At 41.3% G+C, this 288,358-nt stretch overlaps 8 protein-coding genes across 25 annotated transcripts in view; 5 read left to right on the forward strand and 3 right to left on the reverse strand.

Moving 5' to 3' along the window:
* Nucleotides 1-404: 404 nt before the first annotated feature.
* Nucleotides 405-19,529, reverse strand: FUT10 (fucosyltransferase 10). Of its 6 annotated transcripts, XM_031054414.2 has the most exons (6): nt 11,167-11,251; nt 9,790-9,824; nt 8,596-8,792; nt 7,585-7,870; nt 2,711-3,546; nt 405-1,774 (listed from the first exon to the last, which is right to left on the reverse strand). In XM_031054414.2, the coding sequence occupies exons 3-6, from the start codon at nt 8,674-8,676 to the stop codon at nt 1,550-1,552; spliced, it is 1,428 nt and encodes a 475-aa protein (XP_030910274.2). In that variant the 5' UTR covers nt 8,677-8,792; nt 9,790-9,824; nt 11,167-11,251; the 3' UTR covers nt 405-1,549. The 6 variants fall into 6 exon arrangements, with proteins under 6 accessions (XP_030910274.2, XP_030910273.2, XP_030910272.2 ...); XM_031054413.2 differs by lacking the exons at nt 9,790-9,824; nt 11,167-11,251 and adding an exon at nt 19,369-19,529; XM_031054412.2 differs by lacking the exons at nt 9,790-9,824; nt 11,167-11,251 and adding an exon at nt 19,369-19,529 and having other exon boundaries at nt 8,596-8,795.
* A 111-nt stretch (nt 19,530-19,640) lies between these two features.
* On the forward strand, nt 19,641-29,486 carry FNTA (farnesyltransferase, CAAX box, subunit alpha). 2 transcript variants are annotated; one of them, XM_031054327.2, is made up of 9 exons: nt 19,641-19,793; nt 20,651-20,736; nt 21,324-21,438; nt 22,427-22,531; nt 23,241-23,367; nt 23,781-23,929; nt 25,803-25,865; nt 26,355-26,526; nt 27,997-29,486. In XM_031054327.2, the coding sequence occupies exons 1-9, from the start codon at nt 19,663-19,665 to the stop codon at nt 28,123-28,125; spliced, it is 1,077 nt and encodes a 358-aa protein (XP_030910187.1). In that variant the 5' UTR covers nt 19,641-19,662; the 3' UTR covers nt 28,126-29,486. The 2 variants fall into 2 exon arrangements, with proteins under 2 accessions (XP_030910187.1, XP_030910188.1); XM_031054328.2 differs by having other exon boundaries at nt 19,667-19,793; nt 20,617-20,736.
* A 13,357-nt stretch (nt 29,487-42,843) lies between these two features.
* On the forward strand, nt 42,844-93,542 carry LOC101879269 (E3 ubiquitin-protein ligase KCMF1). 2 transcript variants are annotated; one of them, XM_034072808.1, is made up of 8 exons: nt 42,864-42,988; nt 50,969-51,070; nt 66,448-66,615; nt 81,230-81,369; nt 84,149-84,250; nt 87,487-87,661; nt 89,444-89,726; nt 91,426-92,051. In XM_034072808.1, the coding sequence occupies exons 3-8, from the start codon at nt 66,585-66,587 to the stop codon at nt 91,685-91,687; spliced, it is 993 nt and encodes a 330-aa protein (XP_033928699.1). In that variant the 5' UTR covers nt 42,864-42,988; nt 50,969-51,070; nt 66,448-66,584; the 3' UTR covers nt 91,688-92,051. The 2 variants fall into 2 exon arrangements, with proteins under 2 accessions (XP_033928698.1, XP_033928699.1); XM_034072807.1 differs by lacking the exon at nt 50,969-51,070 and having other exon boundaries at nt 42,844-42,988; nt 91,426-93,542.
* Nucleotides 93,543-97,739: 4,197 nt separating this feature from the next.
* HOOK3 (hook microtubule tethering protein 3) lies at nt 97,740-189,438 on the reverse strand. 4 transcript variants are annotated; one of them, XM_034072923.1, is made up of 24 exons: nt 189,274-189,438; nt 174,241-174,326; nt 161,907-161,979; nt 154,355-154,405; nt 151,104-151,236; nt 149,612-149,679; nt 141,260-141,322; nt 139,641-139,724; nt 138,246-138,409; nt 134,631-134,771; nt 133,528-133,729; nt 130,186-130,296; nt 127,254-127,341; nt 126,627-126,696; nt 123,857-123,997; nt 122,224-122,311; nt 117,304-117,309; nt 116,535-116,569; nt 115,608-115,690; nt 113,563-113,663; nt 111,464-111,568; nt 111,273-111,344; nt 109,665-109,801; nt 97,740-100,563 (listed from the first exon to the last, which is right to left on the reverse strand). In XM_034072923.1, the coding sequence occupies exons 1-24, from the start codon at nt 189,328-189,330 to the stop codon at nt 100,548-100,550; spliced, it is 2,175 nt and encodes a 724-aa protein (XP_033928814.1). In that variant the 5' UTR covers nt 189,331-189,438; the 3' UTR covers nt 97,740-100,547. The 4 variants fall into 4 exon arrangements, with proteins under 4 accessions (XP_033928814.1, XP_033928815.1, XP_033928816.1 ...); XM_034072924.1 differs by lacking the exon at nt 117,304-117,309; XM_034072926.1 differs by lacking the exons at nt 97,740-100,563; nt 109,665-109,801 and adding an exon at nt 110,214-110,291.
* Nucleotides 189,045-213,094, forward strand: RNF170 (ring finger protein 170). 8 transcript variants are annotated; one of them, XM_034072931.1, is made up of 8 exons: nt 189,045-189,176; nt 191,692-191,748; nt 199,582-199,725; nt 203,647-203,722; nt 204,994-205,105; nt 206,161-206,234; nt 208,191-208,295; nt 209,466-213,094. In XM_034072931.1, exons 3-8 carry the CDS (start codon nt 199,589-199,591, stop codon nt 209,733-209,735), a joined length of 774 nt encoding a protein of 257 aa, XP_033928822.1. In that variant the 5' UTR covers nt 189,045-189,176; nt 191,692-191,748; nt 199,582-199,588; the 3' UTR covers nt 209,736-213,094. The 8 variants fall into 8 exon arrangements, with proteins under 8 accessions (XP_033928822.1, XP_033928823.1, XP_033928819.1 ...); XM_034072932.1 differs by lacking the exon at nt 189,045-189,176 and adding an exon at nt 189,200-189,277; XM_034072928.1 differs by lacking the exon at nt 189,045-189,176 and adding an exon at nt 189,353-189,371.
* Nucleotides 213,095-245,352: 32,258 nt separating this feature from the next.
* THAP1 (THAP domain containing 1) lies at nt 245,353-251,625 on the forward strand. The gene is made up of 3 exons (XM_034073252.1): nt 245,353-245,551; nt 246,021-246,216; nt 249,523-251,625. The coding sequence occupies exons 1-3, from the start codon at nt 245,481-245,483 to the stop codon at nt 249,988-249,990; spliced, it is 735 nt and encodes a 244-aa protein (XP_033929143.1). The 5' UTR covers nt 245,353-245,480; the 3' UTR covers nt 249,991-251,625.
* Nucleotides 251,626-269,244: 17,619 nt separating this feature from the next.
* Nucleotides 269,245-280,234, forward strand: CHRNB3 (cholinergic receptor nicotinic beta 3 subunit). The gene is made up of 6 exons (XM_005154878.1): nt 269,245-269,287; nt 272,053-272,204; nt 273,235-273,279; nt 277,177-277,286; nt 277,506-278,388; nt 279,708-280,234. Exons 1-6 carry the CDS (start codon nt 269,245-269,247, stop codon nt 279,840-279,842), a joined length of 1,368 nt encoding a protein of 455 aa, XP_005154935.1. The 3' UTR covers nt 279,843-280,234.
* A 3,691-nt stretch (nt 280,235-283,925) lies between these two features.
* Nucleotides 283,926-288,358, reverse strand: part of CHRNA6 (cholinergic receptor nicotinic alpha 6 subunit) — a 10,682-nt gene continuing 6,249 nt past the window's right edge. The window contains exon 6 of the mRNA XM_031054323.2: nt 283,926-285,870. Coding sequence (XP_030910183.2) covers nt 285,748-285,870 — 123 coding nt within the window. The 3' untranslated portion in view covers nt 283,926-285,747. The remainder of the gene's footprint in view (nt 285,871-288,358) is intronic.

A 288,358-nucleotide genomic window follows, 5' to 3' on the forward strand; every position in this document is an offset into this window, starting at 1 on the left:
TGTAGACCACTGGGAAAAGAGTTTAAGATATGCTCAACAGATGCTGTGTGCCACACTGGCAAAACATTAATGGCGAGAAATTCCAGTGGGTCTGCTTTGCTAATCAGAGCCAAGTTCACACTTATAGAAACAATGATCAATACTGCATGGATTATGGCCACAAAATTGCTCTTTCTCTTGCTAGATTTAAAAGTAATACAAAATTCACTAGCTATTTGTTAAGGAAATTTCTGGTGAGGAAACTTTTCCAAGGTGAGCAAATTTTGCAGCTAAATTTCTTGGTGTAAATGCTATTCACATCCTTCCCCATGGCTACCCATTCACAAAATAGCATGCTTGTCAGCAATCTTAAAATAGTTTGCTACAAGGAACAATTGCATGGAAATTATCAGACAGGTGAAAATCTTTATTTGCAGCAATGTGAAGAATTACGTATTAGTAGTTACGTTTGCCTGTATATACATACATTGGTATGCGTATGAATGACACCCCTCATCTGACAGGCTCCACACAGATAATGCCAAGTTGACTCCTCCATAGACTGAGGTTGGAAGAATTTGGGATGAAAACTGCAGTAGTCTGCATACCAGGCAAAGGTGTGTCCTTTGGCAAGTGATGCCCACGATTACCAAGGTTTTTGTCAGGCAAATTTGAGGTTTTCTGTGTTAAAACAGGGAGGTTGTTTGCCTACCTCTCCTTGTTCATACTGAAGACTTTCCAGCTTCAGTGTTTCATTCCTGCCCCTTCAAGCACATAATTCCATGTTAATATGTGATACAAATACTAGTCCTTCATCAGAAAGGCAAGAAGGTAAGTCATACTGAGACAGTCCTTTTTCTGAGGAGTGAAGATATTTATGTGCCTTGCTTATTTTTAGCAGATGATGGGTAAATCTGAGCCAGCACATTTTTCATTCAATCTGTCTCTGGACACTAACAGATGGTGCTTCCTTGTGCCAAACACTAATGCACTTTCAATTGGCACTCAGTGTCAGGACACAAAGCCCGCCAAGTCCCTGCTAAATCTACTGATGCCAGGCAAATTGATAATAAACAGCTAGCCAGGGACAGAATCCCAACTTTTTCCTCTACCTCCAAAGCAGCAAAGAAGCTGTACGAGTGCAATGGTGTCAGGTGCTTGTTGCTATCAGAGCAGCAAGGAAAGTCCTGGACTGGAAAAAAGGGTTCCTGAGGCCATGAACACAAGGATGTATCTAAAGATGGAGGGAGATCCATCTGCCCCATGGGAATTAGCTGTGTGCTTAAAACTGAGCTTTGACAACCTCGACAACTTGTGCCTTAATGTTAAAACATCTGAACTAATGACAACATAAATATAAATGCATATATCTATACATATTTAATGTATACATGTATCACTGGCAGGGTGATTCTATTACTTAACACTCCTTAGTACTCCTTGAGCTCTCAATATACCAAACTCAGTCTTACACATCTACTTCCTATGGCTACTGATGATAAGGTGACACTCAAAAGAAAATCCCACAGACTCCTCTGAGAAGCTCACTCTATTTTACATGTTGTTGTGTTTATTCTTTGAATACAAGCATCCAAAATTCTTGAGCTGTAAAATTCCTGTTCCTTTCCACCAGATGCCTCAGTGCCCAGGCTTCTTTCCTGGATTGCTCAAAGCTTGGTATCCACATCTCATGGAGAGAAGTCCAGCCAGGGTTTGAAGTTGAGAACGAGAATGCTTCTGGTTTGGGACAGCTCAGATGGTTAACCTGAGCTTTCCACCTCTGTGGCAGCCATCCCTGGAAATGGGGAGAAATAAAAAGGGATATTTAGGGACCCTGGTAGACAGAGAAGGAAGGTGCTATGCCATTAGTAAACTATTTTCCTTCCCACCACAGGCTCTAGCCACATCCATGTGGATGTCAGAGGGGAAGCTCTTCCCAAAGTGTCCAGGGCAAGGCCAGTCAGGCTGACAACAGCCTGAGAATCAGATCAGGTCTGGCTGCAAATGAACAGCACCAGCCCACCCAAACTGAAATTCTAAGACAAGAAGTTCTATTTTCACCATTTTATTCTGCTTCCATCTTAAAATACACACACAATCCCTCTCACAGACACACAATCTGACTTAAGCATTCATGTTTCAATGTCTAGTCACCAAATGTGGCCACAAACAATGGCATGTTATCACTACAGGTTTGAATGTACCATGCATATGCAGACCCAAACACTTACAGAGTATTTAAGTCAGGAGGAACTTCTTCCAGTCATCATCTAGTTCAGTTCCACCTTTGAAACAGGTTTAATCACAGTTAATTGCCTAGGGAAGTACTGAGTAGAGTCTTCTCCAAGGACAGAGATCCCACAATCTCTCTGGGCTACCTGTTTCTAAATGTTTCAAGTCACATAAAGTGAGTCAGCAAGGTAGATTACCTTCCGTAGTCTGATAACAACCTCCTCCCTGAACAATTCAAGCCTTCTGCTGAAATGACCAGCACCTCAGTGGTAAATGTGTATGAACCCAAGCACTGCAACAGTACGAGGAACACACGTTCTGGCTGCGTACCCATACCTTCTGCCAACACCTATTGACGTAAGGATGTACAACCCAATGGCGTTGCATTACCAGTCGTTGCAGGTTGGCCAGAAATCTGATAACCAAACTCCTTGGGACAAATCTGAGCAAAGTGCCATTTTAAAGCCTGTCTGAGACACAACAACAAAGTCGCTCATACCTTTCCTTCCCTTCTGATGTTTTCCCACACTCTGTTACACACCATGCACTCAAAGGTGTCAATGTAATTGTCCTGGGAGATATCTTGCACTCCCCACTTGCGTTCCTTCATTGCTGTAAGCAGCCTTGGGTTGGTAATGTCCCCTTTCAGTTTCCATTGCAAGTAGGATTCATATTCGTGATCGTTTTTATCAAGTGTTTTGATATAATGAGCCAGCTCCCGAGGGTGTGAAAAACTGGATACCAGGATTGCACTCTTGTTACTAGGAAGCCAGTCTACAATGCTAGGAGACCCAAAGTACACTGGTACCACTCCCAGCTTCAGTGGCCGCCACAGTTTTTCAGTAATGTAATCTTCACAGATAGCATTTTCAAAAGCAAGAATGAACTTGTACTGTGCAAGTATTTGATAGAAGTTCCCATCATCCATGGCAGTTGGGCCTCTGAGATGCTGAGGAAGGTCTCTGTTATGTAAACATTCCCCATAAGAGTCTACTTCAATGTAACACATGAGCTCACGCACATAACTGTCCCGATCAGAAGGAGGGTTGCAATCAGACTGCACATACACAAGCGGTGCAAGCCTCTTCCTCAGGCTGTTTTTCACCTGCAGTGGGATCATGTACCTCAACGACTTCAGGACCTCTATGCCCTCAAGGTACTGAGTGGTCAGTGGTAGGTGAGAGTGGCGGCTAAAGGTTGCAGTGTGGTTGAATAAGGTGATGGTCAGTTCGTGGAAGAGTTTGTAGTTGTTTTTTGGTGATTCTTCATGGAAAAGAGCCCAATCATGATAGTCTTTCCGAGGGAGAGGTAGACTGTCTATACTGAAGTCAGTACCTAGACAAAAGCAAACAGTGTTACAGCCTGTCTCTATCTATCATGCAATGCGAAATACAATGACACAGAAGTATAGTTTTAATTTAATATCAGCTCTACAACAACAACATTTATTACATTATAAGGCAGTACTGCAAAGAGAGCAATTCAGGCAAAGACAGAAGAGTATTATGACAGATAATTTGGCAGCAGAAGAATCTAGAGAATGGGGATCAGAAGTCAATATTAGAAATGGTTTCCTTTCAGGTCATGAAAGTTTAAAGGCCTCTCATTTCAAAGGCTCACTAGGAAATTAACATTTTAATGCACTGAAATGAGACTAATAAAATGTTTAATAATCCCCCGGTTCTGTAAATAGGAGTCAGATGGTTTTGCCTATTGGTTACTGCAGGGCTTAATTTGGTTCTAGCAGCAAAACAATGAAAAGGATGCTAAATATTGGACAGAGTTAAGGAGAAAAATTACAGCAATTACTTCAAGGCTTGGACAAGCATTGTACTATGGAGACTTTTGAAGCCAATCTCTTTATTTCATCAAAGAGAGAATTAAGAGGTGATGTATCAAGGCTGCCTAACAGATACATAAAAGAAGCAGATCCTGGCAGAAGACGACTCCTTTAACTAGTGCCAATAGTAGAAGAAGAACCATATCTAAACTCTGAAAACAGAAAACTGCAGCTCCTTGTGCCTCCCTGAGAGGAGAGAGACCCTCCAGAACAACTTAGAAAAGCTGTGTTGAAAGCTTTAGCACAAACCTAGAAGCTTTTTCTCAAAGGCTAGGCTGTGAAAAACTGAATTCAAGTAACCAGATTGTGAATCTGACCTTTGCTCTCCCTTCAGTACTGCTGTACTACACTCATAAGATTGGTCTTATTGCAGATTAAATGCAGAGCTGATGAGTCTCTTGTCAGGATAGTTCCGTGTTGTCTTATAACGGTATCTGTTTTTTACTTCGGCATCATTTTTTAATTAAGTACAAGCACTGAACGTACAAAATTTTAAGTGGTATTGTCAAGAAGGGAAATACACAAACAGAAACAAACAGTGAACAGCTGACTTCAAAAACACCAAGAATCCTTTCTCTTTGGACAAGCTATTCTACCATCCCAGTCACACTTGCAACTTTTCACTCTCTTTTACCCTTGACATCAGACCACTGATGAGGAAAAGAGAGGGAGCTAGCAAAAGTCTAACACAGAATTTTGGTCTAAAACCTAATACATAAAGAAGGAAAACTGCCCAGTGGTCTCTGCGGCTACATGAGCCTGCCAAGATGACTCCAAGGATGACCTTTTTTAAAGTAAATTTTAAGACTTCACTACTGCAGTGAAGATAGATGTTAGCTGCCAGTAACACAAAACCCTCGTACAGTGCAAGATTCTTCAAGAGCATCAGGTGGGTTTTTTAAGGACACTAAATATGTGACCTTCCATTTTCTGTTGAAGGGTCATCCAAAGCCCTCAACACCAAATGGTCCCACTAATTGAAAAAGGCTACTTACTGTCTCTGCTTTTGATGTGTTATAGTGATACAGGAAGGTCAGAAGCTTATAAGGCAAATCTGATTTTGAAAACACTTTGTTCTAAGTGATGCCCAGAAGAGAAGTGCATACAAACAATAATGAAATACTATGGAATGAAACCATAGTGGTTCAGCTATGACTCTCATTAGAGTGCTCCTTCTTTAAGGTAGTATTGCAGGGAAGAGGGAAGGAAAATGCAGGAAAGAATGAGAAAGAGAGAAATGCAACACATAAAACTTACTAAATGAGGAATTAAGCAAAGAGAAACTTAAAAGAAAAACGCACTATAGATCAGAGCACATCACAATGAAAGATTCTAATATAACACATAATCAACCTTAATCCAGCAAGAAGACAGAAAGCTTTTACGGATTAAAGGGAAGATAACATCAGCATGTTCCCTACCCTATGAGATAAAGGAAAAGAAAGAGCTTATGAGGGGATAACAAAAGTACAAGAAGACTACAATTACGAGCAATTTCAACTTCCTAATTATTAGTTAGGAAATACTAAATATGTGGCAAAGTATAGATGAGAAAGATGCTGTCAGGAGAAATTCTGCATCTTACAAGGCACCTTTTATTCATTATTCATATTGCAAGGACTCAATGCTCCAGCACAGAACAGATCAACATCCTCCTCCCTTAGGAACACCCCTGGAGCTCTGACAGCGTGGCACCTGATACAGCTCATACTACAGACAAAACTCTAAAGCAGATGGCACCAAAAAGGTGGAGTTGGGAATCCCTCCCAAAAGCAGAGGCAAAACGTAGCAAGTGGATGCCACATCTCAGTTCCACATAGGAGATGGTGGCATTTGACAAAGTCATCGGCTACACCTAGGGGCTTCCCAGTCCAGGACAGTAAGTCAGGACAAGCTGTTGAAAAAAACGTGGTCCTAGAAAAGCAGTTTCTGCTGCTGGAAAACATCTGTACCTCATATTTTTTCATAATGTTTTTTCTAAGCTTTGGATCATTCTTCTCTTGAATAGCCCACTGAACAAAATATTAGGGGAAAATTAATGCAGGTTCTTTGAAAGATGAAACTATGCCCTGATCCAACATTACGGAAATGAAGATGTTCCAAGTTTTCACTCAGGAGGCTGTTTAGAGGGAAATTCTGAGCACCAAAATCTGCCTTCTTGCAGGCCCATAGCTCAGCGCATCAAGGCTATGTGTGTGAGTGTGTGTTAATGATTTTTTATCAACTTCACTACCACCTATGACCTCTGTCTCTGCAGGTTTTAGCATTGAGAGATCATTTGTTATGGCTTAAAAACAAATAAAATTTTTGCATATTTTGACAGTTGTCTTTATACAGTTTATAGCCATCATCACTATAAAAAATAGTTTAAAACTACAGGGAGTCTTTTGCACAGTATAAATAGTCCTTTAAAAATAAGTAAGTAAAGCATGTGCAAAAGCCTGATAAAAATGAACAGTAGTAGTTCTTCTAATGGTGAAACTAACGGAATTACTGCCAGATACTAAAACCACCAGACTTTACAGCTTTCATGTGATGCTAACCCAGGTTTCCTTGTCTTTATCTGGGTCAGCTTCTCATTCCTTTGCTGTTATTCCTTTGTGCTCATGCTTGACCACTGTACTATCAACTGACAATGCTGACCTACTTGGAGCCCTGAAAACATCAATGACAAAAAGTTTTTGGTTCACTGTTAACCACCAAGTTTAAGGTCCTTCTTTCCTATATTTCCAGTTCACCTGTATCCTGACTGACTGAATGAGATTCTGGACTCTGAATCTACCACGCAAAGGAGCTGAATCTACCAGGAACAGAAATGTTTTGGTTTTATTTTTCCCCTTAAACTTTTTCTCTGAAAAGCAACAGTGTGAGGAAAAATATCAAAATTAACAAAATGCGGCCTACTTTTAAAATAGACATCTTTTTTGTTTTGTAGACTCACATTAGAGTACATGCAGTGGAAGTTTCTGAAACAGCAGAGCCAGAGCAGCTCAGAAGGCTGCACTAGCTGCTGCTCCCTGTGCAGATCAATAGGTTCTTTTCACTACTTTGCATTTACAGTCTGCTAGTAATCTCTTGGCCCAAGATGCAGAGCAGTTGCACAGTTACCAGCAAGGACATTATTTTAAGACAAAAGACTTGCACAAGGGCAACAAAGGCCTTGCAGAATCTCTGCTAGGGCTGACAAACCAGAAGACTGGAAAAAGCTGGCTTGATCTCAGACTGCCTTTTCATGATTTGGCAAATACAGGAAATCATCTTTTCTCCCATAAAGAGGGAGAACATGTGATTGAAAAGCAGCATGAGACAAGGCAACAGTCATACCACAGACATGCACAGTCACTTTTCAGAGTACTTGTACAGAGAACATGCATCTCTGGGTCTCTACTGATGGTATTCAGCACCAGGCAAAGTTTAGCACAATAAGCTATGTGAGCTTCCTGCTCTCACTGATTGCCACCTAGAATATTAAATCTCTAAACTAAAACTGGGCAAGAGGGAAGTTACTCCTTTAAAAAGAAATAGATCCTTACCATAGAACAGAAATGCTCTCGTCATCTCATTGTGCTGGTAGGTCTTGTTGATAGTAAAGAAGCAAACATCCTCTCCGCACTGACCCAATCTCCCTTTCTCTTCAGTCAGGGGAGACCACCAGAGCAGGACAGGATAGTGCTTTACATCAGATTCTGCCTTGAAGCTGCTGTGAAGTTCCTGCTTCTTGAACTGAAAAGCATATCTCTCCACAGGCTTTAGCAGGCTACTCTGTAAACTGGAGATTACTGCCACATTATTCTCTGAATTGCTCAGTTCAGTGATAACCTTCAGGGAAATAAATACAGCACATCACTGTCATTGGCCAGGACATCTGCTTGACAAATCAGAGTTTAAACATCAAGCGCTAAGTCTGCATGTGAAGTTTCTGTCCATCAAAGTGCATGCATTTCAGTGACCGCAGCCACCACCATCCAGGGGATCTTATGTCAGAACAGCAGAAGCCTTAATGTGAATTTGTAAGGAGGAGGTAGGAAATACATTTCTGTATTTCCCATGTATTTCATGTGTCGATGTAAGGCCACATGACCTATGATTTAACAACACAGCTTTCGCTTTGTCCCTGAAAAAAGGCACAAGAGAGACTAGCCAAGTTTCCTCTAGAAATCAGCTGTAAAAAAAAAAAAAACATGAAGTTTCCATGTCCCTGGGGTCCAGCCTTGCCTAGCTACCTTATGAGTTTAAGCACATGAACAGAGGAGGCAGTGCAGGAGTGAGGCAATGCAACATGGCATGGTATGGTACACCACTTCTGAGAAACTCCTCCGGGACCCAAGCTGCTATGCAAGAAAGGTGGTCTCTGGGTAATGTCACTTCTAGCTATTACCATGTCAGCTATTACCACCAGGCCAACACTGCTGACAGTTTCTTTAAACACTCTTCTTAAAGCACAGACTTGCATAGGAAATGTCACCTTCAGTACTACCATCTGACAGAACTGCATCATACTTTGAGAGTGGTATCATGCATGCCCCACCCCCTTGCCCTTGTACCTGGAGTGTCACCACAAGGAAGAAGGCTGCTGCAAAGCATAAGCAAGATGCCCACAGTTTCTTCCTCCTCATCCTAATCATGCTGCGCTGCCAGGCCTGCCAAAGCAGCTAGAGCCAGGCATTAGGAAGGCCAGCTCATCTTCAGCCTTTTCTGCAGGGCTTTCCCACTTCATCTTTACTCTTCTTCATGGTGACTGCTGCTGAAAAAGGGTACAGCATTAACAAAGACCCCTCCTCAAGCTCAGTGCTTTGCCTGATGTCTACCCATAGCTTTCTTAAGATGCCAGAGTCTCCTTTTGACCCACATATCCAGAGTACATCCCACACAAAACAGCTCTCACATGCACAGCCCCAGGCATCTATTCTCCCTCTGGTCATTGTGGATTTGGGAATCTGCTCTAAGCAGGACCACACCTCCTCTCATCCTTGTAGTCAGTGTAAAGAGATGCTGATGGGAAGGCAGCCATTTTCCTGAGTTTTATATGGCAAACTGTGCTGGTTTTCGTCAGGCTCACAAAACAGTGAGTGATGAAATACCTACTTTGCTGAGCAAGACCTGAAAATGCCCCTGGAGGGGGCGCACAACTATCCTGCCTTGGGACTTAATACACTGCAGCCTTCTGCAGGGACACTCATCCCATGCAGTGCTCAAGGTCAGGCTGGATGGAGCTTTGAGAAACCTAGTCTAGTGTGAGGTGTCCCTACCCACAGCAGTGGGTTAGAACCACATGATCTTTAAGGTCCTTTCCAACTCAAACCATCCTATGATTATGTTCACCAGTGTATCTAGCCCAATACATAAGGAAAGCAACTCTACAGCACACACACAAACTCCCTCCATACCTAGAAGTATTTAAACTTAACAAGTTCCCCTTTCCCTGTAATCTACATCTGTGCTGATCTACCTCTCCTCAAATAACTCTTCCCTCTTCCCAGCACTTTTTTGAGCTTCCACAGAGCCCTACTGTTTTGCTGCATGCTGGATGCTATTGTGTGAAAATCCCAATTCCTGACAAAAGGAGTAAGGGCAAATTGCAGCTTCATCTTTAAAAAAGAAAGAAAAAGGCTGGGAGGAAGGTAAGGCTTTATCTCTCAACTCAGAGCAGTCAGGTTTGAAGTGTGGGTACTCTGAAAGCTCAGAAAGCAGAAATACACACGCAAAAATACCTAATGAATTACTATTTTGAAACTCACCTTTCAGAGATGTGCCTCTGTTGTAGGATTGTTTTCTACAAAAAGAAGGTGCATGTGACCATACAGTCTCCGTAGAATCATAGAATAGTTAGGATTGGAAAGGACCTCAAGATCATCTAGTTCCAACCCCCCTGCCATGGGCAGGGACACCTCACACTAAACCATATCACCCAAGGCTTCATCCAACCTGGACTTGAACACTGCCAGGGATGGAGCATTCACCACCTCCCTGTGCAACCCATTCCAGTACCTCACCACCCTAACAGTAAAGAATTTCTTCCTTATATCCAATCTAAACCTCTGCTGCTTAAGTTACAACCCGTTACCCCTTGTCCTATCACTACAGTCCCTAATGAATAGTCCCTCTCCAGCATCCCTGTAGGCCCCCTTCAGATACTGGAAGGCTGATATGAGGTCTCCACGCAGCCTTCTCTTCTCCAGGCTGAACAGCCCCAACTTTCTCAGCCTGTTGTCATACAGGAGGTACTTGTACATACACGTGCTACCTTTCCCCCACCATAATCCCAACTCTCAAAGCTCAGAAAACCTGACAAAGAGAGGTGGATCCCAAACGTACTGCCTGCCCCACTACTACTTCTGTGAGGCTGGCAGCTAGGGACAACAAAACAATCCAGTTTCTGCTTCTACATGAGTTCATCCATTCCCGAAGGAAACTGTGGGAATCATGCACATCCATTCTCATAGGAAACTGTGCTGTGAGGGTTCTGCTCTGCAAGGGACAGCTGCTTTTGAAGGTTTTGTGAAAATCTATTGAAGGCATACTTTGGAGCAGAACAGTACCTTTAACAGCACACATCACCCCGTGCACGGCAAAAAGTACAATTTTGATGAACCACTGAATGCTCTCCTATACTCTGCCCAGTAAAAAAAAAAAAAAAAAAAAAAAAAAAAAAAAAAAAGTCGTAATCATCCCATTTATCCCATTTTAAGGTATTGTTTTAGAGGGGGAACTGCCCACACCATGGGTGTGCTCTACCAGTTGCCCCAGGGTACTGCGCTGGGCGGCGCCCTCATTCCCATGTTTGCAGCGTACATCACTCGGTACTTGAACCCGCGGCGCGGTCCGTGTTGTCAGCGGGCCATACCAGACTCTGCTCTGTACCCACTCTGCTGGCAAATGACCTTCTAGCGCCCTCCCATCTCGGCCAGGCCAAGCGGAGGCCCCGAGGGCTCGAGCGAAGGAGGGTAACTCGCCCCCTCCGGATGTCCTGCGGAAGCAGCAGCTCCCTGAAAATCCTTTCAAACTTCCTACCAGCACTCCCTGCCGCCTCTCTCTCCAGCCCCGTTCCGCAACCAGCGGGGCTGGATCTGCCGCCCCGTCGCCCCCTGAGGCTCATCCCGTCCCGCGGTACTCACAAGCCGCTGCCGGCCCGCCGCCACCGTGCCCCTCCGGCGGGTTTGGGGTGATTTTGTTGCTTGTTGTACTTTCAGTTTGTGCACCTCCCGGCCCGGAGGCGGGCGGGTGCTGGGCCAGCGCTGCGCGGGGCGGTGCGCATCCCAGCTCCCTCCGCCCACCGCGCTGCGGGGCCGCTGTGGGGGGCTCTCTTCGGGGTCTCCACGGCCCCGAAGGGGCAGCTCGGTCGGAGAATCGGACTGAGAGCGCCATCGCTTCCACTCCGCACTGCGCTTCCTGCAAGTCCCGCACTGCAAGACCGCACCCCCCACCCAAAAAAATAAATCCTACGCTGTCACTGAATTCTATGCAGTCGGCATAACTGCGCTGTTTGCGTTTTGGTTTGGTTTGGTGTTTTTTTTGCAGCACTGCCGCTATTTTGGCGGATACGATCCTGACGAGGACTTGGATTGACTGCACTCACAGACAGCGGGCTGTCAGAAACAGTAACGAAGCATGGAAGCTGGGAAGCCCTGAGGCGTCCGCGGAGGGTCCTGCGCAGCCACCGGCACAACTGTCCTGTCTGCCAGCTCGGTTTTCCAGGGGCTGGGGGCCCCTCTATGGCATTTGCTATTTGTAGTGATAGGTATTTACTCTGAAAGGCTGGTTCTGCTGGCTCAGGGTAGAGCCCGTGTTTATCCACTTGATACAGACACACAAGCCATACATGTTTGTATTTACAGCATGAGATACCAAATACACTCCTTCATATGTACATGTATATATCTTACAAGCACTGGGAAATGCCATATCTGCTGCCTCTAACCCAGATGTGGCAGGCAGCGGAGGTGCAAGGAGGTGATTACCTGGGGTCGCAGAGGGCGGAAGAATCCCGGAGATGGCAGAGGGAAAACTTGATGCACCTCAATTGAAACGCATGAGTGGAATAAATTGCACAAACGTTGTACACACAGTTCATCTCATGCTACAGTCAGTCATGCCTGCAGCCTTCCCAAGAGGCTCACCGGGGTACCCAGCAGACAACCTGGCAGGATAAATGCTATCTGCCGTGCAATCTCTGGCCCTTTCCTCATAGCTGTGCTTGCCTGCACCCCATTTGGAGCAGTGCACACATCTTGCTGCACATGCTGCACTTGAGCTCTGGTTTCTCTCTGAGCTACCAGGTTCCTTCTAAGATGAAAACTCAGGACTAGCAATGCAGTGCTGGGATGTGACAGATTTATCTTCCACTCCTTTGTTTAGCACTTCATCACAGCTCCCATCCTATTTGTTGCTTCCTTCCAAAGCTGCTGGAGTCATAATTTAAGTAGAAGCTTTAGGTGTGGTTTTAATATTCTCTGTGATGTGTGGTTACAGATGTTAGACCAGAAACATGAGCAATCTCTGCTCTGTCTAGAGCCAGGAGGCAGGGAGTAAGAACCTCCAAGTATTACTTTGTAAAGAAGATCCATGTTAAGCAGACTCCTGCTTTTGCAGGCCTGGCTGACACTTCCATAGTGACCCATGGCTGAGAGGACTAAAGCTAACATAGAATCATAGAATTATGGAATAGTTAGGGTTGGAAAGGACCTTAAGATCATCTAGTTCCAACCCCCCTGCCATGGGCAGGGACACCTCACACTAAACCATATCACCCAAGGCTTCATCCAAACTGGTCTTGAACACTGCCAGGGATGGAGCATTCACAACCTCCCTGGGCAACCCATTCCAGTACCTCACCACCCTAACAGTAAAGAATTTCTTCCTTATATCCAATCTAAACCTCTGCTGTTTAAGTTTCAACCCGTTACCCCTTGTCCTATCACTACAGTCCCTAATGAATAGTCCCTCACCAGCATCCCTGTAGGCCCACTTCAGATACTGGAAGGCTGCTATGAGGTCTCCATGCAGCCTTCTCTTCTTCAGGCTGAATAGCCCCAACTTCCTCAGCCTGTCTTCATACAGGAGGTGCTCCAGTCCCCTGGTCATCCTCGTGGCCCTCCTCTGGACTTGCCACAGTAAGCGTGTAGTTCAGTGAATTAAACTGAGTGGTTGCGAATGGATCAGAAGCCTGATACAGTTGATGGAAGTATTTGTTGTGATCTCACTGGGTTTTGGTCTGGCCTGTCATTTAAAAACTCAGTTATATTCACATCTTTCAAGCTTCCTCAGTTGGCAAATTCCTAAATTGCTCTCATGAGGATACAACTTGCTTTTAACACGCTTCAGCTTCCTGCTGCTGCTTGCTGTTCTCAGTTTCTATCCCTCAAGCCGTCCACAGACTGCAACGACCCACAGGTTCAGACTGAAAATGCAAATAGCTATTCTATCTGCTGCTCGGCCATGCTATCAGCAAGATATTCTTGGTCCAGCTCCATGCAGTGGTTGGCATCAGAGAAGCTCATTTCTGTTTCTTGTCCTCTTACGCCACTCTGAGGAAATGAGCTACTATTGCAGGATCTGACCTGTCCGTCATCCATGTTATATGCCTGGTAAAGATGATGCCAGCGTCAGCAATGTCAATGTCAGATGATTATATGTTAGTTCTAAAATAAAGCATGACCAAAAAATCTCAAAATTGTCACTCAAGCAGAAGAGCTTAATAAACTGGATTTGTTAAAGATCTGTGTCTCAAGTGCCCTCTGCCCATGGAGAAAGTTATTGGTATTCAGCAAACTCACAGTGCAAACTTTCCCTCCACAGAATCACAGAATCCCGAGGGTTGGAAGGGACCTCGAAAGATCATCTAGTCCAACCCCCCTGCAAGAGCAGGGTAACCTAGAGTACATCACACAGGAACTTGTCCAGGCGGGCCTTGAATACCTCCAACGTAGGAAACTCCACAACCCCCCTGGGCAACCTGTTCCAGTGCTCTGTCACTCTTACAGTAAAGAAGTTCTTCCTGATGTTAACGTGGAACCTCCTATGCTCCAGTTTACACCCATTGCCCCTTGTCCTACCACTGGATATCACTGAAAAAAGCCTAGCTCCATCATCCTGACACCCACCCTTTACATATTTGTAAACACTGATGAGGTCACCCCTCAGTCTCCTCTTCTCCAAGCTAAAGAGACCCAGCTCCCTCAGCCTCTCCTCATAAGGGAGGTGTTCCACTCCCTTAATCATCTTTGTGGCTCTGCGCTGGACTCTTCCAAGCAATTCCCTGTCCTTCTTGAACTGAGGGGCCCAGAACTGGATGCAATATTCCAGATGCAGCCTCACCAAGGCAGAGTAGAGGGGGAGGAGAACCTCTCTTGCCCTGCTAACCACACCCTTCCTAATGCACCCTCGGATGCCATTTGCCTTCTTGGCCACAAGGGCACATTGCTGGCTCATGGTCATCCTCCTATCCACCAGGACCCCTAGGTCCCTTTCCCCTTCACTCCTTTCCAGCAGGTCAACCCCCAACCTGTACTGGTACATGGGGTTGTTCTTCCCCAGATGCAAGACTCTACACTTGCTCTTGTTGAATTTCATCAAGTTTCACCCTGTCCAACTCTCCAGCCTGTCCAGGTCTCACTGAATGGCAACACAGCTTTCTGGTGTGTCAGCCACTCCTCCCAGTTTAGTGTCATCAGAGAACTTGCTGAGGGTACACTCAGTTCCCTCATCCAGGTCGTTGATGAAAATACTAAACAGCACTGGTCCCAGCACCGACCCCTGAGGGACTCCACTAGTCACAGACCTCCAGCTAGATTCTGTGTCATTGACCACAACTCTCTGCCTTCTTCCTTTCAACCAGTTCTTGATCCACCTCACTACCTGATCGTTCCACAGGTCAGGAACATGGATTTTCTTCTCTGGCTCTGACAAAATATGAGCCTTTGAGGTTTCTCTAATTCATATCTGCAGCTTGCCTCTGATCTGCTTATAACATACCTAATTTCTTTTTGGGCCCACCTTGGTTGTTTCTCTCTCTTTTTTTTTTTTTTACAGTGTTCAACATTTTTTAACTTTTTCCTTTTACTTAGGTACTTCTGGATATACTCTCTGTCTCTAGGCACATCTTTCTCCACTTTCTTTCTGTTCTATACATAGTCCTATATTCCGAAGCAACCTTTCAGTAGATTGCTGTTTTTTCCCCTCCATTATATTGCCATAGTCTATATTACTGTAATACCCAGAGGCACCAGCCAAACTGTGCACTCCAAACAGTCACTGTACAAATATCCCAGCAGAAACAAACGAAGTTCCCAAGCTCACCATTAAAATAGGGCAGAAAAAAAGGCAGAGAGGTAAGGAAAGTGCAGATGTCAATTGACTTCTGAAAGTGGCAAAGCTGCTCAATGACAGAACCTGTGGCCCAATTCTTCCTTGTCCTGGATCCCATGTTTGAATTTGCAGCTGTGCATTTATACTCCCTCATAGTTGGTCTTGCATCATTCTTCTTTCCATTATGTCATTGTAAAACACATGATACAGTTACAGCCCTTTCAACCTGAGCACCTCAGAATTGAAGACTTTAACCCTTTCCACCATACATGGAATGATTTCCCACCTCCCCAGATGTACAGCACAGATGGAGATGTATGCAGGGCCCCTACTACACACGTGCTCTGCCTGTCTCTAACCCTCTCCTCTCTTAAGCACCTCAGCATGCCCTGGATTACCAACCTGTAATGCTGGGTCTGAAGCTTTCCGTAATGACTATCTCCAGCTCAGTTGCTTTGTCCTGCTGACCATCACTTTAGATAATCTGCCTTCTCCAATGTCACCTACCAGTTACAACTGGCTGTTTCAAAGCCTCCTCTAATTCCATCTTTCACAGAGACCAGATTCCTGAGCACTGCTCCATCAGAAAGCTTGTCTATAGTATGGTGCCATTTTGTGAGTTTCCATGGGGGAGGAAGCACAGCTCACAATGCCTGCAGCACTTTAGCACCAGAGCATCAGTAATGCCAGGGACCTGCTATTTGGAGCACTGTAACTTTCCACCTCTGCTGTTGTGGCAGCATTTCCCAGAGCTTCTGTTGTTGGGTTCTGGAGAATGCATACCCCAAATTACAGTTTGACTGTAAGCCCTCTTTACCATGTGACCCAGAAGAAGAATGATTTTGGTTGGGTCAACAAGCCTTTGAGCAAATTAAACAAGAGATAGTTCATGCAGGAGCCCTTGGACCAGTCCAGACTGAGCCACATGTAAAAAATGTGGTCTACACTGCAGCCGGGGAGAATGGTCCTACCTGGAACCTCTGGCAAAAAGCTCCAGGGGAGACTGGAGGTCAACCCCTCAGCTTTTGGTGTTGGGGATACAGAGGATCTGAGGCCAGCTATACCCCAATGGAGAAAGATATATTGGCAGCCTATGAAGGGGTTTGAGCTGTTGCAGAAGTGACCAGCACTGAAGCACAGCTTCTCCTGGCACTCTGGCTGCCTGTGCTGGGTTGGATGTTCAAAGGCAGAGTCTTCTCTACACATCACAGAACCAATGCTACATGGAGTAAGTGGGTTGTACTGATCACACACAATGATCCCAAATAGGAAATCCCAGTTATTCAGGAACCCTAGATATCAGCATGGACTGGCCAGAGGGCAAAGATTTTGGAATGTCATCAGAGGAGGAGGTGGTGTGTGCTGAAGAGTTCCCACCATATAATAAACTGTCAGAAACCAAGAAGCAATATGCCTTGTTTGCTGGTGCGAAAGTGTCAGAGTGGAAGGCAGCTGTATAGACCCCCTGAAACAAGTTGCAGAAACTGCTGAAGGAGAGGGTGAATCGAGTCAGTTTGCAGAGATGAAAGCCATCCAGCTGGCCTTGGGCATTGCTGAATGAGAGAAAAGGCCAGTACTTTATCTCTATACTGACTCATGGTGGCAAATGCCTTGTGGGTATTGTTGAAGCAATGGAAGCAGAGCAACTGGTAAAGCAGAGGTAAACCCATCTGGGCTGCTGCACTGTGGCAAGGTATTGCTGCCCGGGTGCAGAACCTGGTGGTGAAGGTATGCCACGTAGATGCACATGTACCTAAGAGTTGGGCCACTGAGGAACACCAGAAGAACCAACAAGTGGATAAAGCTGCTAAGATTGAAGTGGCTCAGATGGACTTAGATTGGCAACATAAAGGTGAATTAATGCAGCATCATCAGGGTGGGCACCTACTCAGGGCAGCAGCAGGAGACCCAGAAGCTGCTGGAGGATGAGGATGAGGAGGAGGAGGAGGACGGTGGCAATGAGCAGTGGGAGGCAGAGCTGCATCCAAAGCCAGGGTTGGCATCTTGCTGGCCTCAGCCCTCCTGAGGAGGAGGAAGAAGAGGAGGAGGAGGCCCACTGGTATGAAGAGTACACCTATGGCATCCATGACATGATGGTTAATGGAGAGAGGCAGGGCTGAACACTACCTGGGCTGTGCAGTGAAATATAGAAATATAAGCTGAAATATAATCTAATATAAGTAAGCAAATTAGTTCTGCTTAGTGATCATCTTTGTGTAAGACAAATGATCGCAGCTGACATAGTTCTAGGGCCTTGTAACCTCCAAAATTTATGGTAAGCAAAACAGAATGTGTAGATAAAGATTATCTCAGGATGAGTTGTAGCTGAGTTAACTGATAAGTAGCAGGACGGGGAGAAATCATTCAATTATATCAGTGGTCTTACTAAACTACTTAAGCTGGCGTAAGCATTTACCTACTGCACATGCTTCAAAGGCTGCCAGATGAAAGTTCAAGGAGCAGCCAAAAGTGATGAAGATTGTTGGAAAAAGTAAATGACCCCCAAAGACCACTACCACATTTTTGTGCACATGCAGGAGAATCTGTCTAGAAGAAAGATGTTATACATAAGTAACCTCATTAATACTTATGCATGTAATGAATATGTATGCTTAGTGACTATATTGGGACGGCTGGTTTAGCAATTCGGAGAGACACGCTAGGAGGAGCTATCCGCCGTGTCTCTTGGAGCCGCAATGAAGTTACCAACTTGTCAACTTAAACATTTTTTGTGAGTTTGGTCCTGGATATTTCTCCGAATCAGCGGTGAGGGTGGGATGGGGCTGGCACCGGTTTAGAACCGCTGGAGCTCCTCGGTGACACGATGGCAGCCGGACATGGAGGAGAGGCCGGAGCATTCCCTGTGGGATGTGACAGCTCTCAGCCCCATAGAGGGGGGAATAGCACCCCCTGAGCCTCCAGGGACTCCCTCAGCCGTACCTGGCAGGAGCCTTCACCACATGAGCCCAACGGAGAAGCCCACGCGCCATCGCAGCGCCGACAGCAGCATGGCCAGGCTCAGCTCCGCGGGGCGCCCTGGGACGGGGAGGGTCAGCACACACTGGGAACATCCAGAATCGATAACCCCCCGCCAGTTCCTGTACCCCCCATCCCACATTCACTCAGCACAGGCAGGCCGGGGTGTTTGCTCAGCACCAGCACAGCTCCTGGTGAGGGGATGTGGGTCAGGATGTGGCCTCCCCCCGGATCGTCCCGGTTCCCCCTCCCCGTTCCCCTTGGTACATCCCTGCTGTACCACAGAGGCCTCCAGCAGCCCCAGCATCCCCTCAGGGCCGTGCGGCTGCCTCCAACAGTGGGGTGTGGAGTGGGGGGGAGCACTAGTGGAACAACCGCCCCCCCTACACGACTGTGGAACCACCCTACCCCTGGTTGTGAGACAGCCACCCGGTTCGAGTGCAGGTGGTCACTGCTCTGAGTTCAGCAGTAGCAGTCATTTTCCTCCTTCTTAGTAGCTGATGCAGTGCTGTGTTCTTGTTTTTAGTCTGAGAACAGCGCTGGTAACACACCGATGTTTTAGTTGCTGCTGAGCAGTGCTTACCCCAGTCAAGGACTTCTCAGTCACATGCTCTGCCAGTGAGGAGGGGCACTGGAAGCCAGGAGGAAGCAGAGACAGAACACCTGACCCAAACTAGCCAAAGAGGTATTCCATACCACAGCACATCATGCCCAGTGTATAAACTGGGGTAGTTACCCAGAAGGCCCAGATCACTGCTCGGCTGGGGATGTGTATTGGTCAGCGGGTGGTGAGCAATGGCATTGTGCATCACTGGGGTTGCTTTCTTTTCCTTTTTTAGTTTCATATTCACTCCCCTTTTTATTTCCATTATAGAGGGGGAGTGATTACCAGCTGGGCTTAAACCACAACAGCTTCCCATAGCATGAGTCCAGTGCTGCTGGACTCATGACTTTGCAACTACAAACCCGAATACTGGTGTGAGAAACACTGAATGGTTTGTGTTGGAAGGGACCTTAAACTTAGTTCCAATCCTTACCATGGGCTGGGACAGCTTGCACTAGACCAGGTTGGTCAAAGGCGCAGGTTTTCCTCAGGGCACGGCCTAGCCCAGTCTGCCGCCGCCTCCCCCAGTTCGTTCCCATGGGTGAAAGCTCCACAGGGTGCAGGCCGGCCCTTGGGCGCTGCCGGTACGGGCAGGCCGCTTCGGCCGGAGGGGCCCCGCTCGCCCTCCGCACCCCGGGAGGCGCTGTCGAGCCACGCGACTGCTCTGGCCCCTCCGCCGTGCCCGCCTCAATGGTTCCGGCCAGGCCCCGGAAGCAGCCGTGAGGTGATGGCGGCGGATGGGGTAGTGGCCACGGAACTGCAGCCAGAGGGTGAAGTCGGTGGCGAGTCGGAGGGCGACTTTGGGCAGCTGCTGGAAGAGGAGGAGGATGTGGAGGACGCCGGCTATGTGCTCTACAGGTACGGCTGTTCCCCTCACAAGGCTATAGCGTCGCCGGCGGGAGCAGAAGGCCTTGCGGGGACGAACGCGGAAAGCGTCGGGTGTAGCGACCTGCTCGGACCCGTGGCAGCTTGCGGGCGGGATGGTGGGTCCCTTCCCTCCCCCAGGTTGTGCTTCCATTGGGTTCTGATCCGGTCACATGTGTCAACACCTCCTTTACTTGTTTATGTGCTCATCTCTGTTGCAGACAATAGGATCATAGAACCAAGTAGATTGGAAAAGACCTTTAAGATTATGAAGTCCAACCATTACCCCAGGACTGCCAAGGCCTCCACTAAATCATGTCACTGAGGGCCTCATCTACACGTTGTTTGAGCACTTTCAGGGTCGGTGATTGCACCACTTCCCTGGGCAGCCTGTTCCAATGCCTGAGCACCCTCTCCGTGAAGAAATTTTTCCTAAATCGAATCTAAACCTTCCCTGGTGCAGGTTGAGGCCGTTTCATCTTATGTTATCACTTGTTAGTTGGGAGAAGAGACCAACCCCACCTCACTACAACCTCCTTTCAGGTAGTTGTAGAGAACGATAAGGTCCCCTCTGAGCCTTCTGTTTTCCAGACTAAACATACCTGGTTCCCTCAGCCACTTCTTATAAGACTTGTGCTCCAGGCCCATCACCAGCTTCATTGTCCTTCTCTAGACCCACTCCAGCAACTCAATGTCTCTCTTGTAGTGAGGGGCCAAATGACATGATGACAATAATAGTGAACTTTGGGAATGAGGATGTGTTTTTATACATAGATTTGTGCCTATATTGATTTAAGTAGCATTTTGTCCTTTTTAGAAGCATTGAAAAGAAACAAAAAATGTATTAACAGGGACAGGAAGGAATGGGCAGATATTGAACCAATCCCTCAAAATGATGGGCCAAATCCTGTTGTTCAAATCATCTACAGTGAAAAATGTAAGTTTTAAGTATGTTCTACAATCACAACTTTAGAGTGGCTAAATTTGTATCTGTCTTTAGCGTTGTTAAAGTGAGATTTCTCATTTTGGATAACAAACCTCCTAGAGCAGTACGGTGAAGAAATTAGTGTTTATTATGTAATGGTGGTTGTGTGTGATGTTTTCACCAGACATGTCTGAAGTTGGATCTTCACCTGAGATGTTAATAGCCAAAGTTTTATTTTAAAATCGTATGACTGAAGAGATCTCGTTCAGACAGTCTAGTTCACATAATAAGGCATTTCTAGCCCACAAGTAGCAAAGGAACATTTGAAGCTCTCACATCTGGGCAAATAGCATAAGGAGCAAGGAACTTTTCTGATTGTTTTGGATGCTGTTCAGGTGGTGTACTTTTAAGATATTTCTGCAGCTTTTCAGTATACTAATACCATTTAGTAGTGCTGTCAGAGTGGTATGTAGCTGTCATTTTAAAGAGGTATATTTAAAGTACAAAAAAATAGAAAGTAACATCAAAAGATTGCTAACCTTACCCCCTAATCAGGCCATTGTTTCATAGCCTTGGGTAAGATGCTCTTATTTATTTAGTTCGAGATGTCTATGATTACTTCCGGGCTGTTCTCCAGCGGGATGAACGAAGTGAAAGAGCCTTCAAACTAACAGCAGATGCCATCGAGTTAAATGCTGCAAACTACACAGTATGGTAAGTGATAATCTTGGGATTATTTCTACCATTAGTTGATTGCTGGCGTTTTATGTCTTTAAAAAATGTATTAGTCTAATCAGAGCATGACACAGAGAAGTGGTGTTGACTTCCAGTGAGCTTCTGAAGAAAGCCTTTATTCAGTATTTTCTGTGTCTCATTTCGATTCGGTGGTTTTCATGCATTAGGCTTTGAGAATATTACCAGTCAGGTTAGGATTAGCTGCAAGAAGAACTTTGTTTTAAAACAGATCAGGTGCCAAGGCCATCTAGTAATGAGACTTTGGCAAGATGCTGAAAATGCCTCCAGTTGGCTTCAAGAGTCATAAAGCCATGATAACTACTATATCTTGCTAAATAGAATCATCGAATCATAGAATAGTTAGGATTGGAAAGGACCTTAAGGTCATCTAGTTCCAACCCCGCTGCCGTGGGCAAGGACACCTTACACTAAACCATGTCACCCAAGGCTCTGTCCAGCATGGCCTTTAACACCGCCAGGGATGGAGCTTTCACAGTTTCCCTGTGTATGCTTACTAAGTAGAGCATTTTAGAAGATTTGTCAGGTAATGTGCAATTAGGTAATGAATAAATAGTGAATGTATAATATTCAGAGTAGGACCTTTTAACTCCTGAGTGCTAAGAAGTACCTCTTGTATGGCTTTACTCTGCTAACTTGCATAAAATCAGAAAGTTTACGTTATTCTAAGCACATAAGCCATAGTTTCTGTGAGGACAAGACTAGTGTGGGTAGTCAGAAGTTGAAACAGGATTTCTGTGCTCTAAGGTAACATACTGTTAGAACCAGTATAATTCCAGTTCTCTGCTGTTGGATAATTGAATGGCCTTTAGCAGAACTGGATAGTGTTTTGCACTCTTTTTAAGTCAGTATCTATTAGAAGTACTGTGAATAAAGGTTCTACCGTGTCCTCCTCTGTGAATTTTAGCAAAGCCAGGTTGCAGCCTTCAAATGCTTGACTTTCTTGCAGGCATTTCCGGAGAGTCCTCCTGCAGTCCTTGGGAAAGGATCTCCATGAGGAACTGAAGTATATTACAGCTATCATTGAAGATCAGCCAAAGAACTATCAAGTCTGGTAATACTATGTTTTCTTTTCAGTTCTGAATGTGTTTGTAGATAGATTTGGGGTTTTAAATTGCCAAGAATCAGTTGTGATCATTGATCCTAAAAGTTGTTAAGAGTTGCTTTCTGCATCTGCTTCAGTGGCAGTACTGGAAGATTTAAATGGAATTTCATCAGCATCGCTGCCACAGTACTCTTTAACTGTTTGCTCTAAGTATGTGATTATGACATGCTAAAAAGTCTGACAGATAAAAAAAATTACTCATGAAAAGGCAAACAGAAGAACAGATAGAAATGTGTGTGTTTCCTTTTACTGGGTTTTGGAGATTGCTTACCTGTTGTTGGGTTTTGAAGTGAGGGGGAGAGTAGGCAGAACAGCCATATTGTGCTAAAACAGATAAATTATATAGAAGATTTTATTCTGCTCAAGACTTTGGCCGTCAGTGTTAAAAGTGGAAATGTGTTACTTCAAGTAAACATAGCTCATCAAAAAGGAGGTGATTGGCCAATGTGTATATGTAGATAGAATCCATTACATTATAAGTATATATTGTATGTTAATTAGAGCCAAGAGAAATGTTTTGGTTATTGTATATAATTTGAAGTATTTAACTAATTTTTTTCTAAATAGTACAGTTGCCCTATGCTGTTTAAATACAGACCATATGCTCACAAAAAAAATTTAGACTATTCTAAAAATAGTTTCTTCCTCTTGTCATTAGGCATCACAGACGGGTGTTGGTGGAGTGGCTGCAGGATCCATCCCAAGAGCTTGAGTTCATAGCTGACATTCTTAACCAGGATGCCAAAAATTACCATGCTTGGCAACACAGACAGTGGGTTATTCAGGTATTGTATCTACAGAACTGTTGATTAAATAAACAACTTGCTTAAGTTCTAGAGTTTTGTTTCTTAAATACAATCTGAATTGCATTTGGCACTTTGTTTCTAAGGCTAAAGGGGGCGGAACAATTGCACTTTACTGTGTGGTATAAACAATGAACTTAACTTTTAGGAGCAAGTTCCAAAAGGCCTGTTACTGGTTACTTACTTTTATCTGTGTGAATTTAATAATGACGTAATACCATTGTGTGCAACTGAATAGTGTAGTGTGTTCCTCATACACCTGTTTTTTAATCTTTGTTAATTTCCTTTAAAAAGCTTGTGTATATAATGTTCAGAGAACCTGGGAGAAAGGAGAATATATTAAAGAAAACAGAAATATTTGGTTGTGATAGTCTCTCTTTCTTCCCTTTCCATAGGAGTTCAAGTTATGGGACAATGAACTGGAATATGTAGACCAGCTTTTGAGGGAAGATGTGAGAAACAACTCTGTTTGGAACCAGCGGCACTTTGTAATCTTCAACACTACAGGCTATGATGATCCAGCAGTTCTAGACAGAGAAGTCCAGTTAGTAACATTATTCATGCTCACATTAAGCATTCTTCATTACATGAAAACAAATCAGTACTTTGGCAGTCTCTGTGGGCTTGTCTTTCCTGGGCTCACTGTCACAGCAGATGAAACGTTAGTGCATATACAGATGTGTTCAGTACCACTGACTTGTTGAGTAGTACTGAAGCAAGCTGTGCTTACCCCAGGCAAGCTATTCTCACAAGTCTGTCTTCCTGCCCTGCTGTTTATTGTACAAACAAAACTTCTGGCCTTTCTTAGTCAATGAGTGATAGTGGAACAACCTGCAAGAAAATCTGTGTCACTGGAACCACGTAAACTTTGCCATTCATTAGTATTTTGCATCCTATCCCTAGAAAGCTTGGAAGGAGAGGCACTCTCAGTGTAGTACTGAACAGCTGTTTTAGTAGTACAGTAGCCACAATGATTTAAAGTTAATGTGGATATGTATTGTAGGAGGAGGAATTGCCTTTTGTGAGGAATATAATGCAGCTGGGAAAGAAAAGAGCCTTCAAGGGTATGTGGTCAGCATGAAGACAACTACTTGTATTAGCTGGCTTGTTTCAGGGAAGATGGGCTTTGGAAACTCCCAGAGTGGTATGCTTATAGCTGAAGAGAAACTGGGCCTCTAGCCATCTATTCTACTGTGGTGGCAAGGGAAGCTCTCTTGTATGGTTTTCACATCACAAACTGCTGATCAGGGTTGATGGTTATGAGAAGTTTGAAGTGAAGAGGCAATGAAAAGAAGGTACTACAAATATTTGAGTTGTTCTTTATGAGTAAGAATGAGTCTCTGAATAGGTCCCTTGGTACGTTGCTCATAGAGGATCTCACGCCACACCACCTTTCAGGCTTGCCTTTGCAAACTGCTTTTTTTGCATAACAAAAAAAAAAGTTTTATTTCCAGTTTATAACCTTCCTGAAGATTAATAAATCCGAACCATTTCCATGACTTAGGCTTGGATATTTCCAGCTTTTTCTCTCCAGAGGTTAGATCTGTCATCCTCCCTTGATCTAAGACCTTGATACATGGTGCTGTGTTCAGGATAATAGGATACCATTTCAAGTATCAGACTAAGATTAAGACTTCCCTGATTTTATAGAACTGTAGTTGGGCTGGTTGTTGCTTGATATAGTGACTGCAGAAGGTTAAAAAAGTATTAGAGTTGTGGTGTGGTTTTGGTTTGGTTTTTTTTTCTCTCAGTGCTGGTTATAGAATTTTTTTATCAGTATCTGAAAATCAGCTGAATGCCTGGTTATGCTGGGGAAGGGCAGAAGGTAAATGTTCTGTGAAGATGAAATGTGGCTTTGCAGCTGCATGGCAAGCGCCTCTCATTGCTTGGTTTTAAAGGAGTTGCCTAACATCTACTTTATTAGAGCTACTGCAGAAGAGAGCATGAGGTGAAAGCTCAAGCTCTGCCTTCCTCTGTGTTTGCTCAAGCTCAACATCATGAAAAACGTTCTGCAAGTAGATACAGAATATATAATGTGCAGTCCTATTAACATAGCTCACCCTCGGCTTCAATTGTGCTAGCCGTTTTCAGTCACTTGATATTTCTTATGAGGGCACAAATTATTCTGTCAGTTTACCAGGAGAGTACATCATGTTGTTTCTTAGTGTGATTGCTCATAATTTTGAGAACTGTCTCAGAATTGTATAAAATGCAGCAAATTTAAAACAGTTCTCATTATGTTCTCTTTGAGACTTGTGGCGATTGTATTACGTGGCATTTTTCATCTATGGCCCAGCTGAGATGATCTGCAAAAAGAGACTGAAATGCAGACTAGAGTGATGCATTTGGGAGCATCTGAGCACATTCAGGTAATTTCTCACTGCACTGTTAATGGTTGCATTCATCTTTTTCTCCAGATACACTCTTGAGATGATCACTGCAGTACCACATAATGAGAGTGCTTGGAACTATTTAAAAGGGTAAGGCATCATTCTCTGTGGGCAAAGAGTATCTGTAGAAGGTATCTTATGCCTGGCTCTTAACTGGAAAGAGCTTGTTGTTGTTCATTCTAGCGTTGTGTTCTCAAGCAGGTGGGCAGAAACCTCCACAACGGGTTAATATATTAACGTGGTTCCTCCACAACTTTCCACTAAGTATCTGGCCTTGTGCCTCTTACCAGAGGACTGCAAGTACTTCTCATGCTTTTAAAAACTTGACCTGTAATGTTACTGCTTTCAAGAGCATGGAATAAGAACTAATGACTATGATTTCAGTATAATTTCTCTTCAAATGAGCATAATTACAACATGAAGCTGTATTGTTGCTGAATGCTGCTTACTTTCTGCCTTACTTGTATTAGCACCCTTATTTCAAAACTGACCTCCACATAAAGGAGCCATAACGGAAATAAAATTCTTCACAGTGTGTTTCCCAGTGTTATGCTTCAAGCCTTTTAACCTCTGCTTTAGGATTCTACAGGATCGTGGTCTTTCTCAGTATCCAAATCTGTTAGAGCAACTGTTGAACTTACAGCCTAGCCACAGTTCACCTTATCTGATTGCATTTCTTGTGGACATGTATGAAGATATGCTTGAAAACCAGTGTGATAACAAGGAAGAAACACTAAACAAGGCATTAGAGGTATGTTTTGAGGATTTGGTTTTGTTTCTCAAGGGTGCCATCTATTGTTCTCTTGGTTTATATCTCAACAAAATGGGATTGATTTTTTTAAACAAAACAGGTTACTTGTTAATCACTGGAGTTCTATGAAGAGTTGAACATGAAAGCCAGATAATCACGAGGGTCTCATGAATTTATCTGTAGTTAATAATTTGCCAGATACAGAATCACTGTAAGCTTTCTTCACCTATTAGTAAACAAAAGGTTTCTAATACTGCCTGTAGAAGAAAGGTATTTCAACAGTCAAGGTATTGTTATGCTGCAAAGCTAGCATGGGATTACCTTTCTTCTCTGTGGGTTAGTGAATCTTGTTCTCAGAGTGTCTGTATCTAAACAGAATCTCAAGAGCCTTTGCACTTGGCTCTTTCTAAGAAAGCTGGCAGAATAAGCCTAAAAGCCAGCAGGCAGTGGCAACATCAGTTAGGGTTGTCAGCACCATTTCCTACAGAGAATATATGACTTTTAGCACTGCTATGTATCTCCTTGAGCTTCATATTTGGGGAGCTTCTTGAAACTGTTTACAGTGTTGTTTTTATAAAACTAATATTCATTCACTCTACAACAGACTGAAATCTAACTAGAACCGCAGTTCTTGCCTGGAGTCTCTGTGTTCCAGCATGGTTCGTTCTCAGCATTTTTCCTTTTGTTGTATTCCAGGACAAGAGTGTAAATAAGTGTAGTAGTATGTCCCAGATTCATAGAGTTTGCTCTGGTTCACTGATTAAGGCAATGTCTCCTGCATAACAAAAGTGAATTGACTAGAACATTTGTAGATAGTGTTCATATGATACAAATTTTACACAAAATGTTATGTGAGTAGGGTTGATCTCTGCTGTGCCTCACTGCATACCCAGATCAAAATAAAACAAAAATCTGAGCAAGTAGAAGTATAGCACCAATTCTAACATCTTGGGAGAGAAGGTTATTGACTTGCATGGAGAATCCTTTTATGACAGTCTGCTAATTGAAAAGCCATAACCAAATGTCTCCTGTCAGTCCATCAGAAGTACTGAAGATTCAAGAGCAGGGTGTTCCACCTCTGCTTTGAATGAAGTGTACAGCCTACTAGATCACTAAAAGAAAATCAAGCTTCTTAGGAAGTCAGAAATATACTGTAGTATACTTTTGGCTGAACAGTCTGGGGAAGATAACGAGTAGTAGGCACGGAAAGCAGTAATGGGGAAGCAGCTGTAACTGAAATAGGACTGGAGATATTTTTGTGCAGTTTTGTGTCAGATTGCTTGATTACCAGTTGGAGTCAGCATCAGTTTGAGGTCATCAGGCAGTTGCAAATGGGGTTAATAAAACAATTGTTGCTGGAAAAGGTGTTTCTATTACGGGGTGAACCATATATTGTATACATTTTATAAAGATAATTAAAGATTCTGCAAACTTTTGGTATAACTCCAATCTTTCAATTTTCTTTTATAGTTGTGTGAAATTCTGGCTAAAGAAAAAGACACCATCCGAAAGGAATACTGGAGATACATTGGAAGGTCCCTTAAAAACAAGCACAGCTCAGCCACTGAACAGGGCACACTGACAGACAAGCAGCAGTAACTGAACATGGAAGAAAACAGTGTTAAGTTCTCAAGCTGTTCTAAAGCAGTGCTAAGCAGAGTTATCAGCTAGTTTAAAATACAGAGTAATATTTATAGTCTGGTGAAGACATACTGCAATAAAAGAGGAGTGCAGAGTGCTGTATAGTCTTCAGGTCGCTGCTGCTACTGGTGATATCTTTAGATGCAGTCAGGAAATATATTAAAGCTTAATTATTGAAATGTACTACATAAAGGTTGTATTTCCTAGTTATAGATACATAATAACATTAATAGCCATCTATGGAAGTGTTCGAGGGTGGGTTGGATGGGGCTTTGGGCATCTTGGTCTAATGAGAGGTATCCCCCCCTCCATGGCAGGAGGGCTGTAATTAGATGATCGTTTAAGGTCCCTTCCAACCCAAGCCATTCTATGGTTCTATGATAAAGCTATACCTGATACTTACAAGGCAATAAACCAATTTCTTATGCCGTGGCTTAACCACTCCTGGTTCCTAACAGTCACACCAGATGGTGCAGTAATAACTGCAGGTAACTTAGTTGTAGTAGATATGAAGTGACCTGTTTCTGGTTAGTGCAGTTGTTGCCTCACATAGGAGCAGCTATGCAACACTGACAGCCCATGCTATTGTATGCAGTTAACACCAAGTGTCATTTTGTAATAAAAAAAAGATAACAAAGTGTTTTTCTGAATTTTTTTGGTGTATGTCTTGTGGTGTTTAGATGTGCATAGTTTGTTCTTCTCATATGCTAATAGGGGTTAAAATATCTCCTATTAGGGGGATTCTATTGCACTGTGGTGTCTTTTGCACTGGAGTATTATCATCCTAGAAACTTTCAATACACCTTATGTATTCAGTGGAGCCTTGAATTTTTATCTGCACAGTCAGGAAAAATTCTGTAAGGACCCCAGGAGATCTGCTTATTTATTGGGATTCTGTTCACCCAGCTGAAAATCTGATTTATCTATTTTCACCCGTTGTAACCAAACCAAGCTGAAGTCATAGTTCGTAACAGATAACAACTTGTTATGTTGCATATCTTCACTGAAGTGGAAAGGAAGGAATGGTTTTATTGGGAACCTATAAATGTCATAACCTTGTTGCTCCTATAGGCTTTCCGTATATCTTTCATGCATATATTGAGCAAAGAATTACTTTTCCTCCCCTTTGTGAAAGACAGAAGGCACCTGCAGTACAGAATTCAAAGGATGCATATACCTGTACAAGAAAACTGTATCTGCTCTATTCTCAGTAAATGAGTATTGTAAACTGTGTTCTTAGAGTGCTTGTCTGTTATGAAGTATTTTTTTGGAGATGGTCATAAAAGGAACAAATAAATACTAGTATTTATTCCATAATATGAACAGTCTTTCTCATACTAAACATTAAAAGCTGCTGCTGTAATTAAACCATATGAAATTATTTTATACTTGAAATGTGTTAAGTCAGTACATTCTTTAAAGCAACTCATAGAGACTAAAATACATGAAAGCTATCTAATCTTTTGTTTTAATGTTTTTGATGCTTTTCCTACAGTAGAAAAACATGTTTATAGCGACACATGAGCGTTTAAACACGTGAACATGAACTTCAAGTGGTGACTTGGCAGTCCTGGGGTAAAGGTTGGAGTTGATGATCTTAAAGGTCTTTCCCAACTTACTTGATTCTATGATTCTGTGTTCCAGGTCTTTAGGACAAAGTAGTGTATTTGTCACTACCAGTCAAGAGAGCTCAGAAGTCTACAACAGACAAGTGCAATCCTTAAAATAAATGAAGAGGAAAGGGAATTTTGCCTCTGCATATGGTGTTACTATGTTCCTTTTTTCCTGAACGATATTCAGAAGGCACTGGGAATAAGGCAGAGTATTTTTTATAGGCACTGGCATGGATTGCAGAGAAACATAACTCATCCTGCACTAAGATGATGAACAATGTCCACTGGGGCAGTGCACTGGGGATGTGAGTTGTGGTCATTTGTGGTCTGAGGAAACCCCTTGGCTTTAGCCGTGTTCTGTGTCAAGAACAGTGGGATCCTCTGACAAGACTCTTGGACTCTTATAGTGTGGTCAACTTAGGGCCTGCTTGAATGATGTCTAGAGGTAAAGAGTCATCTACTGACAAGTTTCATGTGGGACAATGGGGTAAATTACCGACCACTGCCTCCTAGTCCCTCAGTGTTAAACTACAACACTAGGAAAAGCTTAGGGTAAAATGCAGCTGCTACTTCCAGGATGGGATGCAGTTGGCATGCATGAAATTTACCCAGTGATAGTTCCCCAGGTAACCCTGTAACCTTGGCATATGCTGAGAGAAAGTGATGAGAGGGTGGAGCAGAGTGAAGGCCCTGCAGCCAGACTTTTGTACTCCCTGCAGGAGCAGGAACTAAAAGGCACCATGTACTGATAAACTGCGTAGCAGCTGCCAAACAAGGAAACTAGATTTGTATTTTAAAAAGCAAAGCGAGAGGATTTTACACCCATCAGTAACAAAGTCTGCATGACCAGAGTCACTCAAGCTCCACAGACAAGAGTTAAAATGTTGAAACCTGTGTTATGGGAAAGCCTGGACTGCAAGGTCAGGATGAACAACACTGACGAACAAAGAACTGAGAGCAGGTGAGGGGGCTCTGCTCCTGAGTAGACAGATTAAGAAACAGAACTAATGAATGTAATCAGATAAGACTATCTGTGAAGCCTGGTACATCTTGGAAGCACATGGACATCATCAACATACGGCTTCACATGTCAGCAAAACATGACTAGGGTGTCCTTCTGATGAAAACGTAACCTCATGGAAATTACCTGACCAATCATTAAATGTAGGAAGGTTATGGGAAGTTCCTAATGGTATAAATCAATCAAATGACATAAATATATGAAATAAGGAAAGGGAAAACAAGGGAGGCTCCATCGTAACTTCTGAGATAGCTAACAGGCTGAACCTGCCTTCTCCATAGGGATACCTATTGGGTAAGACCTTCATCTTACGTGTGCTAAATGACTAACTTGTGCTAGCTGTTTTCAGTGATTATAGTCTGGTTGTGTATTGCTTCAAGCTTGGTTTTGCAGACAGGCCCTGTCACCAGCAATCACAAACCTTAATTTGTCATGATTTTATATTACTAAAGAGTGTTATTCCATAAATTGTTATGGTTGGTCCTTCATGGGCAAAGCGGTCACCAGCAGTGGGTAACAAAGTGGGAAATCCACTGAGGGGTCCCCCTCATGCTGTTGGTGCATTTCCCTGAACAAGTCAGTCAAATTACTCTCTGATCCACCAGGCCTGTTCCGTAAAGGGTCCCTGTAATGGGATGCTGAGAGACTGGTTGGGCACAAGAGTCTTAGCTTTCCTGAGGCACTGATAGATTGAAAACACTAGGGTTCGAGAATATCTCCCTCCCTTTCACATGGCAGTTAATAGAGTTTTATACCTGTGATACAAGCATAGTGATACTTGCAAAGAAAATGCTGTTTCTGAGCTAAGTTTACCACTGAAGATATGTATTAGAAAAACACCTCATCTCATGCAAAACAAATATGTGACCAAAGTGAATCCTAAGAAGAAAACATGCTGGAGACTAGAGTCCATTAAAAAAAGAAAAAAATCACTATGTTTCAAGAGATGCTTGTTTTTTCTTTCAAATATTTCTGTTTACTGTCACTGAGATTGCAAGGAAGCTCAAAAATTCTCAGTTCTGTGCTGCTCAGGCATACTCAGAAGCACCGAGCTTCAGAGCTGGGGAAGCAACAGGCTGCCCAGCCAGGCAGCAACTGCAGCCACTGAACCTTTGATTTTTAAAGTGTATCCGAGACACGCTCTGTCATATGGAAGTGGGAGCTTGACAAAAATGTATGAGCTATAGAGTGAAGGATATTACAGCAGGAACTGTTGGATGACTTTAACCTGTAGGCATTGCTACTGACTACCTACAATTAGGGGAAACACACAACTCATTTGTCCTAAGGGTTCATCCCTACAAGAAAACCTACTGTTGTTATACCGATTGTGTGTAGTGATCTAACTCTTTGTGTACTATTTTATTACTGAAGAGCTGTGTCTAAATGGAAAACTATATTCATACAACTGTCCCTTGGCAGTGTCATTGAAACATCCAGTGGAGTACAAAGAATTATTAAAGAGTGTAAAGTAATTTCCTATGCCTGTTTTTATCAGAGGCTGATATTCTTGCCTTGTTCTAGCTGTTCTGTCTGTCTAAGCTGTTAGTAAATTCCTTCTTATTGTCTCTGCAACTCGGCTGACAAAACATGTCCTTCCTAACCTGTTCAGTAAAAAAACACCTCGGCACAAAATGCTTCTACCAGTTGCTCTCTGGCTGTCCTGAGAGAGATTAGGAGCATGCTGTTTAGCTGAACCTTCTGTGGGAACACTACCCTTCAGCAGGGAAGCAGGGAGGTTTCTAATCCCTCCTGCCATGCAGAACACTTCAATCCAAGTGCTAACAGGGAATTTATGCGGTGCACTGGTGACAAGGGGCTTATGGAGATTTGGGCCCCTACAACAGCATAAAATGCCTTAAAGATCCTGTGGCTTTTAGAGCAAAGGGATAAAGGAACATCATGAAGTGATTGTGTAGAGTCACCCCTTATGAGCTTACACAAAGGCTTTGCAATTGCTGGTGTGCTTGCCCATGTGTCAGTTCCAAATATGCAGGGAAAACACTGTGGCTGTGGTTTTCTTGTCCTGTACATGTGAATGGAGCTGCACGTCACAGGTGTTGTCCCATATAAGGCATAGTGGATTCAATATCCCTCCTGCTGCTAGGGTGGGACCTGAATTTCATAGAACCAGAGAATGGTTTGGGTTGGAAGGGACCTTAAAGCTCATCCAGTTCCAACCCCCTGCCATGGGCCGGGACACCTTCCACTAGACCAGGTTGCTCCAAGCCCTGTCCAACCCGGACACTGCCAGCGATGGAGCAGCAACAGCTTCTCTGGGCAACCTGTGCCAGTGCCTCAGCACCCTCTCAGAGTGAAGAATTTCTTCTTAATGTCTAATCTAAATCTCTCATCTTTCAGTTTAAAGCCATTCCCCTTTGTCCTGTCACTACATGCTCTTAGGAAAAGTCCCTCTCTGTATTTCTTGTAGGGCCTCTAAGAAAAAAAAAAAAAAAAAAAAAAAAAAAGACCCAAAAACACAGAAAGGAAAAAAATAAAAAAAGAAAAAAGCATCCTAGCATGTAAGAGGCACACAAGAGCATGTCCATGTGAACATTCAGGGTAAGACTGACAAAGCTGAGAATGTATGCACTTACTTAGGTGTGTGTAAGAACTTGGCATGGAGAGCTAATAGAGGTTTCTTCAAATTTAGCCAGGAACCCTACCTCGGAATGCCTAAATGTTTGCATCAGCTGTCCTATGTAAGCTCCTTCGGGCTAGGAGTCTGTGCTCCATTACATGTGTCACCCACCACTGTCGCTCACCAGGTCATGGGATGTAAGCCTACGTTAGACCGCAGCCTCGGGCAATTAGAGCCTTTGGGGTATCAATTTCCTGCGGCTGTGCGGCAGGGAACAGGACGTTCATCGCTAGATGGCAGTGTGTAATGCACGCTCAGCTCACAGAGGCCGGCTGTGTGCGGGCATGCAGAGCTGTAACTAAGACAGAACTTGCTCCGTGCAACACAACTGATTTCACACCTGCTAATTAAACACGGAAGAGCAGCTGCGTGGTAAGCCAATACAGAGGGCTGGAGCTCAAGTATTCTGGGAGGAGCTACACAGTCATCTTCATTAAAAATTGTTGGTGTTAATTGGGGAGAAATTTGTCATCAACTGAAACGATGCCTTCTCGGACACGGGACGCTCTGTACCAGATCCGCACTCTGCTGAGTCGCGGTGTTCTAAAATAACCTCGTGGCTAAGCCCCTCTGCTCAAAGCATGGGTCTTGTGGTCAGTTTACACCTGTTGGAGATGTGCCTCCAGTCAGTGCTACACATGCACTTCCACAAGCTGGGAAGTTTTGATCCTCTAAAGCCAGCTTTGTTATGGTGAATTTCTCTGGTCCCTCTGTGACTAAGGGCTGGCCATTGCTTCTCCTGCTTCTTGGAATTCAGGGGAGAACTTGGGCCGAATTGAGGAAATCAAGCATGCTGCTGCAGGTCAAAACAGGCTGCATCACTCACCAGGAAGCAGGACTGAGGATTTCAATGAAGGAGGTCAAAGACAGATGACTCTTTCTCATTGGTTTGTCAAGACTGAGTCTTGCAGATTGTAACCGTGGAGGAGGGGATTTGAAGTGAGTGAAGAGATGTGATTTCAGCTTGAGTACCCAGCAATTTAGCCCTTGAGCTACTCAAGTGCAGCTGCTTCCTATGTGTGTATACACTGAGCTGCTAGGCTATGCTACCTATGCTAACCCTAACCCTAACCCTATACCCCTGTTCCCACAGGTGTGATGCCAGCTCTGGTACCTCTGCCCTTATCTGAAATGACAGGTATATCACCTGATGACAGATGTAATGCTACCTTATCAGTACAGCTCACAAGCAGTGATTTTGCCACTGCAGAAGAAACCTTGATGTGTTTGGGCATCTCATTCTTTTGTGTGTGGGTTGCTTTGTATAGGTGTACACAAAGCCCTTTCTGTTGTCCAAGTTGTCTCTCCAACAGACCAAGAACTGTTGAATAAATGCTTGTGCTGCCACCAAGAAACTTTGGAAAAGGAAAGTGAAAGAAAAAGGGAGCTGTGTTTGTATTGTGGAGGTATATCCCCTGTCCTTCCCCTTCTGCCAAAGCCTGTCACCAGGATGAGAAAGCGGCAGATAGATAACTTCTCTTTTCAGAGCCAAGGTGCTTACACTCATTACAGCTCTAGCTTCCAGCCACACCATGGATGTGAGTTTTATTCCTGGTTTTCCTAGAGAACAGTGAGAACACACTCTTCCTGTACATTACAACATATGGTGCTCACTGGCTCTGCTGGCTGCTTACACTGACAGTTTTTCTGCTGTAAAATGAGCCAAAATTCCCAATTTGCATGTACCCACAGCCCAGGTGAATGGTAGTAGGGAGGGCTCCTAAGCATGTCACCTTTTACATCACTGTGCCAATACACTGCTACAAGTTGAGTGGTCGTGCCAATCATCTTGCTAAGTTGTTTTAGAGGTCTAGTCTGCAGACTGACAGCCATAATTAAAAGGGCTCAGCTGAAGGCCACAGTAAAAGAGGATACTGTATTTTAAATGGGCAAGTGAAAAACAAAAACATCTGTTTTTAAAAACACATTTTCAAATGTCAATGTTGATCATTCTTTAGCTGAAAAATTAAAAGCTTGTAAGTTGAGAATGTAAAACTGCTTTCCTTCTGACTTTCAGAAAGAAAATGTAAGAGAGATTTGTTTCATGCAAGACCTATTTTTCTGTTAGAAGAGGGTGTCTGAACAAAACCCCAAAAACTGGATGACTGCTTGTCATTAGCAGTATTGCAGTCATAGCTAGCTTCCTCTAGGCACTGAAGTTTTCTCTTGTGTCATTGCAGAAGGAAGGGGGGGATGAGGCATGACTAGGCTCAGGGCAATCCAAATTCACTACTCATGCACCACTAACAGCTAAAAATATTACAGCAAATGACTTCAGGAGAGACACCTGCTGCTGAACCAGACAGAGCCACCTAGTACACCCTGCAGGTCTGTGTGTTTGCAGTCAGAGCAGTGCCTTCCCTCCAGGTTAGCCTGTATTGACTCTCCAATTCCTTTTTTTTTTTCAATTGGTAATACATTAGTGGCTCTGTGCTTGTCTGAGCTACTCAGGCTAAAATCTGTAAGGACAGAAGAGAAAGGGACAGATGACATATAACCTACTTTATTGCAGGATTGCTGCTCAGCAGCCGTGGCCAGGACATGACTCTCATTCCCTGGGCTTTACATCCCATGCTGCTAGGTTTCTACTGCCACTTTGTACTATGGGCTTTTTACAGCAGAAACCATATGTCCTTGTAAGTTTGAAACTCTGTGGTGTACACAGAGATGCACACCACAGACACTTCAATGAATACTAGCAGTCTCTGTAACACAATAAGAGTTACACTTGCTTTATTTTCCTCAGCCCCACACCTATATGGCAGATACAAGCACCACAGAACAATGCTCTCCCATGCTTTGTCATGCTGCACTTATTCTGGGGAGTTGATGAGGTTCTGCAGCAGCTTCTGGAAGGCCCTTTTGCTCACAAGGGTCCTCAAGGAAAAGGACCTAGCCATGAAGGCCTCCTGTGACCCCTGCAGATCTTGGGCTGGTTACGGAGACTGGGATATGTGACTCCATTGTCCCACCTCATCATAGCATCCCAGGATGCCAACAGGTGAGGGGTCTGGACATGAAGTAGAAGTCAGCTTAAATTTTATTGAAATAGAGGTATATAGATCCAAAGATTAACCACTACGCTGTGAAAGAGGAGCTTGTCTACTGTATCAGATGGCAGCATCCAGTGTAAGAATAGGCACAGAAGCACTCAAAAAGGTCAAATAGGGCCACTCAGTGATTTGAATTCATAGTGAACCTGCCTAATGTTTGAAACAGGGTGGGGAACAGCAGAGAATTAAAGGGCAGAAAGGCATAACAAAGGGTAATAAAAACCTAGCTCATAGCCTGAACCAGTATTGTAGCATGGCCCTGAGAAACATGTATAAAATGTAACTTATCTGAGAAGCAGAGGAAAGAAGGTTTACACTGATGAGCAGATATTGCTTTGTTCGTTTCTTCCTGATTGCAGAAAAAGGGTTTTTTAAGTAAACAAGATACATCCCTGGTATCTCCTTGCTGGAACAGTGCTTGGGATGCCATGTTTCTCATTCATTCTCATGGAATGGAGTAAAACCAGCCACGTTTGTTGTTAACAAGTAGAGGAGTATCAGTTAGTTCAGCGGTAACTTCCAGTTACAATAATTTCAAGAAAGGATAAATTATTTTTTCTCTGTTCTCTTCTGAGAGAGAAGAGAGCTGGAGTTTGGAGAATCTTTAAAAGCTGTTTCTGTTTTGTAGTACACTGTGACTTTAGGTCCTGCAAGAACAGTATGCTTACTGGAACCATGCCATTACAAGGCTTTGTGGTCAGTAAAAGGATGGAATGGTTGGATGATTTTTTCAGTGTTTGGTTTGGCTCAAATTCTTCATCAAGGTTTGGCCAGAAAAGCAGGAGAGAAAGAGTTAGCTATGGCATTTTTAGCTTTATATCAACATCTGGTATCCTAGCCAACATTAAGAACTGACTGCTGAGAAGAAAGGTCTCAGTAGGGTATATCTGGGATAACCTCTGAGTACTGACCCCAAAGTAGAGCGGTCTGGAAAGGTAAGGAGATTAGCAAGACAGCTCCTGGTTTTGCTGTAGTCCAGATAAATTTGCTGATAGAAGGAAAAGAGCAGCAATGTACTGGAATTCTGTGCAGTGCCTGCATGCATAGGTGTGACTGTGTACAAGTACCAGTCAGCTTAACCACTTCATGCTCAAAATGTCTGGCTTACAGAAAGATTTTGGGAGTATGTCAAAGCTGTTATATATGGCCTGGGTAGGAGGCAGTAGTTTCAGGGCATGTGCAGGTGAATATGGGGATGCCACTGCTCCCCATGGCAGAAAGATGTGATATTTACATCTGAAAGATGGAAAGATTGCAGATGTGACATTTACACCTGGACTGTGTGTTTAAGAAATGAAACAGCTTCCTCCACTGCTGGTTGCCAGTGACAAATAGGCACTGCAGTGTAGCATTTGCATTGCATATTCTAACAGTGAATGGCATTCAAAAGGAAGAGTTCTAATAAAAGTTTAAACTGATGATGAGCATTTTATAGCATATTTACCTGTGCTTACACCAGTTTAGCTCCAAGGCCAAATACAGTTCCCACAGGAGGGATGTCTGCTAAAAATTCAAGCCCCATTTCTCTTCCAGTGGAATGTTTGTACTCCATTACAAAAGCTCTAAATGATACCCACTAAGTAAACCCATCTGATGGTCCTGATGAATCCAAGTTCACTTTTGCTGTTCCTCAGTGCCTTAGACACTCCAAGCTGTATTGCGAGACACCACCAGTAGGCCTGTGAATGTGGAAGGATTCAGTTCGTAAGAAATATTTACAGAATCATAGAATAGTTTGGGTTGGAAAGGGGCACCACAAATAAACCATGCAACCAAGACTCCCTCCAACCTGGCCTTGAACATTTATGTAGAAAAACTATCTCCTATCTCCTGTCTTCATCCAGCCACAGCAATTCCAAAGCCTTTGTGCTTTCTGGTCCATTATCTGATCCGTTGTGACAGAGCTTGTGCCCTTGGCACAGAAGTCAAAACAAAATGGAGCGAGGGAATTATGTAAAGGTCTGTCAAGTCTTCCCTTGTAAGCTGGAAAGCAGCGAGACTGTTTTCTTCTGATTTTAAAATGTTGCTTTGCAGGTCATGGTGAAAATGGCCTGTAAGCAGCAGTATGTCAAGTTGAACAGCTACTGAGCCAGAGGAGGCAGAAAAGCAGCAGTTAGAAAATAAAGTGTAGTGGGAGGCCCTGATGTGTACCAGTGTAGAAATTAAACATTTGAGTATGTATACAGAGTTCCATATGTTCTTACAACAAGCAGACCTATCCACACAGCTGCTTTATGTGAGTTTTATGCCATTATGGTGACAGTATACCTTCACCCAAGTGTGAAGCTGCACCATACAACAAACAAGGAGCTAGTGTTGCATGTAGTGGGGTGCCCAGCATTGGTAAAGACAAGTCCAAGCAAAGTGAAGCACAGAGCTCTTCCTCAAAGCCTCAAACCCTGGCAGGGACAGCACTGAAACAAGCAAAACCACTGTTTCAGTGGGGTTTGAGCAGCTAACAAAGGAAAGATTTCAAGGAGACTAATGGACTAAGGGACTCCCAACAGTTTCACCACTCAGGAGCTCTGCCCTAGGATGTCTTTAGTTAGTTTAGTATTCAAACTTGTCCTGCTTCACTCCAGACACTAACCCCTTTTACAATGTCAGGGAGAGGAATCCCATGAGATCACACAAACTTCTCTTCCCTATATCAGAAAATTTTATTAGTTCCAAGCACAAGTTTTATCATATTGTGATTTCATGTTGGGAAAAAAAAAAAAATCATAATTTTCTCTGTTTCTCACTGTGGCTTATACATTGGTCCAATTCCCTATGAGATCTGGGTCTCTAATCCCTAGCCTGGGGCCTTGAATGACCTTGGGTAGCTAAATTTTCATTTTGCAACTTGGCTTCACCATCAGGAAAATACTGATGCTGTATATTTTTTTCCTCATGGCTTTACAGGAAGTCTCAGCTATGAATTATCCTGCTGCACAGGAGAGAAAGAAGGAGAAATCTGATTATGGCAGGCTCTTCCCTTAGGAACAGAAGGGTCTATCTAAAGCAGAACTTTAGACCAAAATCTTTCTTTCTAATTCTGCCTGTGGGATAACAGCATATGGACTTGAGAAACAATGTTTTTCAAAACCAGGACAGTATATATTATTATCCAGTTAATGCTAAGAATATAAAAATATTTTTTTGTTGGTGGCTATGACTTTGCAAAGGACCTTCAAATTTTGTTATGTGCCTCCTTCCACACACAGCCAGAATTGCCACATGTTCACCTCTGGGAGCCTGTGCATGTCACATTTGCAGTATTGCTATATTTGAAGAGGAGATAATCAGCAAAATTCCCACTGTGTGCAGTTCTGGTGTTCTCAACATAAAAAGGACATGGAGCTGTCAGAGCAAGTCCAGAGGAGGGCCATGAAGATGACTGGGGGGCTGGAGCACCTCCCATATGAAAACAGGCTGAGAAAGTTGGGCTCTTCAGCCTGGAGAAGAGAAGGCTGCGTGGAGACCTCATAGCAGCCTTCCAGTACCTGAAGGGGGCCTACAGGGATGCTGGAGAGGGACTCTTCATTAGGGACTGTAGTGATAGGACAAGGGGTAACAGGTTCAGACTTAAATAGGGGAAGTTCAGACTAGGTGTAAGGAAGAAGTTCTTTACTGTAAGGGTGGTGAGGCACTGGAATGGGTTGCCCAAAGAAGAGGTAAATGCTGCATCCCTGATGGTGTTCAAGGCCAGGCTGGACAGAGCCTTGGGTGACATCGTTTAGAGTGAGGAGTCCCTGCCCATGGCAGGGGGCTTGGAACTTGGTGATCTTAAGGTCCTTTCCAACCCTAACTATTCTATGATTCTATAATGAAAGTGTGTTTTACATACTATTGCACATGCAGATGTATTCTAATGTGATTCCAGGACAAAGGCAGTTACCTATACTTTCTTGCTGGGTATAGATACTGGCCTTGGGGCAAGAGCACAGTATATAATAACAGGATCATAGTTTTAATTTTAGACTCAAGCCTACAAAGATGGAGAAGAGGCCACAGAATTCTTCTTGGCTGCCACAAGCACCAGAGTTGTTTCAGAAAATCTGTGTGCTGAGAGGCTCACCAGCTTGTGCTGGACCACGTACACTCAAGGATATCTGTGTGGATAACACTTAACAAAAGCAGGACAGTTTATTAAACCATTTTGCAACGGAAGTTGCAAACTGAAGTGTCTAGAGATGATTAGCCCAAGGTCTTCATGACCAAAGACTCCACACTGTGGGCCCCAGTGAAGTGCTTGGGTTGCAGTCTGCTTTGCCAGAAACAGGATAAAACTGAGCAGAGGCCAACAGAGCATCATAGTGCTCAGAGCGAGGCAGTTACTTATACAGAGAACCACAGCCTCTCTCAGAGATAAGATATTGCTAGCCAGCGAGTTATCAGCTTGCAAACTAGCTTGTTCTTGCAGGGACTAAAAGGTAGCATCAGCCAAGAGCACCTGATGGCCTGTACCCTGCATCTGCATGAGACAATTTCCATTTGCATTGAAAAATGTCAGTGCCAAAATAAAGTAGTAGAACACACACGACCCACTGTCCCACTCTCTGCACTGCTGCTGTGAAATGCTGGCAAGATAGGCACTGCTTCACCTCCAGGATTGTTCTGCAGATGGCATTTTCATAGTTTCATAGTGAGTTTTCTCACAGTTGCAGTTTCTTGTCAACTGTGGTGTGCTTCTTGCAAACTTTTTGTATGGTCACTGACACTCCCTTTTCAGAAGCAGTGAAGCCATTGTCAAAATGGCTCCCAAGAGTCAAAATGACCCTCAGTGTCTCCTACAGTTTATCCAACACTCAGGTGTCACTTGCTTCCAGTGAAAATACCTACAATCCACTGGATTTTTAGTCAGGCTTGATCCAGGTTATCCTTTCAGAAGGCACTGTGTTTATGAAACAGCATGTGACAAAGGTGAAGATGGAAGTGAACCGGGTGGTGAGATTATAGGGGACAGAAGCGTTCACATGCATGTAATGGGGAGAAGTGGAGGCTATGTAATATGATTGGCATGGGGGGGAAGTGGTGCAAGGAATGAGGCTGGCACTTCTTTCAGCAGTGTTCAATCCTGCCAGTCACTGATGCTCAATGCTTAGGCCACTCTGGCACATGGGCTCTCGCAGCCTTTGAAATAGACCAATGAGGAGGGACTTCACCAACATGAATGCAGAACTGCAGGGCAGTGGCAGATGTACAGGGTTGTGGTGCAACATGGTGGTGAAGATGGAGGTGTCAGAGTGGCACAGATAAAAAATGAAGGAATGTCATGCTCAGGGCAGGAGAGGAAAACTTGAGAGGAAAACTTAAGAGGAAAATGAGGACAGGTGGGAGTAGCATGGACAGAGAAGGTATGGAAGACAGTGCAATTCAGAATTAAATCGGTGGGACGGCCAGGAACTCATAGCTGGAAAGCCAGCACTGAATCAACATGCTTGATGTATGTACCACGTACATCTGAACGTATGTAAGGGAAGGCACACAGCCATGCTGCAGGTTTTTCACTCCTCTCAAAACTAGCCTGCCTTCATGACAGGGCAGGAAGCAACCGTGATGGGACGGACGAAAAGTTCTCATCGCGTGGAAAGACCCGGCCACTTGTCTGGAGCACGGTGACACTCGACACGTGGGGCCTTCTTCTTACTGAGCTGGAGCCTGACCGGGAGACACTTCCGGCAGGAGTACTCTGCAGGCCTGGCAAAGGGGGAAAAGCAGTAAGGAAACGACCCGTACCCTCCCACGCGCCCGTAGCGAGCAGTGCCCCACGGCTGCCGGAACGAGTAACACCGCGTGTGACTGAAACACCACCTCAGAGCATGCGCTCTGCGCTCCACCACTGCTTCCCTGCTTCCCTCCTCCCATCTCCCATCCCACCCCCCACCCCCTCCTTTTGCATAAAAAGACTGCTCAGGATGCGTCCCCACCGCTTCTGGCGGATGCTCTAGAGCACAGCGGTATAGCTACCTGGGCAACTTACTGCCTTGGAGCACTCCTCACCTTTGCCGGGTCTCCCAGCCCGCTCTGACCACGGGGCCGCCACAGCTTTTACCCTCGAGCTCAGGACCCAGCGAGGGAACGCCGCCGCTCCGGCGGGGTCTCTTCCGGAGAGCGGCCGGCGCAGGAACAGGTGGAAGGGCCTGGGAGCTCTACAGCGCGGCGGGAGACAGCGCCGTCGCTGCGGCAGCGGGCGGAGCGGGAGGCGGTGCCAACAGCGGACGGGGCCCAGAGTCAGAGAGTCACGACGCCTGGGAAGCGGCTGCCGCCGGACCCGCCCCCAGCAGGGCGAGCGAGGGAGAGGGAGGAGAAGGCTTACGGAGGCAGCTTTTTCGCTTCTTGTGGTATCTTTACTTCCCTCCCGGCCGTGCCTTCGGCCCCTCTGTCCGCTCACCGGAGCTCCGTGTGTGCCGCGGCGGGGGGCCAGGCCGCAGCGGCGCCGGAGGAGCCACCGGGGGCGCCGAGCCGGGCCAGGGCCGCGACTTCTGGAGTAGGATGTCCCGACATGAAGGTGAGCGGCACGGGGAGCCAGGCCGCGGCGGCGGGGGCGCGTCCCGGGGCCTGTTTCAGCGTTAGGGCCTGGCGCGGCGCCGTTTCGGGCGGATCATCATGGCGGCGCCGCCGCCGGGAGCGGAGCCCACGGAGGAGACGGCGGAAGGAGGCCTCGGCGGCGGAGGGCGGCGGCTGGGCCCCGCTCTGCAGTGTCATGGGAGGGGAGGCGGCCGCTGCCGTTACGGCCCGTTTCCCCGCGCGGCCTGCAGCGGGCCCGGCCGCCTTCCTGCGCCGTCCCTCCGGGCGGGGAGCAGGAGCCTGCCGCCGCGCGGGTCCGGGAGGCGGCGGAGGCTGTTCTGCCCTTCTTCTCCCGCTTCTGCGCCTGAAGGACGGGCGGAGGGAGGTGGGGCCGGACCGGGCGGGTGTACGGGGCGCTCCGAGGCCCGGCCGGGGTGGGCGGTGGCGCGGGGTGGCCTGCCGACGTGTCGGCCCCCGCGGCTTGTCAGGCCGGGCACGGAGCTCTGGTTAGGGGGGTCGCACCGAGAGAACGGGCTGATTCCCGAGGGCCCTGGTAGTGCTGGGAATCGCACCCGGCAGGCGGGGAGAGGAGCTAGGCCTGGCGCGGGGCCTGTGGAGAGGTGTGCTGGCAGCCTGCGTGGCTTTGCCGAGGGGCAGCTTGTGTGCTGGTGGCCCCAGGAGCCGCCTACTTGCTGTCCGTTTTGTCTTCTGACAGAGGAAACCAGTGCTGATGTAGTGGCATGTTTTGAGCCTTTAAGAGAGGCCATCAGAAGAAGCGTGTTTTGTGTGTTTGCCCTGATCCCGCTGTGTTTACCGCTGTGGGTGAGTTCAGCGGGTAGTTCAGAATTAGTCAAAAGCAGCGGGATGGAGAGGGAACTGGAAGCTGAGAAAGGAATTCCTACAGAAGGAGATGGGAGTGTGAAAAACAGGCGAGAAAGTTACATGATTTTTCTGTCCTTTCTTACTAGTGGGTAGGGTGCTTGGACTAGTATTAGAATACCTTCTAAAAGCATATTTTGTTACCTGAAAGGGTAACTTTCTGCCATGTTAGGATCTTTATTCAGCAGCTGTCTCCATTTTCTCTGTATTACCTCATTTCTCATTTCTCTATCTTAATACATTTCGACAGAAATGTTACAGGAGAATTCAGCATTTATGGCTAATAATGCTGCATTCTAGTTGGTAGCTTGGCTGCATAATGTGTGGATAATGCTTTATTTTCAATGTGCTGTCATAACATTTTGCAGACTTTTTCCCAGTGCAAGTATGTGTCTTTTTGTGTCAAATAGTAGTCTTCCCTGAATCCACTAGTTTTGGGGTGGTTTTTTGGTTATTTTTTAGTTACAGTGTGGTGGAGGTACCAAATTCTTACAGTGTGTCTCTAGGTTTTGTGTGGTTACATTCCCCCCACTCCCTCCCCCCACTCCCTCCCTCCCCCATTTTTCTAAAAGGGTGAAGATGAATTTCTGTATGATTAAGGATGCAGTTTTTAACAATAGTGAATGAAATGAGCACTGATCACAAAGTTATAGCACCTTTGTGGGATTAGGCAGTCTGTGAATCTCTCTTGTGATACATGTATCCATGGTACTCTTTTTATAAAGTGCAGTAAATACAAGCTTTTCTGGCTTGAACAGGACAAAATTACTGAAGCAATATTGTGTGTTCTTTAGAATTTTGTAGTGGCAAGTGCATGGACTGTTAGAAAAAGTGATATTTGCTAAAAAGACATTTTGGTCCTGGACCAGCAGGGAAAACAGAGAAAAAGTTAAAGTAGGCTTCTTTGTAAGTGTTTGTGATGGAGGCTGTAGAATAAATTTTTCTATTGTGTGTTAGGTTCTGTTTGTAGCAGGGAGAATTACATTCACCTGCCTGGATATTTGTTGATATTTTTAGGAGTGACTGTTAACAAAACCAGGTTTAATATTCTCTGTCTGAAGCAACCTTCATCAGTGTTTGTTCCTTCTGGACATGCGTTGTTAGAACAAACTGAAAAAAATGTCTTTTTTGGCTGATGAGTGTGAGTTTTAGTAATTTCATATTGTGGATGTAGATTCCTGGTGTGTGTGCACACATGTGTGAGTGAAACATTGAAAACACTGAGATTAAAAATTACATCTGTCACTGTATCCTGATATATTTTTATTAAATCTAGTCTGTCTCTTAATTTCTCTGTGATTCTTCTCTTCACACTTTGTATGTTTAGTTTTAGTCAACTTTAGTTACAGTTTTAGAATTACTCACATTAATACAGGAAGTGTGGTTTTCCCACTTAATGGAAAAGGTGTTTGGATGCTTAATTTTGTTGGAAATCTAGAAGTCCTTAGAAGAAGCTGGAATTTCAAAGTCTAGGGACTGAAACTAGGACATGAAACATCTGATGGAGATCTCTCCACCAGGGTTTCTCGACTGTTTTCTTTGCTGTCATAATCCATAAAATATAATGGGTTGTTCAATAAAAAAAAAAGTTTTTTATCCTTCAGAAAAAGTTTGAGCACTGTTCTGGGCTCGTGTTTTTCCCAAATTCAGGAAAAAGGGGCACAACTAGAACCTGAGTTATTGTTCTTTTTTGAAATGTTCATTCAATTTTTCAGGGACTTTGTTGGTAATGCTGTCAAGAGTAGTTGTTAGTGTTTGTCCACCTATTATTATTGCTAGTCATTATAATTTTTCAAAACCACTTTTGTTCTGTGATTTGGTGTTAAGAGACCAGCTATTGCCGTTGGTTTTGTAGAATGCAACATGAGGTCATCCCCTTGTGTTGGATTTCATGTTGTTCCCTTTATAGGAGCAATATGCTGTGTTTCTCTGGGTTAGCCCCTCTGTTGAGGAGTGTGTGGTGGTTTAATGTTTGGCAGTCCACAAGGAACAGGTAGGTAATTTTCTTTATACTCTAGAAGGTATGCCAGAAGGTATTTTGCATATTACAGATTTTCTTTTTGTGGATGTTGATCTGGCAATGATTCTCTTCTGTGACAGTAGATACCATCCAGGGCAGCTGAAAAATAGAGTCACAACTTCCAGGAATATCATTAGAAGACAGTTTTTTCCAGCTTCTTGTGTGAAACTAGATTGCTGCAGCCTGGCTTTAGGTTCCCTACACTCAGCAGCTCCAGCAAGCTTCCATTACCACTCTGTCTGCACTGTGTGGTTCTTGGTCTTGCATGCTCCTCACTGCTTTCTTGCCCTCGGTTCCGTACTTTTGGTTTTCATTTTCACCAGGGGATGTATTCTTTAAGCTAAAAGAGCTAGCAGCAGTGCAGGTGGTGGTTGTTTTTGGTGGTGCCCGTTTGTCAGCATTTTGTCAGAATCGACAAAGCTGTACAGTTAATCCTAGTCCCACATGAAGTAAAGTTGTGGATGGATGGTGGTAAGAAATCTGGGAAGGGATAGTGGTGGTTGTCAGCACCGTGTGGAGTTTCCAGATGTTCTTTGCTAGCTTCAAGCTCATTCTATTCAAGGGAGCTGCAGATTCTGCTATTTTTTTTTTTGTGTGTGTACAAGTGTCTTGCCTAGAGACCTTTAAATAGAGTGCTGTTTGTAGCAGAAGGGTAAAAAAGTGTATTGTAAAAAAAAATACAGAGTATGCTTAAGTAGGTACCAATTACTTGAAAGCAGCAACTGTAAGAGTAATGCTAGCTTCAGTCTTTCAGCTGTACAGTGCTAGATTAGGAATATGGGAGGGTGAAGTTTTGTGTATGATCATGATACAAAACAAAACTTTATCCCTAAACTTTCTGAAAACGTAAAAGCAAAAGTAATTTCTGCCTCTTGTAATTATGCAATAGCTGTGTTATACTTGAGCTGCAAAAGGCTACTACAAACTTATCTCAAAACAGATAGCACTCAGGAGTTGATATGTAACTTTTAATTGTTCATGTAGTGTCAATTTTAGAATTGCCACTAGATGCACTATTAATCTATTTTGGCATGTAAAGCTCTTAATTCAGGTAACAAGACTACATATTTTTAACACAAAATACTTGAGATTCTGTGTTGCAGTATGGCACTTAATAGTGAAAAACACATCTGTGGGACAATTTATAATTTGATTCCTTGTGATTAATTTTAATCCTTTGCTTATATCTCCAAATACAAAAATTTGCTGTTCCACAATGCAGGATAATCACAAATCCTTTCATATGTTGCTGCTTCTTAGGTCTGTTTTGTAGGAAATTAATCCAGTGTAAGTTTTATTTGTAACAATAAACAATTTTTTTTCTTTGGGGGGTGGTTTGTTTGTTTGTTTCTTTGGTGTGGTTTTTTTTCTTAGTTTGTGCTTATTTGACTCTGACAAAGTGTTTTCTAACTGACTGTGTCAAAGTATTTAATGCTGTTAGTTTTAATCTATGGTAGCATATAAATGCATGTAGATGTAGGTTTAGTGCACTATCTGGTAAGAAGTCTGTGATAATTTAACTAGCAAGACCTATGTTTAGGGGACAAAAATGTGAATCTTAAACAGCTGCAAGTATGATTAGAAATATTGGCACATAGTAATTTGCTTCATTTCGGTGAGAAACTGAATAATCGATAGAAAGCTGGATGCATTAGTAATACATTAACTGGCAAGATGCTTACTGGTTGGAGAAGACTAGGTTTTAATTCTGAAAAAGTTTCTGGCTTCTATGGTTTAGGAAGCATATTGAGTGTGAACCAGTATGCTGCGGTCCTTGCAGATATTGTGAACCAAGGCCCTCCAAAAATATCTGTAGAGGGAGGTGGTTTTTTTTTTTTCTCTTAAGTTTCTGATAAAAAGTAATGCCATAGATCAAATATTCTTCGGGAAACAGGAGAAAAATATTAGATCTAAATGATCAATATTGAAACCTTTTCTGCTTAAAATACTGGCTATCAAAACTGGGGGCAGAACTGTGATACTTTTAACATTAAGTGGGTGTGAAGGGAAAAGTAATTCTTACTTCCAAATGCCGAACTAGTGGAGACAAGGGATTTAGGGAAGCATAGCCATGCAAGTTGCTTGAACAGTACTGAACAGTACAGATCTGTGCACATTAAATTAAAAGAAGAAAGCTTTTAATGCTTATTTCACTGATAACATTTGAGGAAGAGTTGTGGGTGTTGCTTCATAGTTGCATCTTCATTGTTTCAGTTACTGTTAAGTGCAAAAATGGAATAGTGACTAATGCAAAAAAAAGCATTACTACATTCAGGAAGCTGCTGGACACAGCAGCAGCTTTGAACATTCAGGAGTTGGGATGTACCAGAACTTGGTTGCACAGACAGCACTAATTCAACCTCCTGTTAGTATCTGCATTGTGTAATTACACAGCTGCATATAATCTACACCATACCACCACTACCTCCTTTAGGGTGCACAGGAGGGTTTTGTATGTTAGACCGCTCTTTCTGTTTGAGAGTGTACAGCAAATGAGCAGGTAGAGGCATTATGGGGAGAAAGAATGGCTGATGTGTTGACAGTGGAGTTTTATTGTGGAAAGTTGGATCAACCCTCCTGTCCACTGCTGCAGAGTTCAGATGAACTGCTAGGCAAGAATTCACTGGTGGCTATTAGCTGTTTGTTATTTATATTATGAAGCCCTGATTTGGAATTTCAGTATCTGAGCATTCACGACTGCAACTCTAGTATTTGAGTTATAAGCTTTGAAAAAGCATGTAATGCTAGAAGAATGAATGATTCTGAAAAATGTCCTTGATATCTTAGATTTGGGCAGTTTGGTTCAATGGGCTTAGCAGTTTCAATCTTTACATGCCTTGGTTTCCCTCTATTTTAAGAGAATGAAAATAATGCTTAGAAGCGCTTTTAAGGTTAAATCATTGATATTTGTGCATTAATATAGCACTGAGGTGCTGTAGAGAAATGCTTGCAGGGAAAAGGCAGTGAGAAAATCCATAGTCCATGCAAATTTTTGGAAGTGTGTAATAAAGGCTGGGACTGACTGGTGATGATAAGCCAGAGATTTTTCTGTTTACTGAATAACATATGCTCTGGTGCACTGAGTGGGGTGGTATTTTTCTAGAAAAGAATGTAATGGTGTTAGATTGCAGTTGGTATGGATTCTGATCAGGGATTGACACCAGGATAGGATACATATATTTTAATATGAGCAAAGTTGCAAATTTTCACTGGTTTTATTCTTTGTCCTAAACCTTCCACATACAAGATTTAGGATAGATGAGTGAATTTGGTAGCTGCAAGTTTTGAAAATTGAGTCATAGTGGAGAAGTAGTATACAAGCTTAGCTATAGGCACCAAAGTTGCTCACCCGTACAGAAACAGCATTATAAGGCATTGGTGAGCACCTCGGGCAAATTCTTTCAGAGAACTCTGAAAGAGTGCTTTTAGTGACTCGGGACACATGTGAGTGGAAATCACTGCATGGATGGAAATATAAAAGGTGTTTATCTCAGGCTGATACAGGGAGTGAATCTGGACAGCATCATCTGTGTAAGTGTGGTCTCCCTTTCTGAATACAAGGAGATATTTAATGATTCAAGAGGGTGATTAGAACTGAAGTGCTTTTTCATACAGTATGTAATGACATTGTAGAGAACATTTTCACAGAAGGTTCTTGAGGCTACCTAATACCAAAATTAAAGAATTAAAGCTTTGATTTTTATCTTAAACTTTACATTCCAGGAATTTCAATTATTTCTGATTCAGAAGTGGTTGTTGAGTAGTCAAATCTTATGTCCCATTCGGTTCCTATGCCTTTCACTGAAGCATCACCTGAATATCTGTTTTGAACTTACTCCTGTGAGTTTTTGTACATGTGGTCTGTACAGTTACCCACATAGTTTTGAGTAGCATTATTACAATTAATTTTGACACTATGAAGTGGGGCCAATTTTAATTCACTGTGGAGCACAGAGATAAGATCATTAGTTTCACTGGTTTAGGCTGTATGTGTAAACCTAAGGTTTCAGTTTAGAGCTATTTAAAAGGTTTTATTTGGCTTATTGACACTTACTGACTTGATAAGTGAGGTCTGTACGAAATGAAAGTTGTGGGGCATCATCATAGAAGTGTCATCAGCTTTAGTGTGATTATTATCACTTGTGCATTGGTCTCAGAACGGTATTTCAGAGGTTTGTGCAGGTGATGGCTTGAATTCTGCCACTTGAAGTCACTGGTTCTAGTTTGGAATTAGTTTTTGAGTAGAAGTCACTGAAGCTTCAGACATACTTGGAAACACTTCCTCCCTCTTTTCCTCCTGCCAGGCTTGTTCTGAGAAAGTAGCTTGAATCAGTGTTAGGGGTAGAATGGATTTGCCTGATGGAATTTTAATCTCTTTTTAATGCTAAAATACTTATTTTCTTAGGCTTACCCTATTATTTGCCTTTGTACAAGAATTCATCTTTTTACTCCTCACTTGTCAACCTGCAGTGAATTTCAAGATTGTGTTAATTCTTTCCTGGTTGCTTTATATGGAGCTTCTAGGAGATTCTGAAAGTCACTCCCCCTTTCAGTTGGAGACCTGGGTAACACTTTTTTATTACAATTAAGCAGGGAACCTGGACACACGGGGCTGTGACATTTCTCTCACATTTGCAAGTGGGGTAGCAGGTGGAGATTTTGTCTTGCCAGAAGGCACTCAGGAAAGTCTCCTACAGACAGGAATGAATGGTCCTGTACTCCATTGCAGTGAGCTTTGTACATGCTCTATTCTTCCAAATTTTCAACTGTGACAGTTCAGTGACTTACACTGTTTGCAGCAGTCACTTCATGTAGCTTCAGTATAGGATTTAAAAGTTGTTTCAAATTTCTGTATTCACATAGAATTTTGTATTTTCATCAAAGTACAGTAGATCCTGTTCTACATTTAATTTGGATCATTCCGTCATCATTGACCATATCCAGCTGAAGAATGTTAATTAAAAAACAAAAAGAAACAAAAAATGTTTTAAAGAATATATTGCAAAAGAAAGATGAAGCAACAGACAAAGTTAAAAACAAAAAATTATAACTCCTTTTTTTTTTTTTTTTTTCTTACCTCAGGTCAGATTTGGTCTTCCCCCATCACTTCTGCCACTTCCTGGTGCCAGAATCTTTTTGGGAGGCAATGTTTCTTGTCTTGACTGACAAGAGGTGCTGTCTCTGGTAGGATAAATTATCTTTGCTTTCCTTCTTTTTGTCTTTGATCTCTTTATCTTTCACTCTCTTATTTCCTTGTCATTGTTCTTCCTTCCCTTTGCTGTGCTCTCCTTCTTCAACTTTCCTTCTTAAAATGCCCTAGGGTGGGATTTTCAGAAACACTTGTAGAAGGTATAGATCCTTGGTGGGTTCAGGGGCACTAGATGTTTAAGCATGCCTCTGTAAATCTCTTCAAAAAGGAAAGCTCTGTTTCTGGTGGAATAACTAGTCCTCTCTTATTCCAGAAAATAGCTCTTGCTAAAAATGTCTTAGGCAGTGGTTTCTCTGACATGTTGCAGAAATTGATTTGTGGTGGGATTTTTAGTTATATGAGACACGGTGACCCTAGTGGTGAAAATTTTTTACTCACTAGTCTAGGCTATGACTAAAGAATTCTTTATTTGTTGAGGAGAGTTATTGTTTACAAAAATCTTCAGTAACAGGTGATTTTTGTTGTAAATGGTATTTAACGTCTGACTTCTGTTAGCTTATTGATACTAAATCAGCCAGTATTCTTGGCCAGAGGCAACTACTGTTGGCCAGCTCTCTTACACTGTGTTTACCCTAAAAAAAAAGGATTAAAAGATGAGGTAAAGTCTTAATATATAAATAGTGTAGAAGTTAGCATGCATTAATGTGATAGATAGGATAAAGTAGTTTGAGAATATCCATATTCATATTAGGATCGTAATTTTAAATCTGTTTCTGAACAAATTCTGTGGCTTTGCAGACTGCCAGAGTTGCTGTACAGATGTTTGATAGTACGGCAGGAATTTCATGCCATTTTCTGGAAGTAAAAATCTGGGTATGTGCCTAGAACAACATTAGAATTCCTTGGAGGCTGGTTGGAAAGTGGTGCTGTGAGCTGTTAAACAGGTGATATTGTCTGGGTGCTTATCTCAAGTACCATAGCTCCAGCAATAGTGGATCATACAGGATTTTGAAGGTCAGAAATGCATTAGGATATAGTCATGTAAGGATTTCTTGTGTGATTGTCAGTAACATCTGCCTTTAATTCCAAGTAAATGATTCTGGTAAAAAGTGATGTTCTGTTTCACTGGTAATATATTTTTTGCATAACTTACCAGTGTGTGTATTAGCTTAGAAGCAGCTGGAATAAATTCGAAGCTTCTGGGAGTCTGACTATACACCTTTGTTGGTTGGACTTCCTTTTGTGATAAAATTAAATTAGCTCTAAAGAAATGTGTGGCTTGGGCACAAAGGCTTGCCTGTGCTCAGATTACAGTCACCTCACTTTCACTTCAACAAAAGTGAATGTTTGAATTATTGCAAGTACTTGCATACATTTTTAGTACAAGTAGTAGCAATGAAATGTGCCTGAAACAAAAGGTGCTTAGTGTATGTAAACACCAGTGTACATAGTGTATTATGTGTATATCAGTGTGCAGGATGAGGTGTGGTTTGTCTCTGCAAGTGGAAAAATTCTGTAGTGAGAAGCACCTTGTGATTCAGTGGCGAAATTTGGTCTGCAAGAGCAGCTTCACCAAGAGTAATAGTGGTGGAATATAGGTCACAACTAGATGGACATAGTTCTGCGACTGCAATTTCCAGTTTCTTCTGACTTTGTTTTTTTTACTTTCTGAAAATACGTAAGGCTGCTAACTTCAGCACGAAATTATTAGTATCATTATTCACATGTCCAGAGCAGACTCTCCCTAAACCTAGCTGTAAGAAATGTAAGATTGGGAAAGCGAATTCAGGATGCCCTTGAAGAAAGACACCTAAGCTTTGCAGAAATAAGCTGTAGAGAATGCAGAGCTTTCTATGTCATTAATTTTTTTTTCAATCTAGGTATGCATAAAATAGCTCAGATGATCTTAATTCCATACTTATCCCCTGCTGTCCTTTGTACTGTTCTGATAAGATGAAAATATCAGTAAATGCAGTTTGTTCTCTGATTGTACAGGCAGAAGTCAGAAGTTCTGCTGTAAACCACAGCCAAGGGTTTTTTTACTGTTTAAGCTTGTATTTGTTGGTTATTGTAATTAGATACCTTACAGATTTAGGAAGCTGAAGTAGAAACTGTCTGGAGTATCTTGACTCAGGAGGACATCAGATGTATTTTCAATCTCTCTCCATTGGTTATTTTCAATTTTGGTAAACTGCAAAGAATTTTTGGTTTTGAGGTGTTTTTTTTTCTTTCCATCCTGAATGTGGAAAGGGTGTATGCTGTGATCTGCATCTTCTCCCAGGTTGATTTGGCATAAGGACTGTGAATTTCCAGGCAGTGTGACAACATACTAGTCTTCCTTACTCTGGAAGACTTCTGTGATGAGCTGGGAAAATAGCTTGAGATTTTGCTGCAGAAGAATGATTTTATAAGTAAAGATTTGCAAGTGGATATTCCTTAGAACAGTAATAATAAGACTCTTAACTATTGGAGCCCGTTACTGGGACATTTCATTCTTGTACCTCAACTTATTATATATCAAAGCTCAGTTGTTATTTTGTTCCTGGAAGCATTAGCAATTCAAGGAAAATCACCAGAAAGCTGAAGGAGTGAATTGTTGAGAACTATGTAATGGAACATAGTTTATCTAGGTGGGAATAAAATGCTTTGGGGAGATAATTGACTGAGGTGCAGGACTAGCTTTGAGGAATACCATTATGTATTTTTTCAGAGCAAGTATTTCATGTCTGCAGCTGGTGAATGCTGTTCATAGTGCTTACATTAAACTTGTCTTGAGCTTCTTCCAAATCTGTTTTCCTTTTTTCTGATGTCCTTATTCACGAATGCCTTTGAAGAAAGCAGACGCTTTCTTAAATTGTGTAATATGACTCTGCACTGAATGTGCCTAATCTGTAAGATGACACTGCATGCTCTTCCATAGTGCTAAGCATTTGGAGTTCTTGGCAGTGTATAGCAATTGTATAAGTCTGTACTGTAGCTTCTTCCAGTTAAGCCACCACCTTAGCATTAAAGAAGACTAAAGTAATGGTAAGTAATGCATGAATGTGAATCCTTTTGTTTTCCTCCAGCAGTTGTAATGCAGCTTGTAATTGTACACAAGAAAAAAGGACTTGCTATGGGCTGTTCCATAGGCTCTAAGTTGCTGTACATGGGTCTGTTAGCTGTATGAAAGATGCCTGCAAATCTAAAAAAAGCTTCAGAACTCTAGCTGTAAAATATATATTTTTTTTGTGGACAGTATCTCAGGTGTACTGTCATACCTCTTTCTTCCTGAAAACATAATGTGGAACTTTATGTGTATCAGTGAAGTAAGGTAGTTGCTATCTCCAGTGTATTTGGAAGAGTCTGGAAGAAAAATGGTTAATGCTTACTGTTTCCTGTAGGAGCTGGTGTGTTGTAGTAGTTGATAGCTCAGAAAACCTGTTAAAGTAAGTTGGCTTAAAGTTGTATCAGGAATGTGGACATTCTGATCTACTGAATGGACTGAAGGTTTCGTCCCTGCTCCCCAGTGACACTACCTTGAAGACTGCCAGAGATAAACAGATAATGTTCATACCCAACCTCAGTTATGGCTATCTAGATTAAAAGGCTGTGTTATTTTTGTGGTAGAACCAGCTGCGTGGTTAGTATGCATTCCCAAATCAAACTTGAGAATCCAACAGAATGCAATGATAAGGCAGTCTAAAAAAATATTTGTGTTTAAAGAACTACAAAAGAAGCGGTTCTGCAGCTGAAGATGGAAGTATGGTTTGTGCTTTTGCTCATAAGCATCTGCAAACTTGGAATAGCTCAGGAGTTTAGTGGGTGAAAACTACCTTTCTGTGTGGAATTCAAGCAGTCCAGTGACAGGTGGAAAACAGCTTAAAAGTTAGTCTGAAAGTGTAAAGAAAAAGTTGCAGTTATCTGTGTTATGAATGCACTATGTGCTTCCAAGTTGCAGAAATGGAGGTGAAACAGTGAAAATGAATACCTTTGTCTCCATCTTTCCCAGCTTCATTATCTAGGTTTTCTTCAGTAGTATCTTCATATTACAGCTTTTTTTTTCCTAATAGGTAGATCATTTAAAAACTTCTTTCCATGAATATCTACCAGATTTGTTTGTACAGTTTACTTTTTTCCTTGTCTTTAAAATAGTTGTGTGCATTTTGTGACTGCAGCATAGCATCTGAGCTTATAGTAAGAAGTAGTGAGACGTAATGGGTTTTGACTGTCCCTCCTCATGTTTCTTGAATTATGAAGGGGGAGGTATGTTTTGATAAAATGCTGTAGTATTAGGCATTACTTTATTGCTGTAGCTCAACAAGTAAAGAAAAATATCTCCTTAATTGGCTATTTTCATTTAGGAAAAACATCTTTTTTTGTTAAAGCTTAATCTCCAGATGTTTAGAACTCTTGAAAATAAGTGGGAGTTTTGGTTTTGTTTGGTGAATTTTTTTAATTGCCATTCAATTCTTAAATTAGGTCCCTGTACTAAGTATTCCTCCGCAAGTGTAAGTTTCAGACTCTTTTCATCTAGTTGATGATCCTTTGTGCGGGTGTGGTTTCCCAAACGTTTGCATGATGTTAATTCTGAATTTCTTGTTCTAGAACAAGGTTGAATGATAGACATGAGGGGCTGCAGAAGGCTTTTATCTAAAGGAAAGTGATAGGGATTATACTCATTTTACTCCTGTGGTGTAAGTCAGTGCTTAGCAATTTGCTTCATTAAAGTTAACATAAAGATTTAAGTGATCCCAGTTTTGGCAGGAAAGAACAAAAATGTCAAATTTTGTCCTTTATTTTGCCTTCTGATGTCTCTACCTGTAGCAAAACAATTGCGTTGAAACCACAGTGATAATTTTGTTCAGAGTTGTTTTGCCCTCCACTTGAAAATAGGTGGTCTAAATACTGACCTTAATGTATCTTTATTTTCTATACAGCTAAAAAGAGGTTGTTTTTATCTTTGGAATTGTAGGTGACTGCTTTCAGTTGTGGGAATAAAAATGAACTCTCCTTCCTGTCCTTTAATTTTTTCATATGATCCTAGTTTTATGGCAGAATGATAGTGAAGCTGATGAACTTCATGTTTTCTACAGTAAATTGATCTCTTGTAACTTGGTTTGACAGGCTTGCATATTATTTTTTTTCCTCCATACTTGTCCCAAGTGATGCTTTTCTTTTTAGGGTGTTGGATTAAAAATCCAATTGTCTAGTGTTTTTCCTGAGAAACTGGTTTACTTTGAGGATGGGTTTGAACAGAAATACTGCTTCTAAAGCAGTTTTCCCTAAAAAAAAAAAATTGTGTAAGAGATTGAGCTAAAAAAGGTTAAGTACTGAAGATTCATGAATTGTAAGCTGTAAATCAGTGAGGATTTTTAGTGTTTAGTGATTGATTAAAAGCTATTTGGGAAAATTATTTGACTCATTATTTTAAAATTTTTAGTGTGTCTAGTAAATCATTCTGAACAGTATAAAAGATGGATGGGACTCTCAAACGTGTTCAGAAGGTAATATTCTGATTATCTTTGGGTCTTTGTATATGTGTGGTGTAAAGGAGAACTTAACAAAAAAAACAACCTTACAAGTAATAAAGCTAAATGAATATCTTCCTTATGAGAAGAAAATCATTTGGTATAGCTGAGTTTCCCATACATGGAATGTATGAGCAGTTGGCAAAGAAGAATATGCTATGTGGAGCTGGAAAGAAGGGGAGAGGAGTGGAACAAACTGAAACGGGACTGAAGTAGGCATGAAACCTTTTTTTTTGCTTTAGGTTACTGCGTTTCCCACAGCACTTTTCTGGTGTAGCTTTCCCATCATAAGCAATTGTAGTTTCTGCAGGCATGTTATCAAGCCTGAGAAGCTGTTCTGTAACAGTGTGGGAGTAGAAGTGGCTACCAAGGCTGTCTGTGTTCATAGGAAGAAAAATGCCTTGGAAAGCCCAGGGTAGAACATTGCTACTACTTAATATACTGAAGGTTTTTGACCTTCTATTGCCATTTTAAAAAAGTTCCTAGGCCTCTTGTGATATTAAGATAAATTCCTTTCATGGCATTATGATACCATTCGAAGTGGTGATTTTGAAGGTAGGCTTGTAAGTTTGAAAATATTCTTGTACTCCTTTCTGTAAGCTTAATTAGATGATAGGGAGGAATCTAGGTATGTCTGCCTGCTGTGTATCTGACATCACTGCTTTCTTTAGTGAAGAGGACAACTGCTTGTTCTTTCCCTCCCTCTCCCAGCTGCCTTCTGGATGTGTTTTCCTGACATGAAAAATCTGTGTATTTCTAGATCACCTTGTGCAAGACATGGTTATCATGAGACATACAATCACAAGGTATTGCTTCAAAAGCTGGAACACTTGCTGCATGAAAACTTCTTTCTTTCACTTTTAGCCTTGTTGGAGCCCAGCCAGTGCTGTTTCCTGCATTGCTGCCTTTACTAAATCTTCCCTCTTCTCTGTGCTGCAGAGGAGAAAGGCAAGCATGGCAAACATTATTTGGGGAATATTTAAGAGGGTCAGGAGTGATTCTAAGAGTGTAGAAGGAAGTAAAGCTGTGACATCTCACACTGAACAATGTCTCCCAAGGCTCTTTCCAGCCTGGTCTTGAACACTGCTAGGAATGGAGCACTCACAACTTCCTTGGGCAACATGTTCTAGTGCCTCACCACCCTCCTAGTAAAGAACTTCTTATACCTGACTTGAACTTCTGGTTTTAGTTTGAGCCCATTCCCTCTTGTCCTGTTGCTGCCGTGCCTGATGAAGAGTCCCTCTCCAGTATCCATGCATAGGGTGTACCTAAACAGAGTATTTAATTTCTGCTAAGCTTTTCACGAAGGTAAAATTTTACAAGGAGAACTGATGACTTTTCCCTCTGCCAGTGTGTTGAGTGTTGAAGTTTTATCTGCCTGAAACTGTGGCTCATTGAAAAAGGAATCAGGACTATCAATAAAGTCTTCAAGCATTCTAACTTCACTGCTTAGTTAGCTATACTACTCCCATGCCTGATTGGGCTTGTCTTGTTCTCCTTGTTTGTTTTTCCCTTTTGTTTTTGTTTTCTTAAATAATATCTTAAGCCAAAATATATAAAGGTTTACTTTCTGAGAAGACTACCTCTTAATTCTTCCAGGGCTCAACAGAAAAGTACTGGTTATTCTGATTAATTTCCTCTTAGGGTTTTCTCAGTGTTTATTCATGTTTCTTACACATCTAAAATTCATTTGTGTGTGATGCTCTTCCCCCCAACCAAATTCTCTTTTGAGTTGGTGTTTGTCTGAGCTGGATATTTTTGTCTCTCTAATCCTGAAAGAAACACACTAACCTGGTGGTGTCCTATTAAATGAGAAACTTTGCCATTGATTTTACTAGATACAGGGTATAGCTCAGTGCTGTTACTCTTACTTTTGTGCACTGGCACTGTTTACAGTTTCCTCAGTTTAAGTATTTTTCTGTTAATAGAATTCACATGCTGTTTGCCTTTTTCTAAATTAACAGTTGTTAAATAAGATCAGGTCTGGTGCCAGTTCCCTTTGCTGCCACATTACAAACTTTCTGTGCTCTGATAAATGTGTTGCAATTTGTTTAATTTTAATGGGTTTAACAGGATTTTATGTTGTGAGGGTTCTGATGGTCAAATTGCAGAAGTAATAAAACAGAAGATAGCACAGCAAATATTATTGTAGGAAGTTTCAAATATAATAGCTATTCTCCAGTAAAAGTGGATTCCACATTTGTATTTTGCTAAACAAAATTCCTTAGATAAAAACACGATACATTCATGTAAAAATGTTTTGAGAATTGGTTTTCCAATTGCTTTCTTATCTTACCTGAAGGACTTCCCCGTGAACTTCTTAAAATAGTTTTTTCATTCATACTTGCTTTTTTGTATTATGGCACAGGGATGTGGATTACTCCCCCTCCCCCCTTTTCAGTGTAGACAAATTTGTTCTCTGTTATGGAGGGTGGGAAAGAATTCCACCTAGCTTGACAGGAAAGTAGGTTTTTGCATCATATTCTGCATAGTGATTCTTGGTAAAATGATGTCAAAGTAATAAGTCCAGAGTTTTCGGCAGCCTCTGGAGCAGTTTCTGGTTTGTTTGGTGTCTCATGGTGTCCCAGGAGTGTATTCGGGGACATGAAGGAACTGAAGATTCGTATGTAAAATGGCTAAAAAAAAAAGCCAACCCATAAAAAATTGGTTTGGGTTTTTTTTTTTTTTGGGTAGAGGGAATGTTTGTTTAACATTGACATGTTGGTTGGGGTTATTGTGTCTGTGCTTGTACAGAACTTACATTGTTCTAGTTCAGGTCCGAGTAAATGATCAATATGTAAACCTCATCTTACACGAGTATTTGTGTAATATCTCCTTTTTCAGTGATTTGTTACTTGAACAAATTAACTTTACAACGATTTTTGGGGAGTGATCAATAGAATCATATAGATCTTTTTGTTATTTTTTTGAAGGTGATCTTCAAGAGAAGGCTGCATGCACAGGATTTCCTAGTTAGCTGCTAAATCATTCATATAGGGTTATAAGAAAACAACTTATCTTTGCAAAGGTGATACTGAAACCACTAGGGCTTCTGGAGCTATTTAAAAAAAATAAAATTTTCACTTGGTGTTTATATTTGAGTTGGCAGCAGCAAAGTTGTTCTTGACCTGCTGTATGAATGTCATTGTTGTCATGGGATGCCATCTACTAGGCAGTATGATTGGTACATGAGAGATAAATAGAACCTGCCAGAGGGAGCAGTAAATTCTAAAGTAAAACTACTTAAAAATTTCTTTTATTAAGATACTGAACTACAAATACCTTGCCAGCATTTCAGTATGCGTTTCAAAGGTGTCAAAACAGCTCTACTTGTTGTGGTTAGATGTTATATGGTTAGGTATGGTGGCCTTCCTCTCAAAGTTAGATCTGGAGATGTCCAGTGACTTTTTCAGTATCCAGTTAACATTTGAAGGTGTGTTAGGAAAATATGAATGGTTGTAGTATTTTATTCTTCAGCTGATTTTAGTATTGCAGTATTAAAATAATTTGTGTAATCAAATAGAAATGAATGGACTGAATGCAGGCCTTAAGATAGTAAATTTAATTACCTGGCCAAATACCAGTTTGTCTGGGATGCTTCTCCCTGACTGCCTCTGTGCACAGGGATGGACTGGTCTAAAGATGACATGGGTTCTGTTTCACATCTGAAAAAGAGATGAGGCAGTCAGCTGTGTGAGGTTCTTGTTGCAGTGTCAGAAGGCATGACAAATTAATGAACTGGGGAATTGCAGAGATAAAAACATTTATGTGGGAAAGGCAGGTGACTGTTCCTGTGTGCAGTGCTGGCTCGCTCTCTCCTGCATGATTCCTGAATAGTGTTGAGTGTGTTTTACAGTGCTTCCTAATAGCTTATTCCTGGTGCTGTAGATGACTGAAGCAGTTCTGTGTATAAATTCTACAACTTGGGATGCAAAAGCAAAAATGGAAAACCTCTTTTTAGTAGCAGGCTGACTGATGGTCAGGTGTTAGGACCAAGGCTGGAACTTGCTGAGCAAGCCATACTACTCAGTTCTTACTTTTTAGACCAGCTCTAGACCAGTACCAAACACTGTGCAAGTGGTCTTTACGAAACTTGTTCACAATGGGGAGATAACAGCTATGGGGGTTTCTACTCCAGACTCTGGAGAAAACAGTGCTGTTCAGAAGACAAAAACCTGCTGGCCCTTCTGGTCTAATGTAGGCCTGATTCCTTATCTTTTTTTGCCCCCTTTCTTTCAAATTCCCAGTCAACATAATTTCTTCCTGCAGCCTTAATCTAGTGGTTTTTGCAGGCATGCTGGTCTGGTGTCTTCTGCTATGGGATGGTACTGTGTACTCAGCCCTGTTGGACACAGGGTGTGTTGAGGGTATGGATCCTTTCTAGTTAAAGGATATTGCATGTGAATTTTCTGTTTAGCACTTGGAGCTGTGCAAGGATGATGGAGTGTATTCTGTGTTGTAGGTCTCCTTGATGTTTGTTTTCACAATGTGCTTTAGTAAATATGTGATAAAAAGTAAACAAAAACCTAAGTTCTATGATTCAGCTGAATTTTTGGTCAGATTTTCACAGAACCAACAGGAATTTATGTTCTAGAAGCTAACTTCTTGGATTAAGTAGTATTCTACATTAAGAGATGAAGGTATTAAAGAAACAAACATTTATTGTGGGGTTTTGTGATATTTTTTGTTGTTGTTTGTTTGCTTTTTTTATATATTCTCAAATGTCATCTTTTCCTAACTTTGGTCTCAGAAACAACTGAGCCACTTAAGCAGAATATCTTACTGAAGGCATGGAGTTGCCATGTAGACTGCAGGTGAGATAGCTGGTGTCCAGTGAATTTATTTAAAAGAGCAAACCCAGAACTCCCACCATACCACTGAAAGAGCATTTTACCCTGAAATATATCCAGTGCTTATTAAAGATAGTGTTAGTTATTCACTATATGTGAATACTATTCTATATACTATAGAATACTATAACTATTCACTATAGTTATAAAAATAGATACAGTACACAGCTTGCAACATTTTCTACCACAAAAGAGGCAGTGCAAATCTGTAGTTTCTGCTTGCATGGGTAAGTTGGGTTTTTTGAAATGTGAGAGCTTTAAAGTTTGTCCAGTCCTCTGAAAATTCAGTGGCACTTTTGCATGTAATCCTGTCAGTCTTTAAGATGAACCCCTATAGTACTTCAGGTAGAGTAGGAAAAAATGGTTTAAAGTAACTGGCATTCTCATTCTGGAGAAAAAGTCATTAACACGCTTAATTTTGTATTTATGTTGGACATGAAAGAAATTCAGTGATCCTCACTCCAAGCACTGAATTAAAACCAGCACCTGAATTACAGGCCAGCAGGTTTGCTTTTGGACATTTAGCTGCTGACAGGAATGTTAAATGGTGAAACTACCCATGAATTTAAGGCCTTCCATTGTGTTGCTAAAACAATGGAATTTCATTCTCGGGGATAGCACAAGGATTAAATACTACTCTCAGGAGCTAAATGTTCAGGTCTTAACTGTTTAAATACTTCAGATGTAGGTTTTATGTGTTTTAAATGTTTTCTAGTGATAAATGGGTGGCATTTTTTTCTGAAATACCTAAAAATTGATGCATTAATTTATTTTATTTAAAATATTGATAGCTTAGCAGCTCACATTATTTGAGGCATGAACATATTCCAGTGTCTGTGTGTAACTTATCTTTGACCATATATTATTCATAAGAAGAAATGCTGATGATTTCTTCAGTTTCTTGGGTCAGTTCTATTTGGGCCAGATTATTGGGCTTTTAATAATACTATTCTGATTTTTCCATGGTGTCTGAGGAGGCCAAGTGGGGGGAAAACACTTCCTACTGTTACAAATGGAAGACTGTCCAAGGCAGTAATAGCTTGGCATGTTCAGGACTCAACTTTTTTTGTTGCTAGTAAAATCAAATTAATTCTGATGCATGTAGTATTTGAACTACATGCCTGTCCAGCGTTACTCTCTCCTTTATGAAATCAGATTATGAGCTCCCTATAGTCTCTCTGTTAAACCCACAAGTTGCTTTCATTTTAGTTAATTCCTAGCTAAAGTAATTCTGTGTCATAACAGCAAATTATACTTTGCTATTAGGATCCAAGTATGAAAGGCATTGGGGAAGGGGTTGTGGGGTTTTTTTTGGGGTTTCGTTTTTTGGTTGGGAGTTTTTGTGGGTGAGTGGGGGTGTTAGGTTTTTTTGTTGTTGTTTAATACCACTATTCAGCATGCTACATAGAAAATACTTGTGTGTTAGGTATGCCCTGATCCGTTTCACTCAAAACGTGAGTGACTGATGCTTCATATTAGGAAGGAATACTGCTGAAGAAGCTTTCAGAACTTGTAAGTTAGATAGTTAAATTGAACCAGAACTCCTTTGGCTTTTAGCACAATACTACCCTCTAGTGGAACAGTGTTGCATTAACCCCCCCCCCAAACATTCTTGTTAGTGAGCAGCAAGGTTTAATTAGACATGATACATGTTAAGCAGTGTATGCGGGTACTTGTATAGCAGTAGCAAAGTAGAAGAAAGTTTGAGAAAGCCACTTCTGTCATCTATGATAATTATTGCTTTGTGAAAAGTAGATAAGAAGTTCTCATTGCATAGCTGTTGGTTTTGGGTAAGTAGGATTTCATTTAAGGATTCTTTTACGTTGTTAACCTTAAGTGCAAGTCAGCAAGGGTATCTGAACCCTTGCTACACATTGTTCAGGCTCTTCTTTTGGTTATTTACTTTTGTTCCCTGCTTCAAAGTGAACCCCTCTAGACCATGTTTTCTTCTCAAAACCTGTGATTAATATGGATGCATGTAGATTAAGCTGACATTCTTGAGCTTGTAACATAACCTGCTATATTCATAAATTTAAGGTAAATACAGGGAAGTGTTGGTTAGGCACCTAGGGAAAGACATACTGTGCTAACTGGAATATGTTGAGTGTTGGGGTTTATGCAGGGAAGAGAAATGAACTTTTGGAATTCCAGTTGCTGTAAAAACAAAAAAAAAGTTTTGATAAGGAAGTAGGTGTTCACTATAGTAGAAAGAATAGAGTGGGAAGAGATATTTCCCTGGGTATTTGTTTACAGATCTCAGGTTGGGTAGATGGGTGAGGCTTTGGCAACCAAGTAATCAGCTTGAAGAACAGGAAAAACTGCAATGGACCTTGGGTGAAACTTGTAAAAAGGAAAGAGTAAAAGAGGTCCTACTGGAATCATGGGGAGATCTGGGGATTTAAGCATAGGTTTAGCTCCAAAACTGAAGGGTTTAATTAAATTATCATTTTACCTTCTGTGGCTTTCATTCTCTGCTGCACAAAAGGATATAAAACAATATAGAATTGTAGTAAGGCTCAAGTTGGAAAAAACCTTAAGATGATCTAGTTCCACTCCCCTCTGCCATGGACAGGGATGTCTCACACTAGGCAACATGGTGCTTCTCCTGCTGTCAGCCTGCTTCTTAAAGGGGAAGATGTGGTAGCAGTGGCAAAATATTAATCTTAGAAAATGTAGAAAGCATGCTGCCTCAGTAACTTGGTTACTCTGTTGGTCTAACTTCACTAGCTGGAGTGACCTGTTAATGTTAGTTTTCTGTTTGAATCAGACTGTAGACTTTCTGACAATTTATCATGAGCAAAATTCATCTGTTGTTTGAAGACCTTGCTGTACATTTCCACTAGAAATGCTCTTAAGTTTTAAATTATCACATTATGTTGTGATTCATATTTATGGCTAATTTTCTCCAAAGTTAATAGCACGACATTTAAGGGGGTTGCAGTTTGGATGATATGGAGAAATACTGGTGTGAAGAAAGCCTGCAAGTGAATACTTCTTTAAAAATACATCTGTCTTCAAGTAGCAGTAGTGTAGATGTTTGAGAGAACATGTGACAGGAGGAGTTTCTTGCAAAGAGGCTTACATCTGCATTAAATCACCTGTTCTGAGCTTAAAGGAAAAAGGTAGAGAGAATAAACTTACTGGAGAACCATGGCATAAATACTTTGTCTGGGAAGCTGTTAGTGTCTGACAAGGGATTGAGATCAAACTGGTCTGTTTATTTCAGTGTCATATCTAACTTGCTGATCAACTGTTTTCCAGAAAGTTTAGGCAACAAAAAAATTTGCAGTGCTGCCAATAACCATTAAGTGTTTTGTGTATGGCATGTGTTGTTGGGGAGATACTGATGTTGCGTAGATTAAATTTTTGTACATCTCTATACTGGGGGGGAAAGCAAACAAACTGACTGAAATAATTAAATTTATTTTGTGGAGTTAACAAGCAAGTCTTCTCGGAAGTTAGATTGCTCTCAGTGTCAAAATAATCAAAGATTGTTACAGAGCTTCGGAATTTATAGATGAAAAGCATGCCAAGTGAGATAGGTTAACCCCACCTTCCCCCCCACCAAAAAAAAACCCAAACAAAAATTAATGCAAAAAAGGACAAAAACCCCAAACATACAAAAAACCCCAAACCCAACTTTGAAGATGGTAACAGGGCTGTCCTCCTGTAGTTCTTTGATACTATTAACAGGGCTGTCCTCCTGTAGTTCTTTGATACTATTAACAAATATACTTGGAATATTTTCTAATACATTCATAATGCACATTCCATGTAGGGTGATGCTTTCAAAGTAGATACTGAGTGAGGCAAGTAAAGTAATCGGTTCAGTACTTGTATAAGCACTGTGCTTAGACATTAGAAATCATTAGATAATGCCGTAAGCTGTCCCTGTAGGTAAAGAAATGAAATGAAAAAATGATAATTTTATCCACTGTTCATCAAAATGGCATGATGCAGTTGTTTGAACAAGTAGCAGAGACTTAAAAGAAATTTCTTCTTGTTGCAGTCTATATTACATGTGGTAAAGTTTCTGTTCAGATGCTGCAGAATGGAATAGCACAACAAAAAATGAAAAAGTGTAATAAACACCAGTTTTTTGGCAGCTATGCTTAAAAAAAAATTGAGGTGGCTAATATGACTGTTTCATTCTGGCAGGTTTTTAACTCCGAAGTTGTCTGCTTTTACCAAGGTATGAAGAACAGATCTTAGCTGATGCTGAAAGCGGATGTTGATCAAAGTCCTGTATTAATTCTATACACTGGTATCTTCAGTGGAGGCCCTTAATTCACTACTGCAGTTGAAGAAAGTTTGTGTTAGATGTGTCATCTTGTAATTTGTGACATCTCTTGCACTTAATTAAGTAACCATGAGAGATATGAAACCACACAATAAAATGAAAACCTTTGAAAGCTGTAAAGCCTTTCTCTGACATATGCAGTGTGACTACCTTACAATGCAAAGACTGAGCTTAATGAAATTGGAGAGAACTGATGCAGCCTAACTTCAGATAACACCTTAACTTTTTTCTGTTACTTAAAATGGAAAAAGGCCCTAATCTCTACCCATAATGACAGGGATCGTTATGGTGTTCTTCAGAATTAAAGTAGGAAGTGTGAAAGGCAAGGCTGAAAAGCTGGTGCATTTTCATCAGTGGTAGATTTGCTTATTGTTGTTGCTTTTTTCCTCCTAATCAGCCGTTATATAGTTCAGCTTTTAAGAGTTTTGTTTGGCCAGAGATACTTATCTGAACAGTCTGAATAGTAATCAATACTACTAGGTGCCTGTAGGAAGATATGCCTGAAGAGATTTTATAACTTTAACCTATTATTATTTCAGGTGCTTGAGTTTGCCATAATTTTGCTTCAAGAATCTAATTTTTGGAGAGTAGTGCATTTTAAAGACAAATACATTTAAAAATTGAGCCTTGTGCTGGCTGCACATGTCAGAACTGGCTCCTTTTAGTTGTTGAGGGACAATAGTTACAAATCTACCTGTTATTAAAAATGAATGCATATGCTTCTGTCCTAAAGCAATTTTATTTGTTTACAGGTGTCAGCTGTGATGCATGTTTAAAAGGAAACTTTAGAGGTCGACGATACAAGTGTTTGATTTGCTACGATTACGATCTGTGTGCAACCTGTTATGAAAGTGGTGCAACAACGACAAGACATACAACTGACCATCCAATGCAGTGCATACTAACAAGAGTAGATTTTGGTAAGTGATAATTTCAGACTGTAATAATTTTGCTGCTGTGTTGTTGTCTACAAATGTAATACAGATTTTCATGTTACTATTACTTAGTAATGGTGTCCAGCATTAGCACACCAAAAATAAGTTCTCTCTTTAAAAGCCGGAATGTTTTATTTGATTTTTAACATAGAAAAATTGGCTTATGTGTTTTTCTAAATTGCTTCTTCTTCATTAATCTTATTTTGGCCTGATAACAGCAGGTTATCAGACTAATAAATATACTTAATGACTATCCTCATTAATTTCCAATTCAGATTATGTGGCAGCCTTTTCCCCGCAGTGTGCTTTGCATAAGTGCCACAGTGTACAAGTAGAAAAATCCCAGGGAGATTTTGTAGGAATGTTATTCACTGGTGGTTTATGTGGGACTGTAGGTATAGCAGGGGTAGCAATGGGTGGACTGAGTATAAACGCCCAGTGTGCAGGACTAGCATGTAATCTTTGTGAACTCCTTTGAAGATAAACTGAAGATGTATTTCTGATTATAAAGCCATGCCAATATTTAAAATTAATAAAAAGTTATTCTAACCTGCTCATTGCTTCTATTACATAATATTTGTAACAGGTTGTAATTTAGGAGATATTTCTGTGACAAACCACTGCTCTAAGATGTTGCTGATTCTGAATGTGTATCTTGGATTTATGCTAAACACGTGGGGCTGATGTTTTAATAATTTATTTTTTACTGATTCTGATTGTATTCTTTATGTTTAGAAATGTTTAAATATGGTGATTTCTTAAAAGCTGAATGCTTACTTTAAATTACATCTTTACCTTTTTAACTAAAAGTAAAATCTAATTTACTGTGTTAAAGATTAGAGAATAGGTATATATCAAAACATGCAGTTGGTTTCTCAAAACAACCTTTGAATGAAGATGTCTTTATTTTTATTTTTTTTTTTTTTTTAATTTTAATTCTCAGGCCTTTGCTTGACCTCAGACTGCCTGGTCATGACTTCAAAAATTCAGGCCCTGGGAATCCAGGATTTAGAACAAAATAATTCAGTGCATTATAAAACATGCATGATGCCATTTTAGCTTGGGCTTTTTGTTTTTGTTTGTCTCAGTAAAAAGGTAAAATTCTGTATACAGAATATTAATTCAGGATTGTGGCCCTGTTTTAGATGCAGAGTTCAGACTTCACCACTTAATAGCCATTACTCTTGAGTCTTGCACATGGGCTAAAATGACAGCATTATTGTAAATATTAAATGCTTATCATAAGGACTGAAACATGCTTGCTGTGAAGCCATAAGCTAACATTAAAGGTCAAAACTTTCAGTCTGCTACACTGAGGAAGTTTGTTCTAATCTCATTAAAAATACCTATCATCAGAACAGAACCCAGGAATGCCTGGAAAATATACTCTTTTTTTTTTTTTTCCCTTGCAACTCGGATGTTTCTCTTTTGGAAGTCTTTGATAAATGATCTTTTGCTTTAATGCATGTTATTTGTGTATATTGTGGGGGTTATTTTTTACTATTTAAATGTGCATGAATAATACAGATGGTGAGGTGGAAGGGTCACGGTGAAGTATTGAGGTGGGTAACAGTATTCTAAGGGTTATTTCTGCATTGCTTGGTGTTTATGCTTCTGTGGCTTTTTAAACAAGAAGAAAAGCTGTAGGAATTTCATATGGCTTGATTATCTGAGCATTGCTCCCACAGAACCAGTGATGGGGGGGAAAAATACTGCAGTTCAGCTCTGCAGCCAGACTCTTGATTTGATTAACACGGTAGAACAAGAACAGCGAAGAATACATCACCACCAGACTGTGAACCACAGCAAAGCTTGATGGCACTCAAGTACTAGTGACCTTGTAAGCTTATCCACTGGAGAATGAATAATAAGATACTTATAAATAACATATTCCTTAAGGCTCAAGAAGATCTGTGACATCATTCTTAATGTTTTTATTTTGCAGTTCCTTGTAGGATGTAAGACGTAAAGAATTGTTTTACTGTATTGCACAGATACTTAGAGGAACTATGGGCTTTGTGTACCCAAGGGGATCATGTGAGTTGGAGGAACAGCCAAAACATTAGGAGTTAAGGAATGCTAAGTTTAGTTAGAAAATCAACAATAAGTGATACAACTAGTCTAGAATGATCTGTTTCCGAGTATTAGAAATCACTAAAGAAGCAGATTTTAACGTGCTGCAGGAAAATTATCCCTGCAGGAAGATTTGCAACGTAAAACTAAATAGCATAGAAGTAATGAAGTCTAAAGTCACTTCCTAGTGATGTGGGAAGTGAAATGAGACAAGAGTGTTTCCTGATGTATGACAGTATGAGTAGGGAGTTTTGCTAAGTACTTCAGTAAGGAAAACTTCAGTAGAAACATAGAACAGAAGGCTGTTAATGCAAGTAGGTGTGTAAATTGTCAATGGCCAAGTAAACTACAGACTTCAATACTGTTAGCTGTAATTAGGTTTAATTCAAAGGTATGAAAACTTCCAAAAACAAAACCTCAAAGGTTTTTAATTGGAGTAAACTTACAATTTTTGCTGATGGTGAGGAGAGAAGCAGATAGGTAGTAGGTAAGTATTTTACCAGCAGGAAGGAAGCAGAGTGGGAGAATCCTTCCATTGCAAAACTGATGCAAACAACTCAGAGGTCAGTGTCAGTTTTATGATTTTGGAAGTGTGTGTAGGCATCAGTCAATCATTTGCTCAAGGTGCATCTGCAGCTGATGGAAAGCACCATATATGTCTAGTTCCCGTTACCTTTCTGGACAGCGCTGTCTATGTGCAGATAACTGGAGTTTTCTTGTACTCTGTGCTTGAAGCTGTGGCCAAGTTCAGGTTTGTAATAGGCAGCTAATCACATGAATGATCCTGTGTCTGAGATTGCTTCAGTATATTAAAAGTTTACATAGGTTTACCTCCATGAAAATTCTGATTAGTGTTTTGGGTTCCTAGGTACTGTAATAATGTTAGAGTACAGAGCAAAAAGATGAACTCTTCCATGTGCTCTGATGGAGCTTTTGTTGTCAGCTTGATATTTTTTGATGTATTTTCTTTTTCTCCTTGAGACTCTGGTTTGGTATAGGAGCCTATATGAGAACACTGAAAACAAACAGCCCTAGTGATTTCTGTCTACACATGTTGACTCTTGTACCATCTGCTTGCCATATTTGTCGTTCAGGAGCCAGTGTCTGACCAAGTATTAATTTTGAATCAAGATGTGATCCAGAACAACAGCAGTGCTTTTGTCCTTCAGTCCCCAGAAAAGATACTGGAATAAATGCTTTAACACATACGCCAAAAGTGATGTGCTACTGTAACAGGGACAGAGCTTAAAATAAAGTATGAAGTCTCATATGTAATGACAAGTGGCCTTTAAAGCACAAATCCAATTAGTTTATTTCTTAGGGGTCAAAGAGTAGAATTCTAACAAGCCTATGTAAAGAACAGGAATGTGCTTACAAGGCAGTCATTGTACATCTATGCTTTTTGTACGACAGTTTGTCAGGACAATGGAGAAGTTCAGAGCAAAGTTCATAGTTTTCTTTTTCCCTAAAAAGAATCCTAAGCTATTAGGATGCTTTATGATTTTAAACATGTGGCTTGGACATTACTCCTGACATTTTAAAGGGGTTATACTGGCAAAGAAAGTAATAGAAAATTTCAGTAGCTTTCTCTGCCAAAATTGTATTGCTTTTATTGAAGTACAGAACAAGTGTCCCCTTACTTGTCAGCTGAGGTGCTTATGTGACAGAAGATCTTCCTACCTTTTGTACTTAATTCTTAGCCAAAGGGAGTAGCTCAAATAATGATTACCTTGATAATATGTAGTGTGAGGTCTAACTGGATTTATCTTCATCAGAACTCAGCTTGAGGCTTTTGTGATATATTTTTTCTTTCAATCACTAGAACAAGCGCACATCTTGGTAAGTGCGTATGTTGCCAAGTCAGAGCATCACTGAATACTGTAGTTCATGTGGAAGGAGACCCTGGAGGTCATCTGATCCAAACTGCTGTTGGAAGTAGGAGCATAAGTTGGGCTTTCCTATCAAGCCAGGTCCTGAATATTTCCCTGAAGGGATGTTTCACCACTTCTGGGTCACCTGTTCCAGTGTTCAGTTCCTACAGTGAATATATATTTTTATTTTCACTCTGAAGCAGCTTGTGCCTGCAGCCTGTACAATGCTTCCCTTTGAAGGATATACCTCTGTTTCCTCCACAACTACTTTTTCAGTATAAGAAGTTGGAGATGAGATTAATTTTGAGCTTTCTCTAGGGTGAATGAACCTCTTTTCTTCAACTGATGTCAAGTTCTCCAGCTGCCTGGGTGGACACAAATGTGTGTGCATGCTTGCAACACAAAAATACCTCCTAGATCCTCTGTTTTATTTCAGTATCTGTCTTGATGGGGAGAAACCAAAACTAAATCCTGTATTGCTTGTGTTGCCTAACACATGCCAAGTAACATGGGGTAATTGCATCTCCTGATTTGATGGTTGTTCTCTTACTGATTTAGCCCAAACCATTTGCTTTCTGTGGTGCAAGGGCACAGTGCTGGCTTATGTTTGGCTTACTACAGTGAGATCCTCTTGTCCATTTCAGCAGAGCTGTTTCCCAGCTCACTGAACCCTGCCTTTGAGCAGCGGTTGCTGTTTTGGCACTTACCAGTATTGTCACATGAGTTGAAAATCCTCTATTGTTTTCATTAGCATCTGTACTTGGTCATGGCTTCAGCATATGGTTCTTGCTGTTGGGGAGCAGCAAGACCAGGGCTGTTCCATAAGGGATAAAAAGCCAGAGCTGAGAGCAGTCACAGCACAGGCAGGGGCAGTGTCCTCACTGCCAGGGTGTGCAGGGCAGGGTTTGTAACAGGAGCAGGTCCTGTTGACAGGACCAACAGACAAAGCAAATCCAACAAGTTATGAGTTCTGTACAGGAAAGCCATCTAAGGCAGGAAGACGGCTGGGAGCTGCTGCAGCACAGTTCATGGCCAGATCCTCAGAGCTTAAATGTAGCTCATGGGCAGAAAATCTGAAGCATGTTCATAAAATCTGAAGCAAAATGGAACTAATGGCAGTTTAAGGGTAATACAATTTGAATAGCATGGCTGCTTGATCAGTGATACAGGAATATATATATACTTTGTAAAATATGGTGTGTTGCCAACATTTAGTTTCTTCAAACATCGGGAAAAATTCAAATACATACAGTTCAACTTGTATAATACCAACATTTTCATCTCTATGTATATATCAAATCAAAGTTACATTATTCATATGAAGAAAAACTAAAATACCTGACTGCTGTATAACCTTGTAAAGAAGTATGTTTTAACAGAAAATAAGAGCAAGCTGTTAAAAAATGTAGTTCTGAATCACCTCTTTGAAAGATTTTTATCTAAGGAATCCTATCGTACTTCTGTCCCATTATTTGCTGTGAGCAAATAAATGATCTGCTCAGACAGGTGGTTGAACTGAGGGAGGAGGTAGAAAGGTTGAGAGCCATCAGGGAATGTGAAAGTGAAATAGATTGGTGGAGTCACACCCTAAGGCAGGGGCAGAGGGAAGTGTTCGAACAAGTGATGGATCCCCTTCCCTCCTACCATCAGACAGAAGGAGAGAACATAAGGGACAAGGATGGATGGAGGGCGGTCCCTCCTCGGAGAGGTAAGCGAAAACCCTTGCAATTCCTTCCTCCCTCCCAGTTGCCCTTGAATAACAGGTATGAGGTCTTGGAACTAGAGGGCCAGGTAAATGGAGATGGAGAGGTAAATGTATCTAGTGAGTCACCTAGGGCTTGTCACTCACCCCCATGCCTTAGAACTTCCCCAACCAAGAAGAAGAGTAATTGTGGCGGGTGACTCCCTTCTGAGAGGAACAGAAGAGCCCATTTGTCAGCCAGATCCATCCCACAGGGAAGTCTGCTGCCTACCTGGGACTCAGATTAGAGATGTTAAAAAGAAACTCTCTGATCTGGTGCAGCCCTCTGACTACTATCCACTGCTGGCTTTTCAGGTGGTGTTTGCCTCTATACCTGTTACAAGCAAGGGTAAAGAGATAAATAGGAAGATTCTGCAGATTAATGTATGGCTACATGACTGGTGCCATAGGCAGGGTTTTGGATTTTTCAGTCATGGGCTGCTGTATGAGACACCTGGTTTGCTGGTGGCAGGTGGGATACACCAGTCCCAGAGGGGGAAAAGGGTTTTGAGGCAGGGGTTAGCAGGGCTTATTGACAGGGCTTTAAACTAGATATGAAGGGGGGAGGAGATTTAACTGAGCCTGTTACGGACAAGCCCAAGAGAAACATGCTAGGGCTTGAAGGATGGCGGACTAGGGAGGACTATCAATCTATTGTTTCATTTGTGGGAAAGGATAGTTTAGACCCTGTCCCGCAGGTGAAAAAGGGTACTAAGACAAGAGTTAGCAGAGCTGACTCACAGAGCTTCAGGTTAGATTCAAAGTGCGAGGGGGTCATAGCTGAACTAGTGAGGCATTGTTCTATTATTAATGAAGACCAAAAGGCCTCCCACCTCCCAAGGGTGCCATCAGCGTGCTCTGCTCGCTCCCTGAAATGCCTGTACACCAATGCGTGCAGCATGGGGAATAAACAGGAGGAGTTAGAAGTCTGTGTGTGGTCTAAAGGTTATGACCTAGTGGCAATTACAGAGGCATGGTGGGACAGCTCACATGACTGGAATGTGCTCATGGATGGCTATGTCCTTTTTAGGAAAGACAGGTCAGCAAAGCGAGGTGGTGGAATTGCTCTTTATGTGAGAGAGCGACTAGAATGTATTGAGTTCTGTCCAGGGGCAGATGAGGAGAAAGTGGGTACGAATTAAGGGACAGGCTGGTACAGGTGATACAGCTGTGGGGGTCTATTTCAGACCTCCTGATCAGGACGAAGGAGTTGATGAGGCTTTCTACAGGCAAGTGGAAGTAGCCTCGTGACTACATGCCTTAGTCCTCCTGGGGGATTTTAACTACCTTGATATTTGCTGGAAGACTCACACAGCAAATCATTCACAGTCTAGGAGGTTCCTCCAGTGCATTGATGATAACTTCTTAATGCAAATGGTGGACAAACCAACTAGGAGAGGAGCGCTGCTAGATTTAGTACTCGCCAACAAGGAGGGTTTGGTTGAAGTGGTGATGGTCAATGGCAGCCTTGGCTGCAGTGACCATGAGATGGTGTTTAGGATCCTGTGTGGGAGGAATAGCTAGCAAGGCCACAGTTCTGGATTTCCGAAGGGCCAACTTTGGCCTGTTCAATCAACTGCGAAGGGAAGTCCCATGGGAAAGGGTACTAGGTGGTAAAGGGGCTCATGATAGTTGGTCAGCATTCAAGAACCACTTCTTCCAAGCTCAGGATCGGAGTGTCTCAATGGGTAGGAAATCAAGTAAGGGATCTAGGAGACCAGCGTGGTTAAACAAGGAGCTGCTGGGCAAACTCAAGTGGAAAAGGAGAATCTATGGATTATGAAAAGAGGGGCTGGCCACTTGGGAGGAATATAGGACAGTTGTTAGAGGATGTAGGGAGGCAATTAGGACAGCTAAGGCCTCCTTGGAAATTAATCTTGCAAGTCGGATTAAGGACAATAGAAAGGGCTTCTTCAAATACATAGCAAATAAAACTAACACAAGAGGAAATAAGACCCACTGTTGAATGAGGTGGGTGCTCTGGAGACAGAGGATACAAAGAAGGCAGAAGTGCTGAATGCTTTCTTTGCCTCTGTCTTTACTCCTGCAGACTCTCCCCAGGGGCCCCAGATTCCTGTAGCCCCAGAAGGAGTCAGGACAAAGGAGGAATTTGCTTTGGTAGATGAGGATTGGGTTAGGGATCAGCTATGCAATCTGGACATCTATAAATCAATGGGTCTGGATGGAATACACCCACGGGTGCTGAGGGAGCTGGCGGAGGTCATTGCTAGGCTACTCTCCATAATCTTTGGTAAATCGTGGGAAACGGGAGAGGTGCCTGAGGATTGGAAGATGGCAAATGTCACACCAGTCTATAAGAAAGGCAAGAAGGAGGACCTGGGTAATTATAGACCGATCAGCCTTACCTCCGTCCCTGGAAAGGTGATGGAACAACTTATTCTTGACACCATCTCTAGGCATATTAAGGATGAGGGGGTCATTAAAAACAGCCAACATGGTTTTATGAAGGGGAAGTCATGTTTGACCAACCTTATAGCCTTCTATGAGGAAGTGACTAGGTGGAGGGATGATGGTAGAGTGGTAGATGTGGTTTTTCTTGATTTCAGTAAGGCATTTGATACTGTCTCCCACAGCATTCTCATAGATAAGCTAAGAAAGTGTGGGCTTGCCGATCAGGTAGTGAGGTGGATCAAGAACTGGTTGAAAGGAAGAAGGCAGAGAGTTGTGGTCAATGGGGCAGAATCTAGCTGGAGGTCTGTGACTAGTGGAGTCCCTCAGGGGTCGGTGCTGGGACCAGTGCTGTTTAGTATTTTCATCAACGACCTGGATGAGGGAACTGAGTGTACCCTCAGCAAGTTCGCTGATGACACTAAATTGGGAGGAGTGGCTGACACACCAGAAAGCTGTGTTGCCATTCAGTGAGACCTGGACAGGCTGGAGAGTTGGACAGGGAGAAACTTGATGAAATTCAACAAGAGCAAGTGTAGAATCTTGCATCTGGGGAAGAACAACCCCATGTACCAGTACAGGTTGGGGGTTGACCTGCTGGAAAGGAGTGAAGGGGAAAGGGACCTGGGGTCCTGGTGGATAGGAGGATGACCATGAGCCAGCAATGTGCCCTTGTGGCCAAGAAGGCAAATGGCATCCGAGGGTGCATTAGAAAGGGTGTGGTTAGTAGGGCAAGAGAGGTTCTCCTCCCCCTCTACTCTGCCTTGGTGAGGCTGCATCTGGAATATTGCATCCAGTTCTGGGCCCCTCAGTTCAAGAAGGACAGGGAATTGTTTGGAAGAGTCCAGCGCAGAGCCACAAAGATGATTAAAGAAGTGGAACACCTCCCTTATGAGGAGAGGCTGAGGGAGCTGGGTCTCTTTAGCTTGGAGGAGACTGAGGGGTGACCTCATCAGTGTTTACAAATATGTAAAGGGTGGGTGTCAGGATGATGGAGCTAGGCTTTTTTCAGTGATATCCAGTGGTAGGACAAGGGGCAATGGGTGTAAACTGGAGCATAGGAGGTTCCACATTAACATCAGGAAGAACTTCTTTACTGTAAGAGTGACAGAGCACTGGAACAGGTTGCCCAGCGGGGTTGTGGAGTCTCCTATGTTGGAGGTATTCAAGGCCCATCTGGACAAGTTCCTGTGTGATGTACTCTAGGTTACCCTGCTCTTGCAGGGGGGTTGGACTAGATGATCTTTTGAGGTCCCTTCCAACCCTCGGGATTCTGTGATTCTGTGTGATTAACCTCCTGCCAGATTTAGGAATATGTTACTTAGATTTAAATGTTACATACAAGCAGTCTGTAGCTTATTAGGTACCACAGATGGATGGTAAAAAGAAACAGTTCATATATTGCTTGAACTTCACATAAAATTTGTGGGTTGCGTGTATGTGTGGGTTGGGGCTTTTTGTGTGGTGTGTTCCCTCTTGCCCCCAGGAAAAATTGTCTAAACACTGTTGAGCTTCAGATTTAACTTCACAAGCTCCTGTTGGGTCTTTAACAGTATTCTGATCCTTTTCCTCCTTTGTATTTTTCCTTAAACTGTTAAAGCAGTGGCTAATGAATCTTCTCTTAGATGCAATTTAGTCTGATTTAGTTTACTAAGCAGCCTTGTCTTCCTAGCTACTTTGAAAAGAGGGCTTTAGAGGTCCAGAGGAGTTTGGATTGCGTACTCCTGCTTTTGTGTAGAAGGGTATTTGGAAAGAACAAAATATATTATCTGAAAGATTTCTTTGTGGCCAGAAGGGATAAATAATTCTTTAGTTGTGGGCCAGTTGCATCATAACAGTTAAACAACTGTAAAGTAAAACAGTAATATAATTTTCTGTTGCCTCCCTTCTGCAGCCATGAAGGCATGGCCTCTTTATTCCCATACTCCTCTAGTTGTTAGGGTCTTTCTTAGCAAGTGGGCCATTGTTGGTCTATAACATGACTACATGTCTATTCGTAGTTATGATGCACTTGTAAAAATGAAGCAGGCAGAGAAATATCCATTCAAAAACCTCAATGCTAAAATTAGGCACAAATTACCAACTTTTTTTCCCCTTAATTATATCTTAAAAGAAAATGCATCTGGTGGCCTGTATTTCAAATGAAAAAAAGGATAGATTTGGATTATAAGAGGTGAATTAAAGTTGAGGAGAAAAAAGGGGAGGAATAAACTTATACAGGAAAAACGTTTAGATTTGCCAGTGACTGATTTAACTTCTAACATGTGCTTTCCAGATGAAGGTGTGTTTATTTGGCATGTCCATATTTGTTTGTATTATGAGAAAGATGGAAGGAGTCATGAGTGGGAGAACATGCAGGAGTATAATCAGGAGGCTAGAAAGAACTCAGTTTGGGTTTTTTGGGGGAGGGGGAATGGTTTTCTTTTTTTTGTGGTTTTTTCTTAATTAACAAATGGGTTGTGTCATGTTGTTTAAAAGTGAAGGCCAGAAACACGGGATTTAAGCATACTCATCAAACCTCTGCACTCTGTGATAGAATACTGTGTACTTACTGCTGGCATTTTTGACATCTGGACTGAGTTAACAGCATGTCCAAGGAAAAGATATTTTCACCTGCATGCTAATCTGTTTACTACTCCCTTTAGATTGTGGCATTGTGCCCTTTGCTTATCTGCAAAGTTGAAGTTGGTACTTATGCTTTACTTGAAAAATGTACATGAAGTAGTGAGGTTTATAGATAGAGGGTTTTGGACCACCTATAACTTTGAGGGACTTTTTTTCTTTTTAGATAGTAGATGTGGAATTACTTTTATATGCAAATCCAGCTGAAAAATCCAGAGTAAGATCATTTGCCCCTTTTTTTTCATTAGCTTGCCCATTTGAGTCTGCATGTTGTTTCATCCTTTTCAGTATATAAGATGCCAGCACTTGGATAATTCCCAGAAATTAGTCTGCTCCACTAGAAAGAGTCTTCAAAGGAAAATTTAACTTTTGGTGTTCTTGTGTGCTTGTATGTGTATGTTTGCAGTGATGGAGAATTTCATTTTTCTAATCAGTAAATAGGTGTTGCATTATTATCATCATGAGGGTCATACCAAAGCTTGAGGGAAATCAGAGGATCAACTAAATAAACTGTCATTAGCTTTTGATGTGTGTGTGACTGGCATTTCTGCTATTCCTGCAAGTATGCAGAACTTTTTTTTTGCAGAAGTTCTTGTTGCAGTATTTGGTTTCAGAGAACAATATAGTATTTACACATGCTGTTTGGGGCAGATTAAATGCAGTTAAATATGGAATTTTTAACTGTTCAGTTAAAAAATTTGGCTGTCTTATTTACTTTGTTATGAAACTATTAAAGTTCCAATTTTGTTACATGTTTAGGACATACGAAGAGTGAGAACTAAAGTTTACATTTTCTCTGTGCAAAGGCACTGTAGAAGAATGCTTTTAAAGCTTTCCTTTTTGCTATATATGTAACAACTTGTGTAATAAGTTACTTAAATTAAGCTTTTTCTTCATCTAATTGTAAGAAGGGTTCTTTCAGCAGTCCTCATTGAAACACTTTGCATTTATCTGTTCTAAACAACTGTCATTTTGAATCCTTTGTCTTACAGGTATATTTTTTCTGAAAGAATATCTGTTTCAGAGTCTCTGTAGCTGGTCCATTCAGAGACTTGGTTTAGTAACTGCTTAAAATATAGTCCCATGTAAACCTTGTTAGTGGTTTCCTCATTTGAAACCATGACTTAGGTAAATTGTACTTGAGTATGGTGCAGCATATTGGTGGTGGGTTGTGGTTTGTTTTTTTTTTTAACCCCCACTCAGGTTTTTGCCTACAACAGAATGGGAGTTTGAATGTTATTCTTGGAGAAATTGTCAGAGTACTTTCTGAAATATGTACTGAAGTTAACAGTGTTTAGGAGCTCCAGATTCAGTGAATTATATGTCTTCTCTGTGTGTTATCTGAAACAGTCTCCATAACATTCAAACTTGGAGCAGGTTAATTTTCATGTAAGTCTTTATTGCACATTATGTAAATAAGAGGAGATGGTAAAACTTCTGAACACAGTCTCATAAACACTTGGACAATGTGTGTGGTAGTTTTAGAGAGGCTATTCCTGTCCAAAGATAGTTGTGTATGTAAATAAATCTGATTGGTTCATCCTGTAGGATGATGTTGCTTAACACCTGTACCTAGCTGGTGTTGGAATGCTAATGATGTAACACTGCTCCAGGCCCAGTGCTTCTGGTCACCTGCCAAAGTAATTGTGATACCAGTGTACTCATATAGAATAAAAAACACAAGCTTGTTGTGAATAATGGGTAAGAACAGATAGTTTTAAAAGCCTTGATGTGGGGGGAATTTGCTGGTCCTGGGTTTGAGCATTCAGAACATATTATTGCTTAACTTGTAAACCAAACAAGCAGATTTAAGGGTTTGTAAAAAGTTTTCTTCCAATCTGATAATATTGTTGTCTTCAGTTGAATATGGTAAATACAAATGTTGGTTAGTGACCTCTCCCACCTTTTCATAGCTTTACTGGTTCTTCCCAAGGATTCAAGGGAATTGGGTAAGGACAGATGTTCTGAATTAAGACCTACCACATGTCCTATTGTTAGGATGCCTGACAGCCTGCTAAGGAAACACCCATTCTGTGTGTTGGGTGACAGGTGAATTTAGAACTGAGTGCTGATACATGTTGTGCAATGACCTTTGTGATTGGCTCTCATAGTGATTCCAGGCATCTGTTTGTGTTGGTACTATATAAATGATTTGCAGGTTGGGGGTGGGTATGCTGGTCTTTTGAGCATGTCTTCCAACTTACATTTGCACTTTCAGTCTGTACAGTTCTGTTTCAGTACGGTTCTGTTTCACGTCTCATACGCAGTTCCATTCTCTGAAAATTCACTTCTATGCTTTACTGTATGAAGCAGTCAATGAAACCTCAAATGCTGCTTTGGAGAACTAAGACTTAATTGGCTGTAAATTTTGATTTGGATAGTTGGATATAGTGTTTTCTTCATGTGTATGTGAATGAACAAACCTAAATTCAGGATGATACTCCAGCTTCTTACAGTGGTAGTTAATTTGATGAACCAGTTAAAATGCTCAACGTGTCAGGTAGTGTTCCTTCTTTAGCAAGTACGCTTTGCCTCCTTGGGCATTTCTTACTATGCCTGTTAAAGGGATATCTTTCTCTCATCCTCTAGCATTTAAATGCTGTAGAAACTCTTTCCAGGTAAGAGAAACAGGGACTTACTGAACCTTAGCTTTGTTCTGCAGTATATTCAGCCTGATTATGTATCTTTAGCTATGCATATTAGCATGTTACTGAAGTTGATTTCCTGTACCATCTTGGAGTGTTAGCCCTCAAAACCTAGTTATATCTGAAGTGCTCTGTTAATATAGTGGATAATAGGTACGTACCTTTTTAGCTTGTACATCTTTTGTAAAGTTGCAGAGGCAAAAACGCTCTTCTGTTCTTCCCAGTCATGTTCTAAAGACATCAATAGCAGAAGATGTCATAAACCTGAGGAAACTGCAACTTAAGTGGTCAGAAGGATGTATTCCTAACACACTAGACAGATACTGTCTTGCAGTGCAGGACATGAGTTCTAATATCTGTTCAGACTTGCTCAATTTTTAATTTATAGCAGAATATTCATAATTTTATGGAAAATCTTTTCAGGTATTTACAAGTGAGTGGCAGCAAGAATGTCAGTGAAAAAAATTTAAATTACTTGCTGAAGAAGATCACATCTTCATTTAAATGTGAAGTTTATTCACGTTTCTTGTTTTATACATGATACCTACACAAGATGAGAGAGAAAAGCATTCTTTTCTTGTATGGCTTGATGCATTTCATGTTAAGTTTTTGGAAATTCTGCATTAGCAACTTAGAAGTGCCTGTTTCTTATCAGAAATGCTTAAATTCAACACACCTGAAAGTTGCAACCAGTGTGTAACAGATAAACTACTTTTTCATTGTCAATCAATTATATTACATATTCAAGATGTTTCTAAGACTACTTACTGCAAAGCAGTTGTTCAGCTACGGTGTAAATGTTGACAAATGCTGTCACTGAGGACATTTAAACTTCTAATCTAAATTTTTGAGGTATTTTTGAGAGTTCAATTTTTGAAAACCTCTTCCTATGATTGAATAATACCATAGGTGACCCTGTATGTGGGGTGGTAATAAGGGTAATGGAAAAGTGAGGGTTTGTTAGTATCAACAGCATATATACCTAAGAATCTTTTCTCCTTCTGAATACTACAAAACTTGTCTTTGCTAATGAGAATGAAATGTAGTCTGTCTGGTTTTGTCATAAGAATTTGCACACTTCTGGAATACCAGCCTTTATACAATGTTAAAATAGCCATTTCAATTAAATATCAGATTTATTTGGCAGTGATTACATTGAAATACATGTATAGAGATTTACATGAATAAAATAAACACTACTGCTTTGAAGTAACCTCTGTTTAAACACTTTGTTACAGATTTGTACTATGGTGGAGAAGCTTTCTCTATAGAGCAGCCACAGTCTTTTACTTGTCCTTATTGTGGAAAAATGGGTTATACGGAAACATCTCTTCAAGACCATGTTACTTCTGAGCATGCAGAAACATCAACAGAAGTGGTAAGATCCTCCAGAATTGGCTTTCAATTGTGGTAGACATACATTAAAAAGAGTCTCCCTGCTGGAGAACTGGTAGCCTCCTGTTCTTTTTCTTTCTTGAAGCATAAATTCATTTAAATAAAATATAAAAGACTACAGAAGAATATAGAAGTGTTATAGGGATGACATACCTATGTTTAGCAGCAACATCAAAATTCTGTGTTGCATGTGTGTTGTCATATGATGAGCTTGCTTTCTTTCATGGTTGCTGTTTGTTTGTCCTGATACAAAGGCTGCCATGTTTAGGAGATTATTATCCTGGAAGACAAAACTTAGAACAGTGTTATGGGTTACTCTGTGTGGCTATGCCTCCCTTTTCACAATCAGTATGTAACTGTCCTGGAGGCTCATATTTGTGCAAGTCTTCTGTAACTGTAAAAGAGGGGGAGACAATTTGATATGTGCTTCAGATAGTTTTTGTAATGGACCTGGTATACAGGTGCAGTGAAAGTTGTCATTCTTCTGAAACTGTTGCTGTTAAAGCAGGGTATCTCCCATCCCTAACTGGGTAGAACATTTATTTCTGTTGATATTTGTTCATCTGAGGTGTTAGCTCCTGCTGTCTTGATGGTCTTTGGGAGTAGGAGAAATGATGTTAGCAGGACATCTAGAGTGCTCTTGTCTGGCTAGATTCCTAGAAAAATGTGAATGCTTGAAGTGGATTATCACTAATACATTGTGAAGAAATTGCGTACAAATAGGTTCTATATTCTAATCTTCTAGTTGGCTTAACTTCCAAGGAATGTGGAAGAAAATTAACCTTTCTGCTCCAACCCTGTTAAGGATCTTGTGCAAAGGACAGGGGAGCTGGTTTGCCTGCCTATTTGAGACTCCAAAGGTGTTATGATTGTCCTTAAGGACATAGAAAGTCAAAATGTTTACTTCGCAAATAGTTGTGCTGAAGGATATAGTTTAACTTAGTGACGCACAGCAGTTTTTATGATCTCTTTGAGTTTTTCTTTAACTTTACAACTTTCAAGTGAAGCATCAACCGTTGAAAGTTCCACATTTGGAGGATTTTATGTGGTGGCTTAGTACTGCAGTTCCGATTTGCACCACTTGATGTCAGTGGTACGTTCCTGCCAGAGAATGTTAGATTCCAGATACTTAAATTTGACACACCCTTGTTTGCAGCTGTGACTTCCAGAACTCAGTACATGAAGCCTAGATTTGTGATCCTAGACACCTGCGACTCCACTGATTCCTGAAAGAGGTGTATGTGTAAAGAAAAAGCAAGTTCCTTTTTATGAGTCAGTCTGCAACATTGTTAAATCTTTGTTCAAAATAGTGATAAAGGACAATATTTTAATCTTTGGATATGACTGTATTTCCTAAATTCTGAATCTGGCTTCTGTGATAAATGGTTGTGTGCATATCCAAGCATAGAACTGCTTGCACGGTGAAAGACTACAATATTACTGAAGAAGAAAATATGGATTCTAAATATTTGTGGTCTTAGGCATTCAAGCAATTTTTTCTGTTTAGATACAGAGCTTGTAGTGTTTGTATTATCTCTGTCCTTCCAAAGATGTGTTATATTTTAGATACTTATTTAGATATTTTGTTTAATGGAAGTTTTCAGAGGTGGAATCACTTTTACTTTACAGTGCACATCTCCCTGGGCCCCTTTTTTCAGAGAATTTTTTTTAATTCATTAAATTTTGCCATTTGTATGTTCAAGAGTCATGTTCTTCTCAAAGCTGACTACTGAAGTTAAAGTGGTGTTAAAGATGTGACAGCTATTGTCAAAAGATGCTACAGCTGAGATATTACAGTAAACTTGTTTCAAGACCTTGTCCTCACATCCATAAGATGAATGTGTGTGCTGTTACATAGGTGTTCTTAATGCCCATGGTCTTTTATGATCTGTTGTCAAATACTTGAGTTTATGCATGAAGAGTATTGGGAACCTGGGCTTTATATTACAGTCAAGTTGTTCCATAAGGTCAAGATTATTTGGCTGCAGTGAACAGAGATAAATGAATAGACAGCAGCTGCATTTAACTGTCAAAGTGCTGTTAATTTGAGCATTTAATATGTGGGGGAAGATTTTTGTGGAATTTTTTTTTTTTTCCTGTCATCTGTGGAACTTCAAAAGCAAACTGCAAAACTAGTGTAAAGAAAAATGGAAGATGTTTTTCAAGCTGTTTCTGAAGTTACTTAAAAAATATGCCATAATTATGGTAGTTTGTCTTAGTTAACATATTTCTTGGTTTAAAAGAAACAGATAAACCACAGACAGAGATCAGTGCATTCTGCCAGAATACTGTTGTGTAGGTATATGGGGAATAGCCCCTCTCTGCCAAACCTATAGTTACACACTGCCTGGATGGGTGGTCCCAGTTTCATACTTCTGCAGATACTTGCACATTGTTTTGTCTGCTGCAATGAGTGTCAGGCAGATAAGTAGTAATCCTGTATAATCAGACTCAACTGTTCATGACAATTTGTATACAGATACTAATTTTTAAGACATTTCAAGCTGAATTTGAAAATTCTGGCTCTGGTTTTCCTAACATTCTGAAAATTGGAAAGTAAAAGGTATATAAATTTTTGGCTGTACTTGGATATATTTTTTGTATTTTTTTAATATATTGCTGTCAGAGTTTGTGAATATCTTGACTGTGATTTCAAAGCATAAGAATTGTGCCCACTTGTCTAATGATTGTCTCAATAATATGAGTTCTGTTTTGTGTAAAAAAAAATTATAGTCATGTTTTGACTTGCTTTGTCATTTCAGATCTGTCCAATATGTGCAGCATTACCTGGAGGGGATCCCAATCATGTCACAGATGACTTTGCAGCTCATCTTACACTGGAACACAGAGCTCCTAGAGATTTAATATCCTTTCCAAGTTGGGGCAAAGAGGCTAGACTGTTTCATCTAGTAGCCATGATAGCTTTTTGCTTTTTATGGTCAAAGGGTCATACCTCCAGGTTTCATGGAACTTAAGCTGCTAAAGATCTGTATGTCAAAAATAAAAAGGTTCATTTACTAGTTTAAAAGATTATAAATACTAGATTGTGAAGAGACTGTAGATAAACTTGACAGTGCTTTCCGCTCTAACAGCAAAGATAAAGAATTTGGGCACTGAGAAAGTTTTATTTATACTTGCACTGTGGTCTGTCCCGCCTTATCATTAGTCTTGACGCTGCTTTATGTATCCAGATGCAGTAGTGTGCTTGTAGGTATTTGTGACATGATCTGAGAATGATTTCAGCTCGGCTAGTTTTGGCAAATGATTTTAAACTTGCTTAACTACTTTCAACACCATGTTTTGAAAACTTATTTTCATTGTTACTGACACATACCCTGCAGAACTTTCAGATTTCCTGGGACACACACACATACCTGGGTCAACTGATTAAATACAATTTGGTTTGCACTTTTATTTCATGTAGCCTCCCTACAGTAAGCAGTATCTCTGAAGTATTCCTTGTCTCATTTAAACAAATGGACAAAATGAGTACATTATTACTCTGGTAGTGGCTCTTTTGTTTAAAGATTTTTAAAAAGGAAAAAAAAATTAAGCTCTAGCAACTGGAGTAAAAGAAAAATAAGAAATAATCCAATCCCTAGCAACTGTGTATTATGCTAACTGAAGGGAGACAGCATTTAAGGAGATGGCTCCACTTCTGTTATGATTTTGTTTTAGTGTTACCATGGTTTAAGGTCAGGACAGACTAACTGCACATGTTAATTACTGCAGAGTGCATGTAACTTTCTGTAGGCCAAAAATCTTCCCACTTAGACTGCAATTAATTTCATACTGAAATGAACAAGATGTTTGAGAACTCACATCTCTTCAGCTTTTTCTCCCAAACCAGTACAAGAGATGCCACTGGATGACTGAAGTTGGGAATGAATACTTGAGTTAGAAAAAATCTTTTCTTTTCAAATGCAGAGTACTGCTTTATTGTCAGTCATCTCAATGTATCTTTCTTGGATAATTTTGGGAATGAATTGTCCATGATTCAGCATAAAAGACAATGCATATGGAATTTTCTGCTTGTACACTATTGTTTGTCTTATTTCCAAAACCTGACAAGAAGCATATCCTGAAGTGATTATTCCATGCTGGACTTCATGTCTACTGCAGGCAGGTCTGAAGTAGGAAAAAAGGATGTGCCAACACAGGAGAGAATAACTGTCAAAGTCAGGGAGCTGATAGAAGGCTGCTCTCTGATACCATTGTGTTGCTGTTCTGAACAATTTCACCTGAAGTTAAAGCTGTACAGAACAACACTACATGCTCTGTAACAATCTTCATGTACAGAAAGGATATAGAGAAGGCTCTTCACTTGCACTTCTTCTAGAATGAAGACTTCTGTCACAGTCTAAGTTTTTCTTGTTGGGTCTGCTAAAGCTCGAAGGAGCAGCTGCATCACTGCATATTCATTAGACATGTTATTTTAGTTTTTGTGGGTTTGTGTTCTTTTTTTCTTGTCCCAGAAGGCTGAATATGTAACTTTGTGAACCCATTGCAAAGTGTGTACGTAATTCCTACAGTCTGGGGACAACTCTTTAAAGCCCAGTTTCTTACTTGAGTAGAAAAATATTTACAAGTTTATTTAAAAAGGCTTTTCAGCATCAGTTATACAAATGGTTTGTGCATGGATATTCAGTTAATCTTTTTGTCACAAGTTAAGGTTTACAGAGTATTGTTACTCTAGCATAGACTTGGGCACATGCTTTGCTAGTATTTAAAGAATTATCTTAAACCACTTTAAAAGCTGCAGTTAGGAAATTTACCCCGTGGTCCTGTGTCTGAAAAAGCTCCAGGTACTGGCCTTTTCTGTCAGGTCTAGTTATGACAAGCTTGCTGAACTGTGTGTGGACAGTAGTCCACCTAATACAGTACCTTGTCTTCGGCAGCATCTAGTTTTAACACACTTAGAGGTGCAAGGTACTCTGTGGTAGGCAAAGTGTGTTCTGTGTCATGGGAGGTTTTCCTCTTACACCCTAGATATTAAGTGTTTTACCCTGTAGTGTAACTAATAGGTTTCAAAAAGGCAGACATTCTGTGAGCTCTTTTTGTAAGGCCAGAAGTTCTTCCTTGCCATGAGAAGTCTAGTTTCATGGCAAGATTTTCAGTCTTTAAGTTCTTGACCTCCTCCATGATATCCTGAGGTTCTGGGCTGTAACTGTGTTTTATGAAAAGTACATTGGACACAGTACTCCTAACTGTATGTTACTCTTACGCAGTAATGGATACTGTGGTGAGCCTAGTATTATAAAAACAAAGAACATGGGAGATATGAAGATCTAAACCAGAAGTCTAGTAACAGTAAAATAAGATAATCAAGCCTTTGCTGTTTCATTTTGCACTGGTGGGTTATACTAGTGGTTTTTAAAATGAACCCTTATCTGGACTGTCTTGGAGGGATAAGTATTAAGAACTTCCTGACAAAAAAAATAATGTTCTTTTTATTTCTTAATTTATATGAGAAAACATACAGAAGGTAGACTTGAAATAGAAGCATCTGGTATGGAGAAATGGGGGAAAATGAAAGATGACATTGTCGTAACTGGAATTAATGGTATTTCTTTGGCTAAAAGAGGAAAGGTAAAAGTGCTGAATACTCCAGAAACCTATCATTTCTTAGGTATTGAAGTGATGAAATTTCTTGGATAAAAACATGAAACGCAAGTCAAAAGGAATACAGTGCAGGTACTTTGGATAGGTATGGCAGTATTTTTCTTATTATTATTTTCAGTACTTAAGAATTGGGGAGGGAAAATAAAGTTCCTATCTCTCTGTGATAAGCTTGGCTGAACATGCATTTGTCAGTTTCAAATTTCTGAGTAGAAAACTTTTGATCTAAAAAAATTTAAAATGAATCCTAATGTTTCTTAGACATCATAAAAAGCTGGAGAGTGCAGGGAGTTTGATGTACACAGGACTTGTGTGTGTTGAATTCAGCTGACTAACTCTGATTTGCACTGTAGCAACACTTTGTCTCAGAAGTTGGATCAGTATGCATGAAGAGCAGTGTTCACCTGAGTATATCATCCATAAAATGTTGTCATTTAATTCCCAATGCCAAACAGTTTGGCTTTCTTAACTTCTTGGTTACGATGAATCCAGTGGTGTTCGGCATGTACGTCGGATGTTCCACCCAGGCCGGGGTTTGGGAGGCCCCCGTGCACGTAGATCAAACATGCACTTTACTACCACTTCCCCTGGTGGGCTTTCATCTTCTCAGAGTTCGTATTCTCCGAGCAATAGAGAAGCCATGGATCCTATAGCTGGTAAGAGCTATAACCATGGATTTTACCCCAGTGTTCTCCTTGCACAGAAAATAAAATTCAAGGTGATAGTAGCTGCCCTGCTTTCTGTTGGCCTGAAGTTGCATGTGTAGGTATACTTCACAGTGCTTGATGTGGTTGATGGCTACTTGTAGGTGAGCAGTGTGCTTAGCTGGGTTGTCACAGGGCCTGTGCATGGAGGTGCTGAAGCTTGAAACCACTGGCTGTCACTTGTGCTTTTAATTCCTAACAGCATAAGGCTTATTTCTCAACTCTGATCTGTGCAAAGGTGCTGCATATTTTTTTACAGGTGACTGTGTTCAACTTTCATTACCTACTTTTAATATGTCTTATTTTGATTTGCCATGTGGATAAAGGTGTTCATGGAGGAGACTCTTTCAATGAAGATGAAATTAGCTGAATTGCATATAAATGGACATTTAAAATATGTTCAGTTTACATTCAGGCTGCTGTTTGAATGCCAGAACTCGCTAATATCATGGATTTATTTTTTTAGGTGAAGTTATAAATTCTTATATAAATGTATTGTTGCAAGTATTTTCAGTGTATTTTGGTCATGTGTAGAAAAGCTCTGGAGGAGAAAGGGTGTCTCACTTTCAGCAGCAGAAAACAATTAATATATGTCTCTGGGATTCCCAGGAGTAACTTGTTTGGCATTTTCTAGCAATTATGGTGGAATTAAGTTACTTAATCTTGGTATTGCTGAGTGCTGGTAAAAATTACTTGACCATTCTGAGTTCTTGAAATAGAAAACTGTAATTTTCTTATTGCCTTGAAGAAAACCTTTTTTAGAAGGATTATATTTTGTTAATGGAAGGATAGTTATCATGACATATATAGTAACTTGTCAATACAGAATTAAGGGGCTTGTCAATACAGAATAAAGGGGCAGAAGCTGTACCACCCCCTCCTTTGTCTGGCTTTACATCAGTTAACAGCAAGCAGGTTATATAAGAAGTATCTTCTGCACAGGGTGCAGAGGAGATTCTGCAGTAATACACTGAGCAATGAATTGCTGCTAATACTTTAGAAATTTCTTTGTAGATGAAACCTGCTATAAGCATTTCAATCCCTCTGAACTGGAAGACTTTAAGGACAGAGTGTGTAATTGCTAGGTCTTCTCTGTACTTCTGTCAGAAATATAATAATTCATACAGTAAAAATAATTGACCAGTTCTAATGTGAAGCACTACTTTTTTATTGTGTATGTTTTATTAGATGTTTGAGGCAGTGGTTCAATATTTGCCTTGTTGCTGCAGCTCAACTTCCCTGTAGGATGCTGGAAAGGTGAAGCCTGTATTTGAGGGGAATAATAACTAAATTAATTGTTAAAAAAAATATTGCCAACCCAAGCCACAATACAGTAATTTCTTAGTCATCTGCTATTTTGACTTGAAGCTTCAAGGAGTTGCTGCAAAGGGCATACCCTGCTCTTGCAGTGGGGTTGGACCAGATGATCTTTCAAGGTCCCTTCCAACCCTTGGGATTCTGTGATAATTTTCCAGGCATTCCATGTAGATTGGCTCACCTGTTATTCTGAAGGCAGTAAACTCTTGACTTACTTGAAAGAGATCAACATAAGTGAGTCTTAATCTTCCTTACCCTTTGAGACATCTAATGCTAGGACTTTTATTCTGGAGCTTCATGGGCTCTTTTGGTTTGTTGTTTGATGTTATTGAGCGAGAAAATGAATTGATGAAGGGTGTATTTAGTCCATTGTGTAATGCTTATTTATCATCACAGAAACTTTCTCTTCCCTGGCAGAGCTTTTATCTCAGCTATCAGGTGTGAGGCGTTCTGCAGGAGGACAGCTCAACTCCTCTGGCCCTTCTGCTTCTCAGTTACAGCAGCTGCAAATGCAACTGCAGTTGGAACGACAACATGCACAGGCAGCAAGACAACAGCTGGAGACTGCACGCAATGCAACTAGACGCACCAATACGATCAATGTTAACACCACTATGACACAATCTACAACAACAACCAACACATCTAACACAGAAAACAGTCAGCAGACTATCCAGAATTCCCAGTTTCTTCTCACGAGGTAACTTGTTCTGTTTATTTACTTGTATTTACCTCTTACCATTTCTGTTTGCCTTGGTTCTAGTAGACCTACAGCTCAGTGAAACTGAAGCGTTAGGCACATGCCCTAGTAAAGCAGTGTCTGATCAGATATATCCCAGAGTTAATGAGCTAATTAATCATATGGAAGACATTCACAGTAGACATCAACAGTGCTCACAGAATGTGTGATACCTAAAACCTGCTTCATTCACATTTCTAGTATGAAAGCAAAACTGATAATTTAATATCCAAGAGTAGGTAGCAGTTTATAGGTGGCCGGAAGGGCATTATTCTGCTTTTGGAAAGCCAGCTCCAGGAGCTGGCTGCAGAAATACCCTGTAGTGATCTAGTATTCTTGAAAAGGAAAGGCAGTCTCACAGGTGTGCTGGTACTACTTTTGATGCACCTAGAAATGCATTTAAGGAACTAAGCTTGAGTATAAATTTCTGCAGACCTTGAAAAGGAGGTTGTTTTTGTGACTGGGCTGAGTAAGTTACTTGTGACTCCAGGCAGGGGACTTCTGCCAGATTCTTCATCAAATTTGCAGCTAATATAGGCACTTTTGTTTGCATTTGTAACATCTTTTTAAATGTACTGTCTGCTCCCAAGTGGTAGGTAAACATTGGTTGCTGCATCTAATTTTCAAGAGAAGCAAAAGGAATATTTTGTAAACAGATTGTGCTTGTTTCCCCAACTGCTTCCAACAAAACAAGTGAATTTCCAGTGATACAACCATACAGGCTTGAGCTGTAATGGAGAATCAAAGACAGCATTTTTTAATAGAAAACCATTCTTCAGTTAAAAACTGAAGGTTGAAAAGGGTTTATATATTAATTATTTTTAAAGACTGGATAACAAAGCAAATAAAGAATGCCATTAATTAGCAGCTTTACCTGGTTTAGAAATCATACTTCCCAGGGTTATTTTAAAGAGGAGTCATCCACTGTGTCATTCCAGTTCTGTTAGAAAATTGGGTGCTGACTTGAAATAAAAATGTTTTCCACATCTCCCCCACCATGCTGCCCCATACATATTCTTGTTTGTTTGATATTTTGGAAGAGTGTGGACATTTCCAGAGCTCCTGTGTCAAGAAACTTGGATTTGAGTTAAAAAAAATTTATCAAAGTGCAAGCCAATGCAAAAAACTCATATTGTTATTTGGGAGACTTAATCAAAATACCTGCAAATTCCACTGATTGTGACTTTCAGAGTTGGAGCAAGCAGTTTGCTTCCCTATCAGGGCACACTAATCCAGGAGAAGTAGTGGAATAAGCTTTGCATTGTGCTTTTGAGAATCCCTAGGCTTTACACATGCAGGCATTTATTTTGTGGCATATGTGAACTTAGAAGTTGGTGTAGAAACAAAAAGAGGCACATAATGAGCGTGTAGGATATCACAGCAGCTCTCACTGAAAGACTTCTGCATACCAGGAAACCTCACATATAATTCCTGATTTTCCTCTAGCTTTGGGCTCTGCTTTGAATGCTATGATAGCAGTAGGGAAGGAGTGGTTGGTTGCATGCATGCATGTTGTGCTGAGGTGTTGAAGGTTGCCAGAGTAGGCAGGACTGTCCTGAAGCAGTGGTTTTCAAGTGCCTTTTGGTACCTGCCAGTAGTGTCACTGGGGAAATGGGCTTTCACCAACTGCCTGTCTTCCTCTTCCCTTGCTGCTGTACAGGTTGAACGATCCGAAGATGTCGGAAGTGGAGCGTCAGTCTATGGAAAGTGAGCGGGCAGACTGCAGCCTGTTTGTTCAGGAGCTTCTACTGTCCACTTTGATGCAGGAAGAAAGTTCCTCCTCAGATGAGGATGAGCGGGGGGAGATTGCAGATTTTGGTGCTATGGGCTGTGTAGATATTATGCCTCTAGATGTTGCTTTAGAAAACCTAAATTTAAAAGAGAGTAATAAAGGAAACGAGCCTCCTCCACCTCCTCTTTGATGACATCCCACTTTGCAGACAATGTCCTCTGTGCTGTATTTGCCAATGAAAGTGGACAACAACTATCTTGGGTTTGTTTTGGTGATTGTAATTTCAGGTCTGTCACTCTTGTTACATTGTGTACATTCAAAAGAAAGAAAGAAAAGATATATATGATAATCATTTCCACTTAACTAATTTTGACTTCTAGCAGGTAAATGTAGGTTGTGGTACAGAGCAAAAAGCTCTGTGTCCTGTACCTTGACATGCAAAAGGCTCTCCTAATACTCCACATTCAAACTGAAGAGAAAAACAAAAAATCTCTAATGAAGCTGCTGTGTGTATTTATGAATATTAATGAATAAAACTGCTTGGATGGTTTACCTTAACTACTGCATGATGTTTTTTGCAGCGTGCATGAGTTTTAGTGACCTTGTCATTTAAAAAATTTAAACACAAGGAGTAAAAGTATAATACCCAAAGCTCTTTCCCATTATTCAAAGGTTACATGACAAAAAGGTTAGTGCAGTTTATGGCCACAAAATAGCTTTTGAATAATATGTGACAGAATGGCATCTTTATGTGCTGTTACTGCACAGGATGGAAACTCTGCAGTGGGATATATTGCTGTGACCAGGGCATGGTGTTTTGCTGTATGTGACTATTATGTTGCCCTGTTAGCCATCACCTCAGTGTGGAGTTGAACTTCATTTTATGCACCTATAGGAGACCGAACAACAGTAAGGCCACTGCTGGAAGCTACTGAGAGGGGCTTTTGTGTGCCCTGAAATCAAATGATGTTCACTTTTTTCAAAGTTTTTCCTGTTTGTGGTTGTTAAATTTTTTCATTGTTAAATATGTTTTATTCAGGTGTAGACAATTCATATTTTCACTGTTTAAAAAAAAAAAGTTAACCTGGATCATGTTGTCTTTAGTTTTTGAAAGCCTTTCACAGTCTCAATCATGTTTTGAGTTATTTATGTATTTGCTTCATAGTTTGCAGAGACCTGTCAGTATCAGGAGAGCTCGAGGGTTCAGATTCCCAGATTGTCAAAATATTACAATTGAATTCTTAATGATAACTTTAGCATCTTTTATTTATTGTTCCTTTTGGGTTTTTTTTGCTGGCATAAAAAGTTGAAAAAGCCTTTTAGTGGAATTGTGCCACCTACATGCCTATACTGTTAACCCTGTTGGTTTGCAAAACAAGAGAGTATGGTGTTCTTGTTCATAGAAGTTTGTAATAGCCCCAAGACAAGGACAGAATGGGTATGTTTGGTTTTGGTTTTTTTTCTTTTTGTGGTTTTATTTTTTTTCCTTTGGATTTTTTGAATGTAAAGTTAGATTATTAAAACCAAAATGCACACAGCTTCTGATGAAAATTTAAACTAGGCTTATATCATAATGGTGTCTTCCCAGATCTTCCTCACCTCACCCCCTCTCTCTTTCTATGTATCCTTCCATCTCTGCAGCATTGCTAGGGTTTTAGAGTAAATCTACAGACTTGAACACCAGATGGTGTTCTCAGCAGAACTGTGATGTGTATGCTAATCCAACGTAACAGCAGCAAAAGAAGCAACCCCATAGGCTGAAGTTTAAGTTCCATTCTTTTTTTTCCCTTTAAATCCTCAAATCTTGGTTGTTTTCACATAGAGCAGCAGTACTGGCTTTGTTTTCTGTTAGTCTCTGGAACAGAAAATGTTTCAAGAGAAACTTTACATGAGGCCTCTGGTTATCCTGAGCGTTACCCCCAGTAGGGACTTTTTTATTGATTGTTGAGGATTTGCAGAAATTTTTCAAGCTGTAGTCTTTTAAAACACATCTTCTGCACATTACAATAAGACACACGGTTCAATAAAGCATTTTGAAGACTGTTGTTCAGTTGATTTTCTTTGGGTTTGATGTATTATCCAGATACTCTTATTCCAGAAACTTCTGCAGCTGTCTTTAATTCCAGCTGTGATTCACATGGCCACGCTTTAAACCCCCATGCTTTTGACTGGCGATGAAGTATGTAATCCTGACCTCTTCACAGGTAGGTGAATTCGAGTTTGCATGGAACAAGATGCATTTCAAGTAGGTTCTCTTCAGTGTGTTGCCATTTGGACACTTGTGTGACTTCCAGACTGCACTCTACTTGCTTTGGAGAAGGTGCAACCCAGTATTATCTGTGTTTACTTAGAGGCTGAGTATATACCAGCTTGGATTTAAAGGTATTTTTGTGCATCACATTCACTCTTACAAGTCTTCAGTTGGTGTCAGGAGTTTTCTTGGTGTGTTTGGGGTGGTTGTGGGGTTAATTTGGTGTGGGTTGTGGTTTTTGTTTGGGGGGGGGGGTTGGGCTGTTTCTGTTTTGTATTTTAGGTGTAGAAGTAAACTGAAATAGCCACCAGGAGGTGTTCATAGTATTTTGGGTGTATTTCATGTTTATTTTCAGGGTTTTCAGGGCTGCAGTGGACATAGCCTCAGGTGTTTTGCAGGAGCATCCTGTAGGGGATTACTGCCTTTTCCCTGAGAAAGAACAAAACCTCCTCTACACAACAAAAGCTACATCGAAGCACACACTGTGAGCACACCCATGCCAGAAAATGGGACCCTGGTGCTTCACACAATCACAGAACCGTTAGGGTTGGAAGGGACCTCTGGAGATCATCCAGTCCAATCCCCTGCCAAGGCAGGGCCACCACAAGCAGGTTACACAGGAGTGTCCAGACAGGTTTTCAGTGTCTCCAGAGAAGGAGACTCCATGACCCCCCCTGCGCAGCCTGTTCCCATGCTCTGACACCCTCAGTGTAAAGAAGTTCTTCCTCATGTTGGGGTGAAACTTCTTGTGTTTTATTTTATGGCCATTGCTTTGTGTCCAGTCCTTGGGCACCACTGGAAAGAGTCTGGCACCCTGCTCCAGGCCCTCCCTTCCCCCCCCCCCCCCCCCGAGACATTTATATGCACCAATGAGATTCCCTGTTGGTAATTTCTTCTCTGGATTTAACAGGCCCAGTTTCTGCAATCTCTCCTTAAGGATGATATCCAAGTCCCCTGATACTCCTTGCACTCTTTTCCTGGAATTTCCACAGTTGCTGGAGTGTGGTGAAACCTGCATCAACCCAGTTACAGAAACCAGTCTGAACCTCCTGGTGCAGCTGCTGGGAGCCTGCACGGAGGTTATGGGGGGTATGTGGTTGAGCTGGGTGCTGTTCTGCCTGGTGCTGCTGACACAGCATCCTGCTCTCACTGGTCGCTGCCAGCTCTCCTGGGTGTCAGCCTTGTGCAGGCAAGGACGAGCGGCCAGAGGGCCTTTGGCAAAGAGGGGGGACAGAGGTGCCCGTGTTTACTGCCAGTAATTTATAGCAGTTGAAGGGATATGCAGACTTGTTTGACGGGAACGAGCTCTCTCCAACTGAGTGTGGAAAGCTGACTTGGAATTGCACCATGCTGTTTGTGACCTGCGGAAGGTAGCGCTCTACCACTTCTGAGTGGCTGACCCAGAGGCTCACACAAGCTGCTGTGATGATAATGCATGTTACCTTAGATTCTCTTCCTGTTTCACTTGCATGTGGTATCACTGCCCTCACTGTTTCCCTGTGATGTTTGTGGGGTGGGGGCTGGTTGTGGCTGGGATGGGCCCTTTCCCACCTCTTTGCCTCAGGAAGGGTTTTTGGCCTGCAGCTGTGCTGGCAGGGGGCTGCAGGTGGTGGAGCTTGGCCCAGAAGCTAAGTATCTGTGTGTCCCATTGCATCACTCCATCTTTCTTTCCTTTCCTTTCCTTTGACCTTCCTCAGGCTCACCTCTGCACCAGCCCACGGTGCTAAACAAACAGGCTGCTTTGGAGGCCATTTCATCCTTTCAGCTCCGGAGGCAGAGGTGTGGTGTGCGTGTGCCTGGCACTGCTGGAGCCCCTGCTGCCATGCTGTGTCCTGCACTGAAGGGCAGTGACCCTGAGGCTGCAGACGACCTCCTGCAGCCTTCCCTGTAACTGTGCTGTCCACTTGTGGTTGCAGAGTGCCCGATGGGGATACAAATGTGCTGGGCTCTGGTGTATTGCACAGGCCTGTGTGCACAACAGTTATTTTTGGGTATTTGCACAGCCCAGTGCTCAAAGTTACTTGTGGGGAAAAAGATGTGAAAAAGGAACCGTGCAGCTTCTGGCTTCTCACCATGTTCTTCTAACACGGCAATGGCTGGAGCCTCCTGTAAATACTGAAGCTGCAGGAAGCAGAGCCCCTGCAGCTGTGGGGTTTGCACGAGAGGTACGAGCAGAATACAATCCGCAGTGCTGCCTCCCTGTTGGACCAGCAGCTCTAGGGGGTAAGGGGGGGCGCAGTCCTCATACACCTTGTGGGACAGTGTGCAGTGTGCTGCAGTGTGGTGATGGTGGCCTTGGGAGCTGCTGTAGGGAAGCCTGAAGGATGGGGTGGGGGCCAGGAACGAGAGTTGTTTGTGTGGATCTCTGCACTGATCGGTGGGAGAGGGAGCCAGGGAAGGAAAAGAAAACACAGCGAAAGGGAGGAGAGGCTGGCGGAGGGGGCGTACAGGCAGAGGCAGGCGGTGCTTAAGTAATGATCAAGGTGAAGAAGAGCAACGAATGGGGGTGGTAGAGAACGAGGGTGAACGAATCACCACCACCAGGAGCTGAGGCCCCGCGGCTCCTGCCTCCACCTTACGCTGCCTGGTGCGCACGAGAGCACCGGCCACAGCCAGTGACCACCTCACCCTGGGTGCTCCACAGCGATACCACAGCCCATGGCGGGGGATCCTCCCGGCTTTGGCCTCTTTGTCTCTCTACAGAGCAGCCCCTGCAAGGCTGCTCAGCCCCAGCACCACACATGAGAATCATGGCTGCAGTATCTATCTATCTATCTATCTATCTATCTATCTTATCTATCATCTATCTATCTAATCTATCATCTATCAATCTCTCCTGTGGGGTGCTGCCCATTCTCACAACTGACAATGTCCAACATGGCCTCCTACTGCCCACATACCTGATGCAAAAGGGTTGATCCGTGGACAGTGATGATGGGTTTGCAGCAGGAAGGTTGAAATTTACCCCAGAAGGCGCTATGTAAATAGCTGTCAAGGCTTAGAACTGCCTTGTCTTCAGCTCCTGATGACTGAATGAACAAAGGGCCCCAGAGGGTGAGAACATCCTCAAACACAGGACGTGTATCTTATTAGCAAGAAGCTGGCAAATGAAACAAACTTTAAATGTGTGCTGAAGGGAACTGCCTTCATTATAGTACTGAAAATCCCACCTCCTTGAAATAAGAGACTCTCACTCACGGAACACGTGCAGTAAAATAAAACTATACTGTGTCTTTAAAGAGAGACTCTAAGAGCCAATGAGTGTAGTGATAGCATCACTATAATCATTATAAGTGCCATACACCACCTCGTAACTTTTGCACATAAATCTGATGAAGATGACATGGGCTGTGCTTGATTTGTGGAAATGCACCAATGAGCATCCTGTGCAGAATAAGCAATGTCTCCTCTTTACTAGACTTGTAATGTGTTGCAAGAGCTGTCTTTCAAACAGACAAGAGGAAGGACAGTTGTTTCTCTCTTATCAGCAATATCCCATCCCACTGCTGCCTTGGATACACAGGTGGTGAAACTTCCCACAGCGAGAGAAACTCATTTAGCCTTGGCTTTGAGAGGTAAACCATGTCAGGCAGTTCCTGCAGCAACAGGCACTCCGGTGGGATGCTTTCTGGTACAGCATCCATCATCCTTTGTGTACCCATGATGCCACTGGTTTATCCCAGAATCAGGCAGACCAGGACACTGAAGCAGCCCAGATGTAGCTGTGCTTGGTAGAGAGTCCACTTCCCTCACCCCCAAGCTGTCATGTAGTGCATCCCAAGTGATCCTAAGTGCATTGAAAGGCAAGGTTTGTATTACCTATGTTATTCCCATTCCACAGCAGACCCTGTTAGGGACTGACCAGCTGCAGCAGCCCCCAGCACCTCTTAGAGCAGAACAGCACTGGAGGCTCAAACCCACAAGCACCATGGTTGAACCGTGCCCTGTCCTCTGTTTGTAAACAGCTACCAAATAAAGGAAAACCAAGGAGTTACATTTTATATAAGCGTTTATTTACAACTTGTTTAACAACTGTACATTCTGTCACCTTGGAAGCATTAGTGGATTTGATTGGGAAAAAATATTAAACCTTTTGATTCCAATGAACATCACTAACAATTTTTTTTCTATATACACATATGTATATTAATGCTGCTACCATGACAATCTGGTAGTTACACAAATCATGGATGAACTGAAATGGGAAATTAATGTTTTGAACTCTCAGAATCAATTCATTTACAGAAAAATATATCACTGGCAACTTCACAAACAGTTACTTTGATAATTGGTCAACACTTAATTCAGGACTGTCAAACAAGCTGCTATTAAGAACGTAAAAGAGTTTTCTATGCAGCACAAACAAAGTTAGTATATCAGAGACATGCTGGAGATCACCTCTGAGTTGCGAGCTCACCATCACTTCATAACAGAGATGCTTGGCTCACCCAACCCAAGTGGCCAGCTCACTTGCTGAAAGCTGCTGGCTCCAGCCGGCATCTCTGTTGCATGAGTGAACTCAGACAACTTCAGTCAAGCTAAACACTTACATACAAATGTCTTCAGGCTCAAGAACAACTGATACTTAGTCTCTAATTTGCACAGAGCACGTGGAGAAATGAGGTACTGCTCGGCTCTATCAGGACGCTCATGCAGGCGGGTGCATGAAAACAGCCATCCCCTCCCGCCCCGCATGGCGCTGACCCGGGGTCTGCACCCAGCCTGGTGTGGGGCTGGTGCAATTCCGGACCAAGCAGTACTTGGAAATGAGAAACAATCCATGCCCTAACACCCAACAAAGAGGAGTTTTCCATTTGTCCCAACACGTAACAAGGGGTCAGTGGTGAGGACCTGGAAAGACAAATCCTTCAGCGCTTTGCTGGACTCAGTCTGATGAAAGTGCTGCTGCCTCTCTGCTGCAGGAATACCCTCCTGGTCACCACCAAACCCAAGATCCTGCCTGCAGGTCACATCAGACTTCACTGTCCCAGGTCCTGGTGGACTGGGAGACATATCCCCTTCCGGAAATCTTTCCGGACTACTGTCAGCCACAGCACCTGGCAGCCACTGGCTCCCCTGTCTGGTGCGGGATCCAGAAGAGAATACACCACACACTTCTCACTGGGATCTTAATGCTTATCCCCCCCCTCTCCTGTACGGTGTGCCTGAAGCCCATTCCCCCTGGCCCTTCCCTGTGCCGGTTGTCAGAGCCCCTCCCGTGGGAGAAACGATCAGTCCTTCCCCAAGTCATTCTGCACAACGCTGGTGGCACAGAGGGCAACAAGACCCCAAGGGCTGAGCACACAGCTCAGCCCAGGGCCTCCCTTGATGAGCCAGGGATGAGGCTTGCCCTGTGTTCTGCAGCCAGCAGTGACTGCAGAGACCTGCAGGCACACTTCTCAGCATGGGGGTGGTTGTGCTACTGCATGGATAAGCAGAACAAGCAGAGTACATATGTGTTTATGGTTTTGCAGGATTAAGATCCAAGTGAGCAAGAATGGGGTTTCTCTAGAACTGGACTTAAACCAAATCACTTACAGTATTCATCATTCAGACTTTAGATTTTCTGGCAAGTCCTATGGCTTAAAAGCCCTCACATCCATTCATTACAGACTAACTCCTACACAATAAACCTCTTAACATACAACACTACAGCACTCCCTTGTCTTCTGAATCTTGCCAGTACTGGATGCCCAATACAAAACAAAGATACAGTAGTACAAATGTGCAGATATTTAAGAATATTAAATAAGCAGCTTTTTAAATTAATACAGGCAGTACAAAGCATTTTGAGTTACACTGTCTACATATGGCAAAACTTTTAGCTAAAATTCATAATACAAAGGAACAGCCAAGCTAGTGCAATTGGAAATTAAATAGCTAAGAATGCGATAAGGAAGAAAGAAAGAAAGGAAGAAAGAAAGAAAAGTAGTACAAGTGAAAGATAAAAGACCCAAAAAATGATAAACTGGCAAGGACAGTCTGCATAATACTGCAAGTGTAGGCGGCTTTCGTACTTCTCTCTGTTCCATTATTTCTTCAGATTGTTTTAACAATTGTACACAGATTGAAAAGAAAAAGAATTTTCTGAAAGAAACTGACAACACAGCTAAAATGTAGAGAGAAAAATACAACGGCCACAGACTACTGTGTATATACATAGTGAGGCAGCAGGCAGTGTCTGCGAACAAAATACCGCCCTGGGAGTTTGCCTGGCTCGGAGATCTGCAGATGAACCTTGCCTTGTTTTCTAAGGAAGATGGGATGGCCAAGCAGCAACTCATTAGTCATTTCTCTTGGTAAAACACCTCCTTCGTTTTACTTTAATCATGTAAAAACTCAAAGTGGATCCTTTAAGGGTGCAGGCGCTTTGAAATTTGAACAGTAACCAAAAGGCATTTTTAGGAATATTAAGACTAGATTTTTGTAGTTCAGTACAGGAAACTGTTGCAGGAATTCTGTGTGTTAATACTGTTAATCAGAATTCAATAAAGTGGACAGGCAGAAGTAAAACGGAGAGCTGACAGTGCTCTGTCAGTTTGCAGAACGCCTCCTGTTGAGTTCTGAATTCCCTCTCTTCTAGCCTCATAGGAGACTTTTTGTGAAGAGAAAGAGTAAATGGAAGTGGGAAATGGGAAAGCCAGCTCCCTGGGATGGTAGGCTTCTCTGCAAGTAGATCTCCCTTTGAAACCAGATGGCCATGAGTCTTAAGTGTAGAACTGGTTAAGTTTTGGTTATGCAGTCTGGACAGAAAAGCAAGTCATGCACTGAACAGTGCCTGTTACAATAATGCTGCAGGTCATGCAACCACATCACTGCAAATAAAAGAATAAAGAAGAAAGTTAAAAAGCAAATAAGGTATTACTGTTAAAAAGAAAAACAGAGAAAACAGGTATTTTTAGAGCAGTTCAGTTAGGCTGTTTCTACTTATAGTTGGCAAATTCATGGGGAAAACCATCACTGCCAGAGCAACTCATCAAATTAACAGGTTGTTAACAATTTGAAGGAACAACAAAACAACCTCGAACAACATGTGAATTTAGACAAAATTCAGACAAATTTACACAATTCTGATTAAAGTCCTTCAGGGCACCATTCTCAGCTAACGCAGCTATGGAAACTAGGTTTACACAGTGATGAAGAAGTCTCAGGCACTCCTGCTTGTCTTCAAGTACAACAGTCAAAAGCCCAAAGCAATATAAAGTCAAAGATACCTGCCCACTACTGCCTGTGGTTAGATACTAAAAGAGAATCAGGGCAATAATGACTCTGCCTGAGCCTTTGAGCACCACTGAAGTTTCTAAGTGTTTGCATTTCATCAAAGCTTATCCTGTGTGTGACACTACAAGAGCATCACTGCCATGCTACACCGGCAAGTTTTGTTCATGCATGCAAATACAGGTTTGAATTGCAGGAAAATGATACATGTTCTTATTGAAATAAGCTAAGTAGGAGCCACTGAGCAGCCCACAGAGCAGGCCACAATGCTGTGGAAGTGAATATAAGTTTGGGAGAGAATTTGAGAGGTTGGCATATTTCTCTGTTCGTTTTGATTCACCCTCTTTCTTGGCCAGTGCAACTGGAATGAAATGCTCTATGAACACAGCTACGGTGCTTTCAGTTTCCCCAGGTAACACCAATAACCCTACACAGCAAGCCACAGCACAATCTGCTCATTCTCATTTTCACATTGTATTCACTGAGACATTACAAAGAGCAAAATAGCTTCTCCAGACTGAACTAAAAGCATGCAAACTGTTTCTCTCTGCACTTCTCCCTAGTATTGCACTGGTCAAAAATGATTCTAAGAACAGGTCCTGTGACAGGAAAACCAAGGTTAAGCAGACAGGGAAGAATACTTATAACTAAACACAAGGACTTACTACAAAATATCTTTCTGCTAAAAGTACTGAAGCTCCTGTATCCCTCTTTTTCTCCTCATTCACCAATCGAGAATACTAACCATAGCTGTAAAGAACCCCATAGAAACACACAGACATAAATCAAATGGAATAAAAATATTAAAAAATAACACATTCAAAGCAAACTGCAAAGGTGTATTCTGAGTAATCACTGTCTGTTAAGCTTGCTTGGCACTGCTTGGGAGCATAAAGTTACAGAGTTCAGGATTAATAATATGAAGATTACTGTAGTTAGTCTATAAAAAAATAAAATTTAAAGCTACATAAGCATGTATCTATCTATGATGCATAAACGAATACAGAATCTACTCCATTAGTGTTACCTGGTTATTACTGAGTTCAGACTTATTTAATAGCATTTCACGTGTCCTGCTGCACATAAAACAGAAACGGCATTGTAGGTTTCTCTTTAAATTAATAGTACTTTTGAGAGATCTTTTAAACTCAGTACAGTATGTTCTCTTTCAGGGATGCCCTTTCTTGCTCTAAAAAAATTGTCACTGTTTTTTCTCTTGGACAACTCCTCAAAATTAATCAATATATTTTGAAGCCACCTGTTGAGGCAGCAACACTTCAGAAGACAAGAGAGATGCAAGTTGTGAGGAATAATTCACTCAGCATAATTTAACATTACTCCTGCAGCATCTGCAGACAGAGGCAGTGGATGCAGCAGATGACGGCTCTATAGAGGAGCGATATTCTTACTTCCTTCCCTTGCCAGCCCAAAATATTCCAAGTGAAGGCTTGTTTCTATCTTGGGGGATTATTTCCTGGTGAAGTGTTTCCCTTCAATACTCAGTGCCTCGTCCAATTAGCTTTGCTTTATTACAAGTAGACTGATGTGGCAGGCAGATGTCTAACCAGTAACAAGTGGCTATACATCCCTTAAGATCTTAACTTCTTGTCCTTCTGTGTTTTTTCAACACATAGAAGTGACTGGGACAACTTCAACACATCAAAGCTTCAGAAAGGATGTCAGCCTTTTTCACTGACCTGTGAAAGCCATCTCTGAAAACCAACACAATTGCTCTGACAAGTCAGATCTGATGCAAAAAACCCAAACCAAACCCAGCCACATGACCTACCTGAACAACTACGTTTTTTCTGTTCAGACCACATTTGACCCTAAAATGGTCCAGGCTTTCTCTAGTCAACAATCTGCTGTCTGTAAGCAGTATTCTGTAACACAATCACCAAACCTACCAGAGTCTTCTCATTGTCAAGTCTAACATGAGCACTAAATATTTCTGGCAAGATTCTGCTTTGAAGTAACTGAGTCCAGATTTTTATTCCTGTGTATTTCCTTAATTCATTACTCAATGGCTTCTACTGATGACATTTATTTTTCTTTTTTGCGTCTATTCTATGTCTTCCTCCTGGTGTTTACCTTAGATGTTTTAGAGAAGCCTTTCAAGACAGCATCTTCCAAAGCTGTATTAACACCACTTTGCATTTTTATAACTCTTACAGCTACAGAATAAAAAGCTGAGTATAAATTCTAAGAACTGTGGCCTCACAATGTCAAGCTTATAACTGTTCCAAGATTTCACTGATACTGCTAAATTTAAGCTTTAAAATCTCTCTTGAAATCACCGATACCTCCAGGAAATAGGTTTCCTCTCCTGCCTACTGATCTTTTGTAAGAACTGTAATCTCTCCATAGAATCTATAATTTAAAAATACATAATGAATATGATATGCAAATCCAAATAAAAAAATCTGATGGTCTCACAACAATTATTTTATAAGCCCACAAATATTACACCGTTTGGTATTTCCTCTTAAAATTCTGCTCACTTTTCATGATCATGCTAACAACACAACCATCCTAACATGTTACCAACTGCCCTTAGTGTTGATTTTCTCTTCTCTTAAAATTAGGGATAATCGTTAGGGATTCAAGTTTCATTTGCAGAATAAGCTATACCTGTGGGAATACTTGCTTTTGCAGTATTTCATATTTAGGCAATGCTACAGTAGTTAGCAGCTCTTCAAAGTCCTAACAAATGTCTAGTTTTGTAACATTAAAATAACCATGTCCCCCTTTCTGAGATGTGATACTCCAACTTCACCTGATAGTACAGGACCTCTCTAACACAAAGCAACAAATAAAGTCACCACAAGACAGAAAAGCCTTCCCAGCTTTCCTGATTTCCCTCTATGAGCAGTATTTTTCATGCTGTATGGATCAACCTCTGAGATCTGAAGCAACAAGAGAGCAGCAAGAAATTTTTATCTGACAAATGGAACCTGCTTTCAGTCTGGAGCTGAGACACAGTGCAAAGAAGACTGAAGTATATGCACTTCTTCAAATTACGTTATACATGCAGCAAACAGCAGTAGAAGAAAGATTCCTGATTTGCCACCAAAGCAAACTAATATAGAGAATGCAGAGATCTCCTTCAGGACAGTCCTGCATTACTTTGGCAAGGCCTAAAAGTGGAGGTTAGAATCAAGGCCTTACTACACTTAACAGCAAAACCATTCCCCAGGAACTAACAGATTAGGCCCCTAATTACACAGCAGTTATCATGAGCTCCTACTGATCTGACACCAGAACAATTTGTCTGGGAAGCTGCCTTGGCTATACCGCCAGTGCTTCAATGCCTCATGGGACTACGATTTGTTAAGTTTTCTAGAGCTCCTCAACCAACATTCACTCATTACCTAATTCAGTGAGCTGATACATTTAAAAAATGAATGTTGTGTCCCAATGCTTCAATGAGTCTACAAAAGTGAAGTTGATGAAAAACAGAGGACAAAACTCAGTGAGTCCTCAATGTCTCCAAATACTGCAGGGAAGCTGACAGCAGAGTCAAGATGTTCGGGCTGTAAGAAGTCTGAGGTTGCTGTGGCTGATAATGATAGCTTTTGCCTTATTCACATAGGTAAAGCCTCTAATACTTAATCAACTGCAATTCAAAATTAACAAACAGCTCTAAAAGCTCAGGTTCTGTTTTATTGTTTTTAAATAAACACCAAAATGCAAAATGGTGAAAGACCTACTGCTCTTCAGATTTTTGTATTTGCATCTGTCTCCTCCAACCTTCAAACTGAAGAAATCATCCCTTACAACCTGCAGTCACTGACAAGCTGCTGCTTCACTGGACTTCCTGAGGGAAGAAAGATCACAGGAGCAAGGCAATGCAATCAGTCATTTGAAGACATTTTCTTGATTCCTTGAAAATGACAAACTGGAGGTATGGCTAGGATCCTACCTAGAATCTGACATCTGCCAGAGGCCAGAAGATTTGACTTGTGGACATCTTCTGAGCCCAAGTGAGATCTGTTACTTGTTCTTACACCAGCCTAAGAGATAAGATTTCACTTCCTTCTCTCAACGCAAGGCACAAAGTGGAAACACAGTGCCCTTGCCAATACAAAAGGGAGCTGGGCTGCTCAGATTTGGGAGGGGACACATGTCTGGGCTGTGTGCAGTTTCTAAAATTAGAAAGCCTCATTAACTGAATTTCTTGCTTAGCTATCTTTACACCTACATTGTTTTATAGATTCACCTCTTCATTTTAATAGAATGCTAAACACATCATACTGGAAACACCAGCTAATAACAGCTGTTCTGAGTTTCTGAAAAGCTTTCTTTGTAAGTGCTTCGACTTCCTGAGATGACATTTCAGTCATAATCCAGCTATAAAACTACTCTGTAGGTGACACCCCTGAAGTATGACTACTTGGGTTACAGGAAAAAATACCACTTGAAAGTATGTCTTGACAGAGTAAGTCCTTTTAGCTATTTATTTGCACAATCCTGGTGAGGAAAATGCCTGCAAAATTTCCTAAACTTCATTTGGAGATACTGAAGTTTATCAATATAATATTACTGCAAAATACACAGTCCACATTCTACCTAAAATGCATGTGCAAAATCCCGTAAGAAGTCAGTAATGCACAGCTGACTTTGAGTGCAAAAAATACCTCCCTCCTCAATCCTTGCAAAAAGTCAAAATGCAGGGCAAGAATAAAAATCTCTATAAAATTAATAAAATTCAGGTACAGTTTTGCTTCATAAGAAAAAGACAATCTTCCTCCAAATCACTAGAAGAAAATCAAGTGGAAAAATTAAACTATTTTCCAAATACCGAACTTACAGAAAACTGTAGACAATTAGACCCACTAAAAATCATCTGTGAAGCTGGTAAGTGGATAGTTTCATATACCAGGAAACCAAGGAGGAGCAAAAGTTACCTGAACATATCAAAATACTGAGGATCTTAAAACTGCCAAATCCTCCTATATCTCCTTGACAGCTTTCTTACCACTTACTATTTAAGATCAACATAAACTGGTAATGGGAATATTCACTGTTAATTTTCCCACACACAATGAATATAAAACTGCTGATGCACCTTACCGTGAACAGAAAGCCACAGAAAACTTGCTGAATCATTACTGCTATCTCAAATGATATCAGAACAGGTTAAGATTGCCATTTGCTTACTTTCAGACATAATGAAAAGCAGCTTGTAGCCATTATGTATTTATTTCATCCTGCAATATATAAAGCTGTATGCTCTAGTTGTTTATTTTCCTTTTCACTGTGGGTGGAACACACAACCTTTAAATTAGACTACTCAGTTTTTACAGCACTTGGGAAATACATGCTACAAGTAGTTAGTGCTATCTATCAAGAAAATGGGGAATTTGATTTATTCTTTTCTGTAATGTCTGATCAGATATGCTAACCACTTAACTCTACACAGAAGTATACCAACTGGACTACACACATATTCTTTAAGACCCAAAGCTAAGCTTCTGCTCTGAACGATGAAATTTTTTGTCCCTATAACTGTTACCTGTTATTGGCACTAATTAAAATTGGTCAGAAATACTTTTCTTGGCAGATCCCTGGCATAGTGCTCAGGAATGTACTCTCATGAACTCTTCAGCTGTTTCATCACTGTCCTGGAGAACCTTTTCTCTTTAAACTCAGTCTGAAGGTTCTGGGGTTTGGGATTTTTTGTAGTGTATCCAGACAGGCTATAGCGTTGGTTCAATAATTACCACTACAATTTTGATGTAAATAGGCTTCATTGCCCCTGAAAAAGTGTCCCTAAGAGCTTCTTAGAAGTATGTAATGTACTGAGGGAATTCTGTCTTACAGGGTTGGGGTTTTTTTGCTTGCATTCTTTTATACTGAAGGTAAGACAAATAGCATTCACTAGTAGCTCTTCTATACATGTGCTTATTTCCTGAAGTCACACTCTGAGCTCCCTCTTTTTCTTACTACCACACTACTTCCAAAGCTATATAACAACCAAGGAAAATAATAAAGCTTAACCCTTCCTATAAAGAAACTGTTTTTGTGGAAGAGAAGGCTTAATGAATTCACCAACTCCATTTATCCACGCCCAAAAATTAAGAAATTATGTATCCAGTAAATAAAAGAAGTTAAATGCTCAAGAGCAAGGAATGAAGTTCCTGATGTCTACCATAGGAAGAAAGAGTGAATGATGTACTGGAACTGGACAGCTACAGTGGATATTTCTGGAGGACTGCAGTATGTTTTTAGATTTTCATATTCAACATACATTCTGGGAAATACCAGAATTTTCATAAGACAAAATGCTTGTTCAGTCTTGTTGAGGAATTACTATGAGTAACAGTAAAGTACAGAATCAATATTAGTCTTGTTTTGCTCTTTGATGCAATAAAATGATATTATGCATTCTTGAAGAGAACTACAGAGAACAATGTCTTATCTTAAGGGACAAGGAAAGACCAACCAGAAGCACAAAGCAGAAGATAAAATCCAACAACCACCAAGAAGTGATGAAGCCTTGAGATACAGAAAAGTAAAAGATAAAAATGAGGCTTCTAATCATCATTTGTTCATCTCCAAACAGTCACTGGTATCGGCCCGTCAACAAAATTTTGGGGGCAAAACAGCAAAACAAAGGTTGAAATAATAAAAGCAAATACTTTTATTCCCATGTGCAGATCGTGTTCAAGTTATTTCAGACCTGCAAAATTACGAGATAAAACTTCCCACTGAGGTCCTAGTATACTTTGCTTTCACAAATATGCTGTGGCAGTTTGGTCACAGCCAGATTAACATAAAAATTGAGCTTTAGGTACGCTTACGTTCTTTCTCTGGGTGACATAAAATGCTGTAATGTCAATCAAGAACACCAAATTTCCTCAGAGAAGTGTTTTTATTTGCTCCTATTCACACATGGCACGTAGTAAAAAGGGTTCTTCAAATGACTAGAATGTATTGCATAATAAGATCAGTAAGACATCCCACAAACCGTGGTAGTTTTGTTAGACAACACACCTGAATTCTTGTCCCTTCAGCACTCTGTATCTCAGTAAAAGGCAGCACAATGATTATCAGTTCATTGAGTACAGAAATTGTTCTAGACAATGGTCCTAGACTTTACATCGTTACCTTTCTGCACAGAAGATACTTCCATTGTTTTATCTAATCTGACAACCATAACCCAAACATAGACCTTCAGATGATTAATAAATTCAAGTATGTATTCCCTCTAAAGGGATTTATGAAAGATGTCTTTACCTGGGAGAGCACTAAAATAAAGAATCTATAAATCAGACTGCATGTACATTAGGGTCCAAACAGTCTCTAAATGAAAAATGTTTAAAACTGAATCACCACAAGATGTATGTATATGTAACTTTTCACCAATACTCAGGTCTTCTGTGTCAATTCTTTGACAGAAATGACAGGGAAAGCAGAGAATTAGTCAGGGAAAAGTAGAACTTCATAGGAACAGAACCTCAATTAATAGTATGGTTCACCATCCACCCTGCTGATCAACACGGAAGTGCTACAACAAATGACGTACAATTAATCAGCTACCCGCTAAAAAGGCGGTACAACAAAACAGACGGTTTCCAGCAAAGTCAGCAACAAACTCACCTGAAGGCACTGGTACCATTAGTAAGGCAACTGATACAATTATACCCTGAATCAGTATATTAAAAGCAAGTATTTTAGCAGTGGATGACAACTGGAATACCTTAATACCAACAACAGTAATCAGGGCCTCAATCCGTTATGTACTGTTCACCCATAATTATAAAATTTTGAAACAAATGGCCTTTCTAATGGATGATAGAGTAGCATATCACAGCATTCTAAACATTTTTCAATCTTTTTCTAGTATGCATTTAAGCATACTCTTGACCAAGAAGAGGGAACAAACCATTTGGAAGCATTCAGCCGTCTCAGCAAAAGAGGTAACACCACTAGGTAATAACCTAAAAATGAAAAATATCATCCTGCTTCCCTCTTAAATGCCAAGAATAAGAGCAAATTTTGTATGTAGGAGATAAAAAAAAAACAACCTCAAAAAGCATCCCCAAAAATCCCAAAACAAAAAACCAAACACAACAAAAAACTCCCAAACAAGACAAATAAACAAAACTAAAACCCACACATAACACCCTCCCATTCCCACAACATTCTTTTTGCCATTGGTAAGTTTCTTAGTAGCAAACATATTTCACAATAATATTATATACTACTTTGGATTTCTGTAATGAGTTTTCAGCATTTTTTCTGAAGCAACGGTTTAGCACATGAAACAAAAAGCCTAATTCCCTTTGAACGAAGACAGTCTTATAAAGCGTAACAACCCTTACAGGCACAAACATATCAACTGTGACAGGAGTTTATATTGTTACACAGCCAGTATGAGGCTTTTCATAAGAGACTAGGTTTCATACCAGTAAGACTCTATTACAAAGCACTCCTCTAGATGTTTACTAAACTTTGGCACATTCAAAAAAATGCAGAGAGAGAGATGTGGACTCCAAAATATATAAGCAAAGGGCATTACAGAACAATGAGAAACCCTAATAAAACCCTAACCCTTTCCTGAAGTGTAAAATAATAGCAGGAACAAGGGAGAAAGAGAAAGGATGCTGGTTGATTTTTCTTGAATGTTGTCACTTGCAACAGAAGTGGCCTGGATCACAGGGCAGTTTTCTTTCTAAGGCCAAGGCATCTCTACCTTGCTGTTGCTGGCTGGACATGACCAGGGTAAGATCTCCTTGTGCTCGTGGCTTGCCTTTGTCTAGCCAGGAAGGACTGTCCTGATCCTGTGCTAGCCAGTCTGTCTTCTGCTGCTTTTTTATGCAGCGTCATCCCCTATGGACAAAAAGAAACTTCTCAGTGAACACTGGCACATAACACCGAGCAACTTTACTCATTTACATTTTACTATGTCTTTGTTCACCAACACTGATTAAAGCTGTGTTGAATTTCAAACACAAAGCATCATGTTTTCAAGGATAAAACTAAGATATTCTTCCTAATTCTCTGTGTCCTTTTTTCTTCTCTCATCCCCCCATCCACTGCAGTTTGGAGTAAATGTTGAGAAGTAGGACCCCCTCTGCCCCAGCTCTGAACACACGCACCTCCACATAAATACACAGTAAACAGATGAGTCTTTTCTCTAGTGCTTCCCTTCCCCATCCTGCCCATCTTCAACATAGAAGAGTACTTTTCTTCTGAAAATACTTAAAGTATTGCCATCCTCTGTGAAAATCCCAGCTCGTATGGCAGGAGCACATCTTCAGAGAAAGTATGTTTTCAGCAGGAGTAAATGCAACAAGAAATTCAGGGAAGCTGTGATGGGCTGTGTAGGTGTGTATAAAAGCAGAGGCCAATTAGAGAGAGAAAGACACAGCCAAAATTACCAGTGCTTATCATACTTTGAGAGTTCATGACAGGCTACTGAACCACAGCTCTTAGCTTAGCCTTGCCTTCTGCTTGCCAGTGGGACTAATGTTATGAAATTGGTCAAGGACATTATTCACTTGAAAATGCCTTCAATATTTAAAGGATTCAAATATTCTGTTCAAGTACCATTTTTGGCTTACTATTCATGGACATAAGAACATAGAATAGCAAGAAGGAAACTCTTCCAGTGGAAGACAGAGGAGGAATGATCAAGCAGAATGAAACATCAACATTACACAAGATTCCTTTTATCTGAAGAGCAGTTTCAATGCAGAGAAACTCTGCCAAAGAGAAGTCTTGACCAGACTGGACAAAGGTTAAAAATCTGCCAGCATACAGGCCCCAGAAAAGCTGTATGGCTGCACAGATCACTTCCTTACCATCTGGATAATTTAAGTTAGGGTCTTGCCCTGTGCTCTCCCTTTGCATGGTTCTAAACTTACAGCCAAGTTAGAGGCTGTAAGAGCATTTACTGCAGTGCCTCTTCATTAGAAAGAAATGGAAGATTGGAGAGTGGAGAATCAAAGAAGAAAGTGAACGTGAGCACTGTTAAAGTGTCAGTGTAGGTGAACGGCTGGAATTACTAAATAGCAATCTGATGTATCTTTCCGTCTAGGAAGTGCCATTTCTGGTTTTAAAATTTGAAAATAACAACCATGTTCTTTTTCATTCATCCCAAGGTTATCAGAGGAACATACTTCTATATAAAGACAGCATAAAGTTATTAAAAAGCATTTGTTTCTGTGCCTCTGTGTTGGACAATACTTTTCAATCAAAAGAACCTATAAATGATCGCTGTTATAAAAAACACAGAAACAACTAATATCAAAAATTTGTGCCCCCTCGCTCCCTTAAAAAAAAAGGATAAAATTCTTACCATATTGTACCAGGCACTAACAAGAAATTTCTCCTCCATTTCTCTTTGACTTTTTGTCTTTTCATATTCTTTCTATAAAACAAACATTAAAACCGGATACATTTAAAACCAAAGTATAATAGAAGTATTAGTCTATATCCAAAAAAACAATGAGGAAGTAAGGAACTAACAGGAAACATGAGGATTACTACCTCCAGTGAATGAAACATTCTGTCCCGCTCCTGCAATTGATTTTTCAGAGCCTGAATCTCAGGAGCTGCACCCTGGTTCTGCTTAGGATCTAAGGTACGGATGACCTGTGAAAGAAAACCAGTTTGGCTTTAAGATGCAAAAGCAATCTAGTTGAAAGGAAAGACATCAAGGAATTACAACCTTTTAAGTCACGTTAAGAAAAGCAACTTAAAACACGTTAGTGTTTCAAGAAATGACACTCCAAAATGTTAAACAGAGGGATGTGTAGTTTTTTAGAGGCTGACTCCTGAAAAATAATCTTGACAGCCAGCACAACAGGCTCTGCTTCTGAACATCAGCCAAGATACATTAAGATAATCTGTACTGGGCTCTCTTTTACAGGACTGTGAAACAAAACTGATAGACAAAAGTGACTCCTAAGAGGTTCAGTATCCCAGTATCCCTACCTCCACTACCCTGGGGCCACAGTGGTAGTTCTCAAAGGTTTCTCTTTATAGCTAAGGTTTACCTACCTGTGAATTCCTTCCACTTGAGGAAGCTACGTTTCGATCCTTATGGAAAGATGCCACGATCTCCCACCTGGAGTACCAGGTGCTGTCATTTCTAGACAGCATTCTAGAAATGGCACATGTATGATTATTATGTTACTAATCCCATGCAAGGACACCTGGTTATGTTTGTATGAGGAATCCATCATAGGCAGCATGAGTGCTAGCAAACACAGGGTTAAACCAGTAATAAATTCAGCAAAATGCCTAGATTGCTAAGCTTGTAGTAGAAAGCGGCTAAGAAACTCAAAATATTGATGTATAGTAAAAGAAGAAATAGGACTATGATTGTAACCACAATATTGCTGTTTCAAAGCTGGTAGTATAACTACATCCTTGGTATCACACTGAAGCATTAGCAACCTTCTCACAGAAGCATATATTAGTCAGTAAATGCAAAGAGAATGCTGAATGTCATCAGAGAAATGGAACAGCTCTTACAGGTGGTTCACTTAAAAGGATCACTTTACTTGGAAAACTATCAATAAAAGAGCCCTTATTAAAGCATTTTCTAAACCAGCTGGCTAAACCAGAACATGAACAGAAATCAGGGTAGAAAGATGAACTAAGAAAGCAGAATCAAATGTAAATTGGTAAAAAAGGCTTTGGGAAATGTGTAATGACCTCCACCTGTAAATTCTGAGCCACTCAAAAGGAATAAGCAGTTTATGTGAGCAATTAGGACCTGATGAAATCTTGGGTAGCTAAAAGCTGTATTAATGAAAATAAGTGTTTCCATCTATCTGCCTCAGGTAAGGAGACATTCCCAGCTGAGCACCACAAGAAGCTTATACCATCCAGAAACACACATAACAGATCCATCCACCTCTGAAGGAAATTATCTCAGACTTCCTTTTTCCTCTTTGCCAAACTGATAAAACCAGAGTTTGCTGGTCAGCTGGGACTGTACTTGGTGTTATTAAGCTATATTTGTGTACAAAGAGGTAGAACTCTTCCTGATAACTGTATCAGAAGTCCCCAAAGTCCCAGCACAAATGCTAATTAAACAGTACTTTTGCTCACAGAGCTTCCTCCCCTTGAGCTGTTTTAGGGATGGTTCTCCAATTCTAAAATATAGTACAGCTATTTATTTCTACATGACCAGTCCTAGTATGGACACTGCTTTAACTGATCTATACACTTGCTACTCAGCATCAGAAGCCTGGAAGAATTTACGCAAAGAAATGGGTTATTGCAGCATTAGAAAGGGTTTAACACCCTCTCCTTGTCATTAGCCAATAAGAAAGTTTGCTTAACAAGGGTGACTCTCAAAAATCTGTACTAGTGATTAGACATTCGTACAGAGGCATCAGAAGGGCTTACGGATACGTAGTAAGAGGGGACAGTCATGAACACAAACCAGGGTATGATCTGCAGAATTAATCAGTATTAGGTATTGTAATGGTAAGAAGATACACAGAATTCACAGGTCCTTCCTTCTCTTTCACTTGCTAATGTGTATGTAGATACCTTTGTATTTACTGCATCAGGGTGGACACATGGTGAAGTCTGTCAGAGAGGGATCATTAACATGGAATATTTGTACTTACACTTTTGGCTTTTTCCAAATACTTTTTGTATCGCTCTTCCATTTGCTTCATTTCCTCATCTTTTTTCCGTAAAGCTTCTTGTAATTCTTCAATTTTGAGAGCTTAATGCCAAGAGAGGTACACATTGGAAAATAACACAATGATATTATCTTCACGTTTTTTAACACACATTGAAGGCACAGCTAAAATTTCTTTAAGTTAAGAAAAGCCAACATAAGGAACGATAGTTTTAGTTACTAAATAGCTTAGAATCACATTCAAAATGTGTATTCTACATAATCTCATGAGATGGCTGTTTTGTACACAAGTTTTGCCCTTTTCAAAAGATATATATAGTAAAAGAAAAAGAGAGACAGAATCAAATCGATCTCATTACTGAATGCACTTACAAAATGAGTTTACCAGTGAATTACAGACTCAATAAGATCTTGGTATTGTAACTCAGAGGAATACAAGTTTTTTTATGTAAAAGGAATCATTTCTAACAGGTACAACTCTTGCTTAAATCTGCTAAGCTGTAACACTGGACAAAATTTATCAGACTTGTGACATAAGTATACTCAATTTACTTTCCCCTCCCCACGTTTTTTTAAGCAGCAGTGCCGATCAGCAGGACAATTTCATTGCACAGCCTTTTCCTGTGTTGATACAAGAATATGTCAAACCACTACTGCTTATACATCTTCTATACATCTAATCAGATCTCAGAAAAGATTAAAAATAATAAATTGCATCATCCTGGATCAAATTTCACATAACACTGATGTCTGGTTTACAAACAATGTTGAATAATTGGTACCCTTCAGCCCATCTGCTTTGCAACCTCTTTTTGAAATGTTCTTTCATGGTTTTCCTGCAGTTTTCTTTCTAAGCACTCGGAAAACACTAAGCTGGCAACAGGATCAAATAAGATTTTCACTGATCAGTAAGAAGACCAATAGCAGGTGGTCTCCCAGACTTGCACAAGTCCATTTTTCAAGGTATGCCATGATTCCTGTACAATGCCCAAGCATTTTGGCTACATCCAGAATAATTAAAAGAACCTGAAAGAATAATTCAAATACGTTTCCTGAGCAGGGAAAGAATACAAGAAGGTACAACTATTTTTATTTTACCAAGGCAAACTTCAGACATAGATTTTCAAAAAGCAACTTTAATTTCAGTAAACTAAGTACAGAAGCCTCAACGTGCCCTGGTGTTTAGAAGCTAGCAAGTCTTTGGACTGCTATTATGCTCACAGTGAAGCTTACCGCATATGACAGGATTATGTGTTTATTAGCTACTCATGAAGTCCCTGGGATCTCACTTCCAAGTGTTCTAGTATTTCCTAAAATGTGGACTTTATAATATATTCTGCAATTTTAGTTCAACACAAATGAAAATTCTTTTTGGACACAGAATTGATGTAATGTATACTGAATGGATATTTCTATCTTCTTCAATCTCTATAAATAAAATAATTTGGGTACAAACCAGAAATGCTGACATTAGTTGCAGTCTTTTAAGGTTTTGTTCCATAATAAGTAGGCTTGGGGAAAAAAAAATAAATCTACCCTTTTCAATAAGTGTTAGGAAAAATGTAGCATGACAAGCTGGGTTCTTGATATCATCTGAGGAATATAACATATATATCCTACACTTGACAAGTACCTGAAAATTTTCTAAAATTACAATGCAATTCTGAAAAAATACTGAATATTTTGGGAGTAAGAATAACCTGGTGATGGCAGCAAGGATCTACTAAATTAGGGTCTTAGGGGACAAGGCAGTTGTGAACAGCTGATGTTCAATGACAGGTACGACACTCAGTATTTCTACAGCCACTGTAATTTCTTACTACCGTGGTCTCTAAAATGTTATTCCCTACACTTCAAGTGTCAGAAGCATCTTTTTGGTCACCGTAGCTTCCAGAGATACAACATACATATCACTAGCATTTAAAATGTACTTGATGGTTATCTGCACCTCCTTTCAGTATGTTAATTAAAGACCTTATATATGAAACATTTTTTAAAGAAAATAAATGGATTGCACAGGTAACTCACAACTATTATTGCATCTTGGTTCCAAATCTTCAATAATAGCTCGTTTCTTCTGTAACTCATTGTTAGCTTCATGGAGCTTCTCACTATAACAAAACATAAAAGTATATATTGTTTTCCCAGTATTAGTACTGGAATGAACAGTAAACAGTACAAAAAAATCCTCAGATAGTGATATATTTCTGAGGGCACAACTGAGTTTTGCTCTGGGGCATGAGGACAAATGACAACATCACTGTGGAAATATTCAATAAATAAGCTGAAAAACATTATGCTGTAGGAAGAACTGTAAGAACATCATAATCCTCAGTAATTATTAACTTAATTTTAGAATTTACATTGTACAATTAATATTTACAGTTAATTTCACAACGCATGCCTGGAATGAATACTTGTAATTGAGATTACATTAAGAAAGAATACTAAACCCAAGGGCAACAGAAACTACTTTTTTTCCTGTTTTTTTTTTTTTTTTTTTTTAGAAAAAGCAAACACCTTTCTGCATTTTAAGGAAGTAGAAAAGGTGCAGAAATAGCAGAACAAAATAATAACACTTCCTGTAATGTTACATTTTATGCGATAATGTATACCATAAAGTAAATAAAACAATTTTGTTTACATTAACATGCTTTCTTCAGAACAAAATTACTTACCCCCTTCAGTATAGATTTACAGATCATAATCAAGATTAAACAAAGCTTTCTAACCACCATAAAATTATGTTTATTTCATTGCTCTTATTGCTTTCACAAAGGTTTTCTAGGAGATGAAAAGAGTATCTGAGCAGCAGATTCCCAAACATTCCTTGTTATCTATTTTCTCCTACTTGTATATTTTCCAGATGCCTGATTAATGACTGTCTGCCTTCCTTGCCATATGGAAAACACATGAATTCAAATGGCAAACAAAACACTCAAACAAAATACTTACAGATGTTCTTCAAGTTTCTTCTTCAGAAGAATTGACTAGAACAGAAAAATAAATGGTTTAATATATTGTAGAGCTTTTACACAATTTCAAAATTATTCTAAAACATGACTTTGACACTCTAACCAAAATATAATTTTTTACTTGACTTAGTTTTAGATCGTAACTGTAAAGACATCCTCTGTGGTAGCAATCCCTCTTTCCACAGCTGTGTGACTTCCCTGAAATTAGAGATTCTTACAACTTTGCAAATATTTTCCCAGGAAGTGTTCCCAAGGAACTAGATTGATACAAACAAGATACATAAATGACAAAACTCTATGGCAGTTGTTTTAATTTCTTCTGTACTTTTGTGATTAAACTTAATAAATTAATCTGAAATCGGAAGTGCAGCAAAATTTGCAAGAAGAGTCATCCTACTGATATTGCAATGCAATTCTTATGAGGACATATACCAAACCGGTTGAAGTAAATTCCCACTCCCATAGGAACTAGAGGGAGTAGAATGTTTCTCATGGGAGTATAGCAGACATTCTGCGCTTTTTCTGTTTCTCATCCTTATTGATTACAGACATGTAAACATTATTATACAACTTACAGTGTTCCACTTTCTGGTTAAATCACATTTAGATAAGCTCTTTGAATAAAACTTTCAAAGTAAATTTTATTTAAATTTTAAACTCACTTCACAGACAGTATCTTTCAGAAAAATGAACTGAGTAAAAGTCTATAAACTGAAAGCAGTGTTAAGTAAATAGAAAGCCATACTCACAATAGCCTTGTGCAGAAGCCCATGCCAAGAAACAGAGATAACATTAGTATAAAGCAAAACAGCAGCAAACAGAAGAAACTATTTAGAAAATCATGAACAGAAAGTTATAGCTATGCATTTTTTCACATATGCTGATTTTTCTCCTCTGTTCTCATTAGCAGTTTAATCCTGTAACATTTTCTAAAACATACCACTAAAAACAAAAATACAAAAATAGTAAAGAAGCACATTTGTAAATCATTGTGTTTAAATCAGAATTTCAAAGAGAGCAACTGCTATTTTGGAAAGTAATTTTAAAACAAAAATCATACAAGTAACAAAACAGGAGAAAAATATGCATTCTATTGGGCTACAACCAAAATTAAGAGATGCACATGTTTTATGGAGTAATTCTGGACTGTGTTATTGCCACAGTGACTGAATGCAAGACAAATGTAAAATATTTAAATCAGAAACTGCCTTTTTAGTTTGTGCTTATCCAATACCAATCACATTGGAGGTCTAGCATGTGACAGATGGTCCAGAATGCCATCCAAATGTAAGACAAAATCACCAACAAAATTATTTCACTGCTTTTTCTACAATGTTCTTTCAATTAGGTTTAGACACCTGGCCAACAGAGACAAAAAACGTGTATTGAAAGAAAGCTTTTAGCTTTGTTGTAGTGTAAATACTTCAAAATGTTGTCTTCAATCACATTCTTGGGTCATGCTTTTTCATTATTTCAAAGCTGGATTCCCTTATTGCTCTCTAACAAAGGGGGAGAGCCCCCAGAAAAACCAAACCAGCCATCATGATGCTATTGATTCCAGAAATTTGAAGAAGGTAAGGATCCGCAGGGTTTGACCCTTTGTTGTTTGTTTTTTTTTTTCTTTTCCAGTCCTCTGAACAACTGCAGAATCAACACCTTTTCTGTAACAGTAAATGCTTGTATGCATCTTTCTTGGTCACAAAGCATTTAAACTGGTACCATCACTTATGTCTGATCATTTAGGGGACTATCGGTTGGTCTGGACAAGAAAAGGAAAAGTTGGCACCAGTGCCCATTTTCCCAAGGTAGGAAAATAAAAACTGAACTCAGCTTTTCTTTTGTGATCCTGAAACTGCATTTGGGTTTGGAAGAGACTCAACTACTTGTCAACAATGATACCATTCTGGCATATTTTTATATATATTATTTGCATAGTACTAGCAGTGTTGTGGGAGTAACCCTTCTCGATCTAGATAGATCATATGTTATCACAAGCAAGAAACTAACAACAATAAACAGAATACACAGTTAAGAAGCAGGACTGAGTTTACCCAGAGTTATTTACTCAAGACACAAGTTTAAGAAAAGGAATAAAAGGTAAAATGTGTGATTTTAGCCACACAAAGATCCCATATGTACTTATAACAAGGTAGATAAATTCAAATAAATTACTCTAAAAATGGACAAACATTACTTTTTTTAAGTATTTGTCAGCTTCAATGTCACATATCCAAATTCTCTGCACCTAACAAATAATTAAGAAAAACTGTTGTTCTCATATTCTCTGACAGGAAGACCAATCTCTTAAAAAAAAAAGCCAATTAAAAAAAAACAAGCTTTATCCAATTTTGAGCTGAGTTTACATTTAACTTCATTCAAATTTTATCTGTTCATAATACAAGAACATTTCTATAACAAAATTATAAAAATCAGTAAACATACACTCACTATTTTGTTTTCTCCTCCTACTGCTAGTAAGTTTCACTTACAAAGCACCAGAAAAAAATGCTTATTATGATGTGGTTTTAAAAAACAGGTATCCTCTGATATTTAATTGCTATCTTTCTCTTACATAAAAAACCCAACTGTACAAATGTCTTTTTGCTGTAAATTTCTTTTATGCTTAAACAAGCCAAAGGAACAGGTCTGTCTCTTTTCTGAGGAACAAATTTGGGTTTGTTCTGCATGCTAAGGTCATAGGCAGATGGCTCTCACTTGAGGTTAAGCTAATTTAGCAGGGTGAGGGGAACTATGGCACATGACTTGACAAAATCACCTGATGAGACTAGTAACACTGTCAGAAGATGACAGAAGTTATTAACAGCACTCAGTGATGGTCAGATTTCACAGATGCTAAAAGTAATCATAGAAACATAGAATGTTTTGGGCTGGAAGGGACCCTTTCAAGTCATATAGTCCAGCCCCTTCAATGAGCAGGGACATCTTCAACTAGATCAGGTCGCTCAGAGACCTTGAATGTTTTAAGGAATGGGAGATCTACCACCTCTCTGGGCAACCTGTTCTAGTTTCATTTCGTCAAATGAGCAAAGTGGCTAAACTTCCCAGGTAACAGTTCTGGGGACTTTTTAAGGAGGTGCCAAGTCAGAAAGACTCGGTAACTGGATCAGTAATAGCATGTAAGGCCAAGATTGCATGTGTAACAGTATGAGAAACACCAGATGCAGTATGGATTTAGCAAAGCTAGGTCCAGTGGAGCAGAAGTACCTAAAGGAAGGTTGCTTATACAGAAGGAGATTAGGGCAGAGAAAGGGAGAACAAGGATGACATAAGAAGACGATAATAAGGCATGCAAATGATGTAGTTGAAGCTGTCCTTGGATACTGGTTGAGGCTACACATAACCACTGCATTTGGGAGGATAATGAATCAAATCAGCTATTCTGACCACACTGGGCACATCCGAGTTGATTCTGTAGTTGGGAAGACTGGGGTAAGGAGGCCTGTCTCTGTGTAGCAAAGCAACAACCAGAATGGACTAATCAGGCATCCCAACAGGCTGTATCAGTACCCATTACAGGTCTAATGTATATATTAGGCACCGATACATTTCTAACATTAATCATCTACTGCACTTCAATACAAAATCAAAACTTCTTCCCCATGTGAACCTCAGCAAGCAGCACGTATTACTGCAATAATACTTCGCTGGGTTACTATAGTGCTTTTACTACTTTTCAGTCAAGCCTAAAAACTACTTCAACTTCGAAAATAAGCAAAACTAAAACAAACAAACAAACAAACAAAACACCAAAAAATCAAACCCAAACCAACCAACCAACAACCACCACACAACAACAATAACGAAACAAATGAGCAAAAACCAAACCAAAAACAACCTAAAACCCAACCCACAGCTCCAAGCCCTCATCATACATTTCTACACTGAATATAACCGGTTTTTCTGGGTTGAGCCTATTTACAGTATAAGTATATAAAAATACAGATTTCAGTGCTTAATTGCAGAAAAGTAGTGAAGAACAGAGGAAACATGCTGAAAATTATGCATCCACTGTATCCATGTCTTTCTATCCTTCTTCTCATGCTTCTGAAGAATTACTCTTTCTGTAAGGGCATCCCAAAAATAACTCAGGTGATCCTAGCACAAATCCCATCTCCTTGAGCAGCTGGGTTTAACTTTGAGGTTTCCTCTGCTTTGTGTAGGAGACTGGATGAGGTGTCAATACCTTCAGAGGTTCTTGCAGCCTCAATACTTCACTGAGTCTACATTCTCATTTCTTTACCAGCAAATGAAATCCTACACACTGAACTCATCAAGAGGCCATGCCTATAAATCACCACTGACATTGTCAGACCTACATGTAAACCAGGAATGCAACAACTGAATTGTGAACTTGCCAGCTCTGAATTGACACAGGCTCCCTGGAAAACACGAAAGGTTGTACTGTAGTGTTGTGAGGTTAACAGAATCACTTCAGATGATGCCTACACAGGCTGCAACCGGTCCTGTAAGTGTGCTGCAGACATGTCCTAAATTACTGTCCAAACCAGAGCCTCAAAAAGGGACACAAAACTGCAGTAAATAAAGCTGAATTCAACTAGACAGGGATACTTTACAACTTTCAGTATCTGAGAGTATTTTTTTTATATTCTTGTTCACCCTGAAAAATCCGGTTTTGGCCAATAATTAAGACAACAAAGAATATCTCAATCACACAACAGGATGGACCTATTTTAAAATGCATGCTAAAATTTATTTTAAGAAAAAATAATCTTACTTGAATTTTACTAGATGTTTTATTTTCATACAGTTTATTCAAAAAATTTGAAGGATAAGCTAAATTAAACACACTCAAACGAAAATAAGCAACTAGTAAAAACTTTCACTTGTCTATACAAATTAGTTAAAAAACAAACCCACAAAAATAGAAAGCAACACATTACAACTTGTTGCCAATTAGCTATACGATACACTGAAATTGTAAGCATACACTGTGCATGTACAGTTCAGCAAATCAATGCCTTCAAGAAAGTTCTAGAGCTTCTCTCAAATAGAGGAGATGGCAAACACAATTTTTGAGTGGAAGACTGAAAGCTGTTTTCCACACTAACTGCCACGATGTGTATTCTTGCATTAAAAACAATGTTAACTTCATACATAGAAACAGAAAATGCTGCTTTATGTTGAGGGCCTAATTATTTGACTTTTATTTTAGTTTTGCCCTGCCTAGCTTCCTGCATTATAAGAAGCATTTACACCCACTATTACAGAGCTTCCACTGGCAGGAAAGGTCTTAACTTTAAAGAAAACTAACCCCAAAATAGCTTCAGATACTTTATTAAGACATGGAGAATTAACATTTCCTTAACTCCCTGCAAAACTCTCTATTAATAAAAATCTATTAACTCTAAATAATTTTAATGTTAAGTTTACTATCAGAACATACACAAATAAAATATATTTGACACCTACATAGGACAGCGTTCTTTTCTAGACAAATGTCTTACCATGTCTCAAATCGTATTTAGAGAAGCATAACTTCATAATAAGACCATATGAATAAAAATGGAAAACTATCACAAGTCCCTATTTGCATATTTCTTTCACATAATTTGTTACAAAAAGGTGAAAGTCTCAAAAAAAGTTCCTGTAACTAGTTGCAAGTACATTTGCTGCACATTTCTACTTACATCTTCAGCTTTTGAACCTTGATCCTGCAAGGACTTTTGTAGTTCTTCTACCTGGGACTGCACTTCTATAAGTCTCTGATTTACCAACCTAGGAAAGAGACAGTGTTTTGTTTTTTCAGAAAAAAAACCCAAAACAACTGCAAGAGAAAGCCTGAGATTTTCAGTGCCCAGTGTTTTAAAGTCATTTTTACAGTAGATGCAGAAAATTCACAACAGTAGTTAGAGCATACAGCCTTTTTGGAGTTCATAGCCTGTAGTCATCCAGAACAATCTGATATTCTTCCAAGACAACATAAATGCACATATTAAGAAATCATCTCTAGTTACATGAAATAAGAATTGCTAACAACCAGTTTTACTGTGAGAGCTACTAGTTTACTGCATTTAAACAGAAAATCCTATAAACCTTGCTAGAAGTGATCTCCAGAGGTTGTCTAAAACCAACGTCCTACTTAAAGCAGGCAGACTTATAGCAGATTGCTGGGAACCACATCCAGCCCACGTTTGGACACCTTGAAGGATGGAGATCTGACAATCTTTTTGGGCCTCTATTTTACAGCTCAAGCACATAATCCATATTTGTTTGCTGTCTCTTGTCCTTCCACTGTCAAACTCTGACAAGAGCCCATCTCTGTCTTCTTGACACCTGTCCATCAGATAGATGCAGATCACAGTATTATCTCCTCCATGCCACCTTTTCTTTGGCCTGAACAAACCTAGTTCTCAGTTTTATACCACATATCCCATACTCCATGCTCCCCACCTTGGAAGCACTCCACTGCACTCCGGCACATTTCCTGTACTGGGGAATCTAAAATTATATATTATATCCAGATATGATTTTGTAAGTACTGAAAAGAGGTGAAAGATTATTTTCCCAGACTGACTGCCTTAACCCTGTTGAGGGCAGCCCAGGTCAGTCAGCTGCAAGTACCCCAGCCAAAACATAATCCTTTGCTGCCCACAGGAACACCAAGATTTTACGGCAGAGCTGCTTCCCAGCCAGGGACAAGGCTCCTATCAGCTCATTTCTCTTGGCTGCTGAGCTCCTCTGAGCTCTCTGTTTCAGCATATCAGTCACTCCTCCTAACATGGTACCATCCTTGAACCCATAGATGTCTGTATGCTTACTGGCTTAATCTAGCTAGGTCAGCTAGAGCAGGTTGCCCAGGAATATGTCCTTTTTTGTTTTAAATATCTCCAAAGATGAAGACAACTTCTCTGGGTAACCTCTTGCAATGTACAGCAACCCTTACTGTAACAATGTTCTTACACTTAGACGAAATTTAGTGTCTTAATTTCTGCCCACTGCCTTTTGCCTAGTTACTGGGCATCACTGAGTAGAGTCTAGCTCAATCGCCTTTAGACCCTCCTATCAGATATGTATAAACACTGATAAAGTCCACTCTGAGCCTTCTGTCTTCCAGACTACATAGTCTCTACCCCTCAGACTCTCCTTATATGAAAGATGCTGTAGTCCTGTAATTACATCCTTGTGGTATTTCACTAGACTGACTCCAGTAAGTCTTTCTTGTACTGGGGAGGCTGGTATTGGACACAGTACAATCAATAGTATGTTGTTAGAACTGTCAATTGTTAGAAAAGTCAAGAAACAGAAGACAAAACTTCCTACCTGTTTTCTGTCTCCAATTCATTCTTCCGCAAGTTTGCATCATCAAGAAGGCTCTGCAACAAGGCTATCTTTTCATTGTCAGAACCTTCTTGGTTCAACTTTAACATTTTGTTCTCATGCTGAAGGCGAATGAGTTTCTCCCTAAAAGCATAAAATACGATTTTGTAGAAAACAGTATGTCAATCTCTATAAAGAAAACAATTTACAACAGAAGTTGTAAATATAACATACAGATTATCTTTACCTATTTAAGGGAGACAACTGAAACAATAATCTTGTCTTTAACCCCCTAACTACAAACTCAATAAAATTAGTTTTAACTGTAGAAAGTACAACACAAGGATGCTGCCTGAATGGTCCTATTAGATTCCACACTACAGGCTGGGCAGATTTACAGGTAGAATATGAAGAACACAAAGCTTGCTGCCAAGTGTTACAGAAAGTTATAATCTCACTAAACTACTGCATGAACCTGTAGTATTGGTCACTAAACTACTGCATGAACCTGGGTCAGTCAATTCTGCTCTGTTGGTCTGTTTTCATAGAATCACAGAATCATCATTTGAAAAGATCCTTAAGATCATAGAGTCCAAACATTAACCTAACAATATCAAGTTCACCACTAAACCATGTCCCCTAAGTACCATGTCATAATATGTCTCTTGAACACCTCCAGGGATGGTGACTTGATCACTTCCCTGGGCAGACTGTTCCAATGCCTGACAACTGTTTTGGGCAAGAAATGTTTGCAACACACAACCGAAAGCCCCCCCCGGTGCAGCCTAAGGCTGTTTCTTCTTGTCCTGTCACATGTTACTTGAGAGAAGAGACCAACCCCCACCTCACTACAACCTCTTCTCACATCATTGCAGAGTGGTAAGGGTTCCCTTTCAGCCTCCATTTCTCCAGACTCAACAGCCCCAGTTCCCTCAGCCATTCCTCATCACACTTGTGCTCCAGACCCTTCACCAGCTTTGTTGTCCTTCTCTGCACCCGCTCCAGCACCTCAATGTCTCTCTTGTAGTGAGGGGCCCAGAACTGAGCACAGGATTTGAGGTGCAGCCTCACCAGTGCTGAGTGCTGGGGGATGATCACTGCCGTGGCCCTGCTGGTCACACTATTGCTGATACAGGCCAGGATGCTGCTGGCCTTCCTAGCTGCCTGGGCACAAGCTGCTCATGTTCAGCTCCGTCAATCAGCACTCCCGAGCTCTTTTCTGCCAAGCAGCTTTCCAGCCACTCTTCCCTAAGCCTGGAGCGTTGCATTGGGTTGTTGTGGCCCAAGTGCAGGACCTGGCACTTTGCCTTGTTGAACCTCATACAACTGGCCTCGGCCCATTGATCCAGCCTGTTCAGATCCCTCTGCAGAGCCTTCCTATCCTCCAGCAGATCAACTCTAACTGATAAAGATACCAAACAGAACTGGCCCCAGTACTGATGCCAGGGGAACACAACTTGTGACTGGCCACCACCTGTATTTAACTCCATTCACCACCACTTTTTGGGCTTGCCGTAGTTTTTTATGCAGTGAAGAGTACACCCATACAAGCCATGAGCAGCCAGTTTCCCCAGGAGATGCTGTGGGAAATGGCATCAAAAAGTCCAGGTAAGAACCACCCACAGCCCTTCCCTAATCCGCTGAACAGGTCATGTTGTCATAGAAGGAGATAGTTAGCCAAGCAGAACCAGCCTTTCATGAACCCATGCTGACTGGGCCTGATCACCTGGCTGTCCTGGATGTGTCATGTGATGGCACTCAAGGTGATTTGCTCCATGATCTTCCCCAACACTGAGGTCAGACTGATGGGCCTGCAGTTCCCTGGATACTCTTTCTGGCCCTTCTTGTAGATGGGCATCCTATTTGCTAACCTCCAGCTCCTGGGACCTTCCTGGTTAGCCAGGACTGCTGATAAATTATGGAGAGTGGCTGGGTAAGCAATTCCACCAGCTCCCTGAGTCCCCTGCCTGGATGCCATCCACTCCCATAGAAACATGTGTGTCTAAATGGTAAGCAGGTTGCTCATCATTTCCCCTGGGATTATGGGGGCTTCACTCTGCTCCCCCTTGCTGCCTTTCAGCTCACTGGGGCTGAGTGCCAGAAAGAAAAGGAAATCTTCCTTATCAACACCTTTCTAGAATGATATTATTTTACTACTGAATATAAGCTTTGACCCATATTGAGCTCTCCAAGTGTTAAAATCAGTATTGCTACAGGTATAAGACTTCCTGAAGAGCTAAGAGATTTCTAAGATGTGGCTGTCTTAAAATCTTTTAGCATACTGGCAAGGCTAAACACAGTATGCAACATCTTAAGAAACAACGATTTTCAGCTCTGCCACTGCTATTCTTCCTTTTAATAGATAGTAACCATTTGCCATGATACAAAATGGGATTTGTAATCTACTCTTTCTTCCACTATTTTAGTATTTTTTCCCTTGTACAACACCACATTCTTATTACAAACATTTCTGCCTGTTAATGCACATATAAGCTGCTATTAAGCAAACTCTCTGCAGAACAAGAAGAGACACAATTTGAGGACAAAGGGGGTTTTTTTTGGTTCCCCCCCCCTTTATTTTTGAGGACAGTACAAACCCAAAAAGAGGTCAATGGAATTTTGTCTTAAGCATAGCAGCTCCTGTTGTGCAGCATCAAAAAGGAAAGAAAAACCCCAAACATTAACCATAGAAACTTTCTAGCACTGAAAAATACCCAATCATCTATGGATGCACATTGTAGAGATTAGTAAAACAAAGCACACATTAGCTTACTTTATTTCGGGAGTAATGATTTCTGCTGCTAAACTGTCTGAAGGCTCTTGTCTTTCCAGAGGCATGAGTCCTGGTTAGGGAAGTAAAAAATTTAGTGAGAAGACCAGTAACTTCTTTTAACAGACCAGAAGCAGACATTGTTCTACCAGTTTACAGTTTCAGAATAATCCTAGACAGTGGAAACTGACACAAAGTCAGGCTTCAGCAAGACAGACAGACAAGCACTATTTCATTAGAAGAATAATCACTACTGTCTTCTTTCATCCTGATAAAATAATTTAATGGATTTTATGCCCATTAGCTTATCTAAGAACTACAAAGCTGTTCAACACTACACATAGCAATAAACTGTAACACATGAAACTTCATACACAAGAGAGAATTTATTACTTGTTTAAAGAAAATTATGTAACTGCACAGAAATCAGAAATATATTTCAAAATGTATTTCTCCACTGGGGAGGAGACCAAAATTTCTCACTGGGTGAAATGACATTTAAAGTTTTCAAATGCTCATAAAGTTATTCACAACTCAAGCAGCTTTTCACTGCTCAACAAAAGCACATTCAGTACTCTAAAGGGTACTTTAGAACTAAAGATGAACTTAATCTCCTTATTTGTCCTTTACCTGTAGTGGTGAGTTGACCTTCCTGAGCTTGGACACATCTAAGCTCTTCAATAGTTTCTTTCAAAGAATCCCTTTCTGTTCTTAATCTCTGAATAATTGGAAAGAGAATGAGTATCAATCTTGGCACTACAAATCCATCTTTAACAGTACACAAGTTGCCAAAAGGCATAGTGTTTAACACTTTAAAACAAATCTATTGCAACTGTAGAGACGATTTTCAAATTAAGGCATCTCCATATTTCATAACAGAAAAAAACATAAAAATTATATACCCCACAAGAATACTGCTTGTTTGGGTTTCTTTGAGAAAGGTTGCTGCTCTGTGTTAAGTTTGTGGAGGTAAGAATATCAGGGTATAAGCTTAGAAAATCAAGATATGAATGACACAAAGTTCTGGTACCAGGTTGTAAATAGCATCTACTGGGGCCATTGTCCTTTTCCCTTTATCAGATTTTACCTGACCAAGAAACAAAGGTTTAGTCAGGAGCGAAATAAAAAGCAGGTAAGTACACAGTCAACATAACAAACAAACTGCATTAACTTCATTTTGTTTGTCTTTCTACAGTGAAAGTGTAAGCACCATTTCCCTACCCCTTCCTCCTGTGTGTCAACTGGCCTTGCAATTCACCAACCATCTTAGCTATGGAAGAAAACTAGTTGCTTAAAGCTCCGTCAGAAGAGATCTGGAGAACAGAGCTTGATCACCTTGCGGTCTAGACAGATGGGCTCTTCAGCAGCATCAGGTAAATATTCCATCAATTTGTCACAAGTTTCCTTTTAGCAAAAAAAGTGAGAATCTACAGGTAGCACCAAGTTTTTTTGCCAAAACTAAAAAATTACAGGAGAAAATGGCAACTACAGAGGCATCGAAGTTCCTTCAAAAATTTTGCTCAAAATTTCTGCTCCAAAACCAGAAATGTCCAGTACTACTAGAAGGTCCAGGGCAGACCTCAGGTCTGTGTAGGTATGGGGTTGTGTCAGCTGACAGCTTCTTGCATTGCATTCTATTAACAGTTTGATTTGGATGTATTCTATACTTCAGCCAAAATGGATCTACAACTTGGAATCACAGCCAAAGGACATTTTGGTGAAGTGTGAGACAGACTCCTGCTGTATTTCTGAATCCTGCAAGGTAAACTCTGGTGCAACTGTCAGAACAATCTGTATAAAGTGCACATTCTGTTAGCACTGAGAGTCATTTCACAAACCCCACAGGTGATTTTTTTTCTGTAAATACTATAGAAGAAAAGCCACACAGACACGTGCTCTCAATCAGCTGCTGACAGCAAAAATTCCACAGTCTGCTACAGTCAATAAGAGAACACCAGTAAAATGCCAGCATATTTTAAGGGACGGAAAAAGCTCTAGGCTTCTTTTGTACACTGCAGACAAAGTCAACTCATCAGATTACCTTAGTACTTCTCATACAACACACCACAGAGATAAAATTCCAAGCCACATAGCTGAAGATAGTGAAATTTGCCACACCATAAAGGGGAAAAAATAAATTTCAGCAACTGCTGGCAAAATGTAACCAACAAGATACCACTACATAGCTTGTGACCTATAGTAGACAACCTTACTGAATACCTATGTGACAATAGAGAACAGAGTAGGGAACATAGGCAGTGAATTACTAATTCAAATGTTGGGAGAATTCATCTATAATCTACTTCTCACAGGTGCATATCCACTCAAAAGAATGTATTAAAAAACAACATCCACCCCTAAAAATGCTATTCGTCAGGGGTAAAATGGAAAACCGTATGACAATGGCCTGCAATTCAGATCCTTTGTGCAAGATGAAATGGTCCACCAAGCAATGGATAAGCCACAGAAAAAAACTTACCATTGTCAAACGTAACAAAACTGGAAAAACAATTTCAATAAAGAGCAGGAAAGAAAGCCAAAGCACAGTACGAATACAGTTACAATCTCAACTGAAGGACAGATGGAGGTGATACCAAGGACAGGTGTCCACGACAGCTTGAGAATTTAATAAGAATATGGAAATCAAAGAACTACGAACAGAAAATAACTGAAAACTTTCAGTTCAATTGCTATTCAAGTGAAGGGGCCGGAAATTTCTGAAAGAACCGGACAGGAAATATGACCACTGAGGGAAAAGCCTACAGAGATTCTGACTGATGGACTTATACTTAAAACAAGGTAACTTAACTGCTAACTCAAAGTGCAGGACTTGGTCTGACGCAGCTTGAGGCACTTGCATATACATTCTTAAGAAAGAAGTTGAAATAAACTGGTGAGAAATAATAGTGTGCCAGAGAAGTCTGAGGGATCAGTCTTGGCAAGAGAGGACACAGCAATTAATTGTAGAATCTCTACCAGCAAATGACAGAGAAGAAGAAATAGACTGGTATCCACCCTGTGCGTTCCATGTTGGCAGTACAAGATAGATCAGTAAGGAGCTGTCATAAAGGCAAGACTGCCACAGACGACATGTTCCTCTACATGACTCCTAAGCCTTTTGCTGCAATAGTCATGACTCCACAAAGAGAAGCATGCTGATGGTACCTCTCAAAGAATGCTTTAGAAATATGCAACAGGAGTTTAGTTCTACTGTGATACTGCAGAAACCCTACTTTAAATAGACTTTCAAAATGCATTACAATTACCCTCGGTGTTTATTAACTTTTTCATGGTAATGTTCAAGAAACAACTCCAGACCCCAAACATGAAGGCTGTTCCCCTTAAAAATCTGGGAATAAGGTTTTGCACAGTCATGTTATTCCATGCTGTACAGTTCTTAGGTTTTAAAAGGATCTTGTACACAAACATTAGAAAACTTTAACTCAAGACTTCCTAATTTAGAAAGCTAGCTGTAAATCACTAACTGTAATTACACATCTGTGTTATAAAGGACACAAAGTTGCTATCACTACTACCAAAAAAATAACACCTTGGCACTTACATCTTTTTCTTTTTGGAGGCTGTCTACTTTTTCTTTCAGTCGTTTGCATTCATAATCTAATTTATCAGCTTTCTTGGATTCTTCAGATAACCTGTTTTGTAGTTCAACTGCCTGTGAGAACAAGAATCAATAATTTGTCTGCAAATATTAATATCAAAACAAAATACAGAAGACAAAGTAGCCAATTACCATGCACCACAAGTCATGTTGTAAACAACTGAAATAGTTAACGTATAGGACATACTAAAACCTCCTTTTATCATGTGTTTCTGTGTCCAGCAAAACCAATAGCATTCAAATATTAGGTCTCAGCACAACCAAAAGAAGCAAAAGCTGTGAACTATTTTCAGTACATCTAAATCCAAGAATTTAAGTCCAAGCACGTTTTACTGAAAAAAAACTATATAGCTCTATGGATCAAAGAGCTTAGGAAAAGTAGAAAAGTCCTCCTGCATTCTGAGAAGCCCAGGACAAAGAAACATTCTGAAGAAAGCAAATTATCTACACCTTTTCTTAACTCTATTTCACAAGCCTCACTCAGAATTCTACCACCAGTTTGCAAAGTCAGGTATTGTTTCTTAACCTGGGATGTGTTTAATAATTTTTAATACACTGATATAAAGATTCAGCCATAGGCTTATAAACAGTTTACTTCAGAAGAAAACATTGCTAACAATATCACATTTATTCTTTTAACTACAGATCAGTAAAGAGCTTTTTAAATTAAATGAGCAGAAATTTGAAAACTGAGCTGAAATGATCAATGAATAAGAGACATGTCAGTAAAGTCTTGCCTTTTTGAAACTCTCAGCTTCTACTATAAAAATCTCATTCCTAGCACATTAGTAAAGCTCATAATACAGAGAGCACAGAAGCAAGTAAGCTGAATAAAGACTGACCTGAAAACACAAAACCTGAATGAAGACTCAGCTAAAGAAGTACAGCTGCTTCTGAAGCAAATCAAAAGAAGGCTTTTTCATGGATTTTAGATTACAGAGAAAGTAATTACCTTAAATTGTGAAGCAAAGCAGTAGCTATACCTACATTAAGACTGCCTAGTGGTTCTCATTACCTTTTATTTTCAATGTGTGCACCTACTGCAAAATAACTACTAACTAAAAATCTGTGTGAACTTAAGTCTTAGAGAAGGACTGCTATTGTTCTTTAATTAAAGGCTGCAAAAAAAGCACAGACCTGCCATTTCTGAGATTATCAGATTAAAAAAAAAATCAAAATAATAGGTATGCAAATATTTTATTTCTCAGATGTGACATACATCACTGGGGTTATCAATAACTACAAATGCATTAGTGTTTGCAATCACTCATGCTATGGTAATGGTATGTAGAAAAACAGAGCAGGAAATAAATTGTCTGGAATCAGGACTTGTGAGCGTATAAAGATATACAGCTACATGATAATGCAGAAGACTAAAAAAAAAAACCAACAAAAATGAACTGCCATCACATTTACTAAGCATTATCTGACATGTGGAATGAATAAAGCAGGAATCCTGCAGCAAAGAAAAGCAAGACATACTGTTAAAAATTTATCAAAATGCACATGCACAAAGGGGCTGAATTAAATATTACAAAAAAAAACCCTGGAATCTTCATATTTCAATTCTCCATCCTGCAATAAAAAGTTTCTTAGAAAATACTTGTACTTGCTTTTAGAACAGTGAACAAAAACTCTCAAATCAAATAAATGCTACTACATCTCCCAGCACCAATAACCTCATCTCACAGAAACTGCTGGTGGGGTAAAGATGTGATTCCCATGAAGACTGCTTCAAGAGTTTCAACCAAGCACTTTGCACAGCACTGAGCTTTTAAGCCAATAAAGTAAATCCTCTGATGGCATCATCATGAGTGGGGTTGGATCCTTCACACACCAGACAAGATACATTCCACAGCAGGGCACACTAGTGCCAGCAATGGCTTAACACCAGAATCCTTACATCTGCTTAAATCTTACAGCACAGTTTAGGAATACCAGAAATTAATTTTATGATTCACACGAGATCTCAAGGACAAGATGTCCAGCCTTACAGACACTGTGTTAATTCTGAGGCACTGTGGTTAGGTAAAGAAAACTCACATCTGTCACAAGACACCTCAGGGCTTACTGCAGTCTCAGCCAGCAGAACAGTTTTACGTAAATTAACAGCTCCTCAGACATTAAATCCTACCTAATAAACACAGAATGATCAAGAAAAGGAGGAATACTTTTGCAGCACAGATGATGGGACTTCCCCTTCCAAAATCCTTATTGTTGGTGAACTATGGATGACCAGATGCAGATGTCAAGGTTACACGACTGTTTTACACGCTTAGCTGCTCAATGGAGTGAAATACTTGTTGCTAGCAAACATGATACTAGTCATATGTGAAAGGCAATTGCTTTCTAGATTTACTTTTCCCTGTCATTGTCTGTTATTTCTGCATTTTTCTTGACCAAGTTATTTTTTTCTGATGGAATCATTTTGACTGTTACAATTAGTCTGCAGGTGTCAAAGCTAATAGTCTTAATCAAAACACCCAGATACAGAAAAAAAATTATTGAGTCTTAGAGACATATTGCCACTGCTTCTGGGCTTGCACTGTTATTAGTGGTTGTTCCTGTATTCTTATTCTGCTGCAAGCTGACAAATAGGGACCCCTGTAACACAACCATTAATGCACCACGCTCTACCTGGCCCTGTAACAAGAATCCCAGAATGAAGCTATGTCAATGTAGCACAGAAGCAGAGAGTAGATTAAACACACCTTTCACCTTTACAGGAACAGGATCACATGGTACTTTGAAAACCAGGAGAATAAACAGATGCTATTCAGAGAGCATGCTGGTGTGGCACATGTTGTACTCTAATGGATGCATACAAACAGGGATTATATGCATCCTCTCTTCTTTACTGGACAAACTCATACAAACTAGAACCTCAAAAAGAGATTACTTAGCCACAAAATAACTTACCTCATCTGTGGTGCATTCCTCACTGCTGGAAATTTGTAAGAGAAAATTGGACACTTTTTCTGAAAGAGGAGGCTCTAATTCAAGCTTTGCTACTGAATACGAATTAGGACTAATTTGAGTAAAACACATCTGTTGATTTTTTAAAAGTAAGAAATACCGCTTACTGGCAAACTAATGTAAACCTGAAATAATGACAGTAATTGCAGAAAATCAGGACAAAGGTAATACCTACAAAAAATGGAAGTCTTCTAAACACAAGGGCTGTTTGTTCATAATTTCTTTCTTACTTTGAGGTATTAGCCATGGTATGATGAGAAAATATTGAACAACACAGAGAACTGTTGCACTGACAATGTCTCTTCTCACCTGTCTTTTGTATGTTTCCAGCTGACTACGTGCTGCATTGGCCTTCCTTAGTTCTTCTTCCAGGCTCACGGTATTTTGCATGTACACTGTATTCTTCTCTTCTAAGAGTTTCACTTGCCGTCGCAGATCACCCAGGTCTTCCAATTTCTTTTTGTATGACTCTACCTGGCTTTCTAACTTGGCTACTTTATCAGAAGAATGCCTGCAGAGACAGATTTTTATCAAATTTGTACTCTGAACACTGACAAAATTAAATGTCCTGAAGCTTCCCCATACTTTGTCTTAATGCAGAACACCTCCTGAGACATCACAGCAAGAAGAAGAAAGCAACCACATCCTCCTGTTACTAATGTTTACACTTTTAAATTGCCTGCTCCCCTCCCATAGATACTTGTCAACTCAAAGAGCTATTGATGAGGATACTTCTAAACATTATCGCTCACAGGTAGCTTTGGTAGAAAGCTGCTGGTGAATTAGATAAGGTAATATTACAATATGCCTTGCTAGATTTGCCAGAAAAAGAGTGATACAGGTGGGTAATGGATAATTGTTCTGAATAATCCATGGCAGCATGATGCTACTACTTAAAAATTATGTTCCGTACCTCCACTGTTAAGGGCCCACAACATCCTATAAACTCCTATCATCATCAAATCATGACAACTTTGGGTGCTAAACTCAAGTGGCAAAGAGAGCTTTAACAGGTATTGCTCATACTAGCAGTATACGATGAACCAAAAGCGCCACCCAACGTCCAAATAATGCAAACCCAGGAACAGAAGGTGAGAGCAGATGCCCAAGTCATGATGAAGGTGAGCAGAGCATCTCAAAAGACCAGTGAGTGACTTCTTGTGACAATAACATGATGTAAGATTGCTAAATTTATTACCAGTTTATTGATTAGGTAGATAATAATTAATTTACTTCAGTGGAATTGTGTGGTGGTCTGTGTAATTAACTAGAGGATCAAAAATAACTTTGGCATTGAGAAAATGTTTATATTTAATACTAGAATTATTTAAAGAACTAATGAAGACTAAGTACACATGATTTATACAGATTAAAAGTTAGTTTAAAAAAAAAGTTAATGGAACAGAGCTTACCTTAGTACATCTATCTCATCCTTCAAAGACTGAGCCTCCTCTGCCAAGGTAGTAAGCTCTTCTGTTTGTTGCCTCAATTCAGCAATTTCTTTTTCTAGTTCTTCACAGCGTATTCGATAGTCATCTTTGGCAGCTTCTAATCTGTAGAAATTTAAGTAAAACAGAAAATTTCTCAGCTTCAGCCAGTTATCATTCCTCATCATCCTCTCCAAAAAAACACATGAAATGTCCTTCTGGTACAGTGAAAAACAGCAGACCAATGTGCTTATTCAAAAATGTAGATTCAGACTGACTTTTTGATGCTTCAAAGTTGATAGCAGTGTTTCTATGGGAAAGACCAGAAGGCAATGTGTGATTCTCCTGGAAGGCATGCTAGGGCACATGAAAAACAACAAGGTGCTTGGTGACAGCCAGCATGGCTTCACTAAGGGGAAATCCTGCCTGACCAATTTGGCGGCCTTCTATGATGGGGCTACAGAATTATGGACAGGGGTAGAGCAGCTGACGTCATCTCCCGGGACTTGTGCAAAGCGTTCGACACTGTCCCACATGACATCCTTGTCTCTAAATTGGAGTGTCATCAATTTGATAGGTGGACCACTCAGTGGATAAAAAATTGGCTGGATGGCCGCATGCAAAGAGTTGTGGTCAATGGCTCAATGTCCAGCTGGAGACCAGTAACGAGTGATGTCCCTCAGGGACCAATGTTGGGACCGGTCTTGTTCAACATCTTTGTCAGTGACATGGACAGTGGGATTGAGTGTGCCCTCAGCAAGTTTGCCGATGACACCAAGCTGTGTGGTTTGGTTTGGTTGATATCCTGGAGGGAAGGAATGCCATCCAGAGGGACCTTGACACGCTTGTGAGGTGGGCTGATGCCAACCTCATGAAGTTTAACCATGCCAAGTGCAAGGTCCTACACCTGGGTCGGAGCAATCCCAGGCACAGCTACAGGTTGGGCAGAGAAGAGATTCAGAGCAGCCCTGTGCAGAAGGACTTGGGGGTGTTGGTTGATGAGAAAATGAACATGAGTTGGCTTCAGTGTGTGCTCACAGCCCAGAAAGTCAACTGTATCCTGGGCTGCATCAGAAGGAGCATGACCAGTAGGTCGAAGGAGGTGATCCTGCCCCTCTACTCTGCTCTTGTGAGACCTCTCTTGGAGTACTGTGTGCAGTTTTGGTGTCCTCAACATAAAAAGGACATGGAACTGTTGGAACAAGTCCAGAGGAGGGCCACGAGGATGATCAGGGGACTGGAGCACCTCCCACATGAAGACAGGCTGAGAAAGTTGGGGCTGTTCAGCCTGGAGAAGAGAAGGCTGCGTGGAGACCTCATAGCAGCTTTCCAGTACCTGAAGGGGGCCTGTAGGGGTGCTGGGGAGAGATTATTCATTAGGGACTGTAGTGATAGGACAAGTGTTAATGGGTTCAAACTTAAACAGCAGAGGTTTAGATTGGATCTAAGGAAGAAATTCTTTACTGTTAGGGTGGTGAGGTACTGGAATGGGTTGTCCAGGGAGGTTGTGACTGCTCCATCACTGGCAGTGTTCAAGACCAGGTTGGATGAAGCCTCGGGTGACACGGTTTAGTGTGAGGTGTCCCTGCCCATGGCAGGGGGGTTGGAACTAGATGATCTTAAGGTCTTTTCCAAACCTAGCTATCCTATGATTCTATGAAATACAAGTCCTGAGTTTTTTTTCTGTCACAGTAATTGTTCACAATGGAGCTCCAGCAAAAATTTCCACCTTTTTTATCTTGAAGCACAGACAGTTTGAACATGGCATCTTTAACCTAAGATTTTGTTTATCTCTTCAAATCCTACACACCTTCAGCAATATTAACCCAATTATGAGATGTTCTAAATACTGTAGAGCTCTCAAGATGGTTTTATTTATTTACTTACTTACTTATAAAGCACATATGTATGCCCAGTACTTCTGAAGAACCAAGTCATACATTTAGTTATCTAGTTAGCATGTGAACAACTCAAACCAAAGACTCTGCAGTGAACTATTTACATACAGCATACACAAGCAAAGCTGCATTTAAATGTCAGTGAACAAAGGGTGTAACTAAGAAAAACTTCATCAAAGCATTTTGAACCAATGTAAGAGGACACAATCTGGAACATTAAGTCTTACTGTGATTTTTATCTGAAATGCAGACAAAACACATCCAGAAAAGCAGGTATGGGCATGAAAAAAAAAAAAAGAAAGTTATATCCATTAATTCAAGCAGATTCAAAAAGAATCTACAAGAATGAAGAGACAGTCATCTAGAGGTCATGGGTCATCTAAAGAAACAGGTCATTTAAACCATACACAGCAAAGATTTTGATTATGATAGACCAGAACTGTCAAAGGACATAAAGAGGCAAGACTAGGAGTAAAACTGTTATACCACATTGGGCATCAGTTATGCTGTGCAAATGTCATGTTTTGTCAGGCAGAGCTGGAGAAGGAATACATATAAATTGCCATTAGAAACCACATGTTAGGAAGGCAGGGAAAGGAGGTAAAGGAGTTTGGAAAAGTAATCTCACATGCGAAAAGGGTTTAGAAAGATCTTCACTACCTGAAACTAGAGTAGCAGGCAGGCAGATACTGGATATGGGGAGAAAACCGGTTAAAACTGCAATTGATAACAGACTCAGGTTCAAATCATTCCAGAGCATGGGGATGAATAAGGAGAGATAAAAGGGGACACTAGAAACACATTAGTACATATTCCTTTACATGGTAGATGTATAGAAAGAAGAAAACCAGGTACTAGTTGCTGTGAAAGAGGAACACTAAGCATTTTTCAAGAAACTGAAGGAAGAGGGTGTGCCTGAGTCCCCAGGAAAAAAGAGGCCTAGCAACGCTAAAGTAAAATAATGGGGAAAAAAAAAGAAGAATTAGTAAAGGGCAACCAGAAGAGGACAAAGAGAAGAAAAAATTGCAGTGTAAACAAATACGGCTTCATTCACAAAGGACAGAGAAAGTACAGCAAAAGGAACGAAAAGATGATGAAGTGGACCAGCTTTATCTCAGCAGAATAGGTTTACACAGCCTGAAAGCCACAGTTAAAAGGACCAGGAAAGATGTTTAAACAAAAACTGTATTTCCAAGTATTAAGGAAATGCAAATGAAGAACAGAGCTCACTTGCAGATAATCCCTATTTTTCAGATATGAAACAATTTGTTTTCAAACTCAAAGAAAGACACACTCTACTGCATAACAATACCACCTGTAGTACTGCCCAAAGCAAACTTTTGGGTCAGAATTCCTACACCTTAAAAATACAATCAGAATAATTTACATAGAGGAAAGCATACTACTTCTCATTCTCACTGATTCTGAAAAACATCACTGAAATGACTGCACACAATTCAAAACAACTTCAAAGAGTAGAAAGTGACATGTATACAGCATCTCAGCACTAAGAAATCATGCTTTTTTTATACTGGCGCTTGTAAAGAGGTATATCTTAACATGTACATCATTGTAAAAATTTTACTATTGTGATTACACCACCTATTACATTAATTGAGAATTGCCAGGAGAAACAGAAGTATATAAATCATTCCTGCTGCCAGCTACAAACAAACAATCCAACCAAGTGCAGCTTTTCTACCTGAATGTTTCCTCCTGGAGCTGTTCTAGTTGAGTCTGCAGTTGCAGATGCCTACGACCTGCAGGGCTGTTGGGATCTTCAATAGAGTCAGACTGATTTAAACGTTCCATCAAAATCTGGTTCTCAGCAAGCAAGCTGCTCTTCTCCTCCTGAAGAGCTGCAACCTATTGTAGTAAAAGCACCAACTGGAATAACTGAGCTATCCAGAGAACAATTTTTTTTTGTTTATGCATAACAAAGTATCAACACAACCCACAAATGGAAAATCACAGGCTTCAATAATCACACTTCACGAGACTATACTGTAACATTTAACTAGGTATTCAACTGCTATGTGATGTGACACAGAAAATGTAACTATTCTTAACTGTATTTCACTCAAGCTTCTAAAGAAAAAGTCTTAGTGTACAAGGGAGCTTCATTACAATAAAGTCTGCATTCTTTCCCAACAAATAAATAGAACTACCTCTCCACAGTAAGGCTTTTAAAACTAATTTCCAAGAGAAACAATGCCTACTAATTACAAAGAATATTCAAGGCTGCATACTTAAGGTATGGCTTTGTCCTTCAGGATTAATTAATTAATTTAAAAAAACAGTGGCCATTTGCAAGCAGCCCTGAATTAGGAACACAGTCCCAAAGACAAATTGTGTTTCCACCAAAACTGCAAGACCAGGCAGTACTGCAAAGAACCCAGAGTGCTCCAACTCAAACAACAGCTGAACATGGGTTCCCATGTTATTAAATAGTACAGCATTAACATGCAGGAGGAAGAGAGGAAGAGAGGGAATGTGAACATCCTGACAGAAGGAAAAGCTTCAGTAACAGCTTGAATCATCAAATACACCAAAATCAACCATGACACACACATCAACTTTGTCAATTATAACAGCTACTGAACTGCTTGGCAAAAGCCTGAATGATGTTCCAAAGTAGGGTTATAATGGCAGAGCCTTTCAGGGCTCCCACTTTACACTCATGTCTTCTGAATGAGATACACCTGATTTACAGTAAAGCTTAGTCTAAATCCATAGACAGTGATAGACTACAATAACTTCTGATTGTGATTTAACACTTAGCTGTAACTGTTACAGCAGCATAACCTCAATTAGTTCTCTAAAGCAAGAGCTGAACAGCACAACCTGACCCCTTCCTAACTGAGTGGAAAAAAGGTTTGTCAGTATGAATCACCTTAATACTGGCAACATTGCATCAAGGTAACAAAACAATGAAATTCTCTCTGTTGGCACAAATAAAGCAACATAATTACTGTGCCATTTTCATTTCCCTTTAAAAACTTATGTTTCCATGTTACACTTCTTGCTTTCATCTGCCTAAATATTAACACATCTCTTTCCCACTTCAAAATCAACATGTACAATATAGCAAACTTACCTGCATATCTAACTCATGACATCTCTGGGCAATTTCTTCTTTTATTGCTAGTGCTTCATTTAATTCTTCTGTAGTTTTCTTCAGCTACCATAAACAACAAACATTTATATTTCATCACTCTCTGTGACATGTATAAAATTATTCTGAACTACCTGGCTATAAAATTATTTTTGTATTTAGGTAATATATTAACTTTTTGAAAACTGAAGCAATTTCACTATTAGAAAGGAACAAAGAAGTAGGTATAATTACTCTGTAGTTCGTATGACAGTATAAAGTAAACATACTTAAAAGTAATTATTTGGTCTTAGAAAAAAACATTAGAATTATAACATCTATTCAACAAATTGAGTCAGAAAGTCCTGAAGAACTTGTGTCTGAAGATCTCATCAATTCTGTACACTGAAAAAACTGTCAATACCACTTTTCTTTATGGATGCAAAGAGTGCATAATTTCAGTATTCAATCTACATTTCAAATACAAAAAGAACTGCAAGGTGGAATACAGAGGGTGGACAATTAGGGTAAAATTTCTAGTCACTGGAAGCTACACTTACTCAACAACAGGAACACAATTAATATGGCAAGGGATAATCCTACCCTTCTGCAAAAGGGCACTGAATCTTTCAACCAGTGGGACATATTCAAATTACTTTCTTCAAAGGCTTTATGTTTAAAGATACATATCTTGTAAGTCCACATATGAATGCAGCTAATATGAACAAAATAGCTAAAAGAAAAGTCATCTGATAAAACAGGTGCATATAGAGCTATATCATTATCTATGATGAATTTTAGATGGGCTTTCTCAACCAGCATCATGGCATCTTATCTTTTTGAAGTTTATTTCTCAAAGATGTGTTGACAGAGAAAAATGAATTCCATCTGTCAGAATTTACATACTTCTGCAGAGAACACACGATGGAAGAACACATGGAACACCACTGTAGAGTACTACTTCCCAATTAGAAAAAAAAAAGAGAGAAATTAGGACAGCGTTACCATGGATTAAGCTAGCAAAGAAAACATTTATTTTGCATATTCTTTAGGTATATCACACAGAGAAAGACTCTCTCCAAAAACTTCTCTCACATATTGCAAGAGTTGCCAGGACTGCTTTAAGGATTTTTGAGCCACATCTACGGGGAGGTGGACTTTTTTTGTTGTTGTTGGGTTTGGGTGGGGTTTTTCTGTGTGTTTGGAGTTTTTTGTTTGGTTTTGGGTTGGGTTATTTGTTTTGGTTTGGTTTTTTTTAACTAACTTTAGAAGAACGAATTGGCAAAAAAAGTTATATTCAAATACTAATCTTTTTCTTTTTTTTTTTTTTAATTCCCTTTTTTTCTCAATACCCAAAGATATGGACTGGTCTGCAGTTTTGCAATACTATGCCATACAGCTAAACTTGTTTTCCAAATTAAGTTTTTCTCTCCTTTCGATACACAAAATGGTTAAACACAATTTATAAAGCAAAAGGACTTGAAATACTGAAATTTAGTTTTCCAATTCTTGTTTGAATTTCCCACAATTAAAGGAAAAAAAGACTTATTAATAAAGCAAAGCCACTAGCCATTGATGTGCTATGACTGAAGGAAAATAAAACATCTAGTCTTAGTAGATACCTGCCGATCAAGGTCAACGTAAGCATCATTTCCAGCAGAGACTGGAGACTCTTTACTCATCAACTGCAATTAGATTACACTGGATTAGAAAAAGCAAGGATTTACTTTTATCTTAAAAGTTAAGCTGCAATGAAAGAAGGTGATTTTAACTTTTGGTAGCTTCAATATGACTTCATTCAGAAATTTTAAACTTCATTTTCATATGTCATTCAGAAATTATTACACAAAGAAATCTTAAGAACTTATAATATTTAAAGCACTATAAAAGAAATATTTCATCATCTCTTCTTCTTCAGACAACACACATTGTTTATCTATGATGAAACCTATAATACACTCTGCTAAACATTTTATTGAAGTCACATTTGAATGATGTACTATCAATACACCATGCAAGACCTGCCTTTAACTGTTCTCTGCCAGAAGTTTTCATTTTTTGAATACCTGGAAGTTCACACCAACTTATTTATTTATTCAGCTGAAGTTGGCAACGTACCTATCTCAGCTAATTGTGTGAAACAAAGATGATTAAAATTCCTGCTCTGGAGTTGTCTGTAATTTGCAAATTTAAAAAGAAAGTCCCTAATGTGTATTCCTGAAGTAATATTACTATTCCTTTTACATGAATCTATTTGATTGCAGGAATAGCTGGCAGTAATTTTAGTCTAGCAAATATTACTTTCAGCCACGACTTCTAAAAAACAAACAAGCCTCCCATATTGACTGATATGCTTGCTTAAAGAGAAAAAGCTGATAAGAAAGCAAGTTTTAGTTCAATAACCCACTGATCGGCTACAGAGGTAGTTAGAAGTTAAATCTAATGTAACAAGAAGTTGCAGCCTAAAGAGCTCCTCCCAGCCACTTCCAGAAAACATAGTAACATTATTACTTAAAGTTGTAAGACACAAAGAGTCTTCCAAATAAGAAATATGTTGTAACTAAGTAAAAAGGCAGCATTACAAAACCACTCTGATGGTTTCTGTCATCCTATCCAAAGACAAAATGCCCTATGAGTTCTCCAGTGACACAACTCATGGACGTTACAACCAAGAAGGCCCTATTCTAACTAAAACCAAGATAAAAATCTTTCCTAAGATCTCCTCTCCAGTCTGTTTACTTTCTTCCGAGACAGGGCTTCCTTTATTTCTTCCAGGAATGAGTGCTATTGCATTACTTTTTACTGGCAAAGTTCCTTGGACACGCAGCACAGAGCTTTCATTTCTTCTCCATCCTTTCTACTTATACCACTATGTAGAAGAGAAAACCCTTTTGATTTTTACATCACTCAAATATTTATCCACTAATGTTTCCCTCCCTCTCTATCTCCTTAACTGGGATTTAGCTGCATGTAACATTCTTAAATTCATTTGGATGTCCTCAGGATTACTTCTCAGATCCTGATGATGTTTGTTGCTAACTGAATTTCTCCCATTTTGTCTGCATCTTTACAATGCCAACTACACTGAAATGAAGCATTCCATGAAGTGCTGATTCTCTGTAAGAGTAATAAGAAAACTTTTAACCTCAGAACTGCCCCCTGAAAGCATATTTTTTTCTCATTACCATATATTGTTACAAATGTTACAAAACTTGTATTTAAATTAGGGCCACGTTTTCTAAGCTGATTTATCATTTTGCCATCCAAACTAAGAATGTCCAATCCCTTTCTGCTCTGTAATGTTTGTACATACACCATTTTAATATTACTGTTCAAATGCTTTTCCAGATGACTAAAATCAACCAAATACCGAATGCTTGTCCCTACTGTATATCCCACAACATTGTTCACAAAAGTACTTCAGACATTAAATAACTTGCATCCATTAAGCCAGACTTCACAGCTGGAAGGTCCCAGGCTGCAGGGGTGTTCAACATACATCGCTGACAGCCACCAACCCTTTGCGGCCATAGCACAACTTCCTCTTCAGAAACCAAGCTTAACAACCCTGCCAAGAGATACTGTAGGAGGCATACAAAAGGCTGCGCAACCCACTAGAGGCCACCGTGGTGTTGCCGCTTTCTGTGGATTACCGTAAAGAAAGAAGGATGAGGCAAATCATATAACCCCTTTATTCTTCAGCAGGTTTTGTCATCTCCCCCAAAAATTCCAATCCTTGAGAACCCTTAGCAGAAATGCCAAGAAAAGAAGTCATTAGCTGGGAGAAGAATTAGGTGGGGGAGATACACAGTGCAGGTATAGTGTGAATGTTACACAGAACTTGCGAATTTAACTGAATCAGGTGCATGAGAAATGTCATGGGAAGTATGCATGAGGCACTGAGGGAAAAAGCCACACACTGACTCAATGAGACAAGAAGCATCTTGCAATCTTACGGCCTGTGAGATAGCGGGAATACTAAAGAAGAAATCTGTGGGATTGTGCTGCATCCAGTAGTACAATCAGACAAGGAAAAGGAAAAAGAGTGCCAGATTACTTAGACGTAATACAGAAATACGACTTCTGATAAGTTAACAATAACCTGAAGCGAAGAAGTGGAGTAAAAAGGAAGAATTTCAGGGTGAAGGACTGTCTCCATCTTTTCCCTACACATCTCTCCGCACCCTGGAGAGGAAAATGGTATGTGTAAGGAAAAGTCTGTGTTCTGCTTTATCTCCTTCACTTATAAGCTCACATTCAGACAAATATTATTACCTGTCTTCACATGTACCTTTAATGGATGATGATGTGAAAAGATTTTACAAAATAATTGATTATAAAACCAGAAATCAATGAAGTGCCTGCAAAATCAAGCAATTGCATTAGGCCTCTACAGGAGAAGGAAAAGTCGTTTTAAGAACTCCCCACAGTGAAAGCAAGTGACTCGCATTTACTTCCTTGATCTTTTTATGGTTTATTTGCATATTTAAATAAAGACTTGAAACAGCACAAGTATTTGTTGAAATAATAAAACATCATTTAAAATCAAAAGAGCTTTTTCTTGGCAAAGAGGTCAGTCTGGATTTTAAATAGTACAATACCCTGAACAACATGAGTTTTTATAATTCTTTGTGTAATTTTGAGAAGCAGTTGTTACTGCCTGTTAACCTTTGCAACTATACATTTTCATGCCCATAGCTTTGTATGATGTCTTATAACATACTTGTAGGTCTGCTAATTTTATATTATTAAAACCTTCACTTTTAACTACTTTGCTTGTGAAATGTGAACAAGTTGCGTTGTCATGGATACATAAAGATAGGGGAAGGGGTAAAACTATCAGAAAATCTGCATGCATGAATAACCTGAATTATGAATGCCTATTTTTCTCTCCACATATGATCTGCATGATTTTGCAAATGCAGATGCACCACTTAGTTGATGATGTTAGAAGTTCAAACCATTTGCTTTATTTGAAATGCTTTTTCTAAAGTTGCTAATACTGCTCATGAAACTGCCCATGAAGTAATGTCAAAATCCAGCTTCTGTATTCAGAAGGTTGTTTTTCTTTTTTAAGACATCTTTTGATTTGTTTGCTTTTTAAGAGACAGGGCTATGTACAACACAGTGTATATCCTTTAATGCAGCTGGATACACCTTCACTACTACTACCAGATCAAATGAAATATTTTTCTGTAATTTGCTGGTTATTCAAAAAACACTTTAACTTCAGAGAAGATGAGAACTTAAACAGTCATGACAAAACACAGGGAGGGGTGTCATGGGTTCAGCAGTAGTTTAAACCACGACAAGGGGAAAAAAAACATAAAGTTTCTACTCTGTGGAAATAACACAGTTGGTATCAATCCAGACAGGAAGTACCTTTTGCTATGCACTCCAGGCAAGTTTTGACCTTCAACAAAGGCAATTTCCTCAGCTACCACTTTCATCAATAATGAACTTGGCATCTCAAAGAAAAGACTTGGGAAAATGACAGCAGAATTTGCCAAGGATGTTAAAGAGAGGAAAGAAAAGAGAAATAGCTAATAGCTAAAATAATTTCCTTAAGGAGAAAGCTTTGGCTTTCAAAAACAAAATTGTAAATTATGAAATTAAAAAATTCTGTCATACATAGTAATATATCCATTTCAAGTAATAATGGATTATAGTGACATAAACAGAATATTGGAATATTCTACAGAATATACAACACAATACATCATTTATAATTATGTAAGTTTTTGTTGCAATATTTTTTATAGCTATATTATTCTTGGTCTTCCTCTATCTTGTGCACATCTTGCATTTAGAAAGGCACACCTGCAGATTAGAAGAATCTAAGAATCTACGTGGTGGCAACACACCAGATCAATTTGTACTAAAAAGATAACAGAAAAGCATTTTTCAATTTATAAACCTTTTATGGAGCATAATGAATGTTTTATTGCTAATATTTTAAAGATTTAAATCACTGGAGAAAGGAAATGCTGAAGTCACAAGGTATGACAGAAACCAAAATCACAGAATCATAGAATAGTTGGGGTTGGAAAGGACCTTAAGATCATCTAGTTCCAACCCCCCTGCCATGGGCAGGGACATCTCACACTAAACTAGGTCACCCAAGGCTCTGTCCAACCTGGCCTTGAACACCGCCAGGGATGGAGCACTCACAACTTCCCTATGCAACCCCATCCCAGTACCTCATCACCCTCACCGTAAAGAGAATTTCTTCCTTATATCCAATCCAAACCTCCCCTGTTTATGTTTAACCCGTTACCCCTTGTCCTATCACTACAGTCCCTAATGAATAGTCTCTCACCAACAACCCTGTAGGCCCCCTTCAAATACTGGAAGGCTGCTATGAGGTCTCCATGCAGCCTTCTCTTCTCCAGGCTGAACAGCCCCAACTTTCTCAGCCTATCTTCATACAGGAGGTGCTCCAGTCCCCTGATCATCCTCGTGGCCCTCCTCTGAACTTGTTCCAACAGTTCCAAATAGCCAAATAAAATTTAAAACATAAAATGCTTCTCCTCTCCTTCCATTTAAAATCCATCTTCCTCGTAAAAAAAAAAAAAAAATTAAAAAACCCCAGAGAAAACAGGGCAAAGATTGTTCTACTGTACATCATGAAATACTTTCATGAGTAGGATGATTTATGAAAACAAGAGAAGTATCTAAAAGCATTTATACGTGCTTTGCTGAAACATGAAAATGAATTACGTAATACCTCAGTAAAGTTCACAGAGGTCTTTTTACATACCTAATTTTGAAGAAAGAGTACCTGCATATCGAATGTTTTGAAATGTTTGGATTAGGTGACATGTCAACTTTCCAAATACACACATAGAGCCACTCTCTTGGGCACTTCATTTGGTGTCTCCTACATATTGCTCGGTCCAAGTTACTTGGACTCTGAGCTGCTCTGAATCCAAGAAATAGAAAAACCTCCTTAAATGCAGTGAAGTTTCACCCCTCAAAAACACAGACTGCAGGTACAGCTCTGGATCTGAACTCTTACTAGAATAACAGAGTATCTCAGGTTGGAAGGGACCCATAAGGATCAGAGTAAAACTCCCTGCTTCTTGCAGGACTAAAACTAAGCCATATGACTAAAAGCATCATCCATATGCTCGTTGAACTCTAACAAGCTTGTTGCCACGATTCACTTCTCTGGGGAGCCTGTTCTAGTGACCAACCACCCTTCCACTGAGAAACCTTTTAATCTAATGTTTAATCTGATCTTCCCCTCATGCAGCTTCATTCCATTTCCTTGTGTCCTATTGCAATCACCACAGATAGATCAGCACCTCCCCACTCTACTGCCCCCCTTTGAGGAAGTTGAAGACTGCCATGAGGTCATCCTTAGTCTTATCCAAGCTGAACAAAACCAAGTAACCTCTGCTCCTCATAAGCCCTTGAAACCTTTCACTATCTTGGTCACTTCTTCCCTGGACACACTAATAGTTTGATTTCCTTGTTATATTGTGGTGCCCAGACCTGCACCCAGTACTCAAGATGGGGCTGCACCAGTGCAGTGTAGGACAGTCAGTTCCCTCAATCAGCTAGCTATGCTGTGCTTGATGCACCCCAGGACACAGTTGGCCTGTTTGGCTGCCAGGGCACAGTGTTGACTCATTCAACTTGCCATTAACCCAAATCCCTGGATCTCTTTCCGCCGGGCTGCTCTCCAGCTTCTCATCCTCTGTATGTGCAAGGATTACCTCATCCCAAGTGGAGAACGCAGCACTTGTTCCTGTTAAATTTCATACAGTGCTGATTGCTCAACTTCTATGACTATATAAATTACTGTGTAAGGTCACTCTGCCCTTAAGGGAGTGCACAGCTGCTCCTAGGTTAATATCATCAGCAAACTGCCTTAATTTGATTGTAAATTTGATACCTGTGTCCAGATTGTTTATAAAAACATTAAAAAGCAGTGACCCCTAAATCACCCCTGTGGAGCCATACTGCTGCTGGCCACCAGCCTGATGTAAACACCATTTATTATAACTCTTTGAGCCCAGCTCACCAGTAAATTGCTCACTCTATGCGTTATGGACTCATGTAAATGTATGCTGCGCATTTTGTCCAGAAGGATACTGTGACAGACAGTATCAAAAGCTCTGTTAAAATCCAAAAAACCCCCCCACATCTACTGGCTTCCCTTGGTCAATTAGATGGCTGACCCTGTCAAAATAGGAAATTAAGTTAGTTAAGCTGAACTTTTCCCTCATGAACCCCTATTGGCTAGGACTAACAACTGCTTGTTTCTCTCATGTTTTTCAGTAACTCCCAGAATAACCTTCTCCGTAATTCTGCCAGGCGCTGGACTGAGACAGGCCTGTAATTACTAGGGTCTTCCTTCTTTTCCTTCTTGAAAATTGGGACCTCTTCTAGCTTCCAGTTAACTGGGGTCTCTGCAGACTTTCAAGATCACTGAAAAATAATGGAGGGAGGTCACACCCTGCAAGTTTGAGACACTTTCTGGCCTCTTCATTAAGCACCCAAGATGCTCCTCATTTCGTTTGGAATGCACTAGATTTCTAAGCAGATTGAAAGGTTGCATTAAAATCACGCAGAACTGCATCAGTACCTGAATAGTAAGCTTTTTGATTCACTGAGTTTTCAAAAAATTCCAAAAATCTGTTTCAGATGAACATACCACCATCTTGATTTTTCCCCACTTCTACTCCTCACCTCTGAGAAAGAGCACAAACACTACACAAATTCAATGCCTACTCATCAAATGCCAAAAATTGTGGTCTGCTTCAGATCTGGATATTTCATCAAATGAAGGAGATTTTTACCAAAAAAATAAACCAGGAGATTTTTACAGAAAGAGGAAGAATAAGAGAAGGTTTTCTATTTTAAGACAGGACAGAAAAAAGTAATGCTGAAATATGGGTTTAATGAAAGACTACATGATGAAAATCCACCACAGCACTGTATGAGTTAGGAAGAATGCTAAAGTAAAATAACCCAAAACTCAGGCAAACTGGTGCTTGCAGCACTGACTGGAAATGACTCAGCACAAGAATTCTTTCTAATGCTCATTTCGAAAGTCCTCTCCAGTGTGACAGAGAGCAGTCCAGACAGACCAGATGATGTACAACTGCAAGGATACAGCACTGGTCAAAGCGATAACAGGGGATGAGGTCCATGTAGGCTCATGGACATCTTTATATTCAGGCATTACAGAAGAGTGAAAATGCTCTAGTGTTCAATGTGGAATTTAGTTTGTCATGTTCAGGTCCAGAAGAAACAGGATTACCATGGATTTCCTGCTTTCCTTAAGCTGCCTGCCTGCAGCAAACCTTCACCTATGAAGACTGATAGTTATTTTACTTACAGGCACTTTCAGCTCCTAAGAAGTCACATGGGGTCTTCATGGCTATAGTGGTCACTAATACTGTGGCTTAATTTTCACTGTGGTTTTAATTTACCACTGAACAGCACTTTTACAAAATACACTGCAGTATAGTTACTAATTTAAAAACAAATATTAGCACAAATAACTTCATTAGATGGCTCGAAAAAGTACAGCTGACAAAAGAATACTATCCATTTCTCTCTTCACTTGTTCAGAAAAAGAAAAAAAAAGGTAAATTAAATTAACAGTATATGGAGTTTTGCAATTTCAAGGTACAAATTTTGAGGAAATTCTAGAGTATTTAGTTACTCATATAAACGCAGTCTAGTGCACTTCAGGAGTCACAGGGTGGGAAAAGTAAAGGAAAGGAAATCCAGTAACAAAAATATCTAGAAGTTTCAATCTTCTAGATTTAAAGAAAAGTGGGACATTCAACCAGAGTTCCTTGACATAAAGCAAGTTCTTCTAAGCAATTTTTTTTTAATGTAAAATGGCAAATTCTATGCCTCTTATTTTCTTTACTTCCAACTAAATTTTTCCAAAGTGTAAAAAAGCATACTTTTGAATGGCTGAACTTTAATATTCTCTAGGCATCCCAGCATACCTCCTGAATGGCTGTCATGACAACGTGTTGAACCGATTCTTCCATCATCATAATGGTCTGGATGTACTCTGAAAATAAGAGCATTCTGAAATGTTACTGCTGAAACTCAAGTCACACAGATCATGAGGTCAGAAGCTGCATCCCTCCTACAAAATGATGCGTCACATGTGACACTGAAATGCTTAATCATCAGTCAAATCCCACCCCAACAAACTTAGTTAATAATTTATCAGAAGTGTATTCAGGTATAGATTCAGACTCATTGGAACTCTGAATCAATGAAAAGTAGTACATGATTGTCATCCATTTCTTTCCTTCTGGCATCTCACACTTTTGAAATAACTACTTAACTTGTTTTCTGACCTTGTTCCCAAACTATTCAGGCTATACAAGTACTCAATCTATGCACAGGCTGTCCTTCTCTATTGTAAGTTTAACAATAATGTCTTGCCTTCCTACAGCATCCTCAATTCAAGGTATTTTCATATACATTCTTGTTTTCTGTTCCTATTTCTGTGCTATATCACAAGTAAGCTCCTTCTGCTTTTTCATTCCTGAGAAAACAGAAAGGTGGAAACTAGCTATAAAAGCTAAAATGGACTATGCAAGAGCAGACAAAAGGTCTGAAACTCTGGCTGTCATTTTGACAGAAAGGAAAACAAAATGTGTTAAATTAGGGAGAGATATTTGATGTGACTTTGATGTAAATACAGTAAACACAGTTTTATTTACATATACATGTATTTAATAAACATGTTCTTATGCTTCCTAAGTGTTAAGAACAAATGGCTGTAGTTCTTTGTTATCTTAACCAGGCTTGAATTAAGTGTAATTTACGGCAACTGGAAAACTGTAAGACACACTGCACCCAAGGTAAGTTTCAAGCATGAGATTTGGGATGCTTCAACAAGCATCTCCATTGTTCATCACATTCTCTGTGGCATCTGGAGGAAAAATAAATGGGTCATTTTACCTGTGCAGGTCAGAAAGACCTGCCTTGTGAGTTAAGATAGGTAGAAGTCTCTTTTCAGTGACTCCTGAAGTGGGATTCAATCACTTAACAGATGCCTCGAGTGATATCTTAGATTCCCTTTAGGTAGCATGCTTGGTCTTCAGCTGCTGCCCCGAGGGCATGGTTGCCAACTTTACTCTTTCTTATTTACCAAACCCATGAAAAAGTCTCAGAAACTACAGTAACCCAGATCACACCTCCAGACCAATCCCCAGTCACACTGATGGCTCAGTAAACAAAAACTGAAAATATGTATGTTGGAAGCAAAACCAATTCCACAGTTTGAGACTCCAAAAGAAGTGAAGCTTACAATAAAACAACAGTTTTTAAATGTAGGACAAAATAATGTCATCACTGAAAAAAAAATACATTTTTCTCTGACAGCAAGCTGAGAGATATAATTTTTCCCCTAAGCAGTCACACAACAAGCTATATTTTCATTCACTGGCTGGGAGAAAACATGCTTTCAAAATTTAATACCTTGCTTCTGTTCACAATTCACAGCACATCCCAAAATAAGCTGAAGCATTCTCCCAAGCTCCGCAGCATCAGCATGCTCTCCAATCAGGTTAACATCAGGAAGGATGAAGTCATTAATCTGTTGCCCTAGAATCTGTGTAAAAACCCAGTACACATACGACTATATCACTACACATATACATTCACAAGCTTCAAAATACAAAGATGATTCAGAAGCAACAAGAGCAATTCACTCATACTTTAACACAGTTTTCAACCCACCTTTAAAACTGCCTAATACCTAGCATCTAAATGTTAAACCATGCTGCTTGACAGAATTAATATTTGGGAGAACATAAACCCAACTGTTTCAACTAATAAGCATCTATTAGTTTCAAACTTAGCAAGATTCTTTTCTTCAGCTAAGAAAGGTAACAAAGGCAGGCTTTCATGGTGATCAACAGCACATGGATAATCCGATTTTCTTGTAAAGCATTCCATTAAAAAGAAATCTATCTCCCAAAAACACATTATGATGCACAAAATATTATACATAAGTCTCGCATTTCTTACCAGTAAAAAGACAGATTGAAATATTGCACTTGCACAATACATGTGTCTAGCACTGACGAATGAAAAAATAAGACATTAAAACCTGATTACACTGCCTCACACTTTTAGAAAATTGAAGGATATTTAGCAAGTCTCAGAGCTATAACAGCTAGTTCCATGGAAGGGAAAACTTGACACTGTAGTACAATACATCATTAAACAGCCCACATGCAGGGAAAAAAAAAACCCAACCCAAAACCAAAAACCACACAAAACAAAACAAAAAAAACCCCCACCCATGTGAATTAACAATTCATGTAGTTTTATTTATAATTAAGAAGAATTTACATTAATTATTGTCAGTAGAAGGAATTAAACAATTCTGCTAAATTGTTCATAAAAAGCTTTCAGGGGGCTGAAAATATGAATATGAAATATGGAATTAAAAGAGCTCTGACACATTAATTGCAGATAAAAAGAAACTGTCACTTCTTAAGCAGGGTGCAGTAAAGAAACAAAGACTATGGAGGCAATCAAGTCATTTGTTTGCTGGAAACCCTTTTTCATGTTAATACTGAAGAAAAACAGTGAATTAGGTAAAGGTATTTGTGAAAAACACTTAACAGATGTATATGAAGAATACATGGAAATCAAGCCATTCAAAAGTTTTCCAGGGTTGGGCTTTATGGATTGTTGTAGCTGGGTTTGTTCTTATTTACTGTTTTTTTTTTCTATTATGGCATTATTTTTTTTTAACAGCTTTCCAGCTGAGCACTAACACTACTAAAAATCTATGTCTACTTTAAAGGACTCAGATTCATTCTTTTTGGAAAAGACTTCCTTTAGGTCATTCTAATGAGAATATGAATGCATCAAGCACAATGGAAAATACTACCTTTGTACATATACTGCAACAATACAGTAAGTCACAGTATTCTTTGAATTATACAAAACTAATATGTTTATATATTCTGTAGTTGCTGAATTTCTTTCAAAATCAATGCCAGATTTAAGTCAATAATACTTCATAGTTACTGATAATATAATTGCTGTTAAAGAAAGCTGAACGGAAGAGGCATATCAGGAGACACTATGAAGAAGCCAAGGACATAAAGGATTTTGAAACAGGATTTTGAAGTAAATAAAAGATACAATTTTAGTTCAACAAAAAAAAAAAAAAAGAAAATTATAGACTCTCCAATATCCTGAGATGAAAAAAGAGCATTATCCCCCTTAAAAAAATAAACATGAAAGACCTTTATCAAAAAGAGAAAAAAAAGTTAGTTTTAATTCCAGAGCTGAGAGTTCTGCAGCAAGATTACTGGGGCATAACAAAGCATGCAAGCTATAAATAGGTAACTTTTATCTTCTTGTTCTACCATACTATAATTGACAAAGACAGCAACGTAGGACAGCTATTGAAAAACTGTTCTCCTGAATGTAATAGAAATTTCTGAAAATTAAGGAAATTAGCATATACACTTTTCAAAGGCTTTTAGCTACATTGGGTAAAATCTACATACATTCACATCTATATTTTTGTAGAAGATGACTGCTAGGAGAGTGAATGAGGTTGAGGAAAACATAACCAGGATTCATAGCGGAATCCAGGTCATCCCCTTATCACCACAAGCATTGTCTCAACAGAAAAAAAAAACAACCAAAAAAACCACAAACCGATATCCAGTCAAACTTACAAATCTGCATTATCTTTGCAGAACTTAGCCAGCTTGAAACAGCCCAAATTTTGCTTGGTAGTAAAATGTTCATACCAGAAACTTAAACATTATATATACTAAACAGTCAAAAAGAAGCTGGCATCACTTTTTCATATAAATATAAATTTTCTACAAGAAAAAGCCCTTACTTGTTTCTTTTTAGAATGTCAGTTATAACCATCTTGCTTTTCCATCTATTTTTAACATTTATTTCAGCTTATCAGTTTAATTTTTTCTTTCTAAAAACCTGTTCCTTGTTGAAGACTTAAGTTTGTTAACAAACACCTTCCTCTCCAAAGTATTTATGAGAAGCTAGTATTTTCAAACAGGCAATGTCTACAACATACACATTATGGATTTTATGTTGCAGCCTGTACAGGTCAATTTGCCTCAAAACATCACTGAAACTAAAAGCGTATTTCAGCTGAAGATTCAGCACTGAAAAAATACTGCATTGTATCTCCTCTGGAGTAGATCAATTCTGAGTTTGCGCAATAGCTTAAGAGGGAATGCCAAGGGCAGACTTCGACATCTCAGGATTAAAACATGTAATCCAAAACTTTAATGTGGGGAGAGGCTAAAAATACTCTTTAGTCTCTCAAGGTAAAAAAACAAACAAACAAAAAACCCAACACCAAAAAACAAACAAGAAAACAAAACAGAAAAAACAACTACCAGCAGCAGTCTTTAGCTGCAGTGGGGGAGAAAGGGACAAAAATCAAACACAAGTCCAACATTGGGAGTGAGTCAGCAAAGACCTCTACTATTTGTATGACAGAATTTGCATATCAGACTCCTCTGGAAGCTCTGACTATTCAATAAAGTAGGTGAGAAGCTTTAGAGACATCTAACACCTGAGAACAGGCCATGAAACACTCTGTATGCCAAATAATTTGCAAGAAAAAGTCATAATTTAATCACCACAATATAAACTACATTAAATGGGTTAAAATACATAACCAAAAAGAAATGTAGATGCAGATTACTTAAAATGGTTCTTACCTCATGGTTGTAATCCAATATTCCTTTTAAAATTTTCTTCAGGTTGCTTACCTATTTGGCAGAAAGAAGAAGGAAATACGGTAAATGTATAGAATAAGTTACAGAGAAATGATCAAAAAGTAGGCAATCACAGAAGAATCATGTAAAAGAATCATGTATCTATTTGCACAATGAGACTTTCTGTTTGAGTGGTTTAATTAGAATCATCAAAGTTATGCAACGGTCCCTTATGATCAGATTCCACCCATGATTACAAATCTCTGTTAATTGACAGAACTCATTTAAATTTATGAAAAATATCACATTGTCTTGGATAGGTTCTAAACATTAATCTTTCTGGAGTACATATTTATTTTATTATTATTTTTATATCTAGAAGTTAAACCACTCTTTTCCTCCTTTCTTCTCTTAAAGCATCCCAGTGATCTACTTTTTTGCAGAGATGAACCTCTTCTCCCAAACCACTACCAGCTATTGCTCAAAATAGTCCTTTATTCCTAGCCTATGTAAGCTTAGTTTATTAGCCTTCTCATTAATTATTAATCTTAGTTCTCCCATTTTTGTTTGTGCCTGTCCATGTGTCATGCCACCCTCACCCCCAGTTCTTTACAACTGAATGTCTTAGTGTCAGGGCAAAATTCACATTTCTCAGTGATGCCTTCACTGCTGTACAAAGACAGCTTCTGTTCACTTGCATAACCAATACCATCCATTAAGTGTCTCCTGCTTGCCACACTTCTCTAGTGCTGAGTATAGCTCCCTTTGTGGGGAAAATCTATTTACATCAAGTCTCTGAGATAAAAAGTGCCTTTAAAATTATAAAAATGCCCAATAGATTCCATAAGTGATATTTAGGAAAAAAAAAAAATTTTGCTGAGCTACAGATTCCCACCAATTAAAGTCCAAGTATTTAAGCAAGGAATGTAAATAATAGTAGCAATTGCACTATTGTCTCCTGAGACAGAGGAGTAGCTGAGGGAACTGGAGTTGTTTAGTCTGGAGAAATGGAGGCTAAGGAGAGATCTTATTTGCACTCTACAGATATCTGAAAGGAGACTGTAGCAAAGTGGGGTTTGTCTTTTTTCCCAAGCAGCAAGCAATAGGACATGAGGTAATTGCCTCAAGCTCCACCAGGGAAGGTTTAGATTGGATACTTGGAAAAATTTCTGCACTGAAAAGGTTATCAAGCACTGGAACAGGCTGCAAAAGACATGTTGACGTGGCACTTTGTGACATGGTTTATATAATAGTATTGTTAAAGTTAACAGTCGGGCTCTTGAGCGTTCTTATTTACTATGAAATTACATGTCCTTTCCAGTGTAAAATATCATCATTCTATGAAGTCTATAAACAGGTTCTGTAAAGGGTAAGTGATGGAGATGCTACATAATAGCACCTATATATCATATACTGTCCCTCCCATAAAAGCATAGTAATTAGTTTACTTTGAGGTTTACACCTTCTACTCCCAAACACCTTCTATTTCTGTAATATTACACATTACATGTCATGTTTCTGTGAGAACTAGAACTACCTTCTAGCTATCCACCCAAAAGCAATCACCATCACCACTCTCAAAGGCTATGCACAATCATTACCAAAGTCTGCAAGAGATTTAAGAAATTAAAAAAATGTAAATAATTTTATTTTGATGCCAAATCACCACGACAAATACTGAACTGATTGGAATGTCATTTTCAAACTTGATTCATTAAAATCTTCCAGTTTACAATTTACCTGAGTCTGCTGCGGAGAGTGCCACAGAGACGCAAAGGCCATGTTGCAGAATTTAAGTCTAGTTTGCCAATGAGAATATTGTGAGAAACTTTGAACTTGAACATAATCCCAAACAAGGAGAAATAAAGTGGAAGTTACCCACCTACAAAATACTTCTTTTCCCCTTTTCTTGTAAGCATTGTTTGAATTAAAATCCCTTAAATACAAAGAGTCATATTCCTCCATAAAACTTTTACAAAGCTTAGTTAGATTTGAGATGCTGGACAAAATCAGTATTGATCAAAATCTGTCATCAAAACTAACATATAGGACAGCATCCTTGGAAAAAGAAAGCAGCAAACAAATTGGAAAAAAGAAAAAATCTCATCTAAGGTCCTATTTTATTCCACTTCGTACTGCTGGTTTATTCCAAACAGCAGTACTAAGATAACTTGCTTTCAAGAGTTAACTGTACCATCTTTGTATCTGGCACACAATCAGATAATTGTAAGGCTAAAGAAGCTCCTTTATAGACTGGTTTAAGCTTAATGATCTTCAGTATTACTCAGAGGGTTCTTGATTTTTTTCTTCAGCTCATCTGCACTTAGATGATTCTACTGCCACTGGCAGATAATCATCATGGGGAATCCACTACAAATGTTTTGCATTTTGAGATTCAACACAGTAACTCTAATATTTGCCAGGTTATAACATAAGTTCCTACAAGGAAGACTTTAGATGAATGAAAACTAAGAACAGCACAAGAAAGTGTTGAAGACAACAAATTACATCAGAATTCTAAATCACAGCAGGTGATGGCTGTTCAAAATCTAACTATAACTAGTTAAGAAAGAGCACTAAATCATTGCTGTGGTTTAAGCCCAGATGGTAACTCCAAGCCACAATGATAGAATGCAACAGATACAATTTCCAGTATTAATCATTACTACAAATCACTGTATCATCCTTTGGAGATCAGCCCATGATCATACAGGATGCTTATTCATTTGTGTCAGCATCCTGATTTCCTTCTTTCCCTTAAAAAACAGATAGACTCTCATTTCAATCCCTTCCACATCCATTCCCTGCATCCATACCTTTGTCAGATGAGACAGAAAACTTGTGGAGGGAACAAGGGGGCAGAAATAGTGGCAACTATGCTTTATTCCACTTTAAAAGCTGTTGCAACTCACAATAGATGTATTACTAGATATTTCTAGAATATTAATAGATGAATATCCATTTTCAATCTCTTTTCCATCTGTCATTTCATGGTTTATTTCCCCAATCTCATATTAGCAAGGGGAGGACATTTGCTTTTAACTAGTGCATGCACAAAGGGAACCTATGTGTTACCGTTCATTCTTTGAACACCTAGATTTCACTAACATCCATACAGAGCTGTGTGGATGTTCCTTCTGTTAAATGATAATTACCCTCTCAGTTTACAATCACCTTGGCTGTAGTGTAGTACAACATAGCTAGCACACACTGTTCAGTGTAAGACTGACTCTTATTACACAGTATTAACTTGATAAACTGACTGGAATGAAAGCAGACATGATGTGTCCTGGGTTACTGAAGGCAACACATGATCTGTCAACACCATATGACTCTGCTGTTTTTTCCTGTTTCCTCCCTCTCTCAAATGCCCCGTCATATGAAATCTCTATTTTTAATTATAATTTACTTCCTGCTTGCAAACTGAGGGTCTGTAAGGGTAGTCCATCTAGATTTCACTTTTTATAAATATACCTGAGCAACAAAAGGACAGCCCGATGAAGTGGGGAGCAGAGATGCCCTTAAGCTTCTGACTGCTGGCAAAAAGGGAGCATGGGCTATTTAATCTGTTTTCTCTGACATTATGACAGCCATTCCTCAATTTTGCATTTATCCTTATATTACATGTATGACTGAAATCCTGTCTGTGCACAAGCCTCTGAATAAATTGACTTATCCTTGTACATTTCAGGTCCTGGTATGTCTGAACAGGAACCCAAATGTTCTGATATGCTGATCAGCAGTTATTTTCCCTGGGTAATGACACATAGACCTATTTCGCTTCACACAAATTATAATTAAGAACCTTATAACTTCTGGAAGTGTTAGCAGGACAAACTTCAAGTGGTGAGAGAATTCTTAATCAATCAGCTTCAGATATTTCATTAAGGTACATATTCTTTCCAGGTACACTTAAAAGTGCATTTAAAAGGATGGGCCACAAAGGGAAAGACAGTGTGCATGCATTGTTCCCACCACATACATATTAGATTTCTGCACTAAACTGCATTCTGTGAGAACTTGTCTCTTCACCAATTATAAATGGACCCAGAGAAAGGTTATACCACTAGCTTTGGGGGGTTAACCCCTTCCAACCTGTCTTCTGCAAAAATAAATCCCTAAATTGTTTTAAATGATAAATCTCAGCTTGTTCAAGAAGTTCAGAGCAAACATACCTGTACTACTGCAGGGAGTCAAAATCAATTCTCAAAAATCATGTTTGCTTACTCAGATTACAACACTAAGCAGTCCATGCTCTAATTGCAGTGGTTATTCTATTTTGCAATATTGTACCAAACACAAAGCATTCAAACTGTCCTAGTTGCAGAAAGTCTAGTGGCTCCTATTATTTGAATGTGCTGTTCAGTAATGGAACAAAATGGAACAGTTTCCTACCATAAAACATCAATAAAACTGGACTTAAAACTGATACTGTAGTCTGAAAGCCAAAGAAAGAAGACCACAAAAAAAAGGCCATAAATAAAGCTCACAACATATTTCCTTCCTTTCCCAAGCTACATATGACTATACTGAATGGAAGCAGGAAAAAATCCATTTTATCTCATCACTTAGACAGTCAACAACTTATTCTGTAACTGCCAGAATTTACATGTGTATATCCAGATCCTTACTGTTTAAATTTCTGTTCTGTTACTAGTATTCCTGTACTAATCTTGTTTCCTGATCAGGAAATTTCATTCCTACAAAATTTTGGCAACAGAATTATTTTGTATGCCATTTCCCATTTTCAGTAAAGGCCATTTTATCTTCAAAATGTCATCTTCAGCATGAAATACTAGTGTATACATAATCTGAACTCTAACTATTAAAATGTGCATTTCTACGTCAGGAAATGGGTATGTCTTTGCATCACCTTTTTTAACCCCCATCCCCCCAATATAAAAGTGCAGTTAAGACAGCATTGAAAGTAGAAGTTTTGTTGCCCAAGGGAAAACAAACTTCTATGTGAATGGATGTATGCTATGCCCCAGAAATTTTAACACTAAAGAAGTAAAAACATGTTTCTTCAGTAAGCACAACAAAGATCTGCCCAGCTGCAACACAAAATGCTTGCTCAGTGCTTCATACTTTGCAAGTCCTCTGAGTTCTAATATTTCCCCTTTTCCATCATGTGCATTGCCCAATCTCTCAAGTCAAGACAACCTGCCCTGAAACCAAGAACAAACATGCCTCTAAACTTCCATACTTCTTTAAACTCGTACAGCGACCTGAAAAATATTCTCCTAAGACTGCATTCCTGCAGTTATCAGCAAGAGAGCTGCTGAAGAAAAAAAAAATTGTTTGCTCCAATAAACAGGACAGCATCCAATTCAAAGTTAACAACTGCACAATTTTCTGAGTATGTCTTTCAGCAGTAGTTAGGAAGGCTGTATCAGGCCTAAACTAACCTCTATCAGGCCCTTCTAACAATTGTTCCACAAAATAGAAATACCTGCACATTACATTTTAGTTTGTTTCTTCTTAACTTCCCCTACTAGACTGGCTCCTTTATGTTGTTCATCATACCAAGAGCTTGCGTAAGTGCTGAATACTACACTGTATGATATTAGAGGCAAAGAGTAACCATGTTTAGCAACAAGAATATAATTCAGCTCATTAGCATAACTTGTGAGGTAGTAAGATAACCCAATAATAATTTCATATGGTACTTCTTAAAGTGTGAAGAGAAATCTATATCATAATTATGGAGAGTATGTTTTCTACATTTTATATCTAGTACCAAACCAATGGAAATGCACCAACTGAAAGCATTCCTACAAATGGATTGGCTCATACAAGATTTGAACAACCAGATTACTAATAGTTTTAACTCACATATTTAGAAGAGGAACAATTGGATAGTATAAGATTACTTTCCTGATTACACAGTAAGAGTTAAAATATCACATTTGTGCCTTTCAGTATTTTTCATAAAAAGGGAAGTGGTATATAAAAATTTTATACAAAATTTTAAAAAATAAAGTCTTATGTTCTCATTTACATATATTTATGAGAGGAAAAAAAAAAAAAGAAAAAAGAGTGACATCAGCAAGAAACTGAAAATTGACCTGTTGTTTTTCCAGCCTCAGTCACATAAGGAAGTTACCAGATTGCTCAGCTTTTTAGCTTTTTTCATATATTTTTTTTATTCACACCTGCTAAGCCTTAGTATTTGCCAAACTGGTGGGAGACATAAAAAAAAATTATTCCTCAAGTTCCATATGAAAGATATAGAAGCTACTGCTCTGCTTTCAATCAGCACTGAAGTGCTATTAAATCAAACAGTTCTCAATTTGTTGTTCTCCAAATTCACCAGCCAAGAATTCAATATTCCTTAGAGAAAAGCAACAGAAATATTTTACAGAAAAATAAAACCTTGTATGCAGCTGTTCACTTGCAATTCCATATGTTGCTTTGAAAAGTTCATTGAAGTTAACTGCTCTCAAATAGCAGAACTAAAGATTTGTGTTTTTTTAGGGATCACATCTTTTATTCACTAGCCAGTCAATACAGCCTCATCAATGTACCCACATTTTTGCTGGCAGCCCTGGAAGATAATACAGTCTAAAGCAGTCCAGACATGCACCCAACTGGCCAGGCAGCAGAAACTACACTGACAGATCTGCTGGCCAAGTCAAAACATACACAGCAGCAGCATGGTCCATCCTTGTCTCAGGTGGCACTTACTTGTGTGTTCTTTCTATTCAGACAGTGATGTTGATGAGCCTGTAAGTACTAGAGCACTTCACAGTTATAGCCCTTCCCCAAGATGCTCAGAAGAGGTTTTGGTAGCCAGAACAAAATGGTTTTATAGGAAACATGAATTAACAGACAAAACATCGCTATTTTGTTTAACCAAGGAGTCAGGCCGGAAATGGCAATTTATAAAGTTACATATATCATTCTCTGAACAAAACTTGTCAGAAACTGCACTTAAATCTGCATGCGAAATTATGTTCTTCAGCCACAGCACTGTCAATTCTATTTTAAAAAACTTCAGGTTTGCAGAGAAAGTACTAGAAGTACTAGAATACCAAGTGATACAAATGACCCAGCAAATAGACTGTGGTTAAAAAACATGCTGAGTACAAACAACACAGAAAAAAATACAACTTCCTCTCTTAAATGTCAGCTCTGCACAACTACTGAGCATGTAAAAGGAAAAACAGTTTACTGTTTTTATTTAAATAAATTGCTTATTATTCTACCATTTTTGTGCAACTGCTTCTCAAAGCTGTTTTTAATGCTGCTTTCTTTTGCATTTAAAAACCCTTTCACTCAACATTTGACAAACAAAGAGAAGTAATGAATGCATAAAATTTATTCCAACATTTTCTTTTAAATACTGAAACCAATTTACAAACTCAAATTATCTTTTTCACTAAACTGTACAGGACTAACAACATAAAAACCATAAGTAATTAAAATGGTCTAAAATTCAAAATACTGTATTATAAAGCAAGGTCATAATCTAGAAATATGCTAATATTTAGGTTTCAACATTTTATTAAGAACTGAAACACAGACTCACTCACAGACAAGCAAAGTCAAATACCTTTAGCCTCCAGTTATCTCCTACTTCTGTTTTGATCCTGTTCAGCCAATTTTCATCAAAGTAAGCTGGATCTCTGAAACACACACAAAAAAAAGTAAAGTATTCATTAAAAACAGGTTACAGAAACTGTGATGATACTATGGTGATTAAGCTCCTGTCTCAGGCTGAGGTTATTTAGATGACTATGTATCCTCTATATCCTACACATGGCCTGCATATAGTAATTCAGAATGCTGTTACTACTCACTTTTTTAAGGCCTTGCACCCTGCTGACAGCACAGCTTCATTAGTGTGCCTTGAATAGCTAATACTTTAGAGGAAGCTGCTGTACTTGGAATGCATTTTGCCACTTCTTCTCCTGAATTTCTCTTCCTCTAATTTAGCAGCTGGTGCTGGAAGGATATTTGATTGAATTACTTGAAAGTATTACAAAAATTTCTTTTCTACACAGTATGGTTCCCTACTGCTATACGCTGCTTACATAACTACTACTAAATGTGAAGCTTGAGACTGAACAACACATATGTTGGTTTTATACAGTAAAGGAGAATTAACAAGTATCACTGAAGTATTTACTACTGAGAACACACTTTACTACTATTTCATCTACTAAACACTGTTAGTTTTTTCAAATCTCTTTACATGATAACTGTAGACACATATTTTCTATCTTCTGCACTTTTGATGAGACAATGAATAACACCCACTTCTTGTTTAGTGTACTTCTACTTCCATGAATGTCTTCCTTCTCTTTCTTTTTCTCACGAGCAGCTTCCATAAGTTGCTTCTTCAAGGCAGCTCCAATACTCTTTTGCCTCCAAGTTCCAAAACAATACAAAAGACTAACATTTTCTACTGTTCACTCAAGTCAGATTTTCCTTATGCAGAAATTTGCAAATGCTATGATTGGAACTAAGGAGAGAGAATGCACTACAAATAACTGGTTTTTAAAGAGTAGATCAACATAATATAAGGAAAGGCTTATATTAGATACATTTAAAGTTAACATAATCAGGAGGAAGAGAAAAAAAATCCAACAACCACAAATCCCTCAAAAACAAAAAACCACACCAAACTCAAAACTTTCTCTTTTTTTTGCAAGCATAAGTCTCTTAAAACCAAGTACTACTACATTCTCTGCTGTATCCTCTACAGATAGAAAAGTCCTGGATTTAGCAGAACATTTAAGGGCAAGATGGTATGAGATTTTTTTGGCAAAAGCTCAAGAAAACTACAAATGTATCTGGAGATTGAAACAATATCTATATCATGCATGCTGTAAACTCACAGTTTTATCAGTATTTGTATTAGAGCACAGACTCCATCTTCCCCAGTGTCTTCTTCACAATACATCACGGTCTGCAAGCAGCCCATGATACAATACACAGCAATGGAGAGAGATCACAAGCAGCAATGTTTCTTTACTGACACATTCCAACAGTTATTTTTACACATTCTGTTACAGACGCTGGTGAAGATTACAGAGTATTTCCTTTCCTCTGACATAGCATCCTCAAACATATAGCTGGAAGAAAAGCTTTAATTACTGGTTAAGTTGATGACTCCAAATTACTCCTATTCAAAAAACAGTACACTTCTAGCACAGATGACAGAATCTTAAACTGGGAAACAGAAAAAGCATCTCTTATCCAGAGTTTCATCTGGTTTTGAAATAGATGTTTCCAATAGCTTTCAAATGTCCTCTCTGCTCTAAGAATACAGGTAAACCTAAGAATGAAATTTGATTCAAATACATGTAAGGTCTGCTAGAGATGAAGTCTCACATTTATGGGAAACAAACGGCACTTCTTACAAAAAGCCTTAATTTACCAAACTTAATCACAACAAAATCATCTCGATAGTAACGAAAAAAACAAGAGTTCAAGCCCCATATAGCCCCATTTGATTCCATTTGAGGTGTGGAGTTCAAAAAGCACCCTAGTATCTTTCAAATGGGTCTTATGAGAATTGTCAACAGCCAAGCAAGAGCCTTGCATACAACAAATTCAAAAAGTGTTTATGCAGTTGAGTAAGGAAGCAGGTATCTCTAACCACCTGTGCTTCATCAGCAAAAACGACCCATGGGACTATCTTAACAACTGTATCTTACCTTTTTATGGATAGTACTTGGTCACTAACATCTTCAGCTGCTTCAAGACTGCAGTGCCATGACTATACTAAATCTTGACTTAGCATTTTCATTGCAAATCGTGTCTCTAACAGCAACATAGGCAAGTATAAACAACAGCTGACCACAAGCAGAATTATATTTGGAATGGCTGGATGGCTAATATTGCATGCCCAACTTTTAACAGTAAAGGCACTAGCTAAGGAAAACCAACAAGATTCCAAGGTCAGCTACAACTCTTTCCACTATGGAAGCCTGCATTTCAATAGCTAGTAAGCACTTTTCCTCAGCTACAACTGCAATAGAAGCAACACAGGGACCAGCAACTGGCCTTCAATGTCTTGATGTAAGTCTTGGGCTACCTAAACCTTTACATGTGTCATCAGACACATATCAGGAAGGTCCCAGAGAACTAAAACTAAAATCAGTATGGTAGTCCTCTCCCACAGATCTTGTTTAGGTTTTCTTCTGTTTAAGTACACAAATCTCATGGAAATATCCCAGGGTTCTATAGCTGAAAAGCAATCCACTCAATCATCAACACATAACAGTGGTCAGAATTGTATTTCCAATTCTCTTCAGAGCACCTCCATGCAGATTACACAGTAATTAGCAGCATACTGCAAAATAAAAAGCTCAAAAAAAAATAACCCACTGTGGCAGGAATATAACAAACAGAAAAGCAACAGGCTGGGTATTTCATCAAGCAAATCTAGAACGATCATCCTTTTCTCAGCCAAAATCACCTCAGAATCATAGAATAGTTGGGGTTGGAAAGGCCATTAAGATCATCTAGTTCCAACCCCCCTGCCATGGGCAGGGACACCTCACACTAAACCGTATCACCCGAGGCTTCATCCAACCTGGTCTTGAACACTGCCAGTGATGGAGCAGTCACAACCTCCCTGGACAACCCATTCCAGTACCTCACCACCCTAACAGTAAAGAATTTCTTCCTTAGATCCAATCTAAACCTCTGCTGTTTAAGTTTGAACCCATTAACACTTGTCCTATCACTACAGTCCCTAATGAATAATCTCTCCCCAGCACCCCTACAGGCCCGCTTCAGGTACTGGAAAGCTGCTATGAGGTCTCCACGCAGACTTCTCTTCTCCAGGCTGAACAGCCCCAACTTTCTCAGCCTGTCTTCATACGGGAGGTGCTCCAGTCCCCTGATCATCCTCGTGGCCCTCCTCTGGACTTGTTCCAACAGTCCCATGTCCTTTTTATGTTGAGGACACCAAAACTGCACACAATACTCCAAGGGAGGTCTCACAAGAGCAGAGTAGAGGGGCAGGATCACCTCCTTTGACCTGCTGGTCACGCTCCTTCTGATGCAGCCCAGGATACAGTTGACTTTCTGGGCTGTGAGCACACACTGAAGCCAACTCATGTTCATTTTCTCATCAACCAACACCCCCAAGTCCTTCTGCACAGGGCTGCTCTGAATCTCTTCTCTGCCCAACCTGTAGCTGTGCCTGGGATTGCTCCGACCCAGGTGTAGGACCTTGCACTTGGCATGGTTAAACTTCATGAGGTTGGCATCAGCCCACCTCACAAGCGTGTCAAGGTCCCTCTGGATGGCATTCCTTCCCTCCAGGATATCAACCAAACCACACAGCTTGATGTCATCGGCAAACTTGCTGAGGGCACACTCAATCCCACTGTCCATGTCACTGACAAAGATGTTGAACAAGACCGCTCCCAACACTGATCCCTGAGGGACATCACTCGTTACTGGTCTCCAGCCGGACATTGAGCCATTGACCACAACTCTTTGCATGCGGCCATCCAGCCAATTTTTTATCCACTGAGTGGTCCACCTATCAAATTGACGTCTCTCCAATTTAGAGACAAGGATGTCATGCAGGACAATGTCAAATGCTTTGCACAAGTCCCGGGAGATGACGTCAGCTGCTCTACCCCTGTCCATAATTCTGTAGCCCCACCATAGAAGGTTGCCAAATTGGTCAGGCAGCATTTCCCCTTAGCGAAGCCATGCTGGCTGTCACCAAGCACCTTGTTGGTGTGTCACCAGCCGTCTTGTTGATCATTCCTAGTGTGCTGTTTTAAATTCATTTCTGTGCTCCAAAGCCTGATCATGGTTGAGAAATAATACCAACAGCAATTCTTTCTCTCTATCAAACTAATGGAAATATAATATGAAATGACAGATTTTTCCACCAGAATTTATACAAATATTTTTTAAAAGGGGCTTCCAGACATAAGGTCATCCACAGCCCCTGCTGCAAGTAAGTTTTACTCTGCTGAATCTTTGGGAATCAGGATTCAGTCATATTCAGGGTTCTTCAACTCCTTTGTCCACGTCATTAAGAAAGATGCTGTCATTAACACTATTTCAAAGAGTATGACCTAAGCAAATACAAAAATGTGTTGTGGTGAACTGAGCTGCTATGACAACAAAACCTAACAGTTTCTTTTCAAGAGGTACTGTGCTAAACAAGGGCAACAGAAAACTGATTGAAGCATCATCATTACCACAAGATAACTTGTCTGAATCATGCATTTTTAATTCAGTAAGTTCCTGAGCCTAAATCCAAACTCAGACAATCTCTTGCAGAATTATAAAGGTATTGTATTGTATATCACTTGATTGCTGCCTAGCATCTGAATAGTACTGCAAATAACTGTGACATTTTTTCAGAGCAGAAGATACTTATGCTGTTGTTAAGGCTGTTATCACTTCATGTGATGTTGTTTTCAGCAGTGCTCACTTATACCATCTCCATCTTATTTTGTATGCAAATTTTCCTTTATTTAAGCGATCATCTCTCCACATCATAGATGCCAAGAGACAAAAATATTCTCCTGAAGAAAAGCAACCCACAGAGCATGTAGTATAACTCATGATTATTACTCATTTTAACAGTGCTACAGTAAGCTGCTCTAAGAAACGTCTGTTTACAAAAATTTCCCTCCCCCAGTGCTATACAAAAGCACAGCTTTTGTGTTCTGCATGTGTCAAAGCATACACAGCCTGCTGCAATGTATAATGTGGCAAATGAATAATTCATTAAGTGAGGCACAATGCACAGATGACAGATGAAAATGTATACCATCTCTTACATTTACCAAGGCCAGTATGACAGATGAAGAAAGTAATAAAACAAGATGGACACCTTTTTATAAGCAATCTCCGGAGTAGGATGAAAGAAAAATTTCAAATTTCAAATTGTAGCATAAACCATGGAATTATGCTGTTCTAGGAATACCAAGGGACAGTGAAAACATGAGTGACTCCAGTGAAGGCTACAAAAAAAAAAAACAAAAACTATCTGCTATCTGCTCTACACAGCATAAGCTGTATCATTTTAGGCAGACAATCTATTCATAGACAGTTCAAACATTTTTCTTTTGCTTCCCATCTTTACTCCAGGAGGATAAAACTCTAAAATAATCAACACTGATTGTGTACAGGCATCCTATCTTACTGTATTTCATACCAATTCTAGACAGAGAGACTAGTAACCTCCAAATCTGAACGCAAATGAACTGTCAATCTCACAGAGATACAAAAAAAATTTATACAAGTTACAGCACAGGCTAAACTTCTTCCTCTAAGACAATATGGTTGGTGCTGGAGAATCCCCTTCAATAGCACTTTACCTTGAAATGTGAAGATCCAGATTTTATGATAAAGTGTCCTTCAGGGATTTACCAACACTTGTTTATTAACAATTGAACATATAAGCAAAATGCTTACAGTTTGGTTACGTTTCTGCCATTTTAAATCACACACCACATCAATGCAAAGCTTCTGAAGGTGTCAGTATTTCCTTTTGTAGTCTTTTTTTTCCTCAAAGCCTCTTCTAGCAGTTTTATTACAGAAAATTCTGCTACATTAGTTGTTATTTTGATGAATGTTCTGTAGATACAAATGAGCTGGTTGCTACCTTGAGTGCAAAAAAGTGTTGAGAACAATGTACAAACAATTGAAAATAAGGGAAGGAGCCACTGGCTCCTTCTGAACACCTGACAAAAGGCAAAGCTCTTTTTTTTTAATCACCTGATGAATAAGTATTATTCCCTTTTTCTTTTACTGACAGCAAATCCTACAGTTCTATGTGGTGCAAATTTTCTGTATATCTAAAGCAACTAATTTCCTGAACTAGGAATCTCTTTGAAACTGTTCCTCTTGATAAATTACCATCTTAATTTAATCTTGTTTCCACTGTTGCTAGATCTCATAAGTACCAATGGACTCTTTCTATGAAGGTGGAGCTTAAAAAAAGTATAAAGAATAGAAAGTTCAGACTTCTAAACTTAATTTTTTTTTCAAGGCACCTTACTCCCATATGGAAATATATGCAGTTCATTGCACCACCCCAACGTCATTCAACTTTCATCAATACTCTACCTTTGAGTTCTTCACTGACTGCATTTTCTTCATTCATAACAAATCCTTTTCTTTTTTTGTTCCTTTTTTTCTGGTTTGGTTTTTTTTTTGTTTGGTTTGTTTTTTTAACTCTCACTGGATATATTAATTTGCTCTTTCAGCTGTTTTTTAAACATTAATTTTGTACAGAAAAAGTCCTGATGCACCCAAAAGTTTGCAGAATTCTTCCCTCCTACATTTATGTAATTAACCTTCTAGTACTACCTGCCTCAAAGGACACACATTGATGAAGAACCCTAAACAGAAGGCAACTATACTGAAAGACACACAAATTTCAAAGAACATGCATTACAGAAATCACAATTTGTCTTTCTCAGTTAACAGCATCGAAGCTTTCTGTCTCCAGTCAAGACAATAAATTCACCTTTTGAAGACTCAATGTCAAAGCTACAGCTGTTCCAAGTTTTCATGGCAAGCGTCATTTGTTTGCAGCTGACCCAGTGTTTTCAGGCTGTGCTTGCTCTTTGCTACTTAACATCACTGCATGACATTTTCAAATAATCTTGAGCATCCAGTTATGTTGCCCTTACACATTTCTATACCTGCAAGTTTTCTTTAATGTGATTATTTTTCACAGGACAGAGAGAGTGCCAGTGCTAATATTATAAAAAGAAGGACACACTGGAAAAGCCTGCTCCAGAGCTGCTTCATATCATTCAACAGTCCCAGGTGCCTGACTTAAGTATTCTTCCTGCAGTATCTGTCTGAAGGACAGAAAGAAAATTTCTCTGCTAGTCTGGAACTCAGTTTTGTTTTCAAGAAAGAATACTTAAACTAGTCTAGTCAACATGCTCCTTGTCAGTTTTCTAGTCAACTATACAAATGCTGATCCCTGTATTGCAATAATACTTTCACTCAAAAATTTTTCATGTCGTCATTCCTATTTTGCAATCCAAGATCAGCTTGCTGCTGCACTTCAAAGTTTATCTCAACAGAATGTAGTCAAGATTTGGCAATATTATTGCTAAATCTCTGCATGAGAATCAATAGACTCAATTGCACAAGTAAGCAAAATAGTAAATCTGAAGCACAACTATCAGAGTGTAAGACAGCCAAATACAAATTTTGTCAGGTTCAAATTATTACCTGGGCCTAAGGAAAGAACTTCAAAATTACTTACATCTCTATGTATAAACTGGGTAAACTAAAGAATTTCCACATTTCAGTGTCAGGATGGCAGCTTCTATGGGAAATATTTTAAAATCATGCTATAGAAATGCAGTATTTGCATCATACGTCTCTTATTAAAGTATCAGTTGATCAACTGAAAACAGTATCTCAGAACTTTTATGAAGACAGGCTGAGAAAGTGGGACTGTTCAGCCTGGAGAAGAGAAGGCTGCGTGGAGACCTCATAGCAGCCTTCCAGTATCTGCAGGAGGCCTACAAGCATGCTGGGGAGGGACTCTCCATTAGGGACTGCAGTGATAGGACAAAGGGTAATGGGTTAAAACTTTAACTGGGGAAGTTTAGACTGGATATAAGGAGGAAGTCCTTTACTGTGAGGGTGCTGAGGCAACTGGAATGGGTTGCCCAAGGAAGTTGTGAATGCTACATCTCTGGTGGTGATCAAGGCCAGGCTGGATGACATGGTTTAGTGTGAGGTGTCTCTGCCCATGGCAGGGGGGTTGGAACTTGATGATCTTAAACTGCTTTCCAGCCCCAACTATTCTATGATTCTGTTTCCCTTTCTTAATACCAAGGCAGGGAGAAAGGCAGTACTTCAAGTAATTGTAGTACAAGTTAGTAAGGTCATTGAAGGGCCTTCAACACTAAAGATTCATTTTGGTTTGTATGTTTTAAATCCAACTTCTGATTAGTCTTTGAACTAGTCAATCAAGAATATATACAGTTATACAATATATCAACAGCTATCACTGTTGATCCACCATTAAGTGGAACCTGTGTCCTATGGAAAAACTACAGACAGTTAAAGATGGATGAATATCCGTATTAACTATGTTACTACTAGATTGTTTTTAAAGTCATGCCACAGATGATTATGCTGAAATCCTAACCTACTCTAACTGAAAATAAAATTTAAACAGTTACCATCTTTTATACTACAGCAAGTAAAAAAGAACACCATCTTTCCAATCCTAAAAAAGGAAGAGCATACAGTTTATGTTGCATTCACCTTCAGACTTGTATACGTGATGTTCAGACTTCAGAAAACTTGTGAGCTGATTCAAATGCTGGGTTGGAAAATCCATTACTGCAGCAGGAAGGGAGTTGTGTTGTGTCATCTTTTGTGTACCAGCAAAATGCATTAAAACAGTAGAAAGACTGCTTCAATTACTCTTCAGAGTAATTCAGCGCAAAATGACTGCCGACATTGAAACTGACTTGAAGTTGGGTTTGATGAAAAAATACATAAAAATTGGGTAACTCTTGTAATGCCTCATCTTCTCGCAAAAGGAAAAATTAAGTGGAAAAATTGAACTTTGCAACACTTACATCTTCTTTGAAATTTCAGGTAAAAAAGAAAGACTGTTGTCTACTTTACGCCTTTATGATTCTATCCTTATATCTCCAGATCTTACTTTTCCACATGCTCTAAAGTGTTCTCTTGAAATACCTGACTACATCAAGATATCATCCCCCTTTTTTCTTCCTATAAACTTACAGCTTGCTCTTTCACTATGAGGAAGGCTCCTGATCCATCTGAGGACTTGTAACTACAGAAACACATTCAGTGCCCCCATAGCAGTTAAGGGGCTAGGAGCTCTGTCAAATGACTCACCCTTGTTTGGTAAACCTGAGTTAGGCAGCAGCAAAAGAGGCAAGTGGTAAGCATTAACAAGGGATGGAGCACCCTCATCTTCTGTGTGACTCATCACCTAAGAAGGGCTGCTGCTTGCTAGCAGTTTGAATTCATGGCATTGTTGAAAACTGGCAAAGCTTGTCCAGTCCTCAGGCTATTACTACTTCTGCGCTTCCACATTGGCACCAGCTATGCACCTAGGGAGACCTGGAAATTACCAAGTATTGATTTCATGGCTCTGGAAGCTGAGGTCAAGTCCCAAGTGTTGTTTGCCCCAGTCTCACCAGTTAGCAGAAAGGGCTTAAGAAAAGGACATATCCTGCAGGCCAACAACAAGCTACAAACTGGTGCTGGCAGTCAGGTATTGGTTTCCATGACCATAGAACCATCTTCGAGAATTGAGGAATGCTTGGAAGACATGGGATTCATTTGACTACTATGGGCAGAAGCATCTTTGCCAACAGGCTGGGGCACCTGTGAAGTAGTTTTAAACAAGGAACAACAGAGGAGGGAAAATACAAGCAAACATCATAAGAAAAAATAGTGGACTTTGTTGTCAAATGTGGGACAACGTAAACACGAGGTACCTTATAGCCAACAAAAGAGGGCTGAAATGGGGTCATCCCAAGCATATGCACATAAACAAGGAAAGGCCTACAGAAAAACATTACAGGGAAAGCTCTCATTCTGGGGAATCAGAAAAACTGGATGCACATATAAAGTGGCTATGCACTTAACACATGTAGCATAGAGAACAAACAGGAGAAAGCAAAGAGCTGTGTATAGTTACAAGGCCACAGGAAGATGTAGTAGGATAGTGTCCATGACAAGGCTGCTGCCATGAATGAACACAGGCTCTCTAGGAAGAACAAGCTTGGAATGTAGTGACCAGGAGATGCTTTCAAGTGAGACAACAGCAGGAATGCATGTGCTCTGCCTTGGAACAGATGATGAACCAGCTGAGACATTATTGTCAGGATGACCAGTCAAACCAACATAAATTACATAGCTATAGGTGCCAGATACAGACCACCTGGTCAGGATAACCTCATCATGGACAAACTGATGAAGCATAGCTCGCTTCAGTGGATAGTGAGGTGGGCTGAACTGCCAGGCTCAAAGTGAGTGAAGTGAATAGGTGAACTGTGAGTGATTAGCTGAACTGAGAGGCTCAAAGGGTTACAAGAAACAGCATAAAGTCCAGTACACCAGCAGCATACCCGAAGGCTCAATACTATTAAACATCTTTGATTGTGACCTAGATGATGGAACAGAGTGCAAGTTTTCAGCCAATACAAAACTGGAAGGAGTCTATGATACACCTGATAGTTGTTCTGCTATTTGGAAAAACCCTGACAGACTGGAGAAATGGGCTGACAGCCCATGAACCTTACACATTTCAGCAAAAGTAAGTGCAAGTTCCCTGAACCAGCATATACAGCAGGCCAACTGGCTGAAAAGCAGCTCTGCAGAGAAAAAGCCTGGTATAAACCATGCTGAACACATTCCAGTGATGTGCCTTGTGGCAAAGAAGGCTAACCACATCCTGGACTGTATTGGAAAGAGAGTTGCCAGCAGGCCAAGCGAGGTGAGACCAGAAGACAACTATTCTATGATTCTAGTTCAGCTCTGGTGAGACCAAATCTGAAATACTGCTCCCCAGTATGAGGGAGACCTAGACATACAAGGAAGCTCAGCAAAGGACAATTAAGATGATTAACAGGCTAGAGCATCTGTCATACAAGGTGAAGCTGAGCAAGCTGCGTCTGTCTAGCCTGGAGAAGGCTCAGTACGATCTTGCCAATCCTGTATATAAATACATGGAAGTCCCCCTTCTTCTTTATACATAACCTTCTTTACATAACTCTCTCAGCGGTGTTCAGTGAACAAACAACAAGCAGAAGGCCCCAAGAAGCAGAAAGCTTAACTGAATATAAAGAAAAACATGCCCCCAGCTTTTTTTTTCCTGGGGGGTGGGGAGCATGGTGGGTTGTGGTGGTGGTTTTTGGTTTTGTTTTAAAACTGTGACAGCAATTAGTATTGGAACAGGTAGCCAGGAAGGGCTGTGAAGTCTCCATCCTTCCGTATACTCAGGATCTGACTGGACACAATCCTGGGGCCACTTGATCTGACACTCTGCTTTGAGCAGGTGAGTTGAATCAAACACTCCAAAGGTGATTTTCAACCTTAACTATTCCACAATTCTTTGATGCAAACCAGAATAACTCTAACAGAAAGCTATTCATATCTATTCTGTACATGTCCAGTCTTCATTTCCAACAAATTACACAGAAAACATTTTGTTTAGGCTTTTTTAATAGATCTGCAGGAATTGGCATGCTAAGTTTGGACTGCTGACTTTGGTAAATGCTACTCAAGATTCTAATGAATTACAAGAAGCTGTGTTTATGTGGTAATAGGTAATTCTGCTACAGTTAATTTGAGGTGCATACCTGCAGTCCCCAGAAACATCCTAGATTACATTGAAATGTTGAACTAATGCATTTTTTCCTATTTGATCTTAAAGTTCAAAAGAACAAAAACATTACCTGGTCTGACAGCTATTATTTATTTATTTTCAAGAATATAATTTTTTTGCAAACATCTGAATTTGACAGTTCCATTCTGTTTACCACAGAAGTCTTACAGCATGAAACTAATTGTCACATTACTGATACACTGACTGTAGTTTCAGTGATCAGAGCCAATACCTTACCTTGCACTAGTTCCTACTTTTCAAAAAAGTTTGAATTTATAAGCTTAGTTTTAATCCATCTTTCCAATAAGCTCACATTGAATAAATGCCTCCATAAAACTTTTTTTAAAATTTTTATTTAATATAGTTATCTGAAAGCTACAGAGAAAAAAAAAACATCCCAGTCATGTTCCAGATTAAAGTACTGTCTGAGCACAGGAAAAGTCACATCTTTATGGCATACTAAGTTTAAACTAAAATGCACTTAAATACAGAAAAAATATAGATAAAGCCCCCATGTATTTAATTCATTAAACAAACAATATCTTACATTTTTTGAAGAACCTGGGCCATCACAACCCCATTCGTTAAATCTTCCACGGTCTGGCATGGTGCCTCTACATTAAATGTCTGGATCTGTAGGAGGAAGGAAAAGGTTATCATCTTCTACTTCAATGTCAAAGGATTTTCAATAGTTAAAAAAAATAATAAAAATTGCTACCAAGTGCCTCCACGTTTAGTGTACACATTAGGAATTAAGAAGTTTTATATTTAATAGCAATCAAAACAATGCACTATTGACAGGGCTTAGCATATTTGTTTTCACAAACTTGTGAATTTTGCTACAAATAACAGCAGTACGTTCTCCAAAGGCATATTCTCCACAGCATTTTCTAATTCGGAAAATCACTTCTGTTCTCTCATTCAAACACATCCAAGAGCATATATTAGAGTACACTTTCTCAATGAACATACATTAGAAGCTCAGCTTTTAGAAGTAATATGAAACTCCCAAAGGCTCCCCAAAACCAGAAGATCAAATGCAGAGAGACACACATTCTCCAAACTTAACTATTCCCTACTACCAGGTGTAAAAGAACAGCAGAATGCTGCTAAACCCTAACAGGTCTATGCACTTCTACTGTTATTAATATTTCAAGGCCTCTGGTTTTCAGATGGAAGCCAGGAATCAAAAATGCTGCTATTCTGAAGGAGAATAGTAAGGACCATGGGACCAAGCCATTTGATGACAGAATTACTTATAACTAGAGTTAGTTTATAAAAAATTCCTCTCCATACACTGCACATTGAACACACTAAGGTTAACTTTCTGAGGAACCTGTGTAATATTAGTAGTCAACACAAAAGCAAGAATAATCTTAAAAAAAAAAAACCAAAAACACCAATACACACAATTCTTGTAAGATTTCTGTTCATCAACTCAATTTCCATGTGCATATCCATCAGAAACCCTCCCCCTACCATACCAACAAATGTACAAATATACAAGGCAAAGTTATTTTCTTCCTTCCTTCCTTTATGTGGGGAAAAAAGTCTTCCTGCTTCAGCACAATCTTTTCAACTGGTCTATGGTATTTCATTATTTACTTTCAATGAACATTATTTTTAAAGGATTTTAAAAGATCAGTTTTGTGAAAATAGTTTTGATGACATGTCATTTGAAGGTTATCTGCAGACACATTGGGAAAGCCAGGGCTTATTTGTAGGAAGCACTACTCATATGCACAAGAGAAAAGAAAGCGTAAAAGAGAGCTTGCAGCTTCAGGCTACATAAATGTTAGATATCAACCATTTCTTTCCAAACATACTGTAAAACCAAGCTTTAGTGGCATTTGAAACACTAATGTTGGTCCAAGCCATTTTGCAATAAATGCCCTCTAGATATATATTTTGCAATAGAAGACAATTCATGAGACAGCAGGAAATTTTGTAAGCCCTTTTTGAGGAGAAGGCTCTCAAAAAAAAATCAAGAGCCCAAGATCCAGATTCTCACAATACCTTCTGATTTTAGAAGAAACATGAAACTCTATCAGGGAATGTCACGTAAGCAAGCTAACAATGCCATTTAACATTAATTTGGAGAACAAGAACTTAGGTCAATGTTGCTTTCTTCCCTTTACTCTGGAAGAAAAACCCTAGCATTCTGCTGGGGAAAAAACAGCAATGATGTCCATGAAGAGCCCAAAAAAAACAAGCTCTCAGAGCATGTTTGCTCATCAAGTTCAACAGTAAACATGTCATGAACGATGCCCATGTCCCAGGAGTACAAGAACAAATTATTATGTGGCATGCAAAACAGAGCGACTTCTACACTTCTGATTCAGCAGATTTTCCCATAGCTTGGTCTGAGCTACCCAGAAAACACAGCTCCTTGCTTTTTCTCCAGAGAATCAAGAAGCCAACACACATTGCAGAGACACTAGGTGAAAATCAGAGTGGGTGACTGGGTGGGGGAATTAAAAAATAAGACCACACATGAAAACCACCGTGTAAGAGGATATAACATCAAATTGCTATTTTGGCAGAAACTGAAGTTTACCTAGAGACTCAGAATTGTGGCAATACTGTTGGCAGAATACAGAGACAATTCTGAGTCTGAATCCACAAACTCAGTAATACAGTAAACAGGAAATACTAGTTTCTAACAAAAAAAGCTGCAATGACATCATGGATGGCTACCATTGAAGAAGTTCAAGATGTTATAAGGATAAAATTCTCAAGCACCGACAATGAAATTTGTTTCTAATTTTGCATATTGCACCTTTAAATAATGAAAATTTAAATCACTTTGCTGCACAACAGCCAAATCAAAAAGTCAAGTAAGAACTAATACCACTGTGATTTTTCAAAAGTGGGAAAAGTGAAATGCTCTTCTCAAATAAGCAATACCATCATCAATGAGGTTTTTATACAGAGTGCTAGTTTGCAGGTTTTAAAATTAACCTTGTATCTTGATACATGAAACATCTCCTGGATTAAATCAAAGTGTATGCAAGAGATACAACTGCACTGACATCAGATGAAAGGTTAAGCCTATTTCCACAATACAGAAAAACAAGATGCATCTCTGCTGTTTTGTACCTAACTTTATCACCATACTTCCCTAATATTATATACACAAAAAAAGTCAGACCTGTCACTGAGACTCAGGTAACCAGACTAAGTCTTCTTTTCTCCACATTCACACAAGCAAGATTGCCATTAAGGACAATAATGGTCTTCATAGGTAGATGACAAAGAACAGGAACAAAGACTAAAACTAGCTATATGAATTGTTTCTTCACATATATTTAAATTTTGTAAGAAATATCTTCGCTTGCACAGAAAAGGAATACACAGCATAATATTTCAATTAAGGTGTCAAATTCATGCCACAAAACATTTATTCATCTCTCAAAACAAAAGAACCATATAATTTTCATATCCTTCACAGAAAGTAACAAATTTTCTTCTAAAAAAATAAATAAAAATAAAATCCTTTCTATATTTATGTCAAAGCAAAACTCCTATACTATTCTCATATAGTTCTACAAAATGCTAAACCACTCTAAGAAACAATACAGTTCGTCTTCCAGAAGGGAGAGGAATTATAAGCATGTAGCAATGCAGAATCAGAGTCCAGCTATGGAAACAAAGAAACAAGTATTTTTGTGTCTGTGCTTCTAAACAGCTATTTAGTAACAGCTGTTAAAACAGTGCTCTTTCTGTGTATTGTGATGTGTTTCCGCTTGGAAGACTTCTCTCTCATCCTGCTGCAACTGCTCCTAATTCTTAAGTGTTTGCAATATGGCCCCCATTGTTAGTTCCCAAAGCTGTAAATTAATTGCAGTTCCCTTCTATTTTTTTTTATTTTTTCCTTTTTGTACCACAATATTGAGCCTTTACATCATGCCTGAGTGATCGTAGCCCATTCAGAGGGACCTAGACAAGCTTGAGAAGTGGGCTCATGTGAACTCCATGAGGTTCAACAATGCCAAGTGCAAGGGCCTGCACATAGAATGGAAACAAATACAGTACAAATACAGGCTAGGGATGAAGTAATTGAGAGCAGCCCTGTGGAGAAGGACGTGGCGATACTGGTAGATGAAAGCTAGACATGACTCAGCAGTGTGCACTCACAGCACAGAAAGCCAACCCTGTTCTGGGCTGCATCGAAAGAAGCATGACCAGCAGGTCAATGGAGGTGATCTTAACCTTTCACTCTGCTCTCGTGAGACCCCTCCTGCAGTACTTTGGGCAGTTCTAGTGTCCTGAGCACAGGAAAGACATGGACCTGTTGGAGATGGTCCAGAGAAAGACCACAGGAATGATAGAGAATCTAGCATCCCATGAAGCTGCAGGAAAACAAAACAACAAAACCCAAACAAAACCCAAACCAACCACATGAAAAAAACAAAACATACAACACCACCATCAAACATTTGACCACCTCCCCTGCCAAAGACAAAGAAAGCTCTCCAGCACCTTTTCCTTCTCAACACTAAAAGCCAATGAAAGACCTGCTCTTTGTACAGTGATTATATATATAGCTTGTTTTTTATTGCTCGTGTAGTTGAATATCTGACCTTTTCTGTATTTTTTGCAATAATACCCGAAATCTTTATTGGAGGTTCTTAGCAGATAAAAGTGTGACTAGTTATCTTATGTGCAAACACAACAAAGGTAATTCCCAGCTTCCAATTAGTTGTTTATTAGAGCAAAGTACTCCCTAACCTATAAATGATCCTTTATAATTATTTATCTATTATTTCCCTATATTTTTGGAACTGACTTCGCAAGCTTACAGCTAGGTGCCATGTAGAGAGCCTAAAACAATACTGCATCCCCATCACTGTGTGAACAGATCACACAGCTAAGATAAGGAAGTGGCTAAAAGGACTAAGAACAAGAAATGAGCCAGCTTCACTGCGATAGATGTTAATCACTACTCAAGCCGTTATCCAAGAACACTTGAAAGAGGAAAGTGGCAGAGATTGAGGACGGCTGATCACTTCTGTCCTCATACATTCACAAAATATTACCTAGGAGATACACAAAAATCCCACTAGAAGGGAAGAGATTTCCCTCTGCGCCAGTCCTGGAGGAAAAGATACCTTTTTTTTCAGGATGGTAAGTTAATTTTGCAATACAGAAAGCTGTTCTTTCTCAGATGCCAAATTATTGTATCAAGTCACATCTATTACAAGGGGAATTGCGATTCCTATCCTATAACCAGATTCTGTGCTTCTGGAAAACTTTAAGGTTTTTACACCCATTTTTCTCCTTCCCTGTTGCTGTCTTCTGCTTGGATAGTCATGCCATAAGCTATTTTTTCACGCTTTCCAACACAGCAGCAGAATGCATCAAACAAACAAAGGGAATCCAGGCTCTCCAACGAGCACAACAGTTTTATTTCAGGATTTGAACTTTGGGATGTTTTCACTGGATTTTAAGTTGTCAATCTTTTCTTATTAAAGTCTCAAGAGTTAATCTGCAATTCAGCCATAATGTTAGGTACTCAATTATCCAAAACAATGAAAGGGCAAAGTCTTGCTGGATAGGGTGGTGATTCATTCAGGGAGAAAGAGTTGAATATTATTTTTGTTAATTTCCTTCTTATTTTATATAAATTAGTTTCAATCCTCAATACCTGAATGGGTCAAAGTCATGAAAGATCTCAATCAAAATGTTTCATTCATAGACTAAGTTTTATGAAGATTAAATATCTCCTTTGCAGAAACAGACCAGAAAGTACAGGATATACCTTGACTAAAACTTACTTACTAAAAGCCTGTGAGACTAGATGCCATGACAGCATAAACCAGTCAGTACTGCACTATGTTGGCATTGCTACTAAACTATTGATAACTGAAGTGTCCAAGTATGACACATTATTAGGATACAATTAACAGTCTCAACTCTGAACGATGTTTGATTTAACCTTTTCAGGATCACCCATGAGAACACAAGCTAATCTTCCAGCTCCTGAGGAAAATACTGAATGCGCTACTGTGTTCAGTTCGAAACCAGATGAGCCAGCTGATGAAAAATACTACACGTATTTGTGATTAAGATAAAATGAAATTATGATATGTAATAGGAAGGCCTAACACAGCACTGGAAACCAACAGTTCTTTCCGAGCTCTCACCTATTTAATCATGTTTTAGTTAAAAGTACTATTTACCACTGATGCTTTCTTTTCTCAAAATAAAAGCCATTAGTAAGTGGAAAGCTGCCAAACATTACCTCAATACACTTGTAGTTACAGGATACATACACTCTACAAAGCACCAATGCATTTTAGAAACCCCAAAATGTGCCTCTCAAGACTAGAAACATCTTCTCATGGAGGAAATCACTAATGGCAGAGTTTACAGGAGGTGAATCACTGGCTTCCTCTGCTGAGAGTGCAAAACTTTCCATCTCTACTACCCAGAGTTGACAAAAAAGCATTAATTAAAGTGATGTCATATTAGACACAGGAAGCGCAGGGTATCTTCTGTCTTCCACACTGACTTACAGAAGCTTAGATGATAATACAACCCATATAACTGGGATGCATGAAGTTTCACCAAGGGAAAATAATGGAACTGTACTCTCAAAGTAGGTGTTAAATACAAATAGCAGAAGTGTTCAATGAATAAGAGCAAAAATCTTTTTATCCTTAATGAAGACCGGTAGGCTACTAGAAACCTGAACAGCACCAGGCAAATGTGCCTGAATTGATCCATGCTAAGACAAAGGACAGAAAGCAAGGCATAACTTCTATTAGATGAGACAAGGCAAAGCCAAGTCCATTAACCTCTTGGCTAGTGATTATCCAGAAAAACTTTGCATATTAGCAGTCCAAATTTATACAGATTTCAAAAATTACTTAAACAAAAACAAAGTGAATACAGAGGGCAGCTTTTCCCTTGCAAAATACGGGGGCAGGGGGAAGATAGCTATTTTAAGTCCAAAGCTACAATTTAGATAAAGTACTGTCTCTGTTGACAGGTAAAATAAAGAAGTCTCCCTCAAAGGCATAGAAGGTTAATCCAAGAGCACTAAATTCTACCGAAATATCATTTACACAAACTTTCTGATCAGTGTGTGTCCTGGTTTGAGCAGTAGCAGTCATTTTTCTCCTTCTTGGTAGCTGGTGCAGTGCTGTGTTTTGACTTTCAGGCTGAGAACGGTTGCTGATAGCAAGTATGTTTTGAGTTACTGCTCAAATGTTTGGTTTGTCCAAGGCCTTTCCTGAGCTCATGCTCTTCCAGGGAGGAGGGGAGGCCAGGAGGAAGGAGAGACAGGACACCTGACCCAGGCTAGCCAAAGAGGTATTCCATACCATAGCACGTCATACCCAGGATGTAACCGGGAGAGACCCGGAAGGGCTGGAGCTCTGGGGGGATGGAGGAGGTATCGGTCAGTGCTCGGTCGGGCAGGGTGGGGTGAGTTATGGGTCAGTGACTGGTGAGGTGTTGTATTCTCTTCACTTGTTATTGGCTTTATCATTATTATTTGTGGTAGTAGCAGTAGTGATTTGTGTTATACCTTAGTTATTAAACCATTCTTATCTCAACCCGTGGGGGCCACATTCTTTGGATTCTCCTTCCTAATTCTCCGGGAGCTGGGGGAGGAAAGGGGGGGAGTGAGTGAACAAGCTGTGTGTGGACTTGGTTTAAACCACGACAGTGTGGAAACATAGTCTTTCACAAAATCACAAGAGTAAGACTCAGCAGCCACAAGATAGGATTCAAAGAAGAGTTTTCACCAGACTAAGAAATTTCAGATGTAGCATATTCTCGAACTCGTAACACAGATGCACAGCACACTGCTAAATTTAGCATTTCTTGCAGTTCAAGTCATCTCCATTCACAGGATTTATATTTCAGCAAACATTTTCCTAAACTTCATGGAAACTATGGAGGTATGCAGAATAAGGCTTTTGAGAAGCTCACCAAATTCCATGACTCCTTAAGAAAGGTAGGAGTCATCATAGAATAGGCTGCCATCTTTTTGACATTGTCCATAAAATAAAATCAGATAAATCATGCCAGGGTGATCAAGTTCTGCATTTTAAATTTTCCTAATCCCCAAAGGGGCAGTAGAATTGGTAAAACAACCATAATCTCTGCTGCAGTTAAACACAAACTTGTTTCTACTTGCTCCTATCCTAAAATAAAACAATGGATACCTTGCTGCAATGGCAAGCAAATTCACTGAAAAGTTTATCTTATGTAATCCAGGAATGTAGGAAAGGCTATAGCCCATTTAATACTTGGCAACTCTGCAATGAATAAAATATGAATGCTCATTTCCAGATCTAATACCCCCCAAAACATTCATCGTGTGTGGTGTGAACCCATTTGCTGGTTAGATTAAGTATTTAAACTTGGCTACCTGAGAAATTTAACTCTGAACACTCAACAGGACTTCTAGAGAAGACACAAAGCATGACACTTCCATTGTAATGCACACTAGCAAAGAAGCTTGCAGCTAAAATGCATGAAAGAGCCCTACCAATTCTAGGGCTGAAGCACATCATCATCAGATTTAATGCATCTTTTTGTGCAATAGTTGCTCCATTACATGCACCACTCCAAAACCATTTCGTGCATGTTCCCTTTGAAAAGTGGCCATCCCTTTGTGACCCCAGCTAGTCCACTGAAACACAACTCCAGCTTTGTATTCATTCGGAAGTTTTTGGCTGTCACATGCAGAAGAAGAATGCTGGCTGGATTTCCCACCTTTCATCCCCTGCCTTTAACCTTAAAGAGCTTCTTCCTCCACCAAAACTCTTCTTCTTTCGATATGGCCTCTTGTTCACTGACCTGACTGAGAAGCACTAAGTAACTCTTAGGAATGACTAAGTCACATAGGGCAAAGGCAAGCAGCCAGGAAAACGGCACATGCGTATTCTGCAGGGCAGGAAACCACAACCAGTAAGTTAGGGAAGGAGTTAATCCTTTTGCCTTTCCTGTATGGCAGGACTCACCAGGCTGTTGGCAGCAAAAGCCACAAGGAGGCCATTACTTACTACCCTCTTACCCTCTCTTCCAGGGAAATGTTCTGCCTTAACCTTATGCAGTGCAAGTTGCTGTGTGGCAAATGCCTCATTGGCTTGGGTTTTGTGTTGCTTTGGTTTTTTTGATAGGCTCGTTTTGTTTTGCTAGGTTTGTTTCGTTTTTTTTGTATTTTTTTTATTAATTAATACAGCTTGCAAATTATATTGATTAAGTAACCCCAAAGTTAGGCTCTGAAGCTGAAGCCACACATAAGTTAGTTGAGTCTTTCTAAACTATCACAGTACTTGAGAACCCTGAGCTCAGCCAAGAAGGCAGACAGTAGCAAGTGCAATTGATTCTTGGGCCCCTCTTCTCTCCCCCACCTGCTCCACAACTTGAGATTCTGCAATTGCTCTACAGAAGTCAAACACATCGTAGCAAAGACTTTTGATGGTTGGGAAAGAACTGAATGTCAGAATATTATCTTCCAGTGCAAGAGCCTCAACAAAATGGTCTCACAATAAGAAAAAAAAATATTTGTGCAAAATTCACAATTTGACTTCACCTCTTTGAATAAATGTAAGTATTTCAAAAAGAAGATAGAAACAGGTTTCTATCCTCACCTCCCACCTTCAAATTAACAAGCTAACAGAAGAGTTGTTTCCTTTATACTGTTTCAGGTTGACAGTTCCTAGCAGCAAAATCTGTTCTTTCTCCAAGCAACATCTCGCAATCTCCCCCCCAAAAATGAGGGGGCAGAACTAGGGGCTGAAATTGAGCACACACTGAATCACAACTAACTGGTTTTTGTTTGGTGAACTAGCAATTGTTATAAACGTACCACTGCTATAGAGCATCACTTCAGATAAAAGTAAATTTTTAAAAGGCACAATTTGGGAGAAGGCCCCAAAGAATGAAAATTAACACTGTGTCAAAATACGTATATGAAGAATAATGCCTGCACCTCCAGGTTCTGTGTTCAGCCTTCCTTCCTAGTTGTGACTTAAAAGAAGGGGGTGAGGGAGAATACAAGCTGTACCTTATTATCTTTAATTATCACATTCATACATTATCAGCCTCGTATCACTTGTTCTACAATAAAATCTTTAAAAGAAGTACTTCTGCCATTGCTTTACCTCTCAGCAATAGGTAAAAAAAAATCCTATAATCTAATAGTAGCCTATAATCTAATGGGAGCCAGGCACCCCAGCTCTTTCAGACACAGCAGATGAAAGAAGGTAGCTTTAAATTAGACATTAGGAAGAAACTCCTTACTATGCGGACAGTGAAACACTGACACAGGTTGCCCAGAGAAGCTGTGGCTGCCCCATTCCTAGCAGTGCTCAAAGCCATGCTGTATGGGGCTTTGAGTAATCTGGTCTAGTGAAAGGTGTCTCTACCCATGGCAGGGGTGGTTGGAACTAGATGATCTTTAAGGTGTCTTCCAACCCAATGCTGTGTTCTGTGATAAGGTCAGATTATCACTCTCTTATGACAACTACACCTAAAGAATGGAGCAACAAATTCTGTACCATGTTCGTGAGTAATCATTAAAAGTAGAAATGGTTGCTCAACCTACTGCTTTGCCAATAAGTGCAGCACACACAGGGGCTGTGGTCTGACAGATACCTCAGCCCATGCACCATGCTGGCAAGCTCGGTGTTTTTACCCTGTCTGTCTGAACTGAAACACGTTCAAACGGAACTATCTTCATGGCTTGCCGTCATCACCAGCATAATCAACCAGTCCTGAAATTTGATGTTTTCTTCAAGAGGTAAGAGATGGTGATGTGATGATATCATCAGAAGAAAACGAAACCCTACAACTTTGTGGTCAGTGATTAAGGATTGAAAGAGGAAAGAATTTAAACAAGCTTAGCAAGTCTCCAACAATCTTGGCATGTAAAGAAACCAGAAAAGTACTTAAAACCATAAATGCATAAGTATCAAGACAACTTACTCTAAAAAGGAGGTAATTGGGCAGTAAGGGAAACTACAGATTTTCTAGTAAATTCCAGCAGATTTTATTCTCTCCAAGGAGGGTGTCTACGAAGCACTTACAAGCAGCACTTCCTCACATAGTCTGTATACCTCAAATAAGACATGCAAATCCTTGCAGTTTGGGACAAGCCACCACAGAGATACACTGTGTACTGAGAAGATTTTTCAGCCAAAACCAATAAAAGACATGTAAGTGGCCAGAGTGCTTTTAAAATGAAGGGTGCTGAAAAAAACAGCCTTGTACAGTGTTTACAAAATTTTCACTTATAAAAGTTTCAATATGACTACCAGAGAAACTATATTTGGCCTTGAGGGTTAGAAGAGGAAAACAGGCAAGATGCGGCTTGGCAGAGGCAGTACATGGCAAAATAAGAGATATTTATCATAATGAATGAAAGAAAGTTCATGACATCTCCATAGCAATCTACTACGTATAACCAGAGAGCAATGACCTCTTTGAGGAATCCTGCTGTTTATACACTAATGCTAAGCAACCTTTTCAGCTTTTTGAGCATCACATTTTAGCTCTATGTTGAAGAAAATTTCACAGATTACATAGCACACAGTGTTGCTATAGCCATAACACTGATTTCCGCTACAGACACACTAAAGCTTAACTGCCACATGCATATTTGACAGCTCTGTTTTACAAAATGATTCAGTGATGTATCTGAGTTAAAAGCACTCCTGACACTATAGACAAATAATAATAAAAAAACGTAATCTGTGTGCTCATATCTGAACGAGTCATAAATTTTAAACAGAAAGATGGTATGAATCTGTATTTGATACACTGAAACAATTTTAATATCATTGCAGGTTTACCTCACAGCCACATTTTTCTAAACTGCTTTGGCTGCAGTGCAGTTTGGATAGCCACGCCACAGTGCCTAGAATAGTCTCAGAGAGGCTTCTGGGAGATTTCTGGTAGAGTAATAGTTCTGCAATTACAATAGGTTACAAGCCTTGCTAAAGTATGAATACCAACATTGAGATGTCAGTAACTGGGCTTCAGTCCTTCACCCAGTTCCCCTTGAGCTGCCACTACCCTGGCTGCTTCAAAATAACATCATGGTCAAGGCTGAAGTGGTAGGAAGCAAAAGGTCTCCCAGCTGTTTAAAATTCTGAACAAAAATTATCTAGGAACATATTTGATAATATTCTCATACAGGTAAAAAACCTGATACTTAAACCCCAAACTGCATCATAACACCAAAAATGGGAGTGTTGGTGACATTACTAAAGAATAAAACAGAACATATTCATAGGCAAGCAACATGCCCCAGCTTAAAGATACCAGAATAGGAATGCAAGGTAAAAGGCTTGAGGGATATTCTCATTCATTAAAATAATGAGTTTGCAGAGGGAGGAACAGTTTCATTGCACCCTGCATCCACCCAAGCAAACATTCAGTTTAAGCTGAACAGGTTCTCAGATTTGCGGAAAACCTTATCTACCCTACTTACATCACAGAGAAACCAGTTCAAGTGCTTCCATATGAATATGAAGCAAGCAACCCAGGAGGTTAAACCAGTTCTTAAGAATAGCCAGCTTCTCTGGCATAATGGAAAAGACTGGCCATCCCAGGTATGCATAAACTGCAATCAAGATAGCTCTCTGCTTCCGTTTACATGAATGGTTTACCAAGAATCATTATGAGACCAGAGAAAGCCAGGCAAAAAGGCATCTTATTCATACAGTTTCACTGAGGAGAAAAAACTTCATTGTCTCTTTTGCAAGTTCCATGTATCCTGGAATTAACTGAAACTACCTTTCCTCATTCTTTTACTGTGTTTCAAAGTCACACTCCCAGAGATATATTGAAATTGTAAAAATAACTCCACACATTCACCTAAGAAACATATTGACTAATTCTAATGCTATTTAAGAAATATTTTCTAATATTTCTGATTAAAATAAAAAAGACACAGCTAGTTTCTTTATTAGGTCAGTATCTGTACGTGGGTAAAGGTTAGAAATGTAAAGGGGTCCCCATGGACCATTACTACAGACAGGACAAGACTCCACTTGATAGCTACAGTGTCAGGACGGAAGATTATAAATGCTAACTATTCCTCAAATATCACCATATGACTAATAACTTTTACATATGGCCAGCACCTCAAGACTTTTTCTGTTGCTGTGATTTCTCTCTCTAAGCTTTCCATTTTTATGTCTTACTTTTCCAGCACAGCTTTTAGTGTCAACATATTTTTTTTTCAATTATTTAGTTTTTCTAAGAAAAAGCAAATTATTTTCAAGGGTAACAGTAAAGTTTGCTACTCAACAAATCAACTGCCTCAACTACCAACCTCAAACTTGGCAAGGAAAAAACAAAACAAAAAATCACTAGTTCTTTCCACTGCTTTGCTGCTATTGTGTAATGTAAGAAAATCAGTGGAGATCTCCACTAACACTGAACAGACTTCATGTAGATAGACTTGTTCTCTTCATCTCCACAAACAAGAACTAGAGACTCCTATTTTCCAGCAAGACTAATCCAACTTCCACCATATTTGAACACTTGATGTTGATAAAATTATCCTTTTGAACATATGTAAACCACTGGTTTGTACTATATTGGGCTGTAAAAAGAATTCTTTTGGGGACCAGGGAAGTAGCCACTGCCTTCTGGATGCATTTTGTGATTTCCCTTGCTGGCTAGCAATCACCTTAACCTTATGAAGTTCTAAAAGGAAATTTTATTAAAATATTAATCCTGCAAAATCAAACCTGAAGGGCATACTTAAGTAACAGAATATTGGAATATTTTTAAATTTCTTGTCAGACTTAACACACAGTTCTGTACAGTTGTTATACTTCAATAAAAAATTCTCAAGTCATTGATAATTTTGTCCAACCTGCAATTGGATATGGGTAGGATCAACAGTTCAAACCACTCAAGTCACCGGCCAATACCATACAAAAGAAAATTCCATCTCTTTCATTCAACAGCAGCTTACAGGTGAACAAAGTAGTCTCACCACAAAAGAAAGAGCTAATCTGCTGGTTACTTGGAAATCCAAGGAGCTAGGAATGCCGGGGGACTGTGACCACTTGCTAGGTAAACTACAGGCTTATTCCTCCCTCATTGGCACAGGGAGCACAAGAAAAGCACAACTAAGACAACTAAAAGCACACAGAAACTAGCAGCATATAGAAACGGATCTTCCCCCATCACTTTCCCACCCCCACCAGTAAGCCTTCCTCTTTCTCCTAGCACTGGGCCTCTCAGCCTTTCTTTGCCAGGATTCACACACATCAACTTCCTCTTGAATTGTCAGTAAGGTAAATTTCATTGCCAACACCTGAAAAAGAAAGCATATGAAACTAAAAGCAGGACAAGCAGCCAACTGCAACAAATGTGCAAAGACTAGCAGAAATGTGAGGAGAAACTGGGTTATTTATTCCAGACCTGTATGAGGCACTGGAGCACTCTCCCCAAAAACTTTCACCTTCTACAGTTTCCAAAGTCACCACCGGTTCACCTATAGCAACCACTGAATTTCCCTTACTCATCCCCCTGTGACTTTCACAGAGAAACCTAACCTCTCATTCCCCAGTAACTTACTGATTACCATCATCGCTTTAGCCAGCTCTGGCCTTGCCAACTAATTTTTTTTTGTCTAAAAGACAAAATCTCCATTTCTCTTCAACAATCAGTTGTACCCAGAATTTTCTTAACACTTCTGCTCATGGAAGGAGAAAGAAAACACCACCAAACAGTCCCCGAAACAAATCAAGTCATGCCAACAGATCAGCTGCTACAGAACTACAAGTTTCACGGCTATGTTACATCCACTGCTCAAATTGCAGAGTAGCGGCAAAGCCAGATTCCATGTCCACTACATTTTGACAGCTCTGTAAACAATGACAGCAAAACCTCAGGATGTTCATGGACCAAGCTCCGAACATTAAAATCGAAAAGGACAACTCTTCGGTTGATAGCATATTATCTTCACAGCTGAATTTTATCTCTTGAGACTTGGGCACTACTTAAAAATAACGGGAAACCAACACACAAAGTTTCTGGCAAGCAAGCCTGTCGAGCGCAGCAGGCAAGTTAGAGAAACCCGGCACTGACACACCGGAGCCACACCAAGGCACGGGTGGGGGATCAGAGCAGAGGGCTGCACCAAGGCCGCCGAGCCGGGACGCAAGACGGGGGTGATGGGGGACGCACCTAGGTGCGCTTATCCTCTGCCGCAGGCCCCGGCCCCACAGCCGTGCCGGTCGCGGCGCCGAGAGCCGTGGGTTTCTTTGTTCCCTCGACGCGGAGGCCGACCCAAGGCGGCGGCGGCGGAAGAGCCCGTCCTGCCGCCCCGGGCAGTCCCCCACACCCTCAGCTCGGCCAGATGAGGCGGGGTGGGTCCGCCAGAGCTCCGCCGACCCCGGTCGCGCTGGAGCTGGCCCGAGCGCCAGGGCGCGGTCCGGACCGGAGAGGCGGGGCGAAGCCGTCTTCTCCCGCCAGAGCAGGACCGCGACACAAGGCCAGGTGCGAGAGACGGGACGGGGAAGGGAGGGCGACGCAGGGAGCCGTGTTCCTCCCACAGGCCCAACTCGGGCGGGGGCCCGGCGGCCGCAGAACTCACCCAGGTGAGGAGGCTCTCCCCGAGCTCGGCCCGCTCCAGACTCTCCACGTTGAACATGGCGGGATGCAGCCGAATAGGGGGGTAACGGCCGCGGACGGGTGGGTACCGCCGGCGCCCCCTCCCGCCCTGTTCTGCCCTGTCCCAGGCCGGGCCGCGGCGTCGACACGTCAGAGCGACCTGACAGTCAACGTCCTGCGCGCGCCTGCGCCGTGCGGCCGCCGCGCGGGGGCGGGGGAGACGCGACGGGACGCGGCGCGACGCTGTCGGGGAGGGGGGTGCGGAGGAGGGCGGGGCCGTCGGGGCTGTGGTCGGCGGCGGGCCCTGCGCGCGCCGGGAGCTGCTGAGGTACCGCCGTGCGGGGCCGCGCTTCAGCCCGCGGCACGTAGGGGAAGGGGCCGTGGTGCGGCCTCGGCCCGCCCAGCCCGAGGGCTTTCCCCCTGACCCGTTAGAACCGGCGGGAGGGGGCGGGGAGTGCCGTCCCCGGGAGGTGTGAGCGGCGCCTTGCGGCCCTTCGGCCAGGCACCCTGTTAGACTCCACTGCTGCGGGTGGCAGTGAGTGGGGACTAGCTTTGCGGAGGAGCGAGGCGCGGAGCGCTCCGCTCCAGGTCTTGTATGCCGCCGGGCCCCCGAGGCGTGCCGCGGGGAGACACAGCCGTACACGGGGTCTGCCCCCTGGTCTGTGTGCGTGCTTGTCCGCGGCTTGTGACGGGTTGGAGCTGTCCGAGGGGTGTCCTAGGCAGGGCCAGGAGGGACCTGCAGCAGCGCACCGCGCCCCGGCTGTCCCTGGCTTTGGGAGCGTGGGTTTGTGAGGACTCTGCACCCACAGACATTCTCTTCCTAGTGAGTAATATGGCTTGGCCTGTGAAAGGAGTAGTCTTTGTGAGGTTTTCCTCTCTTGTGGGAGTAGAAAATTACATTAGCTTCCTCTCATGAAAACTCTGGTGTAGAAAAGTTTAGTTATTATAAAAATAAACTTACTTATTTAGCAATAGCAGCAGGTAATTCAATTAATTTTTAATCTTGAAGACAAGGAGTGTGTTTAATGGCTGGAGCAGCTCTGCACCTTTGCTGTCCCAGACATAGTAGCTCTCTGTTATGATGCAAAGGGATTGCCTGAAGAGTCCAGGAAGCTCCTTTCCAGTAGTCAGTTGAATTTTGGCCCACCTGAAGTTTGCAATACAAATGTTGGATGTCATGATAAGCTGTACAGTTCCCTATCAGTTAGCAGCTGGCATGATGTGTGACATGGCAAGCCGGGTGCCTTGATAACAGCTGAGGGTTGAATAAACAACCAAGAAAGGAAGGGTTGCAGATCTGGTAGCTAGCACTTTGTTCCTGTTTCATGACAGTTCTCCCATTTTATAAGTTGGTAGCATTGACAAAATCTGAGTGTTCCTTTGTGCCAACTGGTTTCAAACTAAAAGTGTATTGTAAAAGCTTGACAGTAGGACAATTCTCAGGTTTTCCCAGTAAAGTACCTACTCACTGATCTCATTGTACAACCTGCTTGTTTTAAGTCACAGATTTGGTCTCTCCATTTAAGACTAGCTTTGCCGTTCTGAAATGAGTTGAAAAATTTTAAAAAGCTATATAAACTACACAACTGTATCTTTCACTTCAAAGTTTGAATGTGTACTTCAAGCTATATGCTTGGTACTTCAACACAGGTGCTTCCACAGGTATATTTCAGTGCTTAAGGTTTTCTGCTTCATCTTCTTTAATGTATTTATTTTCCACTTGTCTGTTGTCATACATATAGTTTGTATTCTGTATTTTGTTGATGTGAACACAATAATGCTTTCCCTCTTGCTGCCTATTTTAGATGTAGGGTTGTATTCAGAACCATTGTTTTCTACAATATTGAATTCTTGGGTGCTTAAGAGATTTAAAGCCTCCTTATTCTTTTCTGAGGTATTACCGTATTTCAGTAAACGTTATTATAATTGATAGTATATCCTTTCTCTTCCTGTCTGATCAGAAAACTCAAATATCCAAACTGAAAGCCAGTTCTCTCTCATATTCCTATCTGCATATGAATTCAGTTCCACCTTCTATTTTTTATTAGAACTCTATGTTTTTAAGTATGTTTTAGCCTCAGTGGAACTTTCCTGGGGATTGTTTTACACAGGTCATGCATCACCCAGACAGACATTCCAAACAGTAAGACTATACAGACTACTGAATTTGTCTTTTGCTTCAAGCAAGCAACATAGTTTCAGGCTCATGAGAAAAACGTTTCTCCAGTAACATGGTGTATTAACTCAGCATTATATTCGCTTACCAAATGGCATCTGGAGTTTGCATCTGTGGTATTGTTAATTTGAAAGCATGATTACACCAGCAGAAGTAGACTATATGTGTATATATATATATACATGCATACATATATATATATTTATTTTATTTTTTTCTCTTCAGGGAAAAATGTGCCCCCGAGACTGCTGACCTCAGACCTTGCAGATCCCACCTTACCAGGCAAGTGCCTCAGTTGGTTAGTTCTTAAGGTATATTGAACAAAATTATTATTTGCATACTGAAATTGTCCTTTCTCCTGTTTTAGCAAGACCCTTTATGCTTTTTTCTTTCTCTTTTGCAAAGAGCATGCACACACCTAGGTGCAATCTACATAGTCCTCAAAGCTGGTACTGCTGAATTTGGCTATAATTTTGCTGTACCAGCTGAGTTGATTTTTGACTTCAGAGTTGCTGCTAACTCATATTAGTGCTGTATTAACAGATTACATTAAATCCTAGTAAGATTATCCCAAGTCATCTTTAAGAGCCTTCTCACAGAAGAAAGCTTGTCAGTTTGTATGTTGCTATACATGATTTTTTTTTTTTAATTCCCTTAGTAAGTGTCCCCTTTGGGTGATCTCCTCCTGATTTTTAAAACCTATGGAGATACTTCATACTAGAGATTATTGTGCATGCTTTATTCAAATAAGACACAAAAATGAAAAACTAATAAACCCTGTTTCCTTCAAACCACATTTTTGAGTACACTGTCATTTTCTTTATTTCTGTTTTATTACGTGACATGTGTCTACACCCCTTTTTCAAAATCCACCTTTAGTACACTGAAGTACCCGGATAAAATGTATCAGCTCAGGATGTAGCTGATATAGGATTAGGCTAGTTAGATGTTTACTGCTTACCATGCATGCTTGATGCCTGATGTTGCTAACTCTTTCTGAATGCAGTCTAGACACACCTTTGAGCTTCTCATGAGGGAGAGCTGAAATAACTGTAGGATCCAGTTTCCTGGATTTGTAAATGTCCCGTTTTATGCAATGTCCCATTTCGTGCAAATGTCCATATGCTGCAAAGTCACATTCCAAACCACAGATAATGGCCCCAACCTGCTGCTACCATGAAGTAAGAAGTAATTGGATAACTTCTGATGAGAGAGGTCTCAATTATTGCTCCATACATAAAAAATTGTCTTAATTTGGAAATTTTTGTCTGTTTTTCTCTTAAATGAAACAAAAATCACTAGATTTTCTATGCCTTAGGTATTTCAGTGTAAGCTAATATCCATGCAGAGGGTGGGTGACGGAATAGATATGCTGCATTTTAGTATGTTTAAATCCTTAAACTGGATTACTATTATCTAAACCAGGTAATGTCATTAGAAACCTGTTGATACAATCTTTTTCTTGAAGCCAGATTTTGTTGTTCCTTTTTCCATGGAAGGAAATTTTGAGGAGTTTAAGCTTTTTTTCATCATAAAAAATATGACACAGTATTTTACTAGCTGGAGAGGAATTAGCTTATAATGGAAAACACATGTTCTCTACAAATTAAGCAGCATATTTATCAGGGGTTAATGCTCCTGCTAGTGAAAGACAACTGGCAAAAGGAATTACAGCTTCTCACTTGCCGCCAGCCCACCACCACTGACTTAATTTTATGTATTTTTCAAGAGCTGGGGTTGGTTGCCAGTGCTGCAACAAGAAGAAAATACACAAAATAAAAATTAAGTTAAACAAAATAAAACAGAACAAAACTACTCCACAAGAATGCAAACCTTGTTCTCATGCAGTTCACTCCCAGCCCATCCCTGAAAGGACACATTGTTATCCAACCTATCTTTCGGATGTTGAACAAGTTGTACAATGTTCTCAAAGTCAATAAAATGTTACTCTTAGCGATTAATTTGTATCTCTCAGCAGTATTGCCTGTGTGTTATATCATTGTTTACTGCTCAGGGGTGAGGAGAGCCTCTTTTTCTCTGTGCTTGTATTGCTCCTTTGGTAGTGAGCCCTGAAATCTGTGTGGTTTTGAGAGTGTATTAGCATGTGGTGCTTCTGCTATAAAATTGGAAAAGTTTAAATCTTTCAGAATACTGAAGGGGATGTTTGGATTCTGGATAGCTGCCAACAAGTGTTCAATATATCATGACAAACACTGAATTGTTTTTCATTTCTTTATTTCACAAAAACATGAGGTATTCTTCTAGCTCTGCTTTATGTTGAGTATTGACAGTCTTCATAATGCTTTTCAAAGCTGAAAAAATGAAGAAATGATACATCCACACTAGTGTATGTCCTCATGCCCTCACTTTTCAATGTAATCTATATGAGTTTCCAAGAATAAAAAACATTCTAAATACATTATTGCTCAGTTCTTTTTTTTTTTTCATAATCCTGCGTACATTGTTCATACTTAGCCATAGACAAAGGAATGTTCCAAGTGTTCTGTGGACAATTCAGTGTGAGGTTGTACATTCTGTAGCTATCAAGAATCCTAATGCAGATAAACCTGATCCCAGTGTAAGTACTGTGCTGCAATGTCCTGCTGTAGCTTAGATAGCCCAAGAGGAATGGAGGAGTACCTACTTGTCCTTTTTCACCTCGCTTTGCAATTGCATTGCTTCGCTTCAAGAAAGTACCAGTAGTTTGAAGATGAGATGAAATGAAGCTGGAAACTAAGTTTGGACCTCTTTTGTTGTTTGTTTTAATGTAGGAGAAAGGCCCAACATTTTTGTTGGATTTTTAAACTTTGTAACTGATACTTTTAACATGAAGAGGATGACTGCAAAAATTGCAGTTTTCATGTGAGTATTATTAAATGTTGTTTGGTTTTCAACCTCTAATTGTAACACAGGGTGGGATTATGCTTTCATTTAAGAAACGTATAGCTGTTAAATGGCTAAAAAGAGAAAAAATCTTAAGTACAACCAAAAATGAATTCTAAAATTTAGGATTTTTTCATACAATTTTTATTATTAAATTTCATTCCTTTTTTTACTTACTGCCTTTTTTTCCTTGAAGTCATTCCATTAATTTGGTACTTTTCTGAGAGCTAGTGTAGGCAAGAATTAATTTCTTGTATAAAAAAATAGGCATCATTTAAAAAAAAAAAAAACCTTTTCAATTGTATAGAGAAACAGAAGTAGCATAAATCTACAGAGAAAAAGAAAAACTTTAAAATTATTTAATGTCTAAAAAGCCTGTGGTATAGGATTCTGATCTGAAAAGGATTATATGGTGAAAATTTTCATTAAATACTCTTTGCATAACCAGACAACTGTAATGGATCAGCATAAAAAAGTTGAGTTTAATACAGACCACATCAAATTATTACTGGTTATTATGTCAGGAGAGGTGAGATGTCTGTGATAAAGTCTAGTTCTAGAAGTTTTTTCTGACATACTTAGTCCTTATCAGTACTGGTTGTCTCTGAAGATTGAAAGGTCTTCACTACAGTCTTCAAGAATTAAGTCTACTGTACCTCACTTATTAATTGTATCAGCTGAAAGAGCACCCTGCTAAACACATGCATTGAGAAGCAAGATTCTTTAGCAGCTGTTTTAGAAGTGTTATCTGATCTATTCAAACAACTGCAGATGTGTTCATGAGCTGTTGTGGTTGTACCTGAAGAAATATGAAGTGCAAGCTTGCAATTCTAGATATTTTTTTTGAAAATATTCAAAACAGACTTGAAATCAGAAAAGTGCATCCTCCTTCAGCCAGACAATCATCAAGTAGTGTATTTCAGCTCTGTTCTTGTAGCTATTGCTTTTTTCGCATGCTGATCCAGAGACAAGAGTGGGAGGAGATTGCAGCTGCCTTTACTGAGGGTTGAATGACTATTCTGAAAAAGCATGTATTGATCTTTTGAAGTGAAACCTTTCTGTTTGTAGTTCATAGCCTACACCATTCATGTCAGCCCTCCTGTGCAATGGTCTGATTAAGAAAAAACTGCTAGAGGTAATAAGGAGAATATGCTTAGTAGTTGTTGGCTGTCCAGAAGCAGCAAGTAAGTTAAAACTTGTGAGCCTTAAGCATTGGTAGCCTGTCTTCTATAGAACTTAGTAATAGAAGCAGCTGGGAGAGGGACTGAGCCAGACTCTCAGCTTCAGGGAAGTCCCAGGGATTTCCACTCCACCCTCTACACACCTTGCCAATATTGATACCTAAGAGAAGTCAAAGTGTTTGAGGAGTGCCATTTTATATAACCAGAAAGACTGCATGAATTTCTTCTGGACACTACATTTGTGTGAAAATTGTTATTGAGAAAGTCATATGTGGTAAGTCAAAATGCGAAGTAAATACAAGTAACAGGGGTATGTGCGGGAAGGAAGAGAAGGTGATTATCTGTGCATTTCTTATTCTGCTCCTAAGCTGGGCGCCATAGTATGCTATTTCAAGAAGAGTGCATGAGCAGACGTAGTGAGTGCTGTTGATGGTAGATGGATAAGGATTAAAAGTGTTGTTGCAAGGAACTTGCAGAGAGTGAAAGAGAGTGGATGTCTTGAAGGCTGTTCAAGGAAATTGAGTTTTCTTTGTGTGATACTGACAATTCATGTGTTGGCTTCAGAGCATACCAAACAAGCAGTGACACAAGTGGCCTTCCAGGTGTCAGTGAACACACAGATATGCTTGCCTTCCAAACATGCAGTTAAATCATCTGTATGTCTCTACCACAGCATGTATTTCTGGGAAAAAAAAAAAAAAAACAACACCCAAACCCAAGCAACAACAACAACAAAAAACACAAAACCCAAAAAAAAAACAAAAAAAAAAAAAACAAACAACCCAACTACCCAAACCAATCAAACAAAATCAACCAACCAAAAACAAAAAAACCCCTGCATAGTACTTAATGGGATATAGTTGTTATTAGCATGTTGGTCTCTCCAAACACAGCTGATGCAGGACAGCAGAGGAATCGTCACATACCAGTTCTTCGCCATTTTCTTCTTGCTTTGTTGTGAGTGATGAACCCAGAAATGACAGTGTAACACAGCAGAAATTAGTGGGCTGTTGATGGTACTTAAGGAGAGAAAGTGTAGAAGTTGAAGGTACAAGCACACTGCCTGAGATACAGTTGTGGAAACTGAGAGTTTCAGAATGGCATATTGTAAAAAGGAGATGCATCTTTGGTATTGGATATGCAAAGAAATCAAGTATATGGGTTGGGAATGTTGAGCACACCTACCAGTCCAGATCTTCAGTATGAAGGAACTGCTGCTCAGAAAACCTCCGCAACACCTTAGCCTCATGGTTTTAACTACAGCAATATAATTTCATAACTAGCTACCTAGACAAATGCTACAACTTCTTGCATAAGCTCTAGTTCCTATGTAAGACCTTTCCACAAAGATCTGATCTTTTTCTCATTATATATGAACATATTCATGTGAGTGTCTATGAAACCTGTCTCAATATTGACCTACTTTAAACAGGGTATACTGGTATTTCACCTTTGAGAGAATTTACTCTCTCTCTGAATATTAATTGACATTACAGTAGTTAAACTATGATGTGGGAATTCTTAAAGAGCCAAGGCCACATAGTGAGCAATCCCGATACCCTGAGCCTTATTACTGTAAAGTAAGAAGATTTTTGGCAGGCATAAGCAAGGTCAATTGTCTTGTTAGGCCTCTGTAATTTTCCACGGAAAACGTGCAGAGAATGATCTCTGCCAAGGTTGTAGTTTCCCACTGTATTTTTAGAGTAAGGTATTTAATCACAATTATAACAAGTTGTAAACTTTAGCTCTGTAAACGATAGTAACCTCTAGACTAACCAATTAGAGCTCAGTATCCAAGGCTGTTACATAAGGGAGTAAGGGTATAAGAAGAGCACTGTATCTAATAAAGTTTGGCAATCGCTTGATCACATTGATCGTCTCCGCGTTGTCCGGGACTCCTGCGTCTACACTATGACACAGTTGCTTATGGAAAGATGTGATTAGCAAAAAATATGACTATAGTTGTATATGACTGTAGTAATAATATCAGTTCAGACTGGGACACTTAAGATAACTTAGTTTGTTTCACTTCACATATGTTTCATCTTTTCATTTTTATTTTCACTATGGAAGCCCCAAAGTACAACAATTAAAGAAATCTTCCCTTTGTTCTCCATGAGTTTTCTCTGCTCTTATGGTACTTAATTATGTCGTTTATCCTTTTATACAATGAAGCATTGATGCTTTAGAGGGCAGCTCCCACAAATATGAGGAAGTTTGGAAAAAGCTCCACAGCTCATACAGGAAAAGATCTGGGGAGTGAGAATAACTATCATGTGGAAAACATGATAAAAAGATTACACTTCTAAGTTAGCAGTAGACTAGCATATTGAAATCTTAGCAGGGTAGTCATTACAGGTATCCACTAAAATCCTGATGACCTGTATTCCATTTCAGTTTTGCAGTTAATTTCAGGCCACAGTGTCTGGTGATATTTGCTAGACAAAAAAAATTACAGGTGAGCTGTGAAGCAGAGAGAAACACTGATGAAAGCTTGCAAGCTTATGCACACACACTGGACTAGGATGTAAAGTAAGTGATACCTGCCTTACCTGACCTCATAAATTGATGCTGAGATTTTATGTCAGCTCTGTATGAAAAGTACTTTAATTGTGTATGGACACAGTTTATATATGACTTTGTGGTCATTTGCCAGAGTTAGCCTCACTCTCCTGGTTTTGTAACATTCACAGTTGTAGTTCATTTCACTTCCTGATTACAACAGGAGTGATTTAACAGTGTTGGAAACTGTTTTATTTTGCTTGTCTCCAGCTGTACGTTAATGCTGGAGATTAATAAATCTTAGCATTGACAAAGCATCCTGATTGTTGCATATGTGAAATGAATATAAACCAAACTAGTCTAATTAGGGAGGCCTGGTAAGTCTTTTTCTGACAAGTTTTTCTCATGTTTCCAGCTGTAGAATGGTAACGCATAGCAAAGATGCATAATGTACTGCATCAGGTCATTCTTCTGTATCCAAATGGGTGCTTAACACTCTATAAAACAGCTAATCCCCAAATGTCCTAGTTTTTTTCTTCACAGAAGTGGTGCATATTAGTTTCTACATTGTCTCAGTTTAGCAGAAATCATGTATAATAGCTAAAATCCTTGATAATGCAGAGTCGTTATGCTTTTTTAAAATGAGCTGTCCTTAGAATATGTCTTATTCATCATTAGCCTATTCCTGGGGAAGTTATCTGGTAAAGATTCCCAGGTAAAGAATCTGACTGAGGTTTAAAAAAATGTCTTTAGATCACAGCACAGTCATTTAAGACTTGTGTGATACTGGGCTAAACAAATGCTTTGCAGTGCTCTGCAGCAAGCTCAGTGTTTGGTAAAAACGCAACTGTGCCCTCTTCTTTTACCATTTTTTCCCCAGTGACTATTCTGTTTCTTTAGGAATGTATTGTTTCTATGAGTAGATGTTTATTCACTTGGAGTATTGTGTGCAGTTCTGGTGTCCTCAACATAAAAAGGACATGGGACTGTTAGAACAAGTCCAGAGGAGGGCCGCGAGGGTGATCAAGGGACTGGAGCACCTCCCATATGAAGACAGGCTGAGAAAGTTGGGGCTGTTCAGCCTGGAGAAGAGAAGGCTGCGTGGAGACCTAATAGCAGCCTTCCAGTATCTGAAGGGGGCCTACAGGGATGCTGGAGATGGACTATTCATTAGGGACTGTAGTGGTAGGACAAGGGGTAATGGGTTGAAACTTAAACAGCAGAGGTTTAGACTGGATCTAAGGAAGAAATTCTTTACTGTTAGGGTGGTGAGGTACTGGAATAGGTTGCACAGGGAGGTGGTGAATGCTCCATCCCTGGCAGTGTTCAAGACCAGTTTGGATGAAGCCTTGGGTGATATGGTTTAGTGTGAGGTGTCCCTGCCCATGGCAGGGGGGTTGGAACTAGATGATCTTAAGGTCCTTTCCAACCCTAACTATTCTATGATTCTATGCATATTATTTGGAACTATGTTTAAAATGCACATGAGCGTATGTATATTTTAATGTGTATATATATGTACATATATATATTTCTTTTTCCATTTTAGAGCTGTGATGGCCAGTCACCAAGCAGAAGTTCAGAGTTTGAAGCTTGATAATGGTTCAGTTATAGAAGGAATAAGTGACCAGGTACTGGTGGCAGTTGTGCTCAGTTTCACTTTCATTGCTGCTCTGGTGTATACGCTTTTAAGGTGAGATTATGTTGACAGGAATTAATCAACATATCTGTGTTTGTAAAATTCTAACTTTCTCAACAATTTTTCATATTAGTATATAAAACAACTGCGATTTTTCATATTAAGGAAATGATCAATCACTTACTCTGTTTAATTGTTTGGCAGAGTTTCATTTTTTAATTCAGGTAGAATGAAATGATGCATTTCTCAGAAGTGAAGTTTAACTCTTCAGATGATCAAACTGAATAATGTTCATCATTCCTTAAGACTGAAGATGGCTGAATTTACAGTTTGTATGGCTGGTGTGTCTGTCATGTTTGATTACAACAGACAGATTTGTCAGTAGTCACTCCACAATTAAGATTGGATATAACCCAGCAACATATGTTCTAGTTTCGGCCTTCTTCCATAGAAAAGACCCCAAAAAAACCCCAAACATTAATAAATTGTCTGATTCATTTTATAAAAGAATATGTTGGAAAACAGTGAGCTATAATATGCTTTCCATAAAGCAAAATGTTAAGGTCGAAATTCAGTAGCTGTAATGAGTAATCAAAGCTGGTTTTCATTTCAGAGTTCTTCCTTTCAACTTGACAAATTCCTTAGCTTATGTATTTTGGGAAAATAAGTCTTTGCCAAGTAGGAGGTATTTGGGAGCAAGCTACAAAACAAATCAGAGTGTGAATGTTTGGCTGGACTGCAGGGCTGTGCTGCTGTTCAGGATCAGGAGATAAAGGAATCTGAGAGAAGCATATGCACTTCACCTTGCTTTTCTTTCCAATGCTGTTTCAATTATTCAGATGGTTTCAGGAGTTCCTTTTTTTTTCTCTCTCTGCTCTTACAATTTTTCTACCTTAGATTGATATTTTTAGCATTTGTAAGTTGTGTTTCCTTTTTCTTCTCTAGTTATGTTAGGCAATACAGTGGTCTCTGTATTCCTTACACTGTGTCCATTACAACAGTCTCTTTGCCAGACTGTACTTCAGTATGTGACATCTGAAATACTTAAGTTTTTAGGAACAGGCCCTGGATAAAAATGCATGAAAGAAGGCTTATGGTAGTGAATAAAGTTGCAGGAACTGAATGAAAACTTCAAGTAGGCAACAAGTAGTGTAGGTTGCAGTGGATTTTAGGGGACAGAACTGTTAAGGGATATGGTTGCTGCACTTGTTTCCAGCAGGGAGAACTCAATGAAGCATCACATCAGGGCATGAACTGAAGGTCTCTGTGCTTTTGCTGGAGGAACTTATTAAGAGTAATTAACATAGATACCAAGTTGTAAATGTTTAGTTCAATCACTATAAGATACTTTTGCGAAACCTGTATGTCTTTGACTTATAAATTTCCATAAAATGCTGCTAGCTTTTTTCATCATCTTTTAAACTTGTGGGTAGGTTGTCACATTACCAATGAGACTGTGAATATTTAATTTATCAAACAAATTAAAGGGAGCTAGACCCTCCAGTGCTTTGTATCAGAGATTCCCTACTTATCCCAGATGACTTACCCAACCCATGTTTGTGTATCTGCAGGTTTAAAACTTTTTCTCTTAATTTCTATTCCATCAAATGGTTTCATTGTAAGATTAAATTGGTACTTTCAGCAAAATTGAGGTCTTAATCCTTGGAAATTAACAATGGTCATCACTGCGCAGTAATACACCAGTCCCCATAAGTACTGTCCCTCACTTTCCCTGTGTGAGGCTGCACACTGATCATTCAGGCAGCCTTCCTCCTGGTAATTATAGATTAGTGGGGCTCTTTGTGATACATAGTACATGTTTCCACATCATGAAAAAATTACATCTTTTTACGTGCTAACACTCAAAAACAGGGAAACTAGAAGACTCCACATCTAACTTTATTTCTTTCTGGCATTGATAATGCCTTTAATTTCATAGAACCGCACTGGTTTTAATTTATTTGATTTATTTTCTCACACTAATTGAATAACAGAAGTTATGAATTTGATATGTCTTGACCTATGCTGTCCCTTCCTGGACACTCCACAGTGTTCGCTATTTCATCATCTTACGCATACGTGACAGATGTTGTACATACTGTACCTCTACATCTCTACAAATTTTCTCATGTATTCAATATTCAACATAGTATAAAATGAACACTTTAGCAGAAAATTTGCAGTAAGTAATTTGTGAAGGAATCAGAGTAAACTGGCTTATAATTCACACTTTCTATTTGTGTGTAATTTAAATTGAATTTTCAATATATATCGAAGTCCTGGCAAACTGAAGGTGAAAACTATGCTAATTTGTAGCATTTTAACAGGAAAATACTTTCATACATATAACATGAATGACAGACAACATCCACAAAATCTGACTCATGGAGACACAAGATGGGCAGGAAGGGTTTTAGTGTAAGATTCCCATCATGTAACTTCCATATATGTCACTCACATTAGTGTTAAATAAATGTACTCTTTGCAGATAAACATGTAATTATTAGCATTAGAAATATGTGGTTTGTCTGTTCCTCTGAAGAAAGAATGAAGGACACCAAATGTTAAAGATAGCAGTAAGGCAGTATTATGACTGCCCACATCAAATGAAGGAAAATATTGCAGAAGCTGCTAGAGCTGTGGAGGAAATTATGTAAATAGAACTGCAACCAAAAAATATCCTAAAAATTCATCCAGTCCAGCCCTCAGCTCTGACAAAGGATCAACTTCTCTAGATCATCCCTGGAAATGGTGCAACCTGATTTTTGATTTAACTTTCAGTCAAAGATAGATCACAATACCCTGAGGTAACCTTTTATGATTTTGTACACTTTGTAATTAGAAATGTTTTTCCACCAACCCTAGGTAACTGTGGGAAATAATTGCTCATATTTATAGAATGAAAGACTTATCCTCTTCCCTTTTTTCTCCATGAGCAGTCTTTATACGAACTGACATTTCTTCACTCTTTCTGTAATGTTTAAAAAATGTGGGCAGTAGCTTTTATTCTCTTCTGAACTTCCTCCAACTTCTCTACATGTTTTTATGCATTTAGCCCAAAATGGAAAACAGAATCCAGCTGAGACCTCAACAGTGCTGAGGAGAATGTATCACCTTTGAAATACATATGAATAAATAAAGCATAAAAAGTTCTCACGGTTTTGAATATAATGCTATTGACTCATATTTGTTATAACTCAATACCTCTTAATTTTGTTACCATAATTTTAAATTCTAATTCTGTTCCCATTGTGCTTTTGAATTTCAAACTTGTATTGTATCCAGCCTTCTTTATTCTGTGAGTCCCTTCCCTGTGATTCCCCTTGGCACCTCTAACCTGAAGTTTTCTTCATGTTAGAGTCTCAGAGCCTATAGAGTCTTTTTAAAGACTGATTTAAAATGAGTGATTTCTTTTTATATCCAGTCTGATGATAGTTACATAAATTCAACATTCTAAATCTAAGAGTTTGCCTACCCCTTCTTATGTAAACGTTATGTCTTTATCTTTCATGTAGCAGATGAAATAATTAGGTTTTTTCAATACTGTAACTTAGGGAATGAGTGAAAAACTTAAGAAATTTATCAGTAGACCAACAATTCAAAACTTAGCAATGGAGACAGAAAATATTTCTACGTGATAAATATAAAACTTTCAAGCAACATTATTTTTTTGCATGTTAATAGCTTTATTTTGTTTCAAATGAAAATCTAGTTTAAACATGATTTAATGATTGATTATGGAGTCTCTCTGAAAGGTCTTGCTGCTGTACAGCTTTAAATGTCCAGAGTAACTTTAGGATCTAGAATACATGTCCTGTTTCCTTAATTATTTGTGTACTTCCTTTACAATCCTTTATAGCAGGAAGGAATGAGTTTTACCCTTTGTTCAAGTTCCTTTTTTTTTTCCAGTCAGTTGTTTTTCAATGTTGGGTCACAGTGTTCAGTTTTTCTTATTGCTTGTATTTCCTTTCACAGAAATGAACATCAGAACATACACCCAGAAAATCAAGAGCTAGTGCGAGCTCTTCGTCAGCAGCTTCAAACAGAGCAGGTGTTGTGCCAAATGTTGGCGTCATTTAACTGTCTCATTTTGGGTAGTGTAGACTTCTCTGAGGTTCTGGAAGAAGCTGGTCTTGAAAGCTGTGGAAGCTTCCTTACTGTACAGATGCATCTTTGAACTTTATCAAGTAATGAAACAACATAGGCTTTCTTTAACATATAAGTAATTAAAATTAAATATTCAGCTGGCTCTTTTTGCAGACAAGTTTTTGCCACAAGGTGGAGCATGTTAGATTATGTTGTGAGCTTCCTCAATGTTCTGGGGCCTTAGTGTTAAAGGAAAGGAAATCTGGAATACAGTTTGCTGCCACACGACAGGGGTTAGAGTTTGCACTGATAACCTGTGTGTAGCAGAACAGTGGCACAGCAATAAGACCCAGTGAACAAAGTCTGTCAGAGAGAAACTTTTACCAAAGCCTTTACTGACAAGACAAGGAGCACTGTTTTTAAACTGAAAGTCAGATTGAATGAGACTTTGCAGAACCTAAGGTAGTGACACATGTCCCTGCCCTTGGCAGAGAAGTTGGACTACATGGTTTTTAAAGGTCCTTCAAACCCCAACCCTTCTGTAACTGCATCCAATTCTGACATGTAGAGGAGAGGATGGGTGAGTCTAAGCCAGGTTATTGGAACTTGCCGAGTGCCAGCCTGAGAGTGACAACCCATGTTTTTGGAGATTATTCAGGAGAGTCTTTTGTCATATTACTTCTTGAAATAATGACGGATTTTTAGCTATAGTGCCTGTTTATATGGAAGATAAATATGGCAAAATTGGGAGAAAATGTATTTCATGGCATTGACATACACAAGCTGATGTCTGTCCTTGAGTTTGGGAACACTGAATACTGCAACTGGTAACAATGCAGTTCAGTTACCTGGCTCTGGACAGAACAACTTAGGGTAACAAAGTACAAGTCTCAATTTGAGTTGTTATTCACGTGTCAGCATGTCTAACCTAACTTAATGTGAAGAACCAAGGAGGTTCTTTCCCTGTGGTCTTTAACTGGATTGAAGCACACACTTACAGAACAGATGAAGGGAAAATAATGGGCTTGTCACAAGAAGAACTGGCTTAGTATATCAGTTTTTGCATTTAATTATGTTTGATTTTTTTGATTTAGATGTTTCTCTTTCATTTCACATAGTTTTGCATTTGATTGTTTGGCTTCTAGTGAATGAATGCTAGATTTTCTTTTTTTTTTTAAATTCCATAGACAAGTATAAAAATGGTATCTCTAACACTGCATTTCTGTTGTGTTCCAGCAGGATGCTTCTGCTGATGATAGACTTCGCTTCTATACAGATATGTCCTGTCCAGTCTGTTTGCAGCAGGCTACATTTCCTATAGAAACAAACTGTGGACATCTTTTCTGTGGTAAGCAAGAAAAAGAAAATAAAAAACAACCAAGCTGCAAAGATAAAACCAGAACAGAAACACAAACTTATAGCACTAGTATAGTCACCTTAATGCAAAGTCTTGTTTGATTTTATCTGCTTATCTTCTAATGTGCATTAGAAATAATTTTTACATAAATTTCTGCGAAAATATATTTGTGAACAAACAGTCAGATTGAGAATGTGCTGTTTTTCTCTGCTATCAGGATTGAACCCACAGTTAATTTAAAGATGTCAAGGGCAGAGAGTGTAATTTGTTTCCAGTTAGTGAAAAAATGGAGATGCTGAAAAACACTTGGAAATGCACCATTTAAAAGAAGCAGTTTAGAAAAAGTTAAAAATTCTGCTTGGTATTATCTTTTTCTCAGAGTGTTGGGTTTTTTTCTTGGAAGTCCTGAAGAATTAAGGCTAAGTTCACAATGCTTAAAGTGTTTGCCTCTTTCTCTGGGGCCCTGCAATTTAAATTTATATATAAATGCCCTGTGTAGCATTTTGCTGCCTCTTCTTTGTGTTCCCAGGAGGATTCTTTAACTGCATTCATCTGGTTTTATGGAGTATATAATGCACAGCAAGCTTAGTCATTTAAGCAAAAGAATTTACAAATTTGGAAAACAGTTGAAGTATTCAGATTTTTATATATTCCTTCATCCATTAAAACCCCTATAATAAAGCCAGGGTTTTATGATAAATTTTATGTCTCTTGACATTTTTGTGACTTCTCAATTTTAAACTGGTAAAATTTTTAATTATTTTCTTCTTCAGTTAATGATTAAAAAGTCTTCTGTCTTCAGGAAATGATACTTTAATAATGCAGTTGAACCTGTTCAGGATTTTTCTGCACTTAACAGCACTTAATTTGAACATATTGGTTGTAGGTATCTTCAGTGAATGTTATATACAAAATTATACCAGCAAAGATAGGTTTAATCTAACTGCTTATACACTTCTGTTTTTTCCCTTGGTGTGTAGCATGCCATTTCATGCAGTGAATGTTTCAACTCAGAAGTTTAAATGTCTGTAACTTGCCTTCATCAGGTTCCTGCATTATTGCCTACTGGAGGTATGGCTCATGGCTTGGTGCCATCCGTTGCCCAATCTGCAGACAAACGGTAATATTTTAAGTAGCCATGGACCTGATAGTTTGGTTATCTAATATAGCTTACCAAAAAAGCACTTACATGTGAACTGCAGTAGGAAGACTGACAGAAGGCTGAGAAGCTGAAAGAATATGGATATGTGAGACATAGATGGTGGACATTATTTTGTTTGTATAACACTTTTCTTTGCCAAACGGCTTTAAAAAATGCAGATTGTTCCTGCAACTCAAATTTAAGTGAGCAGCACTGATACTCAGCCATTTTTCTGTAAAGGAGTATATGAAAACATAAATCATAAGATCTTAACTATGATTTTTCCATGCTTTCTGTTTTGGATGTTACATAACTTCATTACCAGAACTTGCATCTGAAAGACCTGGCTGTTGTGGAAAACTGCCAATAGGCAGTATACTGCTGGTTTCTGAGAAGTACCCTCTCCCTTCCTTCTCTCCCCAGCAAAAAAACCTACCCATGTCAATTTCTTATATTGTCCCTATTTTTAGTTTGTATGTATTATTAATATGAGCTTTGTAGAGCAAGCATTAACTTCCTACACAACTTACTTACATTGTCAGTTTGAAATATGTCCCTGCAACTCATTAACACATAGGATCTCTGAGTTTTATAATGTATCTTTTAACAAAATATACACTATATATATATAAAATAAATTACATCTTTATTTTAACTGCACAACTACAGAGCTAGTACCTTCTGATGAATTATATAATATGCCTGATGCCCTTGCCCATACATTATATCCTACTTTAATTGTGTGTATGAGCAGGACAAATGACTGTAAGAACACAGAGAAAAGAAAGATAAGTATGACTGCAGGATGAATGAGTAAGTTTAGAATTTAGCCAGTGAGATGAGGGACACAAAAAGTAAAGATGATGAAGATGGAAAAGGGGAAAATAAGTGATTTTTGTGTGTGTGCTTGTGTCCTTATATAGATATTCTTCTACCTTCCTCTGAATAATAGGTAGATTGGATATTACTGCTGGCACAGTTATGCATTCATTTTCATTCTGTGACATAGGAAAAGTCAGGTCTGATTTATAAATAGGGGATGGAAGTACGTACACATGAACAGCGTGAGTCATGCAGAAGGTTTGTTGAAGACAGAAGGTTCGTTGAAGGCAGAAGGCAGGGCTAGGAGTTGAATGTAGATCTGACCATGGTGTCATTTGCTAAATGCGACTGCTGCACAGATAAAAGATAAATATTTAGTGGCCAGGTGATTTTGAAGATGATTGTAATAATTTGAACTGTTTCCAGTGATAATCTGTGTTTGATACCTGAACATTGCTTCTAAATGCAAGTGTTTTCAGAAACTTCTATACAGAAATGTAACATAAGATACATATGAATATGACCGTACATGTTTTTCTATGTTTACATGAAAATTAGCTCAAGAACATAGAAGAATTCTCTGTGCTTACAAAAGAGCCGACAGTTAAAATCTTTTCCTGTTTATTATTCTTCTTGGTCTTTGTTTGAATGTCCAAGTGGAAAAGTATGAGTTTTGCCCCTTGTGTCCTGAAATTCAAGGCCATTCTAAAGATAGAAGAATGGCGCCATTAGTTTCTTTATTTGGTTTTCAGTTTAAGAAACAAAACTAGATTAATTTGGTATATTAACTTTTTTATCCAAATCATCTGTTCCGAAACATAAAAAACTTAGGTGTTTAGAAAAATTTCCTGTAATTCTCTCTTAGAAAGAGGGTTCTTATCCTTGTTATTAACAATCTTTTTTAAAAGATGAATATTCTGTAGAGAGTTGTAAACAATTTGTTAAAACTTAGCAGCAGGGTCCATGTTAATCATTTTTTGTTTTATTTTGCTACCAAATATTCAACTAAACAACTGTGTAGTTAACTGAAATTTACTATTTTCATTGGTAGTTTACAATGTCCGCACTTAAAAAACAGTTGCACCTGTAACAAAATCTCCCTGCTGTGCCTAGGTAACATTGTTTTTACCACTCTTCAGTGAAGATCAGCAGGATGCAGCCCAAGTATTTCAAGATGTTAATGATTACAATCGGAGATTCTCAGGACAGCCCAGATCTGTAAGTCTGGGGTAAATTTGGGTGGAAGTCAGTGATTTTAGGGGAGTTTAACAATATTTTTTGTTATTTCTTTTTCCTCTTCACCCCAACCCCTACCACCCCCCCATTATGAATTTTCTCTTCACAATGCTTAGGGACTATGGAAATTCATATTTACATAATTAAGGCAAACCCATGACCCATGTGTAAAAGTATGGAAACTTGCATTTTTGTTGCAAGTGAGAACTTCTAATAGGCCTTGAGTTCCCAATTTATGTGTTAAGATCTTTTTTAATTGCGACTTTGAAAGGATTAGTCAGTAAAAATACTTAAAGAAATACATGGCGTATAAGGAAGAATATTCACTTTACATCAATCTTCCTTGGATTTTACAGTCTTTATTCTGCTCCCTCAGTGAAGAAAACAGGATTTTTTTTTTTATAAATAGCTAGGCGAAATGGTTGAAGTTCTATGAACTTTACAAAGTCAGTCTGGTGAGCCTGTCTTCTATGTGCGTATTCTTATCTACAAGGTAAAATACATGCACTCACATACTAGTAACTTCCCTACTTCTCTACGTCTGTTCATTGAATATGGATATAGTAACAAAACATTAGCAAGAAAAATCTATAATCCAAAGAGACATAAGAGGTGCAAGATGGATTTTTTTTTTCATATTCTAAACCATAAAACAGTTATACTTTTGATACAGAATAGTATGAAACTACCATTTGGCCTCCATTAGACCTTTCTGTGGGCTCTGTGTCTAGTCCCCAGTGACCTGTCTGAGGTTGTGCCAGAAGTCTGCATTAAAGCCCTAATCAGATTAGATAAATTGTCTTTGATTTATACACGGTGTATTGCCTTAATTTGCCTTTTTGCCACATACAAAATTTCCTTCTTGAGAATTTTTGCAGCTTTGCCAATAACTCTTTTTAATTCATGGCTCTGCGTAGAAACTCTGTAGAGTAGGCAAAGGAACTGGTATAAATAAAAAGACACACAACAAAAAAGAGAGTATTTTCTACTGAGTAGTCAGATAACAGAATCATAGTAGTAAAATGGAAAGGAGGCAGGAATAGATTCATTTAAAGGTTCTTTAATTTACTTTGAAGGCTGATCCATCTTTTGGAAAGTTATCATGGATCTGTTGCTAAAGCAAAATACTAACTTTTGGTTTCTCTTTTATAGATTATGGAAAGAATTATGGATCTGCCCACCTTATTGCGGCATGCTTTCAGGGAGATGTTTTCCGTTGGGGGCCTCTTCTGGATGTTTCGCATCAGAATATTCCTCTGCTTGCTTGGAGCCTTGCTTTACCTGGCTTCACCTCTGGATTTTCTTCCTGAAGCTCTCTTTGGAATTCTGGGTTTCTTGGATGATTTCTTTGTCATTTTTCTTCTGCTGATATATATCTCTATCATGTACCGGGAAGTGGTAACACAGCGACTAAATAGATGAAATGGACAAAAATTAGCCCAAAACAGAGGCAGTTGTGGGATGTAACATAAGTATGGTTTACCAAGGCGCCTGTGTACAGTTTCAGTAGTTACAACTTCATAGCTGGTCGTCTTATACAAATATGAAGGGTTAGTGTGTGGTGATGCTTAACTGGACCATTTAATTATGTATACTACATATGCTTCATAAGATGAGGTTAGTTTTATGATATAATAAGCTACCTTCCTCTGCTTCCACCTGATGAACAATTGTATGTAATCAAAACAGAAAGCACCTTTTTTTGGTGTGTGATTTATGAAAAAGGAATTATAGTAAAAGACTTCTAATGAAAAGTCCATTTGAGTAATTTGGACGTATATAAGGAAATCCAGCAATTCTTCACAGTGCAGTTGTCACAGCTAGATTTTTTTGAAGTCTCCCTATTGTGGGCTAGAGTCTTTTAAAATAACAATAGCTTTGTATGTCTCTGTTGAAGAAGAAACACAAAGACTGCATTACAATTACCACCCTGCAGTTTGCTATTGTTCACATGCTTCAAAAAAACAAGGAGAACACCTCAGTATTGCTTGAACTGCACTATGTACAGTTGCATGCAATTTGTACGATTTTATTTTTATATTGGGGAATACACACAGTATTTGATCTAGATAGAGTAACCAATATTATGCACTGATTAGTGCTCTGTTTTCAAGTGGGAGCATAACTTTATTCTTCAGGCTTCTTTATGAGGTAGGTATGTATCTTGAAAGCAGTTTACACTGCTCTGGGTCAGTGCAGTGTATCTGAAGTGAGAGTTTGCATTCCTGTAGTTGCATTTAAGCATTTAGCCAATAGAAAGAACTCTTGAATTTTAAATAGTGGTTGAAGAAAAGAAGTCAGAACTGTGTGTTTACACTACAGAACTCTACCTGAATGTACTTTCTGCAATACAAGTATTAAACAACGCAGATATTGGGGTGATTGGTTTTCAGCTGGGGTTTCCTTGTTTGGTTGGTTAGTTGGTTGATTTGGATGTGAGTAGAGTGGGTTCTGAATTATCTTGAAAATGGTCTGTGATAAGGGACCCAAAAATGCTAGAAATATTTTTTAAAATACCAGGTTATTAATTATCCTTAGTGTTGGTCTTTATTTTTCATGGCGCATTAGAATATAAGCTATCATAGCTACAGAAGAAATTTGAAAGTATTTCCATTTTAAGAAGTTAATACCAGTAGAAAAGTCAAAGATATGATAGGTCTATGTACATTTTAGTTAAGAGGAATAATGATAGCCATTTTATTTGAACTTCCTGAGTACTTGAAAGACAGTGATTAGACAGGTGATTCTTTGTGTGTTTACATACATGGGATGAGACTTACAATGAAAGGGACCTTTTCAAAACTTCTGTGTTTGCCCATGTGGCTGGTTGTTAGAGATGGGCACGAAGGAAAATAGGAAGTGAAACAAGGGCAGGAGGAGGAGAGCAAAACAGAAAATTGAATTTTTTGGAAGCAAATGCTATTTGATTTGGCAAACTATCTGTTATTAAGCATCTTAGTTGATCTTTTCCCTTTGTGTTTGCATTGCTATTGTATGGGTGGTTTAGTGGCCAGCTCAGAATTAAAGTATTATTGAGTAAGTGTGGATGCTCATAAACTATCAGGTACATTCACAAACCAAGATAATAGTTTAGGATGTTCGGTATGACAGGATTTTGTAGTGTTGCTGTAAGCATTGTTTGGGTTTTGCTTTCTATTCCCCAAGATACCCAGCTGACAGCAAACTCAAAAAAAGTTTTAACTGGGTATATTTAACACCATATTTTCTCCTGGAGTTTAACTTGTATGTCTGCTTAGATAAGAGTGTGAACTGCTGTTGAAGAGCAACTGGAGTCTGTTCCTAGAGTTTGTTGGTCTAGTACCTCTTCCATATATTTATCCTATGATTGTGTCTATGGTTTTTTCCATGACTCTCCAAGTTCAGAATGGATATAGATGTATGTGAAGCTGCTTACTGATTTGCTTTCACTGAGCTTCACAATTCCATAAGCTACTGTGAAGTTCATGCAGATAAGGGGGAAGTTCTTTATTGTAAGGGTTGTGAGGCACTGGAATGGGCTGCCCAGGGAGGTGGTGAATGCTCCATCCATGACAGTTCAAGGCCAGGCTGGACAGAGCCTTGGGTGACATGCTTTAGTGTGAGGTGTCCCTGCCCATGGCAGGGGGGTTGGAACTAGAGGATCTTAAAGTCCTTTCCAACCCTAACTATTCTATGATTCTATGATATATCCACCTAAGTGATCTGCTCCTGAAGAACAAACCTTCTTGTGTACCTGAAAGCATGTACAAGTCATATCTGAGTGGCTTCTACATGCTTTTTGAAGTTTACGTGTGTTCTGTTCCTTCCTTCATAATGTTTCTGCTAGCCAGAAAGGTTTCACTCGTGGGCTTCTGCTTACTTTTGAATATTGACTAACACTGAAGCTTAAATTCAACACATTAAGTGCTTGACAAAATTAGGAACATCCTTCATTTTCAGCAGTATGTGTGCTTGCTTGTGGAGACTTTTTTTTTGGTCCTCCAAGCCACTGATGAACAGTATTATGACTTGCTCAGGGCTTTTGTGAACAGCTGTGACATGAAGATACATCTGTCCTGCAGCATCTGGCTGCTGCTGTTTTACATGAATCTGAGCTAGCTGTAAGTAAGTTAGCTATCTTGAGTACTTAGCTAGAGCTTAACTTAAGCTCTAGAGCTCCCACAAAGCTGGAGATTAATATATGAACATGTAGTATTCCTGAAAAGTGTGCTGCCAGGTTGTTCCTCAGTACTGTTATAGGTTGAGTGCTAGAGCTGAGCACTGTCTCAGAATGTGGAGGAAATATGTCATGCTGTGTGGAGTGACTGAAAACGTCACTGCAGATTTGTTACCTTGAATGGGGCAGCTGTGTCATCAAGGGGGAGAAAAGAAAAAAAAACCGTAGCAGGAAAGAGGAGGGGGAAATGCAGTTCTTAAAAGATCCTTACGGCTTCACCAAAAACTGTGTGAGTTATTTGATTTTTCCAGCAATATGAAAATTGAGAAAACTTAAGTTATGATTAATAGCTCTTACAGAATAACTTGTAGCATTTTGAGGCCTAATGGTCATTCTTATCCTTGTGACAAGTGCTATGTAGGGCGATCTCTCTCTGTTTTGTTTGTGTCCCACACCACTGATGTCTGTGAGGATGAGGCAGAATGGTGTGATTTGGGGATACAATTTTGCCATAGGTTTCATAGAACTGTAGCAGACATGTGTGTTATACTAGATTTTTAAGAAAATAAGGATTTAAACCTACTTGTTACTTTTAATTATAATAAATTGCTATTAGGATAAAAGATTCTGTTGTTTTGTTTTATTGACTTTATGGATGGGAAAGTGTTTTATTCCCCATTTTCCCTCTTCCCTGGGATAAAGTTCTGCAGCCTTGATCAATGTTGTCTGTGGACAGGATGTTCAGAGGTAACTCAGTGGTTTTCAGCTTTGTTATTGCCATTATAAGGATTACATTACAAGGACCTGATTATCTTAGTCCCAAAAAGTGTATTGTACATTAGATGTCTTTTCCCTGAGCAGTCCAGTCAGTACCTACAGATCCATGGGCACTAAGCTTTCAGGATGATAAAGCAGTACAGGTGATTAATTATCATCTTCACATACAAATCCTCCAAGCAAAGAAAAGCAGATGGATTATATTCAGTTAGTGAAGCATGTGGAAGGAAACAGCACTTAGTCTCTAGTTTTACAGAAAGGATAAAGGTTGAGGAGGGGCAGGGAAGGACTGGATGTAACTGGCCTGTGCTGCAATCGTGTGCTTTTCCTGATTCATGCCGTGTAACCCCTCCAGGCATTAGGAAGACATGATCCATTCTGCTAAGAAATGACCAACAAGTCTTAGCTGGGAAATCTAGGGCTAAGCTAGGCCAAGTCTACTGGATGCAGAGGTGAACTTTGTAGCCTGCTTTGAAACATGGTTCCAGTGTTTAGGGAAAAACATGTAATTACATATTTGGTAAGAAGCTATTAAATATGGTTCAAAGGTTGATGGGTACACACTTGCCTTTCCATTTGATGCCTCTGTGCTTGCTGTTGGAAGCTCAGTTAAACACTCAAGAGTCCCTCAGCCAAGGCTGCCAGAATAGATGGCTGTTCTAGAGGGTTGTACAGTTGCAGATGGTGGCTGGTTTTCTGCTTCTAATCACCAAACAAATGGGCAGCTGCCCTTTTGTCACCAGTAGTGGAAGCATTCGTTCAAAGGAAACAGAGCAGTAAGTCTCATTTTCCCATTTTCACAGAATCACGGAATCAACTAGGTTGGAGAAGTCCTTTAAGATTGTCATGTCCAGCCATTACCCCAAGACTGCCAGGTCCACCACTAAACCATATCACTGAGGTTCTCATCTACATGGTTTCTGAACACTTCCATGGCCAGTGATTCCACCATTTCCCTGGGCAGCCTGTTCCAATGCCTGAGCACCCTTTTGGTGAAGAAGTTGTTCCTAAATCCAATCTAAACCTCTCCTGGTGCAGCCTGAGGCTGTTACCTCTTGTCCTATCACTTGGTACTTGGGAGAAGAGACCAGCCACCTCCTTGCTCCATCCTCCTTTCAGGAAGCTGTAGAGAGCGATGAAGCCCCCCCCCCCCCCAAGCCTTCTCTTCTCCAGACTAAACACTCCCAGCTCCCTCAGCTGTTCCTCATCAGACTTGTGTTTCATGTGAGGTGTCCCATGGCAGGGGGGTTGGAACTAGGTGATCTTAAGGCCCTTTCCAACCCTAACTATTCTATGATTCTATGAATCACAGAATCATAGACTAGTTTGGGTTGGAAGAGGCCTTAAAACTCATGCAGCACCAAACCCCTGCCACAGACAGAGACACCTTCCACTAGACCAAGTTGCTCAAAGCCCTGTCCAACCTGGCCTTGAGCACTGCCAGGGATGGGGCAGCCACAGTCTCTCTGGGCACCCTGTGCCAGTGCCTCAGCACCCTCACAGTACAGAGCTTCTTCCTTATGCCCCAGCTAAACCCAGCCTCTTTCAGTTTAAAGCCATTACCCCTTGTCTAACCAGAACTTGCTCTTATAAAAAAGTCCCTTTCCAAGAGAAGAGGGAGGCATGAGGAAGACACAAGTCTTTAGATATGTTGAAAGAGGATTCTATTCTCTGCATTAAATATGACTGGAGGAAGTAGCAGCAATCTTGAATTGCAAGAAATTAGATACAGGTTAGACACAACTTGCTAAAGTGTGCTGGGAGAAGATATTATCTGGGGCATCAATGGAACCTCTGTTGGGAGGCTTCTAAAGGCAGGGACTGGTGTCTGCACAGCTAGTCCTGCCTGGGGGAGGGGCAGATGAATGAAAACATGGATACTCTCAAGACAGCTGGTGTTGGCCTTGATAGACCTGGGACCAGAGAACTCCTGATCTGACCAAACCTGTCTTGCTGCTGATGTTTCTGACGCATGTCACCTGTATACATCAGACATCAGACTTGACTAGCTTACCTTTCCCTGGGAGTTTTGCTGAATAGCAGTGCTTAAAATCCCTGGGGTAATGATATGGCTCCACCTTTTTTCAGAGCACTTTAATTATTATTTACAATAATATTCCATTTTATTATAAAAATTCATTGTTTGTCCCATGTTTTCTAAGACGATTATTTCTCATGACTAACAGATGCTAAATTGGTGGGAGGGAAAGAGGGGGTAAAGGAACATAATTGATAACATTGAGTCAATTGCTCACTGCTGGCAGGTAGCTGATGAGGAATCATGGGTGTATCAGGTGTTACTAATAGCTTGGCTAGAATCTGTTGCACGGAAAGCTGTTCGGCTTCGCTGTAACATATGTTCTGCTTTTATGGGCAAGAATTGTTTTCTCCTCTCTCCCCCTTTCTACCTTTGTTCTGGAAAACTATTTCTTCTTTTCCCAAGATGGGGAGGCAGAAGGATCTGGAAATAATCCATGCTGTACTTTATACAGGGCAGTGCCAGCACCTCCGAGTAAATCACCTTTTTCAAGGAGATGCTTTCCATCACCCAGTGGGACATGCCCTTACTCTTCAAAGGTCACGATTTTGCTTTTACTGCCTTCTTCACCAGGTCTTGATGCTGTTGCTTTTGTACTCTGGCTGTAACGAGGGTCATTATATTCAATTTAACACAGGATGACCCAAAATAGCTGTTCTAATGTGCCTCATCAGTGAGCTGGTTTATGACAGTTTATGGTTTATGTTTTCATCCCATCCTTAGCATCCAACCAACCAATGTGAAGCTGGTCTGTCTCATTTTTCTTTGCAGGTTTTTGTAGCTTTGTTGTTTCCCCTCCGACTGTATTACTGTTGTGCATAATGACCACAATAAAGATCACAAAGCAAATTTCGATAAATCGCTTGTATAGGACAGAAGTTCACACCTGAATATCCCTTCCAGGCAACCTCTTATGTGTTTTGCATCTCGTAGGCCATGCATCAGGAAGGAAGGTGGAAACGTGCCTGTTTGAATGGTTGCTCACAGAGCAACCTGAAGATGACAGTTCAGTACAGCTCAGTGGTACAGCTCTGTGGTTCTGCCTCCTCCACACACAAGAAGCTGGGCACCCTGGGCCTGCTGCCTTTCCCCAGGAAGGATGAAAGACTTGAAGTCCAGCAACCTTTTGGCTTATGCCTATAACTTGCTTCAGCATACCTCCTGGTTTGATAACTGCAAGTGGAGAATGGAGACAAGAAGAAGCATGGCAACAAAGCAAAAGTGGTTTGCACCTGGGAGGCTGGAGAAGAACCTGTGTACTAAGAAGCTAGTGCGCACAGTTTCAGTCACGGCTGGAGATACTGGTTTTCTCTGTCACTGAGGTTCTCAGCTGCAAGTCTTTTCTTGATGAAAAACAAGGCATTGCTTTGAACATAATCTCGGTGGTGTTACCCTTTATTTACATACAGGTATTTTGAGCCCCTGGGGTTCTTGTTCTTATGGTTTTGTTCACAGCTCCCACAAGCAAGGATTGTCTCAGTATGAAAAGAAGAAAGGAGAACTCAGTAATCATATTGCAACTGCAAGAGCCCCAGAAAAAAAAAAAAAAAAAACAACCCACAACATATAAGACACATGATTAAAACCGCAGAAACTGGCAACGTGGTGCTGGCAAAGCTGCTTCTCTGGAAATCCCATGAACTTCCCGCTCTGGGCTGCTAGGCAGACCCCTTCCTGGATTTCCATCTTTGCTGCTGATTAATTTCACCTTGCTCAGAAGAAATGTGCTATTGACAGCAGTGCTTCTAGATCAGCAGCAGAAGTAGCCATGCTAGCCTAGACCCAGCAGACCTTTACCTGTCCTACCTTCTGCTCTGCAGTGGCTGCTGCCCTCACTGACTTGCAGGGGCACTTCAGGCACCACCATAGAACTGAGGCAATGGAGCAGAGGCCAAACATCTCCTCATAAGGCAGGAAATTACTGGTATTCTGTTGCCAAGAGCAGGAGAAGGATGTAATCAGATCTTTACCCTTTGGAGCAGAGAGAGGGACAGAAGGAGCCAGGGGACCAACCCCCATTCCAGGAAATGCCTAGAAGAACAGCCCTAGGAAGGTATGTTGCCTAGCAAAGGCTGGTGAGACCAGATCCTAATGGAGACCCATGTTGATCCCATGAGGAGTGCGAGTCTCCAAAAAAGCAAACCAATGTGCAGCTGCAGCCTGGGCAATGGGTCCCAGCCCTGGCAAGCTGATGCAGGGAAGCCACAGCAAGGCAGGACCTGCCCCACTGCACCCTCAGCAGCACCGAGCAGCTTTGCCCAATGCCAGAGAGGCAAGATGATCCCTGAGGCAAGGGCTGAGCTGAGGAGGTAGCTGGCCCAGTGCCCCTGCCAGCCAGTGGGGCTGTTAGAAGGTGAGTTTCTCACACTGTGGTCCTTGATGTGGCTGGAGGGCTCTCCAGTTTCTTTGAGGGCCACTGACTTCTCAGGGCATCTGTTGCTGCCTTTGTCTGAGCTGCTGCAGAGAGAGTGACCTGAGCTCAGTGGGAATGAATTAGTTGCACAGCTCATCATAAAGGAGCACAGCATCAGCTTGCTTGTGTCCTCCTTGCTTTGGGCAAGGGGAGTGGCTCCAGGATAGCATTGTTCCTGGTAAAGATGATAGCAGGTAAGCAGTGGCCCAAGTTGTCCCTGCCACTATGGGAAGCTTCATGGGTAGAACCAGGATGGGTAGGCTCCTCAGGGCAGTGCACCTAGACTTGGTGTCTTACCTTGCTCCTTGTAGGTATTTGCCATAGTTTCTTTTCCAAACAAGTCTTTCTGTGCATTTTACTTAAGTATTTATGCTTTCTTGGGTGGGCTATGTCCTATAATCTCCATTGCCTTTAGCATGGGATTTGCTGCTACACAGAAGCAATATGGGGGTACTGCCTTAGAGCCAGCCATTTGTCCTTATAACATGTGAAAAATCACAACAGGTAGACCCTAAACAGTTAAACTTTATTAAGTACCAAAATCTAGTGAAAATAAAATAATCCGAATGGGAAAGGGGAATCAACTTGGGGATTAGTCATTACTGAGTAGGATTTACAGAGGAGTAAAACTAGCGTAAAAATGTAAACTAGCTTTGCATCCACCCACCATACCATGTTTGCTTGCTAAGAAACACCAAGCAAGAACGAGTAGGCACATCATTTGGTTTACTGCAGCAAAGGTCCATGGGTCAAAACAATCTAGCAAAAGAATGGCATCTCAGAAAGCAGATGCACATGCCTGAGCTGGGAAAGACCTACTTGCAAACACAGCACCCACTGGTCTGTTGGCCACTGAGGGGTCCTGCTGCCTTTGCCCAGGGCTCTGTCTGCAGATCGGAGTATTGCCTGTGTACAAGAGATGTGTCACAGGGACTGCTGCAGTCAAAATTATTTTCTACCTAAAGCTATATTCTGCTCCTTTCCATTGGCACAAGGCAGGTCAGATACTTGCCTACTGACAGTACTAAGCATTGATGAGGTTGTGGACAGATGTGCTATCCCATGGAGGGCTCCCTTCCCTCTGATATGGTCCTTTGCAGTAAGGATGCACATTAAACCCCCTGTGTCCCAGCAGCCCTCTGTGTCCTCTGACAGCCCTCTCCCACCAAGCCCCAGCCAATTCCCAGACAGCGGAACCACCCTTGCACGTGCTAGTGCATGAGGTTTGACACTGCACAAGGATGATGCTTTTGTCTGGCAGTTTTGGGGATTTTTTTTCACCCTTATTCATTCAAACTTGTTTTCCATGCAAAGAAGAGATTTCAGTACCTTGCCTGCAGTTGGTCTACCTTGTATCTCTTCCACAGGCTTTAAAGAGAACCTTTTCTTCTGACAGGATCAGCACTGCTAAGTCAAACCAAGCTGGCAGCTTGCTTACAGCCCCATCTTTGTGGGTCCCATGAGCATGGGAAGGTCCTAGTTTATACTAACCTTTCTCCCTGAGAAAGAGAAGGTTTTCTCAGGAAAGAGAAGGGTTTTTCTCTTTCCAGAGAAAAAACTGGTAGCAGAGACCCAGTGCTCACAGCCTTACAAGCCAAAAGAGGAACAAGAAGGAACCAACTGTTGAGCTCATGTTTTGGTAAGTTTTGTACTTCTGAACCTTAATATGCTTTTGCAGGACTTGAGGCCAATCAACTTTTGAAGGCAGGCTTTGCCAGCACTAATGCTTTTCTTCTTCCCTTCTGGTCCTACTACTGTCCATGAGTTCATTTTTATTCCCTTTTGTCTTTCTTGCTTCAGAACTACCTTTTCCTCTCTCCCTTGCATGACTGTAAGAGTTTCTGCTTGCTTAATGCTGTCCTCTCTACCTGCATCTCCAGTGTGACACCTCTTCAAAGAGGGCAATGGAAGGGTGAGGGAGGTCCTCTCAGTGAAGACCTCAGTACTGGTGCTGTAGAAGTAAATACCATAGGCTCCAGAAAATGTGTGAAGTTTAAGATACATTTTCCCCCTAATTTAAAAAAAAATAATTATGCTAAGCCATCTGTTGCTAATGTAAAAAAAGATGTAAATAGATGATACATAGTGTACGGAGTGTCACATGAGTGCTCCATCTGCTGTGGGGAAAGTCACCATTCCCCAGCAACAACACTGAGTGCTGAAGTCCAGGGTTTGGAGCAGCCTTCAACTTTCCAAAGGCATAACTACCTCTAACAGTTGCCCTGAAAGGAAAACAACTCAGATAAGAGTGAATGGGGTAGATCTGTGCATACGGAATCATCGAATCATAGGACGGTTTGGGTTGGAAAGGTTCTTAAGGTAAACTGGTTCCAACCCCCTGCCATGGGCAGGGATGCCTTGCACTAGACTATGTCATCCCAAGGCTCTGTCTGTTCCTCTGTTTTTCTGACAAGCAGCAACAGTGGCTATGCTGGGGACAGGGCTAAACTATACTTTATGTTCTTTTCTCAGGCTCTGAGCAAACTCAGGGTCCTGCTCCCTTGCCTACAGCTTCTAGATTTACCTGGCAGCTACCCATATCTCTCAATGACAGCAGAAGGCTCCCACAATGTCAAAGCAATAGGGCAATAAAGTGGCAGATGAAACTCACCTTTGATGAACATAAAGTAGCATGCACAGGGCAGCAACAGCCCTTGCTGTGGCTGCAGACTAATGGATGCCACATCTGGTGTTGTCACTGAGGAAGAGACCCAGGAGGTGCTGTGGATGTTTTGGGGTGCTCAGTGGTGGTTAGGAAAGGAAATAAAAGGTTGACAGTTATGAGGAAGGGAATTAAGGTAATTTATTAATTCTCTGGTGTGTCTGCATCATGAGCCCTCCTGCTGATTCTAGTCTCCCCATCTTACAAAGCATGCAGTGACAGAACAGAACAGACTCCAAGAAACTGGACGTACATGCCTGGACATGGCAAAAGTGCTAGGACTCTCAACCTGCAAAACAGAGAAGATATGGTAGAGGTCTAAGAAACCAAGACTCAAATGGGAAATCTGAACAGAGAAAAACTTCTATTCACTGCTTTTCATGGCACCCCATGGGGTTAGCAGAGAATAGGTCCTAAACTCAGAAAAGAATGAGCCGTTTCACAGAATGCACAGTTAACATCTGCTGCTGGAGCTGGTGATGTCAGGAGTTTGTGTGGTTCCCAAAAGCTTCTAAACACATCTGTGGCATGACTTCCAGAGAGCTGTGGAGACCTCAGAGCAACCTGTGACCCCAGAAGTTCCCAAATGCTCACTGGCAGCAGATGGAAGATCATTTATCCCCCTCACTCTCTTCTGATGTGCCTGCTGCTGTCAGCCACGGAGCTGCATCAAATGGCCTAAGGTCTCACCAGCTTTGGACCAGAAGCTTCTCAGAATCCAGTATCATGTTTCCCTCTTGCAACAGATTTGGGACAACAAGGGAATGCAAAACAACACAGATGGCAATCTTTTGCATTACCCTGTAGGCAGCATCACTTGGCTGAGAAAATCTGCTTCCCCTGTGCTGCTATGGCCTGCGTGTGGCCCAGAGCTGGGAAGAAAGGCAACAGCACAGGGAGCAGGGCAGGTTGTGCTGTCTGGACTCACATGGGGCTCTCCATGCCATGGTGTCCTCCACCCCCAGCAAGGAGGAACTGTTATCCAGCCCAGGAAAGGATGGTGAGCCATCCCTCAGGGGCATGGGTGAGCGTTCCTCCTTCTTTTCAGGTGTCAGAGTGTATCATCCGGACCCTCTTCATTTCCAGAGGCACAGCTCTACATTAACAGCTTTTCATCTCTGAACAAGAAGGCACTACCTAACTCAGTGTGGTTTTTCACAGTGCAAGGATGACTGGGAGAAACATTTTGGCAGAAGGGCAGTTTGAAACACAAGGATGCCAGAGCCTCTTGCTCCAGTGATTCTCAGCTCTGAAGCAGAAGTGGACATGCTCACATAAAGACATCTACTTCTAGGGCCAAGATAGCTCTTATCACCAGGATGGCACCTGCCCTGTACTACCAAATCTATCTGAGGAAGCAGGGTACACACAAGGTTTGTAAAAAGCTAAACCAGGAGCAAAAAAGGGAGAAGAATGTGCCCCTCTCACCCCAACCAGACACTGTTGATCCACACAGAGGCTGAGCTTTGATATTGCTCAGAAAAAGGCACCACAAAATACTATTTCCTGCCTTTTTAGTAAGATCCCTTGAACACAAAGCGGGTGTAATTCTGCCTAGCCCAGTAGGTTTTTTTGGGGGAGGCAAGCAGGGTGGTGATGCATGATCTGCCTTTGCACCTTATGAGGTGGCACAAAAGTTCCCGCTGGGTGGATCATGAAACAGCCAATGCTACAGACCCAGTGGGAGGTAAATGCAGTTTGTGTGAGCATGCAGTAAGAAAACAGTAGGTTTTGAGGCTCAAGATGGGGTCAGGAGCTGGTGCCAGCTGTGATACCCTCTACCCCAGCTTGCCCGGGGGCTAGGCGTTGGGCAGCTCCTGCTGCAGACATGGAGGAAAGGAGATGGCATGGGAAGGCCTTTTCCTTCTCCCTGTCTGGAAAGCTGCTTCACAGAGATACAAACCCAGCAGATCAGAGGCAGGTGAGCCTCTGCTGAGATGATGCTCGTACTTGTGCTTGGAGGGCCTTTAGGCACGTGTAGACTGGCTGTGACTGGCCCCCTCCTGTTCCTCACCTTTTATGGCTGCTGGAGAGGCCTGAATGGCCCTGGCTCTGTGTTTATGTCCTCTGCACGGTTAGCAAACAGGCAGCGCCTTGTCTCCACTGGGCTCCTCCACCGTTTGCTGGCTGCTCTCACGTACCTGCCAAAGTGCACTGCAGGCAAATATTTGCTCTGTGGTCGCAGACGCTACCTCACTGCCCAGGTTCTCACTTCAGTGCCTTGAACATTGTGCTTGCCCCACCCACACCAGGGGCATCCAGGTCCATAGGAGGTTGCATGGGCACAGGCTTAGTGCACCCTGCTCCTTGTGTGCCTCCCTCCCCGGCACTGCAGGCAAGCAGTGAGAGGAGAGAAACAGTGCAGGGACAGAGATGTCCAACCCACCTGGAGCCTTTGCAACCATGTCCTTGCTGGAGCCTGTGCCAGCTGTGCCCAGCACAGCGGTGAGCACCCAGAGGCAAAGAGGAGGGGCATGTGCCAGGCCTGCTTTCCATGGACATTTGTGTAAATGCTGAGCTCCTGTGTCTCAGTTTACTGGTCTGCTCTAAACCCAAGCAGGTGGAGGAGTGGGGTTGCATGTTTTTCACCTAGCTGCAGGTGCCTAGCATGCAGCATTTAATTACATTTATAGTTCTATTCCACTGGGAGGGCAGCACTTAATTACATTTACAGCTCCATTCCATTGGGCTGTGCTCCCTTGAGGAAATGCAAGTTAGATAAAATAATTAGTTGTGGACCGTGAGGAGTGCTGTGCCTGACATAGCCTGGAAAGCCACCTGGGTCTCCTCATCTCAGCAAAATGGCCTGATTAAGGCAGCTGCAGGTCCATTATTTCTGGAACACTCTCAGTGAGGAGCTTAGTTTGGCTGGGTACACTGTACCCCCCTTGGGAGAGCACTGGCATAGAGCTTAAGGAGCAAGAGGAAATTGAGTTTGCCTCTTTTCTTTCCTTTTTTCTTTCCCCTTCTCAAAAGCTCAGAAGTGCATCCAGACACTTCCTTTTACACCACAGTGGCGAGAAGACCCCCAAAATGCTCCTTATGTACTCTGGTGTACCAGGGAAAGTTTAGGCAGGACCAACATCAATGCTACTGCAGAACCTGAGGACTGCCCAGGTGGGCAGAAGGCCTCACATGGCTTCAATTTGGCAGGTAGCAGGAAGAACAGCACCCCAAAAGTCAGGCTCCAGCTGATGAAGCAGTTCTTGGCTAGTCTGGCACTCTCTGCTGCAGGATGCCTTCTCTGGGAGGTGTGTGGCTGCTGCAGTGCCATGAAGCTGTAAGAAGCAACATGAAGGGGTAAACAGGATGCACCAGCCTGCAGTGCCTGCAATGCCCAGCTGTGACAGCCCGAGTGAGGGACTTCCTGCTTGTTGCAAAGCTGATGTGTGTAGTGAGGAATTAAAGTAATAGAGCAGCACCAGCACGCAGTTTGACATGTGGCAAGTTCTTCCCTTAGAGTCATTTTGCCATCTAGCCCAGCACACTCGCTTCACATGAAGGTGACAGTGGGCACTAGAAAGTCTCTGCTGGTTTTGGCAGTCAAAAGGAAAGTGGCAGTGCTAATTCTGAAAGTAGAAGGGAAAGGGAATGAGGGCAGGAGGTGGCTGCACATGGGTCTCAGCTGCATAGCGCGGGGCCAACACTCCCCTGGGCCACGCTGTGCAAATCTGTCACTTCCCGAGAACGACAATGAGTCACATTTGCCCAGTGTCTCATTTAAAGAAACTGAAAGGATTAACTGGTAAGGCACAGGGAAAGGCTCATCGTGAGTCATGCTGCCAGAGCCCACGTGGCTGTTCCCAAACAGTGGCCCATGGGCAAGAATGTCCTTTAAAATCTCTGGAGTTGGTGATCGATGGGACGCCAGCACCTTCAGAAAGACAGGGGTGATTCAGGAAGGATATTGAGGGTTGAAGATGCTCAATGGTTTAATGAGACAGCCAGTCATTTGCACAGCTGGGTTTTGGCTAGGGTCTGTCTTATCCACAGTACATGCTCCCAGGCAGCCTGGAAACACGCTTCAGAATAGTCAGTAAGAAAGCATTTTGTTCACCACCCACTAAAAATAGCCATGCTGTGAAAGAAACGATAGGTGAGGACTGAGAGCTGTTAATCTCCAAGGACTAACCCATCTGGCCAGCACCTGGAGTTAAATCTGCATCTCCCCTCAAAAGACTACAGTGAGGAGGAAAGGAGACTGGAATACATTTCTTCAGTCAACTCTTACTTAATCCTCAGCTGCAAATGCTGGACAGCCTTACCCTGTGGCAAAACAACAGGGGTGATCTGGCATCTCTGTTGTGCTTTATTAATTATCTCCAAGTTGATGATTTTCTAAAGTGCATTTTGGGGAATAGTTACAAGTCTCCCCACTCTGGTGTTTTACCACAAAGAATTTACATTAGTCTCAATTTTGTGTAATTTTCTCTCTGGGGTTTTCTTTTATTTTCTCCCCAAGTAAGCATGCTAAACACAAACCCCAAAGAGAACAGAGGTACAAGAGGTGCAAATCCACAAAGCCTGGCCAGGGCTCAGGACAATGTTCTCACTGTGGATTCACCCCAGACCTGCCCAGCACAGGGCAGCAAGTCCATGCTGAGCCTGCGGGTTCCTGCTGCTCTTGTGTTAGGCAGAGCCTCTCCTCTACAGCTGCACCCATTGCTCAGTTTCCCAGTTCATCCTTGACACAGCGGCAGATGAAACCATGGGGGTAATGGCCCTCCGGAGCACAGTGTCTCTGCCCTTTCCTGTTGAAAAGGGTGTACTTGCAAGCTGCAGACAGGAGAAGTACCCACTCACCTGGTGGAGGAGGGCACAAAGAGAAGGAGGTGCTCCAGGGAGGCTGCCAGCTGCAGCCGGAGGGAGCAGATGGAGGCACAGCGTTAGGGTTAGAGAAAAGCTCTGAGTGGGAGGCACTGAAGGAGAGCTCAGGCATAGAGAGAGGATGGCAGCAGGGTGCAGAGGAACACAAAGAGTTTCTCTTTGCAACTGTGCGTAAGCACCAGCACTTGCAGAGCATATGGAAGTCTGACTGTCTGCTGAGGGATAGGGTCACTCAGGGGCATGGCTATTCCACTATAAAGTGGGTAGCTGGAAACCCTCTTCAGGGGTAATATTTCTTTAAGGCCCCCCACTGAAGCTGCTTAGAAGATGGAATGGTTGGGTTGCAGCTATCAGCCATTTCATAACCTTCATATCAATAATTTAATATTCCTTTCAATTGGGCCCACAGCTCAGGGACATGGATGACTGTTCTTTGCTGCCCTGTCTGCCAGTCACCAGGAGCAGCAAGCTCTCTATGGAAACTGCAGAGAGAAGGCTCTACCACATCCAAAGGAAAAAACTTGCTTGGTTAAGGAAAATAAAAACAAAAAAAAAGAAGACAATAAGTTGTCTAAAGGATGGATGTTTAACATTGGACGTAAAGAATGGACCACTGAGCGGAGAAGGAATTGGCTGAGTGGTTGCACTGAAAGTGGTTGATGGTTTGACACCCAAGTGGAGATCAGTGACAAGTGTTGTTCCTCAGGGGTTCGTGTTGGGACCGATCCTGTTCAACACCTTTGTTGGCAACATGGACAGTGGGATTGAGTGTGCCCTCAGCAAGTTTGCCGATGACACCAAGCTGTGTGGTGCTGTTGATAACACTGGAGGGAAGGAATGCCATCCAGAGGGACCTTGACATGCTTGTGAGGCATAAAGGTATTGAATATGAAGTTCAACGCGGGCAAGTGCAAGGTCCTGCACCCATGCTGGGGGAATCCCAAGCACAATATATAGGCTGGGAAGAGAATAGATTCAGAGCAGCCCTGCGGAGAAGGACTTGGGGGTGCTGGTAGATTAGAAGCTACACTTGACCCAGCAATGTGAGATTGCAGCCCAGAAAGCAAACCTTTTCTGGGCTGCATCACGAGAAGCGTGACCAGCAGCTTGAGAGATGTAATCTTGCCCCTGTGCTCTGCTCTCATGAGACCCCACCTGCAGTCTTTTGGGGTTCCCAGAATAAGGATATGGAGATGTTGGAGTGAGTCCAGAGGAGGCCACAAAGGTGCTCAGAGGGCTGGAGAACCTTTTTTATGGAGACAGGCTGGAAGAGCTGGGTTTGTTAAGGCTGGAGAAGAGAAGGCTCTGAGAAGACCTTAGAGCAGCTTCCAGTATCTGAAGGGGACCTACATGAAAGCTGGAGAGGGACTTTTTACAAGGGCTTTTTTGTTTTTTACAAGGGACTTTTTCATGTGTAGTGCCAGGACAAGGGGTAATGGCTTTGAACTGAAAGAGGTTAGGTTTAGATGGGACACAGGGAAGAAGTTCTGTACTGTGATGGTGGTGAGGCACTGACATAGAGAGGCTGTGGCTGCCCCATACCCAGCAGTGGTCAAGGCCAGGTTGGATGGAACTTGGAGCAACCTTCTCTAGTGGAAGGTGCTGCCACCCATGGCAGGGAGATTGGAACTGAATGAGCTGCAAGGCCCTTTCCAACCCAAACTATTCCATGATTTCATGATTTAATTTCAGGCCTATTTAGCTTAGGCAGTGTGGTGTTCAGAGCTGCTGTGTTGCAGTTTACATGACTCTGTGGTTACAGGTGCACAGGAGCTGACAGGTTCAAGCAGAGCAGGAGTTCATTTAACACAACAGTATGTCTCAGGGAGCAGCTGACTTCAAGAGTGTCCACAGAGTAGTAAAAGGTGCAAGGTGATGATCAGAAATGGTGTCATCTGGTCACCTATTTGTTTCCTCCTGTGCCTCCTGGTCTGGTTTACTTCATCCCTGAAGAATGAGCCTTGAGAGACTCTCCAAAACTCAATCATTAGGATGCACTACCCATAGTAGTCAAATCGTGGGATATGACACATATCCAAGGAGTTGTGAGAGGCCCTTGCAACTTGGACTCTCAGGAATCAGACCTCCAGCCCTGCCTGACTTACAGATTGCAGGCTGGCAGCAGGGAACAGCCTCCATCCACGCATCCAATCACCTCTCTGAACTGACGCACCCATCGGTTATAGTCAGTGGCTCCCCACGTCCCCTGTGACAGGGTCTTTCTGGGACTGACATTTAAAAGCTGCAGCTAGAATGACGAAGGCATGATTTTCGGATTCAGAGGAGACATCTGCCCAAATGTTCTGAAATCTTGTCATTTGCACTTCCTGACCTCAGCTACAGTAGGTGGGGGGAAACCCAACACAACTTCTGTGTCATATCTTGCACATTGCTATGTCACACCACGGAGAGGGAAAACTTTCAGAAATTACCTTGATGCAGCCAGCTGCAGGTGAAACAGGAAGTTATCAGCCCACAGTCATGGCAAGTGAGGTCACAGCCTTCGTGTGCCACCTACTATTTGACTTCATGCAACTGATATTAATGCCAGACCCACCTAAAGAGTACATCCTAGGACCTGAGTTACCTAGGCTGAAGGAAAACAAACAGTAGGCTGCAAGAGCATCATTGGGCCTTTGCCTTGTTCAGTCTAGAGGATGGGCAGGGACCAAGTGAATAAGTGATGATCTGTTGAATTGCTACCTTAGGACATTGTGTTTGAAAGTTGTGCAAGAGCCCTGTCTGTTCCACCCTCGTAGGGACCTTGGAGACAGAGTGGGTGGAGATAGCAAAAAAAACCAACCCCAAACCCCATAATTCTGAAGGTTATTCAAGTAATGCAGAGCACCCAGCTTTTATTCCACACCCTGTAGATAACAGACCTCAACCAGTTTAAACCGCCTGTTCCTGAGCACATCTGAAGGCACCACTCTGAGACAGACATGGCTGGAAGAACTGAAAGCTTGAAGAGAACAAGTAGATTGGTTCTTACGCCAGATATCCAAAACACTTTTATACGGAACTAGGCCCTCAAATTGACATCCAAAATTAGCAACGAAAACCTCAAAGCATTTAAGGCTCTCATCATCTTCTTGTACTGCCTGTCCTCTGTATTTGATTTGGAAAGCATCAAGATTATTGCAAGAGTGCCACAGATTCTCTTCAGGAAGAAATCTGTATTAGAGTGGAGTGGAAATCTGCAAGGAGTCGTCTGGCTAGCATGTGTGAAACACAGCCTGCAGCCACTCACAAGATGGAGATTAAAAAGTATTAAGTAACTCCCAGAGCACTGAAGGAGGCATGGTTCGCATTTAGAAGTCACAGTAATCCCACACCAAACTGATTATGTGGTCATAAACCGTAAGTGCCAATGTACAACAGCTTGAAATACAGTGTGCTCACAGCTCCCTTTGGGTTTTTTCCCCTCTTCGCTTCAATATGCTTCTGAAGCCTCAGTATCCATAGCTTAAACCAGAGGAAGCCGGTCCCCCTATCAGTGCTTCAGTGTCTAATCTAGAAGCTCTAAAGAGAAAGCCAGGGTCCAGCTATGTGCTGGGGTGTGAGCTGGTGCAGCCAATGCCACCAGCACTGCTTCTCAGCTCTTGCTTGAACTTGGCATCTTCAGTGCATTCTTGGTGGGGCTTGGCACTCAGTCCTCTCCTCATCACTCATTTTGGAAGGATGTATCTCGAAGGCAGGGCTGCCTTGCCAGGGCAGGGGAGCTTTCAGCTGGGACTTCAGAAGTGCTTGTAGCACGTGGCAGTGTTTACTGAGTAGCTCTCCTTTATGCAATGGGCATAACGAAAAATCATTGGAAAGAAAAATAATCGCTTTACTCAACAGGTTTGCTCCAGATGTGGCTTCAGAATAGTTCAAATGGCAAAAAGGTTTTACCATAGCTTTTTCTGCTAGAATGGAAAAGGCAAGACATGGGCAACTGGAGTCCCACAGTGATGGTGACTGCAGCCAGCTTTTCCTAGTAATACCTGGAAACTGATGTCAGCAGAGCTTTCTCTTTCCCTTCTCTTTTGCTCTTTTTAAAAGCTTAGTTTTTAAGTTGCATCTGCTCAAGCATATAAGGGAGTTATCCTGAAGAGCAGCATCTTTACAAGAAGACATTCTTATTTCCCTGCACTTCAAAATGTTGATAAAATTGAAAGAAAGCAGCATATTAAGCTTGATTTTAAAGTATTTTTTTAAAAACACAGATCAACAAACTCTGCTCGGATTTTCCAACAAAATGACAGCTATGCCTTAAGCTGGCTTTGAAATCTCTTCCTATATAATAAAAAAATACAGTCAAAAATATGAATATAAAGCAATTTTAATTTTCATCTAGATATTCATATCAAAGAAATAATACTCATGTCCAAGTAGTGTACATAGAATATCTTCCTTATAAACTCTTTAGTTTAAAACACGTACAAAATTGCACATTGCAGTTTTCAAAAAATCATTAATACCTTTTTGCATGTAAACAATTCCAGCACAAGGATCAATGTTATACATTCCAAGATGTCTAAGTGTCTGTTCACGAACAACAAAAACAAACAAACCCCCCCCCCCTTGATCTCCAGAAGGGTCCTAGTGTTACAAATCAATCATTAATAGATCTCTAACTGATTTTTCTACACACAGGGATACACAAACAAGCACAAGGCAAGTCGCCCTTTAGTTGTAAGTACTTAAGACAAAGGCTTGGAACACAATTCTGCTTCCATTGAAACCCATGTTATCCATCCCACAGTATTTAGTGGTAGCAGCATTGAGTTAATTTTTCCAAGATTAACAATTGCAGTATATCTTGGTTTAAATTCTAAAAAAAGTTGGCTACCACTGAACATTAGAAACTGGAAAATTACTGTAAACACAGTTATCACTGTTGTATATTCATTAAGTTACAATATTCTCCTAAACACATCACTAAATTAAGAAAATGTTTTACATTTAATCAAGTGCAAGATGCCAACTAATATAATCCACTTTGCCTCAGAAATAAGTATTTTGAGTGTAATACTACATAGTTTATAAAAGTAATGTAAAAAATTACAATTGACATAATCCTCAGTTCTATATTATAAAGCCCTGTAGCTTCTGTTTACATTAAAAAAATATCACCACATCAGAAAAAAATGCTGTCAGAAGTATCCTTGGTAAACCTCTCCTGGTCAAATCCAGCAAACGAGTAGCTACTGAATTTTGTTTATTATTACTTCTGTGTCCAATGTCTTTGCCAGCACACCTGCTTGAAGAGATCCCCCCCAAAATATGGTTTAAAACGAGGAAGTATTTCTGTATCGAGAAAAAGTAATTTGTTTGGTTGTTTGGGTTTGTTTGATTGTTTAGAGTATATTTTTAATCTTCAAATACTGTAATTCTTAAAAAATTCTTCCTGAAGCACAGACTTTGAAAGTGTTTCTCAGAGGCTTCCTTCATGCCAGCTAATTTAGTAAGGCAGAATAAGAAGGTACACAAAAACCTAACATACAAGAACCCAGGAAAGGATGTAGGCAGACAACCACCCACCAACTAGTTGCACGTAAGCTGCCAAATCTGAACTGCTCTGTCTCCACCTTTCGTTTTGAACAGCTATCCTGAACAAGAAAGCGTCAGCGCCATGCCCGAAGGCCTAGTAAGAACCTGTCAGGATTCGAGAGCTGTAGCAGGAAGTAGCAGTTTGCTCACACTTCTTCTTTTGGACAAAAAGAGCTTGGGGATGCTGGTGACTACCCAGTGGTGAGGGGCTGCTTCTCCTTTTCAGGAGACCCTTTTGGCCCATTGATCATCATATGGCACAGCTATAAACCCAATGAGGAGCATAGGACTTGCATGATCCTGGCAGAAGCCTCAACCCACAATATTGCAAGGTATTGCAATTATGGTACTGCAGGGCGTTAAGTGTGTTTTGAATCACGGAAGTTCGGCAAGAACCAGACACCAGAAACCACTGAGTGCTTTCAAAGCTGGGTCCTATTGTCATAGATCTCTCACCTTTTTAGCTGATGGGAGTTAGTTGCTCTGTTCAACTGATGCAAAGACATATTGCTCGAAGAATGATGGATTTTGTTTTTCCCAGTCTGTGCATATCCAGAGCTGTTCCTTTCTCAGGAGGTTTACTTTGAGTATTTGAGCATTAGCCATCATGAACACCACATAGCAAAGACATATATGCATGGTCCCCTAAACCTCAGAGAGATTTGAAACTGCAGGAAGAACAAGCCAGCTTTGGATGAGCAACTCCAAGCAAAAGAAACTGCCCTGGAAGAATGTCTTACAACTCCACAGACTGAAAAACATGGAAAGTTGAAGAGCTACTTCATGAAAGAGGTTTATTCAGCAATACAGATGCAGCTACCTTTCCTGGCAAGACCCTGCATACGGAGTCTAAGGATTACCTGCAGACATGAACTAGAGGTCATCTAGGTGATTGAGTCTCACGGTCCACAAGGCTTCGGGCCTTCCACAGCAGAACTGCCCTGATACTGCCTTTTCTTTAAGATCTTTATTCTTTTCTCCTTTTGACCTTAAAAAGCCAGTAGACCCATTCCTAATTAAGAAGAGTGGGAGTGGTAAGAATCAGTAGCCAAATTTTGATGGGTGAGAGGCCTATGCAGACTTGCTCATCATTTTCTATTTAAAACCCAGGAATTGCACAATACTCTATTGCAACACATATTCTCTTCCCTTTGTCTCCTGTTAAGTAGCTAAGCACAACCAAAGCAGAATCACTGGTGCAAGTAAGTGTTAACATTGATGGCTCACAAGTCAGAACTGCGCTAAGTGCCTCTGTAATTAACAAATAGCACTTTGCAACAAAGCAAAACATTTCAATCCTCAGTTTTGCCTGTGTTGGGTCTTTTGTTCCGGGTTTGGGGTTTCAGGGGGGAGGGAGGAGGAGGAAAAAATTAGTGAAGCCTGAATATCTAATCTATTTCATACTGAGGAATGCTCAAGAGACTCGCAAGAACTTGTTTTGCTACATGTTGAGCAACACCACATGGGAAAGCCTTGAAATTAGAGCAAACGCTTGAAGACAGGGTGTAGCTGCCTTTTGGAGCTTGTCCTTCATGGGCCTCATTTTATTAGAGAGCAGACCTTTGCATCATCAGGCAGCATTCAGACCTGGACTTCACTTGATGACATTTCAGTACAGTGGTTGCCATGGTTTTAAATAAATAAGGGTAAGTGTGAAACTACACATCATCAAGCCAAACATAGGGAGTGGCACAGATTCCAAAGAGACGTTTAGAAGACACTTAAGTAGTAATAACATAACATAACATAATAAGTTAAAAGAGGATTCTGAAGAGCACTCTTCATTCTCTGCCACTTAAACATAAGTATTTCCTTTAAATACTCTATCAGAGAGAAATTTTATTTCTTCCTTGGATTCATTGTTTTGTCTTACTTTTGCTGATTCCCCCAACTATCACCTCTAACTATCACCATAGGGAAAGGAATAAAAAAGTAGATGTTATTACACCCTATTGGCCTGCTGGGAAAGCGGTATCAAACCACTAAAGATACAACAGACAAAACAGCTTGTGCTGTGATTTCAGCTGCAGTGTGCCCAGAAAGACTTTCAAACACTGCAAGGATTTACAATTCGATTTTAATAATTGGCACAAAAAAGCTTGGACTGGTAATGACTATTAGGCAGCATTTTAGGAATCCCTGTTTCGAAGGTGTCATCTTGTAGACTGTAAATAGAATGGGTGTACTAGCTACTTATTACCATAGCGTATGTGACATGTAATACATAACAAGATTATTTAACTCTCCAGTAGTCAGTATTTTCCCACTATTTCTGTCACCCTTCCATGAAGGCTATTGAAAGACAGAATGGTAAAAGTTGGAAAAACAAGACTTCAACAACTGTCTCTACTCATTAAGAAGGGCAAATTTTATACCAGTATCTTCTACTGGTATCTTTCCCTAACAGTTACTAGGGAAAAAGAGGGGTATCCTAAATACGCTCTCTGGAACAACCCACTAACTTTATTATGTGTCACCACATTGCTTGTGTCCTGCATTATGTGAAAATCTGGAGATTTAGGAAACAGAGGTGTAGGAAAATTTTTCAAGCCCAACATGTGTTCCTTCAAAAGGCTCAACATGAACCACAAAACTACATTTATAAGGCTGTTTCCAAGACTGTTCATTCTTAAAGGTCAATTTTCCATGTTGGGCATGAGGGTCACACATCCCTCATGATAGTGGGAAGCTTTCTGAAGAGGACAAGAAAATGGTCTCAAAGAGTTCAGGCTGCTGCTTTTTCAAATATTCAGTCTGCAATCTAAGAACAGGAATGCAGTGAGAAGCCTGACTTTCAATAGCTTCAGCTTTCTTCATCTATGACAGAAATAATACCACAACCTCATTGATGTAACTGAACAGTTGCAAGAGATGCTTCAAAGTACTCAGCAGAAAGGCTTACAAACTTATTTAAATAAATTTCAAGGGAAGAGTAAAATTAGACTTAACCAAACTTGCAGAAGTAAAACCAAAACAAAGACTGCAACCAAGAATTTTTTTTTTTCTGGGATGGAATGGAGGGTCTCTTATCTCCAGTGACGCAGCCCTCTGGACTGTGTGTTACTTATTTAGGTGGCTTACAATTCCACCCATAAGTAGTTCTTAACCAGTAAGTAATAGTAGTAGTAGATCTTATCAACAGTGTGCTAAATATCAGAATCTAGTAGTGTATTAGTGCACAGTGAACTGGTCATAATTACTATCTCTGTGTGTTAGTAACGCACAAAGTCAACCAATCACTCCAAAGTCAACCAATCACTCCAAAATATTCCTACAAACATCATAATACTTCCAGAAAAGCCATTTAGCCAGCACACATACTCCTTAAACTACTGCAATCCATGATTGTTTCTAGTACTAGAAATTCAGAACGAAGCTCAGTTGACAGCTAGCTACACTACGGATGCAGACCTTTTGATAACAGACAAAGAAAGCAAATGGCAGGTAGGTAATTATTTATAGTGACTCCCTTGCAAACGTTATTTATAATAAAGTTCCCTCCACTTTACAGCAAATTACTACACATGAACTGCAGCACTTCAGATTATATTAAGGCTAAATGTAAATTTAAAATAAATTATCTTTTTGTGTTAATTTAGCATTGCAGAACTTGACAGTCCTCCAATTTGACTGGAAATCTAAAAAATCAACTTGCAATCACTTGCAATCAACTTGCCACAAACAGAATTGCAGCTTAGTTTTCTTCTGGGAGAACCTGACCATGACAAAGCACATGAAGATGCCCCATCATCTACTGCTGTGGCTAAAAAAATCACAGTTCCTCCATTTGGCCTTGTCCTTCTCTATGCATGTTAGTGTCCATGCACAACACCTTGACATATGTTTGCAGGTATCTTTGTTCTTCTGAAGAAGAATTTGTTCATAAAGGTTGGATTTTCTGCCTTTTCCCAGATCAGTAGCTAGCACTGAGTTGAGAAAATACCACCCAAAGCAGAACTCCAGCACAAGAATTCATGTTCCCCGAAGGCACAAGACTGAGACTCAGCACTCCTACATCAGTCACTTGTGTCAAAACTACTCAACAGAAAGCTGCATTTCAAAACACAGTGCTGGTGTGAGGATACAGATCCCAGACTAGTTTCCTTCCTCTCCCTGCCACAGTTTCCTCAGCAGGACCCTAAGAGAGCTAGAGCATGATAGTCTGATTGACCTGCATGCAGTGGACTCTTTCAACATCCAAGCAAAGATCTGGTTTGCGACTATATTGATGCAGAAAGCATAACTTCTGGTATGCAAAGGCTCAGGAAAACTTCCTGTAGAGTAAAGCAAGCAGCAAGGATCAATGCCAGTAGCAAGTTAACAGGATGATGTCTCAGAAAGCTGCACTTGTTATGAATTAGGTGCATATGTTTCTACACTTAACAACACATAGACATTACAGGTTCTCCACTGCACACTCACTGTGGCAGCGGTTTTTTAGAAACCTACATTTAGTTTGTCACACATGACCACTTTGTGCAGAAGTTGCTTCTGTCCCAGCTCTGAGTTACCATCAGCCATTACATAGACAGGTTTCACAGCACAAACAACTGCAAGCCACTTCAATATGATCTCTTGTATCCTGTAACATACTGGAACACCTAAAGTCTTCAGAAATTCAGTTTTAGTTCATCAACACCTTCACAGTAAAGTTTTGCCATGTGCAGCAAGATTAACAAGTTTATACAAAATTTTAGATTCTGCAGTTTGTCACAGGAAAACTTATACTGTATCAGGTACAGTGAATGCTGGTGCAGCCCCACAGCAACTGACTGTGGCATTAGAAAGAACAATGAACATTTGCCAGATTGTTATGCACTGTGAAAGCTTTCTGTTCAAAGCTTTTTTTACTGGTAAAGATATGGCCAATTGTTAAAAAAAAATCCCTGTCAGACTTTACTGTCCACCTCTGCTGGAGGTTTCATGGTCACTGTACACAAAACTGACCAGATGAAGCAGTCAAAGAGTGACAAAAAAGCCTACAGACTCTTCAACGCTCATTCTTGGTTACGAGTAAAACTTTAAACAAAATACTCAGAAAATGTAAGTGGTTTTGTACAAATCAAATATGTACACAATACTGCAATTTTTCTACTTGCTAAACATAGAAACCTACAGAATCAAGCAAGGAAAGAGCAAAATTATCCAGCAGCAGTTACAGCTGCACATAAGAATAAATGAAAATGTAACTCATCACTTTTTCTTTTTAACTTGCACTCCAGAAGCAGAAGGGCACATAAAATGCAATCAAGAATTACTTATGTTACAAGTACATGGTTTTGGTGGGGTTTTTCTTGCATATTGATTTCAGATACAGAGGAATTTTCTCCAAGAAGCTACTGGATTCAAATAGCCAAGACTCAGGTTATGGCAGCCAAGTCACTATTTTCAGCGTAACTAGTAATTCAGCTTACAGATGTGTTTATTCATGCATCTGTACTTCAGACACCACTGAAGAATACTACACAATAATCTGGGCAGTATCACCAAGCTATGTAATGACTAGAAACCAGTCGCCAAATAAATGTTCCACTTTAACAGCTGCAAACTTCAGAATGCCTCTGGGCCTAACTTTGGGAGATCACTCCTTTGTCAAAGATGAGATAGACACAGTCAATCAGACATTTAAATGGAAAAACAAAGGATGCCTCATGACTTCCTTCAGTAATGACATAAACACAAACCAAGATAATGGAGAATTAAGAGTAGGGCCACCCTTTGATCTTGAACAGTGAAGAGTCCAAATCCTAAGAGGTATTTACCTCTTGCAAGACCATGAAAGGCTCATGACAAAAATGTCATGACCACCACCACTACTGACTCAACCCTCTTGGTAATCAGGACTTATCATCCCCAAACACTTACACTTCTCAATGTATGTAAAGCATTTCTGTTTTGGGAATTGCTCTCAAAGCCAACACTGCCAGATGGGCTCGACCTGCAGTCACAGTCAAAGTTTTAAGAACCACGTATCAACCACATGGACCTGTCTGGACACCTTGTGATGCTGACAGATTTCACTGCCTGTTCTACACTAGCGAGCAAACTAATCAGCTTTTCTAGTAATGACATCATTTGAACTAGTCATAGCACTTTCCTGCATCCACAGCAAGCAGGGGCAGGGCAGATGGGAGCTCCTCCCTCTGCCCAGGGAAGGAGTGGACATGACTTCCCTCACCACAAAAACTCCTCCTCCCCAAGATAGAAAAGATCTGATAACAGTTCAAAGAAATGAAAGCCTTTTATGAATCAAACTATTGTGCTGTAGCACCTTAATAAGAAGGCACTTCACATCTAGATCAAGACCTTGGTTCAAGCACATTCAAAATATACTGACGAGCAGCAAGCCAGATCCCCACAGGAGAAAGTGCTCACCAACAAAACTAGACAAAGGAAGGGACTGCATAATCTGCAGAGCAGAGATCACACATAGGGCAAAGAACAAAGAGGGACGTTTATTTGTCATGGGTTTGCACCTGGCATGCAAAACCAGAAGGACATAAGGGTAGGCTGCAAATCAAGCTACACAGTGAGAATCATTGAAGGACTAGCAAATGGTGTGTGCAGGTATAGCAAGTATAGCAAATTATGGTACAGTTTCAAAGGATGAAGAAAAATGTTAAAAACCACTAAGGTTCGACTGACAAAAAGGTGATATTTGGTGTTTCCTTTCTGTTGTTGTTTTTCTGCTGTTTTGTTTCCTTGGATTTTTTTTGGTGTTCTGCTTGCAGGTTGGGGTTTTTTTTGTGGGCTTTTTTTGGGGGGGTTGGGTGTTTTTTTGGTAGTGATACACAGCTTGCCTGCAGCCACTGAAAAGGAGCTACATTGATGCAAATCATATGAACAGTCTGGAAAAGCTTTACTCAGAATCTTTCAGTATCTCACAGTGACCAAAATTTTAGGAAGAAAATCAAGATCTAAAGAAATGAACAAGGAAAATGCTGCAGCAAACTTAAGGGAAAAGGATAAAATAAACCAGCCATATTTAAGGATTTAGGAACAGTGTGGGGGTAAAATGAGTACTGTTGTATTTTAGAAGACAGTAACAACCAAGTCTAATGGTTGCAGCAAGCAAGCACTCCCAAGCCTTGTATTCGCTCAGACTGGTGCTCAGGCTATCCATTCATATCTCTGCTATAGATGAAGCAACCTCAAGCAGAACTAATAAGGGAAAAAAACCCCATCCCGTCCCCCATTCTCAGATTTTGATCACATCACTGTTAGATTCTAATAATAAATACCAGCTAAATAGAGGTGTTTAAGAAGATAACCAGTCACTCTACAGAAAACTCATTTCCTTGGACAGCTCTGCTACCAGAATAGTAGCCTCTCACAGAGAGCTGGAGCCGCCAGCCTCACAATTAACCTCTTCTCACCCATCAGGGCAGCAGAGCTGGCACTCTCAGCACTTCTACCGCTTAACAGATGTCAGTCAGAACATACAGCAGGCTATTGGAGAAGTTACCACATGAGATCTTTGAGAGGCTGGATGCAGAATAGCTCTTGCAGAACGTTTGAATGGGAGACAGGTAACACGTTATTGTTTCCAGCTTTAACACTACCATGCAGAAAAGGGGAGCTTATTATAATGCTGCCAGGTTATTGCTCATTATAGCCTTGTCCTTGGCTGGGAAGCAGGACTGCAGAGATTTCCTATATCCTATGGATCCCTCACTTCTCCTTAGACATTGCTAATTTATTCTGACCAGAAACAGTAAAATAAGTAAGGAACAAGCACTGTACAGCTGTGGTTATCACTGCCCTGTTTCCTACCACAAGATCTTTACCTAGACCTATGCCCATTTGCAAATGCAAGAACTGGAACAGCAGTGTCCACCCATGTGATCTTTAAGAATTTTTCAAGGATTCCTTAAAAAAACCTCACCTCATCACACATACAGTAAAGCTGAGCGCATCAAACCAGTGTATCTATCAGGCAGCATTACCTCTCTCACTAGCGAAAGTGTGTTAAGGAGTGGAGGGAGGGAAGTCTCTATCTCCAGTCTTGCAGCATTTTAGCAGATACTGTGCCTGCCACACAGTAAAAAACCAGTTCTTTTTCACCCAGTTATTATGTAACAGGCAGTGCTACAGATTGTATGCTGTCTGGTTCAGAATGCCTTTAAAAAGTCTTTAAACCTAGTTAAGATCAAAATATTTTTTTTATCTGTTCATTAGTATTTCTAACAGCAGAAGGTATTGTTACAGGCAATCATTTCAACCACTGAAAAAGGCTCTGGTGACATGATTAAACAGTTATACAATGATTAATATGGCTTCTACCTAATTTGCATATGCGTTAAGTAATGAAATATCCTCGGAGCATCTCAGCTACAATAACACAATTACTACTCATTGTCATGTCATTTAATGCATGTGCCAGGAATGACTATGCACTAAAAGAAAAAGCTCACACACTTGACTGCTGCAGCTCAACCTTCTCAACAGATAGCACTCACATATCCCCAATAGAAGAAAGAAAAACTGTGAGTCTATCCTTATCCTCTTGAATTTCAAAGCATCAAGTGTATCCTTCAGAAGAAACAAGAGATGTTTAACAGCTCCTGAGTGGCTTTAACAGATCTGAGCAACGGCTCATACACATAAAAATGCCTATGCCCCTTGGCTCCTCATACAATCCCCCATTTTCACCAGCTGGCACAGACACATTATCCCCATTTAAGTTATGCCTCTGAGTTCAAGCAGATCATTTGACACAGTTTCCAAGGAGGGAGCGGGCCCCACTCTGCAGCTGGATCTGCTCAGGATAAGCCCTGCCATGCCCCAGCCACAGCCAGCCCCTGCATCAGGGGGGCTTCTGGTGGGGTGACCATCACACTCTGACAGACCCTTCCCACTGCACCATGCCACAGGGATCAGCAGTGCTGCGATAGCGGCTATGCTCAAAATACACAGGTGTGGCAGAAGCAAGGTAGGCAGCAACACTGAGCAAGGGATATAAAGCTTTCAAAAAGTTATTGAGGATTATGTCTAATAGGAGGAAATAGCTCATTTGCTTTACTCTGCTACTGGTAAAATCTTGACAAAGAAATAAATCACACCAAGTTTTTCCAAACAGAAAAACTTTTCACACTCTAGTGTTGACTTGTTCTATATCTAGAGTATTGCAGAAAGTTTCTTCAGAACAAAGCAGATCAAGAAGCAAGATACACAGATTTCTACTAAAAAATAAATCTACTTTTCCATAATATTTCTGTGATTTATTCAAACAGAATACAATGGAATTGCCACCTTTAAAGCTAACCCACCCCAAACCTAAGCCCTTTTCTGTATAGCACTGAACTGTTACTATCCTATGTAAAGAGCAAACACCACTGGAATGTACAAAGTGAAGGGAAAAAAAAGTAAAGCTCTTCTTGCCCAAGTAATGGTTTTCTCTACTAACATGTTATCTAGAAAAATAAGGTCTAGGCAATGTCCAAAAGTGTTCAAGTTTCAATAAGTAACTATAAATGCCCCAAGGTTGCACTTGCACAAGAAAAATGGAGCGTACGGTTTAGAAAATTATCTTCAAATGACTGAGTCAGCAATGCATTTCATTCTCTTAAGATTTTACAACAAAAATCATTCCCCTCCAGGCTCTGATTTTAAAACCGAAGCCATGTAAGTGCAAGAGCACCCACACAGTTGTCTTGATCCTCAATGGCAAATTAAAGCTCTAGAGAAAGACAGTATTTTTAAAAAAGTTCTTTATCAATACCAAGAAAATATACATAGCCGTATCATGTTTTAAATATATATATATACACGCACATCTTCTCAAAAGGGTACGATTCTGGCTTTTTTTTTTTTTTTAAGTTTGAAAAGCTTATCCATTGCTATACAGTTCAGTAAAGGTGTATTAGGAAACACACTTTTTATATCCCCCATTAAAATAAAGTTGAATCTTTCTGTAAACAGGAATGTCCTTAATTTCCGAAATCTCTACAGACCTCACATACTTCACTGAAAAAGAACAGCCAACCACCTGCCCCAGAACCACCCACGAAGACCCTCGCTCCCGAGAGCAACATCGACAGTCCTCAGGAAACGTTTAGCAACACCCCGCTCCTGCAAACGCCTTCTCCGGGCGCAAATAAATAGTAATAATTAATAATAATAATAATGACGACAACAACAACAGGAGAGCGGTGGCGGGCGAGCCCCGCGGAGCCCCCGCGCAGCCCCGGCGGCCGGCGAGGACGCTTCCGGGCCCGCTCCCGGGTCCGGTCGGTGACGGTGGCGGGATCCCTCCTCAGCGGGGTCCCCCCCTTAGCAGGCGCTAGTCTCCGGCGGGGCGACTGCTTCGGGGGCCGCCTCCCGCTGGGCGGCGGCGGGTGGCGGATGACCGGCGGCGTTGATGTGGCAGCCGGAGGAGAGGTGGCTGCGGACGCGGCCCTGCAGTTGGGTGACCTGGGCGCGGAGGAGGTTGGCGGTGGCAGCCAGCTCGGCGTTCTGCCCCTTAAGCGCCTTCACCTTCTCTTCCAGCCGGGCGATGCGCTCCAGCTTCCGCCGGCGGCACTTAGAGGCGGCGATGCGGTTCCGCAGCCGCTTGCGCTCCGCCTTCAGCCGCTCCTGGCTCTCCGCGTCCAGCGGCGACAGCGACGGCGGCGTCGGCGCGCTGCTGCCGCCCTCCACGCCCGCCGACGGCGGCACCTCGGGCACCGTCTGCGGCTCTTCCAGGGACCGCGCGGGCTGCAGCCGAGCGGTCCCCAGACCCGCCGACCCGAAGGCCAAGCCTGGCGGCCCCGGTGGTGGCCCCGGCGGCGGGGCGGAGGCGGCGGAGTAGGCGCTGCCCGAAGGGCTAAGCGGCCCGGCGGGATTGAAGCCGCTCAAGTTGGTGTACACGGCCGGCGGGTCAGCGGCGGCGGCTCCCGGTGGCCCCGGGCGGGAGGTGCAGCAGGGTCCCGGCGTGGAAAGTGGCGGCGGCGGCCCCGCCAGGAGCTGATTTTGCTTGTGCAGGTCCGCCAGGGCCTTGACGAAACCGTCGGCGAAACCTTCCTGCTCCTGCGTCACCGGCTGCCGGTAGAGAAACGGCCCCGCTGCCCCGCCGCTGCTCGCGCCGGGCGCCGCCGGCCCCGGGCTGCCAGTGCCCAGCCCCGCGCCTCCCTGGATCAGCAATTGCTCCAGGTCGGCGGCCGGCGGTAGTTTCAGCAGCGGCAGCTCCGCAGCTGAGCCCAGCGCGGCCTCTGCGCCGCCGCGAGCCGCCGCCGTTCCCCCGCCGCCCGCCGGCTCCGCGGAGCCGGCGGGCGGCGGCGGGGCGGCGGCGGCGGGCGGCGGCGGTAACAAGCGCAGGGCAGCCGCGCTGCTGCGGGCGCCTGCGGGCGGGCGGAGAGCGAAGGGCCCCGGGAGCGGTGCGGGGGAGGCAGCCGCCAGGTCCCGCTTCTTCCCAGCACCTAGCAGCAGCTTCTGCCCCGCCGCCGCATCAGCCGCGGGGCCGCCTGCGGTACCGAAGCCCGGCAGCGGCACGAAGTCGGGCAGCAGCTCCAGTCCTTCCTCGGGGTAAAACGGCGCCTCCATCTTCACAGCGGATCGCCCGCTACGCCCGCCGCTCATCCTGCCGCCCTCGCCGGCCGGCGGCGGCGGCGGCGGCTTCGGCGCGGGGCGGGCCGGGCTGAGCGCCTGCTCCGCGGGGCCGGCCGCCCTCAGCTGGCAGCGGGTACTGAGCCGCCTCTCGGCGCCGCCGGCCCCACGCCACGCCCCGGGCCCGCCGCCGTCCCGCCCCGCCACCCCCGGTTCCCCCCCTGCTCCTTCCCCCACCAGCCGGGCTTGCGCGAACGGGCTCCCCGCAGCAGCCCCGGCGTGGCCCCGGTGGGGAAAACGCGCTGCTCACACCCGTTCTACTCCCTGAAAACTCGCCCCTCGGCTGCGGAGCGGGAGAGGAGGAGCTGCCGCGGGCGTCACCCGGGAAGAGGGGTTCCCCGTGGGCATTCCCCGGAGATGCTCCAGCCACGGCTCACGCGTCCGTGAGGGGAGCGCGGCAAGGCCCATGCGTGGAGGCTGCAGTGGGAAGGTGCTCGTGGTTTGTACCCGTGGTGGACGGACGCGGGATGGTGGTGCAGGTGTCGAGGATTCGTGCTTCCCGACAGCGCCGCTGCCAAGTCTGACTCACTGAGAAGTGAGTGAAGAACGTTCGGCCGTCGGGAAACATGCCGACCTGCCCAAGAAAAGTCACTCGCAAGAAGAAGATGATGGCTCTGGTGTGGCTTTTCCTCTGGAAAATAAAATAATAATAAAAAAGTTTAGAGACAGGATTTGAAACACCTTAGATGTCTTTTCCACATTATTGAACAATGAAAGTACCGGGTTTTTTTTCAGTTTGGGGGTAGTATTTAGTTGTTACCTTCATTGAAGACAATTCCTTCTGCCCCTCTCCAAGCCTCCAAAATTCTTATAGGATGAGGAAATTGCTTTCCACCCAGTCTATTAAAAATTCCTTCTGCTGGTGATACTAATGTGATCCTAACACAGCTACCGAAAGCTCTCCTTTAAGCTGGGTTGCTGAACTAGGGCCCAGTGGCTTGCCAGTTCTTCCCATAAGTGCTGGGATCCACCAGCATCCCCTCAGTTAAGCATCACCGTGTTGCAGTCTACTTGTGCTTTCTCCCCAGAGTTTTCTTCCCTGCACATCAAGACCAAGTGCTTCTTCTTGCAGGATGTGCTTTGCAGCTCACTGCTGAGTTCTGCTGCAGCCTCACTGGATTCATGACCATGCTGTGCCTCTACTGTGCCCAGGTTTGCTCCAAAACCCAGAGCAGGGGAGGAAGCAGAGATGCTGACATCAAGTCAGGAAGGACTTTGCCCTAGGCATGCCACTTCAGATCCACAGGAGAAATGGAGTCTAAGTGCACTGAGGCCTCAGTGACCTTGACTCACCAACCTTGGGACCCCTAACTACACACCCTGCCCATAAGGCAGGAGCTCCATTTGAACTCAGTGCAGGTCCTTTAGTCCCTGCCCAGCTATGTCGCGAGTGTTCCAGCCCCATCTCCTGAGTGGACCTTGGACCTGTGTTTCCAGTTCCATTCCTGGCATCATCCACCGCCTCTCCTGCACGGACTCCCTGGGATGGACCTAGTACCTGGTTCATCACTTTGCCTCGTCTGGGTGTGTCAGTGTGCGAAGCCAAGCCCTTCTCTGCCCGCCCTGCTCCGTGCTGCAGGACTCTGCTCTGGCTGGTGAGGGCCAGGCGCGGCTCTGGCTGCCCCCAGCTCGCCTTCCTGCGTGGCAGACCCGGTCTGCTGCTCTCAAGGCTGCGGCAGGGTCACTGCCCAAAAAACTGTGGGCAGCAGGACTCTAGTGAGAAGAAAGCCGCCAGGCAAAAGCCAGAAACAGAGACACTTGTGTGGCTGAAGGAGGAGTAGGCATGTCTTTCTTGGTGTAGAAGGTGGTGCTAGAAAGAGCTTATTTTTGGTTCCTTGGCTGAACTACCAGCAGCGGGGCAGAGCCAGCTGTACTCAGTCAGTACTGGGTACTGAGAGCTGCGAATACCAGCGGCTGCGTTGCTGCGGCCCCTTGATGTACGGGCTTTTTGTGCCGTATTCCTGGGCTAGCAAACGGCAGTGAGTGGCATCTTCTCTGCAGCCGGGCACAGAGCGCTGTCCAGGCAGAGGCAGTGCAGCCTCCCAGCTAAAATCTGTACAGCTCCTCTTCTATCCCTTGCAAAGCAAGTGAAGAGAGGGAAAACAGACCGAGGAGAAAATGAGGGCCAGAGAAAAGACTGGGGAGGTTCACTTGGCTGCGGGGTCATTGCCTAAGAACTCCTAGGTGTAGTGTGGTATGTGACAAGAGATCAGTGCTCCAACAGATCTGCTGGTCAGTTACATAGGATGGTTTAACTCACTGATCTAATGCACAGCCCGAAGGTGAGCCTGCAGAACAGGAAAACGCAGCAACTGCTTGAAATAAACTTATTTGTAACGACAGATCGGTTTATTTAGATTGCTATCTAATACACCTGCAAGCCGAAATTCGGTGAGCGTAAGGGATCAGTTTTACACCTCCTTCATGCAGGTGCCCGTCATGGCAATGTGCTCTTTTTGCTGTTACCCCCCCCCCGCCCCCCGCTCCCTTTTTTATCAGAGCCTGGAGACCCTCCGAGGTGGGCACAAGGACCCTGTGACAGCCCCTTGTGCCCGCCCGCAGCCCTGCCCGGCGGGTTGGGCGAGCAGCCCCGGACAGGCCCCGGCGAAGGACCGCCCTCACGGCCTTTCCCCGCTGGAGGCCGGGCCGCAGCGCGGGCAGGACCCCCGCCGGCCTCTGCAGCGCCAGCTCCCCGCCGCGGCTGGCGGGTCTCCTTAGAGACACCCGCCGGGCCGCGCTGCGACCCCGCCAGGAGACACGGGAGGTCGGGCCGGGCGGGGCCGGGCGACGAGGGGCGGACCAGCAGGAGGAAGGAGCCGTTGGGCACCGCAGCCCCCGCTGCCCAGATGTGCTAGCTGGGGGCGGGTGAGGTGGTAGGGCGAGCTTGCAGGCGGTGTCCCGATTGGAGGATTTGCCAGGACGGCTCCGCCCCCTCTCTCCTACTCGCCAATGGGCGAGCGCAGCGCGTGCCATCACCGCGAGAGTTGCGTTGAAGCCGGCGCCGCCATATTGGAGTCGGGAGAGGCCGCGTCCCCTTCTCTCCCTCTCGGAGGGTCACGGGAGGGGGGGGGAGTGGTGGGAAGGCTGATGGGAGGTTGCACGTTCGGCGGTGAATTAACCGGTCCCGTGAGCCCGTCCCCCCGCCACTGCAAGGCGGCCGGCGTTGGGCAGGGAGCATGGTGCAGTCTTGTTCCGCCTACCGCTGCCGGAACCGATACGACAAAGAGAAGCCCATCTCCTTCCACAAGTGAGCGCGGGAGGCGGGCCAGGGCCGGGGCGCCATGGAGGCGGGGCCGCGGCCGTGCGCGCGCGCCCCCCTCTGGAGGGGTCGTGCGCCGGGGTCTGCGGGGGGCTGAGGAGGGTGGGGAGGGGGATGGAGAGGAAAGGCGGGGGGAAGGAGGAGGACGAGCTCTCGGCGTGTCAGTGATGTGCGTGTCCGGCGCTGAGCAGGGAGCCACATCCGGCCCCGCGCCGCATGCCGGCTCCTGCCTGTGCGGGGAGGGAGGGGTAGCCCTTCGCCTCTCTCCACACCCGCTGCCCCCGCGTCTTTCAGCCCCAGCCCGGTCCTAGGTTGGCGGGAGGGGTTCGGCTCCAAGGATGAGCCTGTCAGAGGGAAACCAAAGTGGTCGTGCGGTCAGTCACGGCAGCGCACCGCTGTAACCCGACCCCCCGTGAACAAGCTTTCCCCTAAAGCTGAAGGTGTTTCGTATTTGCAGGTTTCCTCTTACGAGACCTGATCTTTGCAAAAAATGGGAGGCTGCTGTTAAAAGGAAAAACTTCAAACCGACCAAGTACAGCAGCATTTGCTCAGAGCACTTCACTCCTGACTGCTTTAAAAGGGAATGCAACAACAAGCTTCTGAAAGAAAATGCCGTGCCCACGATATTTTGTTACACTGAACCTAGCGAAAAGGTAAACCAAAAGCACTCGTAGTTTACAGACACCGGAATGCTGTGTGTTGTGCGTATTCAGGGCCCGAAGTGGCAGGGCAGGGAGCAGAAGGTGCAGGTTGTGAAGGATCCCGGCAGAGTGTGTGCAGCAGAAGGCACGTGGAGGGCTCTGGTGGCTGGAACACATCCAGCCGCTATTCTCATGTAGATGTTGCTGTCTGAGGCTCTGGAGCACTTAGAGCACCACACTAACTTCCAGTAGTGCTGATCTGCTCTTCTGTGCCTATGCAGAAGCCTTGTGCTGAATTAAGTGGAACAGCAGCCGAGTAAGACGGTACTACCCTGTAGTTCAGTTGTTTGGCTGTATTTGTGGCATATTTTGAGTTTTAGAGAGCCTTCAGTAATACTGACAAGTTGTACTGTAGTCTTCCATGCTGACTGATGGCTCCTTCCAGCACTGAAGTGATGATGGGCCTTAGATCTGAAACTCAACTGTCCTTTCTAAAGGGTTCTGTCCTCTGGCTTCATGGAGTTAAAGTGAGGTGCAAACAGGGGCAGAACAGTAGCTGCACCTGCTATTTGTCTGTGCTGAAACCATCCCTGCATTGCCTTAACAGTTAACTTGCATTCACAAGCCAGGCTGGTCCCTAACTTCTGTCTCTCAACTTGTGGTGGCAGTCTTTTCTGATGTCTATTGCTGCTAAGGCAACTTGCAGTAGATGCAAGTCGGTTATGAGTTCTTCCTTGTTGATGTGATAGCTGCAAAACAAGAATGGGAAAATTTGGTTCTTAGTTGCTATAAAGGACGTAAGATATTGGATCTCTTGCCATTTTCCTGTAGGGGAAGTGGCAAAGGAGAGAATGGGTATGATAGGTCTAGGGGGTAGGAGACTAATGGGATGGTGTACACACAGGGAAATAGGGGCTTTTGCTTGTTTGATTTTTTTCTCTTTATATACAGTATTAGATTTGATGCAGAAATAAAAAAGGGAATGTATTTGAAATATGACTGATGATAGAGAAGAGAATATAATCAGAAGGTATTTAAGGAAAACCAGACAATTTCCAGGTAAATATGGCTGTGTTTTTGCTTGGTTACGCTTCCCTGTTATTGTGAGACAGACATTTTCTGTATTGTGTGTAAAATAGTTACAAAACTTTAGAGACTGAAAGCTGAATGGGTTTACAGCGTGATCTGCAGAAGGACAATTGGCACAGCAGGATTAGCGGTGAGCTGTGTTCCTCATTTCATTATCGTACCTGGATCTACAAAAACTCAAAAGAGTGCCTTTTAATTATGGAGAAGGATTTAGTGCTGTTCCTGTTTGTCTCATGGCACTTTTAAACAAACTGCCACGTATCTTCAAGAAATTATATAGTAACAGAGAATAACAGTGGCTGTTTTGGAATTGAATCCACAGATTTTGAAATACAGTTTTTTATTTTTTGTACTATGTAATTTAAAATACTTTTTTTCTTTACTTATGTCTTAGGAGAACCATTTACTGTCTGTAAGGAGTAGTTAGAATTCACTTATGATGTGTCAGTGATACCAACGATCTGTTCTCCGTGACACGTTGTGACAATAGTAACATATTTATAGAGGTAGCATGTGCTGGATAAGCTGCAAACAGAAGTCTCTGTGTGAATTCAGCTGTCCAGCTGATTTTTGCTTGTGCTTCCATCAAGGGTGAGTGTGTCTTTGCCGATTACATCTTTGCCTTGTATTTTATTTTAGTAGAAAAGTTTGAAAGTTATAGCTGATAGGGTCAAACTCTTTAGAATATTCATGTGTGAATTAGATAGGCACGCTCTTAACTGCAATTTTAATTGAGAAATAAGAGTGATAGTTGGCTGGTTTTGTATTTTAAAGTGATCGTTAGTATTTGAGTGCATATGAAACTTCCCTTCAACACCAATCACAAAACTGCCTTCTCAGTTACTGTCTACCAAGCGTTGTAGTTTGTACAAGAGGGATATCTAGACCCCCCCAAATCAAGTATTATCTTCATGTTAAGTCAAGGAAGGTCAAGTCATGACTGTCACATCTGGTGAGCTTGATATTTAGATGATGAACATTTCCCTGTCCTTAGGCTTTCATGTGTAACAATAACATTGGCAACAGGTGGGTAGCTAGAAAATTGGTTTGGTGCCTCTTTTACTGAGAATGTCTTAGGCTTTCTCTTGGCATGCAGTATGCAAACTCTTTTGTTTAAGTGGTGGGGTTTTTTTTTGGTCATCATGTGCACAGGAGCATTTCTGAATTATACTTTGTTTCCTTGGGGCAGAAGAAATCTGATTCTCTGCTCTGGGCTATGCTCGAGTGGTGAGGGATCTGTGTTGTTCTGAACCATGCAAGTGAACCTATCAAGAGCAGTATGATAAAAACTGCAGTTTCATGTGGCGTTGAGCCAGTTGATATACTGCTGCTGCCAAAAGGGAGAGTCGTGCTTCTCCCTTCTCCATCCCATCTGCCAGCCGTGCAGTCCTGTTTCTCACTCCTTCCATACACCAGAGTAGGTTTAGGTCATACCTTGTGTTGTGTTGTTTTGATTTTTAATAAAGAGCCGTAGATTTTTGCAGTAGTGGTGGAAAAGCAAATAGCTTTTGTCATCTTAGCAACTTACTGTGTTCGAGGAAGGAGTAAATACAAGGGCTGGAAGGGCTGCTTTGCTATTGAAGAGCTGTTTATTTTGGCTCATCATGTCTCTTGAAACCAAATCCTTATGCTGCATTCTGAAACCAGTGACACAGTCCCTTTCAGTTGTTCAGAAACAGGCCTTGTGTATACCTCTCTGCTCTGCCCCATAAGTAGGTGAGCTTTATTCCAACTCAGCAGAAGATTATCTGCTGCTGCTGCAGCACTTTTAAGTCAGCCGATAGGTTCAAGGTATATAATGGTAAGATACAGCAGAAAGGAGGAGGGACAAAGGGGGATGAGATGGCAGTGATGAGTTACTCCGTTTGATGGAACCGGAGCCTGCTTTCTTGCTTCTTAGCTTATTGTGGATATGTATTTGAACTAAGTCTCCAAGTGCATATTATTATATCTCAGATAGTAATTGCTGCATTCTTCAGTTCTTGGTTTATTTGAGATTTCAGGGACGTGAGTTTGAGAGCTGTGAAAATGAAGCTGCATAAAAATATCTTCAATTTTGAAGCCAGACAAAACAGGCCCAGAACTGTATGTCAATTTTGGAAATATAAGCTTTGAAATTTACTCAATTTCAGTCCTCGTTATTTATGTTATTCTGGGGCTGTAGGAAGGGAGTTGTTTTTGAGCCATGTTAAACATGAAAATGTACTTGGTTTTTCTTCTTATTCCTAGCCTGAAGAATTTACAGAACAGCCAGAAGATCCACTACCGCCTCCCCCACTGCCACCGCCGCCACCACCACCGCCACCACCTCCACCACCAGCAGCTCCAGTACTACCAGCATCTCCGTCAACTCCTTCATTTCATCTCTCTCAGATAGATGCCAGATTAGTTGATCCAAGTATTGGATTATTGATGCCTCCTCTCCAGACCCCTAGCAATCTCGCTGTTTTTTGTGATCACAACTATACTGTAGAGGATACAGTTCATCAACGAAAACGAATTCAGCAGCTGGAGGAGCAAGTTGAAAAACTGCGTAAGAAGCTCAAGACAGTGCAGCAGCGATGCCGGCGTCAGGAAAAACAAATTGAAAAACTGAGAGAGGTTGTTCAGTTTCAGAAAGAAAAAGACATACTGGCAGGAAAAGGCTATGTGATTCTACCCAATGACTATTTTGAAGTTGTAGAAGTACCTGCCTAGAAGTCACGAACATCGGTTTTCACTATGCTAGGCCAAGAAATTTAGTTTGAAAACTATATGCTCTCTAATTCTGTGCACAAGACTCTCTAGAATTCTCAGACAGTAAATATGCAGTCATACAAATGAGATTACAATTGTTCTTCATGGTCATTTCAGTTTGATACACTTTGAAAGTGCAAGCATATCAGAATTAGAATGTGCATTTAGTTTACAAAATCTGAATTGCTTTACAGAAGGAAAGGATGCAATGGTGAATACATTTAAACCCAGGGTTTTGATCTGTGTTTTTGCTTTGTTTTGTTTTTGGTTTGGTTTGTTCATTTGTTTGTTTTTTTACAGCAGCTGTCTTATGCTTACAGGGATTGGGGAACTGAATCTGGCTGAGAGTGAAGTTGAGGTTGTTATACACTTAGTTCAAAGCTTTGTCAAGGCATTTAATTTTGGCTTTGGTGATCCCCAGGAAGTGGTTTTCACTGATTTCAGAAGGAGCAGGATTAGGGCAGCTAAGAATACCTGCAAGTACTGCAGAAAAATAGAGGAAGTTAAAGATAAGCATTTCAGCCTTGGAAAACTTCCAACCTCAGTTTGCTATGCCTTCAAAGCACTGCAAAAAGTCTAATTCCCGGATGCCTTTGGTGAGGTATGTAAATGAACCTCTTATTTTGGAGTAACCTTTCACCACGTGTGTGTTGTGAGGGACACAAGGAGAATTTACGGCATAGCTGATGTAGAAGAGGATTTAGTTTGAGGGCACTTAAAAACACTCCTGAAGTGCAGTGCTACACTGAACATATGTGTTATTGGACTGTTGACTGGATCAAGAAGGCAGTGTACTGTTTTGGAGTGGCTGCTTTTCAAAAGTACCTTGACAATGTACAGTCCTCAATATGTTGCAGTGTGACATTCCTACTGTAATGGGTGAAATGTTGTCCTCATCCTTGAAATTGTTCTTAACTCTCATCTCAATCGTGTGTAGCTTCAGGAAAAGAAGGTTTTTTTATCTTATTGAGGTGTCAGGCATTTGTGACTTCCATTGCAGTATGCTGTAGATTTTCCCTTGCTCTCTCAGTGGTCCCTCCCCAAAAGGTATCCACCAAAGGGCAGTAACGAAATTAGGCTTTGGGAGCTGCTTGGTGCTAGACTGGTTTTTAATATCTCAAATGCTGCTGCCTCTCCTTTAGCCTTATTAAGACTCATTATAAAAGTGAATTTAGCATGACAAAGTAGTGCAGCAGTTTGCACTTACTGTCTGATAATTTATTTAGTCAATTAACTCATTCAAAATCAGAGAAAATGGTGTCATGCTAACCCTGTTGTAGCTTTCACAGCTGAAATTCCTGGATATATTAGACACAAGGAAAACAACTTTTCTCAGTCCATGTCAAACTTGTTTGTAGTGTGGATTCTAGCTCTGATACTAATCAAGGCCTGTTCAAGATGGCTTTAAAAGCTTCCGTTAATATCCTGTTAGCACAACATTTTGAAATGTTTTGAACCAGTCTTTATACTTCTGACCTCACTCATGCCACATGTCTGTTTTCCCAGTTCATAGACTTAAGGTGAACAAAATTGCTGATGCGTCCTTTTGTGTATGATACGTGATTAAAAATAAAAAGCAAATGGTGTGTTAGATTTTTAACTTCTTTCTCCTCTTTTCCCAGGACTTCCCAAAACTCGCTTCACATTTTGGTTTTTGTTTGTTTTTTCTTTTTCTGAAGTAACTCCCTGGTTTAGATGCTGGGTTTTATTCACAGCATTCCCAAGTCTTGTTGCTGTTATGCTTTATACTTAAAATAAACTTGAAAATGTTCAAATTAAAAAAAGTGACAAGGAGAAGACGTTTACACAACTGTTGCTATGCTTCTGGCATGTGTGGACAGATTAGCAGATTGTTTCTGTTTTCTATGCAATAATACCTTCTCTTCTTACTCTCTGGAACTTTAAAGTGTGACTTCCTGAAGCAGGGCAGGTTGCTGCAATACTTCACCCCTGTAGGTGGGGTGCTCCTGCCATTCCACTCTTCCTCCCGACATTTTGTTGTCACCACCCTTCTTACTTGCACCAGTTCTGGTGCTGAGTGCATCCTTCTGTAGGCAGCTCAGCTCACTGAAGCAGCAGGTTTGGCTTGTAGTGGAGAGGCAGAGGAAGATCAGTGGTTTCAGACGTTATAAAGAAAAAGGCAGGGGCAGGAGCTGAGGATGGAGAGAAATAAGTCCTCTGGTCACAATGAGTTGCTGCATTGTGCCAGCTGCTTCTGAAAATAAAGGGATAACTTCATTCTCTTAACGCTCAGCACTGTTTCCTTCTACCCTGGCCAAGGATCCCTGTCTCCCCACACTGTAACCTGCTGTGCTTGTTGGGCTCATCCTTTGAGTACTGTAGTTTCACAACCTTCCAGCCTAACAGAAGCAAGTCAGCAAGGTAAATTTAAGGCACACTGATAAATGGCTCGTGCATGAAGTTCTTGTGGGTTTAAGCTTTTCATATTGAAGTTGGTTTAGTGGCTGACTCAAGGGAATATTCCTCCTGGTGAGAGGTGGGATTATTGCTTGTCTCGAGGGTCTTGGTAGTAGCAGGTGGAAGGGGGAACTGGTGCCCCATTCCTTTCCTATTACCAAAGGATTTTTCTATGAAGATATGCAGTCTGTTCTGACAGTGGTCTTGAACTTCTCCTGCAGCAACTCTTCTTATTTTAAATCAGCCCTCCCTAAGTCCTGATGCAGTATGTTAGGGCTAGGTATGGACTCTGCTAGGGATGTGAGCACTGTCAGTATTGCAGAGCAATAAAGGGGGAAAAAAGGCTGGCATGGAAACAGCCCATTGCCTTTTAGCAGTTGACTTTTCCTGCACTGGACCTACCCGGCACTGCACTGCAATCTCTCTGATAGCAATATAGTGAGTAGATGAAGGCTGTCTGCTACTGGCCAGACTAAGAAAGGAATTCCAGCTTTTCATGTAAAATTAACAAGCACAGCATGTTCCCCAAGCATTTGTTAATGTTTCCTCTTTTTTTAAATTGGGATCTGTCACATTCACACCATCAGCTGTAAAAAGGGCTGCATCACTTACTGTTAGTATTGGCCACAACCAGTATCTGCACTTAGCAGCAATTTCCTAAACATCTCAGAAAAAAAGTGATTTGAAGCTGAAAAGTGGAAGTGGGAATGTAGAATGACATGTGATTATCCAGTTGCACACCAAGTAGCTGATGTTTGTTTAAATGCATGTAGCTGTACTTCACTGAAGACAATTTTATAGAGCAGACAGTTCAAGGAATTTAGAAAGTCCCAGAACTCAGAAAAATGCTCCACTCTTAAAATCTTGAGAGATTTGTTCTGAAACAGGCTGAAGCTGCAGCAGGCAGAAATTAAAGCTTCTAGAAAGAGAATTGTTGGTTTACCTCCCCTGTTGGTCCAGTTCTCTTTTTGCTGTGGTAGATTTTCTGATCTCTGTGTAGTGTTTACTTTTCTCTTACACCTCTGCAAAGTGTTGCTTCTAATTGTCTAATTGGGACAGTTTAAACCCAGGCGTATGTTTTATGGGAAAATGAACAGCTAAATATTTGGAGTACTGCTTGTCACACTGAGGGAGTCCTTTGTCACTGCCATTTTTTATTCCTATGCTTCCAGTTGGCCTCTTGTCTGTGCTGTTACTAGTGTGGTCTTAACAGCTGTGGCAGTGAATTAATGAAACTGACATTTCCAAGTAATCTTCTGCTTTGCTGAAATTTCAACACTACGTAGGGTTTAGGGTACAGGTGTCCTGTGTGAATTCTGAAGGAGTTCTCTAGTAGCTGAGGAAAGTGCAAAGCAAATCCCAGTTCGAATAAAGGAAGAAGGAAACCAAAGAGGTTGTTTGGATAAAACTAAACCCAGACCAGTTTCCTAGGTCTGTTCCAGATGACTTCTCCTATGATGCTCTTTGCTGGAGCCAGGCAGTTATTCCTAGTTGCCCTTTTGCTTTGTTTCTTTCCTTAGAACTCTTTTAGGCTTTAGTCTATAGGTGTATCTGCTTCCTGTCAGCATACACCTTCATCAGGTGTCAGGGTAGAAAGGGGTGGTTTTGAGCTATTGTCTAATTTTAACAACCAAAATGCAATCTGCCAAAGCACACTGATGCTTACTGTCTGTCATTACTGCTGCAAGTTCAGTTCTGTAACTCCTGCTGTTTAAAGCATAGCAGGCCATTTGCCATATTTTAGCCACGATTTATTAATCGAGGAGAAAAAGCAAAACAGGATTAAAAAATATAATTAAAGCTATGATTAAAAATGTTCTAACAGTTAGTGCTATTATAGATTCCTTTTCAATGCTTTCAACAGAAATTTTATTTTCTTACATAGTTTTTTGGATGGAACCACAGCATTTTATTGCACAAATTGGGCAGAGGGCCTTAAAATTTTATGCAGACTGAAGGAAACTCCTTCACAGAAGGAGTGTGCAAAAATAAAATATATTGCAAAGTTGTTTAATCCACTATGAATAACTTTAAACAGTTCCCAAAGGAAAGCTTCGGTGAGGAACTTAAATATTCTGAAGTTAAAAAAAACTTTTAAATATGTTACTCAGAAGGATTTTTTCAAGAGCCTCTCTTGAGTATACATTGCATTGTCATAATTAATTTCAGTAATTAAATCTCTCTGAAGTCCTCCCACTATTAATTCATTTAGCACTGAATATCAGGCCTTTTATTGTCTGTTGTGCAAAAATGATCTACTGATCCTCCTGTAGCTGCCTCCTCCCATTGTACAGGGAAAATGGACTGTCAGGCCTGGGTTTACACATTCCTGGAACCTCTGAAAAAATTATTGTCCTCTGCATCTTAATTGGTTCTAGTGGATTATTAAAAGGTCCTTTAGTTAGAGAGGAACATGGGAGAATAAAACGAGGTTAGTTGTTTTGGGGTTTGTATGTTTGGTTGGGTTTTGGGGGGGCTTAGTTTGGGGGGTTTTTTTGTTCGTTTTTTAAACTCAGGGAGGACTTGAGCAAATTAGGCAGGCTTCTTATTTCCTTTCAGGTTTCACTGGGTGTGACTATTAGGGGTGTATGATCTGTGACTATACTAGTCATCTATAGGTGAACCAACTCTCCAGTATCTGAGCCTGTGAAAAAAGTCATGTAAATTCCTTTTGGGAGGTCGTCAGTTCAGTGTCTGGGGTTGGTAATCCAGAAAAAGGAGGAGGTCTTGCCTTCAATAATGGTTTCTTCTTTCATCCTGGGCTCATTTACAAGCCCCCAGCCAGAGTCCAGTACTTTCCAGCCACGTTCTTATAGATGACCCAGGACATTGATTTAGCAGAGTGATACAGCAGTATACTGAAATGGCAGCACAAGCACAGTATATCGACTGCTATATACAGCAGAATCACAGTACGAGCATACTGTACAAGTTCTCATTAGTGGTCTCTAAATGCTTGCTGTCATGACACTGTGTGTCCTCAGTTGCCAGGAAATAATTATGTGGGCAAAGTTCATCTTAAGCCACTCTCCCAAGCTGATTTGGTGAGTGGTTCAGTTTTTATTCTTTATATGGGTTGAGTCACATACATCTTCCCCTCCCATGCTGGTCTGCTTAGCTGTTTTCAGGGAAGGCTGTTCATGCAATCTGTTGACTAAGTGATATATTAGCTATATACCTTAAGCAAAGGTTACTGTCTATTCCCCCTGGTGTTGAGATAATCTCAGCTTTCTTTATGACAATTTGTTGTTACCACTTACATTCTTCCCTGAGGTCATCATTCTTGACCATCTCCCCTGGGCCTTCCTCCATTTCAGGGATTAGTCACACATCTCCATACCATCTCTTTTCAGGGGTGTCTACTGTCTCTTACAGGAAGAACTGAACATTTTTTTGGCTTCAGGCACTCTGCAGTCTGCACCCATGGCTCAGAAAGGAAGGTTTTGTTTTTTCTTCTATTAAGAGGAAGGGATCTTGTTAGGATAATAACCACAACAGCTGGCTCTGCAGGGAACAAAGCTTCAGAATAACTACTTTCACAGCTCAGTCCAGAGTTCTCACTTTTTATTGTTGTTGTTTGTGTTTTATTTGTTTGTTTTTCTTGTCTTCTTCTTTTCTTGTATTGATAGGATCAGACTCTTCATTCATCAGATCACGGATTCTGGTGCTGCCAGGTGCAGAGGAACGGCACCTGCATGCAAAGAAAATTTAAATGGAGAGAACTGTTCCCAGGCTGGCTGTGAGACACCAAGGTGGAGTCTTGCGCCCTCACTAGAGCATGTGCACATGAGCTTGGGCTGCAGAGGCTGGTCTTACTGATAGATGGTTCAATTTCTAATATTTGTAGTTTGACCTACACTTGCAGGCTTGTCTCATAGGTGTTCTGAGTTGATACAGTGTTTTGTCAAGTGGTTTTGTGGTGGCAGTTTATTTGGGGAGCTCCAGGAGTCACTGGCAGATGAATGAATGTTTGTGGTGCTATGCCAAGGGACTGAAAAAGAAATCATTTGTGAGTGGCTTCAAATCAGTATGTATATACAGTTCTTATCTTCGTTTGTCTCTTTCTGAGTCCAGGAAAATCTTTTTGTTAGTTTTATTTTTTTTTTTGACTGACAAGGGATTGAAATTGTTCAGAGTTTATTTATGTGTCCAGCATGGTGAAGAACTGGCAATTTCTGTGCTACAGGTATTACAGCATGGACATCTCCTGGTTGTGGATAACAGGAAACATGTCTATGCCTCCAGGTGAATGTGCATGTGGCTATTTCAGCTAGAGGAACTCTAGTTATTTGGAAGTAATCTATTTGAAATACACACACATAAACCACAGTCATAGTATCATTTGAATTATCTTTCTTTGATACTGCCATCAGCTAATATACCTGATGGTAACTTTTCATAAAACTAAATACATATATATGTATGTAATATATTTTTATACTCAAATGCTCAAGCAAGGTTGTGATGTTTTAACTAATCTAACAGTATCACTCTGTTGATAACAGCTCTTCCATCAATATTGACACTTACCTCTTTTTCTGTCTACTAATGTTATGACTTACATTTTTTGCTTCATGATATACCAGCTTAATATATACCTGGTATATCAGTTAGTTGACATGTATATAACTTCAGAAATGAGATGTAACTAAATTAAACTAATATCTGCAAATGGTGCTTTCTTGTGTTGTTCCCAATGCTGCCTGACAGGCTACATCTCTACACCAGATCAAAAAACTTCCTCCTCCAACACCTTTCACTCCCTCAGTCATGGAAGAAACCATAAGCTTATACATGTGATAGATGACATTGGTCTTGCTTGTTTTTCACAGTGTGATGATCACAAAGTCTTATGAGCATGCTGTCTACTGAACCCACCATCTCTGTGGTGAGATAGGACTGTAGAAGTAAAACTTTTCTCCCCACTAGAAACCTAATCTTCAGTGTTATCTCATTTTCTCTGACTTTTTTGTATTTGCTTCGCTCTTCTGCAGTGTTGCTCTTCTCTTTTAGCAAAGATTAATTTGATCTTTTCTATTAATACTTTCAGAATCTAAAAGTCTGTGTTTCTTACTGCATTTGCCTTTTCTGATCTGATACATGGTAATAATGAGATACTAATCTGCTCAGTTACAGAGGCTGTCAGCAACTGAGAACTGGAGTATTTGGAACATGGGTCAGTAACCTTTTTTTGTAGACTGGTAACTTTTTACTGTTTGATGCTATAAAATGTGCCACAGAGATTAAAATACAAAACGTCATTGGAAATAGCTTTGTAATGAAAAGCATGTCTCAACTGAAGACTGCTTCGGGTTAATGGATGAGCTTGGCCTGTGGAAAGAGGAGGTTTGGTTATTATTTCAATGATTTTACTCTCTGTGCATTCAGGCTGAGTTTTTACATTTATTCTACTTGTTTCTTGATTCCTGTATATAAAATGATATATGTAAGAGGTTTAAAAGTGAGCTCAGTGATTCTCTGGGGAGCTGAGAGCTTTCTGAGCAATGCCTTCACCACTGGCTTAACTTCTGTCCCACTGAAATGATGAGTAAAACTCCTGCCTGTGCTGAAATGCGGAAAGCTTGACCCAACATTTTGGGCAGAGCCTTGCTGAGACCCATGGGTCTGGGATTTCTTTTTTGTGTTGCTGAAAATGGTATTGTTGTGCTGTTGGAAAGTCTATCAGCATTATGCAGAAGAGGGGGCACTGGGGCAGTGTCATCATCTCAGACAAGGCTAAAGAGCATCATTCTTTGGCAACAAAGTCATAATGTGAATGCTCCATCCCTGTCAGTGTTCAAGGCCAGGTTGGATGAAGCCTTGGGTGACATGGTTTAGTGTGAGGTGTCCCTGCCCATGGCAGGGGGGTGGAACTAGATGATCTTAAGGTCCTTTCCAACCCTAACTACTCTATGATTCTATGATTCTACGGCATGAAGCTTCAGCTGATGTTTGCTCTTGATGTCACAATGGGCTCCACAGCAGGGTGGCAGTCTGCTGCGCCACAGTGAAATCATGGTAAGGTAAAATCCAGCTGTGATGATAAATGATTATTTACTTGAGTGAATAAGGCATCTGATAGCATTCCTCAACAAATGGTCCGTTATCCACTGAGGAATTAAACTCAGAAGCGTTCCTGCATCTTTGGGTTTTTTTTTTACTCCTTTTGATTTTGCTGATTATCTGATGCATGTGGAGTTAATGTGTCATGCTCCCTGCGCTTGCTGAGAGCCTCAAAATACTGTAACACTTATGAAACAAAGTCTGCTTGCTGACTGAAATGTCGTTTGAGGCAGGTACACTGTGTTGGAAATGAACATGAGGAGCTGCCCCAGCAAGGTCAAGGTGATAATGTGGGGAAGGGTGACAGCAGCGCAGTTTGTTTCATTCTGTCTGAGGCAGCCAAAAGGTCTTTTCAGGCCTTGTAAAGTTTAGAGGGGTTGGTGTTTATTCTACAAGCTCTACAAGAACCGTGGCAAGCTGTCTCCTGGCACTCTTCCCCCTTTTCAGCTTTAATCTGTAATAGGGTAGACTTAGATTAGATATTAAGAAGAAATTCTTCACTCTGAGAGGGTGCTGAGGCACAGGCACAGGGTGTTCAGAGAAGCTGTGGCTGCCCCATTCCTGGCAGTGTTCAAGGCCAGGTTGGATGGGGCTTGGAGCAACCTGGTCTAGCAGAAGGTGTCCCTGCCCATGGCAGGGGGTTGGAATTGGTGAGCTTTAAGGTCCTTTCCAACCCAAACCATTCTGTGATTCTGTGATTTAACTAGGTTAATTTATCTGAATAGACACAGACAGGCCATTAAAACAGTTAAAGGAAACAGGATATTCTGGCATGGTAGGAAAAGCAAAGCTAGTTTCTACATATTTTTGTAAGTAACACAAATTATATTTCTCATGAGGTAAAGTTGTAAACACTTGGATTTTGTATTCAGCTTCTCTGGCTTGTCAGAAGCAAGACAAATGGCAGATTTCAAAGATGTCATCCAGTAGAGATAGCTTTATGGGTCTCAAAGCCTCTCTAGCTTGCTGTTAAAAGCTTTATTCAATGGATTTACAGAGTTTCAAGATACAGCTATTGGTTACATATGCTATCATATAATTAGGTTACATATGCCACCAAATAATTGCAGTGCTTCTACTTCACATCCCTTCTGTTATGATTATATGTTGCCCCAAAATTGCAAGTTACATAAAAAACATACTCTGACTTCAGTCAGAAACTCTGAAGGCATCTGATACAATGTGCTTTGTTTACACCGATGTTTAACAGCAAGTGTTTTCATAGTCCCAGGCTAATTGATATTACTCAGAGCTGTCCTGTTATATATGCATAGGCTATTATACGTGCAGGTCCAAGTCCATTATTTCTTTACTACTATTATCCTGAGACATTTTGTATGAACACTGAAAAACACTAAAAAAGCCCAAACCAAACAAACCACCTACTAACCATTGTTTCATTTGTGCCACTCAGAAATATAACTGGATTTCGCTTGTACATATTCTGTATTTCACAGTTGTGAGCACAACTGTGAAAATATTTAACAATCAAATGCCTGGAGGTAGACCATACTGAATTTTAACCACATATGTAGACACTCAAGAGGACTGTAATGTCTTCATGTGATAAGTTATTATGGATATGTCATGGTTTAAACCCAAACCGCACAGCTTGTTCACTCACTCCCCCCCCCCCCCCTGCTCCCCCAACTCCCAGAGAGTTGGGGAGGAGAATCCAAAGAATGTAGCCTCCACGGGTTGAGATAAGCACAGTTTAATAACTAAGGTATAACACAAATCACTACTGCTACTACCAATAATAATAATAATGATAAAGCCAATAACAAGTGAAGAGAATACAACACCTCACCAGCCACCGACCCATAACTCACCCCACCCTGCCCGACCGAGCACCGACCGATACCTCCTCCAACCCCCAGAGTCCCACCCCTTTCGGGTCTCTCCCGGTTACATCCTGGGTATGATGTGCTATGGTATGGAATACCTCTTTGGCTAGCCTGGGTCAGGTGTCCTGTCTCTCCTTCCTCCCGGCCTCCCCTCCTCCCTGGCAGAGCATGAGCTCAGAAAAGGCCTTGAACAAACCAAACACCAGAGCAGTAACTCAAAACATACTTGCTATCAGCAACCGTTCTCAGCCTGAAAGTCAAAACACAGCACTGCACCAGCTACCAAGAAGGAGAAAAATGACTGCTACTGCTAAACCCAGGACAGGATAGGAGTTCCAGAAGTTATTTTATGTGAAAGCTGGCTTCTAGGTCTACATTTAAGAGTACTATCTGTTCATAAGCCAGTGAACATGGAAGTCTGAAATATGTCACAGATGTTCAAAATGATGGTCCTACATGTTGTCTCTTTGGTTCCTACCTGTGAACATTTCTATCTAATCTTAAGAAACCTCTAGAAGGAATATATGTTGTTATTATAAATTATAAATTATTTGACATTAACCCAAACAGTACAGACTTAGCATGGCAAGCAGGCATCTCTGGCTAGAAGGCTCACATCCCAGCTCAAGCCATCAAAAGATAGTCATCAGGACAGCAGTGGGCTGACATGATTAAAAGGACAGAAGTGAGTTGGTGGAGGTTTTAAATGAAGAACCTCTTTCCCCCAAACTGTTTCTGCACAGACAAGTTGGCTTTACATTGCTGGTTAGGGTGACTCCTATGACAGATATGAGGTCTGGTCTGCTGACTGGCTGCTGCCAGAGCAGTTTCTGTGTTTTAGCCGGGGATGATCCAAAGTAATATGCATGCATTTCATAGGAGCTGCCCCATTCAAGTGAGTGGCTTGGCTAAAATTCCCACTTTGTAAAATCATTGGCTGTAGCTGAATGGGTGAAGTTTGCTCTTGGCATGCCATAGCCTCCAAAGCATGAGTGCAGGCTGGGTCCAACACAGCTTCCCAGGCTTGCTTCTTCCTGGGAAAGAGTTGCAGCCATTTGGTATCGTGCAATAGATGGGTTTATCTCGAACGCCAAGAGTATTGCTCACAGGAGGACTAAACAGCTTGGATCCTGGGTGGCTGAAGATGCTTGGCATTGCCAGTGGCTCCTAACTTCAGCAAACCTGGCTGCCATTTGGGGGTGAAATACTTCTAAGTGGAGCTGGCTCACTTTCTCTTTGCAAGACTTGAGCATCTTCTCATTTGGTGGGCCCTTGGAAATTCAGGCATGTAAAATGTCAATGCCTGAGCAAAGCAGTGCCTGAATAAGGTGACCGTACTGCACCCACATCGTCTGTCAGCCAAACAGGGAGCTTTTTAACATTCCTGGCTCTGTTTTTCAGAAGGAGGCATGTAAGGGGTGATGAGGCATGCTGCTGATGAATAGTTTGCGGGGGAAAGTTTCTCAAGAGCTCTCAGGATGGAGGGAAGGGGTCAGAATAAGTCTGAATCAGCCAGAGAGTGGCTGCTTCAGCACTCAAGAAGGGATTAACAATTCTTTGATATTTGTTTCAATTATTATACCTCCTTGGGTCCTGAAGGAGCTGGTAAATGAAGTTGCTAAGCCATTGTCCATCATATTTGAAACCATGGCAGTCAGGTGAAGTTCCCAGCAACTGGAAAAAGGAAATATAACCCCCATTTTCAAGAAGAGAAAAATGGATGACCCGGGGAATTACAGACGAGTCAGTCTCACCTCTGTGCCTGGCAAAATCTTGGAGCAGATTCTCCTGGAAGGCATGCTAGGGCACATGAAAAACAACAAGGTGCTTGGTGACAGCCAGCATGGCTTCACTAAGGGGAAATCCTGCCTGACCAATCTGGTGGCCTTCTATGATAAGGCTATGGAAATGATGGACAGGGGTGGAGCAGTTGATGTCATCTACCTGGACATTAGCACTGTCCCACACGACATCCTTGTCTCTAAATTGGAGTGTCATCAATTTGATAGGTGGACCACTCGGTGGATAAAGAACTGGCTGGGTGGCCGCACGCAAAGAGTTGTGGTCAATGGTTCAATGTCCGGCTGGAGACCAGTAACGAGTGGTGTCCCTCAGGGATCAGTGTTGGGACCGGTCTTGTTTAATATCTTTGTCGCTGACATGGACAATGGAATCGAGTGTGCCCTCAACAAGTTTGCCAATGACACCAAGCTGTGTGGTTCTGTTGATATGCTGGAGGGAAGGAATGCCATCCAGAGGGACCTTGACACGCTTGTGAGGTGGGCTGATGCCAACCTCATGAAGTTTAACCATGACAAGTGCAAGGTCCTACACCTGGGTCAGAGCAATCCCAGGCACAGCTACAGGTTGGGCAAAAAGGAAATTCATGGTAGTCCTGCGGGGAAGGACTTGGGGGTGTTGGTCAATGAGAAAACAAACATGAGCCAGCTTCAGTGTGCACTCACAGCCCAGAAAGCCAACCATATCCTGGGCTGCATCAAAAGGAGTGTGACCAGCAGGTCAAAGGAGGTGATCCTGCTCCTCTACTCTGCTCAAGGGGGACCTCACTTGTAGTATTGTGTGCAGTTCTGGTGTCCTCAACATAAAAAGGACATGGGACTGTTGGAACAAGTCCAGAGGAGGGCCACGAGGATGATCAGGGGACTGGAGCACCTCCCATATGAAGACAGGCTGAGAAAGTTGGGGCTGTTCAGCCTGGAGAAGAGAAGGCTGCATGGAGACCTCATAGCAGCCTTCCAGTATCTGAAGGGGGCCTTTAAGGGTGCTGAGGAGAGATCATTTATTAGGGACTGTAGTGATAGGACAAGGGGTAATGGGTTGAAACTTAAACAGCAGAGATTTAGATTGGATATAAGGAAGAAATTCTTTACTGTTAGGGTGGTGAGGCACTGGAATGGGTTGCCCAGGGAAGGTGTGAATGCTCCATCGCTGGCAGTGTCCAAGGCCAGGTTGGATGAAGCCTTGAGTGATATGGTTTAGTGTGAGGTGTCCCTGCCCATGGCAGGGGGGTTGGAACTTGATGATCTTTTCCAATCCTAACTATTCTCTGATTCTGTGATTATTGTTATTTACTCCTGACCTTTTCCAATTTATTTCTGAAAGCTAAAGATGAAGGTGAAGGCATCTGTCCTGTAGCTCAGTGTCCCATGTTGAAGGGCTATCTTTCACAGCCCCTGAGTTTTGTGGAGCTGAATGTGGCTGAGATCATTGGCAATGCTGCTGCATTTTCTGTTTAAAGAGTAACTTTCAAAAAAGCCACCTCCAAAGTGGTAGAACAACTCATGATGTACAAAAAGTCAAGTATGAGGGCTGTTTTGATGAAGCACAAGCTGCTAAAGCTATTGTGTACTTGCAGGTTTGAGCATATAGTATACAATCTTTTCCCACAGAAATGTGAGTCCTAATACACATGTTGAAAATGCACATGATGGAGAACTAGTTAACTGCAGAAATAACTGCTTTTCTGTAATCCAAGCAGGCAGCAAGAGGTGTAGAGCAGCAGAAGAAAATGGACAACTGCATTTCTTTTTATTGAAACATTGTGAAAAAAGCCACAATTACGAGAACAACATCCAGTACTGAAGAAAGAGACAAAAGAATATGGACCTCCAACCATTCCTAGCAAATATACTACGTTGCCATCTTTTGGACGCTAAAGTATTATCATCTGTGTCATGATATCTTTCTAAAGCTAAAAAGAAACCTCCTTGTGAATTGTGGGTGGATGATGTGGACCCACAAAGCAGCCACCTCTGCTAGCTCAGGAAAAGATAACAAAGAGCAAATGTCCTCAAACACAGGCAGGTACCTCAGGTCAGAACCTCATCCAGCTTCTGAAAAAGCACTGGATTTTGCTATGGTATCTCCAAGGGCATCTCCTGCCCTCCCACACCAGATGGAGAGGCTCCAAAAACAAACTCTGTCAGCTACCATCATCAAAGCTGTGTGGCGAGGATATTGCACCGGAAGAGAAGTTGACGAAATGAACAAAGCTGCTGCCAGGATTCAGGCAGCTTATCGAGGCTACAGGACACGGCAGGAAATGCCCTTTGGGTTTCATGATTGCCCTGCATACAGTAAGCTTATAGTAAAGGAGAAAACAGAAAAAAAGGCAAGGGTTCTCCCTCTTGTCATGGAGCACTGTGCCCGTTGGGTTAAGGGCTCCCAGGCACCAGGTGTTACCACTGAAAATGAGAGGCTGAGAGGTCAACGCAGAGATAGACATGAACCAGGCACTTCTGTCACTCCTGGAGCCATTACCTTCAAAGCAGAGTTTTCTCTCACACCCTGTAAAGTCTTGACCCTTGCTAACAGTTTGCTTACCCCTGAAGTCTTTCAAGCCTTGTCATCTCAACAGCAGGTTCATGATACTGCAGATAAAATTTGGGCTGGGAGGAGAGCTTACCAAAGCAGATATGAGCTTGATAAAATGGAAAGACAAGCAGAGAAAATAGTAGATCTGAGCCGGATCTTCATTTACTGTTATCAACTCACACTAAACAGTTGTGAGAATGACCAAATCTCAGAGTTAGCTAGTGTCACTAAAATGCAGGAGTGGACCACAGAGCCCCAGGACACAGAGCCGCTTCCTGGACAGGTCCTCACTGTGAAGTTAGAACTGAGAAAGGAACACAAAGACTCTAATGCAGAGGGCAATGCACCATCTCTGAGAAAGATTAATGTGCATACAGTAGTGAAGGGCCCAAGCACATCCAGAAGGCCTGTCTCCCTGCGTGTCTTCAGTACCAACGGAATAGTGGAAGGCTTTTACAGGGCAACAGGCAACAGGCAGTTGCATGGACTGTACACAGTTAGAAAGCATGGGGACTCAAAGCTGTCTCAAGTCCACATTCATGTAAATGTGGTGGAAAGGAGGACAGGCAAGAGTCCATGATGGTACGAAGACATCAAGAAACCCAGGATTGGAATTGCTCTTGTTCTGCAAAACCTTGCCCTGTACTTGTAGAGCCTGGTCACCGCTGGAACAACTGTCTGGGTGTACCTTGAAAGTGAGGTCCGTTCCAGCAGCCTCCCTCAAGGGTCCCAGGTAAAGCCCACATAGCACGCAGTGAGCATCGCAGCCCAAACAAGTCCACAGACCTCACCATAGTAGGGCCCTGGGCACTCCTGCACTGCCCGAGTCCTGCCAGGCGGGGGAGCTGGAACAGCACGGGATGTGAGGCAGGGAAACGTCCACAGCGGGGACTGGGAAGCAAAAAGGCTAGGAGAAGCTGTAAAGGGCCTTCTCTTTGCGTGAGAGAAGGTCAGAAATGAGGAGGAAGACAGGAGCGGCTGTGCTGAGTCACCGCGAGGGAGAGGAAGGACAGTGGGATACGGTGCAGCTCCCTGTGAGACAAGGGTGCATGGAGGAGGAGGAGGAGGGCATGGAGAGCAAACAGCAGAGAGGGAGAGCCAGAAGTGAGTTGTGCTTGGTGGAGCAAGCCAAGAGACGTCACAGCAGAAAGATGCCTGGTGGGGACAGGGAGCTGGAGGAGAGCAGAGAGGCTTCAGGGTGTATGGGCAGGTGGGCAGCTGGCTGCAAACTCTGTGCCCTCTGGCCTGTGGAAGTGTCTGGTGCTGCAGAAGTTGCCAAGCTGGGCTAGAAACATCCCTTGCCTGGAGAAGATGGATGTTTTAGGAAGCTGCTGATGGGAGAGTGTCTACTGCCAGTGAGGACTGAGAGCAGAGAGGATCAGTAGGGAAGTACCAGGGAAAAGCTGAGGTTCAGGAGTGCTGCCCTCTCCCACACCACTTCTGCTCCAGAAGCTGTCCCTTACCCCTGCAGGGCTGGTGTTTGCCTGCTGGCTCCCCGTGTCATCTGACATGGCACAAAGGTGGCTCAGTCCTTTCCTGGGAGTTCTGGGGAGCCTGGCTCCATCCCAAATACTGGTACCCGAGGTTTGCCTCCAGTGGCTCTTGGGCCCTGACCAGGGCGGCAGGCTGGGGAGGGAGAAAGCCCATCTACCTGGAAGGAACCTCCTGCCTCATAGCTGCTGCAACAGCCTCACCTCTGCAGCCTCTCTTTTCTGCCCCCTGCAGCTGCAAACCCCTCTCGGGCTCTTGATTCTGGAAATGGGTTCTGGTTCACAGCATTTTCAATCCGCATCCCTCCTGCCAATGTCCTTCTCCCCTCACTCTGGGTTCCCCACACTCGGGTTGCCAGGAGCACTGCCACCTCTTCCTGGAAAATGCATTTTCCACAGCCAGATGCATGACGCCTTTAGGTAACATGGCTTGGCACTTTCCATCCTAAACTCAGGTTTTCAGTTGCTCCTAGTATTAACCATATTGGCTCAAACTTTTGGATTTGTGCTTATAGGTGAATTTCTCTGTTTCGTTTGTTTGTTTTTCCCCCAGAAGTTTGAGCTGCCCAGAGGGTTTCCAGCATTGCTTGTGCTCAAGCAGCTCCTGCCTCTTTTCAGCCTAGAATTGCAGCCTCGTGTCAGTTACAAACCCACAAAACTCATGGAAAATCAAAGGAAGGTTCTCAACAGAGAAGATTCAAGTTTTACCCAGGAATTCATTTGCTGTCTCAGAGTGGATGCTCCCAGTGATCCACAGTCTGGCTGGTAAAACGGAATATTTGTGTGTACCTGCCTTCCCAAAATGTTGAGGAGCATGGCTGAATAAAGGCTTGTAAACAGAAAGCATCATTAGCAAACTAAGTTTATTTCTCCAGTACTCTCCCCTGGTTGACAGATAACTCTGGAAGCCAAAGACCAGGCACGCAGCAGGTTCTTACCTCTTGTCAGAATCTGGGCAGAGGGTGGAGGCAATGGTAAAGCAAGAATATATCATAGTTCCTTCCAAGCAACTACCGTGTAATAGCAAAAAGCCTGCTGCTGTAGGTACTAGTACCTCAAGGCAGCAGGTTAAAGCCTTAAGAAAACAAGTTTCTCTCCAGTCTGAGATACAGGACTGTCTAACAGAGCAATGCCTGGGTGCGATTGAAGGCAGTGATTATAGAGGTGTCGATGGGCACAGGCTGGGGCTTGCACACAGTCATGAAACTGTGATTCAGCAAAGATGATGGGTGATGTCTGAGTGTGCTGAGCCCTGTATAGGACTCAAAACATGCTGGAATACATAGGGTAGCCTGCACAGAGCATTTTTAAAGGGTAGCTTTGTTGCAGAAAAATTTGCATCAGATGGATAATTGAGTTATCCCATGCTCTACGTTCTGGTGGGTTGTGGTGCTGTCTGTCCGCAACACCCCAGCCAAATGTTCGCTGTCATTTTTACGCCAGCATAAGAAAAGGACCTTGACAGGTTGTGTGCTCGTGTCTGGTCTGTACCGAATGGGTAGACTGAGCAGTCTGGTAGTTGAAAGCATCTGGTGATAAGAAGACACTTTGTTCAGGACAGTCTGTCGATAGCACTGTTGGTTTTGAGTTGCTTTCTGCAGCTGGGATGAGGAAATGTGAAGCGAAGGGCAGCTGCTCATCCAGCCCTGCAGAGATGAGGAGCTAGGGAGGACTCTTGCAGATTCCCTATGTGTAGTACAGAGGCAGAATAGGCAAACCTAGTGAGCTGCTGATGGTAGCCTGCCTCAGAGCTTTGGAGGAAGCAGGCTGCAAGTCCACTGCAACACAAATAAGGTGTGAGGACACTACAAGAAGGCCACTAGTAGCATCAGTGTGATTTTGAACCACACAGAAACAACATCTTTTTCATTACAGGAAGCTGAATTATCTGATAAGTTTGCAGCTGCCAGTTATCAGTCCTCGGTGAAGAGCTTAGATAAGGCAAACCTGAATCACGCAGCTCATGACTGTACCAAAATCTGGGCCACTGCATGGAATGAGCCCAGCTGTTGCTGAAAAGAACAGGCTTTCCATCTAGAAGTCAGTAAGCAATTAAATAGCCAGAAGAATAAATCAAAGCAGAAAGTGTTTCAGGTCTGGGTGCAGATAAAGAATTTTGCACCACTCTTTCTTGAACTCAAAAGTTGAGGGGAAAATCTCTTCAGAGAGAGATGACAAAGTGACTTCTATTTGGGAAGAAAACAGAAGATCCTGAGATCCCTCAGTAAAGGAGTGGCAGGGGAACCAGGAAAGAGGAACCCACATCCCTTTTGATATCAGAGTTTCCTGGTGGTTTCTGAAAGGAGCCCTGTCTGATGTGTCACTGGCAGGAGTGACACCTACAGAGGAACTTGCTAAATAATCAAAGGCCCCATTGCTCTTATTGCTAAACACAAGATCCTGGGACAGCATACTCTAAGTTGTGCCAATAGATAGTACTGTGCAAGCATTCTGTGCCGTTGTCCGTAGTGTTTTGTGTATGAGTGATGAGATACACATTTAGAAATCAGTTCTGTTTTCCCATCTAGATCTTAGTTAGGTTTACCCCCTATTTTATAGCTATAAAACAGCAAGTGCAGTATGAAAAATGAGTAAGTTCAGTTAGGTCTGTAGGGAGGCTATTAGACCAAGCAATACAGCTGGAACAAACAGACAACCTTTCAGACACATGATCTATCTTTGGGTCTGATCTGCAGCCTCTTTTTTTCTCCAGCTGTAACTGGCAGCATAATAAAAGACAGTTCCCCTCCTTAAAAACCTTGCCTCACTTCTGCTCCTAGCCTGCAGTGCCTGTAGTAACCCAAATACTGCCACAAACAAATCAGAGTTTAGGACCCAGAGCCTTGTTTTAGGCTTACGGGATGTGACAGCTGACTGAAAATCAATGAAGTGTGATTTACAGAGCGTCATAATGAGGCAAGATAAGGCTCTGAAAGGTGCTGGCTTGCCTTGCAGACTCAATTGTCCTTGATTTCTAGCCAGATTGTTCTAGTCCCCTACTAAGATGAGCCGGATTTGCTTATGAAAAGATCAGATTTAAAGGAAAAGCCACGGTGGTACCCATGCTTTGCCTAGCGTTCTTTGTGCTGTGTCTGACCCATTCAGGTAAGTGTGATTTCTTCTTCCAAGCTGAGCTGCAGATGTTCGAGGGTTTTGTTTTATTGCTGGCCAGTTAGCTGCTGCTTGCTGGGACAAGGTAGATGCTTGCTTCTGTTGGTCGTCTTCTGAACACTGACTAGCAAAAGAGGATTCTATCAGCTGCTGCATTTCTATTGCAGCCACAGCCAGTCTGACAACAAGGGCTGGGGGCTGGCCACTGGGGGAGAAGTTAACAAACGAATCCTAAGCTTAGCTGGCGCTGCTAAAGGGACTTACACAAGGGAATCGCCTTCATGGGGAGGAAAACTGAAATGCCCCATGAGAGCTGACGAGAGACTAAGTGTCCTGTCTGTGCTTCTGAGGGTGTTTTTCATGTTTGTTTGACAGACTCCCTGCCCCAGCAATCCTGCTCCTGTGCCTATGGGGAACTTCTCCTGGCACAGACCAGACAGACAAACAGGAACCTGGGGGAGAGGGGAGATGACAAACAAGGCTCAGTTACTCACACACACGGTAATCTGCCAGGGAGCTCCCAGCTTTTGCCTTGTCTGTGCATCATATGGTAAATTCAGGGATGAGTCTGTCCTGTGGCCACTCTTCTGTTTTGTCCAAGGCAGTGCTCTTTTTATCAGTGTTTTGTCCATGGCTTTATCTAATTTAATCATCAGATGGGGCTTGACCAAAAGGAGCTGTTAGGCTGTTTTTTCCTCCTGATATGTCTTCCTTCACTTTAAAATCTTCGGCTTTTAAACTGTCCTCCTGCAAGTGCTGAGGCTGTCTTATAAGGGCATCAATTTTTTTCTTCCGGCTTTCTTGTTCATGAGACTTCCCAACTCTTTTCGCCCTCTCCTGTGGCTTCCCCAGCAGCTGAGAATCAATACCTCCAGCCCCAAAGCCAGCTTTACCACCCCCCTGCTACACTTTCTTGGAGTGTTAGGGCCCTTAGATTTCATGTGAAGTATTGGCTGTGAAACAAAACTGTTTTCCTATGAGTGGGTTCATACATAGCCACGGACAGCACGCCTGTGCCGTGTGTGGTTGCATATGAGTGTGCAGGGACTTACACTCTAATATACCCAGAGCAATGTATTCCAGCATTAAGACAAACCTGTTTTTGTTCCTGCATGGTTTGTGGTTGTGACTTTTATAATCAAGGTCTTTCCCATTAAATTTCCTGTGTTTAATAACCATGCACCCCTGTGAATCTCCAAATGGGAAAGCAAATGGGCTGGGATTTCGGGTCTTCGCAGAAAGCTGTATGTGTCAGGGGACTGGACCACTGAGGTTTGGGTAGTGAGGAGGGAGAAATATGTTCTTTCTCTTCCTTGGTTGTGGATGCAATGCCTGTCTAGCATGTTTGGGCAGGCAATCCAGTTTCCTAGGACAGAGCCCAGACTGTCCCAGTTTGCCGTGGTGGAGCTAGGGTTAGCCCTGAGGTGAGAACAAGCCCTGGAGCAAGCAAAAGGGGCATTTACAGTTTTCCAGATGGTAATAGCAGACCTCAAAGGCTCGTGACAAAGTGGCAAGGTACAGAATGGATGCAGAGGCTGCTATAAACTGTTCCGGCAGCTGCATGAGCCCATCCCTGGCTGTGGTGCAGAGCAGGGGGAAAGGAGTGTGAAAGCTCTGTCTGACCAGCTGGCACCCACCTCTCCAGGGCCTGGTAACCCCACCACAACTGCTTGTCCAGACACAGAGGACAAGAACAGCCTGCCCTAGAACATCTGACAGTAATCGTTACCCTATGAGTGGTAATCATTAGGCTTCAGACATTGCAGCTTCTAAAAGAGGAATGAGCATTTGCCCATTTACTGGAAGTGGGGGATGGCAGTGCTGCTTGGACCTTCTGCTACCCTGAGAGAACAATTCTATCCCATGGGAAGCTCCGGCGTGGCAGCATGTTTTTTCTCTCTGGAGGGACTGCTGGGCTCAGATGCCCTTTAGTCAATACCAGAGCACAGGGACCCTGCTGGGGGTTGCCTTACCTGTGATGTTGCTGCACTCAAGTGTAAGCTCCTCAGCTGTGCCCCCAGCCAGGGCTCTCCCATTGCCTAGTCCTTACACCATCCCTTGGCCATAACGCTGTGCCTAATGGCTGGCAATCCAGGCACTTGTGTCCTGTGTGCTGGGGCTAGCAGGGCACGGGTGGTGAGGGGACAAGGTGGGCCTTGGGCAGCATCCAGTGAGGTTCCCTTTGACTGCTGGCACTGCAACACCAGCTGTGAACCCTGTGGCACAGTGCTGATCAGCATGAGCTCTTTTTACCTTCATGGTGCTTTTGAGGAGAGGTGAAATCTTTCTCGTACTTCCTGCTGTTTGTGTTCAGAAGGGAAGCAGTGGAGATCATGTCAGGACCTCAGCGTTGTGAAGAGTGGGGCTGGCATTTAGGAAAGGATGGAGAGGTTGACTGCTCTGGTGGACCTTCTAAAGGAAAACAACCAAGACAGACCAGGCAGGTGCTTTTCATATCTGGTGTATGAGTATTTTCTCTTGAAAAGGACCCCATACACCAGATAAGACTACTACAAAGTCACCACTGCTCTGATGATTTTATTTTTGAGTTGGGCTTCGGCTGCCTTGCCTTCCCCTCCTCTCACCCCCGCTCAGCTGAGTCTCTGTGGATCTGAATACCTACAGATTGTACTGTACAAGACAAGAGCTGCCCAGAGGCAAATTTGTCTCACATCGCTGCTCTGCCTCACTTCTTCAGCTTATGCTGTTCTCCATATCTGCTTTCCGGCATGCTTCCACTCCCTGTTTCTCCCTTCCAGATGTAGCTGCCTTCATTTCAGTTGCTGAGAATGAGGATGCGCTCCTCAAGCACTTATTTCAAGGCTATCAGAAATGGGTCCGCCCCGTGGAGAACTCCAATGACACCATCAAAGTCCTTTTTGGATTAAAGATATCACAGCTTGTGGATGTGGTAAGCATTGTGTTGAGCTTGGTAACATAGCTTCTTTTACAGACAGTTGTGCATCCACCTGGGAGGGCTGGGAGGATCCTGTTGGCTTTTGCCTACTCAGACATGAAATGCAAAGTGCTGGTTAGGCAGTGAAATGCTGAGTGTGATGTGGTGCTGGTGATATGACCTCCTGCCCCAAGCATGGCACGGTCTTCATTTATTTTGCAACAAACCTGAAGGTAATTTTTTTCCTGCTGTTCTCAGGGGAAAAAAGCCTCCCTTCATCAGGTGTTAATCAGAGAGTCCATGACGGACAGTCCCTGGTGCCTACATTTGCAGTTTAGTGACAATGCAGCTGCAAAAAGGGGTAAACAAGGGTAGAACTGGTTAGACATTGTTCACTCTAAGTAATCTTGTATCTAGACCAAAGGCAACTCGTATCTTGACCGAGCTGGCCATGCAGATAAGACACTAGAGACTAAACAATCCTGTGGTTTTGCCCATGTGGAAAGTTTCCCTTCCATTTCCCCTCCATCCCAGTAGAATGTGCACAGGGGCCAGAGAGAGGTACCCACACAGCAGTGTTCCTCTCACCTCCCCTGCTTCCTGGCAGTGTTCCCCTGTGCCATGGAAAGCAAACTCTGATTTTGTGCTTTATTTGTATATTCAGGAATGTTTCCGCTTGTGTCTTCCCAAGCTCACTCCAGGCTGAGCAGTGTGGGGAGATGAGCCATCTTGTGAGCCCACAACCGTGAGTGTTCTGACCCCACTGAGCCCTGCTGCCTCCTTGCTCTTCAGCATCTGATTTCCTGGGGCTGCTGTGAAATGCAGACCTTGGGTTCCCAGCCTCAGAAGCTCTCAGCAAGAGCAGAGGCAGCACTTAGTGAGTCAGCTCACTTCCCCACAACAGTGACTGAAAAGCCCAGGCCCATGGGGAAACAGGACCACAGGGATCCCGTTTGCTCAGCACAGGGCGGGACTCAGCAGACATGGGATCTGTTTCTGCTGGCTGTTCTGAAACTGCTATCCTCTCTACTTTGTGTCACTCTAGGATGAGAAGAATCAGCTGATGACAACCAACGTGTGGCTGAAGCAGGTAAATCAGACCAAATCAAACCTTCCCTTTCACTGTGGTGCTGCTGAGGTAAGTGGCCATCCCAGCCTGCTGCCCACTGTGACATCTATCCCCTGTCATGACACTGAGCAGCCAGACAAAAAGAGCACCATGTTACCTTGCCTGCAGTTTTCACTGTACTCCTCTCACTTCACAAAAGACATCAAGGGGCCAGAAGGCAGAGAAACAGGCCTTGAAGAAATAGGGTGCCATCTTCCCCCTGCCTGCAGCCTAGCTTTGTGCTCAAGGCAACTATATTTCAGGGAAGTAACATGTGGTAGTGCAGTGGCTATTCCTGGGATGCTGTGTGTGCCCTGAGGGACTATCTTGTCTCAGACTCAGAGGTTACACAAGTACAGTCTCTCTTGCTCAGGATGATTGATACCTCAGATAGATTTCTTCTTCAACATAATAAAGGGAAAGAAAAAGCCAGCATACTACCCATACTACCCTAAATAAAATCCATGCCAAATTAATCAGATCTTTCTAATATAATTTCTTCTGGAAGTGACAATAATTTATACAAGCGGGGAAAGGTGCAAAAAAGGTTGTGAACTAGGTCTCCTTTCTTCTTCACTCCTGAAGAACACTGCATTTGGTTTAGATTACATTGCACCAGTTTACTGACCTTGTGATAATTATTTTAAGTATCTCAACCATGTGAGTATCTAGAAACATGTCAGCTGATCCTAGGCACAGGATGTAAAACCCAAGCCATATTTGAAGTGATGCCGTGGGAAATGGTTCCCAGTAGTCACTGGGCTAGTGGAGGAGAAATACGCCTCAGTTTTATTAACAGTTTGACAGAATATTCCTGGGCCTGACCTTCTCCTTAGGGAACACTTGGCTGCTTGCTTTATCCAGTACAGCAAAGTCTCCTGTGTCCTGGGCAGCCTTCATCCCTCTGTCTGGCTGACATCTTCACCCAGGTTACAGTGACTGTAGAAAAGAGGGACCTGAAGTACTGACTCACATTAGCAGGCCAAATGCATAGGCAGGCTGCCTGAGGGTATTAGGCCTGGGATGTTAACACGGACAGACACCTCCTGATCCTCTCTCAGCTGCAACATGAACATGTGTGGAGATGTTTCAGGTTAGCCCATCCATGCTGAACACTCTCTGTACTGCAGCATAGACCTGCCTGGAGTCACAGCCTGGAACCTCTGTCACTGCTCTTGCTGTGGGAAAACAGGTTCTGCTGCAGGTTACTCCAAAGTTGCTGCAGGAGGTAGGGACATGCAACCATCCACTCATGCCTCTCTGGTCTTGGGGAGCATGAGGTGGAAGCCGCTTTATCTGATCCTTCTGACTCATGCTGTGCATAAACGATGTGGTCTGACCCAGGTCTCCTGCTCTGGGAGTCATGTATTCTTGTAGCTTAGTTTGAGCTGGTCCCATCTGTAGTCGGTGCCTGGGGGATTATTAGTGCATAAACACAACAACTAGGAAAAGGTTTTCTTTTTCTTTTTTTTTTTTCTTTTTTCTTTTTTCCTTTTCTTTTTACTATTCCCTATCCTTTTCTTTTTTATATTTTTCTTTTTTTCTTTTCAAATACATAACCTTTTTTCTTTTTATTTTTAATTTTCCTCTTCTTTTTCCTTTTTCTTGTTTCATTTTTTCTTTTTTCTTTTTTTCTTTTTTTCTTTTTTTTTTTTTTTTCACTTCAAGTATCCATATGCTGAAGGTGGTGAGACCTCATGATGTACATACAGGCAGACACACAAGGTGCAAAGGAGCTTTTAGTGGTTGCTGAGAAAGTACCTGGGTTGGGCAATTTATGGGGTCTACTAGCAAGGGTTGATAATCTGGGTCCAGTGTTTCCTGGTCCACTTGCTGTGGGTTAAGCACTTGAGTAACATCCCAGAGATGGGAATTTGGCAGAACTGGAGGAAAGGGAGAGCAATGAGAGGGTCTATAGAATCTTGAAAAAAGGAAAAGAAAGGAAATGGCCCTTTGCATCTGCTGCTACAGTTCACATCAGCATAGCCCATAGGGAGATTCCCATTTTAAACTGCTCATCTCCGAAGTCTGCACATAATCTATTTTCTGCTCTAGTAAGAAGGCACACAACCATTTGCCCTGCAGACATGAAAGAGCACTTTAGCTGGGAGAAAAATCAGTGCAGGGCAGGAGGAGGGAGGAGTGTTGAGATGCAGCAAATAACCCAAGCCAAGGGCTGCACCAATGCAGTTCCAAACAGATGATTTTATCTCCTGGTGGCTCACAGGGGTATTTGCGTCTGTTGTGTTATAGGCTATGAGGTGACTGTGTTGGTTGCCGTTGTCAGCACTGGCTATCCCCTTGCATAACAGATGTTTTCAGCCTAAGCCCCCTTGCACCTATTACAAGAGGTGTCCAGGACACATGTAAGTCTACCCATCCAACAGCCCATGCTGCTGGAAACATCTGGTAGATACCCATCCACAGAGAACAGTTCATGCTAAAAGCGGTGTACTTTGTCCCTGCTGGTGAAGCTAAGAGCAGCAAAGATCCCTTGTCTATTTCTGTACTTGAACAGCTCCCATCAATCCTTCAGCAGCAGGAGGAGCCAGGGTTGTAGAGCTGTGCTGATAGCTGATGCCAGCCATTTGAGCAGTTCAGAGAGTAGGTCCATATCTCTTCTGGTGCGGGTTGTGGGGCCATTAATCCTTCCAGTGCACCACCCTTAGCAACTGCAACCTTCATGTGTGCCTTGGGCCAGATATTAGGAGGGGTCTATCTGCCCATTGGGCCCCATCCTTCCCCTGCACCTGGAGGAAGAAGATGTTTGCTCTTATTGTGTTTAGGTCTTTACAGGTTGCTGTCACACTGTAAAGGACTGCAATAACAAGTGTCTGTAGGTATAGCTGTGAAAAGCATGTGGAATCAAATACAAGAGGGGAGCAATATGGTGAGAAAGGAAGCAGAGAATAGCACTTTTTGGTTCATCCTTAAGTCATGGAAGAGATTGCCCACAGAAGGCTGAGGCTTCTCCATCCCTGGGGAGCTCTTAGTGCAGGATCTTAATGGAAAGTGATTCATCTTCTGCTTCTTTGTATTGACCACAGTCTACAGCTCTTGCTTCCTCTTGCTGCTATTCCTGTGGGCAAGTGAAAAGCCCCATCAATAATGAACTGGGATGAGAGGGCTGCTTTTCCACTGCATCTCTGTGGAAATCTCCAGGTTGCTAGAGCTACTTTGTAAGTATCACCCCATCTGAAGAAGAAAAAGAGGGAAGAAAAATTATTCTGGAGTTCAACATGATGAAAATGTGCAGGATTTCCCCTGCTTTGCTTCTTTATTGTTACCTCTTCAGGATTGTTAACCAAATGCTTTACAACAGCATAGTATTACTTCCACTGCAATAGTGTGCAGGTCTGTCTGATGAAAGAACAACTAATTGGTTTGCAGGGACAACATACGGATATTAGGTGTTGAAATCCATTCACTGAGAAAAGCCAGGTCTCCACTGAAAAGTAGTTAAAGGTCACCTCTCTGTCACCTGGGTAGTACCAGCCATGCCAGCTGGCTCTTCTAGGTAGTCAGTCTGCTGAAACCACTGTGGGCTGGTTCTCAAAGGGAAGAAGAGGTGTCATACGCAGTGGAAGTGTCTTCTTCCTTCTGGGCTAACTTCAGGTGGGCTGGACAGGGTGGTGAGTGAAGTGAGAGCCAAGTGCTCTGCAGAAGCATTTGCCTTGAGGTTGCCTGCAATGGGATGGGGTGCTGGAGCCCAGCTGTGGCTGGAGGGGCAGTGTGTGTGGGGATTAACATCTCCCAGCCATGCTGTGGCCATTGTGCTCTGCAATGCAGTTCTTCCGTGGCAGGGGGTTGGAGGAGGAAAGAGACCGTTGTGTATGAGCGAATGAATGTTGTGTATGGGACTCTACTGGTTTGTTACAGGAATGGATCGACCACAAGCTCTCCTGGAATCCAGAGGAATATGGAGGGATCACTGCTATCCGTGTCCCTTCTGAGTCCCTGTGGCTTCCTGACATCGTTTTGTTTGAAAAGTGAGTAGCATGGCTCCAGCTTACGCCAGAGCTTGTGCAAGGCATTGTCAGCCACTGTGAAGCTTGTGTGGGCTGTCAGAAGGCTGCTTCTTCAAGCAGTGTGAATGTTGGCTTCCCTTGTGCCCCAGGTGATGGGTTGAAAGCACGAGCTGTGAGGAGGTAGGTGTGGAACAAATGTAGTCTTGAACTTGGTGCTGTTTCTTCCTGTCCAACTCCTAGTGCTGATGGACGTTTTGAAGGATCCCTGATGACCAAAGCCATAGTGAAGTTCAATGGATTGGTGATCTGGACGCCACCAGCCAGTTACAAGAGCTCCTGCACAATGGATGTGACCTTCTTCCCCTTTGACAGGCAGAACTGCTCCATGAAGTTTGGGTCGTGGACATATGATGGCAGCATGGTGGACTTGATTTTAGTGGATGAAAATGTAGACAGGAAAGACTTCTTTGATAATGGGGAGTGGGAGATCTTAAATGCCAAAGGTATGAAAGGCAACAGGAAGGATGGGCTGTACTCTTACCCATTTGTCACTTACTCCTTTGTGCTGAGACGCCTTCCGCTGTTTTACACTCTTTTCTTAATAATCCCTTGCCTGGGATTGTCTTTTCTAACTGTCTTGGTGTTTTACCTGCCTTCAGATGAAGGAGAAAAGCTTTCATTGTCTACATCAGTTCTTGTCTCCCTCACTGTTTTCCTTTTAGTGATTGAGGAAATAATCCCTTCTTCTTCCAAAGTCATTCCTCTGATTGGTGAGTACCTGCTGTTCATCATGATTTTTGTGACCCTGTCTATCATCGTGACTGTGTTTGTTATCAATGTCCACCACCGGTCCTCAGCAACTTACCATCCCATGGCTCCCTGGGTTAAAAGACTCTTCCTCCAGAAGCTGCCCCGGCTGCTCTGCATGAAGGACCATGTAGATCGTTATTCCTTCTCAGAGACTGAAGAAAAAGAAACCACCTTGAAATCAAAGCTGCCAGGGAAGCAGAAACACAAGCAAGCAAAAGATGGAGAGAAAATTGTTATTGCCTTTCTGGAAAAGGCAGCTGATTCCATCCGATACATTTCCAGACATGTTAAAAAGGAGCATTTCATCAGACAGGTAGGTGAAGAGAGGGCAAGGAAGGGATCACAGTTTCCTTGACAGCAATGGCTTCCAAGCTGTTACCTTTTCTGCATTCTTTTCCGTTTTCCTCTTCCTCCTGCTCTCATCTGAGACATGACCTGGGATCTTCTCCTGCTTGATAAGTCATATGTTTTCCAGGAAAGTGTATTGCTTCAAGGAGAACTTGTGCTGTGGGAGTGCCTGCTCTTCACAGGCACAAGAGCCCAGAGCAGCCTCTCCTGGATGAATTCTTGTTTTGGGATAATTTGAATAACTTTTTCCTGCTTGAGCTGGGAATAGATAGCAGTCTCAGAACTGTTGCATGCTCTGAAAGTGTATCTTTCTTTGTGTCTATCTCAAGTATCAACATCTACAGGCAGGCTCTACAGCATTTGCTAGATCTCAGTCCTTATCTCCCAGCGACTATACATGGCATAGCTGCCTTGTTTTGAGTGGGAGTCTTCCAAATCTCCGCCAATATCAGCTCAGATTAGTCCCTAACTACCATTTTTCTCCTCTTCCTAACAATCCCCCTGACTAGTAAAATGGCAAATTACTATGTGCACAAACAACGCTTCTCATACGAGGATAGGACAGCAATGCAGTACACTTTGCAGCATAAGGAGAGAGAAAAACTTCTGTTAGCACCCTCCTAGTAAAAGTTGGGGCTTTGTTCAAACTCTGCTGAGAGGACTTCAGCAGAGAGTTAAACAGTGAATCAAACATGCAGTATGGCAGCGTATAGTGCTCATGCCTAAAGCCTTCTGTTTGAAGGTGAAATGATTCTTAATGAAAAAGTCCCCCTAACTGCTCTTTAAAAATAGCTCTTTTGTGTGTGCAAGGTTGTGCCAGTACTCATAATGCGAAATCCCCTTCCTGAATGCACACAATCTGAGCCAAGAGAGCACATAGGAAAGCACAAGCCAATGGGACCACTTGTACTGGAGCCACTGTCCGCATCAAAATGCTGTGCTAGAGCCAAGTCCTGGCACTTCATGGGAAATGCAGTTCTGTGAAAAGAAACTGAGTTCAATTTAAAGCCATCTTCAGGCTTGAATCTGTAAACTTTCACATGGGCACTTACTTAAAAGCTTTTGGACAGGCTGAAAGAAGTCTGATTACCGTGTGTGTAAAACAATGGGATTATTTGGGGTTTTGAATGACTCACAGCTATGGGTACAGAAAAGGTAATCCATACCAGTCTGAGGGTGCAGCACACTTAAAAACAGACTTCTGGAGCTGAAATATGTGTAGCAGTTTCAACAGAGTACTGGGCTCATTACTGTTTCTGTTTGTTCTCCCTCTCTCCTTCCCAGGTTGTCCAAGACTGGAAATTCGTAGCTCAAGTCCTGGATCGGATTTTCCTGTGGTTATTTCTGGTAGTGTCAGTGACAGGTTCGGTTCTCATCTTTACCCCTGCATTACAGATGTGGCTGAACCGTACTTTGTAGAAAATGCTCACACAGCAGCATATAACAAGTACAATGCCAAGGGATAGTGGGGCCTTTTGAGCTTGGTCTCTGTTGTACAGGATGGGAAGCAACAGCAAGAAAGAGGGAAGGTGATGGTAACAGTGGGCATTGGCTAGTGCTTTCTATCTTCCTACAACTCTACCAGTTACAGATTTGGCTGAGACCAGAGAAAAGCTCGGTGCACAGTTGAGTCCTAAAGTGAACTGGGGTGCACAGTTGGGTTATAAGTATTTTACTAATAGTTTGGTTATATTACAATAAAAGCAAATATTATTAGTAGAAATTGGAAATAGTACTTCTGGCACAATTTTACTTAAAAGGCAGATCTGCCAGTTAAAATGCTACTTTATAAAAGAAGTTGTAGTAGGAACGCAGATGAGTACTCAGTTTATCTACATTTCCAAGTAAAAAACACAACATCTGCAGAGCTCGCTTTGTGCATGTGTCAGAACTGGCAGTTGCACAGCATGTGGATCAGAAAAAGTACAAACACCTTTTAGATGGGATGTTAGAAACCTTGACTTTGTGGCCTCCCCTTGCTGCAAGATCAACTCAACAGCAGGAGAACTTACCACTCTGTACACTTGCTACCAGCCTTTATGGCATGCACACTTCATCTCTTTTCTTGGCCATCAGGAAGCTACGAGGTGTTGCCCTCTTTTCAGAGTTGCAGTTTTGCCTGGTGCTCTATAATATACCAAAAGGCTGAACAAGTAAGGATTTTCCCCATGCTCTGCATTTAGGAACTGTGGTTTCTGCACCTGCTTGTTCACAGGACAAGCAAAAGATCACCTGAAGCACATCACATGTAGAAAGGTGGCTGCAGTACTCCATAAGGCAATAGTGAACTTCCTAAACAGTTCAGTTGCAGGAAAGCTGCAGACAACATTTTCAGCAAACAAAACCTGTGGTTGGTGCAGAAGTAGGGCTTCTCCTGTGAGCTGTGGGGTGGGCTGGCTACCAGGAAGATACATCCTTGGGGTTTAGTTTGTTTGTGTTTCCAGGCAATCCAGAATTTCCTGTGATTCATTTAAATGGGATCCTTCTGCATGATTAGAAACAGTTCTTACAAGTGTGAGACCTGACAGAAAATGCACGGGTTTCTCTCACCACTTCTGCTGCAGCAGTGTTCAGGCCAACATGGAGTGCTTTAGAAAATCCCATTCAGAACTTTCGAAAGTTTTCAAGGCAAGCAAGGGATATGGGGATCAAATTTTCAACAATCTAAATGTGAATCTGGTGTTAAAGCTTTAGCTAGCCTTGAAACTCTCTCTCTAGGGATGGAGGTTAGAAGGTATTACAAATACACACAGGTATTCTGATGCATGGATTATATGTTGCCACCAGACCTCTGTGAGTTAATATAATCCCATCTTGTCATGTCACTACAGAAAGTTCTGTTCACTTGTGCAATTGGTATGAATAAAGATGTATTTATTAAATGATTCTTGGGGTGACAGTGCTTATATGCTGGGTTTTGTTGCTGTTTTGTTGTCAACAAAGTCTAGATTGTAGCCCATTTTAGATTTGTCTCAAACTGACTTGAACAGAGAGGGTTGTCAATGATGTTCTTGGAAAGTCCTCATAACTTTTTAGCTCTGTCTGTGAGTTTGAGGAGGGAGCATTCAGATCTGGTTATTATATTGCAGGAACCTAGAACAGGCCCATTTAATTTAGCGTATATAGGCAATAGATGTCTTAATATACAACACTGACATAAATCTCTTATACACTGACCTTACCAGCAGCTGGTTCTCTCTTCTTGCATTTAGTGAGTTTGTTCCCCTACCCAGTACTGTGAAACATCTGTAGAAAAACACAAAGGAAGCTTTTCCTTCCAGCATTTACAGACTCTTGGAACTCTTAGTGACAGGCTCTACTCTCTCTGAGCACTCCTGCAAGGGGCCTGCCTGCTATCCATGACAGATGACAAAATCCTCTCCGGGGCAAGTGCTTCTGGTGCCTAGCTGGCAGGTGGTCCTGTCCTCACCTTGCAACAACTTGGTTGCCCACCCGCAGGTGAAGCATGGAATCAGAATCTACAACTCGGGAGTTATGAAGCAGGTATGTTTATTATGGCACCGGGTGCAAAGGGGATCGCTCCTCCTAACTTGCGCACCGAGGGTTAAGCAAACAGATATTTATTACACACAAACATGCATATTCATTAGGTTCCCCAGAGAGAGGCGGGGCTATTACAATTAGTTTAGGTACTCGTTATCATAAGTCGCGTCCCTCTTGGTGCTTGCGCACTGCCCTCCGGTTGTCGTCGGCAGGGGTCTTCAAGATGAAGTAAGCAGTCTTCCTCACAGTGTACGTTTCACCTTTGGCACAGTTGGATGCCCCAGTAATCACAAAACTAGCTGAAACCAGCCATATCTGTAATTTTCTGATAGCTGGCAAAGATTTAGAACAGTGTGACCTTTGTACAAAACTGACTGCAAGCAAAGCAGGATGGGCAGATAAAGAGTATCCCAAGCTAGCAGATGTTCAGAAGTCAGTCTCCAAACTAACTGGTAATTAGAAGGATGGTAAGAAATAATTCACTCAGTAAGACTACTAAATTCTGTCATCCCACCACAGACTTACAACACATTGCTCTCTATCTTAGACCTAAGTTAAGCTAAAAGTCTTTTTAACCCTATGTTTTCCAGGCACTTGCTTTCCTTATATCACAGGCAACACATGGCTGTGTCTCACAGCTGTGTCTGATGCCAGCTGCTTTTTCTGCTCCTGCTGCTAAAGGCCAGCAGTGCTCATGCCCTTGGAGTAGAAGATATATGAACTCTACTCAGGTACGGCCTGTGGGCTCTGGCCTTCCTGCAGTCTTGCTACTCATTATTTCCTTGTGCTGACTATGTCTGAGCTTCCCTGAATCTCTGTGCCACTGGCCTGCAAATGCATTCAACTTGTCCCACGGCCTGGCCTGCCACTAAAAAACACAAGCAGGGAGAACACTGGGGCAGATAGTTCTCTGCGCCTTCCCTCTGCTCCACGTGCTGTATCTGCCTGTGGATGACAACATTGCAAATTGTGAATCTTAAACCCCCCAAGAAACCCTCTGCCTTACTACTGCCTCAACATATGCTGCCTTGATTTCTGTGCACTGGTTTACATTGACCTTAACACTGCTCTGCAGGACTATGTGTATCATCATTCACAGTGAGACAAATATGACAAACTCGTTTGGGCCTTTTAGTGGGGAGAAAGTGTAAAAATGGTCTTCCTTGGGATGGTTGAAACTTTTCTTAGTATTTCAGTTAGAAGATCCCCCAGAAAGAACTGGGACAAGCAAAGATGTCACTTTCGTGTGGGTTCTATATCTGATCAGAGATGGTCCTCTATTACAGCTTTCTTCAAGGTGAGATGCTTATTGTGTCACTCACCCCCACTCTCTCTAATCAACCAACTGCTTTCATAAAGCTGGCAGGTGTATGGAAGGATCCCAGTCTGGAATGTGCCAAACACAGCTGAAAATGGCAAAAGAAGGATAAAAAGTTACTGGGTGGGCTGAAGGAAGAGGAAATAGTGCACTCAGAAAGAGACAGAACGTGTCTTTGTAAATCTTACTTTCTAAGGCTGATGGGCTAAACCCTGGGAAGTCCAGAGGCAAGCCAGAGAGATGTGTAGTACTGTAAATGGCAAAGACAGGCAGCTGGTACTGAGGCATTGAGGCCCCCTAACTGGAGGTGAGGAGCTGTGCAATTGTGAATGCTTTGACAAAAAAAAAACAGGGGTTTTGCAAAAGTCGTCTTACTGGCTGTGGGGTAGTAGCTGTCCTGCCTAAGACACAATGCAGTACACCTCCAGCCACAGAACTTTCATTGCTCAGATGGTCATAGACTACAACAGTGAATGCTGGCAGCCAGATGGTTTCCTGTAAAATGAAGCTTTCGGGCTTAGAATGCAGCTCATCCCTTTAAATTCCTTTTCTTTCCGCTACCCTCTTTTCTGATTAAAGAGCCAGCATAACAAATATCATTTAGTAACATCTCTAAACATATCATAAACCAGGAAGTTTTTTAAAAAATACAAATTCTTCAAGAAAGTATATCCCAGGATTGATATTTAATTGACAGGCTGATGAAACAAACTATGCTTGTTCATATATCTCTCTGTTAGTTGCTACATAATTACACACCATTAAGAGAGTTTACAAAAAATACCTTTTTCTTCTAGAAAATCATGACTTCACATATTTCGACTATTGGATTAAGACAGTTACATTATTTTCATTCCATCTTTATCTCTAACATGTACACTTAGTCAGTTTTATTCTCTTTATTATGAAACATTAAAAAAGAGTAAAAGGCCAGCTAGGGGCTTCAGGAACAGAGAGTTATGCTTTCCAAGGATTGGTGATGTTCAAACCCGAGACTGGTACATGGCAGACACTGATAACACTGCACAGACACCGAACAGTTAAATTTAGAGTCTCCTATAAGAAAGCGATGCTTTTTACTCTTGCATCCATTGGCCTTAATTGTAATGGTGTCTTTTAGAGAAGAATCCTTCAGCACGAACTCAACGACATCCTAAACGGACATGGGATCTGAGGGTAAACTGTCCATAAAGAATAGAAACACACAAAATGCGCATCTACAGTATTTCAGGATTAAATGCAGTAGGACTGGGAACCTAACCTGGTTGTACAGCAGCAACCTCAGCTCCAAAGGTAATGTCCCTGCAGTTACAGGTTTGCACACACAGCACTGACTCATGAGGAGCCAGCAAATGGAAAATTGCTGCAGAGCTGTTCAGACCAACATGCCCAGCTTTGCGTAGTGCTCAGGATAGCCAGCCTTCTCCTGCTGGAATGTGTATAATCCAAGTTGGTCAAATCAATCCAATGCTATAAAGCCAATACTGTCTGTGATGAGTAGTGATTTAGAGACAGAACGTTCCCTGTTGGCCTTATGCCTGAGCTAGAGCATGCAAGGGTTTTCAGAGCAGAACCTATAGACTGGGACAGCTGCTAACCTGATGAGAGAAATGTGGCTTGGAAAACTTACTGAATCTCACAAAACACCTGGTACTTGGTATCATGAAATAAAGGAACACTTTGGTGGCATGCAAAGTAGCAGGATTTCAAATGCCACAGAAACATGTAGTTTTCCAATGTGGTTGCCTTATAGAGTGACCACATTCTAATACTAAGTCAGTTTGCCTTCAACTGTGATTAAGTGCATAAGACCTGTCTGACTGCAAATATAAAAGTAAACACATGCTTTGCTGATCTGGGATTCTCATTTGTGCACATATATTGTGGAAGATGAGGAGCCCTTATTTTAGGTTGTATTGAAAATGTTACAGTGTTGGGGGATTAGGGTTTTTGTGCTTTTATTGGCTGCCCTCAAACAAGGACAGGAGAAAGAGCATTGGCACGGTCAGGAGGACTGTGGTAGATCATCTAATCACCATGCCAACAAAAACTAGCTGCTGTACAGGGAGAGAAATGGAGAGAAAAAGTAAATTAACTCAAAGCTGAGAGAGAGTTACAATCAGGAGAGAAAAATTAAGCCAGGTAGAGTTGTCTTTGGGCAATGCACTCAGAAGCGCCAGAGCCGACCTAGTAGCCCCCTATTCTGAAACCAAGGGAAAAGCTCAATAACTTCATTCTGCTCCTCTGATCCTCAGTGTGATTGTTATTGCTGATCTCACTGAGGGAAAGACCTCATGCTCATCTCCCATTTTCAGTCCTCTTATTCTATTTTAGGTTGTTTGCTTTCCTAGTGGACCCTTGCCTCTCCTTTTCCTTTCCTCTGTGGCTGGATGCTGAGGGGGTGATGAGGAAAGGGGTTATGTAAGAGGACAGATATACAGGTAACCGTTCTGAACCAGAAATGAACCAAGAACAGAAGTGGATAAAAAGCAGTGAATTGAGTTACATATCTGCTATTAGTGGCTGAATGAAGAGCCCTGCAGTCCCAAACACACAGAGGATTATAAAAACCCAGAGGAATATTCTGTCTATTACCATAGCTACGTATTTCCAATCATCTTCCACCTGCAAGAGAAAAAAAATGGAAAGGATGAACTACGTGTAATGTAACATGCAATTGCAAGTTTTGCCCAGAGAAGTGGTAAATGCTCCATCCCTGGCGATGTTCAAGGCCAGGTTGGACAGAGTCTTGGGAGACCTGGTTTAGTGTGAGGCATCCCTGCCCATGGCAGAGTGGTTGGAACTGGATGGTCTTAAGGTCCTTTCCAGCCCTAACTATTCTATGATTCTATGACATTATGGAATAGAAATGTCCCTTTTGCTTTTGAATGTGAGGAAGAACATATATGCAGTCAAGAATGTTGCTTGTTGTACTTATAGTTGCTGAAGTTTTTAATGTCTTTAGTGGGGGCTGATTTTCTAATAGCATTTACCACTTCTGGCTGAGAACATCCAGCACAGTCCTAGTGTGCTGAATTTTCTAAATATTCAAGCCTGCTGACAAGCTACGGCTCTGATGCTGACATTAACAAATAGGACCTGATCATCTGGTGGGTGCAGAGCGGCATAGTTTAACAGTAGTCACCATAGCTTCTCATTACTAGACGTTGTCAAAGAATGTATCCTGACAGCACACACAAAAGTTTGCTGTTCTGGCCTGATTTGGCACACTGTCACTGCAACCAAGCCCCACTGACTTTAGCAAACTGAACAGTTGGTGGCAGGGACTATAGCAAAGCAAGGGTCCTGACTGAGCAAACCACAGTGTAGTATACTAAGCAGACCAGAGTGGATTTTGTAGGTCTGAGATACACCTTAGAACCACACTCAATGAAGCTGCTATCCTTTAAACTGTGCTCACATACAAGGACCACTGCATCAGAACATTCACACGTTTAAAACTAGTGACGGTTAAGAGCTCTCTGCTGGGGGATATTGTACTTGTTTTCCCAGTTTCTTGATGCTTTTCTCCAAGAGGCTGTTGCTGTACTTCTTGTGAAAGAAAATGCAGTAAGAACTCCAGCTGCTGTAAATGTTGCCACAATTTTTGAAGTGCTTTTATTTGTACAAGACTAGTGCGTGACGCTGCCCATATGGATTTGTATGTCTGGCCAAAGCAGAAGAAGCCTGCAGAATCATTCCCTTGGTGCCCTCCTGAGAACATACCCCTTTTTTTCCCCAAAGAGAGGATTTTGAATGAAAAATTGCACTTCCCATCACCAGTACATTTTGAAAGGTAAGATACAGAGCTGCTGATGCACACATGAGACTTAAGAATACGATGTCATGTGGCAGGAGAGATTTGCAAAATGCAAATCAGCAGAAGTGTCACAGGAAGACATATCATGAGCTGTGTAATCAAGGCAGCATGTTATTTGGACTGCTTCATGCAAGGTTTCTTCTTTGGAGCACAAGAGAGAAATCAGAAGAATATGGTACATGAATATGTTTTATGCAGCTGGTGTGATAGTGAGAGCAGGGCTAAAATGTTGAGGTCAAGCAAAACATGAAGGGCATAGGTATTAGCAAGGCTTAGCTCAAACCCCATCCTCCTCTGTGCTGACAGATTACTGTCTTTTGCCTTGGGCTGACTTATCCTATGAATTCAGTCACGATGCCTTAGCAGTAGCGTTTTATTCAGAAAGTTATGGACTTTTTTTACAGAAAAATCTTTCTCTACAGGACACACACAAAAAAAAAGTAATTTTTTTTGTTGTTGCACAGAGGTTGTATGCATTCGTGCTGATTTCAACTATTCTGATAGAAAGAATACCTTTTAACATTTCCCTCACTAAGTATTTTTGTTTTTCAATACAAACACAGCAGTGTTTAATTCTGAAATGGTTTTTGTCATCATAGAGCATCTAAAAAAATTCAAAACCGAAAGCAAACATTTTATGACAGATCAATGATGTTTCATGAGATTCTAAACACTTTTTAAAAACATACTGAATTTTCAGATAATTCCTATTCCTTTTAAGGCCTGGGTGTGAGGGATGTCAGATACTCTTTTTTGGAGGTTCTTTTAATTGCTTGTGTTTACACCTGAGGATGTGGCCCTGGAATTCTCCAAATTCCAATGTGCATCATCTTCTATGACAGCAATCCCAGTTAGGATGAACGTTTTGTAATCTTACACAAGCAAATCTATTAGTTCAAACATCAAGTTTTGTTTTTAAATCCCTTTTTTTAATCTGTCTTCCCCCAAAACTCAAGTTTCATTTCAGCATATGTTTGTTGTGGCAGAAAATACTATATTGCTGAAGCCACAATTAGTTAAATCACTAAAAATATCAGAACACACCAGACTGAAACAAAGTATAGACAACAGCACTCTGAAAGGAATACCTTTATGAGACTTATCACTGTTTGAGAATAGTTCTCCAGATCAGCAACTGCACTGCTAGACAAGCCCTGTTCTTTAAAAAGCAGTTCCCAAAATTTGCTTGTTCCATTACCAACACAGAAAAGCACCCTGCTTGGCAAAAAGCATGCCTTGTATTGAGATGTCCCTTCTTACCAGAACTGAGCAGTGGAATAGTGTTGCTTCTGA

The sequence above is a fragment of the Melopsittacus undulatus genome, chromosome Z (assembly GCF_012275295.1).
Source record: "Melopsittacus undulatus isolate bMelUnd1 chromosome Z, bMelUnd1.mat.Z, whole genome shotgun sequence".
NCBI lineage: Eukaryota > Metazoa > Chordata > Aves > Psittaciformes > Psittaculidae > Melopsittacus > Melopsittacus undulatus.

Bases quoted from the DNA above. Each gene is read 5' to 3' on its own strand.
- FUT10 (XM_031054413.2), bottom strand. From the start codon at position 8,676: ATGATTAGGATGAGGAGGAAGAAACTGTGGGCATCTTGCTTATGCTTT. The intron at 7,871-8,595 runs GTACAAGGGCAA...ATTTCCCTGAAG, and splicing joins TCCTTGTGGTGACACTCCAG to GTTATCACTGAACTGAGCAA. The intron at 3,547-7,584 runs GTAAGGATCTAT...GCTTTTGTCTAG, and splicing joins GAGAGCATTTCTGTTCTATG to GTACTGACTTCAGTATAGAC.
- FNTA (XM_031054327.2), top strand. From the start codon at position 19,663: ATGGCGGCGGATGGGGTAGTGGCCACGGAACTGCAGCCAGAGGGTGAA. The intron at 23,930-25,802 runs GTTAGTAACATT...CTTTTTCTCCAG, and splicing joins GTTCTAGACAGAGAAGTCCA to ATACACTCTTGAGATGATCA. The intron at 25,866-26,354 runs GTAAGGCATCAT...CCTCTGCTTTAG, and splicing joins GCTTGGAACTATTTAAAAGG to GATTCTACAGGATCGTGGTC.
- LOC101879269 (XM_034072807.1), top strand. The intron at 81,370-84,148 runs GTAAGATCCTCC...TTGTCATTTCAG, and splicing joins CAGAAACATCAACAGAAGTG to ATCTGTCCAATATGTGCAGC. The intron at 89,727-91,425 runs GTAACTTGTTCT...GCTGCTGTACAG, and splicing joins TCCCAGTTTCTTCTCACGAG to GTTGAACGATCCGAAGATGT.
- HOOK3 (XM_034072923.1), bottom strand. From the start codon at position 189,330: ATGTTCAACGTGGAGAGTCTGGAGCGGGCCGAGCTCGGGGAGAGCCTC. The intron at 154,406-161,906 runs GTATTTGACTTT...TCTGCCAAATAG, and splicing joins GAGATAACTGGAGGCTAAAG to GTAAGCAACCTGAAGAAAAT. The intron at 113,664-115,607 runs GTGAGTTACCTG...CTTGGCATTAAG, and splicing joins ACCAAGATGCAATAATAGTT to CTCTCAAAATTGAAGAATTA.
- RNF170 (XM_034072931.1), top strand. From the start codon at position 199,589: ATGGCCAGTCACCAAGCAGAAGTTCAGAGTTTGAAGCTTGATAATGGT. The intron at 203,723-204,993 runs GTGTTGTGCCAA...GTTGTGTTCCAG, and splicing joins AGCAGCTTCAAACAGAGCAG to CAGGATGCTTCTGCTGATGA. The intron at 206,235-208,190 runs GTAATATTTTAA...TGCTGTGCCTAG, and splicing joins GCCCAATCTGCAGACAAACG to GTAACATTGTTTTTACCACT.
- THAP1 (XM_034073252.1), top strand. From the start codon at position 245,481: ATGGTGCAGTCTTGTTCCGCCTACCGCTGCCGGAACCGATACGACAAA. The intron at 245,552-246,020 runs GTGAGCGCGGGA...TCGTATTTGCAG, and splicing joins AAGCCCATCTCCTTCCACAA to GTTTCCTCTTACGAGACCTG. The intron at 246,217-249,522 runs GTAAACCAAAAG...TCTTATTCCTAG, and splicing joins ACACTGAACCTAGCGAAAAG to CCTGAAGAATTTACAGAACA.
- CHRNB3 (XM_005154878.1), top strand. From the start codon at position 269,245: ATGCTTTGCCTAGCGTTCTTTGTGCTGTGTCTGACCCATTCAG. The intron at 273,280-277,176 runs GTAAATCAGACC...GGTTTGTTACAG, and splicing joins CCAACGTGTGGCTGAAGCAG to GAATGGATCGACCACAAGCT. The intron at 278,389-279,707 runs GTAGGTGAAGAG...TCTCCTTCCCAG, and splicing joins AGGAGCATTTCATCAGACAG to GTTGTCCAAGACTGGAAATT.